The sequence below is a fragment of the Prinia subflava genome, chromosome Z (assembly GCF_021018805.1).
Source record: "Prinia subflava isolate CZ2003 ecotype Zambia chromosome Z, Cam_Psub_1.2, whole genome shotgun sequence".
Taxonomy (NCBI): Eukaryota; Metazoa; Chordata; class Aves; order Passeriformes; family Cisticolidae; genus Prinia; species Prinia subflava.
Genome location: NC_086283.1, coordinates 54,551,972 through 54,840,329, shown reverse-complemented (window position 1 = coordinate 54,840,329; position 288,358 = coordinate 54,551,972). Strand labels below are relative to the sequence as shown.

Genomic DNA, 288,358 nt, shown 5'->3' with positions numbered 1-288,358 from the left:
GTTGTCTCATTGCTGTTTCCAGTAAATTGTTCTAATCTCTTCCTATGATCTTTGCCTTCTGTGCTTCCAATTCCCTCTCCAGGGTGCTGCAGGTGAAGTGTGGGGTGCAGCGAGGGATGCATGGTTTTAGTGGGATTCAACTAAATTGAATACTATTCCTAAACTACTACAAGCTTATTTGGCACACAATGTGTGGCACAAGGGGTTGAGGTAAGGACACGTCTGGTGGCTTTGACCTAAGCATTTGTTGCATTAGATAGGGAGCTACTGGTCACAATGTTGCTTGGTCCTTCATGTGGATGTTCTACTTCACTCTGTAAATATTCCTGTTCATGCATTTTGCAGTGTTCTTCTTCAGAGCAGGGAGAGGGATCAGGATTTCTTTGTTGCTGTACTGTGTGATATCAGCTGATAACATCATCATAACAAGGGCAATGAGAATTATTTGGGATGAGTATTCAGTGTTGCTCTCCTACCTTTATCTCAAGTGTTACCTTTGTGAATCCAGACTATACTCAGTCTGTAGGGGGAACAGGGGAGGATTATTTTCCCCAGCTTTTCACCCCCTTTTTCTCCCTCAGGCCTGTTACAACACCTGTTGAGGACTTCTAGTTTCCCTTGGATGTTAAGGTAAGCATGTTCTTGTTGCTAGGTGTGCCAGGTCTCCGTAGTGCAGTCCACACCATGTTTAGAGTTATGGAAGAGATTTTAGGGAATTCTTTCAGAGATCTGCCTCAAGGGTTGGTAGTCATGAGCTGCATAGAATGTGAGAGGACGTGGATCAGTATTCGGAAGAATTCTCTCCTCCAGTGGTTTGGAATTCAGCCCTGGAAGTCTAGAGGATCCTGTGTCAGAGCTGGAGGATTGATGTCCCGATACATTTTGGGATGCCTGTGTGGGAGTGAGGGGGCCTTGCTCTGGTTGGATAGTGAACTGCCCCCCACCCCCCATCCCAGAGCCTGTATCCCAGCCCGGCAGAGCTGCCAAGCACTGGCACGCTGGATTCAGGGCTCCATTCTTCCCTAATCCAGCTCCTGACGGGCCAAACAACTGAAAGTCCCACCTGGGGAGAGGGCCCACAAAGCCCCAGGGGTATTTAAGGCCAAACACGAGGCCAGCACATCTTGAACCTACCTTCCTCTTGGAGTTTTTCTCTGAGTGCTGCTGGCACCTGAGAGTTGGTAACTATATATGTGCTTTCCTGTTTTGTTTCTGTCTTTCTCTTCTTCTAATTCCCTCTTCTTGAAATATTTTGAGTAATTTAACACTGAATAGTTTCTAAGTTTCCTAAGATGAATGGGACAAATTAATGCTGTGAGAAGTGTTTTATGTTGATTGGATGTTGTAGTAAACCTTTTGCCAAAGTTCCTTGATTTTTCTGTAGTTTGTCAGTGCACTTCTGTCTTAAGAACATCAAGTCAATATTTCTCCTGTGTGTTTAACCCAGAGTACAGGAGGCACTGTAAACAGCTTTTCTGTGAGTCATCTGGGGCCTTACATCCTGTTGGACTGATAAAAAATGGGAAAGAAAAATGCTATGATAGCTCCAGAGAGGGACAATGTTATGTAACATGCTGTGCCCTGTTATGTTGGATACTGCTGATCACTAGACAGCACCCTCATGGTGAAAAGGAAGAAAGCAGACCAACAGGTACTATGGCCACTCAAACTGCAGCTGTACCAGAGGAACAACCTGTGCTGGTAGCAGCTGCCCCTAGGCAGAAGAACAAATTCAAGAACATTTCACGTAGTGAGGGATAAAGAGGAAGCAGGGCCCTCAGAACAGGAGGAAGAGGCAGGACCAGAGTTAATCCCCCAATTTCTATCCCTGAGGGATCTCCAAGAGATACAAGTAGATTTTAGCTGTCAGTTCAGTGAACCCTGAGTGACCTGGCCACTATGATGCTGGAATATCATGGCTCATGATATGAAACCAGGTGTTAATAAAGCCAAGCAACTGAGATTCCTGTCCTGGGATGTGGACATTGAAAAGGGGATTGGGAAGAGGACAGAAACTCTCAGCCTTTGGAGTTGGTTCCTGTCAAACATAAGAGAGAGATATTCTCTCAAGGGTGATCTAATAATTCACCCAAGCCATTGGAGAACAATGGAGAAAACTAGAGAGCATTATCTGTGCAGGAGGTAATCTATAAGGATTACCAAATAATGAGCAGTCCCTTGCAGATCCAGATGAGGTCCAGTGTACAAAATCCATCTGGAGAACTTTGTAAGGAGTGCACCATTTTTGTATGCCAGCTCATTGGCATTGAAGTCAATGAAAGAAGAACCAACAGTATTTCAGATGACTACCGGACTCCAGGAATATGATGATTTTTTTCTCCTCCCTAATGATATGCTCCTTAACTGTGGAAAGACTGTCCAATGCTACAGACAGATTCAAAAGACTCAAGAAAATTAGAGAGAAAATGTCCCCTGCCCCACCAGCATGGACCAGAGTCTCTGCTATTAGGAGTAAGCACCCCATGCCAGAAGATAGTTTGTGGTTTTACCTGCATGACCCTGGAGAGGACATGAGGAAGTGGGATGGAAAATCCACCTCTGCTCTTGCATCATGGGTACATGAGTTGAAAGAAAGAAGAGGTACCACAGGAAGTTCTGGATAAATGCCACTCCACTTTCCAGTAGGTAAGTCCTCAGGCAGAATAGGAAAGCTGATGTTGCTTACAATCTCCTTGAAGGGACGTCAGTTCATATTTTCAAAAAGTGAGTATCGAGTGCCATGACCAGTACTAGAGGGGCCCTGACTCCAGCCAGATTTCAGAACAGAGGGACAATCAGATCTATTGGACAATGTGGATCCAGAGCCCTGGCACATCAGACACACAGAAGTGTAAGGCTTTAGTTCACACGGGCACTTGATGTACCCTGATGCCATCAGGACATGGGGGGACAGAATCCATCTCTTTCTGGAGTGCCAAGGGGATCCCAACAGCTGACTGCACTGGAAGGTGGAGAGAGTATGACTGGAAATGAAAAACACCCCACCGTGACTGGCCCAGAGGCCCCATGCAGCCTTAGCTTAGATTGCCTCAAAAGAGGGTATTTCAAGGACCCAAACAGGCATTGTTAGCATTTTTGGGATAACTGCTGCGGAGACAGAGGAAATGAGAGAGCTGAGGACCTTGCCTGGTCTCTCAGAGGACCCCTCTGTTTTGGGACCGCTGAGGGTCGAAGAACAACAGGTAACAGAACAATCACTACCACAGCAGTGCACCACGACCACACTGCACCACCTGGGACTCTGTGACCCCCATCCATGAGATGATCCATGAACTGGAGAGCCAGGGAGTGTCAGCAGACTCCTCCAGCCTTTAACAGTGCTGTATGGTGTGTAAGTGTGTAAGCCCAGGCCTGAATGGAGTCACACCACCACTGAGTGCCACTGTGCCCAGCATGATGGGCCTGCACTACGAGCTGGACTCCAAAGCAGCAAATTGCTATTTTTTTTTTTTTCTCTTCCTTTAGCGGGAGAGGGCAGGCCACAGTTTGCTGTCCTCTAAAGGGGTATCCAGTACCCCTGAAACTGTCTGCTCCATGTGTGGAAACACAGCCCCACCATTTGCCATGGGCTGATCCAGACAGCACTGGAAAAGAGTGAGGCTTCAGAACACTTGAAATACATTGTTGGCATCATCATGTAGGAAAACACAGAAGAGGAAATTTTTTGTGAAAGAGGAGAAGACCATTCAAATCCTCTTGGAGGTTTGTTTTGCTATAAAGCAAAGCAAAAACAAGGCATCTGGCCAGATAATTCAATTTTTTAGGAGTAGAATGGCAAGATGCACATTGTCATATTCCAATAGACATGTTTAACAAAACAGTAGCTATGTCCTCACCAACCAGCCAGAAGGAAATACAGGCTTTCCTAGAAGCTGTCATTTTTTGGAGGATGCATATTCCAGATTGTAAACTCTACCATGTGGAAGAAGGATGATTTAAGTATGTTCCTGAACAACAACAAGCTTTTGAGCAAATTTAAAAGGATGTATGCAACTGCCCTTGGGCCAGTCAGGTCAGGACAAGATATTAAAAATGAGACATACACTGCAGCCAGGAAGAATGGTCCTTCCTGGAATCTCTGGCAAAATACATCCAAGGACTGACCCAGGAAACACTCAAAGATGATCTCAGGTGTTCTGGAGTCAGGGATACAAAGGATCCAAAGCATGCTACATGCCAACTGAGAAAGAGACACTGGCAGCTTATGAAGGGATTCCAGCTGCCTCAGAAGTGATTGTAACTGAGGCACAGCTCCTCCTGGTGCCCCAGCTGCCAGCGCCAGCCTGGATGTCCAAAAGTAAAGTCCTTTCCACACATCATGCCACCAGTGCTACCTGGAGTAAGTGGGTTGTGCTGACCACACAGCAACCTTGAAGAGAAACCTCAGTTTCCCAGGGATCTTGGAATTCATCACTAATTGGCCTGAAGGTGAAAATTTTGGACTCTGATCAGAGGAGAAGGTGGAGAAGGTGACACCTGCTAAGGAGGCCCTGCCATAAAATCAATTCCCTGAAAATTAAAAGTGATACACTCTCTTAAATGGCAGTTCCTTTTGTATTACAGGGACAAATTCTGTGTGAGAAGTCACAGAAGCTATTGAAGGACAAGGTGGATCAAGTCAGGCTGCCATCTAGCTAGCTTTAGGTATCACTGAAGGAGAGAAATGGCCAGAAATCGCCCTCTACACTGACTCATGGATCGTGGCAAATATGTTGGGGTGGCTGGACTGATGGAAAAGGCCAGTTGGCAGTGCAGAGAGAAACCCAGCTGGGCTGATGAATTGTGACAAGAAATTGCTGCCCTGGTGGAGAAGTTGGCTGAAGAAGTACATCAGGAGATGTACACGTTCCTGAGGATTAGGCTACTGAAGAACATCGTGACAATGGATTGGTGGATCAGGCCACCGAGATTAAAGCGTCTTGAGTGAATCTGGACTGACGATGTAAGAGCAAATTATTTCTGGCTCACTGGGCTCAAGATGCCTCAGGTCATCAGAGAAGAGATGCGACATACTTGTGGGCTTGTGATCAAGGGGTGAACTTAACCATGGACACTGCCTGCCAGCTACCCATAACTGTGAAATGTGCCCTGCCATCAAGCAGGCCAGGTAAGGCCTCTCTGGTATGGTGGGTGATGGTTGGCCAGATACGGGGCAGCCTGGCAAATAGGTTACATCACTCCTGCAAACCCACCAAAGCAAGTACTATGTGCTTACTGCGGTAGAAACAACAACTGGATGTCTGGAGATGAACCCCGTGCCTCACACCAGGGCCCAAAACACCACCCTGGGCCTTGGGATGCAACTTCTATGGCAACAGGGCACCCCAGAAAGAACTGAGTTGGACTAATGGGACTCATTTCATAAATAGCCCTACAGACACATGGGCCAGAGGGCACAGTAGTAAATAGGCATAACATATTCCCTATTGCCCTGCTTTCAGTCAAGGACGGGGTTAATTTTTTGCGGTAGCTGGAGGGGGCATGGCCAGAACCCAGATGTTATTTAATATCACATCAGGTCATTGCTGAGGGTGGGTGGAAGGAACTCTTTGGCTGCTGAGATGGGCATGGCTTCCGGCCAGGAAAAAACATGGCAGTATTGAGGGCGTTACAGAATTCTAGATAGAAGACGTTTGTTGGCCTTTCCATGTCAACTGTTGCCATCATTCCATCATAAAAGGTCACCAGATTGGTCAGGCCCAATTTGTCCTTACTGAAGCTGTGCTGGCTGCCTCAGATAACCTCTTTGTCCTTTATGTGCCATAGTGTACCTTCTATAAGGTTCTGCTCCATGATCTTCCCAGACACCGAGGTGAGGCTCACTGGTCTGTGGTTTCACAGATCTTCCTTTCTCCACTTCTTAAAAATGGGAGTGATGTTTCCTTTTTCCCAGTCACTGGTGACTTCCCATGACTGTCTTGACTTTTCAAGTATGATAGGATTGTCTTGGCAACAACATCAGCCAGTTCCCTCAGGACTCTTGGAATGCATCTCATCAGGTGCCATAGATTTGGAGCTATTTAGCTTCAATGAGTGATCCCAAACCTGCTCTTCACTTATTGGGGGATACTTCACTCAACGCACACAAAGAATCAAGGACTTGAGACAAGTGGGAAGGGTGAAGACTGGTGAAGACTGAGGCAGGGAACTCATTGAGTACCTCTGCTTTCTCTGTCTCGACTGCCACTCATTGATCCTCCAAGATCATCAGAGGAATACATGCTCCTTGGCCTTTCTTTTGTCACCTGTGCATGCACAAAAACTATTCTTGTTACTCATCAAGTGCCTTTCAAAGTCCTATTTCCACCTTTGTCTTTCCTGACCTTATCCTTGCACATTCAAAGTGTATTCCTGTACTGTCACTAGGTCACTTTCTCTGCTTCCACTGGCTGTGCATTTCTTTCCTACTCCTCAGCGTGTGAAGCAGAAGTTCCACCATGCCAGTTTCCAGCCTGCCTTGCTCTATTTCCACACTCTGGCTTAGAGAGAGGGTTCTTGTGCTCTAACTGTCCCTAAAGAGCTGCCAGTTCTGATTAGCCTCTCTGTCTTGAGGACAATTTCCCAGGGGATGTCATTCATCAACACATTAAATAGCTGAAATTTTACTCTTCTGAGTTCAGGGTTCTGGCTTTGCTTATCCCCAGGCTCCTGCTCTTTGACATCCCAAACTCAACCAGGGCTCAGTCACTACGGCCTAGGCTGCCTTTGATCTCAACTTCTTTAATGAGCTCATCTCCTGGCAAGCACCAGGTCCAGTAGCACCTCACCTCTGGCTGGTTTCTCTGATACCTGGACCACAAAGTTGTCTTCCAAGAGTTTCCTAGATTGCTTGCAGCCAGTTGTATTGTTTTCATCTAGCAGATGGGGGATTGAAATCCCAATTGAAATTGGGATGAAATCTTAGGACTGCAATGGCTCTTGTATCCAAAGCAAAAGGTCTCTTCGGCAGATTCCCCCTCATCAGGCAGCCTGTAGTAGATGTGGATCTACCCCATCACAAAGCATCCAGTTTTGGTCTTGTCCTTGGTTTTCACCCACAGGCTCTTAATCTGTTCCTGTCTGGTTTGTAGAGGCAGCTCTTCACAATCTATCCCTTCCTAAATTTAGAGGGCAATGACCCTGCATCTCCTTCCTAGCCTACCTTTTCTGAAAATTTTGTAGCCCTCAGTTGTGGTGCTCCGGTCCTGTAACTCTTTCCACCATGTTTCTGTGACAGCAATTAGGTAATGATTTTCTAATTGTACCACAGTTTCCAATTCCTCCTGCTTCATCATGCTTGTTGGTGATTAGGCACTTCATCTGGGATGGCAACCTCTTCATCCTTTGGGAGGAGCCCTCTTTAATTCCTTTGGGTTGACCTATGAGTATTTCCCTGCTGTTCCCTAACATGCTGTTGTTTTCTGGTTCCTCACTGGCACCCAGTAGAGCACCAACTTCTCCAGCTAAATCCATTTTAAAGCCCCATTAATAAATTTTCTCCCCAGAACACTTGCTTGCTCCCCAGAACACTTGTGCCCCGCTTGGTCAGGTGTTCTCCATCTGCTGACATCCCTGGTCTCTTGATGGTGTATCCTAGATCAAAGACTCCAAAGCCTCGAAGGGGCACCGGTCTTGTCATTCACCATATCCACTTGTCTATCTGCCTGGGGCCCAGTCCCCCACCTGGGAAGATGGAAGGTAACACTATCTGTGCTCCAGATTATTTCAGCATCTTTCTAAGACACATGAAGTATCTTTTGGTATTTTGGAATCTCTTTGTCGTGGCATCATTTGATCCTACATGAAAGAGTGGGAGTGGGTGATAGTCCTCAGCTTCCAGCAGGCTTAGCAGGTATCCTCTTTATGACATCCCAAATGCCAGCTTAAACTGTGTTCTGTAGGCAGGACACTGCTGTTGAGAGGTTATCTGGATGAAAAATGGCCAGTTCCATGGCCTGTCAGTCAACAATAACTAATACCCTCCATGGTTTTTTGGTGGCATTTGTTCTAACTTTATGTGGGATGACGTTTTAGGATGGAACGAAATATTCTGGTTTACATATTTTAATCTAGACTACTTCTCAGATTAAAAAGAAGAAAAAAAGTGATAGTTTGGCTCAAAAAATTATATTTTGCCCCATTTGCCTATAAAATGGTGTCAGGAAGTCAAATTACTGGTGTAATCCTGATAGATTACATCTATCTGCTAGTAGATTGATTTCTGCAAGGCATGCCTCATTCTGTTCATATCATCATCATCATCATTCTGATAAGATCTCTTGGTACAACCCAGGGTAGCTTTACCTATGTGACATATCAGGATTAGATTCTTCTATTAACAGCATCTCCAAGCTGCCTGCCTGAATCCAGTTAATATCCCATTGTTGGCTTGATGCTGCAGCTATAGAAAACTATAAAGAATAGGATTTCATCCTTTGGTTGATTGTTTTGTGAACCTTTGTTAAAAATCAGCCATTTATGTCCTGATTTAGAGTCTAGTCCATATTCTGCATATCTTCTGCATAACTCATGCAGAGAATGTACTGTAGCATTGCAAAGAATGACTAATTCTTTCTCTATTGTGATGACTCACTATTTGTTGTTCTAAGAAACAGGCTTCTCAAATGATAACTCTCAAAGTTCTTTTTCATTCTTTTTATTTTTTTTAATCTTTTCATATTTACTATTTATCAGTCTAGGCAGATAAGCGACTGCTAAAATTGTCATATAAATTTTCCTACAGTATCTTCCTTAAAGTATTTTCTGTAGAATTTTTACCTCCTACATGAACATTTAAGAAAAGATCATTCAAGTATGTAATACGATGAATAATTTAACATTTGAAAGACATATTCTCTCAATGCTACAATTAAAGCACAGTTGCTCCTTACATTTATATGCAAAGAAATTTTCTATCTAATCCTGTTGATTAATCACGTCTTCTTTTTTTTCCACTGACTAGCTGTCTAAATTTACATACTTTTTGCAATTACCTTAAGCACAGACCTATAAACTTCTGCTCTTATAGCTGTCTATAGGTAATTAATCAGAGAAACAAACAGCTAGGTGTTGATCCTTTAGTAAAATTTGGGAAATTTATTTCTGTATTTTGTATTTTCTTTGAACTGTTTCATGGCTAAGGCCTGCAGCACAGATGTTTTAGTATGCAGATTTTTCTTCCTCTCAAAACCCTGCCGTTCTTCCTCCATTTTGTAGTACACAGAGAAGTTTACTGTTCACTAAGAAAATGTAATAAAATTATTGTATCTTTTGGCAATGTCAGCTACTTTGAACAATAGAACTCTTTTGAAAACACCAGCCAGCAGAACATTCTTGTGGCACATGCTTCAGTTTTGTGAAATGATTGGTTTTGTTTGCTTTGGTTTGGATCGGTGATTGTAAGTACATTTTTAAAATTGCCTTGCCATAACTTATTTTCTTTAAATCATTATATTTTTAATGTCTTTGTGCCTTCTGATGCTGAAATTGGCTGCATCATTAACTCCTGGTGAAAAGAACTACAGATTTAAAATGTGCTATGTCTTTCTGTTAGATGGATGTTGGCATGCACTTAACTTTGAAAATCTACCCCCTTGGTAGCTATGACAACCTGTGACAGATTCTGGGGTATTACAACCAAATAGGAAAGGTGGTGAATAGCATAGAGGCTTAGAAGATTTTCTGTTCAAGGTTAGCTACTGTCTGTTACCCCACCGAATTCCTTTACAGCCTGAATAGTGAAGGCACTTTACAGATATCTCAAGCTTGTTCACATCCCAGGCGCTATGTGTTTATGTGCAGGACACTGCAAGGAAACAAAAGAAGTTAAAGAGCATAAGCATTATGTGCAACAATATTTTTTATGTAGGGCCCTTGATTGTTTTTCTGGGTACACCTTTATCTTTTATGCGTGAGGCTCTCTTTTTGGTGAAGGACTGAAATGTGGACTGCAGGCTATGGGAACTTCATTGTTCGTATGGGCATGTATCTCCTTCCTGCTCAGCTGCTATTCAAGTTCAGGAACTGAGGATGGAAAAAGACAATCACACAGTTGTTGCAGAGTGCTAGTGTCCTTCATGTGTTGAAAAAGAGGAGGAAAGTTGTCTTGACCTCTGCATGTGACCCAAGGTCTTTTTGGCATTTATGATCATGAAAAGAACCTGCAGAACACAAATCACCTGCTAGAAAGCTTTCTCCACAATTCAGATATTTTCTTGGGATATTTCTGGCCTGGAAAAACATAGAGTCTTGCTTCTTGTGCTTGTTATCAAGACTGATTTCAGCTGCTTTGGAAGAGACAAGAACCCAAGAGGACAGATCAGCCTGGCCTTCACTTCCCTCCAGAACAAGCAGCTTTATTTTTGGTATTTAGAGAATGACTTGTCACGAAGTGCTATAAGAGAGAGGAGGAACAATTTAACCTTGAAATACATTGTTTCACATGTTTTTGCTGGACATCTTATGGAAAACCAGAGGGCAGTAGCCAGCAAAATGGAATCGACTACAGAAGGGAGAGGTAGATGACAGAAGTGGAGAAAAGAGGAAAAAAAAGGATGGACTCGCTTCTTTGAATAAATTGCTAATCTCTAAGCAGTGTTTATCAGCTGAAGAAAAATAACTTTGTGTGCTAGCCTTCTTGATAAGGCAAGACCATTATCAAGCGTGTCTTCATTAACTGGAGCTTCTTGGACACACGAGTAGCAAGGCAGACAAAATTAAATGTGTCAAGAAATCTCAGTCTGTGGAGCCAGGCACGAGCTGAAAGGAGTCACCCTAACCACTGGGAATCACCCAATGAAACTGAACCAGAAATACCAAACGCAGCCAGGGTCTGTAGATGTGTACAGTGGATCAGGGAGGTGCAAGGCAGCACTGAACAGTATGATACGGGGTACTTATTGCTACAACCTGAGTGAGCAGTGTTAGCCAAGTAAAGGGAAAGTTTAAGGAGAAGGGTTGATTAGGATAATGAGGATGCTTAATAATAAATCCAGAGCCTCCTTTTGTACTCCAAGGGCTTTGAAGCTTATTAAAAAGTTGCAAAGAGGAATTGGTACAGTCTGTGTCATGGTTTGTAAAGTTGATCACTGGTTGTACCGAAAGCATTCCTAGTGGACTGAGAGCAAACCTGCATGGCCAAAATCCTTGCTATGTGTGTGCTCCTGTGCTCACAATCCACTCTTCCTAATGGAATGTGAAAAAAAAAGCCAACCAAACCTATAAAAAGTATCTTGTATATCACTCTCAAGTGTGATCTGTACAAACGGAAGCTTGTACTTCCTGATAAGATAAGCTGGATGGATGACAGAGTGACTTTGTGAGGAAAATTCCTTCAGATCTGCTCCTGCTTTTCATGCTGTCTTCTACAACATTTCAAAATAGTTTGTGAGCTTTTGTGAGGATGAAAACATTGAATAAGGCCAAGGATATAAGCACTTCAAAATATTTCAATGGAGAAAGTACAAGCTGTAGACATACCTGGTGAATGCACTGGAGTCCTTTCAGTGCACCCCAAATTGGCTCTCAGAAGTGAAACAAACACCAATAACCTTATTTGAAAGACAAAGGTGTGAACCACAGAGGAAAAAACAGTAACTATCTTTCGAGACCAACAGATGTTTTTAAAATAGGTATCTGTTCCATAATTAACCTCTTTTATTCTTTTCCCTGCACCTTTCAACTTTTATTAATGACATCATAAGATAGAAAGATAGAAGCAAAATAATGAAATATTACTGCTTGTGACATTAATAATATTTTTTATTTGTAGCACTCACCAAATTCTAAGATTTTGCTTCTATGTTTGGTATCTTCTTGGCAGCCCATTTTCAATTGAGTTTAGGAAATTCTAACATAGCCCTGGTTTACCACCTTTGCTCCCCTCTGAGTCAGTTCAACCTGTGTCTCCATACTTGCTTAGGTTTTGGGTACTGTGGATGTCATCATGATACCCCATGTGTTTATGTGCACTGCAGGGTAAATCAATTCTCAGTGTACTGCACGTATTTCTTCTGTTAATGCAAACTAATTCCATATGCCCACAAAAAAACCCACTTGCTACCATCTCATCAAAATACTGGTGGAATTCTGCATTGCTCTAATATTTTTTCTTCTCCAGAACAGAGCTTTGAAGTTGCCATCTATGTATTCAGGTTTTCAACACGCATGCTCACTGTCCAGAATTAATAAAATTTGGCTTATTACTCACATTTTTGTTGCTAAAGGCATTTCTTTTTATGGCAAATACTCATGAGTCTTATTATAACCCTAAATGCAGGAAGTGATAATTTTACCTTTTATCCAGTATTGCATCATTTTATCATCCAATTAAAGTCCATATGGCCTGCTTGAATCTGCATAGAATTCACCTGCCTTTCAGCCCACACTTTCTCTGATAGCCAGTGATACACATCTTTGTGAATTATCTTGAAAGAATAATTTTTTTGGTGCTTCTGAATTATTAACTTTTAATTATTTTCTTTTACTGCTAGGAAAAAAATCTCATAGAGAAAGCCACCCTCCTTCACTTTAGGGGCCCAAAGCACAATGGGAATTTTCTTATCAGAAGTCTTTTCCCTACTTACTCCTATAATTAACTTTCATCTCCTGTATCAGGCTTATTAGGTTCACTGCTGTGTTTTGAAATTATGTCTGTGGTCCTTTCACAGAATTAATTATCACCTCTTTGCCTCTGCATGTGGTCTGCAAACTCTACCCTTTCTCTGAGGTTTGAAATAACAGCATTTAAAAATTAATTTTATATAAATGCTTTTGTGATATCTCAAAATCCAAACTTCCTTTAGTTGATTCTCTTGTGCTTTGGAGTCCTGTTTTTTGCATTTATGAAAAAAAGAAGGCACAATGTTGTTTGAAAACTGGGAGTGGTTGAAGAGGTTGCTGGACCCTTTGACCAAAGTAAAAAGGAAGAATTTGTATTAGAGTTCGGACTCTGTATTTGTCTCATTATTCTTGGTCCTCAAAATATTATTTGGTTGCAATTTTGTGTGTGGTTTTTTATTTGTTTGTTTGTGAGCTTTGTTTTGTTTTGTTTTGTTTTTTAATATGAAGAACAACACAAAAGCAATCCCTCCGACCATAACCTTAAAAAAAACTCAGGTAAAATATTTTACTCTAGGGTTTTTTCCTCTCGTCTTTGATAAAAATTTCTGGATATCTTCATTATATTGGTGCTAATACTTTTCATTAGGAAAGGGCTAAAGTGTAACTAATATATTTGTATTTTAATTTTAAATCTTGGTGAAAATCAAATTCTAAATGTATGACTTTCTGCAAAGTTCTTAATTTGAAGAGAATTTCAATTGAAATGCAATGTGATTTTAATGAAATTGGGAAAACAGAGTAACTTTTATCTCTCTATACAAAAGGAATTTTTAGAGCCTAATGGAGTTAGACAGAAAGCTTAATAGGATCTGGACACTTAAGTTCATTTGGTTCTTCTGAAAAGTCCAGTTAATACTGTTTGTCCTGTATGAAATATTTAAGGACTTTCTATACCAGAATAGCCAAGCTCCACTATTTGTATTTAGTCTGGTATGAGTGCAGTTGGTATCTCAGCCCACCTCTTCCCCTCTGACAGATTCTGAGGACATCTTGAAAATCCTATTGGATGAATTCTCTCATTTCTTAAAGCAAGGTAATCAAAAATTCTTTGGTATCTTATCAAGTGTTTGGCATTTTCTTTTACCAATTCTGACCTTATTTTTCCCCTCTTAAAAATACTTGGGAATATGAACAGGCAAAAGATACAATCATGTAGACAACACTGGCTGCATGCAGCCAAGATGTACTTGCCAGATAGCGGGTAAGTTAGTCACTAATGCAGTTTTGTATCTTGGATAACATCAGCCTAAAACCATTTGGAGCCGTTTAGCAATGTCAGGTGTTAGGGTTAGGGGCATATTTGTGTCCTTTGCCAGTACTCTAAAAAAGTCAGCTTGCTAATTTTTCAGTATTAAACAGCTATCAGTCAGCTATCAGTAGATATTTGTCAGTAGATTTTTCAAAACATTAATTTAACACACCTGTTACACCTGCATTGGTGCAGTTACCTATTTATCTGGCTTAGCTAATTATCGCTGTTTCCTCATTTATCGCTCTCTGGATCTGCTGCACTTGTCCTTTTCTAATAAATTGAAAATCAGAGGGGCAAGGGAGAGGTCACTGCTGCTTACATGTTCTTCCTTCCAAAGTGTACAATTCTTCCTTCATGCAAAATGGTTAGCCTCACCTTACTGCTGTCCAGCTGTTCAGATCTGCTCTTTCTCCATTATCTGTCATGCTTATAATAATTATCCCCACAGACTGTAAGAAAAACTTTTACAGTATTTAATTGTGTCACTTTCATTCCTTTAACAACTCAATCCATAAGTTGCCAGATGTTATGCACCTGCCAGAACTTAAACTAACTTGATCTCTGCCAATCAAGTGCTTCATGCAGTTTTCCAACCTGTTTGCCAAATTATTTATAGTATTTTTTATATTGAAATAACTTGACAAATGGCAACAGGCTTACTGGTTTATCTTCGTTAAAGGTGACAGTATTTCCATCAGATTCATTCAGTTTTAACTGCCCTTGACTTCAAAAACATCATTAAAGATTCTAAACAGCTTAGAAGATGGTATTACTTCCAAAAGCTTAGAAATCTCAATTGGGAATCCATCTGTGCCTGTAGCTTTTTTTCCTGTAGACAAATACTTAATTAACTGGCTTATTTCCTGATGCAGAATTTCTTTCTCCTGTTTAAGTTGCAACATCTATCTTGGAAGGGATTCTTCCATCAGGAATGATCCAGACAGGTATTTCTACTAGTGGAAAAAAGTTATCGTTGTCCTATGTGTAAGTTTAGTCTGATGGCGTCAACATTAACCAAATTTTTTCACATGCTGTACTTTTATTTAAGTTTAATTTTGAAGTTCTTAACTCCAACTGTTTATTTCTAATCTGTCAAATCTGCTTTATTATTTTTCCTAAGGTCCTAAGAAATGTCTCCTCGTGAATAGAATGAGAGGCTTGGTTTCAACAATTTTTGAAGTTGCTGATAAGTTTCACTCTCTTCTTTTTTTTTTTTTTTTTTAGATTAATTACCCACATCAAATAATGAAGAGCTATTTAAAACTATGACTGTGATGGAACACTTGAAACACATTGCTTGGTGTCTAAAAGTATCATCACAGGCCTTATTCAGAAGTAGAGAGAAATCAAGCATGGATAAACTGAGATGGAGTCATATCTAGCTTTATATGTCTAGTTTAGAAGCTGTGTGCAAGTGGCAACTATCAGGAATAAGTTAAAATTAATTCATGGACAAGTGAATGTGAGCTATGGTATCTGGAGCATAGGGCTCTATTGCCATTTTGGGTGATCTTTCTTCATAGACAACATTCCACTGTTCTGGCTGCACAAGCTGGTCAGATTCCTTATAACTACGGTGTCTTATCTGCTTCTGAGGAAAGTAAGGATCACAAAAGGTAGAGTGAATCCCAATCAGCTCCAAGGAGAATTGCGAGTCTTGACTATTTCATCAGTGCTTAGCAAAGTGGTTGGAAATCTTCCACTAGAAGGTAGCAAGCACTATAATGAAAACGATTCAGGATTAATTTTGGTTCCAGTGTGTCGTGGTTGCAAGGGAGGTGAATTTTTTTTCCAGGGGGATGTGGGCAGTCCAATCAGTAATCAGCTTTTCTGCTGGCACCTAGATTGGTCACTCGGAGGTTTGGACACGCCTCTGAGGACACAAAGAGTTAAAAGCAGGAGTCTAGGGGGTTCGGTCTCTTTTTCAGATCCCGTTTTCAGCAGAGAGACGTCTCAGGCCTCCTTCCCCCGCCTGGCCACGAGGCTGGGTGGGGGAGGGGAAACACGTGGTCGGCTCAGGTAAGCCGGAGCCCCCGGGGGGGGGAGAAGAGAGGGGACAGGACTGGAACTGAGCTGCCCCGTCCAGGATGGAGGGGTGGAAAACTGTGGAAGTGCCTTCTGTGTGTGCTCACCCCCTCTTCCCCCCAAACTCCGGGAGAAGGTGCCGAGCCACCTGGGAGTTGTGGAGCCTGAGAGTGCCTGAGCCTGCACCCTGCCGAGAAGAAACTGTTAACCCTTGCTTGGCAGAAAGAAACTTTTCTTAGACATTGATTCTCATGACTGGTGGTTTTCGGAGAGAGGGAAGCGGCCTGAGACTGAGATGATAAAGCATGATTGGAAGGAACCCGATGGAAGAATGAGAGGAGTAGCCTTGGAGCTGGACTTTTCTTGCATAATGTCAGCCATGGACTGAACTTAAGTTTCTTTTGAACATAAACTGCATTTTTGGGTGGATACAGCTGCCCTTGCTTTTGCTACAGTGACTGGCACTTGAAGAGCGGAGCGAGCAGAGAAGAGAGGGGGAGGGTGAGGTGGCACCCTCTGCCCTCAGGGCAGACCTGCTCCTGGAACCTCGGTCCCTTGGTAAAAAGGGGAGAGCTCGGCATGCAGCATCCTTAAAAAGCCCTGTATGTAGTTTTGGCCTATGAGACAGCGGTGAGAGCGCTGGACATAGGAAAAAGAGAGTGTCACCCTGGCAGAATTCTCTGGGCGGTGCCACGGGTGACATGGGAACACATAAGGAGTAGACCTGTGTGTTCTGGAGAACAGTCTGTGGTGCCAGAGAGACTTCTCTCTCCCTTGCTGAATTGAAGATTAGTTTTTTTTGAGTGGTGATTGTTTGATCTAAAACCCAAGGTTGGCCTGTGAAAAGTGATGGGTGGGGAGGTAGAAACTGGGAGAAGAAATGTTCTAAGAAGTTTTTATTTCTGTCTCTGTGTGTGTTTAAGAGTATTTCTGTCCCTGTTCTTATGTAATTAATAAAGTTTTGGTGGGTTTTTTTTTTGTTTTCAAGATTTAAGCCTGCTCTGCTCTGTTCCTGATCACATCCCACAGGAGTTGTTAGAGAAAAAACATATATTCATGGGTGCATTAACATCTGGCCAGTGCCAACCCATGACACAGTGTTTGCACATCCTATACTGAGAGAACAGCTGTATTAACTCATAGTGATCTTATTGAAAATAAACCCAGATACTCAAGTTTAAAGGCCAAAGGCAACATCAGAAATCAGTGGTTCAAATATAGTCTTCCAGGATTTTTGCAGATTGCACCAAATCTTTGAGGATTTTGATTGTGCAAAGTGTGATGTAGGAAGGTTGGCACTGATCTGATCATTGCTGCTACAGCCTCTGCCAAGAGAAAAGAAACTAGAGAACAGCTTCAAGTATTAATCACATTTTGTTCATTTCTTCCATATCTAAGAACTGATTTATACTTAGAAGCTTAGATGAAGAGATGGAAGCTGACAACAGCCTGCACACCAGGGGATATAACATTCTTGCATTAACCTTATGTGTCCAAAGAATTGTGTATGCAATTGAGGTATTAAATTGAAGGAAACAGTATACTGTAGGTGGGAGAATTCAGTAAATACTTCACAGGTCAGTTAATCTTTCTTTTATTGCTGACTTCAGTTGTCTCTTTACATACAAGTACAGTGTGCTTTTTCTTTCAAACAAACACCAGTGTTTTCTGCAGTGGGTTGAACCGGCTTTGAGCAGTAAGTGCAACAACAATTTTGCCTTTTCTAATAGTTCTGGTATTGCTTTCCAGGCTTGTGGCTGGACTATTCCTGCACAATGGCAGGAAGGCTGAAGATTCCAGCCGTGTCAGAAGGAGAATGGAGGTCACTGGGCAACCCCCACCTGCTGGGAGAGTGTGTGCTCATTGCAGCACCAAACCTTCTTCACTTCTCTTGACGTGCACAGCTCAGGGGCAGTCCTTGGGTGCTCTGCCTGAGACATTGCAGCTGGAGCCACACATCTGTAAACACAGCGTGCGTGTGCATGCATAAAGGTGCACAGAGATCATATGGAAATTGCAGTCTTTCCTTATCCTCGTTTTCTACTCAGATCCCATTTCAGGAGAGGCTGCCACTGTGTTTCAAATAATTACAAACCAAATAAAACCAAGTGAGGCATTAGACTCTTTGACCTTGTTTCAAAATGATGAACTGGAAAGCTTTTTTCCCAACATCTGTGTGAATCTGCTGGCTTTTTAAGCTGGTCTCAACACGCTGCTGTTGCCCTTGATTTCCAGAAAATGTCATAAATTGTTTAAAGAAGAAAAAGAAAGAAATTTCCCAAGAAAAGTATAAACATTCAGCAGAAATATGCTGTGGCATCTTTCCACAGTGAAGTCAGAGGAAATTGGGATTTCACCCCTCTGACCTCTTTCAAGGAAAAAATGTGCCCAACCCGTATAACTACATTTTGGTGTCAGCCTTCAAGAAAGTTCAAAACACAGAGAGAGGAAGATTCCCTTTCATTTCCTGCTGAGCATGAGTTTCAATTCAGAACAAGAGAAGAAAGCTGGTATCATTGTGTCGTCATCATGCGAGAGAAAACTATATTTAACAAGTTCCTTCTTGGAGGCATGTAAATATGACAGCCTATTTTAAAAAGCCCAGCAGGGAAATTTCTGAATCTGAACACCACAGTTAGTTCACAGGAAAACATGTATTTCTCCTAGTGCACCCAGAGCTGTATTTTAAAATCTAGATGCTAAGCAAGCATACATGTTCAAGCAGGCATCTCGTCTGTGCTGCTTGCTCTTAAGGTACAAACGGCATGAGCCACAACTCAATGAGATTCCAGTCCCACATGAACAACTGGTTTCTGCCAAAATAGAAACATGCTGTTAATTTTCCTTTGTGACAGCATTGCTATACTGTCATCTCACTTGACATCCGATACATATCCAGCCAGACTTAATACTTTAAAGTACTAGACATCAGTGAAAACAAAGACAGAGGTGGCAGTGGGGATGGGGGGGGTGGGGTTGACAGCAAGATGGCAACACTCCAAGTTCTTAAGGCCAGTGCCCTGGCAAACAGTGAGCTGTCTTGTTACAAGACCAAGCAGAACAGCCCTAAAGTCTCCGTTTGTCTCCTGGTGGTGCAATGCAGCAACTCAGGTGAGGGGCTGTTTGGGACTGGCTCTAACAAGAAGACACCAAATTTCCTGAGTTACAGAGGAGCATATGACAATGCAGAGACCAGGACTAGTGGGGCAAAGAGCAGGCTAGAGAAATGAGAAGGAGAGCAGGAATTGTTTAATGCAAAACAGTGTGCCCTTGTGGAATCCATCTGTATCCAGATACCATCTCTCTAATGTGCCACTGTGACTTGGTGTTGTCTTGAGAGTTGGCCAGGGACAAAAGATCCATGCCAGAACTAGTATGATATTGAGGCAGGGTACAAAACATTGGGACCTCCTCCGTGGCCGTGGGATGGGGTTGTACTAATGAAGTGTATCTGATGGCATACAGTAAACTCTATGACTAGCTTTTCCCTGAAGGTGTACTCCATGATTTGAGAGCAGAGCTTATTTCACGCTAGAGCTGACCCCAAGTTGTTTACTAGTGTAAATAAGGTCAAATTTTGAAGGATCAATCAGAATTCAGTGGCTCAACTGTCCCTGCTATATTTAATCCTATGCATCTATAGGTGCTTGAATAGTGCAGAGAATTACAGGCATGTGTTCTGGAGTTTGCTCTCCATTAGCAAAGATGTCATTTACTTCCTGACTTGCCTTTAAACTTCACTATCATTTATAGAGGGTGTGGAAAAGCCTCAAAATTCAGGATCTTTGCTGAAAATTGAATCCTTATGTCTTTTCCTGATAAGGATATCTTAAAAAAAAAATCCAGTGTCAAAACTTACAACAGAAAGGCTGTGTCCCAAGTGAGATCGTACCACAAACCACAAATAATAATCCTAGAGAATAAGGGAGGGTAATAATACTTTCCATGCATTTATTTCTGCTTTCTCTTTGTAGGCTGATGTCATCATTATGAATTGTCAGTTCCTGGGATTACAGTTAACGCTCTGGTGGTTTTGTTAGAAAGATAATTCATGTAGTGGCAGAAGCTAATTGTTCTTTGGATTTGTCCTTCATTGTAGAATTTTATGAATAAGTTTGTAAGTGAATTTGAACCTTATCCGAGTCACTTGGGTTTGTGCCCTGGTGCTGCTAGCTTTATTCCCAGGTTAAAACCAGCCATCTAATAAAAGCCCTTGCTTCCAAAATTAGCTAAAGGACACTAAGAAAAGCATTTGACACTGTAAAATGAAGAAGAAAAAGTACAGCAGAGGGAGGCAGCCTTAGGTTTCAGAAATGCTTTCATTGTATTATCATCAGCTTTTCCAAAAGCTGCAGTAGCCTCTGATGACCTGTCTGCAAACAGTTCCATTGCAAAGAATAATAGGTGAGGCCATCCTTTGTCTGTTCTCTTTCAACATGAGCTTGGAAAAAATAGCAGAACATCTCATCAGACAAAATAAAAGCAAGGAGAAGTATAAAGGAATGTTACCAATAGGCACTAGTGTAATTGTTGGATAGGGATGATACTGCTTATAATTCTGATTTTCCTGCAGTTGTCTTCAATCCCAGCAGCCTCATTTTCAGCAGGATCCAAACCTAGTGCTATTCAACCCTTTTCCCTTTAGAATACGAGGTAATTTACCATTTCAGTTGGCTTTGCAGTGACTGAAATATTTAGGGGATTTGTGTAGTGACAGAAATAGATAAGATGTTTGAAGCAAATGGCTTAGCTCTGTTTAGGAAAATCTCCATGGGATTTAAGAGGATGCACTGATGTAATACCATTGGTGGTTTTATTAAAATTCTTTCTGTATAACATCTAGGGTTAAAGTATAGCCTATTCCCATTGCAAAGTCCTCCCCATCTCCTAACCGTCCCCTGTCATATCCTTCCTAATTAAAAACTTGTCTAGAGAAGTAAATAATACAAGAACAATGAATAAAGCAATATTTTGAAAGTCTGTTTATTGTCTGTGTATAGTTGTTCGTAGCTGTGAAAATTGCTAACAACCTGATTCTACAGTGTAAGCTAAAGCTTGAGGCACCTGCACAGAAACATAGAATCATTTAAGTTGGGAAAGATCTTTCAGATCATTGAGTGCAGTTGTTAACCCAGCACAGCCAAGTACACCACTAAATCATATTCCTAAGTGACATGTCTGCCACTGCTTACAAAAAATGTCAGAAGTAGCAGATTATCTTCTGTTTATACACCGTTTCTATCTAGCTTAATCACAGCACACAAATGAAAGTAAGAATGCTGACAGCCAATGTAGTACCATGTCCCAGCACATCCGTGTCTATGTGCAGTTGTCAATACAAACACATCTGCATTCACTTATATGGAACCAGAGTGCCCACACACACTAGTAAATAATTTATATTATTATTATGGATGCACTCTAAAGCACTTAAGAAGCTAAGAAATTAAAAAAAAAAAAAAAAAAAAAAAAAAAAAAAAAAAAAAAAAAAAAAAAGTGAAAGCTGGAACAACCTTAATTTGGTTTCTTGGTGTGTTCTCACTGCAAAGGGAACTGTTTGGGAGTTTTTGTATACAATTTTTTTGTCATAAACCTCCAGTCTATCAAAACAAAGACACCCATGGACACATTCCAGTTTTGACATACTTTTCTAAGGTCCAGACTGGAATTTTTATGATTAGAAATTCAATTTATGACTGGTTGAGACCAGTTTTGTAAACCAGGATTGTTCCAGAAGGAAGCCCTAACTTGGCAACATCTAAGTGACTTCCCAGGTTTGGCCATTATTTTGTTTCCCCATATTTCTTGATCTTCTGACTTGAGGCTATAAGACTGTGTTGCAGAAATGCTGAATGCTCGCAGCTGTAGCTGTAGTTAGTGGAAGATGAGCTTTGAAAATACAGTGCTAAATAATCATTGGAAAGGTTGCAGACATTTGGAATTGCTTACCAGGTTTTATTGTCTCTGCCTCACTTCTTAACCTGTGAAATGATTCATTAATGTTTGTGTATCATTGCAGCCCTGTTATAGCAAGCACCACAGAAAAGCCCTTGAGGAAATTTTATGTGGTTTTTTTCAGACTAGGTTTGAATAGCATTAAATAAATAACACATTAGGCAAGAGTGTACTGCATGAGGAAAGAATTAAATATTAAAAACTACAGGGCACTGTCCTTCCTAAGTAATTGAAAGAGGCAGAGGTCTTGTAAGAAGAAACCACTATCTCACTATGTGACTATCTCACCATACATGATGACAATATATATATAATGCAGAGGTTGAATTAAGGTTGCACAAGGAGCCTTAATTGCCAGGATTTCCTAAATCCTGAATGTTTAAAATTCTTGTCTTTTAAAAGAACACTATTAAGATAGGCTTTAATATAGCAGATATATAATCTATAGAGAAAATACATAGCAAATGTTTGACAGAAAGATTTTATTGGGATGAGTTTGGTTGACCTTGTTATTTCTGAACAGTAACTGGAATTACATTTCATTAGTATGTTTATTGAAGTTAAGTACATTGATCTATACAGGAGTTGGAGAAACAATAATTTTTTAATTGATATGTTTTCCAGGTCCCCAGTCAAGTTAAGATTTTTCTTGTACACAAGCATAGTCCTTACACCTACCTTTTTTTTTTTTTCAGTGTCCAGCCACAGAGTAATTTGACACTGTAGGAATGAAGCTTCAGGACAGCCCATACAGACAGCTTTTCTCAGTATGACCAGGTCTGTTCAACCATTGGATCTAAAAAATGGATGCTGGGATTTTTCCCAAAGCATACAGCCTTATGCCAGCCAACCCCAGACTAATATCCCTTCTTCTATTTATTTAAAAGAAACACCTTCCAGAAGATGGGGAAACAATGTTTAGGCATTTAGGGTGGAGAGAGAACAGAAGAGAAAAAGAAATGATGTTACAAGCATCATTACCTCCAGTACTGCAGCAAAAGCTCTCCTGAGTAAATGGACACCTTTATGAAACTGCTATTACAGGCTACAAAATGCCCCTGTCACCTCAAAGTAAGTATGTTTAAGAATGGATTGTCTTTATTCAGTGGAGATCCATTATAGGAGATGAGTAAGGATTTCTTTGTCTTATGTGAAGTCACAGATTACACATTACCCTTTCTGGAATGTCCATGAGAAAGTTACTTAATACTCTGAGCAATACTTACAAGGGAAAAGGAAGAGAACTGTTATCACTCGGGCTGACCCCTTGGGGGATGCTGTGATGATAACTTTCCTGTTTAAATTTGGGAAATACATAGTGTACGAATGAATGAACTCCATTGTCTTTGAAGTTTCCTATGTGACTCATGGTGAAGATTTTACATAATTACATTAACATTATGGGGACAGGAATCAGCATGCAAACAGGCCACAGGCAAACATATAGTTACATGATTCTATCAGCTATACAAATGAAAATTAGCTCCCTTTCCATAATACTTCCATGCTTTCTGTAAGTGTTACATAAGTTAGTGATAATATCTAAATATGTTTTCAAAACTTAGAAAATGCTTGCCAGGAGAATAAATCAGTATAAAAGCCTTACAGAAAATTTTCTGAAAGCCAGTATTAGTAATTCATTTAACATCAAATCTGCTAAGCATGCCTATTTTGGGGAGCCAAATACAGAAACTTAAGCTGAATACCCTAACAAGAACACCTTTGTGTCACTGATCAGACAACCTATGCTGGCTCTCAGCCTTGTTTTCACATTTCCAGATTAGCATGGGGCAAAACATTAGGCAGACAGTGGTGAAAGACATTGCAGAATGACTGGGATGTCAGGAGGCATTTAGAAAGAGCTTGCTTAAGGTACAGAGGTATGAATATCTCTAACAGAGTTTGTCTCATTCACACCAGTGCCACAAGGAACCTGAGCAAACTCAGGTTGCACTGTACACTTTCTACTGCTGGCTAATCTGACTGTTAGACAACTGTTAAGTGTTATTAATGGCTAACAAGAGCTTCCATTTGATTGGATGGAGTTTGAAGGAGAGTGCAAAATTTTCATCATTATCAGAATGTTCCTGAAGCCTGTAGCCAGCTGTCAAGCATTTCTCCCTGTGGAGGGTTAGAAGGAGGGGGTAGACTGAAGGAAGTCTTGCAGAACAACCTGAGAACAAGTCTCAACACTGACCGTTGCCTCCTAGTTCTTTTATTTATTGCTGTTTTCTTTTCTTTGTTATGAAAAGAAGTCCAAGTCTTTCCCTGTGTACATTGCGTTTTGGGATGGGCAAGCAGAATGTACACTAAATTAACAATTTTTCAAAATCAGTTCCTGATGTTCTTCGACTTCTCTCAAAAGTGCAAGCAAAATGGCAAATAGTGAAGTATGAAGGACATGCGCATTCTTATTTTATCTTACAGATGATTATCAATAAATAACACAGGAATTCCAATTTCATTTCTTCATGTCGGCAGACCAGAAAGATTTTCCAAGTGCAGTCATGTTCCTTTTCTAGAATGACTTCTAACTGCTCAGTTTAATTGGGGTTGCCTCTGCTGCAGAAATAGCATGACCAGAATTTGTAAATTGGAGTGGCTAGAGCCAGCATCCCCAAGCCCATATTTAGGCATCCAAAGAAATGGTCTGACTTCCAAAACTGCTGAGCAGCCAGCAGCCCTAATTGGAGTCCATGGGAACTGTTGGATGTTCAGCACATTTGAAAAATCAGGTCACTTATGTAAGCAACTAATTGTTGTGGTAAGAGCCCAACTTCAGCACCTAGTTTTACAAAGGCTCAATGTTGCTTTGCCCAGACACCTTTCAAAACTGGGCATGTGTCTTGCACTCACTGCTGACCTGAGTGGAGCTCTGTCTGCTGTTTACTTACCAGCAACCCCCCCCCCCCAGCAGGCTGGGGTTAGCCTCTTCTACTTCTTTTATACATCTCAGGGAGGTGTGCAGTCTGGGGCTGTGGGTTTGCAGCTGTTCTCTGTGATCTGGAGGCAGTGGCTCCTCTAGCTGCAGTGAGTGCAATGAGAGCTGCTCACATGTAGGTCACCTCCCTAGACCTCACTGACTGCCTCTGAGAGACCAGGAGCCACCAGGTTCCAGTTCCAGAGCCCCCCTGAACCTTTGACATGAGAAAGGGGATGTTTTAAAGTGTTTGCCTCATTTAAAAAGTAGTCCTAGAAATTCAAAGTCTTTACTGGCTTTATTCTGTTCCCTTTGGAAAAGGGAAAGAAAACAAAGAAACAAACCACCCTGTGGAAAAATCCTGCAGAAAAAGACCTTGCTCTTGACTGAAAGACCATCCTGTATGTGTCAGCAGGGATCAGTCTCCAGGCCTGCATGACATGCTGCTTGCTGAAGGGTGTGGAGCAAGTATGGGACAAAGAGTGCCATGAACTATTTCAGCGCTAAAATGAACTTTGTGTAGCAAACATGGGGAGGCTTAAGTTCATTTGGTACCTAAGAGGGTAAGTTTGCAGAAGTTCTTGTAAATCCCTATTGCACAATAAGCTCAGCACGACTGTCATCCTGAAGTAATAGATATTCCTCAACATTGTGAAACATAAATAGGTGTCTTAGTCTGACTTTCCACATCAGCAAGGATCAGTGCAGAGTGTTTTCCTCTTTGTTCTTATGTTTAAAATAGTACACAACAAATGTAAGCAAGTTTCTTAACTCCTGGGTAGGGTCTGGTTTCCTAACTCCTGGTGCTGGGCCAAGCACTAATCTTGGGCACACAGCATACATAAACATGTATCTCAGCAGACATTTCCAGATACATGGTGCTGCTTATAATTCAGCCGAGATTACAATCTGACCTGTCAGTGGAGGATACGAGACAAACAAGTCATGCAAAGGAGCAGAGGCAGCGGTGGTGTTCCTCAGGCTGTGAGCCCCAAGTGCTGCTAGCAATAACAGGCCTCAAGTGATGAGTTGTAATTTTCAGAAATAGCGTCTTTATGAAGTTCTGCTGGTATTATGAAATATTTGCATCCCTTTCATTACAGCACCCTCACAACCTTCAGAAAGTAGGGCAGTCTGATGGGCAGCATTTAAAGAAAAGGTGCACTGTGTGTAACGTCAACACCACCACTTCAGATTACAAAATTAGCTGTCTTTGTTTAATTTCATTTAGCAGGGGCTGGGAATAGCTGATTGATTCTGAGCCCCACAGATTCAAGCCACAGAATTACAAGGTGCTTCATATGCTGGATCCAAGATACAGCCAGAGATGGCTACAGCTCTGGTGCAAACACTGGCATAAGAAGTACAGCGATCTTTCTGCCAAAGGGAGCATTGGATCAGCTCACTGAACCAGCACAGGGGCTAATCCACCATCTGTCTGAGCTGCTCATGGGCCAGCCCCGTGGCTCCTGAGAGAAAAATGGGATATAAACAGGAGCAAGTGAAAAATGCTGGAGAGAGGACAAGTAGGAGATCATTTGAAGTAATCTCCCCACTGCATTCAGCTGGCTGTGGTGTGAAACTGCACATTGAGCAAAGCATGAGGAGCCAAATATGCTCCCTGTTTCTCCTGCACAAACCCCTTCCCATTTGTGAGGCATACTCTTCTCCACAGGTAGGAGCACTGCACCTTTCTAATCCAGACGCCATGTTTTGAGTCAATTATTTCTAATTGCATGAGATTGTTATTTCTGTTATTAGATGCTCAAAAGGCAATGTATTTGCAGTGTTGTTCTGTAACTCAGTAGACTAATATTCCAGCATGGAAGAAAGGAGGCAATACATTTTGTAGGATTTGTCCAGTCAGCTCTATCGGTTGAGTCACATTCGTTGATATTTTGATGTAAAGTTCAAATATAAATTACAGTTAAAGCACAAGTTGGTTTCTGTGGTTTATGGGCAGCTGTTGGTAAGCAACTATCCTTCTTTAACATTTTAACATCTTAAGATGTAGGAGTTAAAATCTGGTATTAGTTGCTGTTCACCTTTTTTCTTTCCCATCCCAAAACCCAGCCTCAACCAGCTGGTTTTATAGACTGTTTTTATAGTGTTGCAGTCTGTTCTTTGATGGAGAGTTGTGGATGCATTTTGTTCACAGGAATGAAGACAGAAATGTGTTTTTGTGCTTTCTGATAAATGCAGACATAAGCCTACTCCCCCTTCCTTTTCTTTTTCATGGAACATACTGTCATTTTGAGATGACGCAGAAGTGCATCATCGCAGAATATCGTGACTTGTTAGGACAGGCATTGCCTCTAGCTTTGTTTTAACGTCTGAGCTACAACTGAAATGAAACTTAAAAGCTAACATACTGATGGTAGCTAGCAAATATTACTGGTAGTCAAAGTTACAGATAGAAAGCTGGCAAGGAAAATAATTTACCTACTCAATATCAAAGAGTTGTGTCTGTGCCAGCAGCAGTGAGACAGTGCCAGAGCAAATGTGTTGCAGTAACATTACACATTGCCTTTCTGTGCAAAAATACTGGACCAAATTCAGCTTTTGGTGTAAGCAAAGGCAGTTCCACAAACACTTCTGGTGCCATGCCTACCTCTTTATATTCACGTGGCCCACAATTATATGTATAAATTACATTAAGTGATTAAAAGGAATTTGCTTAAATGGCTGCAAACAAAGGAAATACAGTTCTAGGGCAAGTGGCATAACTTCAACTCCCATTGCTGGAGCTTCGGTGTTAAGGGACAAAATTTGACAGGCTGGACTCCAAATGAGAAAGAAAGGTCAGAGCAACACACACAATGTGGAATGGGGTCCTTTTCCAGGCAAAGTCTCCCCTCAAGTGCCAGGTTATGGGGGAAGTTCCCGGTTCCTTTCAGCTGGTGTTTCCTTTCCTGGTAGGACCCAGAAGGAAGATCATAAACAACTTCTCAAGACATACTGCCAAGCATGAGTGACCTCTAGCCCTCCTTCTCCCCAAATAGCTGCTCTCACCCTTTCTGCCTGAGTCTGATGGGCAATAGGCTCTTCCCTTGTAGCTGTGTGCTGCTTCATGGTGCCATTTCCTTCAGTACTGTTTACTTCCAGCCTTGTTTTGTACCACAGCTTTTTTTCCTTAAAATGTGGTTTTTGTAAACCAGATAAAACCATTATCATGGAAAATAATGTGGTAAGCCAGCAGGGCAGCAAACTGGCTAAACCTGAATGTAAACTGTTCTCTAACGAATATTGCTGGTATGTGGGCAATAACCCTGAATAATTTCATTAATTAGTTATATGCCAGTAACTGTTTTTAAAGGGCATATGATTTACACTGTAGGCAGTTGAACATGTAATTACATGCTAAGGTTGTGTGCTATTTTACTGTCATGAACTCTGTGGATGCAAGTCAAAATATACATTATAAAAGCAGGTGATTCAATTTACATCAGAGCTAAGAGTCTTTCTGGAGACACTTAGCATTAAGACACATGGGTTTTGATAAAGGCTGTTTTTATGTCCAACGTAAATACATTTTTCCTGTATTTTCCACTCTATTATAGAAGAAGGGCATTCTACATGCTAAAAAAGGCATGTATTTGCTGCCCATATATGAGTTCACTGCAAAGACAGCATATGAAAAAGAAATAATTACTTTTAAACTGTAGAAGTATTTGATGCTACTGCAGCTGTTGGTATTATAAGACTAACATGCTTGTTTATTGCAGGCTGTCACTACTTGTCACAGTTGAGGTAGTTTCGATGACCTTACTCTGAATTTCTATTAGTATAAATTGAACTTTGAATCCTAAGGGGTTTTAATATTTGTTTTGGGGATAATTGCATTATTCTTGCAATGGTTATTTTGTCCACATTTTTAATCCATGCTCTCTGTCCTAACTCTGTTGTTAATGTAGTCTTGGCCAGGGAATACTACAGAGCAGGTATAATGTAGTAAGCGGTTGACAGCTTTGCATTAAGATAATATATTGTTGTTTGATGTCTGCACTGAGAGAGCGAATGGCAGTGCTGGAGCTGGAATTGCTATTATCACACTGAGCACACCTTGGGTATGTATTTGCACAGCAAGGGCCAAAAAGTGTTGATATTGGCATTTCAAATTAATGAAAAGCCAGGAGAAGGAACACAGTGAAAATTAACACAGCAAAGGAGAAACTATTAAACAAGATGAAAAGAAAGAACATCGCCTGAGACCTAGGCATTGTGGGATGCTTCTAGAGAACACCAAGGGGAGCAAGAGAGGTAGCAGACAGTCCCTGCACTACTTGAAAATCTGTGTTGCATTCATCTTACTTTAGTTCATTATTCTAGAGAATGTGTTGTAAGACATTCTGTTCATGTTGCCTGTAATAATTTGTACTGGGGTGTTTTCATCAGTTTTTCATCCTCTCAGACAAGCTTCTCATCTAGGTCAGAGTGCCATGCCCTTGCTCAATGAGGAGTGTATCACTGCCTGGTCCCTCACCAAACCTGCCAGAAGTTGTGGGCCCTGTATGACCTTCCCATTTTACTAGTGAGTCTCAGCTCATCTGCAACAGGTGCTCAGCCACTCACTTTAGCTGATCTGTACTTTCCTGTCCTTTTTCTCACTTAAGGGAGAAAGTGTAATGAAACACAAGTGAGGAAACCACAGCTTTTTAAAGCAGTCTCTTGTGTTCCTGGGCACTTAATGATCTTGCCAATCAGTGGATCCTGCTCCAAAACAGAAAACCAACAGCTGTTCATCTATTTTACAGTTAGATTACAGAGGGGCTTAAAAAGTTATCTCTCAAGCATTCTTGGCTACATTCTCCCCTGCTTTGTCATTCTGCCTCTAAGAGTAAGGAACCAAATTTATGGTGCAGGACATGTCCTTATCATTGAACACGTTAGGTAAGGCATAGCTTTCCATAAACCTCCATTTTAATCTGCATTATCTTTTCAAGTGCTGAAATCTATGGATTGAAAAGAATTGTCCTGAACCCAGAAATCCAAGTTTTGCACTCCCAAACATTGTTGCACTCAGAAGGCCATTCTCCACCAGACAGTGGCATGACTTTCTCCACCTTTTCCTCTGCAGAAAGAACACGAGAGGACTGTGCAACACCTTGCCAGTTTGCCATTCCAAAGCCACATCAAAGAAAAAAGTGTAAATGTCAGCATCCTGACACACACTCTTAGGATGTAAATATTGCACCTGAGAAGTGAATTTGCCTGTGCAGTCTACTAACAGTGAGCTGTCTTTTTAAACAATTGGGTGGAGTAGAGCAACTGAAATAATGTTTGCCTGCCTACTGGTGGCTACCAAATCTCAGCCATCACTTTCACAGAGATAACTTCCCAAGCACCCCTACTAACTCTCTTGTAAAAGTTACTAACATTCTATTGGAAGACTAAGTACCTGCCAGCATGGTTGATTACAATATTTTAACTGAAGTTTACCAGCACAAATCTCAGCTGGCTCTGTAGAATTAAACCTGCTCACATGTAATTGATGTTTTTTGGCTGTGCCAAGGCACAGGGTTTTGGGGAAGGATTTGAGAGGCCAAGACTGTCAGTGGCAGTCGCTAGACACAAATTCCTTGCCACCATTTATAGTTACTAGAAGAAGCAGTATAAATTTTTCAGTCCTAGGTAAGGAACTACAGAACATGAGTGGCTATGAAAACTTCCACCAGTTTCTACATGCTCAGTAGTGAAGCTGAGGGTTTTGTGCAGCAAGGCTGCTTTCCACCCCCACAGTACTAGAGTGCAGGCTTTAAAAAAGGGAAGTTGGTTATATGCAAATTAGATGCAAATACCTAATAAGCTTGTTAAATAATTAGCATAGAATATCACACATGGTGCAGCATCAAACTTGGCAGCTACAATCATCCCTACTGTACTGCTAGTACTTCAGTGGTGCTAAACTGGTTTGTACCAGCTGAGGATCTGGCCCACATAGCATATGGAATTTCCTGGATAAGCTACGACTCCCTGTCATACTTAATCACTGATAAATACAGGCCAGATTTATATTGTATGTATATGTGGAATTCAAGGGATGATCTTTCTCATTTCTGCCATCAGTTCAAGCAGTCCATTAAAACACTCATTGCAAACAACTGTGTGCTGGAATCAGAGCTGATCACATGCTGGCATTTAGTTTTCTTGATAAAGAATAGAGGAAATAACATAAACAAGTATGCTTGATTACTTTCCCACCCCCGTTCATCCATTTCTGAATCATGTTGGATTAACAACACATTTGAGACAAAGATGCTGAATTTTATTAGCATTGCTTGCTCACTGATGTCATTATTAAATGCTACATTATTAGCTACTCGGGTATAGCATATATTCTTCCTGCACCATTCCTCAGAAAATAAGCAAAAGCCAAACTGTTTTGTGGCATACTGAAACCAGTGCTGACTTTATGCAGCAGATGTTCATCTAGCCACGCATGTAGATGATTTCATAGATGGGGCGAGTGTGCTCACCAATCACACACATTGCTTTTTTTCCCTCCAGCACTGAATCATCATCTCTCCTCCTTAACTGTTTTTTATTGTTGGTGGGTATTTTTTAATGGAGAAAGTAGAGCACTGTGCAAACAGTCATGACCTTTCCCGTCTTTAGCCAACATTTTTTTAATGCCCCAATTCCAGGCTGACCTCCTTTTCCAGAGCTATCTTTGGAACTCAAATAATACTATGAAAATACATTTGTCAGCTTCACGATGAGTGCTTTAATGGTGATGCTCTTTCACTGCTTATTTTCCCCCTGCTGTTCATATTATGGCAATTTTATTTTTATGAACACAGAAAATGGTAAAAGAAAATCCAATTTATTTCCTTAAATTTACCTCTATTTTGAAGTCATTTCTGAGGGCTGCACTTTGTATGTGCTTAAAACTACAGAACCTGCAAGACTACTTGAAGCTTTTGTTTGGTCTAAAGAGGAGAGTTAGAGTTACTTGCTTAGCTGTCACTATGTTAAGCAGCTTCAACAGCTCTTTGCATCTAATCTAGCTGCAGAACTAATACTAATGTCACATGGTCCACAAAAATCGCCATCAGCAATATGGCTACATTTAAGACACACAGACATCTAGAAACATTAAGCAGCTTGTGGTGTGAAGGTCAAAACTACCAACATGCCACTTGTTACGGAGGTGGGAGAGCACAATGTGTCTGGTTTGTTGTGATATTGGGCTATCACAAAATATAACTTGATACATATATTTTTCAAGTTTCAAACCTAACCTCTGTCATCTCATGGTGCTTTCCCCTGCTAGAGCTGAAAGAGCAGTGTGTAAAACCAGCATTTTGTCTTTGCAGGGGGGCTCCTGAATCATGCGCGCCCTCACATCGGTGTCCTCCCACTGAAACTGGCTCTAGGATATTGCTCACCAGCCAGGTGGTTGGGTGTGCAGAAAGCACGCTCAGCTGAAGCAGGCTGCCTATACTCGGAGCTCCTCTGTACAGACAGCAACTACTTTGCAAGTTTGCTGTAGGCCAAACAGAAGCAGTGAAGTTTGTGTATGCATGCTTGGCCTAAGCAAGCCTCGGTTTGGGCAGGGTGTGTTACCCGTGCAGCCAGACGTAGAGAATTCTTTACACCCTCACAGCTGTTTCTTTACTCCACCTTTTTTCTCATTTCTCTCTCCATCATGCTACTACTTTTTAGTTTTTTCAACAATCTAATTAAACTAATATCAAACACACAATTTTTGCAATGTAAAATAAAGTTTCTAATGTAAACCCTGTGTAATAACTTCTTCAAACACTTTGCTGAAGATCACAGAGGAAAGATAACTGGAAGAGTGAAGAAGCTGAGCAAACTGATGAAGAAACAAAGTGGAGAGAGCGGTGTAAGTGATCCTTCAGGATTCAGTAACTCCAGCTCAGTGGTGAGGACCACAGACTGGCTTTTCCTAGCTGGGCATCTCCTTGCAGTGCTTAATACTGCCTGGGATGTGCCTTATTAAAATACAAAGTCATGCTGAGGCTGCTGCTTGGCGACATCCCATCCTGCTGGGTGCCTGACGCGCCACATCCTACCCGCAGTGTGGCACTGGGCAGGAAGCCATCTGACCCCAGCCCTGCACACCACTCAGGCTCTGCATGCACCTCGGGCTTCAGGAAATAAAAGCCTTCTGACTAGCTCTCCTTGCACATGCCAGTGTGGGCATCCTCATAAAACTGAGCCTAGCACATTGTTGAGCTTTGTCAGCGCAGTAGCAACTCTGATGCTGCTCAGTAACAGGAGCAAAAAGCTTTGAAAGTGAATCCTGTATGATTTTAAGAAACATATGTCAGTCCTTGACAAAGATAAACCTTTTTCTTGGAGATTTTTTGCCAGTAATGTTCATTTGTGTTACTGCAGCTTCAGCAACAAACACAGACGGCTGGTAATGACCTGATTTGTTTAAGCATCTTGCAAAAGGAAATTGAAACTGTTGGCATCTGTGCACTGGTGATGATCAGATACTTAAACAGAGCCTGGGAACTGAAATACACACCTGATACTACTCTAGAGAGCAAATAAAATTTTTGACATGGTCTTAAACCCATGTTATTCAAAACTATGCAGGTACTGTATAAAGAGACAGGATATAGAAATTCGTCAGACAATCTGCCAGGGAGTGCATGTTGCTGGCCCTAGGTACTGTGGAGACTAAGCTGTTGTCAGAAGATAATCTACTTCATTTCTCAAGTCAAGGACATTGCCAAGTTCGATGTGAACCTGCCAGGAAGTTGGATACTAGTAGCTCTCTTCAATTTGGAGCAGCATACAGATATTTATATGATGAATGGACAAGCTTCATGTTTCTTGATGGTTCCTTTCTCTGAAAACCCTGCTGGTGAACCATGACAATAACCATAGACAGATCACCTGCAGACACATCAAAAAAGATGAGTAGACATCAAATTTGGGATAAGAGATATCAGATAGAAAAAGAAAGAAGCAAGAAAAGAAAACTTGTTTCCTAAAAAGAAAGTACTAACACCAAATTGGCTCTGTTCCAAAGTCCAGCTGCAGTAAAAACACCAACAACTTGCTAGCAGTGAGGTAACACTAATCAAGAACTATTCTATGGCTGTGCAATCCACAGAGCATCTGCTCTAGTGAGCCTGTAATGAAAGCCTTGGTTCTTCACAATGGGAAATTCGAGCTCACTCTGCTCTGCTGTGAAATACCTATCTGCTCAGCACGCAGCCAGCAGTGAACACACATCTTTTTTGGCTGGGAGAGACATGATCCTGTGTGCAGAGTGTGGCCATTCCAAGCAGTAACATGGAGCACTGCTGCTTGCTTTTAGCCAGGTTTGGAGGAGCAGAAAACACTTTGTGCTGGTGCAGTGGCCACTGCAGAAATCCCAATTAGCAGTTAAAGCATGGAAACTGGCAGCATTACACGGACATAATATAGGTATGGACACATCAAGGTAGGCATGTAGTGCAGTAAAAACCCCATCCAATTTACATAAAGTTAGCTTTCATGGGCTATATTTGACCATGATCTACAAAGAAGTGTGCAAATCTCAAAAAAACTCAGTTTTGCTCTTCAGCTGTGAGGTGTTGTTGGAGTTAAACCTTGACATATGCTATGACATAGAGGAGTCTGCCCTCATTTCTTCCACTGAGAAGGTGAGGTTGTTGCTCTGTAGAGGCCAGAAATCAAATAAAAACTGCTGACAAGCATGAGAGATGTTCTTCTGCACTCAGAAAGGGCAATAGTGACCCAAAGAGTAGCAGAGCATATTCCTGGATAACAAATGATGAATCAATCACTGGAGTACCTGGGCATACCTTTGTCTAAAAGATTTGTACCTTCTGCAAAAAAGAAGATTTCCCTAATGTGTGTTTCTGAGCCATCAGGTTCTGTGAAGAGGAACATAAGGCCCTCTTTCTCTCTTGCTGCTCCTTCCTGTGTAGAGTAAGGCTCAGAAAAAGACTCCATAGGAACAGTCAGTTAAATATTGGCTTGGTTGGTAGAGTCAGTGAGGACAGAAGTGTCAATACTGGTAATTTGTTTAGTTTGTAGCAGAAAACTGTTGTGTGAGAAACATTTGGGGCTTATTGATGAAAATAATTTATTTCTATTTTATTGGAAATAGAGAAAGAAGGAAGGAGGTTGAAAAGAATGGCAGCAAAAATGATTTTATGTCTCTGTTAATCTTCAAGTTGAAATAAAATAATAATATAACAAATAATATTTCTACATCCAGTGATATGGTTTCTTACTAAAGCATTTGGGGTTTTTAATTTTCTTTTCCTAATGACTATGGATAATTCTTTTCAAATTACAGAAGGATATTTAGGCAGAATTTATGATTGGAATAAACTGGGTCAATTTAAGTCATGAAACACATCTGTGAAGAGAGAACATGTAAAGAATATCTCAGCTCCATACTGAGAAAATTTAACTGAAAACTAGATTATTGTGTCCCATCATCTGAGGTTAGGTGTTACAATAAACACCCACAGTCCATGCTTGGCCATTGTTTGGTGGCATATTGTTTTCCTGTACCATGTCTTTGATATTTTTAAGCCAGGCTCTTCTTGTACTCTGAAGACTGGACGGGTTCTTACAGTTGAATTCTGTCTTCTGCAGCTTACCAAAGTAGTGGCGTTACTCAATGTCATTTAGTCCAACCCCAAATAATCTGTGCACCCAGTTTGCTTCTGACATCTTTACTGACCTCCCTAACCTCTGTTTACTCATCTTCCTCCTACACTCCTTCCCTGTTTTACTAGTTCACTTTATCACTTTCCCACTTCCTCTAATTTATTTATTTGTTAAGTTGGTTTTTTTTAAGATTACCTCTTGGCCGTGTCACCTATGTGCAGGGTTTCCTGCCTCCTTTTCCCGTTAGGTCCTTTATGTAGGCCATCAACCCACCAATCATATTACTCCATAGCATGATTTTTACTTCACAGTACATTTCTGTTAGAGTCACAATCTGCACATTGATACCATGCATTTAATAGAGACATCAATCTTTACACTCATAGTTCATGAATTCTCATGTATCTAGCAACCTTATGCTGCTACCATTAGCAAAAAAACCCAAAATTGGTATTTTTCTATTAATGTTAAATATCAAACATAACATGTTCTTTAGCCCTTTACTAAACAAAATTTCTTCAAGTTATCAGAGTCAACTATTCTCTTGATTTTAACATCCAAGTGTGTTTCAAAATGTTATTCCACACAGTTTCACTCATTTCCTCTTAAACTTCCATTTACCACTATTTTCCTTCTTATGTAGTAGAGGCAGGGTTTAAATTGCCTTAAAATCCATTTTCCACCAACTTGTGAAAGAACAAACAAAGAAGGTTTTGAGCCTGGAGATGTTAATTCCATAGTTCAAAAGTATGCATGCAAATGTGTGATTTTTAAGAGAAAGGACTGCAGAGAGTATTGCATAGCAACATGCAGAAAATGAAATAGAAAGGTCACATTGAACATCGTACAGTAAATTTGGATTCTGCAGCAAGAGATTAGCTAGAGCTGAAGAAAACATAAACCAGAGACAACCAGAGAAAAATTACCCCTGCATTAAAAAATTGGTCTTTAATGAATTTGAAGTACAAGATAAGCACTGATGAACCAGGGAGAAAATGTCATCTATTAATTAATAGTAGTAGAGAAGATGAGAAAGCCTTGAGACTGATGGTCTTCAGAAACAGAAGCAATTCTCTACACTAAGAAAGTCTTTATAACATAAATGTTTCCTTTCATATATATTTTTTAATTATCAAACCAATAGCTTCCTCACTCCCTCCAAAAAGGGATATTTGACCTCAAAAATAAGAGTCTGAAAAATCCCTGGTCATGCAGTCCATTAGGGAGTTTGTCACTGCCATTGATGTCACCTCTGAGTCACTCAGATATTACTGACAACTAGTTAGCCATAGATGGCTGCAAGTGTGGGAAATATTATCTTCATTCAATGGAACATTTCTGTTCCTTTTTCCTTCTATACCCAGCAGAAGGATAATGTAATAGTAATGACTTTTTTGTTAATTTTTCCAATCATGGCAAACATAATCACTGAAATAAAATCCAAAGTGGTAGGAATGGAAGGGAAAGGAAAATGTTCCACAACTAATTAAACAGGAACTGAATCCCTGTATGTTCCTGCAGTGATCCAAACCCTCAAATCTGAACTTCCTCAGATTTCAGAAAAACAATATCTGTATGTGAACTTTGTGACTTGGCCCTCTCTTAAACTCAGGCTACCTCATGACTCACAGATGCACAAAAGTGCAGTAGAATCATTACATGCTCTACAATATCTTAAAAGAAATGAATCAGTTACACCAAAACCAAAAATAAGTGTGACAGGCTTGTACTCCTCTGGGTTTCATGTGTGTCAAATCCTGCTTTGAAATGGAGGACCTGAGAATAAGTCCAGTTTGTCAGAGGAAGCAGAATCTTGTCATAATTCTCAAAAAGACATGGATCAAAGCAAATAACATTGACTTTAAAAATACGTACCAGACACACTGAGGGTGAGGGAGAGCAGGGGGTAAGTGGGAAGGCATGGTGGTAATGTGAAACGAGAACACAGAGAGAAGAGCAGAGAATGGTATGAGTTTCTTTTCTTTAACCTGTATCCTTTCTTTGTTTTTGTAATTCAGCAGTTCTAGTGCCTGTAATTCATAACACTAAATTGCAAACTGGGATGGGGTTTGTGCAAGACGAACTAACCAACTAACTAATGCAGTTCATATTTATGAATATTTGTTAGGTACTTTTGTCATGGGAAGGACATTTTCTCTCTGTTTGCCTGCAAAATATTGCTCTAATATCAGACAACCCAGGCCTGGAGTCCTTGCCTGTGTCACACCCTGCCCTTGTTCATGACAGACATGGTGGAGCTCAGCTTTCCCGTAGCGAAAATCTGAGGGAAGCGCTCAGACTATCATCAGCATGAGCATTGTGAGTGGATACTCTGAAGGATCATTGCAACTGGGAATGCTGCAAACGTGCACCTCATTGTCACAAAGATGGTCAGAAATCTTCCAGGGGAACACTTTACCCACCCTGAACTGCTGATTAATCAAAATCAGAACATTCTGTGGGAATGTGTCTGTTTTAACAAATCTTGTGACAAAACACAGGCACATTTCCAAACTCGCCTGCCAGGCAGGTTTCTGTCAAAAGCCTGCCCAGTTTAATGCCAGCTTGCCAACCCATCTCCTTAGCAGTCTGCCCAGCAGTCTGCTGGGGAGAAAAATGCCAGGACTTCAGATTTCTCAGTGTTAGGGTAGCCCATTGAATTAAGTACTTCAGTGTTGGGTGACCCTGGGCTTGCAGGCTGTTCATCACAAACGTAGAATGGTCATCAACCTTAAAGACAGGCAAGACCAGAACTGCCTGCCCCAAGAAGGCAAGAAAGATGTTTGGAGTCAGGCTGCATGAAGGACAGTGAAACATCCATTTCCTTCTACTCTAATTAGTGAGCAGACCTGCAACTGACCCTATTTTGGGAGAGTTTCTGCTCTGAATCCAATACCCTTTGGTAGTGTGAGTAAAGTGAGCACTAAATTGGCTCAATTACTAGAAGACCCCTATTGATTAAAGTGTATGTGCATGTAAAGGAGTGTTTTATCTTTTTTCTCTCTAGGTTTAGTTGAACTCCTTCCTTTACTGGGGTGGGCAGAGAGGCAGAGTCCTTTATTTGTCATATGGTGTGCTTGTACCAAGCCCAGTTTACTGATGTGTGCTGCAGAGTGACTTCGTACAGGTAGATAGTACACCAAGCTCCTTTCGGCAGCAGAGGAGTCACCGTGCTCACAGATCTGTGACTGCCCCAAGAACCATGCAGAAGGTCAGTTGAAATTCAAACAAGCTGTCCTAATTAGCTTGTTGGTTGTTTTTTTGTTTGTTTTGATTTGTTCTGTTTTGTTCAGTGAGTGGTGTAGATTTTTCTTTTTTGTTTGGTTTGGTTTGGAGTTTTTTTGCTTGTTTGGTTTTGTTGTTCTTCAGGGTTTTTTTTAAATTTTGTTTTTTGTGATTTGTTTTATTCTGTTTTTCCTCAAGAACCTCTCAGGCATGGGAAAGGGAACAGGAAATACATTTGGTAAGGCATTCTGATAGTGGAAGTCACAGTGGTAGTCTCTCTTTACTTGCGAATTTGGAGTATCTTGCTGTCCTTTAAAGGATGTGCCCTTGTCCTGTGATGGAAGAGAGCTTGAAGGACCTCTAAAAAAGGCTGGTGAGTATCAGTGTCCTTCCACCGGTTCTCAAACTACACATCTCACCATCATCTGCTGCTTGCTTGGTCTCAAGTTTTTTGCAGGAAACTAGTTCACAAAATGTGTGAGCATGTTACCTATAGCTTAGGATAGGAATGAAGGCTGAGACCCTGTGGCTGAGAAAATGGTCTTGATAAACATTTCTTTAAATGATCTTTTTAGTAGGTGTTATTGTTTTCTTTCTGTTTATGAGGCAATATATTCTAAGAATAATAGCTGAGGAACAGTAAACAAAAATGGCAAATTGGGGCTTTGGATGACAAGTGCTCTTGACCATTTTATTGCATTCCTGTTACTGGGCTTAACTAACACCAATTCATCTCCATGAGAATTGTTGACAGAAAACTAAACCAGCTTTGTTTTAGAGAATAATATGTCAGTCTGGAAGGAATTGTCCATGCTTATTCTGCTGAGACTTGACAACGTTCTTTCATGGCTAATTAGCTTAAGCAGAATTTAGCTGAGGTACATAGAGAAGAAGTACAGCTGCATCAAGTTTTGTTACAAATGTCAACTGCCATTTAGTTGACATTTGTAACAAAATAGTGTTTCTAAGCTCCCACAGCTTAAGGTGGTGTGTGTTTTGCCATCTAGAAATATACTCATTTTAAAAAGAGAAAAGGCTCATGTTTGAGAAGACTATTAGTACCAAGGAAATAATATTTTACCTCTCCAATGTGTTTGGAGCCAAACGCAAGTAGAATCATTGTCCTTAGAACTTGTAGGAATTATGGAGGCAAATTCTATGTTTATTTTCACAAATTGCATGGACAGCATTTGGGACTTGGCCTAGATAAAGGAAAATCTCTTACTCTTTCCATGTTTACTCGCTGTTAAATATTTTCAGGAAGTCTTGCTTTGCTGATCCCTCATTTTCCTCAGACTTTTCTGGGGACATTTGAGAGGATATTTAGTTTATGGATCTTTCTGTACTCATCACCACCAGCAGTGGAAGTCTGGTTCCCTTGATTTAACTCTGGACAGCTCTCCTGCTGCTCAGTAAGAAATTCACAGATAATATTTCACACCTTAACTCAAACCAATGTGGCTACAACAGCTTTTGCCCCTGGAAAAACACCAACACTTCCCAGTTCTGTCATTCTTCCTTTTTGGTATCTCCTCTGTTTGAACATGAGGAAAGGCACCTCAGAAGCTAACTTAACAAATCTCAAGAAAATTTTCCTCCGGGATGTGTCATCACTAGCAGACATAAGGAACAGATTCTGCCAAGTTCTGAGGGGAGGTTGGGTGGATTGCAAGGGTGTGTGCCATGTGCAGGCAACAATAATGGGATGGCAGGCTAAAAACCTCCATCTCTTCAGTTCATTGCCTCATAACTTCTTAGTGTGCCACAGCTCAGCTTTTAGAGCTAATTCAGAGAACTTTTCTAGTTGCTCTAGCGCAAAAGTATTTCACTAACAATACTAGGTAAGCCTAGCTTGCCACTAACACTACAGACATTTTGAACCATTACTCAACTTAGTGTACTATTTCCAACCTTTGTTTAAGACAGCTCAATGTAAAAGCAAGATTTCAGTCAAGTTTAATGTTTTGTTGTGTGTTTTCTTTTCACATATTACTTTTGTTAGCAGCAGGTCTGAAGTAATAAATGAATTAATTTTTCTGTCGAGAAGAAACTTTTAGCTTTGAAGTGTTGCAGCCACATTGGTATATGCAACACTAAATCAGGATTTCCTTTTCTCTAGTTACAGTTTAACTTCATAGTAAATTTCATCCATGTTCATCTGTTGTAACATAAGAGATTTTTACTGAATATTCTTGAGATACTGGTGTTTATGCATGAAGAACAAGAGTATGATAGTCAAAAATAGATTAACACACTATTTTTCAATTTCCTATCTAAAGGAAAGACATAGGCATTGAGACATAAGGTACCTCTGAAACAGCTTTGTTTAAAGACTGCTGAGCCTGAATGGCCTCATTGGACCACATTCTCCAACCCTGCTCTTTTACTACATTTAACTATTTTTTGCATTTGACATTTGTTTCTTGCAGGAAACACAATGAAGAAAACTATGTCTACATTATTGTGTAAACCTCTGTCATACTTATTTTTAGAGAACTATTTCTTAGCTGGCTAGTAAGTAGGTTTTTCCATAGTGCTCTATGAAGAAATAAGAGCAGTTAAGGACGTGTCTGGACAAATGTTTGAGGGTTGGACATAGATGAACCTTAAGGCCCCTTCCAAATCAAACCATTTGTGTTGGGTTTGTGTGGCCAGGTTTTGGGGCTTCAGGGGTGGTTTCTGTGAGAAGCTGCCAGAAGCTTCCCCCATGTCAGACAGAGCCAGACCCAGCCAGCTCCAGGACAGACCGACTGCTGGTCAGGGCTGAGCCAGTCAGGAATGATGGTAAGGCCTCTGTGACAACATATTTAAGACGTAAAAAAAACCCCTTAATGGACAGATGTAATTGGTGCCAAAGAATACTTGAGAGGAACAACTCCGCAAACACTGAGGTCAGTGGAAAATGAGGGGAGGAGGTGCTCCAGGCAGAGGAGCTGAGATTCCCCTGCAGCCCCTGGTGCAGCCCATGGTGAGGCAGCCGTGCCCCGGCAGCCCATGGAGGTCCATGGGGATGCAGAGATCCCAAGGAGGAGACCCACACTGGAGCAGGTGGGTGCCTGAGAGGAGGTTGTGACCTCTGGGGAGGCCTGTGCTGGACCAGGCTCCTGGCAGGGACCTGCAGACTCATGGAGAGAGCAGCCTATGCTGGAGCAGGCCTCCTGGCAGGACTTATGATCATGTGGGGGACCCACGCTGGAGCACGTTGTTCCTGAAGGAGTGCATCCCTGCGGAAGAGCGATCCCTGTTGCAGCAGTTTGTGGGGAGCTGTTGGCCATGGGATGGACTCACACTGGAGAAGCTGATGGAGGAGTATCTTCAGTAGGAGGGATCTCACACTGGAGCAGGAGAAAGACTCTTCTCCCTGAGCAGCAGTAGGCACACCATGTGATGTACTGACTGTAACTCACATTCCCCATCTCTCTGTCCCCTTTCTCACTGGGAGGGAGGAGGTAGAGCTGGTAATGAGAAGGAGTGGAGGGAAGTTGTCTTTAAGATTTATTTTACTTTTCATTATCTTCCTCTGACCTAGTTAGCAGTAAAATCAATTACTATCCTAAATCTGAGTTTTGAATTTTGCCTGTGATAGTGACTTATTTCTCCCGATCCTTACCTCAACCCATGAATCCTTTGTTATACCTTCTTTCCCAAGCCCAGTTGCAGAGGGTAGTGAGAGAGGCACAGGGGACTTCAGTGGGTGCCTGGCATTCACCCAGGGTCACCCACAACACCATTATATGAATCCATGGTTCAAGATCCATGATGATTGTTTACTGTACCATAGGTACATTTATTAACACAGCAAATTCCTCAGGGTAGGGTCCATCTAGCTCAATGCATAAACTGTCCTGTAAGTAATGAAACCTTCTTCCCATGGTGTCTTGATGGCTATGCTACAAAAAGCAAGCTCCCTTCTGCTCTTTGTGTCTTTTCCTGCATATTAGGCCACTTTCTACCCAGCCTTCTGGATGCCAGATTTACAAATCTGCAGCACAAAAGGTAGGAAGCGACCAGTGCAAAAGAGGTTTATATCAGCAGTGGTTAGCAGAGATTTCTCCAAATGTCTATCAGACAAAGCCCTGCTCTGGACTTGAGTAGTAGCAGTCCCAGTTTCCCACATCTCTAGGTCCCAGTTGGACTCATTGGCAAGAAAGACACTCCCCCTTCTGCATTCATAGAAGAAAAAAACTTTAGTCGCCTGAACATGCTGAGGATGAAAAGGAATTATGGCAATGTAATGTCTTGTCTTCCTATGTTACCAAGAGCAGAGCAGAGAATTTCAGAAGCAAAACTTTGAATTAAGCCATCTGCTGGTCTTTAAATGGTGAAGACCATGCAACAACAGCTGTTGAACAGCCAAGAACATACTTCTCAGTGATCTCTGCTAAGGGTGTTTTGAAGAGTCTTTACAGTCCTTGAGAGAAAGGGTCTAGCACTAAGAATTATACTCCATTCTCTCAATAAGGCTATAATTAACCTGTTCATTGCCTGCACAACTTTAGTGTACAACAACCATGAAACAGTAGCAGAATCATTCCCTGCACAAAGCAAAGCCTTTTTCATGCCCTTCTGATAATCATTGCTGTGTGACAAACATTTTATAGTTCTTCTTGTCTTTAGGTTTACTATTCAAATTTTTCTTCAATAGAACACATTTCCAACTATTTTGCAAAGTATAGTGGCTTCACCAAATGACTCAGTGATAATTATTGTCATAGGAAAGCCAACTGCTCAGTATGTTAATATGCATTTTACTATTCTTAGTTGTTGTGTTGGCTGTAAAAACCCATCGTGAGATGTTTGCTCTCAGTGTCCTATCTCAAAACATAACATCATAGAAAAATATCTGTCCCCAGTGTCTTTTTGCCTGCAGTGGTCAAGCACACATATTTCCAAACACCTTGGTAAATAAAGTGAGGTACATTTCTTAGAGATTGTGCTGCAGTTTAAGTCAGGATTAATCACAAATTAAATCATCAAAGTCAGTGGGATGACTAATGTGAACAAAGATTAAACGGCAAGACCAAATCTCAACTGTGTTTAAGAAATGACTGCCAAAACCCCCCATGCCACTGGTTTCCTTACACATTTCTCACCTTGGAGTATGACAAATGAAGCAGAAAAGTAGATGACTAAAAAAGTAGCAGTGAATAGTGTTAGGTCATATTGAAAAGACTCTGACTGAGAATTTTGACTTTCCCTTGTCTTGGCTCTGCTGGAGACCAGGCAGAGAATTTTGTGACTTTTATTATCATTTTTGAGTAATCTCATTTAGATGACTAACTGAATGAGGTTTGTGTTAATACTGTCATTTGGGAGACTTTTACGCAAGACACTTTTATTTTGTTTTGGAGGTAAGATTGCTCATATTCATATGGACAGGAAGCTGTTTAAAGGGAAAGCGTGGAAAGGTCTTGGGGGGAGTTATTTGTTTGCTTCTCTGTCAGAAAATTTCATCTGCTGGGGCTTTAGGCAAGATTCTGCTAGCAGTTGCTTCCGTTGTTGCGAACCAGGAGAGCCTCTGGACATGAAGGATCTTTGAGCCCCTTCTAGCAGAACTGATCCCACTTCCCAAGAAATCCCCCCTTCACAGCAAAATCCTCCAAATTATTGGCCTGTCTCATTTAATCGGAGTGATTCAAAAGCCAACAGTGAGGCAGCTCGGAGTAAGTACACATATCAAAACCCATTGGTCCTTGGCAATTTCTGAGCAAGGTGCCCCAAAGTAGAATGTAGTGTGGTGAGCTTGTTTCACCCTCCTGAAACAGTTCCCAATGGCAAGGACTTGTCACTTGTCTCCCTCCTGTGCTGTTGGCCATGAGAAATTGCTGATCTTCCCACATGTGTGTCATCTCCACCTTCCTTTCAAATTAATGTGGGTGTAAGATGTGCCTTGCCATCTCAGTCACTTAGAGTGCCAGCTGCCTTTCCTTCTCATGTTTTTATGTGGTGCCCTCCAGATCTCCTACTGATCATGTCTGCTACTCAGTCATAGTAAGAGGGAAGCTTGGACTCATATATTTTCTTTTTTAATTCTTTCTCTAGTCAATGATATTCCTAGTATTTCCCACTTTCTATATGCATACTATACACTTAATAAAATGGCACATTTTCACATTCTTGAGGGCTTTCCAGTGATTTTTTTTTTCAGCCCAATATTGAAAACAAATGGTGTTACGTTTCTACTTTCTACAACACTGGCAGCACTATCTCAAGAGTTTCAGTAAGGGCAGTGTTATACACATTAGCAGCATATGTGTTCATTAATGAAAAGAACATTTTGAAAATACTTTTTTTGTATTAAAAATAATCAGGTGAAATGAGATATTTCCATCAGTCCTGGAGATGTTGCTGTTCCCAATACTGTCTCTCAATCTAAGTGGATAACAAGCCAGTGGCTCTATGGGCAGAACTGGCATTTGTGACCTAAGAAAAAGGACATTTTTGTTTGCTTTTAGACTCGTCTAAAATACTCAAACACCATAACCTTCTTAGTTTGTCATATGAATAGACATTAAGCCTTAAGTAGGCTGTTGCAGTGCAAAACTATCATGCAAATTTTCTTTATTTAGTCCATGCACTTATTGTGAAATTTTTGGTGTTTCTTCACACTTAACAGTTCCAGTAAACATTGCCTCACTTATGTCGGCCTAAGTTACAATGTGAACATCTATTTCTCTTGGGTTTGCTTTTAGCAAGAGTACATTACAGCACAAATATTTTTCCAGAACAGTTTCCACAAATGTTCCCAGATGCATGGAAATATTTTGATTAATACTTTGAACTGTAGTCAAATGACTTGCCTTTTTCTTTAATGCATTTTATTTCTGTCTTTGATCTTTATAAAATCACAATATCATCTATTTAATGGAACTTTCACTACTGCTCCTCTTGAGCAGGAAGCCCCGGAGGAGTCAGTTAGTTTTAAACATTTTTGAGCTCTGATCACACTAAATATATAAAAAGATTGGTGAATATAGTTTTCTATAATTGCATTGCTATGTAGTGAACCTCCTACAGATATAAAGAAAGCAACACGGGAAAACCAAGGATAATAGCAGAAGTAACCATCTCTTTAGTAATTTTCAGAGTATGTATGTATGTGTACACACATATAAATAAATCATTAAACTGTGTTTAGTAGAGCATAATATTAAGAAACATTTTTTCCTTATTACGCTCCAGATTTATTTCAGTTATTACATTTTGTAATACTGTATGTGGACAGCAATAAAAGTGAAGAATGAAAGTCCTTTTTCTTTGGAGGGACTGGAACTTTTACTTCCATCTGATTCTAAATTTCAGGTTAGGTCACATTCAAAGGTGATATTATGGAAAGCCTAAGAGGCATGGACACAACTGAACGCAAAGGTGTTAATAAATGTTAGAGATGACAGGCATTACTTCTGTCATATTTTTGTTAGTTGCTTCTCAAATGCTTTTTCTAGACTTGCATGTAGTACTATGACTCAGTGTAGTCTTAGAAATTCTCATTAAGCCGAAATCAGATGTAGTGTTAAGACAGTTAAGTCATGTAGCAATAAATACCAATGAATCTAAAGGAGTTGAAGTTAACATTGTGCTGTCCAAAAGCAAGTATAAATCACACCATGCTAGAGTCAGCTGAGAATTTAGCTGAAGGTCTTCATGACCTACTTCATCTCTCCAATAGGAAAATCAGCAGAGGTGGATAATCATAGAATGATTCTCTTTTTTTTTTTTTCAGTTTTCCCAAAAGCCTTATACTCCTTTTGTGCAGAATGCATAAAGCTATGTCTTTCATCCATTTTTTTTCCTGTACCTCAGGAGAGATGGAAAAATGGTGAATATGTTCCTTCAGCCCCATCAGCATTCAGCCCTGCATCCCACCTTATCCCTGAATATCAAGTGCCCACCGTAACATTTGAACAGTAAGACCAGATTTTATTGTAAAAGGTTTTGACTTTCCTGACCTCCACTGAGTAGAAGTAACGTAATACATAGAAAACATCTTTGTTACTAATCTGGGAGAAAGATCAGGTCTGTTTTTATGGCTGATTATAATTAGTGACAAACATATAAGCAAATAGGCAACCAAACTCCATCTGGGATATTATTTCCAAGACTGTCCACCCACATAGGAAGGATATTATTTGCTTTGGAGACTTTTTTCTAGAATTCTAGAATTTCAAGAACCTGAGTCATGAAGGCAAATTTGAACTACTGCTTTTTTGTTTTTTGTTTTTTTTTTCTAGATATGAGACCTAAAGTTGTTAAGTGTATGCCCAGGATTTATCAGAAACCATTTGTCATAGTGCAAAAATACGCACCATTCAATTTTAACAACTGCCTGAAGTTTCAGGACTTACTTTGGCTCTTGACAGTTCTGAGAACGCAATATTGTACCACTGGATTGGTACAATATGTGTGGGACACAATGTCTGCTGCACAAGATTCCTCACACAGGTTCTTCAGCGTGCCTAAGACCTTAAGTAAGCCACCGATATTTGTGAGCAAGCAGGTCTTCAAGATTATTGCTGGATCTCATATCTGACATTTCCAGTAGCATGCCAATTGTCTCTGCATGTTTGTTATTCACCGGCAAGTGGAAGCATGGGAAAAAAACCCCTGACTTCCAGCATCCAGGTGGAGGCAGTGGTTGATCTCTCAGACTCAGGCTCCTTTTAAATCCCCTTTCTGTCACATTGGGCTCCATAGCCTGTTACATTTAACAAGGTTCCATATGCTAGATATTAGAAATAGGAAAGGAGGAGGGGTAAACCTATGTGAGTGAAGGTTGTTAGACTTTGGATATTAAATAATCCAGGGAGATAGATAGAAAGGAATTCAAGGCACTTAAGATTTTATTGTGGAGGGATATTATGGGTAAATGTGATAAAGATTCAGGGCTGGGATAAACAAAAAAGTACTCTGAATTTGCTTTCTGTTAGGGTTTGCTTCACTCCAGAGGGCTATCTCTGTTGACATATAAACACAGCATGAAAGAGTAATACAGCAGGATAATGTTGGTGAGGACTGACTATACTGTTTCAGTAAGTGTTTAACAGAGTGAAATCAGGAATCATTTATGTTCTGGAACTAGGATTTAATAAAGAAAATTTTCTGTTATCTCCACAGATTTTACTTCTGAAAGAAAAAAAAATGAGTCGGAGATACAAACCTTCTGTGAGGATAAAAAAGAGGAAGATACATGTCTCACACCTAATCAAATGTGTGCATTCAAACCCATTCTGGGATGACAACTGGGTTTCTTGCTGGCCGTGTGTCACTTTCCCAAACGGAGGTTAGACAAGGGGCAAACCAGCACCAGACTCTCCACGGCGTCTCCGCTCCCCGCGAGGCAAGGCCCGGGGTGAGGGCACGGGGGCTGCTGGCGCCGATCGCCCCGGCAGGGACAGCGGGACCGAGCTTCTTCACAGTGCGTCCCCGCTTCCGCGGAGCACTCCGGCGCTGCCGGCGAGGCGGAGATGAAGCAACACCACCGAAACCCTCCAGCCCTGACGGCCGCGAAGGCCGGCGGACAAACCTTGGCGCCCGCGGAGCCCAGGGCCGGGCGGCGCCCCGGCAAGGCCGACCGCGGGCTCCTTTCCCCTTGCCATTTCTCCCCTGCTTTCCGCCAGTGACAGCAGCCACAGCGCGATTCGCCGGCGGATCGCCCGTGCGCGTGGAGAGGCGGCGGGTACGCGCCTCGGGAGCGCGGCTTCGCGTCCTTGTTCGATCGCGCGGAGACGGCGGGTGCGAGGGCTCGGTTCCCGCACGCCGCGCAGACACACCCCCGTAACGCCGCGCACCCCGGCACCGCGGCGGGGGCCGAGGCGGCAGCGCGGGGCGGGGAGGCGGCGCTCGGGCCCCGCCGCGCCGGAGCGGAGGCGCCGCGCCGCGGCGGGCGGAGGCTGCGCGGGGCGAGCGCCCCCCAGCGCGCTGCCGCCGCGCCGGTTACGTAAGCGCGGGCACCCCCCGCGCCGCCCCCCCGCCCCCGCCAGCGGTTATGCAATCGCAGCACACAGACCTACTGTACCGCGCGCCGCCCCGCGCACCGCCCCGCCCCGCCCCCGAGCGCGCCCATTGGCCGGCTCCCGGCGGCGCCCGGCGCCGATTGGCCGGCTGCGGCCGCCAGTCACGGCGCGGCGCGGCCGGCATGCGGGCTATGAGCCCCGCGCCGCGCAGCCCTGACCTACTAACACACATCCCTCCGCGCCGCCGCCGCGCGCTCCCGCCCGCCGCTCCGCCGCCGCCCGCACGGCGCGGCACTGCACCGCGCCCGCTCCGCTCCGCACCGCCGCCCGCCCAGCCCGAGCACCGGCGCGGGCGGGGAATGCTCGGCGCTCCGCGGTGCGCTGCAGGTAGGAAGGAAGGCGCGCGTACAAAGTTGGGGTGCCCGCCCGTTGCTTCGCTGTAGCTGCGGTCGGGGGTCGGCCGTTGGTTAAGGGGAGCCCAGCTGGCTCCGGCCGCCGCCGCCGGGCGGGGAAGGGTCCGTCGATGGCCCCGCTCTGCGCGGCGGCGGGCGGCTCGGCGGAGGGGTGGTGGCGCGGGCGGCAGTCCGGGAGATGCCGACCGACGGCTCTCCCTGTCGGGGCGTGCTCGTTCCTGGCGTGCCGCGCTGCCCCCCTCGTGTCCCCGCAGCGAGTCCCGGGCAGCGCCGCCGGAGTGCCTCTCCCGCGTTGCATAATGTGCCGGCGAGGAGCGGAGCTGCCGCGGCAGACGCGGTCCGGGGCGGAGGGCTGGGTCCCGGGCAGCGCCAGCCGTGCCTCGGCCACAAAACAGCCGGGAGTTGCTGCCGGAGCCCGCCGGCCAGACCCAGCCCTCTCTCGGGCGGAGTAGGGGCATGGTGCCCGCGGGCAGCCGGGATCAATGGCAGCGGCCCGGGACCGGGGCTGCGCTTGTCTCGGGCAGCCCTTTCCGTCACTTTTTGTCGCTGTTTTTTAGGCGCTGCGGGACCGATCGCATAATAGTTCCTGGAAATGTTGCATTATGTAACCACAAAATTTGCTGGCAGCCGGGCTGGGAAGAGGGAGCTAATTATGCGATTTTATAATCTCTCCACAAAGAAACTAGGACAATCTCGCCCCGAAAAGAGAAAAAAAAGCCCCCCCCAAACCCGTAACTGTAACAGGTTTTGTTAAAGTGTGTTTATTAAGGGAAGTAGACAACTGGGTAAGTGGGGAGGCGAGGCGCGCTCGCCGGCTGCGTGCCGGGTGCCTTAAAACGAGATTTGTGTTGGCTCTATATTTAGCCCCTTCGCGTTTTAGCAATTGTGGCTTCATGTGCTATTTCTGGTCTTTTCTCCAGAGCCGTGCGTGTGTAAGACGTTCGAGGCATTTGCTCGGATTTTTAACTCTACGCCTTCGGAGGCGTTTTAGATTAGGCTGTATTTTTTTTTTTTTCTTAGGGAAGGCGTTTCGCCCAGACTCTGTGCCATCTCTCCGGTACGAGCTTTCGGTGGGGGGAAAAAAAAAAAAAAAAAACCAAAAAAAACCGAAGAAGAAATTTTTAAAACCCCAACAAAACAACAAAACCAAAGCAGACAGGAATGGCTTAATTTAAGGGAGAAAGGCGTTTATAGGAGATCTCAGCCGCGCTGGTGGAGAGAGAAAGCGCCGTCCCGGCCGTGCCCTGACGGCCGCGGCGGGCCGGGGTCCAGGTGCCGCCGGCCCCCATGGGGCAGCGGAGCCGAGCTCCGGGGGCGGCCGCCGCTAGTAGGTCAGTGTGACAGAGCCGGCGGGCGGCGGAGCGGAGCGGCTGCGCGGCGATTCCTCCTCGCCCACCCTCTCCTCCCCGAGGCTCGCGGGGGTTGCCGCCGCCGCCTCCCTTCCCGGGCGGCCGGCGGGGCGCGGCGGCGGCGGGCGAGCGAGGGCTGGGGGCGCTGGCGCTCCCCCTCAGCCCTTTGTTCTGGGCTGGGGCGGCGGCGGCGGCGGCGGCGGGGGGGCGGCGGGCTGATAGCGCGGGGCCGAGCGGGCCGGGGCCATGCGCCGCCGGTCACGTAGGGGGCCGCGGGGCCGAGCCGGGCGGCCTTTGTGGCGGGGCGCGGTGCGGGGCCGAGCTGTGGGGAGGCGGCGGACGCCGCCTCCCCGCAGCTCGGCCCCGCACCGCGCCCCGCGGAGCGTCCCCACCCCGCTGCCCATCACCCCCCTAGTCCCACCGTCGCCTGCAGGCAGGGATCGTCAGACAAAGGCTCTCGCAGGTAGGCACGAGATGTGCGTTTTCTTTCGTTTCTTACGTAACGATCGACAACAACATCATAAAGGGAAAAAAAAAAAAAAAATAAGCCAACATTCCCCCCCGCATCGTTGCCCAATTCCGAATTTTTTTTTTCCCCCCCAAGTCACTTCGGCGTCGCAGTGGCTGTATGTTTTGTACTCTGGGGCCAGCTTGTGTCGTCGGTGGGAGCATAGCTTGGAAGTTGCTGACGATAACTTGCCTCTCAAGATGAGGTGATATTTATTGGTTTTTCTTTTTTTAATTTTTGGTTATTAAAACCGTTCTCCAGTAGGTGAAACCAACATCACTGTGCTTCTGACCAAAAACCTCTCAACAGAGTACCCCAGCCACAGGCTTTATGTTCGTTGTACCTGCTGTAGGAAGCAGCAGCGAAGTATTTTAAAAATGTAATATTCTTGGTAACTGGATAAACTTTTCTGCTACTTGATTGTTGGGGCTAAGTACAGCCTTGACAGTGAGGCTCTTTGGGAGTTACTGTTGTGTTAAAAACAACCCTGTTTTTTTTCGTTGTTGTCCTTGTAACTTGAATGATTGCACTTAGTTTCGTTATGTTTGCTCCAGTGTGTATGTAACCTACTTTGAGTTATCTTTGCCCTCCTCGGTAATTAATTAAATCCAGAGTCTCCTTTGAAATATTGCTATGTGCATTGCTTTTATGGTCCTTATTCAATCAAAATGTTGACGTTGATGGGAAACTCGAATGAATAAGGATTTGCTGTTTTGGCCCAAAAATCTGATTTAAACCAACAAGTTCAAGGACTACTGAATAAGGATCGTTAACAACATGGGCACTAACAGTCATTGTTACAAAAGTTCTCACATTACAGATGTTTTTGACTGTTAAAATGCTAATATTCTTTAGAATATTCTGCCTCCATTTAATTTACTTTATATTTTTAACTCGTGCTCCAAAGGGCTCTTAATTAGCTTTTAAAATATCCAGCTTCCTGAATTTGCATCCAAAGCCTCAAGTTTCTGCTGTTCTGTTGGGGGTTGTTTTGCATTTTGTTTTGAGGTTTGGGGAGGGGTTTTTTGTTTGTTGGTTTGGTTTTGTTTTTAAGAAACTGATGTCGAGGTGTCAAAAAGCTAAGAGTCTTCCCATGGGCAGTATGAACTTATGTGACCTTCACACAGCTTATCTCATCTTAAGGAGCAGTATTTGCCTTGCTTTGGATGAAAATTATAGAACATACAGACATTCTTTCTATTGTAATAGAGTCTGAGAAAGATATCAGAACCATGCTGCATTTTCCCAGTCCTTTATCTTTAAAGGAAACTTTTAAATTAAATAAACCTTTAACTTGTTTTAAATTGACTTATTTTAACAAATAGTTATGCAAACTATGCTTATGCAATAGTTTTTTTCCAGACAGCAATCTTGCTGCTGTTATAACATCACTGTGATGCAATACTATGAACAATAAAATCCTCTGTTTGAGTCTTATTGCACACTGTTAAGCAATGTATCTGACTCATCAGCTTAATTGACTCTTCTAGGTGACCTTGCCATGATCATTACAGCCAGTTATGAGATATAAATGTGCTTAGGCTATGTAATAGAAAAAAATGCAAATAGATGGCCAATTCCTTCAGTCCATTCTAAAAGAAAATGACAATTGATTTCGACGTTAGTATTTTACAGTATTAAAGCATTACCTTACAGTATTTGAAAATATTTTTTTACTAGCTACAAGATAATGTAACTGTCTAATGTTGATAATAAGCTTGACTGTCAAAAACAAGATTGTGTAAACAAGGGAGTACTTGGTTTTGACTAAGAATCTGGTAGAAGCAATGTTATTTAAAAAATTTATTATAAGGTAGATCTGAAATAAATCTAAAGCCACCTTAGATACACTATGCTTTTTCCTAATTCACTTGTTGAATTGGTCCATGTCCAAAATAGCATCCTATGAGACTGAATTTTGTGACACATATTAAATAGATATTCTATCAGAAGGAATGCCTTATTTAAGACATGCGGTTTTTTCCCTTTCTTGAGTTGCTCCACCTTGGTGTAATTTTCAGTCTGTCCTGCAGCATTTGAATAATTAACCAGTTTTTGCTATAGAGGTGTCTGCACAACAGCTGACAATGTAGATGCCAGTGCTGCAAGACTTCTCTTTACAAGTGGAATGCAACCCAACAAAGAAAATAATGCTCAGCATGGGCAGTGGTCTGGACCATCTCACAAAATTGAAGCTGTAAAGATTGCTGTTTCTCTGTTCTCTCTGCTGTGAGTGTAGATAACATTTTACAGCCAGTGTTTATTTTATATGTTTACTTCAGTTGTTATATAACAAGATGCATGTTTAGAGCATCAGCTGGGATTAATTGACATAATTCTGCTGCCTTTAAATAGAGACATATAAATTTAGGTCAGCTGAAGGTCTGGGCCATGGTTGGCATTTTAAGAACACAGTTCAATAATAGAAAGCCGTTTGTTGTCAGAATAATTAATATTTGATTTTGTGGGCTTTTTTTTTTTTATGGTTTGTAACTAAGGGAAATCTGAGATTGTATTTCCAGAACATGGTTGCTATTAAGTTATAGCTTTTCACAGTCTAGTTCTTACTGCTGTCAAGTAGCTATTGAAATGAGAAACATACTGTCATAGTGCTGTAACTTCAGTAACAGTTGTTTCTATTGAGGCTTTATTAAAACGACTAGAAAGTGATATGACATTTATTAAATTGCATATTTACATGTGTATGCTCTATATATATTATGTATATGGAACTAAATATTTACCCAAGATATATTTTTTCCTTCTCAGTTTTAAATTTTTTCCTGGTGCTATCAGTAATATTCTTAGATCTTATTTTTCACCATTTGAAACAGAGCAATAAACAGCTTGTTTTGGGAAAATTAACAGATCTGGCAGAATCATACTATCTTCATAAGGAAATGAAAGAAAATGTGGGGCAAATTTGCACTTACTAAGCTTGACTGACCTTTTCTGAACAACAGCTACCCTTAAGATATTTTTTGTGCTCTCCTTATAGAAATATTATTTCTGTAATTACTATTGGTAAGCAGGCTGTACTTTAATGAGTTAATTTGTAGTTCTTAAGATAAACAGTAACTTGAGTGATTTTTCTAGCAATGAAAGCCTTTTGTAAAAATTACATATGACATCAGCTTTCTGGGTACAATGTGGAGTTGGGTAATAGGCATTTGTAATAGCATTTCAAGTTCCATGACAATCTTACTCATTTTTTTTCTTAAAATTGATTGAACAGTGTCGTAATAAATGATTTCTGATGTGCCCAATGGAGTATACTTTGTGGACATATTCCATTTTTTTTCTTTCAATAACACAATCACCATTTTAGCAAAAGTGGGTCATCTTGTACAAAGTTATCATCATCAGTGTTCCACTGACCTAATTACACATTGGTCCTGAAACAGTAAGCACTTGAGCACAACATGAAGTTGTAGGAAAAGGAAACTGTGTACAGGATCAATAGTTGTGCACTGCTTCATGCTTTTGTACCATATTCATGGTCCTTATGCACATTACTACATAACAACAGAAATTAGTTCCAATATTCATATTGTAAATGCCTTTCCCCTTTGTGACTGCGGATAGCCTATCCATCATAGCATAAAATGCAGTCACCTAGGTTTTTTCAAAAAGTTTTAACTTGATTTGTTCTATATTAACTAGACCCTCTAGCCTACAAACCTGTCCCAGGGATATGACTCTTTTCAGTGTAGCCAGCATTAAAGCTTTTTTTTCAACAGGAACATAAACTCACAAACTGTTGTAGGTAAAAGGCAAGAAGAAGTATGTTGAGGGATTTCAGTGGGATTGGAAATACTCTGTGTTGGAGAGGATTTCTGAATTATGATAGATAAGGATAGGTACAGAGCTTCACAGCATAATTTTTGTCTGTGGAAAGCAGTAGAGGTAGACTACCTCCAAAATTTTTCAGCAGTGTTTAGGGAGGCTGCGCGTGCACCATCTGAACTTAAACTCAGCTTCCTGTCCCATGTGTGCGATGAGAATATTTCTTCTGCACCTCATAAAAGTATGGAGATAGGTAGCAACCGTTTTTAGAATACTTTGAAGATAAAGTGCAAAATATATCTTTCAGTTTTCCAAAATTTGGATTGCAAACTGGTGACTTTTGAATTAATGAACAATTTCTATAGCAGCTGATCTGGTATGTAGACAGATATTCAAAACTGATATATTGGGGCAGAATGGTGTCAGTAATAAAATTAATGATACCTATGCAAAACATGGACAACAGCAAATAAAAATAAGTGGAGACATTAATATGAGCACAATTGTTTTTCTAGAGTGTGCCATATAGTGGTGGTGATGATAGAGGCATGGCTTTTTTCTAGAACAGGAAGCTATATGTAACTTATTTTCTTCCATTTTTTAAGGACTGATATATATTCTTTTTGTAGACACAATGATACAAAACTGAAGTATTTGAGCACCCAATTCTAGAAATGGGATTTCATTTAGTTTGATAGAATCACTATCAAAATGCTAGAGCTGTAGAATTAAATAGTCGTTTTATCATAGGATATGTTTGAAAAATTATGCTTGGAAATAGCATGTATTATTTTGCTAAGTATAAATGAAAAATATCCTGTTATTCTGTGGGGAAGCTTAGGTATGGGAGGAGGCCCACATACATTCTCTGAAGCAGAAATTACTTTTGTAATTAAATTACACAGAAGAGAGCAAGATTGTGGCCCTGTCCTCCAAATGTTCAGACCTTTCAATTTTTACAGTGTGAATACATAAATGCCCAGGATCAGATCTTGAATGTGCCGTGTTGTCACTTCAGTATCTTTTGAAGTCCCATGGATAAATTAATTTTTTGTTATTTCTGCATACATAATTTTTTGATTCAATAGCATGAGTCCTATACAACAGTCTCATTAATACTTGGATCTGGGATTGTATTCTGCTTCTGTTGAAGCCAATGGCAAAATTGCTGTGGGAGCAAGACTGGCTCTGTAATTAAGTTAATAGGGTCGAGTGTTATTACATTGTAGAATTGGCACTCAATGCCATTAACATCAACCAACCAAATGTTGGTTTTATAACACTTTATGAGGGAGTGATAAAGCAATTGAAAAATTAATCATAAGGGAAAATATTGGAATTTGAAATGTAGTCAGAGGAATCATTACAGTTCGTTAATTTATGTGTAAATACTCATGTTTTCCAATGGAATTATAAAATGCAAGTGAAGTGAAGTGAAATGGCTGGTTCCATTGAAGGCATGTTGCCATTATCATCAGATGGAATTTAATTTGTTTACAGATTTAGCATTGGGCTGATCCACATGGAGAAGTATTATTGAACAAGGGTTTTGACTCCTGTTTGTAAAGCCACAATTTCAGTTACCTTAATATACAAGTAGTGGCATTAGGTCTAACTGGATAAATAGCAAACCCATATGAATATGTCAGTAGGTTACATGTCTGTCTTGACTGCTTCACTGATGGACTCTGGCAGGGAGCAAAGTTGAATACTGCATGCAAAAACACAGTCATTTTGATACAAGCTTGATATTTGCTGTAGATTGCATGCTACTTACGTTCTGTCTGTTTGTGCCAGGAACAATGTGTACAGGAGGGAGACTGGCCAAAACAGGAGTTAACAGTGCTGGAGTGAGCAGATTGGGCCATTCCAGAGTACAATCTGCAGATGTCCCATGGAACGAGGGACACGAACTCTGCAGCTGGCTGGGCTAAGTGCAGCTCGGTGCCACTGTTAGGCTTGCAGGTGGATATGTGGAGTGGAGTTTCTGTCCATCAATATGGTCATATTGATGAACTGTGTCATTAGTTCACATTCAGTTAAGAAAAAAACAACCCACAATCCAAAACCTTTTTGGCTTATTTTTATTGCCATTATTAGTATTTTTCCTAGACCACAGTGTTGGACAAACACTGAAGAGGAATAGCTTTGAGTTGGAGACCATACAGATATACACAGTCTGAATTTTTATCCTGATACAATGTTTAGTCTTGTTCAAGACTAAACATTATTTTATATCACATGGAAATAAAAGATGGGAATATTATAGGGGAAAAACATATTTAATCTGTGTAGGTATTGTTTTTCTAAAATACCCAATGATTGTATAATTACTTTCTTGTTGTTGCCACCACTTCAAGTAAGTGTAGATGTTTTAGGCTACATGGTGCATATAGAGAGAGAGAATAATAATAACGATGACGTATGCATAACTAATATGTGTGTTTTCTGGGAGAACAAATATTTGGGTTTGAGTGTAGCTATCCAGTATTGTTAAATTCAGTAAGAGCTGTGAACTGGTACGGACATGAAATTTCCTGGAAGTTGTTCTGAATACTTTTTGCTGAGGTGAGAGTTGGTTGAGATACATGCTAAGAGACAAGTGATAATTTCATAGGTATTCAGTACATGATACAACTTCCTGCTGCATGCCATGGAAGATGTCTGCTACTGGTACAGGTGAATACAGTGATTGTAGTGGATCAAGAAAATTATGGATCAGTAATAGTGTACTCCCAGTTCTGCAGGATAATGAAATAAAATCCCCATATTCTATTAGTGTAAAATGATGCTACAGAGACTGAATATTCTACAAATGTGACAAAAGGTCAAGTGGCCCTGTCTTCTCTTTTTTTGTTGTTGTTTTAAAGTTTTATCAATGATTTTTTTAAAGTGTTGAGTTGCACTTATATACATATTAATTAAATCATTGATTTCCTGTATCCATGAAATGGACAAAATAACTGTATACCTACTTCAGCAAATCAAATTGTACTGAAATTTTGAGAAACAGATGTTGCTTTGCATTGCTGTTCATTTTTGGTTTTAAATCTGATCAAGCTCCTTCAATCTTGACAGAAAGCTGCCCTTTGACTCCATTTAGAATTTTGGATCAGGGTCTAACTATGTAACTATTTGTGTATTAGAGGTATGTTTCTTCTTTTCAAACATGACAATTTGTGGTGCTGCTTTTGCACTAAAATACTTGATGCTGTCTTTGGTGTGGCTGGCATCTAACTATTTTTCATTAGGGCTGTATTATCAAAGACAAATAGTTACATGTCAGTAATTAACCATGGATTTTAGGAAATTCTACTTAGTTGTTCTATTAAATGTGTTAATTTTTTCATGATAGAAGAACTGGCATGGTTTGATGGAACAGAACCCGGCTTGAAACCTTAGTCTTTATGACCCTGCTTAATTGTTACTACATCACTCATTCCACTTTGCTTTCTAAAAAAGACAAGAGAAACTGGCAGAATGCAGTTCATTAATTCTTTTATAACTTTCTTGCCTGATAATGTTAAAATTAATTTCATTAGCTGTTGTAAAAACATTCCCAGTAAATAGAGACATTAATCTGAAGTGGCAGATTTTTTGGGGGGGGTCATACAGGCAAGAATGATTGCTGACTAAATAGTCAGTTCTGTAAAAGCACTTGGCATACTACATTCTTTTTTACCAGGAACATGACTGACAATGGAAAATGATATACTGAGAAGTTGTGTCTAAGATCAAGACCAAGCGATCTTACGAGAATAAATATTTTTGCATTAAAAGGAACTAAATAAAACAAAAGCCAATTTAAACTCTTAAGTTCAAATTTAATGATTAAAATGTCTGAAGCTAAAGGTTAAGCAAGTTTTTCTCTGTTAATGGTAAGACTTCTGGGTTAAAACTTTTACTTCAATGCAAATACTGTTTCCTGGAGGTGCACATACCTCTACAGTATTAAACTTTACTCTGACATAATATGACTACTTGTTAAATGCAAATTTTTAATTAAATGTTATTTCTCTAATATATTTTTCAAAGCTGATTTTAATGTTTTCTTTGTAAGATACTAAAAAATTAGATAATTTTGTTGTCAATATTTTTTAGTCATTGGGTACTTGCCCAAGTTACATGTGTGAACTTGCTAGTTTCAATTAATATGATGGATACATATATATATGTATATATATTTTTTTACAGGATTCAAAAGCAGCAATTATATGTTTAATAGATATAGTGGATAATGGTGGTATTTTAAAACAATAGAAATCACTCCAGCTTCTCTAAATCAGCTTGTTATTTTTAATCCATGAAGGACCCAAATATATTGCGTTTCTAAGTCACACACCACAGCTGTTTTCAGAAGAGATGCTTTAATGTGGAACAGGATCCTTTGCAGTGCTGCTTGTCAACTTGCTTCTTGCCCTGCAGTTTAAAGTGTTGGAAGGTTTTAGTTTGGCCAGTGATATAATGGGAGCTTCTGTGACAGCGTTACTGTAGGGTCAAAAGTCAAATATTTTTTAATTGATTCTTCTTTGGATCATGTTATATTTCTTTTGGAAGCAAATCTGCTCCCTCTAGGTGTCATGAAATTTAGAATATCAGTAGTTTCAGTGTTGAGCTGTCTTCGTATTACAGCAGGTTTAAGGAACCAAATTCTTGTCTAAACTATTTGTCAATAGCTACTTCGTTGTGTTTTGAACCAGCAATTCCTAAATAGTAATTAAATTCTCTATTTATTTCAGGTTTTTAAGAAGATTATTGAATCTGCTAAGAAAATTTGTTCTAGACAGACACTTCTGAGATTATGAAAGAAAAGGAAGCATGTGTGTGGATTTAAAATTACTGTATTCATCAAGTTGTGGAGTGAGAAGCACTGTGGAGATAGCTTGCTCTGTTGCTTATTGTAGATCTTCTACAAATTGTTTCTGATGCAGCTGAGAAAAATGCAGACCCTTAAAAAGGAGCACGGACCTGTTGACACAAGTAGCAATGTGGACAAAATCATGGTACTTAAGTCGACCTTAGCAGAAGTATCTGAAGAATTGTCTACAAATGAAGATATTCTACTTACTGAAGCAAGCAGTGGAAAGAGCAAATCTTCAGCTTGCAGGAGAAAGCGAGAATTCATTCCAGATGAAAAGAAAGATGCTATGTATTGGGAGAAAAGGCGGAAAAATAATGAAGCTGCCAAAAGATCTCGTGAAAAGCGACGACTGAATGACCTTGTCTTAGAGAACAAACTAATTGCACTGGGAGAGGAGAATGCCACTTTGAAGGCAGAGCTGCTTTCACTGAAGTTAAAGTTTGGTTTAATTAGTTCTGCGGCCTATGCCCAAGAGATACAGAAACTCAGTAGCTCAACAACTGTGTATTTTCAAGATTATCAGAGTTCCAAATCAAATATTAACTCATTTGTAGATGAACATGAACCATCTATAGTTGGTAGCAGTTGTATTTCTGTCATTAAACATTCTCCTCAAAGCTCAATGTCCGATGTATCTGAAACATCAACTGTAGAGCATACCCAACCAAGTCGTATACAGAGCAACTGTAGAAGTCCTGAAAATAAGTTCCAGATTATAAAGCAGGAGCCCATGGAATTAGAGAGAGAGCCAAGAGATGACAGAGGTTCCTATAAAGCATCCATATATCCAAACTACATGGGAGCTACCTTTAATGTGTACTCACATTCTCCTCCTCTCTTGCAAGTTAATAGGTCCTCCAGTAATTCCCCGAGAACGTCAGAAACTGATGATGGCGTAGTTGGAAAGTCATCTGATGGAGAAGATGAACAGCAGGTTCCTAAGGGTCCAATTCATTCCCCAGTTGAACATAAAAATGTTCATGCAACAGTGAAAGTTCCAGAAGTCAATTCTTCAGCTTTGCCTCACAAGCTTCGAATCAAAGCCAAAGCCATGCAAGTTAAAGTGGAAGCAATGGATAATGACTACGATGCAACGCAGAAGTTGTCGTCACCCATTGACATGTCCTCAAAAAGACATTTTGAGCTTGAAAAACATGGTGCGCAAAACTTGGTGCATTCTTCTCACACTCCTTTCTCGGTTCAAGTGACTAATATCCAAGACTGGTCACTTAAACCAGAACTCTGGCATCAGAAGGAACTCAATGTTAAAATTCAGAGTGGTTGCAAAACTGGAGTTGTTGAAATAAAAGACAATATCTACAATGTCTCTGAGTCAGAGAACCTCTATTTGAAGCAGGGCATAGCAAACTTATCTGCAGAGGTTGCTTCGCTTAAAAGACTTATAACTACACAAATCTCTGCATCAGACTCTGGTTAATTTACTACTGAAAAAAGGCTTATTGTTTCAAAGGATGTCATTTGCAGTAGATCAATATGTTTTGTATGATGCTGAATTTTCACTGGACTTGTGATGTCATTTCACTGTAATGTTCACATAATGTCTGATTGGTGTCTTTTTGTGCACAAATTATTATGAAGACTAGGTTGTGCTATGATCACTATGCCTTGAGTATAGTTAAGTAGCCTGTACAAAGGCTGTATATAGTGGACTTTAATTTCTTTTTGTTCTACTACAAAGTGTGCAAGTTACCAGTTACAATAAAATATTGGTGACAAACATAGAACATCTACTCCAGTTCAGTTGATTTCATGAACTTGTAAATAAGTTGTTCACTAAAAACTGGGTTTTTCCTTACACTGTGCTCAACTTCACTTACCTTTTTTGGTTTTTACAGCCTAACAACCAAATTACAATTTACAACATGTGTGATCCTTCTGGCCACCTTTTTCCTTAACATGTTTTTTAGAAGAGAAGTAAAGTGAATATTTATAAATGAAACAGTACCAATTTATAGCCTTAGCCTTCTTTAACTTATTTCTTAGTAGAAATTAACCAAAACCCCTGCAAATTTTAACCCAGTAACTCATATCAACAACCTATTTTTTTTTCTCCTTCAATCTCAAACGAGACAGTAATGAATTTCCTGAATGTTTTAGTGTGACAAACAATTTTTCAATATTATAACTTGGTGTTTTAGGTGAAATTAGTTAAGTCAGATTTGTGCATCTGCAAAATTTTCAGAGCCTTGCAGTGACAGAATTGGACAGCACCATCTCTGCCAAAGGGTGGCTTGTGTCTGTGAGGGGTGCAGGCATGGAAAGTCCACCCCTCTTGCACACCAGCATTCTGTCCACGGCAGACCATGGGCCACCTGTACATGAAGTATAAGGCTACAGGATTTGTAAACTCTGAGCTCAGCTAGGTAAATACTTGCATAAAGGCTAGGCAATAGCAGTTGCAGAGTTAAAGGAGATCATCTGCTATTTTAGTTCCCAGAGTGGGACATAATGCAATTATGCATGAAGTAAGTCTTGCCAGCAATTTGTCCCTGGCTTCAATGGCTTAGTTAACTGAACTGGAATACCTTGGCTTGCTAAAGGGCATTTTGCAAGAACTTCTCAAATGTAAAATAGAGACTGTGTGAAGAACTGCACGATCTAGACACTGCCAGCCCCTTACAACTTATGCAGATGATGAGTTCTTCACTTGATGACTGGACAAGGCTGTGGTGCTCTTTATCTTTCAGAAGAGCCATTGAACCATGGAGTCTAGAATTGTATCACATATCCTTGGTTTGGCTTACCAAAATCTTTCATTTTAAAACTAAAAATAATTTATAAAAAGAGCATAAACTTGGCAGAGGTTCTTGTCATGAGACTTCCCCCTTCTTTTAATGTACAAATAAATCAGACTAACAACTAAGCTTTTTCTGAAAAGGCTTTTTATTAATTGCCATACTGTATAATGAATTGAACCCTTCCATAGGCTAAAAATACTAATTAACTAAACAACATGTAGGTATTGTTTTTTCAATTAATACTTGACTTGAGTTGAGAGGAAGTTTGTCAATTTTTTGGGGATATGAAGAGGAGTCTGAGTCACTCCTGCTAGCTCTGAAGCTTGGTCCAGCAGTCAAGGCAATGGCTGAACTCCCTGATGTCAGTGAGGACAGGATTTGATTCTGTGCCTTTTCAGGAACTGATGATTCAGTTGTGTTCTGGGAGGACCTTCGCACAGAAATCACTGGTACTTTCTGAGCTTTTTTGAGCCTTCTAACTGCTGTGCTGTATTTATGGCATTCAGAGTTGATAAACTGCTATTCTTTTTTCATGCCTTAATAATACAATAGACCCCATAGCTGGGCTCTGTATGTATTTGGTAATTAACATAGATGACATTTCAATGTTACTGAAAATAAGCTCAGGATTATTGCATGAAATGTAAAAATTTGCATTGAATGATGGGGATATGAGACATGAGGCAGTGATTGCTACTGTCTCCTTGCTTGCTAAGTATCTTCTGTAAGCAACAATAAAATTCTTTAAATATTTTGCATATTATTTATCACATGTAATGTGTTCAAGGAGAGGACTTAAAACTCTCAGTGTTGCCATCAGTGTAAGCCTAAATCTATTGGGTTTTTTTCCATTTCTTGTTAGAATTGTTTGTCATAATGGAAGAATGTTGTCCTCTTTCTAGCTCATTATATATTTTGTGTATCTGTTTTGTGCAATTAATACTTAACAGTAATGATGTAGTTAATTTGTTGAAGGATGTCATTGCAAGAAAGTTATAGCATGGAGCTTAGGAGCACAATCAGATGTTATTTATACTCCCTTTATACCTTAGTGTTATGCTTCATTTGAAGAAAGAAATAAATAATTTGTCTTTTGTTCAAAACCAGATCTAACCTACCACATGCTTTTCTGTTGTGTTCATCCTCACAGTCCAACACAGGGGCATTAACTTGGGTTGATGACAGATCTTCCCCTGCTGAAGTTGCTGTTTCCCCATCTAATACTTGGAATATCTTTCACATACCTGTTAAAGGTGCAAACTGCAAGTGTGGGTGGTACGTGCAAAGCCCCATTGTTGGCTACAGCTGCCGACTGAACCGCTCAGCTGCAGTATCTGAGGTGTAGATGGCCCAGTCATGCAGAGCCCTCTTCGCCGTGGCAATGTGAAATGGGAAAGATGGAGTGTCACCCTGTGGGGGTGGGGAGAGCGTGCAGGGAGACTGCCCTGCTCCAGCCTTCAGCTGGTACACAGTTACGTGAGACCAAACAGCTGTGCTCTTCCAACCTGCCTTCCTCGCACTGCAGGAAACAGAATCAGCCTCCATGGAAAGATTATCCCTGGCTAGTCATTTAGTCTCAATGGGATATCAGAAGGTTGGTTTTGAGCACAAAATGGGCTTTATCTAAGTGTGTAGAAACTGGCATAACACCCCCCAACCTACAAAAACTTGTAAACTCAGCAATTGACAAAACAACGTGAAACATGGTAAAAGGAGAGTCTTTGTCATTCGAGTGTGTCTTCAATTCTAAATGTTAAGGAAGGCCACACAGAAACTGGTAATTCTGAGAGTTATCAGTGTAAATTCTCCTTCATGATAATCATTAGTGTGAAGGGCTTCATGGAAAATTTTAAGAGATGTTTGAAAAATTACTTTTAATTAGCAATGTAAACTTTATCCTAGTGATATCAACTGCTGGCTGATTAAAACTGCAAAGTGAATACAGCTCTTTGTCAATTTGCCTAACTTAATTGTGTATAAAAACAGTATAGCCTCATGTCATATATCAATGCCAGAGGTGAATTGTGGATATTCCCATACATATACTGAGCCAAAACATTATGATTTTCTAAATATTCTCAACTTTCTGTCTTCAATAAATCTTATGTATTGCATGAGATACATTTAAGTTTTAGTATTATTCTGTATAGCCAAATAGGCCCTTGTTCATGAATAGGAGACAGGTAACTGACAATTCCGGATTATTTTTTTCTTGTTATTTTCTCCCTAATGTCTATTTGAGTAGTTTATGAGACCAAAACCACATCTGTGCAACTTAAATGCAAAATTGTGCAATAAACACATTCCTGAAGTTTGGTTAAAACACCAACCACTAAAAAGCTTTTCTACTTGCTAGTACATGAATATGCTGTTGAAAATTGTGTACAATGAATTTAGTAAGAAGCTCTGAGAATCCAATTAACATGGCCTTTATTATTACCATATTGTTTGAAAAGTACTTTTATAGCTTATTGCACAATACAAGATTGGTAACTACAAGAATACAACAAAAGAATTTTTGGTATTTCTTGCACAAGAATGAGTAACATATTGTTCCATTTCAATGCCAAATCAAAAGTTAAAAACACCAGGCAGAATCCTAGGACTTTTAACTCAGTATTAAGTTCTACTTTCCTTGATGAAGGAGACTTTTTCTGTGTAAAATAAGGGACTCACTCAAGAGGAGTAACATCAGCAGCGTAGACACTACATTTCCCTGCTGGCACAGACTCCTACTGATTGCTCTATCTCCAAGGCTAACCCTCGTGTCAAAACAGTGATATATAAGTAAATTTTAACGTATCACTGGAGCTGTAGAGGACTTCCTCCCTAGTAAAGAGAAGGCAGCCAGATACTCAACTATTATTTATTTGATGACTGCTCTAGAAGGACTTGGTGAATTAGTAGCAAAAGGTCAGAGTAGAGGCATAGTGTTTGTTTGCTCGGAAGAGAAAGTGTCAGAAGACATTTGGGTTCAGGACTCCAAAAAACAGTGGGAATGCTTTTTATGAGTTGACCAGCTATTAGCCATGCACTGATTACAATACTGTCACTAGAGTTATAGTAATTCCCTCTGAAACACTGTGGAGCTCCACAGAATTACAAACAGAAGTGCTTGGGAATAATAAACACAGGACATGGGACTCTGCCATGATTTGATGTGGGTTTGTCTTCTGCATGCAAGCATCCTTCCTGCTTCTAGTGCATCTGAAAGAGACCTTATCTGAAACAGCCTGCATCAGTCCAAACATTCTGAGGAAGCTAAATGGCTGTCTAATACTACCAACATTCAGATAACAAGGTCAATTTTTCTGCTACCATCCCTCACTCCTGTGACAAGTCAATGCACAACTCAAAACGTTAGCCGGTTGTTAGGCTTTCTCATGTTATCCAGATTCTTAGATATGCAAAGGGGTGTTTCCTTTAATAACTTACGCATGTAAAACAATCCAGGCTACCCCACTATCTATATGTGCCAGTGTCAGTATCCATTATGTCTACATTCTGAGGCATGATGCTAAACAAGTTTCTAAAAATTTGGACCTCAAAAAATTATGTTAGATTTGTATATAAATATACTGAGAACATAATGCATTCATTTCCATGGCAGCTCTGTTATGAAACCTTGAATGCTGAGATATTAATGCTTTGAATAAAAATCAGAAAATATGAAAGCATAATATTGTATCACACCAAAGAGCTGAAAATATGATAAAATGCAATGAGGGCCATTGTAGCAGAACATTTTTTTCCTTTCTCTGTGTTCTTGACATTATACACATAAATAGAGAATACATGTATTTAAAGTTTTCATTCTCAATAAAAGACTTGGTGGCATATATTTATAAAAGCATCATGGTTAAAAATGTGAACAAGCAAACATCAAAAATACTCATGCAAGCAAAACTAAATTGGTCAAATGACAATGACAACATATATGAACTATCAATATTGCATGGGACTAGAAGGAATTGTTCACATTTTCTCATTTTCTGTAATGTGATTCCCTAAGAAATGCAAATTTTAGCTCCTTTCATTAAATAATATTTATGTCACTGAAAATAAACAGGAGGAGGGCGAACAGCGCTTACTTGATGGTATTGACAGGTATTAGAATGGGATATTTCCAGTTGTCGGGGACCTGACAATGATCATCTAGTCCCACTGCCTCACCACTTCAGGGCTGACCAGAAGTTAAGCCCATCATATAGGGCATTGTCCAAATGCCTCCTTTAAGGCACTGACAGACAGGGAGTCTGTTTCAGTGTCTGACCACACACTCAGTAAGAAAATATTTTCTTGTGGCCAATGTGAATCTCCCCTGATGAAGCTTTGAACTATTCCCACGTCTTGTCACTGGATCCCAGGGAGATCAGCCCCTCTCCACTTTCCTTCCACAGGAAGCTGTAAAGAGCAGTGAAGTCACCCCTCAGCCTCTTTCTCTCCAAACTGGATAAACACAAAGCTTTCAGCTGCTCGGCATCCATCTGGCACAGATAGGCCCTCTCTAAGAAATACCAGCACTGAGGCTGGATCTCGACCAGCAAGAGGAAAATCTGTGCTTGAGGGCAGTATGGCTGCCTTTCCCTGGCTGCTCACCAGCTGTGCAGCCTGGCACAGGTGCCAGTCTGAGATTGTCCCTCCCCAGGGGCAGGACTTCACGTCCTCCCTGATGAACTTCCAGGGGCTCCTGCCTCGGCAGGGTTGGACGGTGACACAGGGACCAGCACCGAGTCGTGGCTCCAGGCAGGGGAGGGAGTTGGTGGCGGCCGTAGTGAGGCTGCACCGCAGCACAGGCTGGTAGAGAGCAGAGAACCAGGGCGTGGGGGCAGAGGCTGGCACTGAAGAGCTCATGAGTGGCCTGGGGTGATGAGCTGTGGGGCACAAACTGGACCTGGAAACCTGCCCTGCTGGAAATATCTGTCCTGGGCCTGGCTGCAGGAATGGGCCTGGAGCTGGCCATCATTTGTGTGATGGGAGAATAACAAGGACGGAAATGCCACCTGTCCTGTTTGTAACACTGAGACATTTTTGAGTTTCCGTGCATTCATTTTATTTGGATAGCTGGATCTGAGGGTCTGAGAGCTCTAGAGGATTGGTGCATGCCCAGCTGGTGGCACAGTCCCAGTTTGGCTAACCCCTGAGGCATCCTCCAACGTCATGGACACAAGGGTGGCTGAAGAGGCCCCAGGGCCACTTGCCTGCCTCTTCAGGGGTCACCGTGGTCCCTCAGGAGAGGGTTCACTGCCCTGTCCGGAAGTGGAGGATCCGGGAACAGGCTCTTCTGGCTCCTCCTGGGGCTCCTCTTGCTCTAACAGTGATGGTAATGAGTACAGAGGGGTAGCTTCTGGAATCCCCATCCATGGCAGTGGAGGAGGCGTTGGGCACCTCATCCATGGTGCATCTTGCAGGGCTGTCAGAAGGGCTGGGACCTGGGCACAGAGGTAGGGCTGGTGGGCCAGCAGACGACAGGCCTCCCTGCTGCACCATCGCACAGCAACACGGATAAGCTGTTGCACAAATGTCGCCGCACGGTTTTGGAGGGAGACCCCCAGCATCTGGACTAGCTGGTCTTCATCAATTCCATGGTTGGTCAGGAGGTCCATGACAGTGTCCTCCACTAGGTCTGCCTCCACCCAGTTGTTCCTGAAGATCTGCCTCAGCCTTGGTCGGACCCAGAGCACCAGGGTATCTAGGAGGCATGGGTGGTCCCGGAAAAGTATCACCCACTCCCCAGGCTGGAGGCTGCACACGGGATGCCTGGGCACTCCTTCTGCAGCCCATACTTGGGATGCACCAGAGAAATGCAGGTCAAGGTGTCTGGGGTCTCGCCTCGCCTGGTGGACAATGATGGGTGGTGTTTCAGACAGTGGAAGGACATGCTCCATGTAGTCATCTTCTGTCCCCACCGAGTGCAAGATGGATAGAATCCTCCTCTTGCAGAGGGGGCACTTGGGTGTGTTCTCTGCCCACTGCAGGATGCAGGTGTAACAGAACTGGTGCAGGCATGGCAATATGTAGCTAATCTCCTTCCAGCTGTCCAGGCAGATGGGACAGCAGCTGTCCATCTCTGTGGCCATGCTCTTCTCTGCAGTGCCCTGAGGGGAGCTGGGGTTATGAGTTGCTCCTGTTCACCAGCATTGCAGCAGCAAGTTTTACTCTAAAAGGGTAAGAAGTATAATGGCCATTTCCTGGACCCAGAAGGGGTAGCAGAAATGTCCTGGTCCCGCAGGAAGGAAATCATCTCAGTTCCACAGCGGGTTTCACCTCCCAGCTCACCTCTGCTGCTGCAAGTGCACCTCCTGGGTGTCCTGGATGCCTGAACCTGCCAGGGAGGGGGAAAATCCTTCAATAGCTCTAGAGCTGAACACAGCTGCAACAAACAACTCTCCTTGCACAATGACAACATCAAAGACCTCACTCAGCACTCCAAACCTTGCTCAGCAGGAGTCACAGATTCATAGAATGATTTGGGTTGGACAGGGACCTTCATGATCATCTGGTTCCAACCCTCCTGCCATGGTCAGGGGCACCTTCAGCTAGAACAGGTTACCCAGAGTCCCATCCAACCTGGTCTCAAACAGCTCCTGGGACAATCACAGCATTCACAACTTTCCTGGGAAGCCTGTTCCAGTGCCTCACCACTCTAACAGTAAATAATTCCTTCCTAATATCTAATCTAAACCTACTATCTTTCAGTCTGAACCCATTCCACCCTGTTCTGTCACTACATGTCCTCGTAAATAGTCTTCCCTCATCTTTCTTGTAGGTTCCCGTCAGGTACTTTAATGCTGTAATAGTCACTTCCAAGCCATCTGTTTTCCAGGCTAATCAATCCAAATTCCCTCAGCCTTTCCTCATAGGTGAAGTTCTCCATTCCTCTGATCACCCTGGTGGCCTCCTCTGGACTCACTCCAGCTGTTCCATGTCCTTCCCATGCTGTGACCCCAGGGCTGGATGCAGGGTTCCAGGTAGGGTCTCACCAGAGCAGAGCAGAGGGGCAGAATCCCCTCCCTCCCCTGCTGCCCACGCTGCTCTGGATGCAGCCCAGGACACGTTTGGCTTTCTGGGCTGGGAGTGCCCATGGCTGGGTCATGTCCAGCCTCATCCCCCATCACCCTCAAGTCCTTCTAGGAAGGCCTCCATCTGTTCATCCTCAGCTCTGCTGATACCAGGGGTTGTCCTGACCCAGATGCAGCACCTTACTCTTGGTCTTGTTAAACCTTATGAGGTTCCCATGGGCCCACTTCAGGAGCCTGTCTAGGTCCCTGTGGATGGCATCCTGTCCTTCAGATGTGTCTGAGTGTGAGTTGGCTGGGTGAAACTTGGTGCTCATCTGTAAGCAGTGAGGGATGCTGGGTCACAATCCATTCCTCAAGGGCATCACAATCCATCTCTAGGCGGTATCACAATGGGCCATCAGCACCCGTGATACACCATGTCAGTACGTGCATCTGGGCTTATCTCTACACCAATGCCAACTCCATTCCCCATCTTGTAATCTTATATTCACAGTGATGTTACAAGACAGTCACTGAGGCCTTGGCTGTGCCTCCCCACAGTCCTGCCAGTTTGCTCTGGCCATGATGGACATTTCCATGCACATGAAGCCTGAGGGATCACTCAGCAACAACTAACTTGTGCCTCCCTGGGAGGCTGCAGGACAAAGTCCCACAGACTCTCCAGACACTCCACACTGCTGGCAAGCCCTCTGGGCTCTTCTGCTTTCTCCCATGATTTGTCACAGGCAGCACTTGGCTTGCTCTGGCATGTATTCTTCTATCTTTGTTCTCTAGCCAGAAGGAACTAGGGTGATTCCCTCTGCTCAGCATGCATCAGACTTCATCCAGACTTCATCCATTGTGTCCTCTTTGGGCTCCTGGAGTCAGATTGACAAATCAGAGAGGCTCCATCCTTTAAAGCAAGAATGCTCTGTGAAGTTTGGGCCGGTTCAACATGGAGCAGATGAGATGTTGAGACACCTCACAGCACAGACCGATGTTTCTAAGGATGGGGACATCTCCCATCAAAAGGGTGGGAACAGATTCATGGGCAGGTGAGAGATGGCATCTCCTGAAACTAGAGAGTTTCAAACTGCAGATAAGGAATTAGAACAAAATTGCTCTAAGAATCATGAAGCACTGAAGTGAGTTGCCCAGGTCTTCAAATCCTGAGTGGCCATAACCCAGAGCACAGCAGTCACAATGGATGCTGGCTGAAGTCGTGGAAGAGAAAGCATTGACAGTAGGAAACAAAGGTCCCCAGAGGAGCAACAGTTTTGAGGTTGCATTTGATTTAGCAGCTTTCACAAATTTTTAATTAGGAGAGAACAGATTAGTTCCATTTGGCAGGGGCATACAACACTTATCTAGTCTCATTGCCTGGTCACAAGTGACTAACAGTTAAAGACCATTATTGAGGGCGTTGTCCAAATGCCTCTTTCAAGGGGCCACCAGGTATGGGACATCAACCATCTTTTTATGGAGTCTTTTCCAGTGTGCAACTACCCTCTAAGCAAGGAAATGCTTCTGAATGTCAACAGGCCAATTCTTCAGCCAGCACAGTGTGCACCTGCTCATCTCACAGCTGACAACTTGTCCAAAAGGATGCTCTAAGGGACAGTATCAAAAGCATTATGAAAATCCAGGAAAACCATCTCTACCTCTGTCTCTTTACCCACTAGGCAGGTGACCAAATTGTAGAAGCATCTCAGATTAGTCAGACAGGGCTTCCCTTTGTGAACCCATGCTGGGCATGATGCTTGTGTTTCCTTGAAGTGACCAGCAGTATCTTCTCCATAATTTTTCCAGGTACTGAGGTTAGACTCACAGATCTGTAGTTTCCTATGTCTTCCCTCACACCTTTCTAAATTGTAATGACTGGCCAGCTTCCAGTCAGCAAAGACCCGACACCCATGACTTCTGAGTGGGGTCCTGCTGTCACATCCAACAGCTCCTCCAGTACTCTGGGATGAATCTCACCAAGTCTCATGATCTTATGAACAGTCGGGTGATAGAGCTGGCCCCTTACAATTTCTGTGCACAAATGGAGAGTCACTGTTCCTGAAGTTATGGTCCTTCAACTCTGAGGTCTTACCACTATTATTAAGGGCTGAGGGGAGAAAAAAAACCACTGAATACCTCCAGCTTTCCTGTATTTTGATTTGTCAGGGGACCACCTACAATAAGAATTGGTCCAGTGTTTTCCTTGGGCCTACTCTTGCTATTAACATGTTTTACAAGTCTTTTCTTGTTGTTGAGCACAACACTAGCCATTTTCAACTTCAATGGAGCTTTGGCCTTGCATGCCATCTTCTCCTGTGTTTGTATACATATGTGATCTTCCTGCAAGTTCTGATCTTACTTCTAGATACCATCCAATCTTTTTTTCTTCCTGAGTTCCAAGAGGAATTCCCTGTTAAGCCAAGTTGGTCTTCTGCCCCTCTGGCTTGACTTGCGACACAACAGGATGGGTCTTTAAAACAGGGGGTCTTTAAAACTGACCAGCACTCAGGGAGGCCTCAAAAGCATATTCCTAGGGGACACTGCAAAGTAGCTACTTGAGTAGCTGAGAATTTACTCTCTTGAAATACACGGTAGAAACTCAGTTGAACTTTGTTCTCATTACATTAAGAATTTTGAACTCAACCATTTCATCATCAGTGCAGCTGAGAAAAGCACCTACCATCACATGCATGAGAACTTCTCTATAAACAAGTAACATGTATAGGAAGGCATCTTTTCTAGATGGAGGATTTCTACCAAGAAATTATCTTCAAGCAGCTCCAGGAATTGCAACAGTAATTGTAACATCAGTATGGTATTTCCAGTAAATGTCTCTGAACTTGAACTCTCCCACAAGGACAAGGAAATCCAGAGATTTTTCTTAATTGCCTATAGAATAACTCATCAGTGCTACTGTTAAAAGGATACAGAAGGGAGGTACAGTCTTTTGGTTTATATATTAATCCACATGATATTTTAAAATCAACAATAAATTTCACTGTAAATCCTAGCAACACACTAATGTATACACACACACTAATGTATAGAATTCAAAAAGAACTGCTTGTATCTGAGGGTCCACTAGGGAATTTTCTTTTTCTATACTGAGAATATGATGTGATCAATACTCATATATGATTCATGTAATAGCTCTGCAATGGTCTCTCCACATACAAAAAAGCCCCAAAAGTGTGGCCTGTAGATGACATTCAGAGGGAAAAAACCACTTCTGCAGTCTGAATTCTTTAGAAACCACTCTGTTGTTTTTCATGTCTCTCATCTTCTTAACAAGTGCAGGTTGAGAAGGAAACTGCCCTTGTTAAAAATGCTACAAACTTCTCACTTTCATGTGTTATGTTTGATGTGAATAAATATTTAAGTACCATGACGGATTGTACAAAAAGTCAGGTTGCTCTCAGAAGATTATAAGTATGATGTCATAGAATGAATCTGAGTCGTAAGAAAAGCCTGAGAGCCTCCTGGTTCCATATTATCAGAATCTATTTCAATCTGTCAATGTGACATTTGTGAATCCAATGCTTTCACTCACTAGGTTGCTTCATGCTTTTGTTAATTTTATTTTTCTTCTGATAATCCTGCTCACCTTAAATCCATGCGATAATGCTTCTTAAGGAAAATATTCTCCTTCTGTTCATGTGCAGCCTCAAGAGATTACAGAAATAACCTCAGAGACTACATGCCAGTCTACCCTCTCTTTTTCACTTGTGCATATCATGTCTTCAAAAATTGACTGGAAGTGGTCTTTTTTTCTTAAAAGAGCATTGGAGTCTACCTGGGTAACAATGGACTTAGACACACTGCTGCTTCTCCAGAGGGATTTCGACACGTCTCACAATTGCTGAGCAAGAGTTTTTATCTCCTGTCAACTCCCACGGGCAGAAAGTTCCTGTCTGTACCAGTAATGAACTACTTGAAGTTTTCCCATCCATTGTAGTTAGTTAGATGCTCAAATTTCTACAGGTTGCTGAAGCTATGTCCTGAAATAAGGAAATCACAGTCATTAATTCAGTCCCACAAGCAACTGCTGATTAAAATCGCAGTTTAGCCAATGCCTATTGTCTTGATTTCAGCATCCTTGCTCAGTTTGAAATGTTTCTTTCTTCAACTGTCTTTATGGTCCTTATCAGCTTCTCCTCAAAAAGCATTTATGGGTTCTAAGCATAAACGAATAATCCTAATTAAATTTAAAAATTAAAATACTAAGAGTTGATCCTAAAGAAAGTTAACCTCCTTGTTTTTTCCTGTTTTACAGACTGTATCTCTCAATATCAAGCTGAGTATTATGATGTATTACATGGTACGCTTTCCATCTATTTCTTCTTCTCACTCCTGTGGAATTAGAAGATCTGAATTCTACTACTTTGCTATTGCTTTGATTTGGTGTAAATTTTCTGTCTGCACTGTATTTACATGAGATTAAAAAAAAAAGAGATCCAGTCTTTAATAACAATCTCATTTTTTTATGGCAGAATCTTTCTGTGTGATGTAATAGAGGTGCTAGAAATGAGGAGAATGTTAAAAGCAAAGCAACAGCAATGTATTCATCGTGTGTGATTTGATGACACAGACCATATTTATTATTTATTATACAAGTCTTTCTTTACACAATGTGGTGTGATAATTAGATTTCAGTTTTCTGGGATTGTCTGTCTCAACTTCGATAGAATTATTTTCTGCAACACCTTTGAAAATGCCTTGCTCCAAAAATTGTTAATTATGTCATAGTTATTTCACAGGAAAAACGCCAACTGAATCCTTTAGATCATGAAGCAAAATATGCTCCTTTGAGAGGCAGGTACTCCTTAGAAAGGTACTTAAGTGTTTGGACAAAAGGCAGATTTGTTTTTAGAAGGCTGCATACACTTTTTTTTTAGTCATTCTATTTTCAAGTATCCCTGATTCAGCTGAAGCCACAGTCCTAAAATATCCATAGACCAGTTGACTACATATGGCAAATGGTGGTTTTCCTGAAGTGCAGTGGAGCATCTCATTGGCATTTCAGTCAGGACTATTCATGGTTATTAAAGTACTTAGGTAAAGGAAAAAAGACATTAAACTACAGATGCCAATAGTTTTTATTTAAATTCAAGGATGACTGAAAGTCCAAGGGCAGTCTGCAATTCAGTAAAAAGATTACTAAATCTGAGATATGAAAAGAGAGACAGATTACTGGAATAGGAGGTGTTTTTCTTGGAAATCGTACAGTGTATGTGTTTGCCTATCTGTCTATTTATAATATGAAACATGACCCAAGCACATTTTTCCTGTGCAACATTTTATTAAGTGTTGCACAGCTTTTGAATACTTAGGTAATGGTGAAATACACTCAAAAGCTGCTATTATGAACTGACCCAGTTTTCTCTCAAACTTGTCAAAACCTCTTTAGTAACAACGATAATTAATAAACCAGTTTGTTGTTCCATCAGGTTTTGAACCTGAGTTGAAAAGAGAGTGGTGGCAAGTAATATTTGTTTCACTGAAAGTGCATTTCTGTAGCTCTCCAAGCTATTTTTTCAGTTTGCTGCAGAAGCAGTGTCTGTTCAAAACTTTTGCTAAATTTATGCCTTAGTACATTTCTGAAGCATTCACTAGAGAAATGGGAGCTCTTATGTTCTTGTCTGTGACCATTTTACCACTCAAAGGTTATGGGAAAGAACATTAAAATGGGATAAAGAGCAACTGAATTTGCAATGAAATCAAAAGAATTTCCCTCAGTGTAGCTGATTAAGTACAGCATCAGGCAGAAAGTTAAGTAAACATACAGTCATAGGGAAAAAAAAAGATCCTACACTGGGCGAAAGACTCCTTTGGTTCTTCTTATAAAAAGAATTGCTAGATGGCAAGTCTAATTCTCTCAAGAACTTTGTTACAAACTTTGCTGCAATCTTTGTGCTCAACATTTAGAGCTTATCCTGTCAAGTAGAAAGTACAACTACATGCAGCATGAGAGAAACATTTCAGTGACAAACATTTCTATGACAAATGCCACTTGAAAATGGGCTTTGCTTTTAATTTAGAACATTGTAAACACACTAGGGGAAACTAGTTTTGATCATTTGCCAAATATTGCACAAGTATTTAGACTAATAAATAGCCTTCTATAACAGGAAGTGTACTGTATATTTTATGTGTTCCCACAATTTTTAAGAGAAAGTCTCATCCCTTCTGTTTCACAGATGTTTACAGAGAAAAATATCCTAAAGTAGAAAAAATAGCCTATATAATTATCCAAAAAAGCATTTCGATCATCAGCTAAAGACTTAAGGAACATTAAGAGTACTTTATAAATAAGAGTACATTTTAACTAGAGGATTTTTCCCAGTTAATAATCTTTCAGATCCCAAGTTAAAGTCTTATTTTATTGAATAAAATGAGATGTATAGTTAAGAAAATAATCATAGGGTCTGTCATCTCATTATTTTCATTATGAAAATTACAAAGTAAGGCACATTCCAGCTGTAAGGAAAACCAATTGCTCTAATTTCCAATGTCATCATTACAACATGTGGATCAGACCTTGAATGTACACTGAACACTATATTCTGTCTCATATTTCTGTTACCAAAGATATAATATGGATGTAGAGCTAAGGGTTTTGCTTTCTAAACCTTGCACTGTACTTTCCTTTTTGTATCCAAAATGTTTCAGGAAGAAAGTGTGCCCAAAATCCTCTGTGCTTTTTATGCTTGACAAAAGCTTTCTTACTTACATTCTCTTGCCTTTCATCTTGAAGGGCTGATAGTATGGAAGAAGCAAAAATAATTCCACACATGTGAAGAAAGGTTCTACTTGTAACCCTCCCAGTTGTGGGGAGGGTGGGTGGATCTGGCAATGTAGGTGTGTGTGGTACATACTTGATCAAGGAATGCATGGTTATCTTTATTTGGGTTTTCACAGGACAAAGATGTTTTGTGGTTAACAGAGGTAACTTCAACTAAATTCTGCAGAAATCTGGTGTGAGTTTGGGGAAGTTACAGAACAGTATGCAGACTGCTCAGCAAGTTCTTGGAATGCATTAGTAACAACGTTTTGGTGCAGACAGTAAAGTATGCAGTAGTGAAAAAGCTTTAAAGTTTCATTCTCACCAAGGAGTTTGAGAATGTTGAGAGTACAATGAGAATGTTGAGACTTATCAACCATGACATGAGGGCTGACTTACTTTTAAAAAAGATGCTGCAATGTAGCATGAAAATAACCAGCTGGGAGGGGAAAAAAAAAAAAAGCAGAAATGAAGACATTAAGTCAAAGAAGTAGAAGTTTTTGTAGAGCTGGTAAAGTTGTGATACTAAGGACACAAAGTAGAGAAATGTAGGAAGGGAGCAATTTGCTTAATGGTGAATTTCACTGGCATCAAACATAGGCAAACATACAGAAGATGGAAACTAGGTTCAGGTATGTAAACATATATGGAGATCTGAGGTAGAAAATTAGTGAGATACATCACCAGGAACAAGAACATCACCACTGTAAGGCTGAGAAGAGAATTGCTGCTCTGTTGCAAGCAAAAGAAGAGGAAATAATGACAGATAATGCACAAAATTCAAAGGTTTCATATTTTCTGATTAGTATTCTCTAACAACATTAAGATAAGCATGAGGTCAAGACAGTATCTGTACAGGACAGCATGAGAATAATTCAATGAACTTGATGCTTCCAAATCAGCAGCCGCCAAAGTATTTCACCTGTGGATTAATACAACTTCAAACTAATGATTGATTATATTCTTGCTCAAACAATCATCTGAAGATATTTCAGAATTTGTTATAGCTATTCTTGAGCAATGGAGTGATGATCTAGGGAAGAAAAAAGGAACTAGATTGCTTCTTTTAAAAATGGGAGGCAAACTGAAAAATTACAAATCAATCTACTTGCCAACACTACCAAGTTAGTGAGGCAATGGGTGAAAATAGACATGAGCTCATCATGAATATATTAATCTGTCTTACTCTGCCACAGCCCCTGATGGCTATGGAAAATAGAAGAATATATAGATGGTACATATCTTGAGTATTGTAAGGGTCTTTTTTCTCTGTCTGCATGACAGATGCCTACTAGGTAAGGGATGTGTGCTCAAGATGAAATTGCTAGGATGAGGATGGCAAAAGCACTTACATGAAAATGCCTCATGGTGAGTTTTCAGTTTTTTAATCTAAACAAAACCTTGAGCAGATGGTATCTTTCAGTAGCCTGCACCTAGTTTCCTATGTTAAATATTTTCAGTAAAATTACAAAACTGTAATAATGTGCTTATTAAATTTGCAGACAACCTTAAAGAGGTTTAAGACTGAAAATGGTGTTGGCAAAGCTGGAAAAAGGATAGGCAAGTGAATGGATGACACTCAACAGTAAACACAAGACACTGTTCAAACAAGAATGTTCAATTGCACCATTGTGTGATGAGCATCAACTGCCTCACAAGCCTCCATGGGTGTGACCTGTGACTTGGCTTACTAGTTGATCATGAGTTAACAAGATCATGATGTTGGAAGAAAAGCATATTGGGACATACTAACAGAGGAACAGTTTAAAAGATGTAGATTAAAATTCTGCATTATTATGGCTTTGGGTTTGTTCAGTTTTGGACAGCACTTTCAAGAAGAACATGAAGCAAAATCAAAACAATAGCAGAAAACCCAGAATAGGGCCATGAAAAGCTCACCAAATGCAGAACCTACATGAAAAGCTGAGAAAAATAAAGTTAATTAACCTGAAAAATAAAAATACTAAGGAGTAATACAGACAAGAATCTTCATGTACATAAAATGTCACTGCAAAGATTATCAGTGTCTATTCAATGACAATAGGATGGGAAGCAATAGGCTTCAATAAAGGCAAGAAAGGTTAGAGCTGCTCAATAAGAACAACTCACATTAAGAATGTGTTGAAAAATGCTGGGCCAGATAATTTGTGATGGCTATGAAATCTCCCTCGCTGGATATATTTAAAGGCACCTTAGAAAAGGATCTCTCAGGATGTCAGTTTTTTGGGAAAGTGGATAAATAGTCTGTTTCTTGAAGTTCCTTTAGACCAACCTTTGTGCAGCTGAGTAAACTGTTATCTCAACAAACCTGCTTTGCCACAGAATGAATGTATAAAAATCAGTATTTGCAATGTACTTGGGAATTGTGCTGATCAGATTGCTGTGTTATGAGTACACTAAAAGAACGAATGTTTAGATAATTTTCAAGGAACTCATGCAGTCATCTACAGCTACACAAATTATGTGTGCCCCTATGTGGGAAAACAGGCTCAGCTGTACTTGGATTTACCACTGCCAGCAATGTCACAGACTCACCGAATCACTGAACATTTCAAAGTGGAAGAGACATAAAAGAATCATGGAGTACAACTCTCTGTTCAGCATAGAATTACACAAAAATAAACATATGACCAAATTATACACAGTAGTGGAGATGCCATAGAGTCAGTGGTATGTAGAAAAAGGAATATTCCCAGTCTTTACCAAAAGGAGCAAAATGGCTGTATTGTTGACTGTCTTTCCCCAGATGTTAGTGTTTTACTTTTATCCCCACCTCCTGTCCATAAAATATTTCTTTTTTTTTGCAGCTTTACTTACTGCTACAAGTAAAAGCTTACAGAGTGACATTTAATATAATTGGATGGCATGTTATTTTTTTATAGCATGTAAAAATACATATAGAGCCATTATGATTTGCTCTGGGTCTGACTTCAGCCACTACTGAAAATTTACTGTTCCCTTATAATACAAGAAAATGGCAGACAGTAGTGCAGCTATCTCTGCTCCCTGAATGCTTTTTGATTTCTGGTTCTATTCTAGAAATACACATTTTTTATAAGTGTACTTTTTGAAGGGAACATTTGATTTATAAATTATTTTCATTATATTTTAAACTTGCTATTACACTGTACCTGACTCCTACCAAATGAAACACTTATCTCACCTCATCAATTCCTGTTTGAAATGTCAAATCATTGCTATTATTTTTTATTGCATAACAGTAAGAATTATATTGGTAAGAAAATTCAATCTCTTTAAAAAACTTTAGCTCATTGGATGAAAATTTTCCTACAAATCCAAGAAGGAACTTGATTTACTTAAAAATGCAGATAAACATAAAGCTGTGATAGCTCATATTTATAATATTAAAAATCTGTACAGTCCAACAAAGATGTTTTTGAAACATTAGTTAGGCTGTAGTACAGGAACTATGTTGGAAAATATAATTCTTAAGACAAGGCATTTATAATACCTTTGACTGAACATTAATTTTTTATTTCTGACCCTTTTCCTTACTTTGATTTCAGATAATGAATCACAGACACCAGAGTTGGAAAAATCCAGTTAAGTCACATCTACTATCAACGCGAAAGGACATATTTTCACTATTTTTCCAGGATAATCTAAAAATTGTCAAATTATTGGATTGTTCATATTGTAGAAATTCCCTTACTTGTTTTCATTGACATGAGTCTGATTTCTCCTGATACAATTTCTGACTGTACCATGTACCACTGCAAACACAGATCTGCCTAGACTCAGTGTCCTTCCTCAATTTTATGAGGCACCCCTTCCCAGTTACCTTATTTTTTAAGGAGCATGGGTTTCTCAGACTGAGGAACTGAAAAATTTCTAAAATTAAAAGTTTTTTATGTACTCAGATTAAAGCAGTTAAAATCCACAGTCACTTCCAAATGCAGGCGATTGGAATTGCATTGTCTTTTTAGCAACATGATTAATGAGAAAATACATCTAAATTAACTTAAAGGCGGGGGAGGCAGAATAAATATACATAATCCAGATCAAAATGATAAACAAAAAACTGAGAAAGCTTTTTTTCCAGGGTGAAATAAAATAAAATCCTGCCCCTAATATAGTCATAAAGGATATATCCATTCTGTTCAGTGATACCAGGATTTTTACTGTGTTAATACTTGAAACATATTCAATACTTTTAATTTCACCTGAAAACACCATCGAGGTTTTCTAGCATTATTTTTCAGAGAGCTGAATGAATTTTAAAAATATACAGTGTTTTGTAGTAAAAGTTTCCAATGTACATAAAAACTGAATATATATTATTTCTGTTTAGTCAGTTAAAAGATAGCTCTCTTTTTTTTTTCCCCCCCTTCTCTTCCAATAATGTATTGTTGTTTGTCTGCCAAGTCTTGTAAAAGGAATTACTTTCTATGGAAATCTTTGGAAACTCCTACATGTATAAAAGAAAATAATTCAGTAGCATTATAGCATAACAAAAGTTATAGCTAGCAACGTTAGGGCATAACTGGGGAATTGAATCTGAGCACACTATGAAACCATTTAGGGGAAAAAAGCATTAGCAAATGCATATAATTTTGCTTGTGTAATTTGTCATTTAGAAGAGAAAAACAAATAGGCCAGAGGTGAAAGTTCAATTTTATGAAAAGTTGTTCCCATATCTTTAGTGCTTATTAGGAGAGAAAATTGCAGGTTTTACAGTCAGGTTTTGCATTTTCCTGGGAGAGAGCGAGAAAGCTTCTCTCCATTTGTAGTAAGAGTTTTGCAGCAGTTCTGAGAGCTGTTCAGATCAAGACTCCAGTAATTTCAATTTTGCCTCACGGAAACTGTTGTTACTGTGATTCCTGCATACAAGGTATTCCTAGAGAGGCAGAATAAAGCAGAAATTCAAGGTCATCTACAAATTACCTGAGAAATTTTACAGGTCCTTTATGACTGACAAGCCCAGTGCCCCAGACAATTAATTGATCTTACACCATACTGCTTGAAAGCTTTTATGGGTGGGTTTGGACAACAGAAATTGAGAGTCTGAGTGAGTTTGCTAATTATTTTCCCTCCATCCTTGATGTCTCTTACATAGGTGGCTATGCCACCTTGAAGCAAAAGGTTTTTCCCCCTTTTATGTCTAAGCTCAGTCAACCTTTCTATGTGAGGACATGACCTGATGTTAATAGATCATATAATACTATTCATATTATTTTTGATAATTTCACATAGCTTGAATGAGTAACATCTTACTTTAGAGCAGTTCATTTTTCTACCAAGGGGGAAAAAAGGCATAGATGTGCACAGTCTGTACCTTGTTTCGGTCCTTACAGTCAATATATAGAAAATGAAGCTTTAAAAGTGGTTTCAAACATATTTAGCAGATATTTGCAGGAATTTAATTACTTCTGTGATAGTGCCTCAATATTACCATATGGCATCACTTTACTTTAAGACACACGTGTGTTTTAATATGGCTTATTTCTAAATTTTAGGTCCTTCAAGATGGAAATACTGCAACTTAGCCTGTTTGCATGACTTTTGACAGAAGGATGAAAAGTCAGCAAAAGGCACATCCTTGGCACTCCAGTGATGTCAATGATGAATAGCAGTACTCTGCAACAAAACATGGAGATGATAAAAGGGCTAGCTGGCATATCTTTCAAGACACTTCATTTCCTCAAAAAATCTTGGAAATGACTGGACCATTTGGGTTTAAACTTAGACAAAGTCTGAGACAGGTATTCACCATGCCAAATCTTAGTCTGAAAGGCTCATTTATTACAACTGTAACTGTAGGCAGCATTGGTGTATAGCATGAAATAGTCTTCTGCTTTTGCTCTTCAGATACAGAAAAGAAACAGTGTCTGGATGAATAGCTCTGTGCCAAAGTCAGCCTCGAAATAGTCAAATGTCTCTCATCTACTCCACATCCCCCACACAAGTGTGTGTGGGAATGCTTGTAAATTTAATGAACTGCCAACTGAAAGAAGTTTATACCTGGCTTCCAATTAAATACTAATAAGATAAGCTTAGGCAGCATAAACTCCTTGTTATTACGAAGATGGATTATATTAGCTATCAGCAACCTCTGACCTCCCAACTTTATAATAGTGCCAATACTTTTTTCCAGTGGAACCCTCCATTGATTCCAGTGAGGTTTGGATTGGTGTCTTGGACGTGTAGCTATTGCAAATAAAGGGTAAATATTCAAATACCACATAAAATGAGTACAAGAAGTGGTTTATAATCCATCTTGTACAAAACTCTAACCTGGAGGTAGAACAGAAGAAAAGAGGATATCTAGTCCTTTTTCTTAGATGTCCCAGGTCATATGTAGCTGGTGGTTCTCCATCTATTCAGATCAAATAGCACATCCCAACTGTCTCCTAGCTCCAAGATCTGGGCATTTGTACCTCTACCAGAAAAGGTACAGAAAAAAGGTCTACATTCCACATCTCCACCTGCACCCTTTACGAGGCCTGCCTGTATGACAATATATCTTTAAGGTAAGCACTTTGGCCTCCGTACAAATATTATGTTAATCAGTTATCTTAGATGTAAAAAGTGAACTTTACTGCTAAGTTTTTCTAACAGTGAGCCTGGTATCCTGAAAGAGAATATTTCAACACCCAATTTTTAGGACACCTAAATGCACTGCTGGGCTCTACAGGCTTTTGGAACCTCCATGAGGAAAGGTGGACATTTTAAGACTGGGATAGCCAAAAAAGTAATGTAAGCAGCAATCAATCTAAACTAGCTAGTAGTGAAATACTAAGGAAAAAATATAATTTAAATACTTTATCCTATCCACAAAACTGGTCTATCATGAAGAAACAAATTGTTTTGCCACTTATTGGGATATGAACAAATATATTCAGAAGGCTGCAGCAACTCCTTAATTTTTTTTCCCTTCAAAATTGCTGTTTCAAATTGTTGCAATTATCTGTTTCTTACCTTTGTTGTTTGTTTTCTATTAGTAAAAGTGTAACAGCCGGTTACATTCTATGGTAGGAATGGGAATGTAGCTCACTTGGTGCCACTGAGCATCTTGTAAGTGCATTTTTACTCAAAGACATACTGTATCTGACAAGTCTGACAGACCACATGAAGAGCTAGTAAGAAGTTTCAGCCAACATATGTAATTGAAGACTTGGATACAGTAAAAATGACAAAAAACATGCAAAATTCGATCTCAGAGAAATGTCATTTCATGAACATCCCAACATTAATTTGAATAATCTTTAAATGGTAGTTCAATTAACTTTCCCAGTAATGAATAAAGAGTATATGTACCAACTCTTAATTAAAATGTATTTATTTTCCAATCATTAACATTAAAAAACCCACCTATCATCTTCACTTCTTGTTCACTATTGTGTCTATTTTGTGTAGCTCTGTTCTGGTATATGTCATAGTTCAAGGTTGGTTTTATGATACACTTGTATATATATTTTACATACAACTCTAAAAACAACACTCTGTACTTGAAAGAGGAATTTCCTCCAATATACTTCAATAATAAAATACCTTACTCTTTGTATATCCTTGTGTACTTTTTCCTTTTAGCTTGTTATCTAAGCTCTGCTATTTGAACAATTATTTTCTTCTTCTCTAGTCTGATTTTTAAAAAATATTTGATCGTGTCATGAAGTTCCAACTGAATTTGTGACATCAATCACTTCCATGACAACAGACTCCCACTTTAAACACAGGATTATGATGGCTTCAATGCAGCATTGAGTAAAAGGGAAAAAAGACCGTGAGCAAGCAAGATTTCATTAGACTCAGTGGCGTTCTGTAAAAAAAGCAGAGAAAGGAATATAAATGCTGAATACACTTCCACTTTCTAACATTACAATTCTCTGTGATGGTCCATACACTGTGGTTATTTATTTCAGATGTCTACAATATTTGATGTAACCTCTGTGGAACTCAGACATTGCCAAAATTTCAGACATATTCATTAGTCTTATTCGTGTGTACTTAACTCAAAACATGGTGAGTTTTCACGACTCGTCACAGTGCTACACGGCTCAGTAGAGGTAGTAAGTTCTCATCACCTCTGAAAAATCATGCTGGGAACATTTCAGGCTTAACTTTGAAAATCTGGAACACAGACAACTGTTTGGAAGTACGGCTGTAGATTAATTTGTCTTAGTAAGTTTATGTTAAGAAATTCTACATGTTTAACATAATCAGTCAAAAAACCACTTAAAGAATCTTTTTAGTCCACCACAATCCACTTCATGTAATGAAATAAAAGAGAGGTCTAAAGGTCTGTCTTCTGTAAATGGTGTAAATTTGTAAATTCACCCTGTAGCTGAATTCTGTTATTATGAAGCACCTTGAGTATGATGCAGATATACATATGGATGTAGATTTCTCTTGGGTCAAACTCCTGCCCTTTTTTTCCAGACTAAAGAGCTACAAGTTGCATAAGAAATTTTACTAAAAATTTCATTCTAGGGTCAACACAGACTTTGGTGGTTCCATGTTGTTCCAGCCTCATCCTACAGTGAATACAATTGAAGCTATAGTGACAAGGCTCATAGTAACACTGAGGAACCAGAAGCTGTGGTGATATCAAAATCACAAAGGAAACTACAAAAGTTTTATTCTGTGGTGAAGATACGGTATTCTAAATTTCTGTGCAGTGGCAACTGGAAGGATTGTCTAATCCTGCTCTGCTCAAGATGCATGAATTCAGACAAGTATGACATACTCCTTGTGAGCTTCACTGGAAGAGGGTGCCCAGATGAGGTAGTCGAAAGATGCCAAGGGTATTCAATACCTCCACTGCAAAAATATCAATATTAAGTTGTAATTAGAGCCTGATTAATACATGGATTAAGAATAATACATAGAACTGTCCCAATATACCCTATTGTATTAAATATGTATTTCAGTTTTCATAGTTTACCAGCTTTTCTGAAAATCTTGGGAACTTTTTTCACAAAGTAGTTTTGAAATACTGTTTCAGAACATGGAATTGCTCCATTCTTGTTCATACTTTTACTTCTTTCACCTATTAGTAGACTACAACTTCCACAGAATAAGGGCATGTCTGAAAGACTTCAATGAAGAGGAAAACCATGTTCTTAACTTTTTTTTCAGGTACACTGTTGACATATACATATGCTGCAATTTCTGAATGTTAGGGGACATTTTTGAAGCAGAAGGCTATGGGCAATTTTAGTTTAACATACTGATCTAGTCTTGGAAATTTGGTTTACATTTTTTTTAAGTTTTAGGTATGGTATATTTTGTTCTGCTTAGCAGGTAAAACATACTTCACCATGAATAAGGGAACAAGATTATAATTTCACCTTCCAGACATAAAATGATTTACACAAAAAGATATACTATCTAGAAAGAAAATGTTAACTATGACTTTGCAAATAGGTGGGTTTTTTTCTTGTAGATGTTTTCTTTAATTAATGTTTAATTTTAAAGAATTACTAAAATTGATTCCTAGATGAGATCCTATGTTTTACAGATCTACAAAACCAAATTCCTTATGGAATGCTGTATGAAGCAAGGCACCCCAGGCAGGTGCAAAGGAGAGCAGCTTTACTGCAAAACCCAGGCCTTTAAAAGCAGTTAGCTGGTTATCAGTTTACATAGTTTTAAGGCACAACAAGCCCAAGTCAAGCAACTACCACACACCCCGATGTGGACATGCAGCAGTCACACAGCACGTCTCTCACGTCTCTCACATCTCTCCACCCCTATTCCAGCTGAGCCACTCTCCCATAGCTCCCTTCTACTTAGCCTAAGTAGCAGGTCTGAGCCATGGTTTTACAAGGGTAACAGGGCCCTTATTTTATAAGGCTTTGCCTATATGCAACAGAATGCTAAGATGTTAGAAGTCTGAAAAATGCTATGTTGGAAGTGGCTGTTCACTGGCATTGGTGAGTAACTCTGTATTGAGTCTGTGACCAGGCAAGCAAGTGCATGCTAGTCACTTAGTACATATTTTTCTTTGTTTTTCATATACCAATTGATAGGTTCATTGTTCTTGATCTTAAGAATCCTGCTTTCTCACATAGACAAGTGACATGCACTGGTGTGATTATATAAAAGTAAGGTTATGATGAATCCATTTTGACAAAACAGAGTCCTTAGCTTATGTAGTTTCCCAATTCATCTATTCTTGAATCCACGTGAGATGTGAAGACTGTGATTATTTAACCTTTGCTCCGTCCTGGAAATTTGACTCATAAAGTCATGCAGATTCTTTCTGACATTAGAAGAATTCTATATAGGATGGAATAGGCTTTCATTGAAAATGCTTATTCAACTTACCAGAGTATCTTAATTGCATCAGTATTAAAGAATGCAGGAAAATATAGTTAAGGCTAGAATGTAAAAGGTAATCTAGTCTAATGAAATTGAAGAGAAGACCAAAAAAGATTCCAAAATTTTCCCCATATGGTGTGAAAGTCAATGTGAGGCATTTCTTAGAAAGAATGCAATATATCCAGTAAAATTCTGCACAACATACTGTTAATCATAAAAGACTAAAAATTCATTTTATACTGTAAAATGTAAGCTTACATTTTTTAGAGTGATTTGTGCATAATGTGTATTTTTCAAGCAGTAGCTGGCAATTATCTCTTTAAAAATGCTGCAGTTTTTAGCAAAAAGATGAACAATACCTTAAACTTCACATATTATCTACAGTACATTGACTGTAAGATGAGTCTTGTTTACACAAATCCCTCCTCCCCCCCACAAAAAAAGAATTAGCTAAACAGAAAGCAAATGTAATTATGCTATTCAGAAATGTAACGTACATCTTAACTCTTGGCTTGCTCATGGAGAGTAATAAAGAATTACAGCTAACAAAAGCAGGCAATGTAGTGTTTTTCATTACTTGAGCATAAAAGATCAGCTTCTCTTAGCTCCTCATAGTGAGCTGGCTTCCAGGACAAAATCATTGCCTTCAAACAGAGCACAGGTTCTTAGTAACTTCTTTTCACTAGAAATAACCTTATATGAGGACAGAAGTATTAAAATATTTTTCATCTCCTGATTGTAATGGTGACAGAAATTTTTAATTTGCTTCATCGAGACTTCTACTGAAATGTCCTTTATTACTTTAATTAAAAAACTTTAAACAAAATGTTATTCAGATGAATTTCCTCTTTCATTTTACCAAATGCTTGCATAGTCGAAAACCCCACTCTCTGCATTTAGATACTGTTTTGATGAAGATACTATCTGTTTGTTGCAAAATGCTTCTTCTGTGGGCTAATACCTAGTTCTGTTCCATCCTTCTTGATATCACAGATTTGACAATATTGTTTTACTGCCCCCTTAGCAGCAGCCCTGATAGCCTTTCACACAGATAAGAGTACCTAGATAAAAGTAGGAAATCCATTTTCTACTAGACTTTCATGTCCAATACCTCAAATCAAATTACATTAGTCGTGCTCTCCCTGTTTCTGTGCTTCTTCTGCAGCTTTCACTGACTCATCTATACTACAGGAGAGCTTGCCCTGCCTGTTACAAAGCAAGGATTCTCTCAGGCACAGTTATCACTGTTGGCTCTGAATTCTTCAGAAGGACACAGATAAGGAAGGGGAGTATTGCTTCAGACAAAGGTTTGCCCAATCATGAAGAAAATAAGTTATTTCAACAATCTCAATAGAACGGGGTACAGTCACTGTAGAAAAGTATTCAATGATGTTAGAGTTGTTTTGCAGTCTGCCTGAATACATAATTATTTAGCTAGCTCAGTAAATGTCTGATGAGTTGAACTACTTTAAAAACATAAAAAAGCTTTTCAAAACCTTTGGTGAAAGGAGACATAGCAGCATGGGCATATTTGGGAGTTGAAACTACATACTAATATATAATTTTTTAAGAATATTCACTGTCTGTAAATTATCTGTTTTCAGTATCTGTGTTTATGTGTAACTTCATAAAAATAAATACCTTTATTTCATGTTCTTTAGGGATAAATTGTGTGCCCTGCCTCAAAATAATGCATTCTACACATTTTATTTAATAAATATCTGCTCATTTCCAGTTTTAAGTACCTAAGGGCCTCCCCAGGCTCTGATCTTCCACTATTACAGAGCTGTAGCCCTGTGGCTGCTAGAGCCAATTTACTTATGGAAGAGTCCTTGCTCAGCATGTTTGTGTTCCTGTAATTGTTTTAGCGTTATGTCTTGTTTGTGATATGAAGAGAATGGGCAGACAATTTTGGGAAGCAGGATTTTAAGAAATCCCTGTAATTGGCTCACATACCCCATGCACTTTTCCACTATATTAATCCAATGCAGTTGTCTCAATTTTCAAGATGAAGGAGTATATGCACAAATAAGTGGGGCTGACAATAATTCAAAGACAAAATCTGCTCTGTGCTCCAAGACATGAGTGACACATAGGTACAGTTCTCAATAACATGTGCTGGAGCCAAGTAACAAATGTCAAGTAAGCAAGATGTAAGCATACCTAAGCAGACTAAGTTTAGTAAGAGTAATTCCTGAAGAGAAAAAGTAAGTTGTAAAAACACCTTATATCTTGGCATTACAGTCTTAAAGCTGCACTGAGAAGAAAGAAAATAGACAATCTAAGGAAACAGCTGCCTGCAAAACATATTGAATAGGCTCAGTGCCAAAAAGGGAACGTGCTGTGTGAGCTATATGCTTACTAATAATAAATACATAACAAGTCTTTCTCACTATCAGTTTTAAAACATCAAAAAGGTTTTACAAAAAGTTAAAAATCAATATTGGAAAGGCAAGTGTACTAACTGCATAACACAATCATCAGAAAAATCCTGCTGCTGATAAAAAGCAACTATGTGAATACTGGAAGAGACAAATGCTTCTGGTGGGTGGCGTGAAATTGAAACAACCTTTGCAAACGAACTTCAGAGGATGGATAGCTGACAGATTTCACTCTCAGATATCACAGTCCCTTTACAGAGACAATTACTTTTCAATTTGCAAGACAGACAAAGGACTTAATTTGAAAAGTTAAAATTGGGGCTACATTTTTTTTCTAAAGCCTGTTCCCTTTCCACTTTACTCACTGACACTGATATGCTCATCCTGAGAAAATGAAACTATTTGTTACACTTCACCTTGCATCAACGTAAGAAAATTAAACCATCTTAGAATTAGGTGAGACTCCTTGCCCACATTCCTGCTTCATTGTACGTACTATCTGAACCCTTTCATTGTTCACTGTAAAACCACATATAATATAAATACACATGCAATTATTTTTCTGTCTCATTTCAAATGATTATTAGCATTTTTAATAGCACTAGACCCCTAACTCAACATCCATAAGTAGTTTCACACTCTTTGGTTTTAGATACTTAATTCAGATCTAAAGTTTAGAGACCACATGCTTCTGTTATACCTAATTAACAGTGAGATTGCTCCTCTAGAAAATGAACCATGGCAGGTGCCCTGCACCAACACATACAGAACAGCATTATGAAGAAACTTCTCTCCACAAACCACATAAACAGTCCCTCAATTTCTGCACCTCTACACTGTGCTGCGTGAACTGCAACAGTACTGTCCTGACCCCACGCCCTAACCGCCCCCCTTCAGATTATATTATCAAACAAAAGCCATATTCAAAGTACAAAAGGGGCTGAACATTTCACCTGTCAGTGTCAGTCCTATATCCTGCAAGAACTTGTAACCTGATGTAAACGGGCTTTCCAAGGCAACTCCAAATGTGACATTAATTAGGGTGAAGGACCATCAAGGTTTTCCCCTTGGATTAGACAATGGCTGAGGGACTGTACTAAAAGTTACAGCTGAGTATAGAGAATTTGGTAAGCTAGTCTCCATCTACACTGGTTCCATTTTCATTCATTGCTTCTGTGGACATAAGGGCGGCTGAGTCAAGATTGATTATAATCAATTTATTTTACACATCACCAAGTATCAATATTTGGATTTCTGTGCGTAGCAGCAATCAGGTTACCAAACAGTGTGGTATGTCATTTAGGCAGTTACTTACAATTGTCTTCCAGTTGCTCCTTTTCTTAAAATTAGGATATATCTTTAAATAATAATCCCCATATCAACATATTTTACCTTTCCATGTACTACTGTGACCCCAAAGCTGTGTTTTAGGAGTAAATTACAGTGAAAAAAGCAGGGAACAAGAGAAAATGGAAAACTTTGCTTTCCTCTCAGTCCTGAATTATGCTTGCATGTCAGGGAATGGAAGGAACTGAATTACACAGCCTTACAAAATGCACCACAGTATTAAATGTGTGAAATACAACACACATATATGAATATCATATCATGCAGTTTTACACATTAATAGAGAAAAAATAAATAGAAATAAATTTTTCTTTCCAATTCTTACACAAAGAAAGTAAAATCAGACAGTGGCATGTAAAAGCAAATTGCATTTCTAAAATTTTTCATTTTAAAAATGACCGGGTGTTTCTACAGTGGAGATGAATCTTTTGGCTTGACTGCCCTTACTGACCTCTGTTCACGAGTCCTTCAGTGTGGGAACCACTGCATATGACTAAACGTCTGCCTTTAGCCAACATTATGATGCAGCAGTGAATTTAGTTCTGCTTTTAATGCCTTTTTATATTCTGCATCTTTTAGAATGGTGCTCTCTGTTTCTATTGATGTAGCTTGACATAACATTTCAGAATTCCTTCTAATAAACAAAAATGTTCTTCAATTGCAAACAAAATTTCTTTATTTCTTTCTACTGGAAGTCTTTGGCATACTGCGGGCTCTACTGGAAAGGGCTGTGAATCACAGGCCATCGCCCTGTTTAAACAGTAAAACATAATAAACACAAGGCGATAGCCTGCCTATTCCTCGCCCCACACACACATTTGCCCTTCATGGTGCTCCACAAGAACAAACAGGACATTATTTTTAGACTTTCGTTTCTCCAGAAGGAAGGCATGGAGGACCTGCTGAGCAACCTCATGAAGGAATGCAGTAGCCAGTTTTCCGAAACAACAACCAAAATGGCTCTGTCTGAGCCTCTGCTCAGAAGTACAGCTTTATTCCCCTGATTAAGAAACACTGCGTTATGAAAATGGCAGGGGGTGGCTCAAAGGCATGTTTTCATCAGTTCTAAAGGCCTATTTTGAAGGAAATAAACTTCAAGAAGAAAAATTTCACAGCTCTAAAGAGCCTCATTACTGACTTGCATTCACTGCAGTTATAACAACCTTTGCCAGGTCCTGTGTAAGGAAACAAGTCAACTTTTTTTATATCTAATGCACACTCTGGCTCAACTAAATTGTTATGGTATTGACACATGGATTGTTGAAATTTCAGCAGTTTTGAAACAGGTCATAGCAGTCTTGAATCATGTGAATTTACAACAAAACATAGCAATTACCTCCTACCTCCATTGTTATTGCTTTTATTGTTTGACTCGTTTCATGCTGGTATGTCTGTTGGTGTGCATGGAGGGCAAGCAGGCACCATGGCAGTGTTGCTTAGAGACCTAAACCCAACTCTAAACACCAAGGCGTATTAATTTGATCCTTAGTTTTGCAACACAGTGGTAATTCTGAGAGACCCAAAACATGAGGATGGCCAGTCCAAGCAGTCTTTTATCACAGCATACAGAACCATGTGCAACCTGGTTTCTGTTATTGACCATAGCTCCTTTCTTTGCTGAGTGCTGATGCTACGACCAGGCCTGGCCATGGCTGATACAGGGGAAGAAGCAAGTGCTGCAGAGTTCATGAGTCTTCATTCTGGTGCCACCACACACAGCACAACAGAGCCTGAGCACATTGCCTTTAAGGTGGGATGTTCTCAATTTCACTGCAAATAAATGTGCTGCACAACTTCCAGCAGTATCACAAAGCCCTGATGAAACTAAACATCTGCATTTACTGATGAGAAATTTGTCCATGCACCTGCAGATTTCAAGCTGTGTGTGAGAACCACAGAATCACAGAATGTCAAGAGGTTGCAGTGGACTTTAAAGATCATCCCGTCTCAACCCCCATGCCATGCCATAGGCAGAGACATCTCCCACTAGACCAGGCTGGCTCAAGGCCTTATTCAACTTCAGTGCTGCAAAGGCTGGGGCACTCACAGCTTCTCTGGGCAACCCATTCCAGTGTCTCATTCACTATCACAGTGAAGGATTTCTTCCCAAAATCTCACCTAAATTTCCTCGCTTAACTGGTACCCATTACTGCTTGTCCTGTTACTACAGATCCTCCGCCCAGCACTTCCCTTCAGATACTGGGAGGTTGCTATGGAGTCTCCGCACACCCTTCGCTTCCTCTCCTCACCAGGCTCCCTCCGCCTGTCTTTGCAGGGGAGATGCTCCAGCCCCTTATCACGTTCATGGCCTCCTATGGACTTCCTTCATCAGTTTCACGTCTTTCTTCTGTTGGGGACCCCAGAGCTGGATGCGAGGTTCCAGGTGGGGTCTCACCAGAGGGAAGCAGAGCGGCAGCATTCCCACCCTGTTTTTGACGCGGCCCAGGATAGGGCTGGTGTTCTGTGAAGTCTCAGATGTCCTCCGGCCGACGAGCCTTCTCCTGTCACGCACACCAGCGGGACGGGCCCGGCGCGGGAGCCGGGCCGAGCCGCCCCCTCCCCGCGGCCCCGGCGGCGGCGGCGCGGGAGGGGAGGGGGAGCGGCGCCCCGTGCGTGCCGCAGCCGGTCACGTGGGCGGCGGGACCGGGGCCGGGGCCGCGAGAGGCTGAGGCGGCGCCGGCAGCAGCGATGGCGGCGGCGGCGCTGGGCGGGCTCGGCCTCCTGCGCGCCCGGCTCAGGCTCGCAGCCGCAGCCGCCGCGACCTCCGCCGCCCTCGGCCGAAGCGGCCACCGCGCGCCCCCGCTGCGGAGAGGCGTCGCCGCCGCCGCTTTCCCCTCGGCCGGGAGGAGCTACGGCTCCCAGGCGAAGGAAGAGGAGGAGCTGCGCGTCCGGTACCTGGATGATGAGCACAAAGGTAACGAGGGGAAGGCGGCTCTGCACCCGCTGCCCCGGCCTGGTCGGGGTGACCCCTGCGGGCAGGGAGAGGGCGGCCCTGGGGGAGCTGCCCGGCGGCGAGGGGCGGGAAGAGAGCAGTGGCTCCTCCTTCTCCTTATCACCGCGGCCGGGGTGGCGTCGCAGGGTGCTGGAGGCTGCCGGCATGGCACTGGCAGAACTGGGTCAGCTTGATCCCTGTTGGCTCTTCGCAGCATCGTAAAAGGGTTTAGGTTAGAAAGGGCCTTGAATACTGTCTGGTTCTAACTCCTCCGCCACGGGTAGGGACACCTCGTACTAGACCAGATTTGCTTACAGCCCCATCCTACCTGACCTTGAACACCTCCGGGAATCCACATCCACAGCTTCTCTAGGCAACCTATTCCAGTGCACCACAATCCTCACAGTAAAGATTCTCCTTCTATTATCTAATCTAGACCTATTTTCTTTCAATTTGAACCCATTCCATCTTGTCCTGTTGCAACAAGTCTTGCCTCATCTTTCAGGTAGGTTCTCTTCAGGTACTGGAAGGCTGCAATTAGGTCACTTCAAAGCCTTTTCATTTCTACACTGAACAGTTCCAATTCTATCAGCCTTTCTTTATAGGAGAGGTGTCCTATTCTTCTCATCATCCTGATGGTCTCCTTTGGACTCACTCCAGCAGTTCCATGTCCTTCCTGTGCTGGGAGCCCAGAGCTGGATGCAGGGTTCCAGGTGGGGTCTCACTAGAGCAGAGCAGAGGGGCAGAATCCCCTCCCTCCCCTGCTGCCCACGCTGCTCTGGATGCAGCCAGGACACGTTTGGCTTTCTGGGCTGGGAGTGCCCATGGCTGGGTCATGTCCAGCCTCTCACCCAGCAGCACCCCCAAGTCCTTCTCCCCAGGGCTGCTCTCCATCTGTTCATCCCCAGCCTCTGTCGATACTGGCAGAGTTGAACTGATCCAGTTGAAGCACCTTGCACTTGGTCTGAGAATCATGAGATTCCCATGGTCCCATTTCACGAGCTTGTCTAGGTTGCTGTGGATGGCATCCTGTCCTTGAGGTGTGTCAAAGCAACACTTTTCCAGAGTATTGCAGCATATGCACTCTTTGTGAGCTGGCATCTGTTTGCCACTCTAAATGTGAGAAAATGAAGTTTAGCAGCAAACTTCTAGAGTCATGCTGCTTCAGACATCAGTTTTGTGCTTGTGTGCAGGGGGCAGAGAAGGACATAGAACTTACATGCATGATTTCTGTGCTAGGAGATATGGCTTTAGTATTCTCTCATCTCATGCCACTTTCCTAATCATCTCATCCTCCTCCTTGCTTGTAATGTTGTCAACTAAAAACTACTCTTCTTGTTCTACTCAGCTACACCAAGAGTCTTATTTTAACTTACCTGCGTAAAAAGGGAAGAATATCTGTGCTTCTTAGTGACCTGCAGCCAGCGTATCATAGCACAGACACTTTGTACTTGCTCTTCTGATGTGGTGCTCACCGGATTTTGGAGGTGTTCCACTTCCTTTGAAGTTTGTCACTTCCTTCCCCTGTGGATGCAGCAGGGCTAGGATTGGTGGAGAAGTAAGTGCAAACTCTGTTCCTTAGGTTTCATTTTTATAGCCATGATGTTGTAGCTCTTTCTATGGAGAGGGCCATAGTATAGGGGTTTGATTATCTGCAGCACATGAATCTTTTAATATGGAGAATATATCTTGGAACCACCACGTGTTGAGATGCCCAATTTTCTTTGCATCTTTGAGCGCGTTAATCCAGCTATTTCAGATCTACTCCCAATTCAGGCAAATGCCCGCGAGTTGAGTATACCTGTATGTAGATTTGTATACATATACAGAGAGGTAACTTTAAAACTTTGAATTTTAGTATGAGGTTTAGAAGATTATTCTTTTCTTTTTCAAGGGAAAATTGTTGTTTTCATCTGAGGGCAGATTTTTTGTCATTATTTAGGATTGATAGTAGATATTATATAATCTTATCCCGAAATCATCGGACTTGTATTCTGTTCCCAACTCTTTCCACTTCCTTTAAAATGTACTACTTTAGTCCTGTTTTTCCAGCCAACCTTGGAACTTAATTAGTTTAAAACATCTATTCAGGTTTTTTTGGGGATTATTTTAAGTTAAGGAAGAGACAATTGTAAAATGTTAGAAGCATGTTTTTCCTTGTTAATTTTGTGCTTTACCAAGAAGTGGTAGAAAATATCACGATCTTACTTAGTACTCAACTTTTACTTCTATAACACAACAAACATAGAACTAGACAGTGTGTTCCAGCTGTTGAATTAGCTAGGAATCATTGTTTTTGTCATGTTATGAAGGTGTTTCATAATGAATACGTAGCCTAATGCCCCAAAATGTGGAGATAACATTTATAATGTTAAAGCAACTGTCACTATCACAAGGACTCAATCAGTATATTTTTAATTAATGAATTCTCTTAATCAGAAGGAATTTTCTTTGGTATTGACTTTCAGAAGGACATAGAAACAAACACTGTTTGTTACAAAAACATAAGAACAAGGATGTAGAAATAGGTGAGAAGGAGACATAAATTTCATAGGCTGTCTTCAGAAGCACAAAGAACAGGCAACATTTCTGCAAAAGAAAAATGGCTCTGCTTCCTCCCTGTAGCGCTACCACACACACTCCTGCTCACCTTATATGCCAAGTTCATCTATATTTGCTTACAGCATGTAATATCTCTGCTGAATGAGGACACCAGCTCTATAAACATCCCTGTGGTCTTTTACGTTCTTTTCTACCCTGCCCCAATCCTTGATCTACCATTTCATGTTCTAGACTTTCCCCTGTGGTACTCTGGTGCCTCTGTGGCCTTATCACACCATCCCATTACATACTTCTTGACTCCTGTTCTCTACCCTTTATGGTACACACACATGCTTGTTGATGCTGTGGCTGTGCTCTTGCACATGCCTAGTGTTTCCATGTTGCTCAGAGAAGGATGTGTTGTGAATATTGGGGAGGAAGAAAACTGGCTGTACCTGCCTCACGTACAGGCACATGTCTTGTAGCACTAGAGAATTTTTGCCTGTAGGCAAAGTAGCAAACTGCTCTGCTTCATATCACTTCCATGTGATTTGCATATGCCAGGTCTTGGGAAGCTGTTAAACATGAACTAAAATGAGACTATATTTGCAAAGGCTAGTTACTGAAATTTTAACTCAGGGCTTTCCAGCTGTGAAATATGACCTGAACTAGAATACAAAAGGTAGTGAGGTTTTTGAAGAGTGTGATTGAAAAATACCTGTGTATTCTGCCCATGTTGCAACTTGTGAAGCTCCTAGTGTCAGTTTTCTGTGAGTGAAGATGTCTGTCAGTGGGTTAGGGTTTTTTAATTAAGTATGTATCTTTTACTTTATTTGAGATTCTATTTGATCATCACTAGGGCTGAAATGTATTACAGCTATTGACATTTCAGAACTTAGCCAAATTGCATTAGCGATCCCTACAAATTTAAATTAACCTAGTGCTTTGAATTTTTACATTACAGGTGCAATTGGGAGAAGCATCTTTTTAGTCTTGACTCCAGTGTTGGGAGTGTCACTTGCTGGAATGGGATGTAAATATTTATATAAAATTTAGATTTCACACTAGAATGACTCCTTACAGTCAAATTTCCCAGCTGGTTTTGGTTCAGTTTAGAGTAAGACAGCTTTTGGTCTTCATCAGTTAGAATTCTAACATGGAATGAGCACAAACAAATATAATCTTGGTTGAAGTTGTTTGCTCAGAGGTTGGAAACTGATAGCTAGCTGATAAATTGGAAAAACTTCCTGTTCTTTTGTTGTGTTTAAAGCAGGGCTGAGCAGGTGAGATCTACTGATTTAAGAAGTGCGGAAAAGAGTTAAATCAGAATCTAGAGATAAAACAGGCTCAGATAGGGGATTTTGAGGAGTATGCTGGTGCTTCTAAAAAGTGCTGGTTAGTATATTCTGTGTGATTTTTCACTTAAATACTTCTTGATAAGATGATTAATGAAAGCCACCAGAATTGTGCATGATATATTCACCATATGTTCCTGTTTTGCTTAAGAAACTACTTTAGAATAATAAACATCTAAATCCACTTGTCTGCCTTGGTTTATCTGAGTAGTTAAGTGAAACAAACTTAAAAATAACTTACTTTGATCCTTTTTCAATTTTTCACGCATAACACAGACATTTTTATATAGTTTTTTAATTATGGAAAATTACATGTGTGTGTATTTAATGCAAATAAATTATAAAATAAATAAAAATTAGGAAAAGCCTGCAAGTACTTTATATGTAGATGTGGTGAATCTTTTGGACTCTGACAAAACGACTAATAATTGGTTTAATTTTTAAGTAACCATTTAAATGTGTTTCTACCAAACACTGAGGATGACTGTTTTGATCTTTAACAAGTGCAAGATAAAAGAGATAAAAACCATTATTAAAAATAAGATTTCCTGTGTGCTGATACAGACAGTCGTTAAACCAGTATTTAATCTCTTCACTTTATTCAAGTATTAAATTTAGTATATGCTATGAAATCAGGATGTTTCTGGGAATTTTCAGATATTTTGAAGCTATCTTCCAGATAGTTATGTATCCTTATTTCAGTAAAAAACATTTTTTGCTTTTACTATGCTGTCATTTTATAGTATAACTTTCATTTTTATAATATAACTTTTATAATATAACTTTCATATTTTTTCTCTTAAACACTGAGAATTATACCACAGCCAGCTTTCCCTTTTGACAGGGGCAACTTACAAGTAGAGAACATCTTGTACATTTACATTTGCTTTGGCTCTAATGATTGGCTAGGAAAGCAATATACAGGGATATTGCTGCTTATATTAGACAACATTAGATGGTAATTCCCATCTCTTGGAAAGCCTAGTTAAGTTAGTTTTCAGTATGCAGATGGATTTTTAATAGATGTACATTATGTGTTGAAGTGTGTCCCAGAAATAACGTGGGGATGACTCTCAGTAAGATCTATGACATTAATATTTGGTTTAGCATTATGTAAATGCTTATTCCTTCTTAGTAGATCTGTCATGTTTTTGATACCATACAGATACATCAACAAAGCAAATACTACTACTATTATTAATACTACTACTAATTTCTGCTTATATTTATTAATGATTACTTTTTAATATCTTTTCTTTCACAAGTAGATTTTTCAAACAGTTTATTTTAAAGGATTTTGGAAATATATACATGTGTCTTGTTTAGGAAGAATGAACCGTGTTTAAATGCTTCAGATGACAATGTAACAGATGACAATGTAATATCGCAGCAGGCAGGTCAAGTCCCCCATGATCGGAAAAGGGGAAACATTATACCCATCTTTAAAAGAGGTAGGAAGCTGGAACCTGGGAACTACTGACTCATGAGCCTCACCTCTATGCCTGGAAGAGTCATGGAACAGATCCTCTTGGAAGCTGTGCTAAGGCACATGGATGACAGGAAGGCGATTCAAGACATCCAGCACAGCTCCACCAAGGGCACGTCCTACCTGACCAAACCAGTGGCCTTGAATGATGGAGTTCACTCCATCAGTGGTTAGGGGAATGGTTACAGATGTCATTTATATGGATTTCTGGAAAGCCTTTTGAAGAGTTCCCCACAACATCCTTCTTTCTAAAGTGGAGATAGATGGATTTGATGGATGGACTGTTCAGTGGATGAGAAGTTGGTTGAATGGTAGCCTCCAGAATGTAGTGATCAATGGCTCAGGATCCTGATGGACATCAGTGACAAGTGATGTGCCTCAGGAGTCTGTACTGGGATCACTGTGATATCTTCATTGATGACACAGATGAAGGGATTGAGTTCACCTCAGCAAATTTTTAGATTTCACCAAGCTGAGTGGTGCCATTGACAGACATAAAGGTTGGGATGCTGTTGGGGAGTAGATTTGTAAGGAGTTGTAGCAGCTGGCTACACTTCTTTTGTATCTGGGGGTTTCTTTCAGAGGGAGAAGATATCTCGAGTTTTGAGGGGCAGAAAAAGGACAGGGTTGGGGGCAGCTTCTTATGCTCCTCTTGGCATTTGGAGAGAGGATGGCCAGGTTGTTGCATGCTGCGGAAAAAATTCACTATAACCACCACATCCGGTCCTGGGAAATCTACCAGCATCTGCTCGTGTGCCCAGGAATCCTGAGCTTGCCTCCTCCTGCCCTGCTGCGCCGGCCCTGCTCCACCTCTGCTGCTTCTTCAGCGCTGCCTTGAAGCTTTTCCCTACTCTGGGGCCCTGCACGGCCCTGCCCCGCCGGGATATCCCTGCTGCTCCAGCTACCAGCAGAGACCTTCTGATATATCTTATCCACCAGCCTGGGATTTTCCACCGCTCCACCTTTGGTGCTGTCAGAGTCCTGGGGGGCACCGAGATCAGACTGCCCCGGGCTTTGTGAAAAAAACCCCTCGAGGTTCCTGGTTCTGTTTTGTTGTTAATGCTGTAGTTGTTGTTCTGTTTGCCTTGTTGTACATACTACTTAAGAACTGTTATTTCTATTCCCATGTCTTGCCTTTCAAAATGATAATAATTCAAAGGGAGGGGATTTGAATTCTCCATTCCAAAGGAGACCCTGCCCTCCCCAGCAGACACCTGTCTTTTCCAAACGAAGACAGATGCATTCCAGAGGGACCTGGACAAGCTTAAGGAGTGGCCCATGGGAATGTCATGAGGTTTAACCAGACCTAGTACAAGGTGCTGCATCTGAGTCAGAGCAACCTCTGGTATCAGCACAGGCTGGTGGATGAACAGATCAAGAGCAGCCCTGTGAGAAGGGCTTGGGGGTGCTGGTGGGTGAGAGGCTGGACATGACCCAGCCTGGTGACCCGCCTGGTGGATGCAGGAAAGGCTGTGGATGTTGTCTGTTTGGACTTCAGCAAGGCCTTTGACACTGTCTCTCACAGCACACTCCTGCAAAAGCTGGCAGCCCATGGCTGGGACAGGAGCCCTCTGTGCTGGGTCAGGAACTGGCTGCAAGGCTGGGCCCAGAGAGAGGAGGTGCTCAGTGCTGCATCCAGCTGGGGCCAGGCACCAGTGGTGTCCCTCAGGGGTCTGTGCTGGGGCCAGCTCTGTTCAATATTTTTATTGATGACGTGGAGGAGGGTATTGAGTCTTCTATTAGTAATTTGAGATGACACTAAGCTGGGAGCATGTGTCCATCTGTTGGAAGGTAGGAGGGCTCTGCAGAGAGACCTGGAATGGTTGGATGGATGGGCAGAGTCCAATGGGATGAAGTTTAATAACTCCAAGTGCCCTGTCCTGCATTTTGGCTATAATAACCCCCTTCAACCTTACAGGCTGGGCATGGTGTGGTTGGACAGTGCCCAGGTGAAAGGGATCTGGGGGTCCTGGTTGATAACGAACTAAAAATGAGCCAGCAGTGTGCCCTGGTGGCCAAGAAGGCCAAGGGCATCCTGGCCTGGATCAGGAATGGTGTGTCCAGCAGGAGCAGAGAGGTCATTCCTCCCCTGTACTGGGCACTGGTGAGGCCACACCTTGAGTGCTGTGTCCAGTTCTGGCCCCTCAGTTTAGGAAGGACATGGAGATGCTTGAGAGCGTCCAGAGGAGGCAACGAGGGGAGAGAGAGAGAGGGACTTGGAGCACAGACCCTGTGAGGAATGACTGAGGGAGCTGGGGGTGTTTAGCCTGGAGAAAAGGAGACTCAGAGGTGACCTTATCACTCTCTGTAACTCCCTGAAGGGTGGCTGTAGTCGGGTGGAGTTTGGTCTCTTTCTCCAGGCAGCAACTGACAGAAGGAGAGGACACAGTCTTAAACTGCACCAAGGGAAATATGAGTTGGATGTTAGGAAAAAGTTTTTTACAGAAAGGGTAATAATGTATTGGAATGGTCTACCTGGGGAAGTAGTGGATTCACTATCTCTGGACGTGTTTAAGAAAAGACTAGATCTGGCACTTGGTGCCATGGTTTAGTTGAGGTTAGGGTTAGGATTGGACTTGATGTTCCTGGAGGTCTCTTCCAACCCAAGGATTCTGTGATTCTGTGATTCTGTGATTCTGTTATATGCACTCCCAGCCCAGAGAGGCAAACGTGTCCTGGGCTTCATCCAAAGCAGCGTGGGCAGCAGGGGAGGGAGGGGATTCTGCCCCTCTGTTGGAGTCCAGGATATCCGTCTGGCCACCCTGGAGGGTTTGGAGACAGGACGGGGGGTCTGGGATCTGTACAGGGGGGTCAGTTAGACCCACACAGATCCCAGGAGGACACTGACTCTGATTCCTGTCCATGGGAGTGAACACTCACATGCAGGAAGAATCACAAATCCTAAGAATTTAAAATAAGTAGTAGCTGGTTTATTATAGAATATAAATATAGAAATTAGGATTCTTAGCATATGGGGCTGAAGAGACAAGACGGAGGAATTGGGGAGTGGCCCCTGTCCTCCTTGTTCTTGCTCTCGTCCCCCATCTTGTGCTGAGTTGGGTTTTAGAGATTGGCTTAGAGTAGAACTGACATGTTAGCATAGATAGTAGGTATTGGTAAAATTTTATAAATAAAAAATACGTCTTGGACAGTGGTTGGGTCAAGGGTACTGTACTTAAGGTGCGGGGCTCTCTGATCTGCCCCAGTCCAGCCGCGTGTCCTGCTCTGCTGGGGACGCCTTGCAAAGCTGGACAAGAACTGATAGATAATTAAGAATAAACAGCCTTGATAGCACAAACTGCTGGACTCAGCTTGTCATCTCTGGCTCTGGTGTGAAACACCCAGGGCGAAGAGAAGACAGAAAACCTTATTACCTCGGAGAACAGCAACCCAGAGGAAACTCCTGGGGAACAGCAACCTTGGGAGAAAACCTTATTACCTTGTGGGCCAGCAACCCCAAGGAGAGTCTCAGGGAATCATAACCCTGAGATCCCTCTGCTCTGCTGTGCTGAGACCCCAGCTGGAACCCTGCATCCAGCCCTGGGGTCACAGCACGGGAAGGACGTGGAAGTGTTGGAGTGAGCCCAAATGAGCCATGAATATGGTTAGACGGATGGAGTACCTTTCCTGTGAAAAAGGTCTGAGGGAATTGGGATAGTTCATCCTGAAGGGTAGGCTTTGGGGTAGCCTATTGTGACATTCCATTTTCTGAACAGATCCTGTAAGAAACACAGATAGGGTCTTTAAACAGAAAAAGTGCAAGTTTAGTTTAGATATCAGAAAGAAATTCTTTATTCTTAGGGACTGCAACTGATTGCCCAAAGAAGCTGTGTATACCCCATCCCTGGAGATGTTCAAGGTTGGATGGGCTTCTGGACAGCTTGATCTAGTACAAGGTGTCCCTGCAGGGGTCTTGGAACTAGATGATCTTTAAGGTCCTTTCCATCCTCAGCATGCTCAGATCTTGTAGTAAGGGACAAAAATGATTCAAATGTGACCGTAAGGCATGTCTTTTGTATATCTATCACTGCAATTTGTAGGTCTCCCTTGCAAACCTTTTATACTTCTTCTCTTGCAATTCTTGCTTTGTATTATTTTTTATACTTAGATGAAAACAACTGAGTGGGTGTCATCTTTATCTTTTACTTCTGTAGAAGGAAGAAGAAGTGGTAGTTTTATGACTTGATATGATACTGCTAAGCAAAAATTGACTTATATGATTTGTCTTCAAGGATCATTCCTTTGAAGGAAAAAAATCTTCTAAGTGCTTTAATGTTAACTGAAGCTTCCTTCTCAACACACTGTCGGTGGTGGTGAAGTAGCAGTCCTTGGGCTCCAGTGGGGAGAAGAAGAATTTCAAGTGTCATTAAGTGTCATTGCCATTAAGTATAACACGCTTCTGAAAAGGACTCTATTTCCTGACTGAAGTATGGTTTGGGATAATAGCATCTCTAGTTTATTCAAGCATGGGATTTGTAGTGCCTGAAAATCACAGGGAAGTCAGGGTAAAGGGTCTTTTTTGTTGCTTTAATGTATGATGATGCTTTTGCCTAATCTACTTGTGTTGAACATATGGAGTATTTGAATTTGGAGTGATCTTCCTCCTGGAGAAGAAGTTGTAACAGCTGAAGAAAAGTGCTACAACACCACTCCTTTTTGCCTAACAGAATCTAAACAGATTCCTATGTGTGCTGAGTAATGACCTTTGCAGGCAGTCCTCCATGAAAATCTCCAGCCATAGGGATAAATGTGGGAATTCAGGCTTGTAGAACAATGCAATGAAGGTAATTTGAGTTTATCTGGCTCCATTCTTTTTTAGAAGGTATCTATACTTAGCAATTGACTGTACCTTAAGAGCAAGAAAAGCACGTGTGCTTTATTACTTGCATTTGACACTATTTTTATTTGAATCTTGAGAGTGGTAGCTGGCAAGACTTTGTCTTCAAATTGGTAACTGGAGAAGGAGCAGGAGTGCTTCTAAATCTTGTCTGTGTGTGCAACATACGTGCAGGAGGAAGGAGAGGAAGAGCGCTCAAACACTTATCGGTCAGTCCTAAGGGAGGACAGGTTTTCCAGAAATAGAAGATGCAGTATGCATTGAGATGACAAGGAAGGCTACAACAGCAAGATTACACATAGACTGTACATCCAAAGCTGAGTGGTGAAGTACTAATGTAGGTAAACACTGAGTTTCTGTAATTTTGTTTGTTCATATTGTAAGTTGATGACAGTACTGTTGGAATTTCTGTTTGAGACAGAGCTCCCTTTCTGCCTTTCATTGCTGGTCCAGCTCTGATCCTTTTTTTCCTCTTATCCTTGCATTCTTGGCATAAAAGGTCCTCCTTGATAAAATGTTACCAGAGCGGGATCAGGATTGTGTCTGGTATTTTGAACTCAGGCAGTTGTGTTGGATTTGGGCAGTAATTGTCTAAAAGATTGCTACAGTTGTGGTTAACTTAGGTGATGGGGGGCAAAATAAAGACAATTTTTGTTTCATGTGGCAACATTTAAACCAATGCACAGGTAAACAGTGAGTCAGACAATTGATCTGTGACTCGACTAAGGGAGCTGTCAACGTGTCTTTGGAGCCATGTACCCAGCACTGAGCTTGATTTTTGTGTTTCAGGGGGGAATTTTTTAAAATTTTGGGTTTTTTTAAACAAAAGTACATTTTTCATTGGTGGCATTCCTTCTGTGTTTAGGACAGCCTTTTACCTGTGTTGGAGCTGGTCTTTGCTCTATAGCACTTCATACTTTAAGAAGTCTCTGGACTCTAAGTATGGAAATATGTACTTAACGTTAAGCATCTTTCCTGATTGCGTCTCAGCACTTCATACACAAACTTTAAATTTGTGCCTACAGTTGTGTAATTCTACAGTCAATCTTTGTAAGCACTATTTCCATATGAAGATTTAGCCTCATTTTGTTCTTAAAGTAAGTGTAATTTCTGTTGAGTATTGAAAAGAATAAATCAGTTTATTTTCTTTGAGAAACTCCATAGTGATTACACTAGCATGTTTTTTCAGTCCTCATTGCCTTTTGTAGAAGTTCAAAATAATAATAATTTACATAGATGATACATATTTCACTGCATTGTAACAATGATGTGATCTTTTTTCCCCTCCAGGAATTGTGGTGCTTGGATTAAACAGATCTCATGCCAAGAATGCACTTAGCAAAAATCTTGTAAAAATGGTAAGTGAAAAGAATAATTTTTAGTATAAAGGTGAAGTATTGGAATGAAGCACTTTTAAAAGTGTTTGGTTATTCCCCTTCCTCCTTTTCTCTGTAGATATCAAAAGCTGTGGATGCTTTGAAATCTGATAAGAAAGTACGAACTGTTGTATTCCGGAGCGAAGTCCCGGGGATATTCTGTGCTGGTATGCAAACTTAATTTTCCTGAGAAGCTGGAAATCCATATTCTCTCATTGCACTTAAAAAAAAAAAAAAAGGGCCCAGATTCCAAGGAAACATGTATTTGTCATGTATTCATCTCAGTAACAAACAAAACATTTTTGAATTATTTTCCTCAATTGCTAACACAAATCAAATATTTGGTTTATTCTTTCTGTGTCATAAAGGATTTCAAAATACGTAATAGTTTAACCATGGTGGTGAAAAGTAATTTAATTGATGTAGAAACTCTTGCGAGTATGTCAGAATAAGGCGCAAATAATTTTAGAGGCCATATAAAGAAGCTTTGTAGAAAACTGTATTAAACTTGTGTTTTAAATGTATTAACTTGAACTTTTAATATAAGAAACGTATGTAAACTTAAAATTTCATGATGAATATACATATTACTGCAGACTGAATGTATTCTCAAATTAAAAACAAATCAAAACAAACCCCCAGTCCATATATCCAACAGTATATGCATCTTGCCAAAGTGCTCAGAAAAGCAAAAACTCTCAATTACCAGATGCTGAGAAACAGAATTTGCTGACATGTCAGGATCAATTCATACAGAAGTATCTCTTAAGACTATCAAGTGAATAGTTGCCTTATTTAAAAAATGTTTCAACCAGCTCTTACGTTATTCAAATTTAATTTATATCCATTTGAAATGGAAAACAGAAGTAAAGCAGTTTGTTCTTTGTAATATATTAATAGAACTGTCAAGAAAGAGATCAGTGCTGAAAATTTACTTTTCTGGGAATTTATGTAGTTGTTATTCTTGATAGCCTCAAATAACATAATTAGTTAGTTTTAAATGCAAAATAATTTTTCCAATTTTTTAAATATGTGACGTACCTAAGCACTTTTATTTGAACTTAGAATTTTTTTTGTTGCTTTTAGTAAGTCTGTTCTCTCAAACTGCAGATGCAGTTTGTCACTTACAAGACTTATGAAAATAATTGTCTTGGAAAAAAGGGAATAATCAATTCAGTACTTAGTAGTACATATAGATAGGTTAAATGTGTATGTATTAATCAGCATATTTAATTTAAAGGTTGTATCTTGTTTAAATCACTAAGTTTTTTTTAGTCATCTCAGAAAAAAACTAGTTTTTAAAGTGATGAAGAATGAAGCAGCAGAACAACACATGCAAATGGTGTTTCAAGTTAAATGTTATATACTTGACATAAAAAGATGGCTGTTGGTTTTTTTTAACAATGTTTTTTATTTGACATTCTTGAATTTTGTAGTAGTGGTATATTGGAAATAGGAGAGCAGAAATACTGATATTGAGGGAGAGTATCCCAGCTATGCTACTATTATTGTACTTAGGAGCTCCAAGTACATCTCCAATATTCTTTCCCAGCAGTCTCTTCCAAGCTGTTTTGGTATAAAGATTTAACATATTATTTGCTGCTTGTTTGTCTGGCTTAGAAAATCAAGCAACTCAAAGCATGTATTAACACATAACAATGGAGAAGATAAAAGGACATTAGGAAGGAAAATTAGCCCTGGAAAGAAGACTGAAAGACAAGGGTTGCCTAGCTATGTCTGGATCTTAACCCAGGGAGTAGAGATGGGGTGTGTGAACTAGGTGTCTGTCATTTTAAAAAAGTGATGGTTAAAACAAGTATCCTAAGAAAGGGGATTCCTATAGCTGAACAAGTGAAATAAAGGATGTTCCAACAGTGGTAACTGAAATTTAGAGTGAATACCTGATGTGTCAACCGACACGCGAAATAACAAGGCGGAGGCAAGAGGCCTGCAGTGCTAGAGCTGCTCCCAAAAAGAGGGCGAACCTGTTTATTTCTTTAGTTTTATACATTTATGGGTCTGGTTGTGGATTGGCTGCTGGGGTTACTACCCCTTCACCCCACTGGTCAGACCAACTATCAACCAACATTGTTTCAGGCTAGAAAATATGTAAACAAAAGAGAGTGAAAAGAAACAAGAAGTTTTGTTTATGTTCCAAGGTGTGAGAAACTGAACAACTGACTCCTAATATTGTACAGAAACTAAAAGACTGATTCTATCTTACGAACAAACACAAGGCTTTAGAAAAACTCAGAAAAACCAGGGTGACAACCTGAGACAGAGTTTTTAAATGAAAATAGGCAAAAATTGCATAGTGGATGGATGGATTGCTTCAGTAGGTGACTTTATTGGGTGTCTCTAAAGAGAATGATAATAGAGGAAGTATAGTGAGATCTGGAAAAAACAGGTTAGCTTAGGGAAGTAAGATGAAGAGAGGAATATACTGGATGTAAGAAGGCAGTTTCTCGAGGGGGCTCAGGAAATTCAGAAAAAAGTATTTTCAAACTTAAATGTTAAAGGATAATTGTTGCTTCAAGAACCTTTAATTTCCTTAAAAAATGCAAGGATCATCTTGTGAAATGTCACATTTTCTTACGCCTTATAGGTCTACTTAATTAGACTAAACCTGGAATGTTCTTATTTTTTTTGTATTTCCTCAATAATGCTGTCTTGCTAACATGTGTGGGAATGTATGTTTTTAAAAAGACACTTTTATGATTATTTTTTTGGACCACCATCTGATGTTTGACAGACCACATATTGGGAAACTTTGTCCTAGAATGTAGTTTCCTTTTATGAGCAGAATGAAGTCCAAGATCATTAAATCCTGCCATTCCTTAGCTATCAACAAATATCTGTGAAAGCCACGAGCCAAGTGTCTTGTTTCCTTCTAAGGCCTAGTCCACAAAACATGACATCTGGCTATTTTTCTCAAATAGCAGTGTGGATAATTAAAATAGTTAAACTCTGTTGATGACTGATGTGGGTTTGAGTATGATTTCAAAATGTGGTATTTTCACATGGTGAAATTGGAGAGAGACAAAAACGGAATTGTAGTAAAGAATGTAGAGATGTACCAGAAATCATATCCTTTCATTTCTGCATAAAAATACACTTTGAGTCTTTACCTGCTCTTTTCCTTGTGTCTCCTTTTTAATACTTCGTACATCTGTGGGTGCAGAAAGTTCCTCCTTAATGCTCTAGCACTGATCAAAAGGGACAGTCAGAAGTCAAAGCCTTGCATGTCTGGGGTTAAGGATGTCTGTGATTATGCATAAAGTATGTCTATGAGTAATTATGTCTATGAGGGCTTCTTGTGCTTCCATTAGAAATGCTCTGTCACTGAGTCACTTCTTGGCTCCTTTCGTTCTACATCTGAAACCAAATAAGTAAAATATTGGCCTTTCTGCAGTGAGCATGTATGATCAGTCCTGGCCTGTGTAAGTCAAGTCTGTGTACTTGCACCACAAAATTTCTGTGGCCAAATTAGGTGAGTCTGTACAGGAGTCTTTATTTCCTGACCATGTTCCATTCTTGAGGAAGGCATAGGCTTATGCATGGCAGGTGTCCATCCCACGGATAAAGTGTCTGTGATCAAGTAGTCATGGGCTGTGCTGTGTTCACACAAGGGGCCAAACTACATTCACATAGGCTGTTTGAATAGCTTGATTTTTCATTATTAATATAATTTTTACATATGTATATTAGAGATATTGCTGATACACAGCAATATTCTGTTTTGTGAGCAGATTTTTAGGCTTTTTCATCTTCAAGATATTTCTAGAAGTAAGTATACATAATAGTGTTGGGTGATACAGTACTGCGAGGAAGAAAGGAGGCAGTATCCACAAGTTGTTGCAAAATCTAATTTTGTGTCAGTGTGTTCACAGAATGGATAAGATTGGAAGAGACTTCAGTGAGGTCATCTGCTCAATCAGGGTCATTCTGGAGACAATCTTAGAACGTCTTCTGATTTTAACTACATGAGGTTGAAAAAATGGTACAAATAAAATACATTTTTAGGAGTACTTTTTCTGGTTTGCAGAGAGTATTTGAGAATGGCTTTGGTCTGAAGAATTAAGCTAATATTACACCCTAAAGCTTTTGTTGTTCAGTTTTTTAAGGTTTTTAATAAAAGCTAAGATAATATTTATAGAACTTCTAGTTATTATGGAATTTTACCTTTGGATATGTTTTTGCTGAAGCTGAAGACTGCTTATGGTTCTAGGTCTCCTGCTTTCTTCTATTTTTTCCCCATCTCACCCACTCTTGTCAGTGTGTTTGATGACGTGAAATAGGGATTACGGTATATTTTGCAATTGAAAACTATGGGATCAGGTAATAGTCCTTCCTTTTTAAACAGTTTTATGTGTTGATGGTTATAGTGATTATAGAAATGGATTCTGATTATATTCTTTTCCTTCTACCTTTTTGCTTGTTGTTCCTTGTATTGATGATTGTCTTGGTACTGTCATGTTCCTCCAGCCCTCTTTTCATGTCCTGTCAAGAAGGCATTAAAAACCATATTCTTCATGTACTACTCAGGTAGTAACTTACTGGTCCATAGTCCATTGGTTCAGTTTGTAGCTCATGATGGTAACTAAAACCCCTTGCTACTCTTTTACCATTCAGAGTAGTACCTCTGGTGCCTGAACAACCAGGACTGTTACTGTCCAAGTCCAGTCGGAGATCCTTTCTCTCAAAAATTCATATGTGAGTTCTTGTCAGTTTCCCTGCATCCATATCTCCTCTGTTGATACGCAGAAAAGAATCCTGCTGGCTCATAAAGGAGAAATAAACTAGAGGAACATACTGCTTCTGGATTTTGATTTGCCTGGGAGATTTAGGAGAGCTTTCTGTTGTAACTGTTAGCTTTTTCAGATTTTTGTGGTGACTGTGTTTAGAATCTAAGTGTTTAGAACAGTCTCTCTTCAGTATTGTTTTTTCAAAGCTGAGCTGGACTATATGAAATAGAGGTTCTGAGGTTGATGGGTTTGTATTGAGGTTATGAGGTTGATTTGCTTTGTATATGTGCGCATACAAAGAGAGCAAGCTTTGGAACAATTTTTGCTTGACATATCTGAAAAATATTCTTTGGAGACCTTATTTCAAAAATCTTTGAGACATATCAGAATATAGAGTGTTAACTTTTTGCTGTTGTTGTTGTAACAGGCTTTCAGGACAGTTTGAAAAATTTCATTATTTGAGCTCTTTAAACCACTTCGACCTAAAAGTCAAAAAAAAAGCTTGGCCAATAAAGTCTCTTCTTGGAAAAGCAGAAGAAACCTCTGTGCCAGAAAAAATTCATTTGAATCTGTGGTGTGAGTAAAGCCAACCCAAATGCTTCGCCTGTTGGCTCTATTTGTCTGCATCAGAATTTTGTTTCCAGCAGGGTTGAATTGGCTATTTGGAGTCTAATTCCCGGCTGCCACTTCCAGCTGGTGCAGTTTTTCTGGCAGAAGTTTATAAAGCAGACAAGCCTGGTAGGGCAGATCCTTGAAGACTTTGTTTATGAGGTTTTGATACGGAGGAGTAAAGGAGTTTCATAATAGCTCTCAAATACTTGACCTACTCTTATTTTTATAGAACTAGCAGGAGTAGTAGGGAGGTATTTCTGTGGGTGTAGTCTCCTTTTTTTCTTGCAGTCTCTGTTAAGCAAGCAAGGAGGAGTGTATACTTTCACAGACCATATTTGGTTCTCCAGATTTCAGCTCCTCCACCAGAAACCGAGAAGAGATTTTGTGTATTACCCCACTCTTCCCTCTTGAGCATTCAGATCACACATGAAAATGTTGTAGTGTCTTCTGAATATTTCTGTTGCTGCATGTACCTTTCATTCCCCCAAATAAATGCCTTACAATGTAGACTGTGGCTAAGTTCTTTCCTCTTTCTCATTCCAAGCTTTCACCGGTGTTCGGACTCCCAAGTGCTGTTAGCTGCTTGCAGACCATTAGACTCAACAACAGTTTAATTTCCCCTAGAGCAACATCGGTGACATGAAACGCGTTAGGTGGGTCAGCCACGTGGCAGCTTTGTCTTGTGATTGTGTGCACACTTACCCATTACATTTGGATTCTACAGCTTGCATTTGTCCAACACAGATGATTTTGCTTCTTAATTTTGATGTTGTCTTTCTGGAATGACTAATTCCTGTCATGATTTTTCAAGACCCACATGTTGAACAACTGAGCCAGTAAAAGAGTGCAGTTAGCATTGTTGTTTGATCCTCTAGTCTATATACAGAAAAAAATCCCAGTAAGAAAAACTGGTTTAAGTACTTTCTTTTGGAAGTACCTTAGTAATCTATCTCCAAATGCTCCTCTACCTTCTATCCTGACAACACATACTAAATATAAGAAGGAATTGGAATGACAATGGATTTTTCAGAGCTAAAAAAATGAGTTTTCCAGGAGGTTTTTCATTAAGAATATGAAAATATAACAGTGTTCATTTTTTTAATTTGCAAAAGATTGATCCATTCCTGATGAGGAAGCAGGCACAAAGAATGTGGTAGGAAATTGGGTGGGACTGTAGTCAGTGCAGTCTTAAAATCAGCATCTAATCAACTGGGAAATTTTAAGCTAAGAATCACTTGTCTGTCTTCTCATTAGTTGGTGCATTGCCTTACTTGAGAAAATGGTAAATTTTGGTTTTCATTTGTTTAGCTTTTTGAAAGTTATTTTCTAGTTGGGATTGTATGTATTTAGTTCACACGAGTCTCTCTGAGAAGAGACCAGGAGCTCTCTGGGAACTTGACAGAGTAAGCTGCACCAAGTTCTGACACAGACCCTTGACTGCCCAATGCTGAGTCTTCAGGAGATGCTGGTGGCACCTCTGTGATAACATATATATTAGAAATTTTAAAGAACCATGTGCAGCCATGTGAGAGGAGTGAGAAAAGAATGCAAGAGGAACAGCCCTGCAGACCCCCAGATCAGTAGCAGGGAAGGGGAGGAGGTGCTCCAAGTTCCAAAGGAGAGATTCCCTTGCAGCCCAATGACAATACCATGTCAAAGCATGCTGTCACTCTGGAGCTCATGGAGGACCAATCTGGAGCAGATATCCTGACTCCAGGCCATGAAGAACTCCATGCTGAAGCAGGTGGACACACCCTGATGGAAGCTGCAGCCTGTGAAGAGCCCAGTCAGGAGCAGGTTCCTGGCAGAGTTGTGACCTGTGGAGAGCAGCCTATACAGGATCAGATATTCTGGAAGTTGTGGCCCAAGGGGGACCCATGCTGGAAAAGTCTGTTTCTAAAGGACTGTGCCCTGTGGAAAGGATCATGCTGAAGCAGTTCTTAAAGAACTGTGTCTCCTGTGGGAAGTCCTGGAAAAGGACTGTGTGGGAGGGATGCTATACTGGAGCAGAGAAAAAGAGTGAGGTGGAAAGAGTGGCAGGGATGCAGTGTTATGGCTGAATTGCAGGTCCCATTCCCCCTCCTTTTTGCTCTGCACAGCAGTAGAGAGAGGTGGGGGAGTTAATAATAAAGTTAAGCCAGGAAAAATGGAAGAAGGAATGGTGAGGGGAAGATGGATTTATTTTGGTTTTTGTTTCTCACCATCTATCTTTTATTGGCAATAAGTCAAATTTATCTTTCCTAAATCCAGTCTGTTTTGCACATGATGGTGGCAAGTGAATGATCTCCCTGTCTTTATCTTGATCCATGAGCTTTTAATTGTATTTTCTTCCCTATCTTGCTGTCGAGGGGAACTGGCAGAGAGCCTAAGTTAACCTACCACATCCAGTTATTACAGATTTTTCAAAGATTGAGGCAAGACCTTTATTCTTGAAGAGCTATGAATTGAGGGTGGATTGGTTATATAAAGGCTCAGAAGAATTTGTGTAAAAAATGGTCTAAAATAAAAATAGTCACGAAGATTTCTCTCCAGTTGAGTGAGTAGTGACCAGAGCTGTGTAATAAGTATGGTACCGAAGTTTAAGTGGAATAACTTCAACAGAAAAGACTAAATCTGTAACTACTTGGTTCTTTTTTCCATCCCTTACTTGGGGTGCAGGATTTTCTTCTTAAAGCTTGTGTATGGCATCTGTTTAGATGACTCACTTTTCCAACGTTGTGTGCTCTGAAGGCTTGTGTATGAAATATTGTGTCCTTCTGTAGTTTTGAATTCTCTAATGACAAGTTCAGTTTAGCTACTCCTTTCGTATCGGGAGCAATTTATAAAAATATTTCTGTCTAAGAGAGATTCCATTATTTCACTGAATACAGACAGTTTGAAATGAAAATACTTTCAACCACCATGTACTTGTCTCCATGTCAAAGATTTCTAAGGGTCTCGTAGAAGCAGAGACAACTTAATTCATAGCTAATATGACGATAGCATTAAAAAAAAAAAAAAAAAGGTTTCTCGTAATTGGATGTATTCAGCTGTAATGCTAGCTGTGGATATTTCCATCCCATTTTTCTTCCTTTTTTGGTCTTGAATGAGCTGTAGACTATAGCTTACTGTGATTTGTGTGTGCAAAATAAGAAAACAAATTTAAGATCAGGCCATTAGTGAAAGATAAATTATCAGATCCAGCTAGAGAGTCGTCTTTTTAGCACTGTTTTTCCGTAGGTGATGCAGTTTTGAGATTTGCTTTTTCAAGCTGATGAAACAGAACATCTCACTATTCCTTCTCTTGTGTGTTTTGTGGCATCTGATAAAAAATGGAAATGTAAAGGCTTATTTATTCCAATGATGTAAGCATTCTTCTTTCTCCTTCGTCAACAGAATTGAAGCAGTCTTGAACTTGAGAACCATGCTGTTACTTAAAGTTGACTAAAAAGATCCAAATATGTCTGAGTTGGTTCTCTAATTGTGTGGTGAGCTTTGCCAAACTGAATGAACTTTTTGTAGACAGTTACCTAATTTGATTGATTGAGCTAGTGCTTTACTAGTATAATATTAACCAAAGGCTGGACTCTGTAATACAGTTATGTGGAAATTTGCTATGCACCTACTTCAGTAACTGGAAATGTGGGATTATTTTGTGTGGTGGATATCCGTCTTTACAACTCATTTTAAGCAACAGAAGGCTATACTATATTTAGTGTCACTCAGCTGGCTTATGTGTTCTGGGAAGTATACATGCAGGATTAAAGAGTATCTTTGGCTATTGTTGAACACAGTGAGGGTGTTGTTTTACCTGTTGATTAAATAAAATGTATTTTAAAATTTTTTCTGTTTTAGTAGTTTAACAAATTGTTGTAGGCTTTTAGTCTACTACAGCAAATGCACACAATTAATGTGGAATTTTCTGGAAATATTTTTCCACTGAAAGGCACCTCAAATATTAAAAACATTAAATTCTAGGTAAAAGATATGTTTCTGAGGTAGTGGTATTTGGTTAGTTCTTTATTCAGAGGAGGGTAACAAGAAAGGGAATTACTTTCCCAAAGCCATTAAAAACTATGAAAGCATGGGAAAAATTATCAAATTGAATGGCTAAAAATGTTAAATTGAAATATTAGGTACAAAGTAATTTGTTATGTCTGGAGAAGAAATTACAAATAAATATACTGGTGATAAGAGAAATTTATTTGTTTGGATTCTGTGTATGAGAGTCAGAGTCATGCTCAGGATATTCTCTGAGCAGCTGTACAGAAAACCTGGGGAGACAAATGTCTGAAGGAAACAATTGGCTGTTTTTGACTTCCCTTCCTACATCTTGTTTATATTATGTCAAGTAAAGATTTTGGAAGTGCAACTTCTTTTTAATAATGGTAAATAGAGATTTGAAGTCTTTAGAGCTAAGACTTTTATAACCAACTGACTGAAAGTTATTTAATGAATGAAAATAAGTATCACCATATAGCTTACAAATAAGTAAATCAAGTATGATCCTGAACAGCTGGAGAACTTCTAAAGTTTCTTGAGGTGCTTGAAATGGATGCAATGCTCTAGATCTTCTGGATTGTCACAGAAATGATACAGAAGTCTCCACAGTAGACATTTGTAGTGCCTTGCTGTCCAAACTTGACTCAGGCAGGAGTGGTGAATATCTGGGATATGCAACAATTTCAGCATGTCCCAGAATTTAATAAAAGTGACATCTTGATGATTATGAAGCAATGAAAGGTACCTCACTGGGCTACCTCAGCTGACTACCTAGAATAGAGAAACATACATACAGACCTTACTTATAATGTTATAATGAGTTTTCACTCAGTGCAGTCTTTTCTGGAGTGGATATACCAGAACAGACTAAATTAAAATGGAAAAGATACCAGATGATGGAGAACATTTTATACTAGGAAAACTGTGTTCTGCAGTGGATGTCTAGGTAGTTAGACAACTTGTTTTCCCATTTGCTCTTATAAAGAGGCTGTGCTTTCTGGATATAAAATATTTAAAATATTTTATATAAATATTTAGAGAATAATCAGAAATGGTTTTCCTCTGTATTTGTCTTTTTTTTAATATGCTTCTCAAAGGTTTGATCCTCAGATGTCTTTGGTGATGTCACTTTGGCTTGTTGCAGGTTTTGCTGCTTGGGAATGTATCTTTAATGGCTATGTATGTGCTGCAAGTGCAATGCCTTTAATTTTTAATTAAAAAAAGTTGTTCTATACGATTTCTATTTGGTTTATCCAAGCCCATATTATTTAGGTTGCAGGAGTAGATAAATTCCTGTATTTTACGTGCTTACTGCAGTTGATTTGACTTTTGGAATACAGTCCTTGTGGCACTGCTTAAGCCTGCTTGGGAGTTGCATGGAATTTCATATATAGGTACTTACACGCATCCCGCTTTTTCCCCCCCTCCTTTTTTTTCTTGTATCACTGAAGCGTGTAATTAGAAGGCTACTGGCATACATGACACCATGTAAGAAATTCCTGTAATTGCTTGCATGTTAGAGATGTGTAGATGAACTTGACTGTCATAAAGAAAGACTTAACTGGAAGCCTGCATAACTATCACCAGACCGCTTCTGATGTTTGTGTGAGAATAACAGTGAGAGGATGCGGAATTCAGTGCTGCCGAAATCTTTGATTTGGTAGAGTAGACCAGTGGACAGGATGCTGTATCTGAACAGTTTTGTTTCCATGGAAGTGAGTAAAGTCTTCTAGAGATTCTCCTGTTCAGAAGAATTCTTAGTATGGTATAATTTGTCATCTTTAAGCAAGCTATAGTCTGTGTTCTGCAGGTGTATTATAATAGGTAACTGTTGATTTAATATCTAAATTTACAGGAATAACTATGTAGTCATTGTGGGTATCTTTAAGCTCTTTAAAGTCACAGAGCAGTTCAGATGAGTCCTCTGATACCGTTGTATATATAAACCCATAGATTTCTGTACCTATCTGTAGCTATTTCGATGTATTTGAGTTTTTTCTGCTGTGGTTGATGTGTGTACTAACAAATGTATTAATTACTAGTGGTCTTATCTTTAAAACTTGTACTGGGCATGTCTGCTTTAGAGTTCATTTCATATGTAGCAGCCCATATGGTGCTGTGTTATAGATTGGTGATCAGAACAGTGTTGAAAAGACAGTGTTTTACAGTTGTCACTGAACAGTGCTTGCACAACATGAAGGTTCCCTATACTTCTCACTGTGCCAGTCAGTCAGCTGAGGGTAAGCAAGAGGCTGGGGCGGGGCACAGCTGGCACAGCTGATGTGAATTGAGCAGAGGAATATTCTGTAACATATGACATCATATTCAGCAGTAAAACTGGGTGATTGTTTTTCCAAAGCAGGCCTTGCCCAGACTGGAGAGTCATCTGCTGGTGGGGAATCACTGTTTTTGCATCATTTGTTTTCTTTTTTCCTCTTGTTAAACCGCCTTTATCTCAACCTGCAAGGTGGGTCCCTCTCTCCCTCCCCACTGCTTATACGGTTCTTTTCATTTCTCCATCGTGACGTGCAGTGAGAAAGCAACTGAGTGGGGGCTTACCTGCTATCTAGAGTCAAGCAGTACAAAACTATGGCTTTGTATGACATGAAAAATGAAATTTGGAGTCATTAGCTGGATTAGTTCCAAAAATGACCTGTATGGTAATGAATACCAACATTGCTGTAATGCTACTGTTCTCCTTTTTAGCTTTGCCAGAAGAGAACACTTTAAGCCTGTTCTGACAGGTGTTGCAGCCCTAGATGGTTATTCTTTCTCCCCATTCTATTTTCAGGATACAGTGGTGAATTCTTAATTAAGAACTTAGTCTTTAGAGAGGTGCTCCTTAGCTATTTTTAATCCAAAAATACCATTAGCACTCTTTTGGTAGAAACCCAAGTTTTGGAAAAAGATTCTTTCTGTACTTCTAGCCCTTCATGGTTAGCAGTTAGAGAAACTCTGAGAGATTATTTATGGGTATTGTTATTCTCACCGCTTCACATGTTGCATTTTTTTCTTGGAGTCTGAAATTGCAGCACCTTAGAATATTAGGTATTAGATTATGAATTTGAGATATATGCCTGAACTACAAAATATTGTTTGACTGTCTTTCTTTATATAAACCTTGATCAGCAATGTGGTTTTGCTTTAAGTCATTAATTTCAAATGTTGGAATGGAGAAAAAATTGTCTATATTTAAGAATGAAAACATTTAATTTTTCACTTTTTTTTTTCGTTTTTTTTCAGATCTCTTGAGAGCTGGGTTAGTGTCATAACTGACATTAAGACAATCCAGGAACTTTATCTTTTCAAATTACTTGCACTCTGTAATAAACACACTTTTAGATTTCCAAGACAGCTTTGCATATTTTGAAATAGAATTTTATATAATTGCCCAGAAAACACAGAGGATTGTATCAGATAGAATTCTGTGTTATTGTAATAGCATGTTGTTCATGGTCTGGCATTTCTAACAGGCTAGTAGAGGTGCTGAGCAAATTGATTGAGTCCAGCAAGATCCCTGGAGGTATTTAAAATGTGTAGATATGGCACTTAGGGACATAAGTGCCATATAGGCCATATAGGCATAAGGGCAAGGTAAATGATTGGAACTCGATGATCTTGAAGGTTTTTTTCAGCCTAAACAATGCTCTGATTTCATGATACAAAGAGCCATTTTGACATGATTAGGGTGGAGGCTAGCTATTTTAGTTAATGTAATTTTCACTGTTCAACTCTTAGATAAAAAGATAGCAATAGCATGATCATGGATCAATGTTTTTAAAGAACTGAAACCCACTCATCTACAAGCCACATAAAATCATTCAAAAGGGACCACTTTGTGGTTTTAAAGGGACTAAAACCATGTGAAGATCTTTTTAACAGGAAGTTACAGATTATTGATTGAGCCCTAATCATACTAAATTGATAAGATAAATTTGGCGAGGCTCTGGTAATTGCATTTGTTCTTAGATGAGGAACTTAATTCCTCTTAGTTTCTTTTATGTACCTCTGAACATTTGACTTTCCACTGCAGTGTCTATGGTCCAGATCTCTTCCATAAATATTAAATCAAATTGTGTAGTCACTTCCATTTGAAATGTTCATTTCACATTTCTGGGTATTTGACATGTTGATTTGTGAAAGAAGGATGCTAGTTTTCTTCACAGTTTTCTGAGGCAGATTGTCATAGTGCAGTGTATGAGTTAAGTAATACTGTTCTCTGGAGTACTAAGTGCCTGTGGCACCTGATTTCTTTATTGGTGAGGGAACTGAGCCTGCTCAGCCATTTATATCCTTGGCAGAGAAAACCTGCTGGCAAAAATAATCTGATCTTGTGTGCTTGGTGGTAGTGTGCTGGAAATAGAATACATTTGCGCAACAAATGGCAAAAATAGTTATTACATGGTAAAGAATTCTTTCCCATTTGCTTTTGAAAAGAGTGAATAAAAGAGGCATGTAGCAGAGGTACTTAGATATATCTGAATCTATAACATTTTCATCTTAAGATAGTTTACAGCAGTCAGTTTCACATCTGATTTATAAATGGCATAAAATTGGATATAATGCAGCTATGTATATTTTAATCGTTAACATTAATTTATATATGTGTTAATTACCACAAATATGAAGAAAAACTTCCAATAATGAAAATTTTTTATTCTCTTCTCTTGTCTTGGCCTGCAGCTGACACTGATTTACTTTAAGAATACCTTTTTTGTATGTTTACTGAGGTAAAAGATTTTTTTTGGTAGCATCTAAATTGAATGTGCAGCTCTTGAAAGCTGAAGGAGAAAAAAGTAACTGAATTTATATAAATGTAGCATGGAGTTGCTTATATATATGCATATGTAACATCACCTTTATAATATGTTTATGAAGTGATGAAGGAAAATATGGAGACTTGTCAATAGTGAAAATGGTTTTAATTTTGTTAGATTTTTTTTTAATGTACAATCTGTGGACATTTGTTTTGAAAATTTAAAAATGTATTAAAACTTTAAAAATTCTTTTGTAAAAGTAATATGGGTAGTATGAAAATGAAGAAATTCTGAAATTTCTGTTTTGATTTTCTCCTTGTAAAATTTTTACTTTTTTTCCTAGTTAGTCACTGATTCCATGTTTGTGATTTAATAAATACATGTGGGCTTCTGTTTATACAGCTCAAGAAATTCCTTTGTTGTCTTGCACAAAATTTATGAGATGAGTAGAAGAAATGCTGACTTCTAGTCAGATCCTTCCTGTTGTAATAAAATGCAGTTCCCCAAAACTTATTTAATTATAAAAAGCTGCATAAATACTGAAGTTGGCTAAGAATGAACTTCTAACACAATGTGAGGTATTAGAAAGTAGGCATTCTTTATTGCAGGTCTGGACACATTTGGAGGAGTTTTCCTCTTAATTGAATGTGTGTCATGAAGCTTTACAACAGGGTATTTATTCCGTCATGGTCATACATATTCATTACAGCGTACTTCCTAGGTAATACATAAACATCACTTTTCCTAGAACTAATTTGCATGTATCTGCCTCCTACTGGAAGTCCTATTATGATCCTAGAGTGTTGTCCATAGGAGTCTCTGGTCGTTGTGTTCACTGGGTGCTCCCAATGTTGTAATGACTTTGCCTTGAACTTATCTTAGGTCATGTGCTGTTGTTTCTTACATAACTTTGCCACAAAAACCACTTATGTTCCTCATTATCTGTTTATCCACTGGTTCCAGCTACTAGTTTAACATCCTGTATGTCTATTTTACATACTTTAATCTAATTTCTTAGTTAGAATTTGAGCTTTATTTTGCAACTTCAAGGAACTGAAAATTTCTATTCTCTGTTGTCTGTCAGCAGGTAGATAATTTGTTGTCTACAATTTCCCTCAGCATCTTCCAGTCTAATGTATGTAGTCCTATTACTAGTGAAGCATCCGGGTTTTGTAGGATATAAGAAATTTAGATCTAAAAAAATATGTTTTTGATATTTTCAGATTTCTTTGTGAGGTTCTTGTCACCAGCTGGAACTTACTGAATGCCTATGGATGGACGTGGTTTTTAAGTGAGCTCTGGGTGCAAATATCACCAATCTGTATAATTTGTTAAACCCCACCAGATGGGAGGTAATACTCCTATGCTGGATTTCCTTTTCCTTTCTTTTCTTTCTCTAAAGTAATTTGCTGACAGGTGTATTGGATAATCTTTTAAAAATAGAAAAGATCAAATATCTCTGAAATATTTTAAAATAACAAGTCCTTAGAAAATAGAATTCAGTTTGCAGTATTGGTGCTGAAAATATATTCAGTGGATGGGAAATTTTGCTGTGTGCAAGCTCTTTGATTTATTTTTCTGAGTCAGTTTGAAGCCTTTGGGGACAATGGGAGTAAGGGGAAGTACTGCTTGTGAACTGCTTAACTTGGTGTACTGACAAATAGAATTGCAGCTGCTGTTTTCATATCTGAGTTTTGTGTGAACAAAGGATAATTAAGAGATGTTCCTGTTCATGGCTCAAATACTCACTTGTCCTTAGTTGCACATAGAAGAACACGTTCTACTATGTATAATGGGAAGACTGGCCTTGAGTGCTGCCTAAGTATTAATTTGATCCAGAGATATTTGTGCAGGAATGCCAGCCATTTTAATGTTTTGGTGGGGCTTTTTTTGTGTGGTATGTGGGTGTTGTGGGTCGTGTGGGTTGTTTTGTTTTGTTTTGGTTTGGTTTGGGTTTTTTTTAAGTCCAAGATTTAAGCTTTAGTCCAGGATTAAAGTCCAAGCCTTAGAGTAGCCAAAGCTGAGCTTTATATCTTTAACCCAGAAAGTGCTTCTTCTCCCGTTTGGATTTTCCTAAAAAATCCATGTTCTTCTTGCCAAGTATAGCTTGAAAAGGTTTCTAGTCAAACTCAGTTTTCACCTCATACAGTTTTCTAAGGCCATTACTTCAAGTCTTTAATCTTTCTTCAAATTTGCTTGCAGTCTGATGTGTGCAGAAAATGGTCATTTTGTAATTTGGAGGCAACAGAATGTGCTTATTGTTACAGACATGCTTTACAAGGTGTTGGTATTTTCATATACTGTATTTATTATTTACCAGCTTCTTTAAATGTTCCACTGAAAGTATCACTTGCTGCAGCATAGCAGCACAGAATTCAGTGTCATTGAATCATGGCCTCTGGCAAGTTTATAGCTAATAGTTTATAGCTAATATATCGTCATGACTAATAGAGATCATTGGAAGAGAGGGAAAAGAGATACAGGGTGATGCATGCAAAATCAAGAGAAGGAATAAAAAGTAGTGAAAAAGAAGAAAAATAATTTAACCCATGTCTTTGTCTGCATTCAAATGATCTAGCAGTTCAAACCATGGTTTTTCTCAGGAAAAAAGCTCCTGCTTTCTTAAACAGTATTTATGCTAGAAACTGACTTCAGGATTTCTTCAGAAAAAATCTGACTTTCTCTTCTCTACCACACAGCACACTTCCTCCTTTTCTGTTTACAGCTCATAAAACTGGGTGTGCTGCTAGTAAACTATTTTTCTGCTTATTGCTAATCAAAAAAAGATTAACCCATCAGTATCAATTCCTTTTAATATTAAAACCCCATATCTGCTAAGATGTACAGTATATGCAAAATATTTGAGTCAGTCATTTGTGATAGTGCTATGAAATGTCTTTTTTTTGATTCCTGAATTTAGTGCTATGATTATTTTTTTTTTGTTTGATTACTGAATTTACTAGAAACCAAAGTGGAACAAACAGGTTCCTGAGAATTTTGGGTGTGTTCATTTTTTTTTTTTTTGAGTTGAAAGGCTTAGTAGTATTTACTAAGAATATTTGGTCTGAATATTCATTTAAGGTTTGAGAAGAAATATGAAGAGTCTCACCACTAGCAAGTTTTGGGAATGCTTTCTTGTGAATCAGAAGGTAGAAAACTGTGTGTCAGTTTTTATTATAGGGATTAGATGTTAGCAGACTTTACTGCAAAGCTGTTGCAATTGATACAAAGGAGATATGGTACTACATTAATCCTATTTTTTTCAGTGGTAGTGTTGTTAGAATAGCCATATATGATTATTCTATTAAGTAAATGAGTTTTAATTTTTTGTAAAAAAAATAACTTTTGTGCTGATCTCTTCAGAGGATTTTGTTTTGGAAGATGTAGAATTAATAGAAATCACAAATAGTAATTGCACCATTAGTTTGGAGATAAATAGTAGGGTAAAAAACCAGCTGTGTTGTTGTCTAATTTGAACTTTGCTATTCTGTATAAGAATTCAGTTATGTTTAAATAGAAGTTCTCCTAGTGAAGGTTGTATTTGAAAATGAAAAGTTGTTTCGGGAAGTAGAAGTTGAGTTTTCAGACTACCACAATGACTAAAGAAGTACTAAGTATTTCTGTAATGCTTGTTGTGGAAATAATTGTAGAAATACAAGTGTTATAGGAAAAAGCTTTACTTTTTTGTTGTTTTTTTTTTTTAAGAAAATGCTCTATGTTGAATAATGATGCAACATACATTGTTTTTTATTAAATGCTGGTATTTATCTTTACCATGATGTGAGTTGTAAACTTACAACCTTGTCCTGTAGCTGGGATATTTTATAAGATATTATTCTAAGCTTGGAGCACAGAGAATTACCATGATTTGGTTGTTTTAAAGGCCCATCGTTGTGGGTCCTAGCAACTTACCAGCTGACCTTCACTACTGCTACCACCATTTTCTCTTTCTGGATCTTCTCCATTGATTCTGTATCCATCTGAGAGTCAAAAATTATGCAGCCTTTGTCCTGATTTGTTAGCTTGACAGAAATCAGTAGAACTGAGACATAATACAGAATCAAAAGTAATGTCTTAATTTACTGTTTGGAAACATGTAACTGTCCTGTCCTCCTACTTTTCCACCAGTACTGGTGTTGTGGTTTAACCCCAGCTGGGAACTAAGCACAGACAGCTGCTTGCTCATGCCCTCACCAGTGGCATTGCAGAGTGAATTGGAAGAGTAAAAGGTATAAAACCTATAGACTGAGATAAATACAGTTTAAGTGGGAAATCAAAGGCTGCAGGCACAAGAAAAGTAAAACAAGGCATTCATTCACCACTTCCCATGGACAGGCAGCTGTTCAGCCTTTGGAGAGCAGGGCCACATCAAGTGTGACAGAAAGAAAAATGACATCACTCCAAATGTCCTTCCTTTCCTCCTACTCCCACCATACTTCCCTCCTACTCTTCCACCATCATCCTGAGCATGATGTCACGTAGTCTGGAATATCCCCTTGGTCAGTTGTAGTCACCTGTCCTGTCTGCGTCCCATCCCGACCTCTGATGCACCCCAGTCTCCTCACCATCATGAGAGTATAGAAAGTGGAAAAGTCCATGGCTCTGTGCAAGCCCTGCTCAGCAGTAACAAGAACATCTCTATATTACTGACTCTATGCTTAGCACCAATCCAAAATACAGACCCATTCCAGCCAGAAAAAAAAAAAAAGAAAAAAAAAATTAATCAGCCAAGGCCAGCATAACTGATCTATTTCATGTTTCATGGAGGACACTTCCGGAAGTCGTGTTGTTATAGGAGCTGTAAGAAAATAGGGCCTGGGGAGAGACTGAATGATGGAAATTTCACAAAGAAAGCTGGCTGGTGTTTGGCGAAAATATTGACTTCATTTTTCAGAGATGAGGTTTGTATCTTTATAATGATCCCTTTTTTCCCCGCTTCTGCAAGTGAAGATGAATTCAGGAAGCATGTGTGAGATGTAAACTGATTTTGATTTTTTTTGCAGCTGAAGAGGTTAACAGGAGGAATATTGTGTGTGTCTAAATTTAGAGCTGGATACACAGGATGGAAAAAGAGCCATCTGACTTTAATCTATACTGATCTGAATTTGCATAGGCATTGGAAGAAGATTGTAGACCCTTTAAATATGAAGTTAGATGTTTATATTCAGGATTCCTGGATTTCAGGTTGAAACCTGTGTGAAATAGCACCTAGGCCTTTCAGACAGTCTGAAAATTCAAAAGCTTAAAGGTAAAAAAAAAAAAAAAAGCAACTGCCCCCCCTCTATCCCTGAAGTTGTACCTTCTGTACCTCCTATTTAGGAGAACTGATGTAACAGATAGTGCTTTAAAATATGCTGATCTGCGTGTAAATTATTGCAAGATATGTAAGATAACTTGCAGTGGAGCTATAATGCTGCCATTTTACTACAGTAAATGTTTAGGACTGGCATCTTGCCACAGGCTTAAATATATAGGAGCTGCAGACATTTTGTTTGTTTTTCACAGTTGGATGGCTCTCAGGAATGTTTCTCTGACACAGAGGGCATATGTGCAAAAACTGCAGATATCAAGTCATGCTAATAAATTATTATAGCCAATCTTACATGGAAAAATATCAATATCCATTTTGGCTTAAAAATCATATATCCACATTTAGTTAACTTCAGGAATATACAGTATACAGGAAAAATTTTGGTTTATTAATTTAAATTACTTTCTTATGTAGGAAATATACATGGCAGCCATGACAGTCATGACAGACTGTTTTTCTGTGAACTAAAATGACTGCCGTGAGCATCTTTCTCATTTTGTTTTGAAGTTTAGAATACAGTTTGCTTTTTATTATTGTTATATGTAAATGCATGTACTTTTGTATTCAGTTCAGGTGGTGTTTGCAAAGATTTGTGTCTATACAGCAGTGCAACAGGATTGATGGTTGGTCTTTAGTAAAGCAAATGGCTACAACTTAAAGTAGGAGGTTACTCTTACTTATGAAAGGTGCTTTCTCCTAAGTAATAAAAGGTGTTTTAACTATGTATTGTGAACTAGTTTCTTAGATAAAGTGATATTTAACAGGCAATTTTGAAAAATATGTCATAATCTCATTAGTATGTTTGTGTAACAGTACCAAAGGCTGAGAGATAACCCAATTAGATAGGCAAAGGGCCAAGGTCTGTGTTTTCAGCCAGTGACTGTTTATAGCTCTTTGGCACTTCAGAGCCTGATCTTAGTATATTAATTCACTGTTAAAGCTGAATCTCATGATAGGGCTCTTGTTCTACTTTTTTGGTTCCTTACATGTTGCATACTCAAATATCTTCCTAATGCCCATGAACATATGGGCCCTTACTTATATTAGTTTAAAATAATTTTGGATCTTTGCAGTTGATGACTTTCTAAGAATTTTGTGCATCTGGAAAATTGAGTTCCAAATAATTTTATGTAACTTTTGAACTTCTCTATTCCATTTTATATGAGAAGATTTTAAGCAGTTGCTTAGTATTTTGTGGTATATTACTGATTTCTTTACCATTGTGTTTTTTGTTTTCTACCTTTGTTGAAATCATTTCATGGTTTTTGTTTTGGGTGGGACAGAGTTAATTTTCTTCCTAGCAGCTGTTACAGTGCTGTTGTTTAGATTCAGTATGAGAATAATGTTGACAACACACTGATGTTTTGGTTGTTGCTAAGTAGTGCTTGCCCTAAGCCAAAGGCTTTGCAGGTGCACAAGAAGCTGAGAGGGATCACAGCAGGGCAGCTGACCCAAACTGGCCAAAGGGATATTTCCTACCATGGAATGTCATGCCCAGTTTATAAACTGTGGGCAGTTGGCTGAGAGCTGCTGGTTGCTGTTGGGTAACGGGGGTGAGTGGTGAACCATTGTACAACATGTGGTTTTTCTCCTTGGCCTTCCTTTCTCTCTCTCTTTTTTGTTATCAGTTGCTATTGTTGTTGTCATTATGAAGATGATTATTCTTATTTTGCTCTTATTATTAAATTGTCCTTATCTCAAATCTTTTCCTGATTCTCGTTCCCATCCCACTGGCAAGGGAGGTGGAGTGAGTAAGTGGCTGTGTGGTATACTTAGGTGCCAGCTTGGGTTAAACCACAGCAGAAATGCACTGAAATGTAGAGATGCAAGTCATGTTTGCCACATAGAAGTGGTGATCATGTCTGTTTAACTTCAAGTTAAGAACTAAATATAAAGGAAAAATTAAGTATGAGAACACATGAGAATTTGAAGAAACTTAGAATAAATGTTGTGGGATTCTTTCCTCATTGAAAACTTTCAAGGTACTCTACAGCATGGGCAAAGTTAATGTGAATCTTGGTTTCTTTTTATCAATCCTTAAGGAATTTTAAAACAAAGCAAAAAACAAACAGAAAGTTATGCAAACCCATGTTTTAACAACAATACATTATTATTTTACATATTATTCTTTGAGGAAATGATCTTTTGATACAAATTTTACCTGTTACATGCACACTCAATTTCAAATCTAAATATACAATCTCAGAGCACAGAAAATGTAGAGTAAGTTGTACTGCTTTGTAAGATGTTCCTTTTCAGTAGTACTCCTAAAAGAAGATGATCCTCAGAAGCAAGTTGCTAGAAGTTCTTTGTTCAGTAGTTATTTTGGTACACTTTTTCTTTAACTTTCAGATCTCTCTCTCTCTGAAATGACATTTCATTTCCTAATGTTCTGGGTTAGTAAGTGATTTAGAAGAATTGGTAGAGTCAGTTTGAATGTAAAATCTTGAAAGTATTTAGGAATACAGTATAGCATATTCAGGACACTCTAAGTTCATTTTGTGTCTTCTTTACCTTTTAAACATTTAGATTTGAATATCCATTTTTATTGTGACAAAAAATAAATTATCCTGTCTTTTAATCTCTTGAATAGCCTTTTTATATTTTTGGAGAAGTTGTTCATTTGCCCTTGGAAAATGGTACAGACTTCCAAAGTGCTCAGTTATGCAGAAATATGTCTAGGATGGAAAAAGCTCAACTGGAGTTTGAACTGCCAGGCGTCAAGAGTAACAAGGAAAACTTCTGTAGGTATGTTAGTACCAAAGGTATGGTCAAGAAAAATGTAGGTCACCTGCTGCACAGGTCTGACAGCTTAATTATGGACAACACAGTAAAGGTAGAAGTATTCAATTTTCTCTTTGCCTGGGAAAGGTCAGCTCCCAACTCTGTATGCCAAGAAGCAACAACACAGTTAACAGCAAAACAATGGTAGAGTAGGACTGAGTTAAGATCTGGCTGTAGCAGTTGGACACATACACATGAACAGGATTTGGTGGGATACATCTGAATTGGTCCACCATCTATCTTATTTGAAAGGTCTTTGAAGGCCTGAGTGACTGGAAAAGGTCAAATGTTATACCCATCTAGAGAAATGAAAATTTGGGAAACTGCAGAGCTGTCAGTCTCACTACATTTTTGGGGGAAGTTGTGGAACAAGTGTTTGTGGAAGTTTTTTTCCAAGAATGTGAAAGACATGAAAGAAAATAGCTGGGAAAACCCAGCTCATATTTATCAAGGGTAAATTGTGCTTTACCAACATGATGTTTTCTGTGATGAAACCACTTACTCAGTGGATGATAGAAGAGTGACAGATGCTCTGTACCTTGACTTCAACAAGGCACTTGATACGTTCACGCCTAGTACTCCTGTAGACAAGTTGGTAAGATACAATTAAGAGATACTGTGTGAAGTGTCTCATCTCTAAAGATCAAAGGGCAATGTTATGTTAGTGGCTCAAAGTCTAGCTGTTAGCGGTCCTCAGAGTGTATTTCCTTGAATGTTGAAGCTGGGTCTGGTAGTGCTGTTAAATGTATTTATAAATATTCTAATGATAGGACTGAACCATACCTGAGTTTGCAGATGACTTGAAAGTGAAAGGAGGGGGATATGTCTGGGGAAGGAGGAGCCACCAATCATTCAGAGAAACCTCGAGAGGCTGAAAAATTGGATCATCAAGAATTGTGTGAGTTTTAACAAAGATAAATAGGAGCTGCATCTGAAATGGATAGTAATAAACTTAAGTGGCAGAACAGGCTGAGAACACACGGGCTGGGCTACAGCTCTGCTGCAAAGCACTTGTGGGTTCTGGGGGACAGCTAAGTTAACATGAGCTAGTATAATACAGTGTAAAAAAAGCAAACAGTGTCATGGACTGCATCAGGAAGAGAATCATCAGCGGATCAAGGCATGCGCTTATCCTGTTCAGCACTTCATAGGGCAGCATAACATGAGTAGTGGGTTGGAGGTTGCTGAGAGGGGAGAGATAACTGGTCTTCCTGTGCCAGGTAGATTCAGAGAAAAACAGTCTGTTTACAAGGGTTTGTACAGTGACAGAAAAGGCAGTGTGCACAGGTTGTTCTAGGGGAATACCATTCAAATAAAAAAAACCCCAAAAAATGAACCAAACCAAACCAAAACAAAAAAACCCCAAAAAAACCCCAAAAAACAGGATGAGAAGATTAGTTAAGAATTAATCATAGTAATAGCTTTCCCAGAGAAATGGTGGCATCTCCCTTGCCAACAGTATTAAAGATTTGGAAGGACCCTGGACAACCTAATCTAGGGCTGTGCATTTGATAGAAGTTTGGACTGGGTCATCTCTAGAGGTTTTATATGAGAAGAAAAGAATAAAATCTCCAGGCTAGACTTGTCTATTAGCCTGTCAAATAGGTGGTATTTTTTTTGTTACTTCATGGAATGTGTTCCAGAGTGTCAATAACTGTGATGCATTCTGCCTGTTCTTGATTGAGCAGCCTGAACTCATTTGTGTTCAGGATTACAGTCAAGTTTACAGATTGGTGATCTGAATATCCTGGGTCTGGCTGAGCTGGAGGTGCAATGGAATTATTACTGACATGCACACATATATTGTCTGCAAAGCATAAAATGTTTTACATGGGCAAGAGATTTCAGTAGTGACTGACACTGTTTTGTGCTGTGATCTGTCAAGTATACAGCTTTATGTGCAGAAAAATGTTAGTTGAAACCAAAATTATTCATCTACATGGCAACATTATTATGATCAAATTTAAATTATGCTTTTGTCTGTTTTTAAAAGGATTTTAAGGATATAAATTAGAAGTATACATCAATACTCATGACTACTGTGTTAACAAAAGTTCTATTTTTGTTAGACTTGACACTATCTTTAAGTAAATATATTTATTTCATAAGGTATTGTAGTTTTAAAATTGGGAGCTAAGTTGTCCCAAATAGATTTCAGGACATAAAAAGTTTATTTCTGAAGTTCTTTGAAATTTGGAGAAAAATAAATGTGGATGAATCTTTCTGGTTTTGAATGTAAGTTGACTAAAGTGTTGTCCTCACATACATATGTACTGCTTCCTCTTGGGGTATTCTTAACCTTGTAGAAGTTTACTGGTGCTAATGATTTCTTGGATTTCTTAGAATGACTTCTCTAGAAGTTGCACACATCTGCTTTTAAGTAAAGATATTTCCATGTACCTTAATGGATTTTGTTTTAATGGTTATAAGTTAATCTATAATGTATGTCAAAGTTAGCCCTTTGCCCTCAGTATTTTATTTAGTTCAGTATGTATGGAGAAGGATGAATACGAATTCATAATCTGCTTAAATGCACTGTTTGGGAATAAGGTGTGGGTTCATAGGAATTCTTAGCATTTTAATCAGTGAGGCAGTGTATGTTTTGTACTTCTAGCAGAAAGCACTGTAAGTTTCCTTCATAAATTCCTTCAGCTGTTTGAGTGGACTGGTGGTGCCTTTGTGTTTGGCTGTTTGCTGTGTTCTTAGTTCTTGCTGACAAGATACAGAAGGACTGGATATGGTATGCGAGACAGTATCTTCTGATAGTCCCCAGTGTCGCATCCTTATTGAAATTTTGGTGTGTTGAGAGAACTGGTCCATCTGTGTTTGGTAAGATCAAAGGGCAAGCTCACAATAACACTGCTGCTGCACTAAGAATTTAATACTTTATTCTACCTCAAATGCTTGTGCATGTGTCACTTCCTTTCCTCTTCTCAGACAAAAGACAATTGAAGCACTTTTAGACACTTGATAGAATAACTTCACTGTTTAATTTCAGTGTGCCAGCTTTCTAAAAGACCTACTTTTAAATACAAAGTATTTATTGAATAAAGTTAAATTTTTAAGTATCATAAAAATACTGTTACATTTAATGCCTTTAGAGATTTTGGGGTGTGTTTTGGAACTCACATAGGATAGTCTATACAAGAAGATTGCTAGGCATTTACATTATTTGGAAAGTGAGGCTTATAGTTGGAATGTATTTTACAAACACAACATACAGCTTTTCAACAGTATATAAATTCTGATTAGCAAGTTTGTAAAAATATCTAGATAAGGCAAGAGGCATGGGGTCAGAGTAATCACTGTAAAAGTTGATTTTCTTCAGTGTGTTCTCTGAGTTAAAAGCTATCCTTGTCATACATAGGTGTAGGTGGAAAACTTCTGGTGAATAAGTTTCTTATTCTTCTATCTTTCTGGGCTCCCCTTTTGCAGATAAACATTTTGCAGATAAACATTTTCTCTGCCATCTTTGTGAAGTGGAAGTCAGGCACATGCTGGAATAATTCTCTCAACTGACAGTGTATTACAGCTGACCACTGAATAGCCAAATGTTTGAAACCATGCTTAAGAGAGTTATTACAACAGGATTTTCATATTCAGAAGTAAGGTAAAAGAGGCAAACAAACTAACCTTCCTATTTTCTTCCAATATTAGAGAAGGGAAATGAGAAGGTGATGGACCAACATCAAACAGATTTTCTTTTGGATCACCCTCAATACATGTGTAGGTAGTATTTAAAACAGCATGTATCTCTCCTTACATTAGTTTCAAGAATTGATCTGGAAAGACCAGATCACAGCTGATCATTAAACGACTGCTCTTTATAGCAGTATTTTTCAAACATATCTTTTCATTGGAAGTCATCAGGAAAGTTCTCTCCTACCAGTTTACTGTGTAGATTTTGAAGTGATACTTCTGTGAATTAAGTTGGTTCAAGAAGAGTTTATTCACAAGTGGAGAGTACCTGACCGAATGCTAATACAGCTGTAGGAGGAAGCGGTTGATGGCACTGTCACTGTAGTCTTTCACTGTGGTACTTCTCTTTTGTTCTGCGGTAGCAGCTAGTAATTTGAAAATGGCATTTCACAATCTTTAAAATGTAGTTCCTAAAATGCTGGGAGCAGGGAGGTGAGAATTGGGGAGCATAAAATCACTGCTTCTGTTACTGTTCTGAGTGGATGAAAATCAATTAGTGGGACAAAGAATCAAGACTCCAGGAAGCTTAATATGGAGAAAACGATTCATGCTCCAGTACAAACCAGATGGGTGTGGGGACATAATTATAGTGTATCATCAAAACTGCAGCAGTTCATTTGCCTCTGCTCCCTGGTAGCTTGGGTTTGTGCTTTTCCTTTTCGGGTAGGTCTTAGAGAGTTCTGTGTTCAGTGTGGTGGGAAGGAATGGACCTACAGTAGAACCCCTAGAGTCTGTTGGGAGTGGATGTGGGGGAGCAGATAGGTTAAACTGTCCACAGATGTCAGCTCTGGCCCATATAAAAATCTCAGAGTTTTGTTGTGTCATACTGTGGTTTGAAAACCTTAGCTACTTTGTTGCTCTCAGCAGTTAAGCAAATATTATTTTCAGCTACTCTGAAGCAGAAAACTTGGGGTGATAGGAGGGGTCTTCAGTTTTAGTAGCTGAGAGAGCAGAACTCTCTGGTTCAGCCTGCATTCTCCTTTATGGCTGGCTTCAGAAACATAACCTTTTCTACTTCTGACTTAAGAACAGATTTTGAAGAAATATATGAACAGTTCTTTGCTATGTGGGTCAGAATGCATCAATAACTCTTTGAGCAGTGGTCAAATCTTATAACAGGAACAAAAGTGTTAAGCTGATGACAGTTCCATCTCCTGTGACCCAGAGGATGATAAGGCATATGTTCTTTTGGAGTGTCTTGAATGGCTTCTGACTGAAATTCTTCCCTCTGAGAAAGCTTCAGTTACTATTATTATTCTTTGGAGAGCTAAAATAGAAAAAGGACTACCAAAAGGGCTCTTTCCATTTCCCTGACATTTATGAGGGAGAAACACTTAAAAAAAGGAAATGTTAGTTTACAAAAGTTGGTTAAGGCACTAAGATCAGCTATGTACTTGAAATTTCTTTACAGTAGTCAATATTGTTAATTTTAAATTAGAATTAGAAGCTATATTTTAATCCATTCCTAAACAAGGTTTTTGTTAAATATTTAATCAATTTATGTAAATGTCTTCAAGGAAATGTGTATTCTAACTGAAGGAAGAAGTCTGCAGTGTATTTTTTATTTTAGAAGATTTGAGGTTTCTTTTGGTTGAGTCCATTTTTCTATGCATATATAGAATATCTGAATAAATCAAACCCTAAAAATTGCTTTAATCTTATATTGACAGAAAATTTTCTTCACAGGACTGCTAGGTGTTTTCTTTATAATGCTTTTCAAGAGGATGCCCAGTGAGCAGGATTTCAGTGTGTGTGGAAGTTTTGAGTCAGATTGCACAGCCAAAGAGGTTTTTGTTCATAAAGCATACAGTTTCTTCCACAGGGAGTGATTTGAACAGAGTTGAAGAAGCTAGATCCAGACTTTAACTGATATCAAGTAAATTATATTTTTTCATCCACATGCTTGCTGATGTGACTTCTAAAACAATTTACCATTTAGCTTTTTAAAAATGACATTTCAAAAGCTCCTTTTAGCTCCAGAACTCTATATGTAAATGGATTTGTGAAAGTTGCTTGCAGTTTTATGTGATTTGGCATTCTATCCAGATTTGTTTGCTTTTTGGGTTCCTGGCAAGATTTCTTTATGCATTGATTGTGAATTACTAAGGTAGCAGTTACAATTTTAATGCAGTGCAGGCTTGACTGTAGTAATTCCTATTTTGTACTGTTTGGTCAACTGGTCTGTCCTACTGTCTCAGTTGGGGCACATTCTAGAAGGTTGTTTGGAAATTTTTGGCAAAGTGCCTGATACTGTAAATTAGGCTTAACATTACTTAGCAGGAAATATGCAAATGCAGCCAGGACTGATGCTTCATTGTTTTCATATTGACATAGAAAGAAGGAGATCAGAAGTCACAGTTAAATGAGGAGCTTTGCTATGACAGAAGTAGAAGGAAAGATGTAGAGCTGCATTATTAGGCATGGTACTTTAAAGCAACAAGCAGATGTCCATCAGAAAACATCAGACTGAGATACTGATTTTCACAGAGCTAGCCTAGTTTAGCATTACAACTAACGCTGTCAACAAAAGTATGTCTAAAACTACGTTGGATGAAGAGGGTCAGGGTGGCCTACCATGAGTTAAGTCCAGAAAGTTAAAAGGTGAAGCGAAACCTGTGACTGCATAATTTAAAATTCTGAGTTACGGTCTTCACTTAATCAAGGTTCAGTGCATTTTCCTGAATGGATAGTGTTCTCAGGGTGGAGGAACATAAACCCTTCTTTTTTTTTTTAATTTTTCTCTTACTGTTTTGTTTAGCCTTTTCAGGCATGCAAAGAGAGTAGCTCAATAGGTTAATTTTTACCAAATTGAACAAACACACACTAAGTTGCCTTGTGACTGTTTCACTTCTTTAGGGAATAAATGTGTCTATGCAGGTTTTGCCTTTTTGATTTTTCATTTATAACAAAGATAGGCTTCTATTTTAGCTATTATTGTTACTATTTAATTTTCCTTTTTTTTACACATTGTTAGCTTCTCCCATAAAAATGGAAAATGTTAGCTTCTCCCATAAAAAGAGTTTTTAAAAACACATTTATGTCCATGTCTAGCTATAGTATGCTTATTAAACAAACTAATTTTTATATAGTCATGAAGAAATAGGTAAAATTTTTCAAGATGTAGTCCTTTTTTTGACAAACAAAAATGATGGTGTGTAACTTATTCCAAAATAAATTTAGGTAAATGAGTGGAAAATGAGTTGAAAAAATTGTCCACTGTAGGATTTGTATTTAGACATATGTAGTCTGTTAATGTAAAACCATGCAATGTATGTTCTGTATGATCTACAGTGAAAGAATAACAAGAGTACAGTATGAAAAACACATGTTTATCAGACTTTGTGACACAGTTGGGAAAATAAAATAGTATGACAGATGAACTATATGCATAAATGCTACTGTTCATAAACTATTTTAATAAGAGAAAAAGAAATGTCACTGGGAAGAATATACTTAGTGAAAATCTGGTTATGGATAATTTCTTTTTTGTTCATTTGTTTGGGGCTTTTTTGTTTTGTTTTTGTCTTTCCTTGATAAATAGTTTGTGTTTTCCTTGAAATCTGTGGAAAATTTATATAAGCAATTGAAACTCCTTGTTCAGAAGTAGGCTTAACATTTTTATAAATGAGAAAATATTTTACTTTTGAAAATGTATCTAAATTACTGTTTACATTTTGCTAACATATATATGAAACATCACTTACAGGTGCTGACCTTAAGGAAAGGGCAAAAATGCACTCAAGTGAAGTTAGTTCTTTTGTCTCCAGAGCAAGAGCAACTATTAATGAATTGGGTAAGTAACTACTCCCTTGAAAAATGTTATTGTAACTTTAACCTAAGAATGTTAGATCAGAGGAATGACATAAACATGCGTAGTTAATTCTTGACAAGTAGTAGAGTATCCCTAACTATGTAGTATTACATCACAGATCTTGAATTCTTGGAAAGAACCCACAAGGATTATTGAATATATTGATAAATATGAATCATGGTGCATTTATTCTTTTAAAATGCTCCGAGTTGGACTTTTTAAAAGAATGCTAGAACGGCTAAATCTCAACTGAAATAGAGGTGATTTGCCCTGCTGTTTTCATAAAGGATGGATTGTTCAGTGACATCAAAGTGCTTTAGAATTCAGTTTTTACTATTGCATTCTTGTGGTTTGTATAATTAGTACAGTCTAATACATTTTAAAAACATGTTAAACATCAGCTGCTTATAGAAATTTAGCTACTAAGGTCTTCTAAATTTTTGTTTAATGTATTTTAGTGTAGTAAAACCTGTTAATGGTTTTGGATTTTAATCAACTTGTACCAATTTTTAAGGATAGTAATTTCTCTGTACATTTTATTTTAAGAATTCACTATCAAGTAATTATATTTCTACATCTCTGCTGATCAGTTTAAATATAATTACTTTTCAACAGGTTATTGCCAATACGGTCTGTTGAAAAGAGAAGTGTAGTGTTCCAAGTTTTAAGGAATTAATTTTCTGCATTTAACTTCTATATAAAACATATTCTGTCACTTGAAATTTGGCACACAACTCTGAGGAATAAATAATTATTTGGAAAATTTATTTAGATGCCTTTCCTTAAGAACACTATGTCACATTTTGGTTTGGCAGAATGTTATGAATGTATAGCATTTTTTTTAGGTAAATGACAACCTGCTGAAGAATGAAACTTTGATTAGGTAATTCATGGAGATACTTATGTACTGAAATGACTGTCATGTCTTTGAAGTGAAATAGACACTCAAGGCTGTTTAAATAAATGAAATCTGTAAAATACCTAGAAGTGAATAGATCAATAATTTCCTGCAGCTGATACTGTATGTCATGCTAGTACTTGTCCTTTTATTGGAATGCCAAGCAAGTGGCAACAAGTTGTTTGATTCATTTACTTTGTAAGAATTTTGGGAGGCTTTCTTACCATTAAGTAATAATTTTTCAGCTTTCCTTAGCTTGAAGTTACTGGAAATACTAGCTGCTATTAATGTTTAAATAAGAACAGCTGCTTTCAAGATTTTACTATGATTAATAAATAGTTTTATTTAATAAATTATTTTGAAATTTTTAAGTGAGAAAATTTCTAAAGTTTGAAGAAATATTTGGATTTGGCATTCTTCACTGAATGACTGGAAAATGTTCAGTTAGTTGATACTTTGTTTTGCCTCAGGGTTGAAAAAAACTTTGAGAAAAATGTTTGATTGCTTTCATCTTCATTAAGTTTCCTGTGCATTCATTTAACTACTGAATATGTGAGCAAATTTTCAGTGTTATCTAAAAGGCTTACAGTGAATTACTTGCCTCAGTCAGTTTCACTAGACCATTCTCAGAACCCCATCCAGCCTGGCCTCGAATGCTTCCAGGAACTGGGCATCCACAGCTTCTCTGGGAAACCTGTTCCAGTGCCTCACCACTCTCACAGTGAAGAATTTCTTCCTAGAACCTACTCTCTTCCTGTTTGAATCCATTCATCTTGTCCTGTTGCTATAGACTCTTGTAAAAAGCACCTCTCCGTCTTTATTTTGGTTTCCTTCAGGTACTGGAAGGCTGCAATTATGTCACTCCAAAGCCTTTTCTTTTCCAGGCTTCACAACATCAATTCTGTCAGCCTTTCGTCATAGGAGAGGTGCTCCATCCCTCTGATCAACTTGGTGTTATAAACGACTCAAACCCTGGGAAGGAATGAGTAAATGGAATTTAATTAGAACCCATTAAAATTACAAAGCAAAAGGGGGAACAGCGCTGAGAGCACGATGAGGCTCCTGCCCGCCAGAAACTCAGGCTCACAAAATGGTGCCTCTGCCTTTTATCTCCCGAGAGTGTGCATTGGACTCATTAATATTCATGAGCAGTCGTCATATGTCCTTCCAGCACCTCCCACAGCCCGTGGGTTTGCCCATATGTGTATATGTGTCTCCTCCCAAGGCGTGTCAGTCAGTCCTTCTGTGCCTTTCATAGGGGTAGCCCTTTTCGCATCCTGAGCGGTGGTGCCGTGTTACCCTGCCAGGCCTCACAGCAGCAAGCGTCCCCCGCTCCCTGCTGCTTCTTACAAGGGTCTAATATTCACCCTCCTCAACATGTTTTTACAGCCCTGTCAGCCAGAGCTGGCAGGCAGTAACCACAAAAGGGGCGGGGAGCACTGAAGGCTGAACAGAAAAGGGTTCAACACTATGTTGTAACAACAAAAGTACACCTCAAAAGAACTGTAAACCCCAACAGAACTTCTCCCCACCATATTCAACAACTCCTCCTCATTTATGTGAGCCAGTCATCACCCCTTACTCATAACACTGGTGTCCCTCCTCTGGGGTCACTGCAGAGTACACTCACACCAGCAGATCAGTGCCCATCCTGTGATGAGGACCCCAGAGCTGAATGCATTACCCCAGGTGGGGGTCTCATTATGCCACTCTCTACATCAGGAAATGGTAGACAATATTAAATATATATATGTATAGGAGGTTAGATTAGTTGGGTGGATAAGATGTCCCATTGCTTAATGCATTGCCCTGATGAATAGAAGTATGTATTAATTTTACAGCAATTCAGAGGTTCTTAATTTTTTTTTTTTATTCTTCTGAAGAAGTGATCTGTCATTACAAAATGTAATCTATGTAGAAGTATACGGACATTGTATTTTCATTTGGTCACTGCAATTAATCTGTAAACTGAAAATAATAATGGTATTTTTCTTGCCCAGCAACAACTAGAATGCTGTGAGATAGTTAAGAGGGGAATCAACTTTCAAATTAATATTTACTACTGCAGAATGTTATGTAGCTAGGGAACAATATTTCCAATCTCCTATTTTCTTTTTTCTATCTGAGTTTAATACTATAATCTCATTTAACATGTATTCTATTTCTTGCTTTTCAGAACTAGGTCATGTTTTGATAGTTGCATTTGTATTCAGATATGTGACCTAGAAAGGAGTTAAGTCTTTTTAGCTATATTTTAAGAAACAATACCATTAAGTTACCTTTACAGATGAAATACAGTAAAGGTTAATTATGTCTTGAACAACTATATAAACTTAGCTTTTCAGTTTCTGTCAATGTCATTAAATTTAAAATCCTTACATTGGTTGTTTTGTAAAAAGCTGTAGTATCATTTTGGAATACAGCTGCAGAAGGGAATTTTCTGGAAATGAAAAGCATACTGCACTTATTTATGTGGGAATAATTTATAACTTCTTGCTAAATTTGGGTGAAGAAGTAAGACTGCAGTAAATATGACTTTGTTTATAAATAAATGCTTAAAAAAAGAGCTGCAAAAATTGAATGGAGCCATTAGTTGTGACACTTAGAGCTTTAAGCTGGGGAGGGGGAAATGGAAACAACCTCTGTTTTTAGCAGTAGTTGTTTTTGCTAAAATTATACCAGAATTGTGGAGGTTTGTTTGGGGTTTGGGTTTGTGTGTGTATGTCTGGGGTTTTTGTACATTTTTCTTTGTTTGTTTTTTTTTTCTAGTAGTAAGAATTATAAGACTGCATGTCCATTACTATATTCTGCCTTGAAGCACTTTGTTACTGATGTAAGGCTGTCTTTACCCTCAAGAAATTGGAGGAGAAAAGCTTTAATAGATCTCTTGTAACTATGCACAACAAGACAGAGCTGACTAAATTAAGTCAAATGACAATGATTTCCAGAAGCCTTGTTTTTGAGGATTTGGGGGGGAGGGAGGGAAAAATCCTATCACTGTGCACTAGATCTTCAATATATATTTTATAGTATGCCTCCTATTAAATCCATGTTGTTCTTTATACTGGCTGTGGGGTCAGGGCTGTGATAGTGTGTTTGTTACCTTTTGGGATTTCAGTTACAAAACAGACTGAGGCTATGTGTGGAGCTGAATGCAATAACCACACTCCTTAATAAAAACACCATATTTAATAAAAATAAAAACTGAAGCTGTAGAAAGAATTTCAATTCAGCAAATACATGTAATTATTCAAATTGACATTTGGCCCCAACCTCTATTAAGTGAGGAACACCATTGATTAGCAAAACTTTCCGAAGAATTTAGGCATAAGTGGCCAAATCCCGTAAACACGGAATAAAAATTGGAGACTGACTTTCTTGGTTACTTTTTAAAATTAATGTGTGGTCAGACGTGTTTTTTATTTCACATTCGGAGACAAAACACCTTGGCCTGATGGAACCTAGATCTGAACTAAGAATGAAATTTTTTAATAAAATACTAAGGGTTCTTGTTTTCTGCATTATAACAAATCTTACAGGACTTTGTTAAAACATTTGATTAGTTTTGATGCGTAAGCTGTGATACAACTTTAACAGGTGGTGATATTTAGTTTATACCTAGTTCTATGAGATATATTTTAACATGACTCCAATTTGAATGAGATCATCCAGAATGAAAGCACATTGTGGTCAGTTGCTTGCATTCATGTTTTTTTATTATGTGCTTTTTATTTTATTTGGAGCAGATACAGTTCTACATTTACAGATATTTTTTCCTTCTTTAATATTTTTTTTGTCCTTCTGGCTTTCGGTCATCACCAAATTTTAATTTACCTAAAAGAGTGCACTTGTTCATCCTTCAGACAAACATCTTTTCAAAAAAGTTCTTAGTTTGACTATTGATTGTGCATACATGCATTTTTTGGTGCCACATAATATGCTACAGTGTGATTTTGGATGCAAGGTGTCAACAAGTGGTTTCAGAGGTCCCAAGAATGATATCAAGATTATAAAAAATTTCACTGGATTGCTGGTCTGCTGACTGCTACCCCACCATCCCGTTGTGAAGACTTAAAAATAAGCAAGAATTATCATTAATGAGATTGGTGCTGTGCCTTGTTTTACTGTTGGAATCTCTGAGGCTTCTGTGGCGCTTTGGTAAGCATTTTAAACCCTGGTTTAGTAGTGAACACTCAAGATTTACCAAATTTACCAAATCCATCTGTGTTTGCAGGAAATAGATCTGGCCATCAAAGATGGACTACTCTAGTTTGGAAATTCTTTGATAAGAACTGGATTTCTCTCTTAGGTATAGAGATACAGGCTATGAATTGCATTTACTGTGAAGCTGAATGAAATTCAGGCATTGGCTTGATGACATTAATAAGCGAGCTGGTAAAACAAAAAACAACAAAAAACTTACTGTGAAATGTTAGGGAGTGTTTCTTTGTAGCATTCTGTGAATGAACTGGCTTGAAATTATTACTTGGTAAATTATGCTAATTTGGAAATAAAATATTTTAGCACTAGATGGGAGATTGTGTCAAACAATTGTGTTAATTGTTTGTGTCAATTTGTATTGTGTCAAACGAGAGTGCTAGTAATAACAGAGTATGTGTTATCTTCCTACTGTAAATCAGAGAAGTAGAAAAAAAAATTAAAACCATATCTAATTTGATTCTCTTAACAACCAGAGATTATATTAGACAATATAGTTGTTTGTATATATTATATAGAGACTATAGTTTGAGTTTTATTTTGTGTGCTCTTTAAGGAAGAAAGAAAAACTTCCAAAGAAGTAGAATATGAAAATGTAACTGAATTCATTTAACTTCTTTGTGTTTTGTAAATTCACTGCTTGATTACGTGCTATGCTGTTTTTGTGTGAGTAATCAGTTCTTAAATGTACTTAGTAAGAATAAAAAATACAAGAAATACTTTTCATTTTTCTTTTATCCAAAGCTCTATTTGTTTGCCAGAAAGTGGAATCTGTCATCTAGGTTTTACGTCATTATTGTCTTACTGAGGGCAGAATGAGACTGCAAGATGAAACATTAGTAAATGTGAAGAAACTGAAGAATCTGTTTATCAGACTGAGAGAAGATTGAAATATTGAAATGATTTTCTATAGTACAAGCAAATCATGGAAGAGTTGTATACAGAAAACAATAGGTGAAGAAAACAGTAGCTCTTTCATTCCCATTAGTTTTCCAGTTCCTGTTTTTATTATCAACAGTGTAGAACACACTGTCCCTCTTACTTGTCCATAATAAAGTACCAAATAGAAAATTTTAAAGTAAAGATTACAATATTCCTCTGTTAAAGTTGGAACTTCTTTTTCAATTCAAAAATACATTGTTTCTATGTCATATAAGAGTGAATGATTAATGGAGGGAATTGGGAAATTAATAGGATTGAGTGAAGTGCTTTAGCCTCTGCCAAAATAAATGGACAAAAAGCTATTCATACCTTTTGCTTAATAATCAGCTTTAATGTTCAGTAACCATTTTCATTAAAAAGCAAAATTTCTTTACAAATACTAAAAATATATATTTTTTAATGCAGCTCTGTACTATGATTGTCATCCTGAACTTTGAAGGTATTAAAGCAAAGACAGTAATGTTCAAGTCTATTACAGTTGTAGTCTGTTAAGCTTTTCTTATCTAAAGCACAGGAATTAGAGGGTACCTGAAAGCCTTTCATAATTGTAACTAGCAAATGTATGGCACAGAATTCCATATTTAGAATTTAAAGTGTGGTCGTTTTTGCAGATGAATGTATTTTTGAAACATATGGAGATACAAAAATTAACTGAATCTCATTATTTTTGCACTCATGAGAGGTAAGGCTTTGTAATATTTTATTACTTGCCTTGTGCAAAAATGGTTTGACCAATCTTCTTTATCCCACAGTTCATGTAGGAAGATTTGACAGTCTTTCTCAGCCACTTTCATATGTTGTTGCATACACTGGCTGGTTTTCTTAGTGTTACAAAATGGATGAAAGTACTTGTTGAAGTATTTTTTTTTCTGTTAGCTTTTTTCCCCATAGAAGGATCTTTTTTTGATGGTAGTGCTTGTAACTGAAAATGAAAGCAAACTGTTGTAGTCACTGACTTGATCACAGATTTTGCCAAGCAAGGTAACTGCCTGAAACAAAACTCACTGCCAAGGTGATATGTCATCACAATGTTGTTCTTCAAGAAAAGGTCCCCAAAAATGAAATCAAGATACAGTGCTGTGTTGTAATTATTTTTCTGATTTCCTGTGACATAAATTATTTAATGTGCTAAATGTAATTTTGTGATCATAATGCTCCAAGTGTAAAGAATATTTCAGTTATCAGAACTGCACATGGACTGCCTCTACTTGCCACTCAAGGGGCATAGCTTATGCCCTTTGTGCCCTGCTCCCTTTTTTTTTTTATGTTAAAAAGGTATTAGTTTTTATAATCAAGAGCCACATCACCAAGAGACATCAAGAATCTGAGTAGTGAAGGGGTGGAAGAAAAATTTATTCAGTTACAAAATAAGAATATTTAGGTATGAACTTAATTATTTTAAAAACAAATTAAAAATCCATTCCCAGTTTTTATGCAGACTAGGACGTAGTTTCAAATAATCATTACTACTGATTCAGAATTCCTGTTTATGTCTGTGACCTTCAGAAAATTCTTTTATAATTTGTCACCAGACAACTTGGACTTCTTGTGTTCATAAAGAAACTTCGTAAAGTAACAGATCTCAAACCTTTCAATTAGGAAAGGAATTCCTGTTACAGGAATCAGCCTACAGACTCACAGTATTATATGGGTTTAAGCTATTTTTAGTTGAGGTATACACTAAAGGTAGATGGCATGTAAATAATGGCATTGCTTTGTAATAACAAGACTAAAATTTCAAATAAATTCTTTCTCACTCCTAAGATATGACTCTTTTTTCTTCTTTCTTGCTTTCCTAATCGGTGACCTTCAGTCATGGAATCTATTTACACATATGCACTTAGTGATATTTAAACATTTGGGAGCATGTGACCATTCATTTTTATTAATTTGAAGTCTCTATTGTTGCTACATTTAAATAAATGTACTAAGAAGTGGGGAGGGAGCTTTCTTATTTGTAGATTAAAATTTGTCCTTGGAGAGGTTTTGGAACAAAAGTGAAAACTAGACTACTACTGGGCACAGGAGGGACAAGAGAGTCATAAGGTGTAGTCAGAGGAGGGAAATGTTGTTTAACCAGTCTGACAGCCTGTGATGAAATGAGTAGTTTGTTAGATGAAAAACAGGCAGTGGATATTGTCTCCCTTGACTTCAGTAAGGCTTTTGACAGTACCTGCTGTAAAATTTTTGTGGAGTAACTGCTGAGTATGTACTAGGTGAAAAGGCAGTGAAATGGATTGAAAATTGTCCACATAGATGGGTCCAGACTGTGCAACAGCAGCATGAAGTCTGCTTGGAGGCCCCTAGCCAGTGTCTGTCCTGGGGCAGCATCGGGTTCAGTCCTGTTTGACATCTTTAATGGTCTGGATGATGGGATAGAGTGTAGTCTCAGCAAGTTTGCTGATGATGTAAAATCATAAGGAATGGGTTGTGCTACCATTCAGAGGGAACTCAGCAAGCTGGAGAAATAGACTAACAGGAATCTCAATAATTTCTACAAAGAAAAATGCAAACAAGCTCATGCACCAGGTACATGGTGGGGGTATTGACAGAAAGAGCAGCAGCACAAAAAGCCCTGCAGGTCTGTGTGAGTCACCAAGTTGAATGTCAGCCAGCACTGTGTCCTCGTGGCAAGGAAGGTATCCTGGGCTGCATTAGGATGAGAGTTGCCAGGAGCTTAGGGAGGTGATCCCTTTGCTCTCATCAGCACAAGTGAGGCCACTGCTGGAGTACTATGGCCAGTTCTAGGCTCTTCAGTGAAAGACAGAGCTACAGAGAAGTCCTGAAGGTGATGAATGCTCCAGAGCATCTCTTTGGTAAGAAAAAGTTGACCGAGCTAGGAGTAGAGAAGAGGAGGCTCAGGAGGTGATCTCAGCAATATATGAGGGTGTTAGAAGACAAAGCTAGGCTGTCTCTGGTGATATTCTAGTGACAGGGCCAGCGGCAATGAGCACAAACTGGAGCAGAAGAGATTCTCCCTGAGCATCAGGAAGTCCTTATTCACTGTGAAGGGGACTGAGCATTGATACAGGTTACCCAGGAGGTTGTGGAGTCTCCCTCCTTAGAGTTCTTCAAAAGTCACCTGGACATGAGCTTGAGCAACCTGCTCAAGGTGATGCTGGTTGAGCAGACAGACTGGACAAGGTGAGCTCCTTGGTCTCTTTCAGCCTCAATCATTCTGTGATTTAAGGGTTTCCGATGTGCTGCAGACATACATAGGCAGATATTTGCCACACTTTTCTTAATTTGCTGGAGCTAAATAAAAAATTGTGGAACTGTTAATCTCTTCCTCAATTTATAGCATACTTTCCTCTAGTAATCCATGTAATACTGACAGTATGCAGGATATTTTTATACAATTCATCTTCCTGGCTTTATGTTTTATGAAATCCATTATTCAAAAGGAAAAATGACTTGCTGGAAATGTCCCCTGAAGTTGCTTGTCCTAGTAAGCTGTTCACTAATCAGCCTTATTTGTCAAATAATCAAAAGTGCACATGTGGAGTAAAGAGGTTGGGCAATCTATTTCTTTCTTCTGTGGCAATTCAGTTTTGGTGTTATTTAAAATTGAATTCTATAGCTACATCTGCCTTGGATGGGTGCTCACAGTTTTTGACGCAAGTAGGGTATGCTCACTACTTCATTTTCAGTTTCATTCTGTGAAACAAGAATTCTTCTTTTCATAATTAAAGGTAAGTCAGGGGTTTGAATCTGGTTCAGTAAGTACTAGAGGCGGTGACAAGCCTCTGGTTTATGTCTGAATAGCTGTTCTTTCTGAAGGTTGGTTGCCAGAGGTCACTGAATTAAGATGAGAAAGGAACAATAAGGACCTTTTTTCAATGTTGTCCAGGAATGGGACAACACAGGAATAGCAAGGGAAGTTAAGGTGACCATCTTTCATTTTAATGTTTTGTATCAAATGCATAAAAAAGCAGATTTTAAACTGAGGCTTCATCTGAATGTTTGTAGATACCAAATTCTGCTATAATTAGTTGAATTGAAAATATTTTCTCTAATCTGTAAAAAGTACTTCAAAAATAGAAGTTAATTGTATCTAAGGGACTATATGGGATTTTTGCATTGGTAGGGCTTGAGTAGGCTTTCATGGAATTTTTTTTCTGATTCATAGGGATCAGTGTTGCTGCAGTAACAATGCACATCTTTTAGAGAAACTGAATGCTATGTCTATTGGATTTTAGTTCTTTAATGATGACTCCAACATCTTAGCTATAGGAAGGGAGTACTGCAGGTATTCTTTAGGTTGATTGTAACAGCTGCCAAGCTGCCTATGGGTGATTCTCATACACTTAATTGGCACTTGAATAGTTTAAATCTCAAAATCTTGTGTCTAGCTCAGGAATGGGTTTTTTTTTTCCATTTATATGTCTATGTGGTACAATTGCGTACAGAAAATCTTACGTGTATAGATTTGTTTAGCAAGCAAGAACACTCCAAGGAGGTTGGTCCTTTTGAATTTGGTGTGTTCTGAATTTGTAATTCTTTTTCCTGCATGTTAAATATTTTAGGTTAATCAGTTTGGACAAGTTCATACAGGCTGACCAGGAGCACAGATCATGAAGTCTGGAATTCTGGATAACCATATTAGTCTTCCTCTGCCTATTTCAGGATTCACAGTAAGGGATCAGCATTAGTAATAGGTCTTCGTTTGAGTACACCACCTGAAGGAAGTGGTTTTTTGCCTGTTATGTGAAATCTACTGTATATAATGTTCCATAAAAACAAGGCTACTGTCATATGTTAATTGTTGCCATTTTGGCTTTACATATGTATTCATTCTTCGTATTTCCTTCTTCCTTACTAACTATGGAATGTAGGTTTTTCCTTGTTGATCAGGCCATTTATTTTTTGACAATAATGAGAAATTGAGGTTGTGCAGGAATAAAAAAGGCTGCTTGAGAGTTACTAAGAAGGTGTCACATACAATCCTCTCAACTATTATCTTACGTATCTGTACTTTTATAAAAACTTGCCTAATAAATTAGTCAGAAGGCTAAATAGTCATTTATGATTCAGGTCAGTAGAATCCAGGCAGTTTCTGCTTTCTATTTGGGGAATGTCAGTATCCACAATAGTATGAATCAGCTGTGTGGGTGTTATGGCACTCATCTGAGAAACTATTTAGTGGTCAAGTCCTCCAGACTAGGTGCCTGTATTCATATGCTGGCCTGTTGTTTGTCACATCATGGTCTCTAAGCAGAAAGGAAATCCTTTGTTAGTCACCAGTAGTAGACATCATGTGGAAAGTCAATTGAAGATGAAATAACAATTACCTGTCTCAGAACAATTGGGATTATTTGAAATTACTTCCAACACATTACATGTGTTTTTATATTCTTAATTGCAAAGTGCTCCCCCTGTGACATTCTGTACTCATGGCAAAACTGTGAGAGAATTTAATTACGCTATTCTACATCTTTTAGTAATGAAGAGTCACAGGAGAGCAGAAGGTGTCCCAAAACTACAAGTTACTGCTGGCCCACCCAATCTAAAATTACGTGTTACATGTCTGTTTGCCAAGGATGTATTCCTGAAGTTCACAGTTCCTGCAGATTAGGAAGCAGGTCCATTTCTTAGTATTGCTATATAACATATCTTCTATTTTGTTTGAGCTGTTTATGGCTTTTGTTTAGCTATCTAATGTTACTTAGTTTATTTTCCCTTACTGAAGTTATTCAGTTTACCTGTTGGTCACTCTACCTGTATCATGTCTTGAATGGCCAGTAAACATCCTTTTCTACAGGTTTTTTCAGCTGTGGTAAGAGATTATTCCTCAAACCATTTAAAACATAACATTTATTTTGATCTGCTTGTTCACATTTGTCTTCAGCTAGAAGTCACTGCTCCTGTGATCTTGAATATAGGGATGTGTTTTTGTCTTATGTCTGGCTCTGTTGGTGACATAACATAAACTGAATTGGACTCTTCTATTTCTTTACTGTACTTAGAAACTTTTCTGTAATTAAGCATTGATGTTACATTAGAATATGAGTACTGGCATTTGCTTGGGACATGTTTTATGTGCAGAATAGAACTGTATTTGTAGAATAAGCAGCATGTTTTACATTAGAATAGATGTGTGAAGTAATCCTTTATGAATTAATTGTGTGAACTAGATTATTAGTGTCCTTCATATTCCACACTTTGGTGTAGCATGGCAACTCAGTAAAATTCTCTAGCTAAAGTTTAATGCTGCTCATTACTTAGTCTTTTTAACCCTTTCTAACAACGTAATCCTTTATACATATTAATATATACATGGTCTACTCCTGTCTGTGTTGTACTCTTTCATATAGTTTAGCTAATGCATTTCTTTTCTATATATATATTAAAATCCTTTTTTATTTCACTATGCAGCTCATGATTGCACCCTGATAAACCTGTATCACATCTAGAATTTAGCACTAATGAGTAGTACTGCGACAATTGCCTGAAATTTATATCTTGTTATTTGAACTGTGACAAAAATGTGGAATGTCAATGTATAAAACCACTAGACCTCTTGGCAAAGCTTTAAATATTTTTTTATCACTCTTAGCAAGTGAGCCTTGTCAGTAGAATCATTGTGGAGATTGATCTGCCTATATGTGTAATTCATTGTTCCTAAAATTTGAGTGCATACAACTCAATTAAACCTACAGGGCATTATTTGTCAAACATCATCTGTTTTTGTTATGGGCTCAACAGTTTTGGCAGTTGTACATTAAAATCATGCCAATGAATGTGATTGAGTGTCTCTTATGATACAAAATACTAATTCTCCAAGAAGCTTTACCCTTGTTAACAAGTTCTAGTAGCCTAGAAACTCAGTTTACAATCCCGAGTAATTACTAACTTTCTTCTGTGCTAGTTTTTCTGATGCTTCACAGAAACGTGTTAAAAGGATTCATTTCTTAAATTCATTTAATAGATACACACAAGGCCATTACAGAGAATTTGTCTTTTGCCTTTCATTGATTGTCAACTCTTATGTCAGGTGATCCTTTCAAATGAATATCCTTGGGAAGTGATGATTCTAACATACATTATCCAACTGCTTTTTATCCCCTTAAATTATGATTTTTTATTATTTCATTATAGAAGTGTTGGTTCTTGAAACCAAGCTGTTGTATAATACTCATTCTGTAACTTCCATTTTCATGTGTAATAGTCTACTTGAATTGCACCATATCTAATTGTGGAAGTTGCTTATCTTAGGAAAGTATTCTGCCTTGGAGTACTAAAAAAGCCATGCAAATAGTGCTCAAGATATTGTTTGCTAGTCTCTGATAAATGGAACATTCATACAGGCAGTAACTGCTCGAAACTGCAGTTAACAATGACCCTGCCTTCATGTTCAGGCAAACTATTTTTTATTTATCCCTGGCAAAGGCATATTTCTTTAAGAGGAAGACTAGCTGTGTCAGCTAGCAAAATTGCAAGACTGTTTGGCAAATTGGTTGTGTTGACAGGGTTATAAGTTCCTGTCAGCAACCAGGCCCTGCTGGAAATGAGAGTTGCCTTTCCTTATAACTAAGGAGAAGTAAATAGAGAAAGAGCAGATTTTTCTACTGTTCCTCCGTCTCCTATGTCTTCTGTGGCAGATGGCAAGTATAATGGATACCTTGAGCTCTTCTAAGTCACTGAAAGAGCTCTTGCAAACAGTAATCAGTAGCCTCTTTTGGCACTGAAATTGATTCAGATAATCACCATTCATCACGATCTAAATCAGCAACCCAGGGCCTTTGTTTTAAAGCATCTGTTAGAATCTTGAAAAGCATTGCTAAGTTTTTGTCCTTTTTTAAAAGACAATTGGATTTTCATTAGTTGTTAATCATAAAAGCAGGTCAATTTGCAGCTAAAATAACCTTTGTTTAATTACGTATTTTGTTTACCCAATAAGAGACTATAGGCTTGTTTAATGATTGTCAAGCTGATGTATACCAATATTTAATTGATTCTTTTGTTAAATGAAGTTATCTGAGATTTGTCTGTCAGACAGGAAAAAGGTAAGCTAGGTAGCACAATTTCTAAATTTAGAACTAGCTAGTTCACTAGGAAGAGTTCTAATTAATACATTAATTGACTAATTTTTGTCATATTACCCTTCTAGATTTGAAAAGGAAATATGTCTTTTTAAGTCTTTCATACATAATTTTCATTTATATGTTAACAGAAGAGTTTTTTTCTCTTCTCTTTCTAGCTAACACTAAATGAACTGGTCATTGAATTCTATTAGCTGAAATATTAAAACAAAGAATTTTTTTTTAACATCTGCAGAAAAAGCTGTTTCTGTCAAGAGCTGGTTTAACATTTCAATAAGCTGTACACCCAAGTGTATGGCTAATGAATTACTTTTAGTTATCTTTGAAACTTTGGTAGAGACAATGTACTACTGGACTACTGTTTGAGTATATTTTAAAATGGATAGCTTATGGTAACTCTTACTCTAAATATAAGTAAAGCTGTAATATACAAGTTTATTTCTAAAATTAAAATGCGTTTTTCATCAAACTTTGAGTGGTGAAGAGGGATGAAGAGAACTTGAATTTGCAGAAGGTAAAAAGCAGTGTTTTAAGCTGATTGTTTAAATGAATTTCCTGTGTCAGAACACTGATGATAAGTTACATACAAAACATGCCATGGTCGCACACGCCTCTGGAGCCCTGCTACGTGTCATGTGTGCTGGCAATATGTGCATCTGTTTGTCACACTGAAGACTTTCCCATCTCTATTCAGCTGTTAGCTTCTGCTTTACAGGAGAAAAGGGACAATAGTGATGGCCACTATTACCAGTGGTAGTGGAGTGTCAAGACACAGAGAGCTTCTAGCTGTGAAAGCATCGCAAGCATATCATACATACATACAACTTCATTTCATCAGGGACTGTTTGTATAACTGCTTTGTCTAGCTCTGCTGTGTTCTGGAAGTTTGCTTTTCAGATTTTTGTCAAATTGAGCAGAAGCCAGAGAAAGACATGGAAACCTATTCAGCCACAGAGGGATAGGGAGAGTAACTTTTTTTTTTGCCACAGTGTCGATGATCAATTTTTGGTCACAGTGTATTTTATGAAACTTTTTTCCCATACTAGGACTGTAGAATGAGCAAAATGTAATGAAATCACATTCCAGAAGTGTTCTTTATGAGGTTGGTGTTAATTGATTTTATTTTTTTCAGCTAATCTGCCTGTACCTACTATTGCTGCAATAGATGGAACTGCCTTAGGTGGTGGCCTAGAACTTGCATTAGCCTGTGATATACGGGTGGCAGGTAGGTCTGAATACTGCTGTGAAATATAGCAGTTATTGTTGTTATAGCTGGCTTGACTAATCTGCCTGTTGGCAACAGTCTTATGAAACTTACTTTGTATTTGGCATTGTTTATAACCTGTTATTTTAAAGGACGTTAGCAGAAACCTGTCTAAGTACTTACTAAAATTTCATTTAAAACAACTTAACCCTGTTAGCTGGATTGGTTTTATTAAATGATTATTTGATTCTTCTGACCCTAATTTTTTTTAGTTTTGCCAGAAGGGTCATGCAATTCTTTTCTTCTTTTTTTTTTTTTGGTTTTTTTTTTGATTCTTGTGCATTTGAAGTGCTCTAGATGGAGGTTTGATTTTATCTGAACAGAGTGCAGGGAAAGAATAAAAGTTGCTAGTGAGTGTATTATTATATAAGAAATTAAATTATAGAAGTGACAACAACTCTTGAAAATAGGAGCCTTGAGCTAACAAGCTGTCAGAACTGTAAAACAAATTGATGAAAACGAAATGAAAACCTGGTCCTGAGCAATTGCCAGTAACTTAGGATTTATAAAGTTATTTGACCTTAGAGAATATTCTGTCACCTAAGGAATTCAAAGAATCAGATACAGAATTCTACTCCATTCTAACTTGTTAAGCAATAACAGCCGCCTTATTTAGTACTTTCCATTTCGAAGCAAGTCTCTGTTACTCACAGTAATTGCTTACTTGCTATGGGAAAATTAATAAAGTACTATATTTGCCTTGATGGAAGTAGTTAGATCTTTCACTAAAAGCCGATCAATTGAATCTATTTGAAGTTTTTTTAATAAACAAATACTTTAAAAAGTGATTTATTGTTCTTTTTGAAGAAAATCTGATATATTAGCAAATGTCCAGGTCATCATTACATATTTTCTGTAGATTTTTTTTCTCTCTGCATTATAGTAAGAACTCCTTTGCATTCTGTTTTTTAGCATCTTCTGCTAAAATGGGCCTAGTTGAAACAAAGTTGGCGATCATTCCAGGTGCAGGTATGAATGTTTTGCTTTTGCTACCACAAATAACTAAATAACATGTATACTTAGTGTTAGATTTTGAATGGTTTATTGGATTGGATATTTACTGGTTTATGGATTTCTGCTTATTTTTAGATTTCTGTTAAGTATTATAGCATGTCTTACAGCTTATTGCTTGTATTATTTACCAAAATTAATTAAAAAGTGTTTTTCCTGTTTTCAGGGACGGTCACCTGTATATTATGCTTTTAAACAAAATCTTCATTAGCTAAGTCAACATTGAATGAGTCTGTAAATGACATTTAATATTTGAACTGAAGGCTGAATAGTTTTGCTAAGGGTCAAGCGAGGAAGAACGATTAGCTGTCAGTGTACAGAGACAATTATTTGAATTAATATCCACTTCTACATAACATTTGGTACTTCAGGATTCAAAGTCTGTTTTCAAGCTGCTCATATATTGGTTGTAATGAGTTTAAGAACTGGAAGTATAGCTGTGGATAAATCAGTTACCTTGCCAAGATTTTTTGAGTCAAAAACTTCTTTTGTATTTGGAAGGCCAGTTGACCTGCTTTTTGTAGACTGAAGGTGAATGAAAGTTGCATAATAAATAATTTTCTAGGAGTTGTTACAAACCTTTTGTTTTTGTTTATGTATAAATCAGTGCTACTTGAATTAAAATATTTGCTGCTCTGGAAAAAGGGCAGTAACTGGGAAAAAAGTGCATCCCTGTGATTTTTTGCCTTAATTTCTGGGAGTTCTTGGAAACTTTATACTGTTTCTTTGTTCCTGTTTTCTTTCTAATGGGTGGAACCTTTTTTGAAAGCACTTCATCCAATTCTAATGGATACCATTGCAGGTCACATAAAAAAACCAGTAAAAACAACCATAATGGGTGTAGTGGTATGAACTTTGTGTATAGCACTGTCCCATCCTATGACTAATCTGGACAATTATCGTACAATTTCAATTGCTATATTATTTTGGTTGTTGTTGAGATGTGATTTCAATCAACACTTTCTGTGGTCAGAGATACATTTTACATACAGAAAACAGTTATGATTGATATCTAGTTTTTTTTTAGTGGTGGATGAAGATAATAATGCAGATGAATTAAAAGATGTATTTACTGGTAGTGGTGTTGTCATGAAATAATATGCCTTGGCAATAAGTTGTAGTGAAGAAAAAGACAGAAATTTATGTTGTTTATCTTTGTTGTCAGTTTTTGCTCATAGCCCTCCCACTCTCTCCTTTCCTAAGTAATTCTGTGGGACAGTACTGGAAACATAATCTCCAGTTCAAGGAATTCACTTCAAATTCTCCATATATTCTTAATATTCAAGTTTTTTAGGTTGTCTCGTTTCCTTGTCTTCAGTTAATTATAGATGTTTCAAACTTCTGTGCTCTTACCTTAAAATGCTAACTGACTCATTGCAAGTTTCATTCAGAGTATTTTACTGCTACTCAAAGACTGAGGCTTGAAAAATCTTTTTTTTTTTTTTTTTTTTCATATCCTAAAATAATGTTTCAGGTGTATGTCTTCAGCTCCTTGGAAATGTGACAGATTTAATCTTGTTACATTGACTTTTCAACTTAAAACATTTTGGGATACGTTCAGTGATGAATTCTTTTCCCTATCCTATCAGCCTTTCTGACAACTATTGTTGTTGAATATATTTGAGCTAATCACACCTTTTTCCCAATCAGCCTTTGCTTGCACCAGTCCTGTTGAGCAATGACAATGTTTTAGCCCTTTTTGCTTCTTGTCATCCAAATAGTAACTGATTGTGCCTTTTGTCATCAGCACGTGAAGAGTGAGTGAAGGAATTTAGCATATGTCATTTAGGTAGAGAAGTCAGATATACACTCTTGAACCATAGGCTCCATGGGTTAATAGAATATTTTCTGAGAGTGTTTTCAAGCGGCCCTGAGCCAAAACAGAACTGCAGAGTGGAGCTGAAAAGTGAGCTGTTGCTATTAAGAGGCCTACATCAATTTCTGCTGCCATCTAGTAGGCCTGAAATCTGCTGGCAGACTGAGTTGCTTCTTTGAACTAAATCCCTGTACCATGGCAAGCTACTGTTTTTATTTTGCTCTACTGGCTACCAGGAGTATGTGATAGACGTAAAATTTTAACTTGGATGATAATTTGGGTGTTCAAGGCTGTATGAAAAACATATTCATACTATGAGGGTTCGCTTTTTTAAAACCCCAGAAATTTATAATCAAAGTGGTGTGTTAGAAGATTGTTACTAGAATTTAATAGTATTAAAATAGAGATCTAGGGCATATCAGCTGTTACATTTTGGACCTTGTTGTATACTATGGTTTATTCCATTCTTAATGAAATGTGTTTATCAAAAGACAAAGTGAGGTGCTGTCTATTGACCAAGTAGTTTTAATACAGATTTCCCATGTGCAAGAAATTTTTCTTTTGAATATGCACAGATGTAGGGCAACTTTCTAAAGGCTTAGTTTGAGCAGCAATTAGTTGAGTTAACCAAAATAAATTGTTCCTTCTAATCTGCTGAGGGTCTTGACCAAGTAGGCATTTATAGTGTGTGCTGTATTGTAGCAGGTTGAATCTCCTCAGAAAATTCATCCATGACAGACAAAATAGCAAGACTAAATGGGATGAAACCAGTGCCTCCTTTTATACAATAGCTGTATTCACAGACCTGGTGTTTGTGTTGTGAGGGATCAGGATTGTTCTTCTGCATTTGGAAATCTAAACGCGGGTTTCTGCACTATGGAAAAAGCTTCAACTGCCAGAATGTGAACTAGGAAAAGTAGAAAAACTTTTTGTTTTTCTTCTTGAGTACATCCCACTTTCTAATAAGGAAGGCAAGATTCAAAGAACTAGTGGAAAAGTGTAGCAGAGAAAAAAGCTTGGTAACTTGGTGATGGGAAAGTTACCTGAGAATGAATATTGATGATTTTTGTTTTCTAAGGAGAGTCTACCAGTCATCATTGCACAAGTGGTCTTATGCCAGCACAAAAAAACATGTGTCGTAGAATCGTTTGGTTGGGAAGTCCAACTGTCAGATAAGCACTGCCAAGTTCACCACTAAACCATGTTTCTGAGTGCCACATCTACACCACTCAAGTGACTCAACCGCTTCCCTGGACAGCCTGTTCCAGTGCTTGACAACTCTTCAGTGAAGAAATTTTTCCTGATATCCAGTGTAAACCTCCCTTGGTGCAACTTGAAGCATTTGTTACTTGGTAGAAGAGATTGACCCCAACCTCGTTTCAGGTAGTTGTAGAGCGTGATAAGGTCTCCCTTGAGCCTCATTTTCTCCAGGCTTAATAATCCTCAGCAGTTCCTCATAAGGCTTGTGCTCCCTTCATTCGCTCTATCACCCTTCTCTTGACATACTCCAGCACCTTAATGTCTTTTTCTGTAGGGATCCAGAAGTGAGCACATGATTCAAGGTGTGGCCTCACCAGTGCCAAGTTCAGGGGGACAATCACTGTCCTGGTCCTGCTGGCCATACTGTTACTGATACAGGCCAGGATGTCACTGGCCTTCTTGGCCATCTGGGCGCAGCTGGCTCATGCTCAGGGCACTCAACCAGCAGCCCAGGTCCTTTCCTGTCAGGTACTGACTCTGCTTCAAGCCTGAAGCCTTGCAAGGAGTTGTCTCCCAAGTGTCTTTGCTTTTTTTATGGAGTTCCAGCAAAACTTTCTGTTAGTCAAGCTGGTCTTTTTCCCATTGACTCTTCTGCCACATAGAAAAAGTATGCTCCTCTGCCTTTAGGATTTTTTTCTTGAAGAATATCCAGTGTTCCTGAAAGCCTTAGCCCTTCTGGACTGCCTCTCAAGGGACTCTATCAACTAGTCTCCTAAACAAGCAAAAGTCTGTCCTCTGGAAGTCTGAGGTTCCAGTTCTGCTGACCCCCTTCCTTACTGCTCTGAGAACTGAACTATCATTTCATGCTTGCCTGTACCCTAGATGGCCTCCAAGCAGCACATCATCCTTCTCTGTTTGTAAATAGCTGTAGGGTACCTGGCTTTTTGGCTCATTCACCGATTCTGTCAGGAAATTCTACATACTCCAGCAATCTTTTAGACTGTTTCTTCTGTGCTGTATTGTATTTCAGAGTGTGTATGGGTCTGTTCATCCCCTCTCTTCCTCAGGTTTCTACACTGTGAACTCAGTGTCTGTTAGTCTGTTGTGGTATAATTTGTGGTTTGCAAGGTAGAGGTTGCAAAAACAATCCCAAGAATTTTATGAAAAGTAGATGGCCAGATGAAGGGAAAATTTTATTGGCTTCTGATGAAATGGTTTCAGGATAAAATAACCTGTTCTTCTGCTTGAAAGAAAGGGCTCAGGAGGAAGTTGTTGTGTATGTCTTAGCTGTGGATAATGTTTCAGTCAGAATACTCATCTCAGTGGACAGCAGTGAGTCTGTATGAGACAGGATTTCATGAGAAACCAGACTTCGTTAGCTTTGCAGTTTAAGGAGATGCTTGTTATCAGGTCAGAGTGACTTTTCTCAAAGCTATTCATTGCTAAAAGGAGTTACTATTTTTTGATCTCTTAGTTAAAAAGCTGTTTAAACAACTTCTTTTCTGTGTAATCCTGTGTTTGTACAGAACTTAAAATACTGTGGGCAGAGTCTTTTTACACAAGAAAATTGTGTTCATTCTCTTTGTTTTGTTTCCCAAACTGACATTAAAAAAGTGCAAATATCTGTCATTAATTGAATGTAGTTTTTGATGTCTCTCAGCTTGCAAAGGAAGTGTTTTTCAGTGACAACTTTCTCCTCAGCCAAAAATTGTCTTTGGAGCATTTTTTTGTTGAAGTCATTTGTTTTTCTGCTTTGTAACTTTTTAAAACTGTCTCAGTTCATGATATAATTTGGTTGTTTATCTCTAGATTCTTACAGTGGATGTCATACTAAACCTGCAATTGATAGATGATGCCTTTCTGGCAGATCTGCTTTTATTTATTAGTATTGTATTTATATACCACTCAGTATTAGATCTGTTATGAGAAGATAAAAGCGCTGCTAAAGAACATACATAAACTTCCTACTCTATGAATAGAATGAGATATATTAGTTTCACAATGGGAAGTGTTCTGTGATAGCAAGAAATAGAAAAGACAGGCATATATATAAAAATAATATGCATTTTCTTTATGCAGTTTATTTCCATGAAAGATATCGGTGTAAGCTAGAGGTATTGGTATGCATCAACAATTATGTTTCCACAAAAAAACGAAAAGGACCTTCACTGAAATTAATTCTCTTGTATAAGCAGGTAATTTGACCTTGCCAGATAAAAACTGGCTATTGGTGTACATACTTGTAGCTGTCACTCTTTTTTTTGTTTGTTGTGTTTATAAAGACATTTTAATTAGCGAGGCTTTGTCCATTTCATCATCATTTTGCCTTTATTCTTCCATGCTCCTCCTAGAAATCCCACTACTTCATTATCAAGCTGTCCTCCACTATTTAATATTAAAATAAAAACCAATTGCCATAGCCCTGGGATTTTGCTTTCCTTGAGAGCATTTAGTTGAAAAGCATATTTTATGAAGAAGACTTAAAAAAAAAAAAAAAAAAAGAAGTAAACAAAAAGAAGCTCTGTTAACTCTCTAAGAAATACTTTGTAAATAAGCTATATATTCTTTCTACTTCTGAAAGTTGCTTTGAATCCTGTTTTCCAAAGGTGAAACTGAAGATTCAAGCTGTACGAGACTGGACTGGTTTTGTCTTTAAAATATAGAACAAGGGAGAGATTAAATTACAGCATTTCTGTGTTCTCCCCTTATTTTAGTAACAGTATTGTTTTGACTGTTTTTCTAGACTTTAAATTGTATTTGGAGAAATTATAGTGCTTGCAGATTTCAAGACTATAAAATAAGACATAGGAACACTGAAATATTAGGGATTTTTTGCTTAGGAAGAAAACCAGTGTAAGAATGAAAACTAAATTTAGGTAATCCTAGTATATTTTCCTTATCTATGGAAGAATTAATTCTTTGTTTTTCAAATCATCTGTGTTGTCTCTGTTGCAATACTTAAAAGCTGAAAAACGTTTTCTATTTTGGATGAGAAAGATGTCAGGGGACTTTCCACATGTGAAGAACTCACACAGAATGTGGTCTTGCTAACAGCAGTAGTTGTCCAATTCAGCCAAGTGTAAAGGTTAAATTGAATGTCAGACATTTCCGGTTGAAATCCCATGCACACTACAATGGACTGCTAGGATATTGGTTAGATTTCTATATTTCAGTTTCGTCGGTGATAGGAATAGCATTTGATAAGTGCTGAGAAAGTTGAAGTGTTACTATTAGTGGTAATGTCCGAGATAGGACTCGAAAGCTTCTGCATATTTACTGTTATTTTTGTGCATATAGGTGCTTCTTGATAGTACACCATCACAGATTTTAGAATGAAAAGTCTGCCTAGTTTGTATAACTATACATCTTACCTGGGTAATACTGTACCTTTCTTGTTCATCTTTATTCCTATCCTCACTAGCCTATTCTTTTCTTCTCCTTAAATGTTTTCATATAGTGTCCCAAGATTGTGCATGCACTTTTTTTTTGTTTGTTTGTTTTTTGTTTTGTTTTGTTTTGTTATATAAGGAACCCTGTATAAAAGTCTTTTTAAATTTTTCAAGTTCAGCTCTTAGTCCCGTGTCAATTGACTGACTGATAGGGAAAAAACCCAAAGTGAGGAGTTAGCTGTGAGTCTGGGTTTTTTTTTTCAGTTGGTCTATACTGTCTTTTGTGACTTCTATTACTTCTCCTGTTTCTTTATCTCCTGTGTCAGAGTTTTAATACTGTAAAGTACACAAATTAAATACTAATAGAAGACATGCTCTTGAACCAACATGTTTAGAATTTCATCAATACCGTGCTTAAAATTTTATTTACTGTGGAACAACCAAGAAAATGCATTTTCTTCTTCTTGACTTACTGTAATTTTTTTTACAGTGGGCTAATAGTGACTGTTGAGCATTTAACAATTCTATTATGATTTGATAGAGTAAAAACCATAAATTAGTTACTCTAACAACATGTATCTATTTTTCTTCAGTCATCGGAAATCTCAATATCTCTAGTTACGTTTTAGTATTTTTAATGTTTGTTTTATGAGTTGTATTTTACAAATGGGCTGAAATAAGAAGCTGCCAATAGCATAGAAAAGAGATGTCTTAACATCTGTGTTTTCCTCAAAGTAATTAAACACAGTATATAGAATGTTTCTGGAGGGGGATGAATTTTGTTCTGCTTCTGCAAGTTAAAGAGAATTGTGGTTCTTACAGTTTCCTTTTCTTAAATAAAAGTAAGCTGATTGTCATCAAGTAACTCATTTTCTCCCTGGCTTTTTGATCGGTTGTAATGGTGATGTTGAGGCAAAACTGCAAAATGTCTTGCAATACTAACACTGCAAAAGCTCCATACATAAAACTAATGTTATAGATACAAATTTTCTTCATTTTTAAAAATAGAATACTTCTCAAGTAGTAGCAACATACAGCAAAAGAGATGATAGAACTCTGTGTCATCCAAACTGTCCCCTGTACCTTCGTGAAGCAGGTATCTCCAACTTAACTTTGCAGAGGGATCCTCAGAGCAACCTTTTCCACTTGCTTGCTAGGCATAGAACACTTTCCAAATCTGTATTCAAAACTCATCTAGTACTTCCTACAGAAAGAGAAGGTATCCAAGGCTGTCATGTGTGTCCCAGATGACTGCAACTGCATAGAGTAGTATTTGAAATGTCAAATTCAGTGTAAGAAATTGACCACTTCTGACATTCTGCTTTATTTTGCTAGCAGAGATTGCAGAATATTTCTTCCTGACCTAAATTTGGAGATGCCTTGTTTACAAAGAAGAATTAACTGTCAGGTGTTTTAGAAATTTCAGTATCTTAAGTAGCAGCACTGCATATTCAACTGTGTTTAGTTAAGGTTTTTCCTCTGATGCTGCGGAGTGAGAAGGAAGTAAAAAAAGGACAAAAGAAAGCCCCCAAAGCAAGGCTGAACATTAGAGGAAGTACCAGAGCAGAGATGGGGAGTTGTCTTGATCTTGGAAAGCAGAGCATAAAAGTTCTGAGATTGGTATGATATACCAGTGGAGAAATCAGACTTTACCAGCCAACAGTGATTTAATGTTCCTTAGATTTTTTTCATTTCTTGGAAGAATAAAACCATTGTTCTTTATATCAAGACTGAATTTTGGAATACTGTTTTTACTAAAATTTGTTGTTACAACCTGAGCAATTTTACCAATTATTTCCTAATTATCATGGGTATATAAGAAAGCTCTCACAAGTTGGAAAATTGTTTTATGAGATTCATGGATTGCTCATTTTTGAATGACAACCAGAAAAATGAAAAAAATGCAACAAGTTATTTGTTTTCTTCCATCCTCCTTAAATAATGTAGACTTAAGCCCCATTTAGGTACTCTTTCGCTGAGCGTGGGTTGTACTATCACATCTGTATCTTTTCCAGACCATCTCTGTACTGTGGGGAATTATGCAGTGAAGCTTTAAAAATAAAGCGAACACAAACTTTGCTTTTGCAGCTTGGTTTTTCTCACCACACGTTTAGAATAGTGTGACACTGAATAAAAATTATGGTCTAGACCAACTGAATTAAATTCACAGTAGGTTTCATAACATAGGTGCAAAATAGGTTGTATTCACTTGGGGTGCTCAAGTGAAGAGGATATAGAAAGAATAAAGTAAGTAGAGAAAGAATGATCTAAGATGCTGCTAGGTAAAGAACTTTATATTTTTTCAAGCCAGTTAAAATAAAAAAATTGCCTGTGTACAGACTTGCACGTAATCAGTTAAATGAGTTTTGTATTGACTCATACAGGTCTATCAGACTTCATGAATGCCTTTGATGAAATAATTTGCCTCTTGCATAAAGGTTGGACTTAATTTTAAAAGTTGTACAAAGCCTTTGTACAAAACCATCCTTTTTTACTTTGTAACAGATCACCCTTTTATTCCTCCAATATGTCCTAAGACCAGAACCTGGTGTCTATCTCAAGCTTCCTTGTCCACTGAAAATTGTAATAGAAACTTCCAACGTCACACTTCCACGTGAAGTTTTTTTTTTTTTTCTTTCAATATCTTATTTCTAAGCTTATGCAAAAACAAGAGGAAGACCAAGTAATAATAGCTGGCATTTCTGGGGAAGAATGGGGCAAGAGAAAAACAAAAATTTGCTGGATATGGAAAACAGAATTGCATTGTATTTTCTATTAAAATTTGGTTGTTTGGTTGTTTTGGTCTCTTTCTAAATTAAAAAAAAAAGCGTTTTGGAAGTAAATATTGGACAAATTAAGGACTTGACTCCTTCAGGTAGCCCAGAGCCTAAACCAAAAATCTTTAGCTTAGATTTCTAGGCTCGGCCACTTCCATAGTCAGCATTTTTGAATTTTAAGGTTCTCTGCCTTTTCTGACTACCTTTCCAAGTTCCTCTATGAAGACCCTCATTGCTACTTCAGCTCATTGTCAAGAGATTAAATATTGTCTCAATAGTGTCCTTTCTATCTGCAGCTTCACTTACTAACTAACTGACAAACCTAAGCAGCTTTTTTTCTATTCTTCCTATCTCTACAGCAGGAAAAGTGGTAAGGAGAAAGAACTCCTCAGGAGTTCTAAGAGAGGTAAAGAAAATGGGCAGGTACAGTACAGAAAATTGTTCATCTTAAAGAATCAATGAGGAATAAAGGTGAAATGCATAAGCAACTCAGTCTGGGTTGGGAATTTATTTTCTCAAACCTTGAGGTGGTGATGGAAAAGTCTAATTTTACCTTTTAGTATAGAATCAAGCAGAAATATATTATTACCAAATTGCCAGAATATATGCATGAAAAACATACCAGGGCAGTGGAATACAGCAAAATAAAAGAAGTAAAGAAGATTATTCATCTAGGTAATTTTGGAAGACTTATTGCCTATCCTGTCTCTGTATTGACAGCTCTAGAAACGTAGACTCCTTATTTTAGTTCTTGGTTTGTCACTGAATGAGATGTGTAAAAAGGGTGATGAAAATACTCCTTCTAGTGTTAAGAAGCTTGTTAATCTGCACCACGATAGACACGATTTAGTACAAGATGGTGAAGGTGGGATATTGGATGCAAACCCATGTAGCTGATCATATTACATATCACTTGGTCGTTTTCAGTAGTCCTGTAAAAGTGGTGGCCAAATGTGCATTTTAGTTGTGAGATAGAAAGTATGTGTAGAAGACTTGCATGATTTTCAAGGCTGAGGTAAGCAACCTTCATAAATTGGAATCAAACAGCTTGTAAGCCACTGTAAAGTGGTGTAAAGTGACTCAGCTTCTGTCGTGCATCCCCCTGTCCCCATGCCTGCCCTTTATTATTCTGAAGTCTAAAGTTGACAGCACCTAGTTACTATGCTGCCACAGTCTGTATGCGTAGTTGGGATGCTTGTCTGCAAAGACATTGTGCATTGACATTGTGCATAGAGACAGAAGGTGTAGGAGAGAAAAAGGAGTAAAAAATATGCACACTAATCAAGAGGTTACTGACAGATAAAATGAGTTGCAGATAAAAACATGAGGACTTAGAAAATTTTTAATAACTGAGGAGAAAGAAAGAAGATGCGAAACCTTTCGTATTGATACTCTTACATAAATGGTTTATTAAGAATAAAGTAATTGTATGGGGTTTTCATTCTGTTTATCTTTTTTCTCAGATACTCCCACAGCATTTTTGAAATTTAAGTGATGAGTATGTCTTTCCAAAACTTAGTAATCAGTATTCATTACATTATTTGCTCAAAATTTCCATTGACATGAGTGTTTGCCATGGTAAAGCTTGCAAAAGCTATGATCATCCCCTAGGATTTTTTCAGTAGCCATGAATCCAGAGGGAATCCAGAGGATAAAAGAAAACCCAACATTTTGAGGAGATTAAGTGATCAGGGATTTTTTTCAGCCTTTTTCTAGACCTCTTGTGTAAGTCATTGCGCAAGTGACCCTCTCTGCGCAGAGAACACAGAGAGCAGTTGCAGTTTTGTCATTGGCATGTGTTAGTAAGGACTTGTAAGCAAGCATTGCTGGGTGAAATTAATTGCATTGCATTACTTATGTCATGTTCAAGTGTGACTTATGAAAGACTGTTCTGGGACTTTTACCAGTGCTGTAATGGTTTTTTTACAGTATTGCAGTTTACCTTCTGCACTTTGCTGGATTAGTGAATGGAAAGCAATTTACAGAAAGCAACAGGCTTTGCAAAGATGAAAAGAAGATGAAGTATCTTTTTACTTTTTGTTGTTGTTAAGATTCCCCTCTTCAAAATGTCTTCATCTCAATATAGATGTTACTGGAGGCGAAGGATTGGGAGTGGGGCTCTGGTGGACCAGCTGGAGTGTATAAATGGGGGCTAGTATAGACGCAACAATACTTGGTAAGTTCCTAAAAATTATGTTGACAGCTGTTGAGCTCATCTATACTCAGTGTGTTTTTTGAAGAGAAGCCAAGGAATTTTTAATCAAGGAAGATTACTGAGCAGATTACTGTGTGCTTAAAAATAGACTTACTTTTATTAGTAGAACTTTTTGTTTAAGCCTGAAGTGTTACATTTTTCACTGAAAATGCAAAAGCTGTTTTGATTTAAAACAGTATTAAATTATTATGAATGAGATGGAAAGAGATAATGAGATGGAAAGAAGATAATATTTATTCTGTTAAATAGAAATGTTGTATAGGAATGTCAGTATGAGTAATACAAATGCATTTTAACTTTAGAATTTAATGGATCTCTGACATTTCAAGGGAAAGAGGATTTTCAGTGACTTGTTAGATTGGAATATGTCTGATTTAAAGAAAATTCTTCTTGAAACGTTTTTGTGTGAAGTTATTTTGGTAATCTGCTCTCTTAGGACCAATTGCGAATCTTTTCCCACACAAACTAGGTCACTAGTTTTTGGCACTCATCCAAGTTGTGAGATTTATTTGGTGTTCAAACACACTGTCTAGAAATAGTGATGCAATGTCAGCAAGGCCACTTTTCATTTCACGAACATCATTTTCAGTGCCCTGGAATTAATTTATTCACTGACCTGTTAATAACTGCAATCTGTCACTGGCTTAACAGAGGCTGAGGAAGTGTCTGGAAATAGTCATGGTCACCCTACCAGGTGATCAGTTACAGGACTGCTGCTCAATGTAACATTCTTTGGTTTTGATCATGCAGAAGAGCTTGACTGTTAATGAAAACAAACCAGCAACTTAATCAAAAGGAGAAGACATGGAATTAGTAAATACTGGAGAAAGAACTGATTGAAGTGGTGGTTTTACCCCACATTAAATGACAGTGTATCTGAGAACTGTTCTGGTGACCTTTGAAAAAATACAGAAATTCAGCATCTGTAGATGATATATAATTGTTTGGAAAAGCACATTATTATAGTGTTGTGAAATAAAAAGAAGCTTAATAATTTGAATTTGCTGGTGTTTCAGGTTTGTTCTCATCCCCAGCTCTACAGTGTTTTTGTTGAAATCCTGATTGTCTTTTGCCTCAGGCACGGCAGGCAGTTGCTTGTGGCAGTGGGTTGCTCTGCAAAGCAAAATAGCTGTTAGCCCTTCTCTACCTCACATGAGCCAGAGCCCTGAGGAGACAAGCTTGATGCTGCCATTAGGGGAGAAGGGTTCAATGGTCAGAAAACAGTTCTACTGACAGTGACACATCTGGCTAGCAATTCCTAGCAGTGCTGCTGCTATTTTAAATTTTTCTGTTTCTGCTGTAGAGAAGCATCAAACCTGGCTCTACAAGGATCCCTCCTCTCACCGTGTGCATCCTTTTACCTTACTTTAGATCTGAATATTTCTCCTGTTCCTCATTTACCATTCCCTGTAGTACAAGTGGCACAGCATCCTGGTCCTTAATCCACCATCTTGAGAAATTAAATTTTGCCTGCAGCAGTAAGATAGCTCTGATTAAAATATCAGGCATCATCACTGCAAATAGTAAATCCTACTCTTGGGTATGTATGGGGACAGGCTTTTCTAGACTTGTATAAAACTGATCTTTGGGCACAGATTAAAGCTTAATAATGAAAGTTTTAATGGGATTTTTTTTGTTTAGTTTGTTTCTTTCATTTGTTTTTGTAATGGGAGGGTTGTGGATTTTGAGGGATTTTGAGATGTTAAATTTGTGATATTCGAGATACTAAATTTCTGATGGAGCTTACAGCAGAGCATAGTGCTGATCTGCTGACTGCCATTGCAAGCATGGAAAGAGTTGCCATTTTTTTGGTCTCAGGTTTCATAATCAGTAGTGGGGTCTTTTGGAGTTTTACTTTCAGATGAAACTTGTAGCCTGAATGTCCATGGCTGAGTAATGATAGTTGAAAACATGTCTCTTCTTCACGGTACCTTGGAAAGGTGATGTAAGTGAATAGCTGTTTTTATTTCTAATCTGATTTTCTCTGAGTCTTGATTAAATGTCTTAAAGGCATTTGCGGATGGAAAACCCACTAGAGGTCTTATTTAACAGTAACTTTTGTGTTAAATGGGGTTAAAATGGAGTACCTTTCAAAATTTTAACTTTATATAGTGTACCTGGACTTCGTGGAGGAGCCAAACATCTTATTGTTATATCCATTGAAGTATTATCTTACACCTCTGTAGTGCTGGAAGGTAAATTATGAAATCCAATTTGAAGGCTAGCTGTTTTTCTGGAATTTAATAGGAAATGCATTTTTAAAATTAAAACTTGGCAAAATGGGACAAAAAATAGCAGCTTTCTCACTGACTCTTGCTAAAACCAGTATTTCAATGGAGACTTGTATAAGCTCTACCGCATACTGTTCTGTGATATTTATCTTATCAGACAGCTAGCTGTATGATTTCCTTGCATGGAACAAAGAAAGGTCTGGCTGCTTTGCATAATATCCAGTCTTTTAGTGTATGGAATGCTAGCAAATTTTGATGACTTGGTCCAATGCATCTTTTGATGTCTTCTTTGTTTTCAGATTCTTTCAAGTGACAGTAAATTAAGCTATTCTCTATTCTCTGCATCTGCTGACTGCTCCCCAAAGTCTTTGTAAAAAAAAAAGAGTAAAACCAAAGTAAATTATTACTGATTCATTTTCTAATGTGATAAAACATAAAACAAAAACTGCAGATGAACAATGTGAAAGAACATTCAGATCTAGTAAATCACATAGATGCAGGACATACTTACTTTCATGCTGAAGTATATCGAGTGACAATGGTTTGGATACATCTTCCTGTGTTTGAGACATCTGTTTTTCTTAAAAGCATACTATTGAAATATTTTTGGTTGTATTAATTTTTTGATTATTTTTAGGAAACTTGTTTTGGTAGTTTATAGTGTTCTTATACTATTACATTATTAATAAATGGTGTAGTCATGAATCACATGATTGTTTTTTGGGGGAGAGGTTGTTTCTTTTTATGTTTCAGCAAGATATAGAGAAATATAGTAATGTTTTGTGGCTTTCTAGACTTGTAGTTGTTTTGGCATGTTGGAACTGCCATGTTTGGAAAATCCCTTGGCCTGACTCACTAGTTCAGCGTATTGTAAGATACATAAGATAGAGCAGTTTAATCATCTAAACATACATATGAATGCTGTTCTTGAAAATATCAGTATGCTAAGGGTTTGCTGGTTTTTTGTCATTACTGTGACAGAATTTTTTTCGTTTTGCTGAGCTTGGCATTTCGTTTATTGACTGTTTCAAATGTGTTTCTATGACACTTTTGCCAAATATTTGCATTTACTAAGAACATAAGCTAAGTGCAGTTTTCCTCTTCTGCCATGAGGTCACTTTTTCACCTGTTTTTACTAGGAAAAGTTCTTTGGAAAATATCACTCTTAACTCTGTTTTCTTGTAAAGAGTCAGCAGGTGATACTTCTCCCAGCAGAGCTGGGGTAAAAGTTGGTCTTGCAGAAAACAGATTAATTAGAATCAATTAAAAATATTGGAAGCCTTCATAGGTTTGAACATTTTATGTGTTGAATTTTCACTGTGCAGTATAAAACTTTATTGTTTTAACTCAGCATTCAAAATCATCAAGGCACTCTCAGGTGCTTTAATCTCAATTACATCTATAATTTCAGTGAATTCACATGTCTTCTAAACATAAGGAAAAAATAAAACATCTCAAAACTAACTTCTTCTAACCTATATGAATGAGTAAGATGCTAGGTGGATATTAATGGAATTAGAAGGAAAAAAATTCTGGTAAATTCATCATGGATCACAGACTTCCCCACCATTTTTCTGTAGTGGAAGTCTGTTTCAGTGTAGCAATAGACATGGGAGAAGTTGTCCTCTTAGAAAAGATCAGAGAAGGGTAACTTTTTTGATTGGAAGGCTAATATTTTCTGTATAATTATCTCTTTCTACATTAATCTTAGAGAGCTACCACACCCGGAGTCAAACATGGGCAAGCCGAAGTTAACGTTTCTCTCCGTGTACCCTGCTACCTGGTTGGACAATTCTCAATTCACACATCCAGTAACTAGGTTAATCTGAATTGTCAGGACAAAGGCACAGTAGCAAAAGGGCCTAAGTGTTTCTGAGTTTTCATGCCTTAAAGTAGAAGACAACCTTTCCCTTCAGGGAGTTCCTAAAAGGGTGTTCTTGCCAGCAGGAGATAGCATGTGGAACTCAGTTCCCTAAGCATGATGACTTTATGCCTTGGAGTGTCTGGTTGGGACACTGATTACTTCTGTGGTCTTGCTTTCAGTGCAGAAGTTGTACAGATACTGTGACATCCAAAAGCACTTTTCAGACTTAAGTGTATTAAGTTGAATCCCATGAATAAACTCAGTGTTACAAGGCTTCAAGCTTAGAAGGCTTTAAGGAGAGTTTCTTGTAAAATATAGAATGTAAGAGCAGGTTGGTTTTATGTTCTTTCAAATGGATGTGTCTGGGTTTGGATTTTTTATTTATTTTATTTCTATTACTTAAAAGAACATGCAATATACAACTATGTGTATATGATTTGCTCTAATAACAAACTCATGTAGATACAGAGGTATACCATAGGTCTGCACATAGCTATTGTAAATATGCCAAATCCCAGAGTAAAAAGTGTAGTTCAGAATAAATATTTAGTAAGTGTATGTTGCACGGCCCTAGCCATGCAAAGTAAAAGTAATTTCTTTTGAATTTTGATATATGAAAGCTCACATAAAAGATTGTAACAACTCTTTCATAAGTAAAAAGTCAGAAAAATAGAGTAAATGTTCATATTTCTATTATTTTGTTTTCCATTTCAGTCTTCATTTTACATAAAATTTTCAAAAAGTCAGAAAAGAGTTGATACAGAATTTACTGCTTCCAGTGTGGAAGAAGAGAGATGTGAAAGAGAAATGTGATCATTTGAAGACCAGATGCTCTCTGCTATAATAATTCTGCCTGAAAATTAGCTGGTAGCTATTGATCTTTTATTGAAATTCCTAAGTTTGATGCTGGTTTGTGTGCTAATTGCCATGAGTTTGAGCAAGGCAATATACACCATGTACTTTAAAATTCTTTCACCTGAGGAAATTAATAGCCAGTTTTAACCCAGTTATATTGGGCTATCAAATCCTACAGGACTGAACCCATAGCAGTGAAAGATTTCTTGCTGCTTCTCCAAGATTAGAGGCAGAAATGAGTGTCTGAATTTTGATAGTTAAGTTACTCAAAAGGATGTTATGCCTTGCCAGCTTTATAACTACTACAGATGATCAAAAGTCTTCATGCTGAACACTTTAGAAGTGCCAGATTTCTGGCTATCCATCTCTTCAACAGAATAGGTCACCCAGAGCATAACACTATTGCCATTAAAAAGCTTTCTTTTCTTCAATCTTGAGGTGAGAAATACAGAGGAAGAAAGAAACACGGGGAGTACAAAAATAATAGTACATGCAGCATAGGAAGCAGCTATTGTTGTCCTTATTCATTGTTCGTGTAGAAAAAATAAGCTTCTGTGAATTAAGAAGGGTTTAAGGTAGTCATGGAAATGTCAAAGGTCCAAATAGAAAAAAGGCTGCTGTGTTGTCAGTTCTGATGCTTCTCCATTTTAAAATGAGTTAAACCCCAAGTAAATTGTTTCAATGTTCTGTAAAAGAAGTGTCCTAAATTAGAGTATGGAATGTAACTACAGATCATATTGTAGCTACAGATTTTCTGATACTCTGGAATTCCCTGCAATATGTATGTAATATCTCTAGACAAGACTTTTTTTCCAGGTCAGAGAAAAATTCTACTTTGGCCTTTACTAAGAGTTTGTCTTTCTTTACTATACCTTTTTTTTTTTTTAACTTTTAAAACCTATTTTAGTATAGTATGGTTGAATGTCTGCAAAGACATATGCTTTTCTATTCTGAGAGAAGAGGTGATTATACATAACGGAATCAATGATACTAACAAAATTCCTCTATTGTTTCCTGTGGTACCCACCCCAACACCTCTGAAAAAAAAGCCCCCCAAAACCCCAATGTTTATTTGTCCAGAAAAATCAGTGTTTATTTAAAAAACAAGGACAAAAAAAATCAGTGAAAGCTATGTTTTGCATTTCATGTTCTGGCGGGCCAAATAAAGTAATTATTAGACTAGTATGTCAGGCTTTTCAGGTGCCATGTATTTTAACAGATTTGTGTAGAATTGTGTTAGCTCATCCTGTCATCCAGGAACCAAATAGTGCATAAGAAAAATTAGGTCTTTAGAATTCCTTTATGTGGGCATGGTCCTGAACTTTTTCTAGGTGACTTTTCATGGATATTGGACAAGGTGATCACCAGAGGTTCCTTCCAACTTAGCTTTCAGTGATTCTGTGACTTTTGCGGTTCCATGTAGTATCAAAATACAGTGAAAAACATGTTCTTTTGGGTTTTGATTTTTTATTTCTCAGAATCAACATCTCTACTTCTCAGCACAACATAAAGAAACACGTTAAATGTGTATGTTAGTCTAAATCTGGTTGTTTTTTTTTCCTTTCCCCTGCCCCTTGCATAGAAAAGGGAAGTAGTGCTTCACAGTGGTGAAGTATGATGTGTCAATGGAAAAATCGTTGAATTTCCTGAAAACAGCATTCAAAGAACAAAATATTATTGCAGTCTCATGCTATTTTTCTAATTTCATGATTTTTCTGCTGTTTTTCTGATTTTTTTCATTCTCTTGTTTCCTGATGTAATAGAACCTCATATTATCCCTTCTGACAAAACCTGTACTCCAAACGTTTCATTACATGTGTGATTCATACTTTAGTCTTTAAAAAATGAGTTTTAGTCTTTTAAACAAGGGTATTTTGTAATTGCTACTTTCTTTCATCTTACTCTTCGTGGTGTGGACAGTAAACTTACTTTCATGTTCTTCAGTTGATTGTAAGAGTCTTGCTGCAGATCTTTAGTGTACTCCAGTGTAACCAAGGGTAAGGCATGTAAGATGTGTGCAGTTACTGAGTTGCTGCCAAAGAGAGTTTGGCTTAAGCTATCACATCAAGAAGCCAGCTTGAGTAACAGGAAGGAAAATTAAGTTATTCTTACAAATAGATGCAGAGTAGTGGAGTAATAGTAGTGCAACGGCTAAGGTGGGGATAATTCAGCTGTTTAGTTGAAGATCTTTTCCTGCTCTAAAAGTAAAATATGTTCTGAGATTATCTTAAAAGTGTACTTACTGAAAATATGATTATTGTGAACAGTCACATTTAAGGAACAAGAGATCCACAAGGTCCAGTGATTCTTGACCCAGTGGGTGGCAGGACAGAAGATATAAAAAGAAATGGACAGACACCCTAGTACAGCACCTTACCCATTTCTGATTTGAGTGTGTATGAGGATATAGATGTGAGGATCAAATTGTAGTAGTTAATTTCAAAGTGTATCATCAGACTGTTGAGAGACTACTAAGAAGAACTCTGAGATTGGTGGTGAATTTCTAGAGTCTTTTATATGGCTGAAGAAGTGTTTATCTTGAGATTAGCATTACTGTAATCTAGCATGCCTGACATTACTGACTGAGTTGTTTTGGGGTGTTTGTTTCAGGTTTTGCTGAGTCACATTGAGTTGGTTGTTCTAGGATTTGTTTCTAACTAGGACCAGACACCAAGTAGGAATCTTTCTTTTCAGTACATGTCTAGTGCCTCTGCAGATGCAAAGAATATATGGAATGATCTTAGAAAACTAAAAGGTTTTCTTTTAAAAATAATATTGAGATAATTGCTTTGTTTTGACACTCAGGAGAAAAATGGGAGGGGTTTTTTTGTTTGTTTTATTTGTTTATTCTTATCAAGGATGTAGTTTAGCTGTTGCAGTTTTCATCATTCTCTGAAGTAGCCATTGATAGAGGCATTGATTCTGTATTGCCTGAAGAACTGTGACTAAAATCCATCAAGAATGCCAAAGTAAACAGATATGAAAAAACCCACAACTAGTGCAAGTGCCAAATTCTCTTTGCTTAAAGGAATGATCTCTTATTTATATAAACATAGTCTAATTCTGTCAGGGACAATGTTATTGTTAGGCTTTTACATGAACAGATCAGTAAGCACTTAGCTTAGGGGAAGTGTGTTTTCAGAATCATAGATCCATCATTTAGTCTGTGTGATGGTGTAGATTTTTTTGTCACAGAGAGAAATTAATGCTTAATAATATAATGAACATTTCTGTAATTCCTGTAACAATATTATCAGATCACAGATTTCTGAAAGGATGACTGTATATAATATTTTACAGTAAATCTTTCATGTACAGCTGAATAAATTGTAAGGTTACACTAATGATACATTTTTAGTGGACTTGATAATAGAATCATAAGCACAGATGTAGTGTGGAGTTTGGTGGCTGACTCTGTGTGACCAAACATGACTTTTGACATTTACTGACACAGATCTGGCAGTCTCCACAGCTGTATACATGGTCTCTACTGTCCCCTTTCTCTGCAAAATAGTGAAGCCCACTAAAATGGAAGTAATTTTTGGGGAAAAGTTGAGGTGATGTTGATTTTTCTTCCTGGTCCTTCCCTTCTGTATAGAGATCTAAGCAGGTGAACATAATATCTTGAAAGAATTTAAGCCATGACAGGTCAGCTTTATTAACAAAGTATAATGACATAGTTAATTTGTTTTAAATAATCGTAGGTTATGAAAAATGTTGTTGTGAGTATTTTTAAATAACTTGGAAATTTTTTTTGCATTAAAAATGTTACTGATTCATTTTTGATCTTCAGATATATGTGAAGTAAAGTATGAGTAGGAATTTTTATGACTATTCTTGGAAATGTAAAATAACTCCAGCCTAACCTGCACTGCCGCAGAAGTGGGATATTGGAACGTGAACTATTCATAGTGTATCTTATTGATTTTTGAATGTCTGATTAAAGTAAATTACATCAATCACTGAGATGGCAATGCAGAAATATGGAAGTGGTGTAATAATGTAATCATTTCCACAATGAAAAAGTCAGCTTTAAGAATGTGTGTAGGAAGAATTTTTTTCCTAAGAATTAACTGTATTTGAATATAATTTAATCTAAATAGAACACACTACCATATGATAGATATTTTAATTTCTCTTAATCATTAACATTCTTTGTGAGAAATTGCTTTTCATTCCATCTCTTGACTATTGGCCTGCTAAGTTTTTTGTTTCTTTACACTGAAAAAAAAAAAGAAAAAAAAAGGCACCTTATTCTGATTTTCGTTGCATCATATGATTAGTCAAATATTTTCAGCACTTGTTTGTTATTTCCCATGGTCTTCTCTGTCATCTTTCACCATTATTTACTAAGTTCTTTTAATGGTTGGTGAAAAGGGCCGATTTGCACATTTCTTAGCCTCATAATCAAGTATGTATCTGATTAAGTCAAAATTTTAAAATCTACTGCTCCTTAACACAATCAGAATTACAATTAAGTACAAGGTACTTACTTCTACAAAATAATTTTCTGAAGATATTAGGAAGATTTTTTTTAAAAAAATACTTATTGGTTGTATTGTAGACTCCCAAATACTTGGAAAAGCTTAGGAAGAAATATGTTACTGAATGTAGGTAGAATCTGGCTTCATACAGTTGGTAATGTTTTGTTGTTGCTAAGACTATTTCATAATGCTTTGCCATCACACCTGTAGTTTAATAGTGCAGTAGCAGACAGTAACCAATGAAATAGTTCATCAGTTTGAAAATCCTACAGCTTGCAGAAAATGGAGAAGCTTGCTAGAAGTCATCTACTTATTTAATTATTCTAGCTCCAGTTTATGTTTACAACATTAAAAATAAATACTTTTAGTCTTCTACTTCCAATCTGCTTAGAAACCAGACACCTGAAGCTTCATTAAAATTTGTCAATAGAACTTTGCAGGTAAATAAACAAGAATATATATCTCTGCTATGAAGTATATACTGGTTTTTTGTGCTTGGCATCACTGATCTTGCCTTGTGATGCTAGGCAAATACAAATTATTCTAAATAATTAGAAAAGAATTCACACAACTAAGGACTCTATCGTTTACCTGGATCTGAGGTTCTAATGAACTATTGAACCAAGGTTAAACTTACAGAAGCTGGTACTATAGTTGTATTTTCATGAAAATAACTAAATGTAGATTTAGAAGATAACTTAGTAAAGAAGATATATACATTATGTTACACTGCACCTAAGTAATTTTAGTTGTTGCATACTTACATTTACTCTAATTTCAAGTGTTCTCTGACTTAGGGTCATGCTATAAGATGCCCAGCTCATTTTACAGACTACTGCTTATTGTACTTGCTCTTTTGAATTACTTGAAGTAGAGGTGATGAAAAGTAGTTCAGTGAATGCTAGAGTACAGAATCCTTTAGGTTGGAAAAGGTTTTTAAGATCACATCTAGTGGTTATTTACTTGACTGATTTATTATAGTAAAGACATATAAAGGTTATATATGCAGAAAGGAAAGTGTAATATATTGATTCAGTTAGAAATAGTATTCACTTTGAAGGATAGAGTGTATTAAAAAATCCTAAATATTTTTCTTCGATATATGGAAGTTTAAATTTGTAATGCCTCTGAATAAAGTTATGTCTTGGTGCTGCCTTGCACTTAGTATTCTGCAACAGCTCATGTAATACTCTAAATGTGAAAAAAGGGTGATATTGAAGGAATTGCTACTATACCCAGAACATTTAAAGTAATTGTAAATGTAAGAAATAACAGTTTAAAATAACTTCTGTTTTCACCTTGTGCAGAGTGTTGTATACCCATGCATGCATCCATACACTCTTGTTTTTAGGTGAATGTAGCTAATTAATGCATTAGCTGCAATTTTCTTTTTCTTTTTTTTTTCCTTTTATTTTTGTAGAGGAATTTAACATAATTCCGGCTTGAATTTTGTGTTTTAGAAACAGTTTGTGGAACTGTTTTGAAAAATGTAAATGACAACGACTCCACAATTCTTACTAAGTGCTTTGGAAAAGAGTAAGCTGCCAAAGTATCTGTTTGTTAAGGAAGAAAATACATCTAGGCAACAGAAGCTTGTAGTGACCGTTATCAGCTTCTATTGACATTGAAGAAGTATAAATAATGACTTTGTTCAATTCTTCACAATTAAACATTCAAAAAGATTATCAAAGTGCCTTTTTTGACTAGTGCTGTGTGATATTTGCATTTCTTTAAATGTTAACCTTTGAAAATTTCAAACCTAAAGTAGGTGCAAAAGTGATGTTTGTTAAACGTTATTCTTTTTCGTTTTTTCTACTTTTTTAGACTACTAATCATTGTGGAAGTGTTTGCTTTCATTGCATGCAGGATGTTAGTAGTGGTATTTCCATTATCACAACATGCAGATTGTTAATTTTCATTTAGGCTGTAATAAACTTTTATGCTACTGATCACTCTGAGCCCAGTGATGTTACATTTTTGCACTAGCTTTGGGATTGAGACATTTTATTCAATGTTTGGTGATATGAAGGGGAAACAATTGCCTGGTCTCAACAGACAACACCAGTTACCTTATACCAGTTATTGCACACAAAAGATAAAATATGAATTTTTGAAGACCATCAAGGAAGAAGCTCAAAGGGATTTATAATAATCTCATAAACAACAGAAAGTGTTTTCTCATATTTTAGAAGACCATATGGATGAAACCTTGTGTATTGAAATGGTGGAGCTGAAAAACTTCTGTAAAACTTGTGAGAAGTGAAACATTGTCAGCGATATGGCCATCAGTGAAACATAGGCAATGTGACTGTGTAACCCAAATAGCTCTTACTACAATTCAAATTTTTTATCTTCACAATAAAAAAAAAAAAAAAAAAAAAAAAAAAAAAAAAAAAAAAAAAAAAAAAAAACCAAAACAAACAAACAACCAAACAAACAAACAAAAAAACCAAACAAAAAAAAACCAAAACCAAACCCAAACTTTTTATGACTGGCAGAACAAGAAATGATAAAGTGTTTAGACTTTTACTAAATACCTTTTGTGTTAGAACACTTCTTTGACCCTAGCAAACGTCTGTTAAGGCTTTGTATCATACTTTAATGCTTCTTGTATGGAAGAGTTAATGTGGCATAGTTTCTCAGAAGTTTAGAAAATGTCTATTATATGAATCACTTTGTCTCAGTGGAATAAAAGCTCATTGAACTGTGAGCTACATGAGCCTCCTGTTTTATAGTCATATGAATCAGTGTTTGGATATTATATTATTCATACCACGAAGCCAGTGCAGTAGATTTAGGCTGTCGTGTTACACGTTGGAAAAATATTACGTATTTGTACCTGGACCATTGTTCTTCAATGATATAATGGCAGCAGTCTGTTAATTTGCCATTTACTTTAAAGCTCATTAAATCACTTCAATTTTGAATATGATTTTAAAAAAAAAATCAACCCTACCCAAATGCAAATAATTTGCATGTCCTACTTTATCTCTGTGTTATTTAGGTGAGTGATTTAAATGAACTTTCCAGTTGTTTTGATATTAAAAAAAGATCAGTTCTCTTCTGATAACTGTAAGTCTAACACACTAAGAATAGAACTAAGTAATTTTGAATATATTCTAAAATTTTTAATATCAAAGAATGTTTTTAGAATTACTTGATATCATTCATTTTTACTACTGTAGCACAATAATACCCTGGTTAAAGATGAGAAGCCTGTATTTTAAGGCAAGGTGCAAAGTGGAGGAAGGTGATTGCTCCTGATGGAAATTAGTTACAATATAAGTGTACGTATAAATGTAGAAAAGATGCAATATATTGTTTCAAAATATATAGAAACCATGAGACTGTAATAGGTGTGAAAGGTAATGTTTTGAGTCTCTTCAGTCTTCAGTTTTGTATAGGCATCAGAGTAAAGAAAATTTAAGGCCCGACTTGAAGAGGATGGTTACTGGGTTCACAAGACCAGTCTCCAGCATGAGGTGTGTGAAGGAAGAAGGCAAACGGTGCTTGTTTCACAACATGAGAAGTGAATAGTGGAGGCTGGAATTACTCCTATAGTTCAAAGAGCAGGTTAAATCTCACAGTACAGGATGAGAGTTCATGGATAGATAAAACAAAAACTAAAAGCATTACACTGATATTTTTATTGAATAGAAGCAGTGTAGGGTCAACAAGAAATACAAAGGGAGGAATGTCATAAACAGAACAAAGACACTGTCTTTAATATTTAGAGAATAAAGAATTTGCTGAAGTTTCATCCTTATACAATGATCAGCAGAGGTGTTAAAGATAAGTGTGATATACTGTAATCTAAACCCATTGTTTCTTTCAACAGGACTAAGAAAGAATGCCTCTGACACTCCCAAGATATTCTAGGTGGAGAAAAAAATAAACTATTTTTAATACTCTCTCAATACATTACTTATGATCTTTATGACAAACCTTTTTGACCTGAAAAACAGTTTCTTGATGGTGCAAATGCAGGTCAGTGGAAGTATGGAAAAAAGGATTTGAACTGGCAAAAGACTTGCAGGAAACTACTAAAGGAAATCAGAGTACATTTGAGTGAGTAAATACGGCTTGAACTATGAATCTCCACTGGTTGAGGTGATTGTGCAAACTGTTTAATGGCCTCCTTTTTCTGTCTTATCCCTTAAGGAATCCCCTAGGGCATAGATGAAGATGTTACTAGAACTAAGTCTGTGTTTCTGACACAGATTTACAATTTCGTACACTTGTCTTGTTTACTATATATTGAAGCAAGAATAAAATATAAAACCAAACAAAATTTAAAATGCATTGCTAATGAAACTGCAATGGACTAAATGTTTTTGAGTTCATTATTATGTCTCCTGATGTACCCATAGTCTAACATTTCTTGGTAGTTGATTGGTCCACAGAGAAGTTTAAGAGCTAGTTGAAATCTATAATCTCAGATTTAAACTTCCAAGTACAAGGATGAATAGAGGCTGTAGTTTTCCACATATGATTCTCCAGCTTATGGATGTGGTTTATTTGAGCAAGTGAGACTTTAAAACCCAAAAGCTTGTATTGCATACCCCAAAGGTCTGACCAGTCTCATGTCTTGCCTCCCACAGGGCAAATGTCTATAAATGAAACTTGACTTTATTACTTTCTCAGTCTCTGGTTTTTTGATTCAGGGTTTTCTGAGTTGGATGAGGTTTATATATTTTTAATTACTCTTGTGGGGTTTTGCTTCCATGAATTTGTCTGATCTTTCCTCCCCTTAAGCCTCTGCTTTGTAACAAGCTTTGTTCAGAACTTGTAGCACTGAGCTGATTTTGCACAGAGGGATCTGTAGGGTCTAATGTAACAGTGACCTGATAGTTAAGTGATTGAATGATCTAAGAACCACTTTTTTTTTTTAAAGACCATTACATCATTGCCAATGCCTGCAACTGTGGATTCTCTGAGCAGTAAGGGAAGTGCTGACAAAACTCATGCATATTTTGATTTTCTGCTCCCTTGGTCCTTGCTCCTTACCTCACTCACACTAGCTTGAGTCCCTGTGTTACCTGACAAAGAACAGTTGCTTTGTTGAATGCTAGCTCTGGCAACCTAGTCATGATGCACTTTTTCCGGATGTGGTTAGTTAAACAATTTAGGTAGTTACATGGAAGGGTGTCAGCATATTGCAAGCAGCTCTGTCAAGAGATTACTGCTTACTATCATACCCTCAGCTGCATGTCTTGCCCTCCTGCCAGAAGTCATCACCCATTTAGATCTATTTGCAGAACAGCTTGTTCAAATTCTTTTTTATTATAGTAAAAGAAAAAGGTCTACAAAAGAGTTTAAGATGTCCAGGCTAATTTTGACTACAGCAGACGTGGACATAGTGAATCTAGGGATCAGAAGCAACCTCATGGGTGTTTAGAGAAGCAGTAACCTCTTTTATTGGAACAGCTGGACCTGTCAGGTTGACAAAGGTTGATGCCATGTAAGATGAACTACTCTTGTGTACTCTAGAGTGACAGAGTTACTTAGCTTGGGCAGGTGCTTTGAGGATGAATACTTCAGTTTCCTGTTGAAGTTAGATCGGGTTAGTCAGGGCCTTGTGTTGCCATTTGATGTATTGTAAAGACAGGTATTTTCTCAGCCTCTGTGACCAACCAGTTCTATGGTTGAGTCCCCCTCCTTGTGAAGACCTTTTTCCTTCAATTTTATTAGAATTTAATTTGCTGCAATTTATGCTTTTTCCATCTGAGGCTTTTGTTGTGTATCTCTGAGATTAGTTGGTCTCTGTTTTTTCTGTAACTATCATTTAACTGGTTGAGGGTAAAACAAGGACATTGTGGTAGATAGCAAAAAACTCCACAAATTTATGATAAATTACACTCTTTGCTCTCCCCTCATCTTTTGAGTCAACTGTCTCACTGTCAGGTTCGTCAGGCACTTCCTCTCCTGTGCATACAAATGACTTCCAGGATGCTTTACTACTGTGACCTTTGGAAGAAGAGACTCATCACAGTGACATTAGTCAACTTCCTTAGCACCCTTGGGTGCATCCCATCTTGTCTCTGGAGACTTGGAAATGTCCAGTTCTGCTCATCTGGTCCCTGACCCAGTCAGAATAATTTGCTACTGTGTGCAGTACTTCAGTCTCACAGACACACTGGGATGCTCAGGAGAAACTGGGCCAGGGAGCAGAAAATGAAAAACAAAGCAAAGTAAGCACTGAATAATTTTGAAAACTTTCTGTGACCTTTGCCATACCTTTTCCCTGTCACTTGTTGCTTGGTCTCATGCCTTATTCACCAGAGACCTGTGCATTTACTTTGTAAATTTTTTAAGGTGGTAACATGCTTAGAGAAGGTCTTCTTGTTCCCCTCTGACTCCAGCTCTTACTTCCATTTGTGCTCATGCAGTTGGTGTTTCTGTATTGTTCTTAAGTGGACTGTTCCCACTTCCACTTTACATACACTTTCTGACATTCTGGGGTTTTTCATCATTTTCCTTTGAGATGTTGTATCTGCTGCATTTATATTTGCAGAGGGAATTTCTAATGAGGCTTTTTGTATGCCCAGTTTTTTTACTTGATACTGAAATTTCATTGTATTCAGTTGGAGAAACACTTACCTTTGAACAAATAGTTCAATAATCTGAAGTCTCTTCTCATAAGTAATTGACTGTGTTCCATAATTGAATTGCAGCTCCTGCTAACTGATGTGGGAATGTGATACTAGAATTATGTTCTGAAATATGAGAGCTAGGGTGCAGCCCAAAACCATACAATAATTATCAATTTATATAGAATAATGTATAGTGAAATCAGATTAATCTTTTTTCTGATTTTTAGAGTGGTTGTTTCTGTTTAGTCTGGTTATAAAATGGACAAGTGCGATTGTAAGTTGTCTTCTTGTTGAAATCTTAGGAAAGGCATTCAGGTGTTTCAAGCGTGTATTTAAACAGTTTTTCTTCTCTTTTCTTTTTCAGTATTTGAGACATTCCATTAAAAACCACACAGCTCTGAATACCTGTTTTGCAGCCTTTTTTTTTTTTAAGAATCAACCGATTATTCTGTGTTGAGTAAATTTGTTTTTAACAGCAATTCAGAGAATTAAAAAGATAGCTGTTAATATCCTTATTATAGTGGCTTTATTAGCAAATATATATTTAATTTTATTACACTGTAAGGAATTCATAAAATTTTCTGCTGTTTATGAAGAGTTATCTTATGGCAATAAAATACAGAAAGCTTAATTACTGCAATCTGTAGATGTAATGGATATGTGTTTAACACAATTCAGGGCTCACTAACCAGTTTAATGGCCTGATCACAATTTTCTCATAATGTTTTTGTGTTTGCAGCACTTATCATGTACAATAATTGTGTGTTTACATTTTGTATGATATATGAAGAAATACAAAGCTTTTTTTTTTGTCAATGTCTTAAAATGGGCAACTCCAGTGGTTTTTAAATTAGAAGTTTAACCACATCCAAAGCTGTTTAATCATGCTCTTCCTAAAAAGAACACTTTCCCTAATACTGTCTTATGAAATGATGACTTATCTGAAAAGGCAAATTGTTCTGTTGGTGTAAAGCAGTTAAGAAGGCACAGATCATAGTTTTCAAATGGTTTGATTTAATAGTTTACAGACATGTAGGATGTTCAGTGACAGTTTCAAGCTTTATGTGGTGAATTAAAATGTTTTAAATTCTGATGACTTCATGTTGAACAAAGTAAAATTTTAGCTTTGATCCTCAGGGATGGAATGTGTGTGATGACTCATTTGTGGTTTAAAATATGATGGTTTTAGTAAGTTGTTGAATGGTGCTACATGTTGGAAAGTCTGTAGGAATAAGTGAAACAACTTTTGTACTGTATTCGCAGTTCAAGTAATTAGTGTTTCAGTGGTTAACCTTACCCTCATAATCAGCCCAAATTGATTTTTTTTAATAAAGAAGCAGATATATTATATTTCAATGATTTTAAATTACATATTCTTTCTGTAATCTACTTAAAGCACAAGTGTGTTAGACTAATTCTTGAAATCTCTTCATGATCTTTCAGTGATAAAGGAACAAAATGTAGTCACAGTGTAACTATTGTAGAAAATTGGCTTTGACATGTAACAGGAGCAAGGAAAGAATTTCACTATGCTGTTTCATTCTTCAGCTTCTGGTTGAACCTAAGATGTAATAACTTGTGTGCAGGTCAAAAAAAAGCCTCTTCTACTAGTTTGTTTTTTTTTGTTTTTTTTTTTTTTAAGTACCACAAAAATTTCTTTTTGGATAGTTAATTTTAGACATGAAATAAGAAAGAAACTGGTGACCAGAATATTACTGTTCACTCACCTGGTCAGGAACTTCTGAATTAGGAGGTAAATGAATGACAAAATACTGACACTTGCCACTATGGAATTCCAGTTGGTGTTTGTATACTTTCAGTCCTGTCACTTTTGAAGAGCTATCCTTTTTCATTTCAGTTTCATATGTGAGTTATAGGAATAGTTTTAGAAATCGTATGCAGACACTACGGCAAGGATAGTAATGACCAGAATAAAAAGCTTGGACAGATAGAAAATGCAAATAATACACAGCTGTCTAAAATACTGTTTCAGTTATTGTTTTTCTATAGGAACTACTTTTATATATGCAGTAGATGAATATGTGCCATGTATCTGTTAAAAATCTTAAATGATTATGAGCATAGTAATGATGTCGCAGAATTAAAATTAAAATTTCAGAAATTACCTGTGGCATTTGAAAAAAACTGCAGCAAATTTATCAGAGAATTGAAAACTGTTACTGGAGCAGATGCATCAAAATTTTAGACTTCTTAACACAATTCTGAGTTCTGAATTCTCACCATTGCCAGCAGTCATGTAGCATGAGCATCCTGACCTACACCATGCTGCAAGGTGAGCACTCCTGTACATCTTCAATGAGCTCTGAGATCAGCAGTGACATGCAAGGATGATGCAAGTAAAAATAATGAAATCCTAATCAGAATTGGATTGAAATGTAGGAGACCATCAAAGATGCTGGTTCACAGTTTTTTTTAATATACTTTTTATTTATTTTTATTTTCTTTTTTTTCTGGTGACAGCTAATACCCACCATTAGATGTTTAAGTGTCCTACCTGCTTCACTAAGATATTTTCCTTCTAAAGTCTACATGCTTTTTAAATTCTTAGTTGCCTTCTGCAGCAGGGAGTTTGAATGAATTTGATGTCTCAGCCAAAAAATCATATGCCAAGGCTTTTTAGAGGAATGGATTTTGGAGGCCTTACAGTCCTTAATTCAGCCCTATCATCAATATATGAACTGCAAGGAGACTAGGAAGGCTCTAGAGTGCTCACTGAATTGCCATTTGAGGGCTTTTGTGTTATTCAAGTGTACAAAAATTGGAGTTAAAAGATTCAAGATAAACTTCATATCCAAAACCAATGGAGAATTGCTAAAAGCCTTCCCGAGACTCTGTGTTTCAAAATGCATATATTTCAAATCAAGGGGATTTTCAAAATATTCCCTAATGAAGTGTCAAACAGAAGCTAAAAGTTTGAGGAGAAGGTGTTTGACATGCAGGAGGGTATTGGAGCATTTAGAGAAGCATGCAGATGGATGACATTTTATCATCAAACTGTATTGCTGCAGACTGTACTGAATAGAAAAATGCACTTTGTAGAGCTTGTTCTGGAAGATATTTAGTATCTCCTGTTAACGTATGCATCACTGTGCCCACAGTTATGTAGAGCTTGCCCTTTTAAGTTTCCGTTTCCATTTGCTTTAATAATAAAATAACTGGAAAGCCCCCAGTGCTGACAAATTCTGTGACACATACAGAACGCAAGCATGAAAGGTTATCATACCAGTAGGTACATGAGTTTTTTACATAAATATATGTCAAGATTGTACTAGGGACATGATATATTTAAGTATGACGTTAGCATGTGTTATTTTTGTCTTGACTGAGAGAGCAAAACTTTGGAGCATATTGCTACGTCTCAGCTTCAGAAATGAAAGTGAAACACTTTGATGGACACAAATCTCAACATGGTGAAGAGTGAACCTTTCTTAGTTAAAGTTTTTGAAGAAACTTTCTGAGGGACTGCTCAGGAGAGAAAAGGAATTTCTCATTATATTCCAGATTTGTTTCTATTTTTTAGATTTACAGTTAGAATTTCCTCATTTTGCATTTGAGAACTTTTATGTTCTTTTTTGGGGTCTAACAAGTTCACGATTTGAAGCAGTTCATCAGTTTCACTGTGGGGCTGTTGAGGGTGAAAAGTTGTAAAGCTTCAATTCAACAAACTGCCAAGGCAGCTGATTGTTTTGAATATAAGGTACCAACTGATTTCCTGGAGATGTAGATCTTTGCATCTCCAGCATCTCAAGTCAAAACACTGATGTACTTTGCAAACGCAAAGGGTAATAGCTCTTAACAAGTGCAAATTTGATGTTACATTTCTCTGTGTAATGTTCACTAATTTGCTTTAAACATAAGCAATTGTTTGTTTATGAATGTCAATAAAAATTATGATTTCCTCTTGGCACAAAGGGTTTCAGAAAGCCAGAAGGAGCTCTGTACAAACCTAATCGGTAATGCTATCTCAAAGTGACTCAAATATGTATATATACATAATGTGTATATATTATTTATTTGTTGCAGCTGTGATTTTCTAAATTTGGAAAGACAGATACATGCAGTTAGAAAACAAAGTAGATTTTCTAATGTTTCAATGGCACTGGTGTTTCAAAATTGGTTTTGAAAAGTAAAAGTTGACTAATCTGTTTAAATTTAATAAATGAAATATCGTTAGTATTCACACTGTTTTAACTTCTATCTGAAAATATTAAAATGGCGTGATGAAATAAGTATATGTATGAGTTGAGTTGTTTGACATAATAATGTCTGACCCTGATTCCGGTTGCAGTGCTGTGTGTGATGAAGACAGATTGCTGTGTGGTTCAGTTTCTCCTCTGAAGAAGTCAGATTATTGCAAGAAAAAACACTGTATATGTGACAGAGAGCTACTCTAAAGGGAAGAAAAAACACAAAGAATAGTTTGCATGGATGTTAACTCTCTCTGAATGCTTTAAGATATTCAGAGAAGGCCGTGAGATTCTTTGGAAAGCTTGCAAGGGCACCTTCCACTAAAACAGGGAGCTCAAAGCTTCATCCAGCCCGGCTTTGGACACTTTCAGTGGTAAAGTATTGACACCTTCCCTGGGCAACCCGTTCCAGTACCTCACCACCCTCACTGTAAAAAAAAACACTTCTTCCTTATATCTAGTATAATCAAATCTCTTTTTGTTTAAAGCCATTAACTCCTGTTCTATTGCATCAAGCCCTACTAAATCTCTCTTTCTTACAGCCTGTCCTAAAGTATTGGAAGGCCTCAATGAAATCACCCTGGAGCCTTCCAACTCCAGCTTTCTCAGCCTTTCCTCATAAGAGGGGTACTCTAGCCCTTGGATCATTCCTGTGTCCCTCCTCTGGACTCACTCCAGCAGTTCCACGTCCTTCCTGTGCTGGGACCCCAGAGCTGGATGCAGGGTTCCAGGTGGGGTCTCAGCAGAGCAGAGCAGAGGGGCAGAATCCCCTCCCTCCCCTGCTGCCCACGCTGCTCTGGATGCAGCCAGGACATGTTTGGCTTTCTGGGCTGGGAGTGCCCATGGCTGGGCCATGTCCAGCATCATCCACCTGCACCCCCAAGCCCTTCTCCCCAGGAGAAGGGGAGAGGCTTTCCAGCTGTTCATCCTCCAGCCTGTGATACCAGAGATCTCCAGAGCCCAGTTGCAGCACCTTGTACTTAGTCTTGTAAACCACATGAAATTCCCATGAGTACAGTTCTTGAGCTTGTCCAGGTCCTTCTGGATGGCATCCCATCCTTGAGGTGTGTCAACTGCATCACTCAGCTCAGTGTCATCTACATATTTGCTGAAGGTGCACTCAGTCCTGATGTCTGTGTCATTGCTGTAGACAATAAACAGCACTGGTCTCAATACAGAACCCCTGATGGACATCACTTGTCACTGATGTCTGTCTCAACATTAAACTGTTAACCAGTGTCCTCAGGACGTGACTGTCCAACCAATTCCTCAACCACTGACCCGTACCGCAGTCCAAATCTATCTCTTCAGTTTTGAGAGAAGGATGTTAAAGGAGAATATCTCAAATTCTTTACAGAAGTCCAAATAAATTATAGCTTTCTTTTTCCACTGATGGAGTAATTCCATCATTTAAAGCCTGGATTGTTCAGGCAGGACTTGCCTTTGATGAAGCTGTACTGGCTGTTTCGAATGACTTCCCTGTCCCACATGCACTTCAGAACTTTTAGAAGGATCCATTCCATGACATTCCCAGGCATAGAAGTGAAGTTGTTGGGTCTGTAGTTCCCAGACAGATCCACCTGGGACTTCACCTGAGTGACACAGCTTTTTAAATATCATGGAAAGTAGTTTGGCAGTTACAGAATTGGAGAATTACAGAATATTCTGAGTTGAAAGGGACTCACTAAGATCATCAAGACCAACTCTTAAGTGAATGGCCCATATGAGGATTGAATCCACAATCTTGATGTTTCTAGCACCAGGCTCTGACCAACTGATCTCAGGATCTCATAAGCTAAGTGCCTCAGGACTCTGTAATGCATTTCATAAAGGTCCCACAGACATGTGTGCATGTTCAGGTTCCTCAGGTGGTCATGAACCCAATCTCTTACAGTGGAGGAACTCTGGTCCCCCAGTCCCTTTCTTACGGTCTGTCCACTTCAGAGATGTGGGTGGAGAGGCTGCCACTGAAGAGTGAAGCAAAAAAAATAGTTTCATATACTATTTATTTGTCTGCCATTTCCCGATGACATTTATTTGTTTTTGTCCAGGCCTGAGCATTATTTTCCTTGTGCTGAGAGACTGAAGTTAGGTTCCAGGGAAGAAATCTTGGGCTTTTTCCTATGCTTTTGGTTACCCTTTCTCAATGCCCACCATATTACAGTATGTGAATGGACGCAGAGCACCCCAGCAGATGTTCACAGCTCACAGGGACTGTATGGAAGGAAGATGCAGCTCAGGACTTTTTTTAGCAGGAAAGTGTACTTCAACCAGAAGCAAAATTGGAGAAGAAATGGGGTTTGGGGAGGAGTTACATTAGCTTTTTTAGGTGGAGAAAATTGATAGGTGATCCTGGAACTTAACAGACAAAGTTTTAAGGAACTAGTAGCTGAGGGAGAGAAAAGCCTGTTAAAGAGCTGTACCACTGGGGAGGGGAGTGGGACTGATAACTCAGCAAGCAAATGGGAAAAAGGGCAGGGCACAGAGTGTCCAGATGGACAGATGGTACATCAAAAACATTTGGATGGGAACATACCAGAGATGATTGTGCATGCTAAAACACAGTCCCTTACAGAGCTGGAAATGGAGCTGTGAATGGAGTTTTTTTAAGACTTATGTATGCTGGAAGAAGGGACTCACTTCAAAATTTTTTTGTTTAAAGTATTACTTAAGCGTTAAGATTTTGTGTAGAGTGGACACAAATGATTCTCAATTAGAATGGACTTAACTTGCTTTATTTAATTAATTTTGGATTTCCTTACTTCAATATAAATCAGTCTGATATTTTTGAATGCTCCCATACAGCCATCCTGCAAGTTATATTACTCTTCTGTCATCAGCAGTCCTAACTGCAGTATGTACTGTGCTCTACATGGCATTCAGCATTGCTGTAGGAAAAATTTACTGTTCTCTTTTAGCAGCAGAGAAATCCAGGACCTTGCAGCTGAAGATTATATGCCTTATGTAGTTCCTCATACATATCCTGAAAAAACAGAAACAGGGGCAATGCCTTGGAGGTTATACAGACATATAAAAAATATATTATGGCAATGACTGATTGAAAATCGAAGCCCCCAGAAATGAGCTATTTAGATGCAATTTTGCACAAAACTGTACAATATAGCTTGTAAGATTTTAAGCCAGCTCTTCATGCTTTATTCTGTATATTCTTTCATTTCATAGGCATATGTACAGGTGCAGTTCATAACGAGAAATTTTGAAGAGTGAAAGTTCCCCAGATATGTTGTGTCAATTGCAAATGACACTGCTACCAAAGTCAAGCCAATTTAATTCTGTATTCCAATGTAAAAATGTTAGAGTGACTCAAAACAAAGCTTTCTTTTTCCTCCCTTCCCTTCCATTCCCTCTCTTTTCCTTTCCTTTTCTTTACTTTCCTTTCTTTTTTGAGCAAGTCACATTTTACTATGAGTTTCATTCTTAGATACAACTGAACCTTCTTAGCTGAATTGGGAAAACAATAACCTGTGACCAGTCTAGCAATGTGAACTGAATGCTGGGCTGTTTATAATACTTAAAAAGGGAAGAGACTTTAAAAACTTGAGAGATTATGCTCAAATAAAAACAACATTTTATATAATAATATAAAAATTTTATATGATAATAATAAAGGTGATACTACCAGCACTGCCTAGTACTATGGTATTGTGCAAAAGATACTATCATTTCCTGAAATTGAAGAGATGGGTGAAATACAGTCAGTACTCCCTTTGGTATTCTCTTCACACAGAAGCCTAGAAATATTTTATTAAATATTAATAACAACATAAAAGACCTTTGGTCTTATTTTCATTTTAATTAGGCAGGATATATATGCCATTCACTTTGAAGCCAAATGCTACTCCTTTATATTAACCTGCAGGGGGTACTAGAAAATTGAACCAAGTAGCATTTAGCTATTTCTCCTCCTGCCAGAGATAATTAACATCTACTCTTTTGCAGACTCTCTTACGGTTTCCTGATCCCCATATGTAGGTTTCATATTCACTTCCAGAGTTTGAGCAGTAGGGTGTGAAATGCTGCCTCAGCCCATTTCTTACAAATCGGCAGAACTCGGGAAAGTTATTAACCTTCAACTTCAACCTGCTAAACTTACAAGGGAAACTTAATCTCATGATGAAATCAGATTGGTGGGACAAAATGGACAATAATTTCAGGGGAGAAACAAATCTGTGTATAACGCATATAATGCACTGAACCCTTTTTTTTTTTTTTTTTTTTTTTTTTTTTTTTTTTTTTTTTTTTTTTTTTTTTTGTGGTGAGTGATAAAGACAACTGAAGAGCCTAAGAATGATAACTGGTATGGCAGAAGGAAGTAGGAAATTTTTTGACACATAAAGCTAAGGCAGGAATTGGTGAGAAGCAAACAAAAGGGTAAGAAATCAATTACATGAAGTCTGGGTTTCCAGACTTTTGGCTAGTTGTTTATGCAACCATTCTGCCTCATACACAGATTTTTCATACCACATCTAAAGCCTGAGAATTATCTTAAATGGGGCTTTGGAGGTGCTAATATACCGGCCACTGATCCTGGGGCCTCAACTGGGAGAACCTTGAAGAGCTGCCAGGCTTTTTGGCCAGCTTTCTCCTTTGGCTAATGGCGTTGGGCATTCACTTTGGCCAGAGCCTGGTGTACTTTAACCAACTGTCCAGGTAGCTTAGGTACTTCTTTTTTCTTGAAACTAACACATTTACTTTGGTCAGTCCACTGCAGAGCTATAATCTTGCCAGTCCTTCGGTGTGGGACTGGACAGTCATCTCAGCTAAGCTTTCTCAGAGTGAAGAGTGGTGAACTTAAATGAGTTACACACATTAACCAATAGGAAGCAGAGCTGCTTTGAGAGGAAACCCACCTGTATTTTTCTCAAAGAAAAATATGTCTGAATACTCCACTTACTGTTGAAATCACATTTTTGATGATTGTTAGAGAAACTGTAACAAATTCAACTGTCACTATAATGACCTTTGACTGAAATTATATCCTTTGTGTGTAAGCATTATGAAACATGATATATTCTTCCCTGACCACCTCCTTCATAGAGTAGATGGTTCTCTTTGATTGTCTAATACTCAATATTTTGTGTATTTTGTTTCCCACTGATGTAAAAGTAACATCATTCCCTCTTTCCTTTACATTTTTTAGCCTAGTTCTGGGAACACAATTATTAATTTCTCCATTTAAAACTACATGAAGGTGTTAATGCTTCATCTTAATGGAATGTTAAGGAAATAGATTTCAGCAGTATCTATAAGGAAACTGTGTTGTGGTGATGATAAGAAGTTTGCTTTTTCCAAAACTCCTGTGGAGTGAAGGAGTATAAATAGCTTTGTTTTGTTAACAAGGTGAAAATCAAGTAAACAAGAGCTTCCTTCATCTCCTAATTGTCCTGACTTTTTAGATAAAATTTTAAATGGGCAACAAAAGTACTAATCTCTACTTTTTCTAAATAAACTCATATTAGTCCATTTGTGATAAACTGAGGTACTTTCCTGTGTAGTTTGTAAATTTTAACAGGTGTAATTGGATTTTTAAACTTAAAACTTCCACATCTGCTGTAACATATCATCTTAGGTTTCAACGCCCCTCTGCTTTTAAAAAAGCCAATTTAGCCTGTTCAACAGTGATTATCAGACTTGGATTAGTAATGACCACAGAGGCTGCAAAACAGATTCTGAGGTACCTCAGAACTTCCCTTTTTCACAGATAGGTATATATTGTGTTAAAGCAAACTGAAAATAATAAATCTGTTTTATACTGCTAGAGTAGTTGGTTTGAATTCAAAAATTTTAGTGTTCAGTCAAAATAAATCCATGTCTTTGCATGTGGGGAGCTGTAAGAGTATGAGGTATTACTAAGGGGGAGTGTCTTGGTTTGAAAGACAGATATCTGCTAGGAAGGGGCAGGACCTCCCTAGAGATGGAGAATTCAAATCCCCTCCCTCCAAATTATTCCAATTAAAAAAAATTAAAGGAACTTTCAGACAGAGCTATGGGGGTAGGAATAACAGTTCTTTACTAGTATATAGGACAAAACGACAAACAAACAACAACTACAGCATTAATAATAAACAGAACCAAGAACCTTGAGGGCTTTCTTTTACAAAAGCCCAGAGCAGTTTGATCTGGGTGTCCCTGCAGGACTCCGAGAGGCCGAACTGGAAGGGAGGAAAGTCCCGGGCTGGTGGATGAGATGAGGAGCTCTGCGCTGGCAGCTGGAGCAGCAGGGGTGTCCCAGCAGGGCTGGGCAGTGCAGGGCTACAGAGTAGCAGGAGAGCCTCAAAGCTCCGAAGAAGCAGTGGCGGTGGGGAGAGGCTGGAGAAAGCGAGTTCAGGATTCCCGGGTACACAGCAGATGACTGTAGATTTCCCAGGATGAGGCAGAGGCAGAGAGCAGCCTGACCGTCCTCCTCGGCGCTGAGAGCAAGAGTGTCCTCCCCTCCCCCAGCTCTGTCTTTTTTGCCTTTCCCAAAGCTCATCCTCTCTCCCCTCTGAGGGACACTCCCAGGGACTCAGAAACAATAGGTGTAGCCTCGTGCTGCCATATCCCTCAAGTACTCCTTTTTGTTCTGACTAAGTAGTCATCAAGGCCTCTTGGAAACTTATGGGAAAAAATTCTGTGAGAAGAAAAAAAAACCAAATCTAACCCCCAACAGGGAGGAAACAGGGAGGAAAAAAGCTTTGGTTTGTGCATAAAAGTTTTAGCACTTTTTTTGTGTAAATAAATACATTAAAATAGCAATTGTCCTAACTACTCATTTATTAATATAACAAGTAGGTATTTTCTGTGTTTAAGAAGCATTACTACTAGAGAGTTTTCAGGCATAGAAGATAGAAAATATTAGGCTAAACTTTTTTTTTACTGCATTATAAAGTACTTAAGAGTTTTGAGGAACAGAAGATCAAAGTGATAATCTTTTGTTTCTACTAAAAAACATAAACAAACCCACCTGATTAAGCTTAAAAGATAATCAAACTTATTTCTTTCAGATATACAGTAACTGAATTTAGGATACCCATACAAAATACAGTTATGCATCGTTTATCCAGATAAAATGCAATTGTTCAAAAATATCTGAGTAGTATTGTGTGGTTGCCATCATGGTTGAGAACACTCAAGGGTACTTGGAAAACACAGCTAAGCCATCTATTGATCTCTCAGCTTGGATAATGTAAAGATACAATGAAACGTCTGACATCTCTGATACTGATGCATAGCTTTCTAGTTTGTTTTGGCCCTAATTTTAGCTGCCATGGGCTTGACAACTGTGAAGTAAGTTGCATCAATGTAAGGCCAATGTAAGACAGAACACTAAATTTTTTCTACTTATGGTCGATGTTAAATTTGAAGAAAATTAAAAATTATCTTTTCTATCAGTATGAATGATGTAGCTGAGTTTTAGTCGAGTAGTTTGCTTATTTGAGATCTGTCATTAGTGAGTAAAAGTACAGAATCTAATTATTTCCATTTCATATTCATTTATGACTGTATTATATGAGAAAGAAAAATAGTTTCCAAACTCCTAATGAATTCAATGTCTGGCATTTTTCTTCAGCATCCAGAAAATTCAACAAATGAAACGGCAATTGTGTAGTCTGCATCAGAAGAACAGCTGCACAAGTTAGTTCACCACAAAACAAGCTGAACAAAATGATTTATGGAGTACTGTTTCCTTAATTATTTCACAGAACCTTTCTGGCTCTGGAGATTTGTTTGAGCCAACTATTGCAAATCTCTGAATTCCAGAAATAGTAGATTCCTGTCCTTCCTTCTTTACCTCCATTTTTCATCATAGAAACAAAAGCTGTTAATACTTTGTAACTTTTTGCTAACGACTCTGTATTAATGTTCTCTATATTTTAATAAGAAATTGATATCTGGGAAGACAGTGTTAATCAGATGACTGAGTTAATCTAAGTTTTCTCTTGAGTAATTCTAATTCTTGCTCTGGCAGTTTTGTGAAACTGTAAAGACAACTGGAACAGAGTGCAATGTAATTGACACAGACATGAGTGTTTCAAGAATTCAGTCTCTCAGAAGCCTACCCTGATGCATATTTTGACATTATTTTGCATCTGAGCATCAAGAAATATGAATAACTGTGTTGAAACTTGATTTATCCAAATTAAAAGGATGAAGAAAGTTCGTTTTATTTTGACCTTTTCGTTCCATAAGCTATCATGAAGAATACCTGACAGAAGGAGTTTCTTGGTTCATTATGAATAGAGTGAAATTCTCCTGTTATCTTGGGCCCTATGTAGTCCTCATAGCTTCTTGGCTGCCTTGATTATGCAGAATGATGAGACATATTTATTGGCCAAACAGAATTTGGATGGTCCTAAGGATTTTTTTTCTAGACATTTCTAGAAAACAACCAAGCTAAAGGAAGCCCTTATTTGCTCAGTTTCTAGGAAATAGAGTGATGGTCTTGCACAAAAAGGAGACATTTAAAAGCTTTGCACAGGGTCACTGGAAACTTTGCTTCCAATTAAAGTCATCTGTCTAACTCACTGCAATTTCAGGCTTACTCCCTGCCCTCAATTTCCCAGGTTTGTTTTTTTTTTAATGTCTTTCTCCCCATACCCTGCCTTTCTGTGTGCCTTGAGCATCAGCTGTATGTAGTTTACATTAGCAGAAAACATTTCTTAATTTTTGAGGGGGAAGTAGTTGTTTCTTTCCCTTTCAGCATGTTTGCAATTGCTCTCATATTTAGGAATCTAAGCCAGAGTATTGTGGGGGATCATGACTGTGTTTAGTCAGATAAGGAGGGTGAGATTTTCTCTGGGATTCAATCCTAGCAGCCTGAGCTCACAGCTGTACCTAGCCCTCTGTTCTGTTATGAACCAATAAGAGGAGAGGATGTATTTATTACCAGGGCTGGGGAATTATTCATGCAAAACAATTACAATTCCTTCTGTTCATTCAGTGTGACTACCGTGTAAGATCACTGTCACATTAATGATCTCATTTTTATTGATTGTATTTTATTTTTGCATGTTCAAACAACCAGGGTTTTCTTTCACACACATTCTGATTGGTATAAATTAGTACGTGGCTTGAGTAAGGGCAACAGGCTAAAAGGGAGGGATAAATTTGCTTAATAAATCTTCTTAAGGTATAGGTAGGACTTTTAAAATTTCGAGGGCTCAGTTCAATGGCTGCACTTAATTATCAGCCAAAACCAAGTTGTAAAACTAATGTTTTGTTTCAGAGTTGTTTTTTTTTTTGCTTCACCCGAAACTTTGTTTTAGAATCTTAAAAACACCTAAAGAAATAGAGATGTATGACAAGGAAATAAATGAGAGAGAGAGTGAAGTAGACTGTCTCAAATTATATTTTTATTTTGTAACATAAAAAGGTATAATGGCTGTACAAACACATTGAAAGCTTATCTTGCTTTTGGTGTTCCACCAGATAGCTCCATAGAATATCTGTGTGACCTTCAGTTACATGTGCATGGTAAGATACAACCCTGTTTGACTAGGATTAAAACTGGAGGTGTGATAAATGCTTTCAAATTCTGAACTGTTTCAGTGGTCTACTTCCAAGAAGAATAAATGTTATAACTGAGTCTGGATAAGGAAGAAGGCTGGCAGTAACTAGAGTGAAACACATCCCAGGCTTAAAATGAAACAGAAGTAGTAAGCCTGTTAAAAAATGCCATTTTATCTGAGAAAGAAAGAGAAAAGAGACTAAGGCCAAGGAGGTGATGTAGGTTCATGCTTGCTCATCAAATTTCTGGCCTTGCAGGCTAATGGACTCCTACAAAGCTTGTCATTTAACCTTTTTTCCTTAAAGATTTCATGATTTTCTTCAAGTTTCAAGAGAAAAGTGTCCTTTATTTAAAGATTTTTCTTTTTTTTTTTCGTTTCTTTCTCAAATGCCATGCGTTCTCTGAAGGACTTGAGCAGTAATAGAGCTTTTGATGTCTCTAGGCTCCAGTAAAATCTTCCTAACCTGCTGAGGATTTGGGAGAGCTCTAGCACTGAATTTTTAGTCAAGCAGATGGATTGCTGCCAGAGAAGGGTCAAAGAATCTGCATATAGGAGTGCCCTAAGAGATCCAGAAACTAGGAGCAGCAGCCAGGCTATAGCTACAAGTAGAAGCACAAAGTGTTCAGTGGTGAGCTCTGCTCACTTCCTGCCTTATGAGCAGGATGAAATCAGTTGGTCAGAAGTGAGTGGTGTTCCCTATCTTGTTGAACCTTTGTGTTTGTTAAACAAACTATTCTTAATGACTTATGTTAATTATAATAGATTTTAAAGTTTTTTGATGAGTAAAGTGCAGAGGTCCACAGATGCAGGGCAGCTATTCTAGTTCTTACTGTTGATAGGAGTTAATTTCTTTGTTATCGCATGCCTATATAGCCTTTAATGTCTTTCTTACTGGGATTTGGATATAGGATGTAAGGAAAACAAGATTAGTGTCTAATTTCTTTGATCCTTAAAATTGTAAAGGTTCATGAAATCCAACTCGTGTGTGCTTGATTAGGTAACAGAAGAATATAATTAGCACTAGTTTCTTCATCTACGAGGAAAGACTTGCCATTGGATACAGCCATGTTGCATTGCATGCTAAAACCAGTGACTTCTGTCCTGTGTTTTGTCACACCAGCAGGCAAGAGAAACATAAAAGGTGTTTTCTTAATGTACTTCATTTCCTTAGTGTTGTAACCATCTGACAGCTGAAGACTGGGAATAATCACTTATGTAGTTTCTTTCTTTGTTGATATCCTCTCACATATTGATTTCTGAGTTGTTTTTGGTTTTTTTTGCCAAGAATTTAAAGGGGCAAGAAGGTGATGGAAGAGCTATAGTTAAGGAAAAATGTTTGAGTAATCGCAGAAAATAAAGTGTTAAAATACAAGTTTCTGCTTATTGTGGTAGGTCCACTGTTGCTCAGGAGCTGGCTTTAAACTGAAATGTTGATAATAATGTCTCTCAAGTTCCAATTTATGTAAGAGTTTTGTTTTTGCATTACATGTTGCTATATTAATGCACGCCAGTATTGAAGGATTTGGCCAGTTTTGTAGAATCTCTCTTTCAAAGCCATCCCCAAATTGTTGTAGACATTGTGTTATAGCTTAAGTCTTAGGTTAGCTGCAGTGTAGCTGTAGCGTATGCTTTGTCTGCTGGAAGGACATTTTACTTATGATGAAAAATGTGCTTCATATGTATAAGTTCATTTAGCATATATTTATCAGTAGAGAGGGTGCACTGCCTTCTTGGGATTTGGTAGCTGAACCAGGTAAAATTGTGTCCTCCTGCTGTCTCATTGACTTTGCTGTTTTCCCTGACCTTCCATCGTATTAGCCGCCAATTCTCCTTTCCTTAGGGCTGCTCAAGTCACAGAATTTCAGGGATGAATAATTTCAGGCATAAATTCTTAAAAACCCATTACTATGGAAGAGTTGAAAGCAGATTAATTTGATAGTAGTCAGAACAGGAGAAAGAATAGGGTTAAGGAATAGGAATTGGTTTGGGGGTTTAGCAGATTTCTTTGCTGTGTGGAAGAATAAAATGGTAGGTTTCTATAAGAGCACTGAAGAGAGGAAAATATTCAAGTCACTTGCTTTTAAGCAATGAAGACTTCAGATTTATTAGTCTGTTTTTTGTTTTGCTTGTTTATTTCAATTCTGTCCACTGAAAACTATAGCAATTGATCCAATTTCAACTGTGATCTTATTAAAAATATAAGTAAAAATAGGATACTATCATGGTAATTACTTTTTCTTTTTCATTTGCCCTAGGTAGTAACAAAAGTTTTCCTCATGCTTGCTTTTTTCTTGTCTTGATTTTCACATTAAATGAAGTTTAGCTGTCATAGTCATTTGAAAAGTGTAAGAATATGGACTAGTAAAATTATGTGTTTAAAATACAAGTTAAATAAAAGTTCTTACTTAATACTGCACATAAATCCCACATGATATATGAAGTATGATCATACAGTGCAGCACTGGTGTAAACCTCCTACCTGTTACAGCTGAGTAGTGACTTCATGAATGTGTGGGTGTAATTTTGAAACTGGAAAATGCCTTTTTGTGAGCGATTAATATCTATCTGCAGCAAGAAGACTTATGTTTTAGTGTGTATCTACTTCTGAATTTCGTTTAAGGTGACTTAACTGCATTGTCAAAATACCAAGCTCCTATTTGGAGTAACAGGAAGGCAGGTGGTCTTACTGAGTATCTCTGTGTGCTCATGCTTGTTGCACTTGTGTACACTTAGGTAGAAGTTAATAAGTAGATGAACAGTCTTTGGCATCTCTGGGGTTTTTTTCTCAAGTGATTTTTAAAACTAAATAAGACAGATTGTCAGTATGTGCATTAGCAGTACTGGGAGTCGCAAGTCCTGGGAGTCCATGCGGAGTAACACAGATCTGTGCTGGTCAAACAGTGTATTGTCTGACACCGGAGTTTGTACCCTGTTTGTGAGTGAAATAGGGAGTGAGCTCCTTATGCCAGGTGCAGAATCCCTTTTGAAGTGGAGTCCATTCTATAAACTTTGGGTTCCAGATGCATGTTGTTGGTTCCATCCATTTCACGTATGCAGCCATCTGCTAGGAAACCATCTTCTATTTTCTCAATCTACAAGACAATTACTTATTTTGAAAATAAATTAGTTTTTCTAAATTACATGACCATTTCATCTTTCAGTACAAAAGCTGTAATTATTTAACTGCTAGTGAATTCTTAAAGTGTATTTACACTTCCTCTCATGCATCTTAAGCATTCGTACATCTTCAAGCCAAGTACTGCATTCTTCTGATTCAGGCTGTCATCTTCAACCCACCCACGCAGGGCGGTTTGGTGTAGGCATTTTTCAGATAGGGTTTTAAATAAACCAATCCACAGATGCAGATGAATAGAACGGATTGTGAAAGTTAAGAACGGATTTGCAAATTAGGTGGGCTGTTTTGGAGATGGGGTTTGCCACAGCCAGGCTGGCATAGATAGCAATTTGTCCTGCCTCTTGGACCTCAGCTAGGGAGATTGTGTCTGGTGTTTCTTTGGTTTGACTGACAAACCAGACTTCTGTGAGCCCTTTGGGCAACCTACTATGAAATTTTGTTAAAAAAAATTCTTTTCTCAGTCGTTACAGACCCTGGACCAACCTCTCAGCGAGCCTCAGGCCACTGTCTCAGTCTTTTCTCAGATTTCCAGTCTTTTTCGAAACAATGACTTACGTGGCCGTATATAAGAGTGGTCTTACCTACTGACTGCTCAGTGCTTTTTTTCCCTCTTACAGAAATAGTGTTTTTTCTTCTCCATCATGTTTCCATTCTGTGATTTTTTTGCATCTTTATGGGTGTTTTTCCCAGTCTAAGCTGGTTTTGGTTGTTAGTTGGTTCTCTGGTTTGTCCTGGGGAAGGGCTCTTCATGTTTTCTTCTGAGACAAAATTGGGAATGCCTGAGCCCATAAAGATTTGCACCTGTATTTAAGTTAACTAAAGCATATACAACTTCTTAGGAACAAGACCTAATCTTGGAAATAATCTGATGGAAAATTGATGTTAAATTTTACCTAGGTAAAGGAGTTTAGACCTTTAGCATGTTTTGTATTTTGAATATTGCTTAACTTAGCAAAAAATGGCAGGTACTTTAAAAGCGGAAGCTATGTTTGTTACAGAGAGTTTTAAAATAGGGCATAATATGACTGAAAATTGTTATACTAAAATAATAATTTTATTCATATTAGGTTTTTTATGGACTTATATTGTTGAGGATTCATTCTTATAAACAGTAGCTTTCTGCATTTTATATTTTTATGAGTTGCAATGGAAGAGTGAAAAATCTACTTAGAGTTTTCTGAAAAAAAATAACAAGGATACTTTTTGCTTCTGATTAGAAGGTTTGTGGATGACTGGCTTTGGTTTCACCACTGATTATTAATAAAATTTAAGATGTGCACAGTACTCTTTAAAAGAAGAAAGATAGAAATCTGTTAGTTAAATTAATCCACTGTGAATCAAACAAAGGATAGGATAGGATAGGATAGGATAGGATAGGATAGGATAGGATAGGATAGGATAGGATAGGATAGGATAGGATAGGATAGGATAGGATAGGATAGGATAGGATAGGATAGGATAGGATAGGATAGGATAGGATAGGATAGGATAGGATAGGATAGGATAGGATAGGATAGGATAGGATAGGATAGGATATAGGAAGAGTTTTTTACTTGATTTAATAAACAGGATTATTACTGAATTAAATTTTGGATTTTTTTGTGTCAGAACATGATTTTTTCCAGTATGTTTTGACAGTGCCGTCAGCTATGAGAAACTACTGACTGTAGATATTCTTTGCCAGAGTGCTGAATCTATTTCCAGTAAGCTAGTTGCTTCATCTTGTTGGATATACTCTTGGGCATTTATCACGTAATTCCCTTAATTCAAACCAGTTGTGTAGATATTCTGTAATTGATGAATTACTCACAGTAAATAAATATTCAGACAAAATCAACTATTTGTTAAGTTTTAAAAAATATTGTATAACAGTTTTTGTAACAGAAATTAGCAGTCTTTTGTTTACTGTGTCTTTTCACAGTAAACAAACTTTAAATATGAATTAGTGTATCTAAAAATGCTATTTACAATTATTGCAACATTGACTCTACCATTTCAGGTAAAAACACATTTACATTGCAACTGTATGTTAAATACTTTTATCAGCACAGTGAGTAATACCAGATCACTAGTCCTTGAAATAACATGTCATTACATTTGTGAAGATGAAACAACTATTCTCCCATCAAATTCTGCACTACATTTAGATGAAATGTCTTGGTTAAGTAATGTCTTTGAAGACTGGGTGTTACTTCCTTTAGCTGTGATTATAGTTGGCAGGCATTATGTGTTCTTCGTGTATTACCAAAACAGAACATCTATCTATGGCATACTCCGTCTTTGCTTCATAAATGGATGCAACTTCAGTGTGTTAGATGTATTTTAGTGTGTTGTTTGCATTTGATTCATTTGGTCTTACAGCTTTTGTGTGTGCAAGTTTCTTACCCCTACTACTGAATATATATGATTGATGCAGTGAACTGCTGGCTTCTGTTCTGTAAATATTAATCAAAGAGTATGCTCCTCTGCTTAATGGCTTTTCATGTAGGAGGCAGCCAAACAACTATAGTCTGCTTTTTTTTTTTTTTTTTTGCTCTTTAATCATTATTGTGTAAGACACTGGCAAGAACAGTTTTTTTTAATCTATAAACACTATTTCATGCTTCAACATATCCATTGTTTGGTCAAAGTTATGAAATATTGTTGCTCAATGAAAATTTGTTTTCAGCATTTCCTGGTAAAGCAGTAATAGAAGAGATAAAACAGTAAAGGAAGGGGCAGATAATTAAGTAAAGAAAAATACTAGGAATACGTGCAAGAAAGAAGCAGGAGATGCAGAGTCATTAAATTCAGCCTCATATGGTTTCAGATCTTATGATTTGGACAAACAGTCTTCCTTAATCAAAAGCCAAACTGGATTCTTCTCTAGATTCCATGGCTGCAGTAAAAGGAATAATTTGTCACTAAAATATTCTTAAGGAGAATAGGTAGATATTTGCTATGTTCCAATGTGTGCTTAAAATGTGCATAAGAATACTTGTTGATAAGTGTGCCAGCTTATTTGGGTGAAAAATTAAAAGATGTTCAATATTTAACTAAAAAACCCAATAAATGTTTGGTGGGGGTGGTGGTACAGCTCAGTATCAGAAGCAGTGAGATTCTTGAAAACACAGCACACATTTTTCTGGCATTTAGGTCTGGTATAAGTTTGATAGATACAGCTTTAGTCATTCTCCATGAATGTCACCAGTGAGGCAAGCCAAGGCTGAAGGGGAGGCTTATGCTTCAGGGTTTGTAGTGTTTGTTGGGATCCAGTGTGGGGTTTAGTGCACAGGCATCCCCTGCCCCATTCTTAAAGATGTCTCTAAATTGTGCTGGTTGCAAAATTTTGCACCTAGCACTATCACTGGCTTAGCTTTAGAAATTAGCAGAATTAGCAGAATTTATTGACTTGCTGTTGCCTTTGGCCATTAGGACAGATTTGTTAAAATAATCTCAAGCAGTGCAGCATCATAGAGACTATCACAGTCTTTGTATTTATTAATGCTTTTATTCTACACATTTTATTTTAACATTATAATAATTTTTTTTCATTCCTCTGGTTTTTGCCTGGGAAATGTATGTCAGTTTTTGTTATAGGCCATCATGTTCTAATGTTCTAGAAAGGCATAAGGCAGAAATCCTCCAAACCGTCTACAAGTTTGTATTATATATGGTGTTCAAAGGCCTGTTTTTACAGAAAGAAATACAGTAGTACTGAGGCTTGTGGTTCAGAAAAAATAGTAGTTAAAAGCTGAATCATTAATTCACAAAAACTTTTAGTTTGTTTCCAGTCAGTTTATTTATCTCGTAATGTATTGAAAGTATTTCCAGGAAACATCAGTAAGAGAACTCAATGGCTTGAATAAACTACTGGTGGCTTAGTCCACATTAAGTAGTAGAAACTAATATATTTTGTTAGTTGAACACATATTTGCACAGTGTTTGTAAAATGAGCACAGTGTTATACCACATCACTTTGAACAACTCCTATAAATATTCCTCTTGCATATATACATATATTTACATTTGAATACATTAGCATGCTCTTGCAGAAATAACTATTTGGAAAGAAATTTTCAGTTACAGATGGTTTCTATAAATTGAGTCTTTGTTTCAGATCCATGTCAAAATGTTAGACCTTGTGATTTTCAAAATCCTTTCTCCCGGATAAAAGGCCATTTCCACTGTTTTAATTAATAAACATGTGCTTCAGTGATTTGAATCTACATCTGCCATTTTGATAATGATTATTCCCTCATTCTCATTGTTTGTTAGCTCTCAAAAGTTAATTTTTAGTCCAGCTAAGTAATCTTCATGTATGGTTAATGTAGTTACCGCTTACTGACCTTCTGAAAATGCTGATAAGTCAAAGAAATTTTTGATGTCCGAAAACCAGCTAACTGTTGTAAAGTTAGATGCCTTTCTCCACTGATCTGCCCCTGTAATTGTTCTTCCCTAGTTTTTGTAATCATACTTTAAGGTTGCAATAATAATACAGGAGTAAGTTGAGGCAAAACCATGGCTTCTTAGAGACCTCATCTAGTAGGGTTTTAGTTTAGTTTGCATGTAATTAGTGTTCATAAGGTGCAAATTTTAGAACAGACTTATTAAGGTATATTTTATTTTTAAGTATAGTTCTTTGGAAGTGGTGATCTATATCATAAAAAATATATAGTGTTAAAAAGAAACAGAGGGTTTAAATATGTTAATTACTGTCAAGTAGTTTTTGTTCGACTTTTGGCTGAGATAACTTGTCTGTAATAGAGCAGAATCTCTATGTCTTTTCTGTTATTTACATATCTTTCTAAGAAACAGGGTAATTGATTTAAATTTAGATGTACTCTGAAAAACTGAAGACAGTACTTAATAATGCCTTTGTACTAATTGAATTTCTGTATGTTTATGTAATTGTTTATGGAATTTAAACTAAAAATACTTAAAATGAACAAGGCATCTACATTTGTGATATAGGTACATGGGAAACTAATAGTTGCATTTTCTCTTTTTACAAACTCTAGGGGGGACACAAAGATTACCTCGCACAATTGGAGTGTCATTGGCAAAAGAACTAATCTTCTCTGCACGCATTGTAGATGGTGAGGAAGCAAAATCAATAGGACTGATTAGCCATGTGGTAGAACAGAATGAAGCAGGGGATGCTGCATACAGAAGAGCATTAGCTCTGGCGAGAGAGTTCTTGCCTCAGGTATAACAAATTATTTTGATTTTAGTTTTTAGTTTTACCAATGAGACACACCTGAGACACACCTGACACACCTGAGACACACCTGAGACACACCTGAGACACCTGAGACACACCTGAGACACACCTGACACACCTGAGACAAACCTGAGACACACCTGGGACACACCTGAGACACACCTGAGATACACCTAGGAGGGCCAGGAGCCGCAGATGCCTGCGGCGCCATCACCACGGCGGATGGGAGGGCTGGCGATCCCATAGCCACAGGAGAGGCGTGCAAGGGTCGAGCCGCCGCTGCCGCCGTTTCTGGCAATACTATTCCCGCGGCTGGCGGAAAAGCTTGGGGACCTGGGGTTGCGGGGGAAAGGGGCAAGAAACGGGCGGCCACCGCGAGCGGGAGAGCTTCCGTAACTCCAGCAGCACCACTCTAAACTCTGGCAGACCATTTATTCTCCATATCCTCCTTTAGGAAAAGCTCCAAGGACTCCCAAGCAGATACATATCCACAAAAACACCTCTCTGCTAGCCACACATGTAGTGTTACCAAATAATAAGACTGGAAAAGAAACAGCTATATTAAAGAAAACTGTCACAAAATTATGTATCAGGAAGCTGTGCTAGTTATGGCAAGTAATCAGAAGTTTGCTCTCTTGTATTAAATAGTCTTGTTTGGTAATTATTTCATAGTGAAGAGCAAATCTCCATCAATCCTCATCTTGCCATGATCTGGTCTATGTTTTCATTATGTGTTCTGTCTTTCAACTTTTAAACAAGAAAAAGAAATTATATAGATTTTATATTTAGTGTAGCAATTATTTTAATAGATTACCTTGTTGGTGTTGAACTTCTAAGAAGAGAGGTAAAAGGTCCTAGGTAAAAAATTTATAATGATGCTTTAAATTTTAGCTTTCATGTTTTTCAGATTCTGTGCTGCCTAGGGGTGTAGTTCTGGGCTTCATATTAAGTCTTAATAAGCTCTCTTTACAGAGTAGGTAGACAAAACAAATCCTTTCCCAGATAGAGACCAAGGACAAGTGTTACAAGTTTTCAGGACCAAAAGCATAAACAATCGTGGACTGAAGAGAGAAAACAAGGATAGGACTTCATAATCTAAATCATAATTGGACAATTAAACCCAATATGCACATGGACCAAAACTTACAAAAGTGTGAGACCTCGTGATTGGTTATCCATTTTGTCACTATTTTAAGCTCACTTTGGGTGTAGCCCTGGTCAGGGTCTTGTAAGTCTATCCTTCAAGGCCTTTTAATAAATACCTACTTTAATCTCTTAGGTCTGTCTAGTCTCTGTTCCAGATCTGCCTTCCCAAGGCATCAGTAGGAGGCAGAAAAAGAAAATAATTAGTGAATCACTTTATTGGATCACAAGTGTAACAGCTAAAATGTTTCACTGGAAATGTAAAATGTTATGGCTTAGGTATGGCATTTAATAGTGGTTATTTGTGTCTTGAACACCTTGCCAGAAAGACAAAAATTAAAAGTACAGTAAAAATTCTAACATACAGTGGTTCTGGAAAGTTGATTGATAGTTTCATCTTCTTATTAGAACTGCCTCATTTGGCTTTTCCTAAGTCAGCAGGCCTGAACATCCAGAAGGTGATGCTGATGGATAGGCACAGGACTGAGATGATTCCCAAAGACGTCTTGCAGTTCTGCAGCACACTGGAGATGAGTGTGGGAATCCCTCTGCTCAGTGGGGTTCTCAGTCACTCATGGGAGGGTGTCTTCACTTGACCAGAGCAGGCTTTGCTATAGCATACTGTAGGTTTGAAGTTTGCATCAATTAATTTTATTTCATGATTACATATTTTCATGTGTCTCCATTGTGCGATAGTAGGGCCATAAGACTGACCTTGAAAAGACCTATATTATATATCTTAAAGTGGCTGTTCTGAGCCTTGTTTTGAAGGAAACTGATGAAGCTTGACAAATGTGGACACAGCACCTTGGAAACATAAACCAAACACAACCATTAAGTTCTTTTGAAAATAGTATACTTCTACTTTTTTTCAAAATTCAAACTATCAGTTTAGAAGCAAATGTCTACTATAATGATAAAATCTAGGATATATGACTTATATACTGTAAGTTTAACAAAAGTCCAAAGTCTGAATGGTCCTAATATAAGAATATTGATGTTCAGACTATTTAGTTACAAATATTGCAGCTTTTGATGACATATAAATAAACTTCTTCTCTCATTTTAGGGACCAGTAGCAATGAGAGTTGCAAAACTGGCTATCAATCAGGGAATGGAGGTAAGGATCTGTACTTTGGATGAGAGCAGGCCAGAAGTCAGGTTGGCAACAGTTGTACTGTAATGAAATTCTTTTTCTAGAACTGTTTTTATTTTCTCATTTTGTAGTCTTTTGAGGTGTATTTGATCAAAACTTTCTAAAGAGTGAAATGTATTTTTTTATATCTCAGACTCCTGAGATGCTGTGACAAGGCTTAGTAACCTCAAGAGTAGTGTACTCTGCTAATTATTAATAGTAGAAAGTAAACATAAACTACTATGAACAAACCGTGTTTCAATTCTCAGGTGGGAAAAATAATCAAAGTCGTACTCTGTCAAGTCTCTCAAGCTTTCAGTGTTTAGTAACTAAAAAAGTTAAAGGCTGAAGGGCATATTATTTATTTTTAATAGGTTCATAGCAGTTAGTGTTAAAATTGTACCTGGAGCCTGATTTCATCTTTGATGCTGATTGCCACTCCATTGCCACACTACTGATCCCTAAAGCTCATTTAAAATCCCATCTGGACATGTGTTTTATTTTAGGTGTACATGTCCTGATGGAGAGTTCAGCAGGTCTGTTCATATTTAAAGTTAGGCTATGCACCAGACACTTTGTAGCTCAATCTGGTACAAGGGAAAAGGAATCATACCACATGCAGCACATGAACCCAAGAAGATGGATTTGTCCTTTTGTCTTAAAAGTCACAAAAGCAACCACTGAGTTCAACAAAGTGTAAAATGTGTAAGTGGTGTCCTGAGAATCAAACTCAGATGCCATTGCACAAAGAGTATGTTAGGTTTCCTCAGCAAGTAATGGTGGGATTTGAGATTTATTTCAATACCCAAGGATCAAAAATGCTACAAGCTAAGGTTATGTGGCTACTAGATATAGTGGATAGAAAGGTCAAAATAATAATGTTTATAGAATTAGGGATTATAGGGTTAGATGGACTCTGAATGATTGTCTCTAGTTCAGCTTGAAGCCAAAGACAAGATCTACTGTATCAAAACCAGTCAAGCCAAATGGTTGATCTAAGCTGTTGTTACAAAACTGCCATGGCACAGATTTCATGGCTTCCTTTGGTAATTTATCCTATAACTTATCCCCCTTGAAAACTGTTTGTGGTGCCTAGCCATAGTCCTTCCAGTGGTCAAGTGGAGAGCTAGTGAATTCTGCAGCATCTGGTGCTTAAGACAGAGGGAGAAATAGTGAGGCCAAAATTTAGGCTTTTCAACTGTTCTGAACAGCTCGCAAAGAAACTAAATGTATTAAAAATAGATGGTGATGAGGCAGGACAGACATGAGTCTCTTTATTTATTTATTTTGAACTTGAGTCTGTTTATTTTGTGGCATGCTAGCCTGTTCTTATATAACATTTTGAAGATACATTGTTTCAGAAAAAAAATAATCATGCAGTACATCTTTTCCCCTATAGTAAATTAAATTATTATAAATGTGCAGGTAGCTAATGGTTTTTACCTAACCAGATGACTTGTAGTAAAGAGCAGACATTTTTTGAGTGTATTGCATGCTAGTTGTATTGCCAAATCAGGAGTCTGTTACAGAAATACTAACCACTCTTACCACGTGTCAGTGCAACATTTCTGTGTTAAAATAGTGTAGAAAAACTTTGTAGAAGTATTTCAGTAGGTGGCATATAGAAACATAATATTTATTTTAGCTGTGAGAAAATAATATGTAATAAATAAAAAAAATTAAAAACCACTGTATTCTTTTCCTCAGGTCGACTTAGTAACAGGTTTAGCAATTGAAGAAGCTTGTTATGCTCAGGTATGTAAATATGATTACATGAAAAAAATACAGAAAACCGGCTTTGTTGATGTCTGTTACGAAACATGCAGAAAATCAACTAGAATTTGCTCTGTGACTTTTTTCTGCAAATTTTTTGGCATTTTATTTAAACTTCCATCTACTTGATCTGATTTTGTAAAGAGTTTAAGAGAGGAGGTGTAGTATAGACAATAATACATCTGTAACAGTACTGTTAGTGTGAAGGTAGTGAAGCAGTACCAGTCATACACTACCATGCCAGTCCAAGGACTGCTTGCTTTTGCTTTGTTTTGGTTTAACATGAAATAATACTAAGGACTTCACTCACATGTGCCACTAATGGCATATGTGCTAGCCAATAAAAATTTGACACAAACCTCTTTGCCAGTGAAACATGGGAATGATGTCTTTGTGATTATATGTTCTTGGACTTTGAGACAAGTTTTTATGATAGAAATAGAAGAATGGGCATTATATGCTTGTTTAAGATGTGGTAATCAGATTAATAAGCTTCTTTTCCCTCCCAAAAACTCAAGATGAACCCAACCAAAAACCCAAACCCTGTTTTCCCCTCCCCTTGCAAATAAACAGAACAAACAAACAAATCGCAAACCTTTGAGAATTTTTTAAACTCATCTGTTTGGAGAAAAGGTACTCCTTCCCTATCCAAATTATCAACCTTTTGTCATGCCCTTGAAGTGCCTGATACATCCCTATATCTGACTAGATAGTTTTAATCTTTCTGCTGCATTAAAATTTTTCTAATGGATCTGAGATGCATTGAAGACCTAGGATTTGTATGAAAATATCTTTCTTGGTATTGTTTTTGGTGTCCATAATGAATTGTTATTCTGCTCATTGCAGACTATCCCAACAAAAGATAGAATTGAAGGCCTTCTTGCATTTAAGGAGAAGAGACCTCCTCGCTACAAGGGAGAATAAAAGAATCTGATGCCTTTAAAATACAGGGGGATAAATGTACTTCTATGAGGACCATTAAGGTGCACTTTGCATCTGCACCTGGAATATCACAGTCACCAAAGTAACAGCAAATCATACAGATGTTTCAACATTTTGAATGTGTCCATACTTGTACGAAGCTGAGGTAGAAATGTGTGTCAGCTCATGCTCATTACAGTTTCTGATGGTTGATCTGTGTGTTGGCAAAGTCACTGGTTCATGCAGCATTTTTAAGATTTCACATGTATTAAACATACCATTCCACAATTGAAAAAGCTCTGTAATTCTTTACATAGACAAAATGTATCTGTGATGTTAAGCATAAAGCTGCAATATCATTTTATCAGAACAAGAGCAACTACTGAACACCAAAAATAAGAAATTGTACCAAATATGCATTTAAATGATTCTGTATATCAGTAAAAATTATATTTGAGTATTCTATCGGAATATCTATATTATTAATAAAGCTAGGGGAAATTAAAAAGGTTATAATTTAGAAAATGTTAAGCTTTGTTTATCTTACTCTATCCCAAGCAAAATTAAATTCACTTTGGCACTTAATGGTGTCCTTTTGATAAAGTTGTTGCCATTATGTTAATTTCATTGTGTTAAATGAAGACATTTTCAAGGCCAACCTTTAATTATACATTCTTGTATGTTAAACCTGGTTTTGTCCTGCGTTTTTCCAACATCTCATCTGATCAGCACTGTAATGATACTTTATATTCACTAAATAACCCAGTTATTTTAATTTTTTTGATGATTGTATTAAAGATGGTTGTACGGGGATATGACCAATGTGCTGTAATAGAGCCTAGAATTATCTTATCCTCCGTAATATTACTTTTGCAAGTTTTATGAATGTATATTTATATACAACAGGGATGATGTTGAAAGGTTCTTTATTTTGTGGTGGCCTCAGTGTTCTGTTTTGTAGCACAGAAATTCAGTTTTCTTTTCATACATTTTCAAGGTAAGAAAACTTGTGATTCATACTGTGTATTTGCAGTGGATGCAGCATATACAGCAAATATCTGGAAATAACCTCTTAGAAAGTATTTTTTGTTAATTTGACTGGAAAATAAACATGGCTTAGCAGTTTGAGGCTGTCTTTTTATATGAGAACAAATTTATTCTTGCTGGGTTACCGCTGGCTCATGAAACATGCACATGCTTTGCTGTTTCTGCAACATTAGCTATGGTCACTGTCCATATCTATGATGATAAAGCAGCTCATCACCATGAAATGACAAGAACTCATTTAAATTCATATTTAGACATATCATTACATGTAAATTGATTATAACTGGTAGAGCTCACACTTTGTTGACTGGTAAACTTGCTGAGTTGATCATTTCTTGCACAATAATTTGCAAATAAAGTACTGGTACTTGTTTTGATAGTTAAATAAAGCCCAGAGGGTCATTTTCTCATGTTTTTGAAATGCTAACATGTCATTTTCCTTTTTACTGACTACAAAATAATTATGTTAATAGGAAAAAATATTAAGTGTATGCTGATGGGTTTCTGTTGCATAACTTTGATATACAGTCTGGTTATTGAGCTGCCTCTGTTTCTACCAAGCACTGATTAACTAGCTTCTGTTTAAAAACATCTATTTAAAAACATCTAATAACTCTAAATACTCTGGCATATGGCTGTGTAGATTCATGCCTTCAACTAGTAGTTTTGATCTTAGAAAATAATTTTTCTGTCACAATGGTCTCTGCATTCCTTTTCTCAGGAGAAGATAGTATAATATAGCAAATTGAGTTTCTTCTTTCAAGTCAACAGTTTGACTATTACTACAAAGTAAGTATCAGTAGAAGAATTTTTAAAGGTACTTTGGAGTGATGTTGAAGTCGTTCTGGAGGAACAATATTTTAGCAAAAGATGTGTTAATCACTTACTGTCCTATTTATTAAGTGACATGTTTTGATGGCTGTGGTGCTCATAATTAATAGTAGTATTAGAACTCTGTTTCCATGAGAGGGTTTTTTGTAACAAAAATGCTCATATAAAGGCTGACTTTTCCTTATGAAAGGTAAGATCTGGCAAATCCTTGTTCAAGCACTTGGGCTTTACTCTTTCAGTTCCTGGTAAAACCATGCTTTTCTTCACAATAGCTCATGGATGAGTGAACCCCTGGTCTCTGCTGGTTTTCTGAAAGGTTATCTCATGAGCCCTAGACATAAGCAGCTTTTTCTCTTGCTCCTGCTGAGCTCAAGGGGATAGTGAGTTCTTCTGCACTTCACTGAGTTGGATATTGAAAAGTTATAAACACAAGTAGATCCATTATCCATTATCAGTTATCAGCTGATAACTGCTCAACATTTCTAAGTTCAACTTACTGAATTGCCTAGGGATTCTCAGTTTCATGCAGAAATTAGGCTGTGACTTTATACAGTACATATAATTTTAGCTTTTAATGTACCAAACTGTTTATATTTTCAACATTACTGAAGTAACTCACATTCTTAGTAGTTTTACTAAATTTCTGGATAAAGTTTTCATGATTGTCTGCATGGCTTGAGTCAGTTCAGTGCTTTTGAGTAGACCATCTGTAATGAAAAATATGTGTTTTATTTATTCTAAGATTATGTAATGATACCATTAAGAGCTTTTGAAGATGTTTTCTATGGAATCCTTTTATGACATTTGCAGTCATTGGTGCTCAGGTTTTTTTGAAATTCTGTCAGTCTCTGTGAAACTAGTCATAGTCCTACATCAAGGTTCATGTCACTGCTTTTCTAGAACTTTTAACCAGCTGCATTTAGAATAGTAAATATCAGGATCATCCTCAACTGCTTCATATTTTATTCAGTCATTGCTCTTTGATGCTTTTAATCATAGTCACATTTGTTGAAGAGATCGCCACAGGAGAGAGTAGAATATCATGCTACTTGGAGTCTCATGTTGGAAGACTTAGGGAATAAAGTAAGGGGGTTTGGCACTAGTGTCACATCACATACCAAACCCAACTCATAGATGCAAAGTGAAAAGACTAGCTGAAATCTTAATTTATCACTGCATAGTCTTTACTTACACCTTTTTCATGCAAGAAAATCTCTGAAAATATGTCTGCTGAGATTAGAGAGGGGATTTATTTACAATTTTAAAGAATATACTTAAAAAAAAATCATTGCTCATTTGAGATGTGTGCATTGAACAGGATGTGCTTTCATGTCTCATTTGTGGAATTTTAGCCTTGTTCTTGAACCTAATGACACTGCTGAAAAAGCTGTAGGGCTTCATTGTCTACTGAGGCTGGTAGAGTCTGTGTACTTAGGGTGTGATAAAGTTCATTTTGATGTGGTTAAGATGTTCTGTTTCTGCACAATTTTAGAAAGAGAACTATCTCCAAAAAAGAAAAAGAAAAATGGCAAGCGGATAAAGCAAAAGAAGAATTGTTTTGAGCTAAAGGTAATACAATTTCTCTTCTCTACTTTGTGGGATTACAGTATTTTTTTTTTCTATTTGTGCCTTTTTTTTCCTGTTGTCTTTTCTTTCCTTTAAGTCTCAGACATGAAAATGTGCAGGAAACACTTCTAAAAATTTGTATGGTTTGTTTTCATTTTAAGAACACTAGTATTTCATAAGCAAAGTCAGTAGAGTTAAAAAAAAAATCCTTAAAGATTTTTTGAAAGATGTAATCCGAAATGTCTTATCACTAAAGGTTAGGTAGTATGCCTTTTTTATTATAGATTTAAATCATACTCTTTTTCATCCTTGAAACAGGGTTGGATAGGAGTTTCTGTAGTCACGCAGGATGTGCTTTGTTTACACAAGGTGTTCATTATGCTTTAAAATATATGTTTGTGTTTACTAGCATGTCATATGCATGCATGGGTATGTGTACACGTACGTGTACGTGTACGTGTACGTGTACGTGTACGTGTATGTGTGCAAATAAAATTATCCAGAATTTGAAGCAAGACAAAATCAGCCCCTCAGGATGTGATACAGCTATTCTGCTTCAGGAAGTTTTGAATTTGTTTGTGCAAGAGCACAATCAGCAAAACAGTGTACCCTACACGGCACGCATCATAACTGCTACAAGTGGGCATACTTACCATGTGTTCTGTAGTGCTGAAATTCTGCTGCAGAAGCAGCAGGCAAGTAGTCAAGGGTGTGCATGTGTGTTACTGTATATCTGGTCGTGTATATATGGTAGTTCAAGGCTAGAATAAATGCAGTAGGAGTCAAAGTGAGTTCTTAAGTTTCAACAAAGGTGTGGCATCCAGATAGCACATTCCTCCCAGTCCCATAATATCATTTGCTCCTGCAGTTTGGAGAGGCCTGCAGCAATCATGAGCAGCTCATTAATCAGCCACTGTCACAGATTATAAGATCAGTGTCTATCCGCTTTAAATAAGTCCAGACTTAGATTTCATCTTCAGCTTTTATCTAGTAGATAATTCTTCCAAGGACAGTCATTCACATGGGAAGAAATACGAAGTATGTTAAAAGAATTTATTACAGAGGGTGTGAACATTCTGTGTCAAAGCTAACTCCTATTTGCAGTCCTTGACTTCAAAATAGTACATTAACCCTCTAAGGCATAGTCTGTACCTTTATGTTTATAAACTCTTCCAAGTTCTGGCTAGTGAGTACTATCCTTTGATTATAATTTTGAAGCGTATGCTAATAAAGCTTTTGTAACATTAAAGAACTGAGAATATGGTGAAGTTTTCTTGTTGCATAATATAACCACTTTCAGAAGAACATGGAAAGTTTGTTATTTTTGTAAGGAACTTATACATCAAATTGTTCCTTCTTTATTCTGGCAACTGCTAATTGATTTAACATTTTCCCTTAAGCATAAGGGACTCTGTGATATCATCTTTGGCTCAATTCTTTTTAGTATGTTAAAAATTCTGATGCCAGTTGTACAATTTTTTTTAAAATGTGTCTCTTCCATGCAGCTTAGAAGGACAAAGTTAAAAAATATAATTGTGAGGACAGAGTTGTGAAGGTTGTATTTTCATGATGTATAAACGTTAATACATCTGTAGGCTTGTGTGAAAAGAGTCTGACTCTCCATCTTTTGTGCAATAAGTCTTTACTGCTGGGACTGTTGTCTCCAAAGCTGCAGTATTTTTGTAAATGCATGTGATTATCCCCAGCTAGTGACCCCTCAGGGTGAATGGTTCTTGCTGTCCTGCAGTTACCATCTTTTGACCACTCCATCCAAGTAGAGGTGAAAGGAGAAGAGAGCCAGAGAGCATGGTTCTAAGAAGCAGTGGTTCTTGGAAGAGTGTATATGAAAGAGGTTTTGTAGGGTGGGTTCAGACTACATTCTTAGGTCACAGTTAATTTCAACACAGTCATTTCTAGTATCTTCATGAGCAGTGCCAAAAGGTAGATCTTTCTATATTGACTGGTTACAACATCTGAGTTCTGTACCCAAAAATCTGGTAGAGATTGTAACCTCCAAACATGATTCCTAGAGTGTCTGTGTAGCAGGTGAAAAGGAGGCGGGAGCCACAAAAACAGCCTAACAAGAAGGATTCTGTCTAAGTTACTAGTTCATAAATGAATGCATAGACATGAGGGTTTTTCCCGCTTTGGGTGGAATGAAATTCCTGTCTCCATTTTGGATTTTACAAATCTTACCTGACATCAGTCCCTTTTTGAAGAAGTGGATGGGATATGCTGTGGCCCTTCCACCTGTATAACTGCTCAGTAGTTGAAGGACTCATGGAATACCAATGCAACTCAGTTTCTGCTCTCTCCTTTCACTTAATTGACCTGAGCCAAACTTTCCTACAGTAGTGACCTGTTCCCTGGATTCTTTGTAGTTATGCATGATGAAATTTCTCTACTTTAATTAGTTATTCTACAAGTTAATTTATTGAGATATGGAGATAATGACATCCACCTAATAGTTTATAGAGGTAAGGCCTGTCTTGCAATTCCCTCATGCAACAAGTATCACACAGGTTTTATAATAGATGCTGTAACAAGGGTGGGATACCTGCTCTCTTTCCTCTTGTCCCCAGCATCTTCTTTGTACAGACTCCTGTCTGCTAAACATGAAGATCCTTAATGAGTCAGACTCCTTAGATGTGTAAGGTTTAATTCACTAATCCCAAAAGGCCTTGGATACAGTCCTTTCTAAGTGCAGTTGCCAAATATCATCACTGCCTGATGCAAAATTGCAGCAGGAGTTTTGAGACTCCAAATTTTGGACTAGGACACCTATGTCTCTGTATAGAGATGTCTCAGTTTTGTGATTGTGCTTCTTCTGCTTTACTCTTCAGGATTCTTAGTTAAGCTTAAGGGATATCAGACATTGGTATCATATCATAGATTACATGATGGAACTGAGTTACTGATAACAGGTGATAATAGTCACAGATACTGGCTAACCCTGTCTGTACCAACTCTCCAAAGTAGAAAAGGCAGTCATCAGTGAGAGAGAAGGAAACACTGGCAAGTTCTAGGAGAAGTGATGTTGGAGCAACAGTGGTGCAGCTACAGTTGGCTGTGCTGAAAAAGTTTTATGAAGCTGGTTATTACAGCTCAGTAGCCTGATTCTGCCAAAAGACACAAAGTAGCTGTGTACAGGACAGAGCTTTTGATCATACTCTGTGTGTGTGTGTGTTTGTGTGTGTGTGTTTGTGTGTGTGTGTATGCATAGTATATAAAATATGTCCATGTGTCCACTCTTCTTCCAGCACATAGTTTTAAGGTTATTCATAGAAGCTTTTAAAGCATTGATTCAATATTTTAAATAGTTCACTCAAACCACATCCCCACAGGTATGTGTGTTTAGAGTTACAAAAACATTTTGCCCTATACATGTTTTTATATTTCGTATAATTACAGCATATTTATCTGAAGTATTTCGCAAGTATAGTTTTGTGTAATACTGGTAGGAGATTAAGTAATAGCTGCTTACTAGCACTATTGCACAAGAACTTCAAATGTAATAATGATGTTCTGAGATCTGAGGTACGAAGCATGCTTTTAGCTGCTTTGCTCCTGTGACCTTTATGCTCTTCTGGTTAATACAGCAGTCCTGTAACGTTGCACATGTTTTCCTTTACACAAATGCCAGTAACCACTTGAGCAGGGCACTTGATTCCAGTTTTGATGGGCGGTGCCTATAATGGACAACGGTAGTGTATCCAAGCCAAGTTGGCTATCTTTGTGCTTTACAGTGCCAAAAACTTCAAAGCTTCTTCCTTTTAGAACTCTAAAGCAATACAAGTTTGTGTTTCTTCATATCATCAAACTTAATTATTGGCAATAAGCAAAAGCTGGCAGGAGCGGCACATCACATGGCTCCGTTTCTGCTTTAGAAAAGGTCAGCATATGGCATAAACACTTTGCTGTATTATGCAGCCTTGTACTCTGATCACATAACACATGCTTCAGAAAGCATTATGCAATGTTAGACTCACTGATTAATGACTGCTTGCACAAGAAGTTTTTCATTACCCCGAATGCTAGCATCCTGGGAATGATTAACTTTGTGACATAACTCTCATCACATAAATATGGAAGATTCAAACATAGCCTCAAAATAACGTGTTTCAGAAATAACTGAACACTTTCCTGCTTAGTACTGTGTACAGTATTTGATTAACAACTGCTTTAAACCTTCAGAATTGAATAGAAAAGCCTGTTTGTGAGAACTGAGAACAAGATTTATTTCTAGGGTTTAAAGTTTTACCCAAGATGAATTTTTGCACACAGCAGCATCTCATTTGCAATGTTTTTCCTTTGCTTGTGTAAGTTTGAATTTCCTGAGAAAAATCTGTGCCAACTATTTTCAGTTAAGCCAGTGAGTTAAACAGAACAAGTCAAATCTAGCCCTTATTTAGACCAGCAACTGCATGTATATAAAATGACTCAGTCCAGTGTGTTCAGTAGTACAGTACATACAGTTGTATCCTTAAATCAGCATAGTGATAGCTCATTAAATTCACAATAATTGCTGATGTTTCTGCAGGCAGAGTAAGAAAGCAAAATACGGTCCCAAATGAAGTGTCTTGCAGACTTACAGCCTGAACATTGCTACACATATTAATGTGTATTCACATTCATATTCACATATTCATATTTAAAATTTTCATATTCTATTGATTAATCATTCCATTTTCAAATTATGCAGATTCCTATGTTAAAAATCATAATGACAGTACATCACTCATATTATCATATTCAGGATGTACAGAAGAGGAAAAGCCTATAAAAAGAAATGTTCCTTACCATATTCCTGCACATATGAAGATTCATCCCTGGTTTTGAAGTAATTACTACAAGTTATGTGTGTTTCAACAGCTTTATTAAGGAGAAAGTTAGTTTGCCTGCTTGGAAATTCAAGATCAGTGTTCACAAGGAAATATCTATATTAAACTCCTACTTAGTAATTTGCCTTTAAATGTCAGACCAAAAAAAAAGAGACATCTGCTTTTTAATGATTCTCTCTCCTTTAAGAAATTCTGCTCATGAACTGCCACATTAAATAAAGCTACATAAAGTCCTTGTAATAGGGGGGATGGTTTAGGATGTCATCACATTAATGCATGTGTGCCATGTCTTCACAATTAATCTACACTGAGAAAAGGTACAGAAGGTAAACATTGACCTTCAATATGTTCACTTTAGTTTTTGCCTTTTCCTGCATTCCAGCTCCTGCAAGCAGTAGCAAAGGCTAAAGGAAATGGCCTCTGACTAAGCATTAGCTACCAGCATGCCCTCATTATAGCTGAGGGCTCTTGTTCTCGCCTAGCCTACGTGCAGAGCCAGCTACTCTTTCAGCTGTGATGACGAAATGCCATGCATTTCTTCCTGGAATAGTACGCAGATAAGAGGCCACTTGTTATGCTGAGGTTTCAGATGAACTCCACTAAGGGTTTCAAAACACTCTGTCACAATTATATCAGGTTTCTTTAGCAACCAATTCATTTCAGACACTTTTAAGATAAAAAGGGAAGAGATGTTAGTTTATTTTCCCTTGTGGTTTCACTGTTTAAACTTTTTCAGGATATGACTGGATGGTTTATACATGGCCTGAATTTATTAATTTTAAAGAAAAATAGATCAAAATGGATCTGTTTCTCTCTTGAAATTCACATTATTTGTAGTCCTCTATGTGTACCTATAACTTCAGAGAAGAAACAAAAAGTCTCATGCCTGTGATATGCTGCCAGAACAGTCCTGCTGTGCAGACTCAGTTGCTGAGAGCCTTGAACTTATTGTGGGTCCAGCAAAAGCTGAGAGTTTTGAGAACTTTGCAGCATAAAAGGTTAATCCTTTATCCTGGAATTGGGTTCAGATTCTAGGATGTGTGTGCAGAGTACAAGCCCAGTTGGGCTAAGTGTTACTTAGCACTAGTGGGAGAACCTGTTTGTGAGATCATCTTGCAGCCTTGGCATGCATTTAGGTGATTCTGTGCACTAACAAAAGGAACTTTAGTGGAATCAAACAAATCACAAAAGTGTCCCAACTGTAAAAGAAAAAGGGAATTTGTGAAGTGTTTGTTTCAAACCAGGTAATACCATTAGAACCAGCAATAACTGTATGCTGTTGAGGAAAGGAATAAATTGTCTGGAATAAGCAATGGATCCTATGCAGGCTAAATAGCTTTCTTTGCTCACCCATAGATTCTAATGAAACATTTAGAATCTGTGATATGCCCCATTTGCATTGTATGAATGGCACTTTAGATAGATGTAGTCAGTACGAGGAAGAGTCTTAGTATGATAAATCCTGAGTAAATTGCAACCTAAATAAGTATTTAATATGAAAATAACTAACCCAACCCAAAATGGCATCTCTTCTTTATCACTTCCCCTGCAATTCTCAACATTTACTTGTATCTCATTAACTGGGAACTACAGGCTAAATTCAATTTCCTTTTAAGACAACAAAGTTTTCTTTTTCCATTTACATAATGGAATTTGGATCAGGTCTTGCTTCTGTAATCTTACTCCTTTAGTGCTTTCCAAATAAATGTGTAATTCCCAGTGAGATCACTAGGAATCTTGGCTATTCATAATCTGTTCCTTCTTTTTTTTCTGCAACTGTTCTTTGGTAAAGAGAGTCCCCTTTGAAAATGTCCAAGGTACACTAAAGTTTTCAACCTGCATGCCTTAATTATTTTTTTCTTCCCTCTCTTGGAAAAGTTCCTTTCTTTAGTTACTGACTACTGACTCAGAAAAAAATAAGAACCAATTTCCCTCACAAATAAAATGTTTCTTAATTGTTTACTAGAAATAGATGATTCTTGCACATTACTTTGAAGAATTCCTGTTCCTGCCAAAGCAGGATATACCAACAAAGCATATGTTTCTCCATGATTTTTCTGCTCCCTTTTTGTCAAAATGTTAGCCTAAATACTGTTGCTACAGTGGTCACTAGCAGACCTTTTAAATGTTAGACGACTCATTTCACAAAAATTCTAACCCAAAAAGTATAATATGAATAATAGACATCATCTTTTTTAACTGTTGCTGTTGTGAACTTTAATTTTAAATAACTAGAATGAGACAAACCTGTTAAAAATGGTACTTGTTAAATACTACTACTTCCAAAATGTCTTCATTTTGTAAACTTGTTTGACACTCATCGTATGTGTCATTTAAAGCATCTTGCAATGTCTTATTTTCTATTTTAGAAAATTTAGTCTTATTCTCTGAAAAAGACATTGTTTTATTAACAGAATATCATAGGGAAAAAAACCAAACCAAACTACCTTTCTTGAAAATGATACTAAAAAGATAAATGGTCTTCTGTGGTTCAAACATGGAAATGTTTTAAACTGAAATTACTGCAGTTGAAAATTTATCATCTTTACTGATATCACAGAACTAGGGAACACTGTCTCACCAGCACACATACTAGTGAAAGTAGTTTTCTCCTGCTCTTTGGCCTTTGCCACCTTCTGACCCTTCTGTCATACAATCCCTACTCCCACTTCCCCAATATTCCCTGCTGAGGAGAGGGGATATGTGCCATCTAATTTTGGATATGTGATGTTTGTGTCTGGAGCCCTCACAGAAAGTGTGATGACCAAGTTGTGGGAGTTTTAATTCAGAAAGTAAGTGGAACAGGGACTTTAGTGTGAGCCTTTTTTCTTTCATCAAACCACTTTTCATAGAAAACTTATAGATCCTCCTTTTCCACATTTTTCAAGCACAGTTAACATTGTCTAAGGTTCAGAAGATACAAGGGTGAGGACTGACTAATAGCAATGTTACCACGTTATTTTCTAAGGCTACTGACGATAGATTGATGATGATGATGATGATGGTAGAGTATAGGAGACAGAGACCAGGTTTTGTCTTGTTGAGCAGTCATCTGAGCTGTCGGAGGCCCAAATGCTGACAGGCCTCAGCCAGCAAGCAAGTGTCCAGGTTCTGGGCCATCTTGAATTGACATAACAATTCATTGTTAGCAGGATCCAAACTAGCTGGATGCAAACAAGCTCAGATTTCCTTACATGCATTTGCAAAGGATGCTAACATGCTAATTGCAGAATAGCTCTAATGAGCATTAAAAAAAAAAAAAAAAAGAGTCCGTGTAAATTAGAATCTTCCCATCTTAACTAAATCAAAGTTAAAAAAAGAAATGGAGGGAGTCTTTATTGTGCTGTAAATATCAGCAGTTTTATTTTAACTCATAAAAGCAGTAGCAATAGCACTTGCTAGTCAGTCATTCGTGACTAGAATGTAAACAGTTTATGCTGGGGATAACTGCTAAATAGGTATATTGAACACCTACAGGGGTGTTGTGACCCTGCAGTATTTTTTCATGAAATAAAAAATGTTTACAAGTCAATGTGACTTTCAGTCTTGTTGTGAAAGATCTGAGAGTTGGGAGTAGGCTTTTTATGCCTATTATCTATTCTTCAGAGAATTATTTCATTTCTAGAAGCAGATGGTGATTTTTAAGCCCATTGCTATTTTTGTGCACTTTAAAAAAAGGAAAGAAGACCTAAAAATAGACCTAAGTTACCATTTCCAGAAAAAAAAATACGCTGTCAGCTCTTTACTCTGCTGTGCTGAAAACAAATCTGTCAGCAATTTCTTTGGGTTAAAGTATCTGAACACTGTGGGGGGAGCAATTTTCGTAGTTTTCTGGTGGATTTGTTTTTGGTTGGTTGGTGAGGTTTTTTTAAAGGAGGCATTTAAAGTGGTTTTATGACAGAGTCCATTTAATGCTCTACATATCAAAAAATTACCATCTCTTGTTATAAAAGACACTCTACCAAATTGATGAAACCTACACTCCAGTTAATGTTGTGGATCAACTGCATGCATTAGACTTTAAAGTCTGAATCAGTCTGAAATCAACATCTTCGGGTCTGCTGGAACAGACATTTAAAATCAGCCCATTTTCTGTAATTACCAAAATGAAAATGAGAGCGACAGTTATTCATGCAGAAGAAAAAAGCATTGGTAATGCCTCTGAGTCAAATACATCTCTTATGTTTGCCTTGTAATTTAATACATTTCTTGTATTAAAAATGTGGTTTGACAAACTTACTGAATGGGAAAGGAGTAAGACTTTTGGATTCCCTGTGCACCTACAGGTGATTGACATTACAAGAGACTGACAATACAGTGTTTTCAGAAGTATTTTCAGTATTAGATGATTTTGGCATAACTCTAAGCATAAGGATGAAATATAAGGGTTCAGGTAAAAGAATGTGGTATCTGTTATCTCTATATCACATGAATGTATTCTAAAAGGATGGATGCAGAAAACTAAAACCAGCTCTCTAAGGAAGGTATTTCATTTTAGTGATCTCAGTGTAAAATATTTTGGCTGGCAGTATTTGTATCTGAGGTACAGCTCCTTGGAATTAAATCCTGTGAAGTATTAATCTCTTTTGGAGATTGGCAATATCAGTAATTCTCCAGATCAATACTTTATCTTACTGATTAAGTGCTGTGTGTGCTCACTTCCTATCTGAGGTGCTCAGATAGATGGAATTGTGCATCATCACTGCTGAAGGCATCAACTCCCTTTCCTGAGGAGGCACCATAGTTTGGTTCTCATTTACAAATAAGTTACATGCTTACGGTATGGTTACCATGCTGTGTGGTATATTTTGTGAGAGTTCAGCATATGCTCCATAGCAGACCTTTCTTCAAGGCCCCTGAACTTCACTTGCAATGTTCAGTTGGAAAAGCTCTCTCTGTAGATACATCATCAGAAATTTTGGCAGTACTCCTGTTGGAATTACTCCTGGAGAAAATCTCTAGAGCGTGCAGGCTGTCTTGTAAAGGAAAGGTGGGAGAAAAGCCTCTGATACATGTTCTGTTGTAGTGCACTCAAGAATACACCTACTTCCTGTGTAGGGGCTGTACTGAAGACCTTGAACTCTGCCCTGACCTATGGCTTCAGCTTTCAGATACATCTCATGAGTGAGCCAAGCACGGAGTGCACAGTGCAGTATGAGATCCTACCCACAGGAGCCTGATGCTGCTTGCTACAAGGGCAGGTAGATTGTACATGCATGACATCAGCAAAGTGTGCTAGGGTCATGGAAGTGCTGTAGATTACAGACCGTTCCAAGGAATGGTCATATCTGGTAAGGTATATATATAGAAACTCTGGTATCATTTTGTTGCTCTGTGTTTCAGATTTATAACTGTGCAGTAATTGGTGCCACACACACCTGTGTTTGCTTATATTGTGGAACCACACTGTGGCCTGACCTGGGTCTGGCCCTGCACAGAACCCTACAACTGGGTGGGACAGACTGTAAGTTAGGGTGGGAATGGAAACTACATGGAAACAGGCTAATTTCTTTTTAGAGTGGTGAACTAGTAAAATTTTGTTCTAAGAAAACCTTTCTCTACCTTTTAATCTTGCACATGCTTGACATTTTTTGACCACAGTTATCATTGTCTCAGTATTATTCTAAGACTGATCCTGAACCTTCTTATCATCTTGCTTGTCCTCCAAACACGAATATTTCCGTTGTCTTTCCCTGCAGTAACAAATTAATTCCTTTTTCACACCAACTCTTTGATGAGTATTAAAAGCTTACCTTTCCTACACAGATTTGCTATCCCACAATCCTGAGATGAGAGAATCCGTGGGATGATGGAAAGTGTGAAAAAATGCCTGATGCTGCCAACAGGCATGTGATTAACTGTGATGCTTGTGCTAAGGCAACAAGCAGACTGATGCTTAATTCCACTGAGGGTTAACTTCCCTAGGCACAACCACATGGCCTGTGATGATTTTGAGATAAACTTTTGGTTATGCAGTCAGCCACTGTCTTTGCTGGAATTAAAGAAAAGGGGAAGATGAAGTATGAAACTGCTTTTGCATGGGAATATTGTCATTCAGATCATCTTAACCCGATGATGATCTTAGCAGAAAGAAGTCAGTAAACAAACAAACAAACAATTATGTTCTTGACGGCACCATTTGCTTTGCGAACATGAATATTTGGAAAGTTTCTACATTTTTCTCTTCAAGCTGATATGAAAGCTGAGGAAAATAATCAAAATCGAAGTTGAGGCTATTGAATTGCCCTAGCCTAGCTGAAGTCAACAAGATTTATATGTCTTAGCAGAATAGAAGGCAGGAGATTTACCTCCCTAAAAAAGAGGTACAAATATTGTGTTTTAAGGTTTAAAAAGGGGTCATCATTTGAAGAGAACAGGAAATAAGCAAAAATTAAACTACACAGACTTTATTGTATCTAGTGTTTTTTGTAAAAGGATGTAGACTGATGATGGGTATGTTGTTTTGTGTGTTTATCTGTGTGTATCTGTAAAAGCACAAGGATAAGTGCCTTTCAACAGCTCCAAGTCTCCATTATCTGTCAGTATCTCCAGGTGCATGTAAGTCATCTGAATCCTACAGCCTTAATTGCATAACACAGACATATTACAAAATATTACCACACCAAGATAATTTACATTATTTCATAACAAAAAGAAATACTATTACAGAACATTTTTACCCTTAAGGGAAAACTACTAATTATTTAAAACAATGTCTGTATGTGTGCTTGTGTTTGTTGTGTGGGGGTATATGAACCTTATTATGGAAAAACATAGGGGTGGATTAAAGCAGGATCCATGGGATACACCCCCAAGGTCAGAGGAGTTTCAACAGACAAAAACATCAGAAGCTATCCAGGAAGTACCAGCGTGGTTGATTATAGTGAGTTTATTTGGCTTATGTTGACCAGTTAAATCGAGGGGAAGGAAGCTCTTTTGGAGGGAAAGCAGTTGTATGAAAGATTGTCACAGTTGTGGTCAGGGGACTTTGGTGAAGAGCAGATATTTGGGCCTCCAAGTGGAATCCAGACACTGGTGTTAAACCTGCTTTCTCTAGACTGCAAGTGGATTGCTGGCTTCTGATACAAATTAATTCAGTTACCTGTCTCCTCTGTTCAGATCCATATTTGTTTCTTGCTGTAAGGCAATAGTACAATTACTTGGCTACTGCCTATGCTTTTCCTTGTTGGTGATTTTTTCAATGTATAAAATTTTGGTGGGGTTTTTTTCATGACAGGTGAGAAGACCTGTGTTCTTGTTCCTGCTTGTGTGATTGCTTCTATACTTCATTTAGTGACCAAAATGGACAACTCACCACCCTTCAGGTGGGTGTCCCAGTTTCCTATCCATGTAGGCTCATTTTTTCTTGCATGTGTTCATGCATGCCCCCCACCCACATCAGTGATTTGCTGGTCACTTATGCAATTTCAGTGGTTTTGAAAATTCAACCCTCTAGGCTGAAGTACCACTCAGGATGCTTTCCTGTAAAATAAAGACCTGTAGTACTTCAAGAAAAGAGATGAAGACTTAATGAAGATTATCCCATATCCAGTGTAAAACTCATATCACTTGCAGCTGTGCTGAAAAAGAAAGTGAAGAAAGTGGTGGCTATTATTTTTTTACATCAGCCTGACCCATGAGTGGAGTAGATGTGCACTGACATGTGTCAGACTCAGCCTCTTCTGGGGTTGATAGGAAGAACACCTGGCTCCTGTGTTTTAAGATAAGGGTTTGGACATGAATGAGGTCTCTTAATCAGCTTGATCAAGACAGTTTTAAGTCATTCTGGAGTGCAGAATCCAGCAAAGGTTCAAGTGTTTTCATGGACAGACCAAAGCTGAGCATTTTGGATTTTTTAGTTCTGAGGATTGTAACATGGATACAATTCTCTTGTTGTCTCTGAGAGTCAGAATTTGCATGAACAAACAGGATTTGCAAAATAGTGAGGTTTATACATACTTAGGCCCAATTCTTTTATAGAATAGGGCTTATTTCTCAATATCCTGGCTCCCCAGAGAAGTGGTCACAGCATCAAGCCTATCTGAGTTCAAAAGGTTTTAGGACAACGCTTTCAGGCACATGGTGTGATTTATTCTTGTGGTGTCCTACACAGGGCCAGGAATTGGACTTGATTGTACTGATGGGTCCCTTCCACCTCAGCACATTTTGTGATTCTATGATCCTAGTGGGATGAAATATGAACTTCAAAAGACTATCTTTAAAATGCAATGAACTCTGCTAGAAGATGACAGTGATGGCTGGTGTACTGATGGGAGATGTAGCACATTGTGGCAATGGACCCTCAAGATTTTTAAGTCAAAACATACATCTGGTCTAAAAAATAATTTCTCAAGGTGCCTTTTATTCTTCTCTCAGAATTCTACATTAATACAGTGAAACTAAAAAATAAACCCCAAAAAACCAAGCTGACAAAGAAACCCCTACAAACGATACTTGGGATCTTCTGTCCCTTTTGGGATCTTCTGTCCCTCTTGGGACCTTTTATCTTCTGCCATTCTTGGGACCTTTTATCTCCTTCTTGGAACACCAGCATGAGGGAGTGTTCTCAGAGGGCAAACCAGGGTCCGGAGGACAGGCAAGAGGACACTGTCCGCAATCTCCTTTTCATGGTTCCACTGCCTTAAATTCTCACCTGCTGAGCTGGAACGAGGGAGTTAGCTTGATGGAATGGAAACTTCACGGTTAGTCAGAGGAATTCCCCTCACAGGTCAGGAAGTCCCTTCTTGGTCTGGTGTCATAAGGCAACTTGGGAGCAAATATGTGCTCTGCTGCCATCTTTCTCCTCCAGCTGAATTGTCTGTTGAGAAAGGGGCCTTTATGGTATGTAGATTTGGCCTAGAGCTTAGCAAGGGACACTAGCAATCAGGCTACACAAGATGTTTCTGAGCTTGCTGTTGCATTGCATATGCAAAAAAGGTTAATACTTCACCCCAGGATGACAAGACTTAATTACTGTATGCCATTTGAGGCTTTCTAATTCAAAGAAAACTGGTAAGTACTGCTTTAGCAAGGCTGTCCTGGGAAATAGTCTGTGCTTGTGCTCATTTACCTGTTTCTGCATAACACGGGTTTCTTGTGAAACACTTCAGAAGATGTTATTATAGAAGTGCATGACTGAAAGTTCTGCATAATTTTGTGACAGCTAGCACCATCCAACTATTTTCTCCATCTCTGATATATATCCTACAGCCATTGCTACCTTGTGGGTCCCCATATATCCTCCCTCCCAAATCTCCTTGCAGGTGACCCCATGTCTCAGCTACCTGCAAGACAATATTTGACTGTTTGTCCACTCAGAAGACAGGGAGCTTCCATCTGTCTGACTGTACAGGACATTTTCACTTGATAGAGGTGGATCCGAGTTGTAACTTGGTCTGACCTGTTTGTCTTTCAAGCCTGGTGTATCACATCTGTCTTTCTTAGCTTACCGTAAACACAAGCATACCTCTGCTTGTGGAGATAGGAGGGAAGACAAAACTCCAGGACTGATTAAGTTACCCAGAGCTAATAACAGAGAAGTCTTTATAAAGAACTTGCAGTTGTAACTGCAGCTGGTAGTCAGCTGGACCTTATTTGTGAGTGATTGAAGGGAGCTAGAGATGCAGCAGCTGAGAAGGGTCTTGCTTATATGGCACATATGATGTGCCAGCATGTACCCACTTCCTCTGAGTAGGCTTCCCTTACAGTAGTCTTTGAACTGACTTGTAGGGCTGCACTTGTCAACTGTTTCAATAATCAAATAGATTATACCTTTTCATACAATTGTTTATATTATCAGTTTTCATCCTTGAAAATGAGACTATAATAGGTATGTATATTAAAAAATGTCCTGTAATATACTGGCTGTCTGGGGCAATGCCTATGTCTATTTAATAGCTCTTAAGTCAGAATTTGCACGAACTATGCTGTTCTTTTGTTATCCAGCCCTTTTATATTGGAATTATGATGAACTCACAGCTAAAGTTTACTCCCCAGATTATAAAAAGGGTGAAAATAGTTCTTGTGCCAGTTTGCAGCTGTATGTTACTAGGCTTCTATTACTGGTATAGGGTAGCATAGCTACTTTAGATAGACCCATTTGTGCTTATATGCTAAGCAAACACTGTTTCACAGAACATTTTTATTAAACTTTAAAAGGGTTCTCTGTTGTCATTGTTCCTCAGTTGCAGCCTCTCTGCACAACTCACCAATGCCACAAGCAGCTCTAGACTGTGTGGCATTGCTTAAGCTGCTAGCAGTACCCTGAAGAGTATCCTGTGCAGTACACTTAGTGGTTGGGTGTCTCTTTTTATATATATTATACCTCTTCAACTTAGGTATATATATTTATACCTCTTCTTCTTAGATAAAGGGTCTGTTTAAACAGTATAAAGGCTCTGTGGGACGTAGTATTTTATAGTTTTAGCAGATATCAGTGGCTTTAATATCTGGAATAGCTTAATTACCATTGAAAATGTCGTACCTTAAACACCTTAAATTTAGCACTGAAATTTTCAAAAGAATGGGCACAAGCGTTCTTTGGGTGAGCACTAAGTGAGTATGTACTGAGGTGATGATTACAGAAAGGAATGATGTGTAGTTCTATGAAATACATGTGCAAAAACATTTATGTATGTGTAGAATATCTCTATTACATATAGGCATTAATATGTAATTAATGTAGTCACATAGATACCTGTGTGCTTATCATACCCTCATGTATGGAGCATACTTTAAATGTTTTTTATGAAAAGAAGACAGCCTCTGTGTCAGACTTTTCAAGTATCTCATTAGGACCAGGAAGTGAATTTGGTCATAATGTGTGACCTGTCTAGTGGAATTGCTGAGCCCAACATCTTCCATCAACACCAAGGCTGGCAATACCAGAGTCATTCTAGCCTTGGAGAGCAGCTCTGCCAGTGTGGCACAGCCCTGCCTCTGGGGCTGGAAGAACAATGTAATTCCCATCATTATCCTTTTGGGCTTGTCTGCTTGAGAAGGATGCCCAGCAGTGATGCATTTCAGTCAGGAACTGATTTACCTAATGTGGCTGGATTGGAACAGCAGAGACGTTGTGTGTTTGAGTTACTAAGTTCCAGCTACTGGGCTTCACCTTGACATTTCTCTGACTTGGGCAAATCACTTAACATTTAGCATTTGTAATCATGATGTCAGTTTATTTTTACTGAAATTATAGCCTCAGCAAAACCCCAGTGCATAATCTGAAAGTTGGACTGTCATTTTCAGAGAAAGCATCCTTTTGTCCATGGTAAATATGGAATACAGAATTTCTGAGTTGTCAGTTTGCTTTTTCAGTCATCATTGCTTCTTTGTACTCATGTAGTCTCACAATTAATAAAATTATACTCCTGTTCTTTATCCTCCTTCTCAGAAAGAAGGATGATCAGGAAATTGGGGAAGAATTGGTGAAGAACACAGGGAAAAATCCCTACCTTTGACTTGAATCAGTGGCATAACTATCTAGTTTGAATTTGTAGATTCTTGCTTAAAAATAGAGCCTGGGTGTAGTGGTGGTGGTACTTTCTGAAAGTAGAGTCTGTACTTCCTAAAAATAAAGTTAATTTATCAGTGTAAGCATGATGGAGTACCAGCATGTAATCTCCTTCAGTGGAATTCAGAACTCCTTGTCATCGGTCAGGATGAAGTTGTGAAACCCTGACAAGTGGATATTTTTAGCAGATTTCAGTAAAACAGATTCTTGTAAAACTGAATTTTGCCCTGTCTGACAGGGCATTTTGTCTTTGTCCTCTATCATGTTGTTTGAAAGACAGAATGCAGAAAATAAACTGGTTTGGTTTTTTGTGACACTATTGAATGACAAAAGTCGAATGGAATTCCAAATGCACTGAGATAGTATTAATTGTACATGCACAATATTCTGGCTTGTGTTAGTTATTCAAAATGTTTCCTTCTCTGAAAAGGCTAACACTGAAAAATTTGTATTATGCAAAAACTTATGCATGATTTGACTTCATGTGACTTGACAAACTGTGGAAATAGTTAACCACCCACTTGATAGGATGGGAACTTTCTTCTGCTTTGTTTTATTCCCCAGAATTCAAAAGCACCTTAAGATCTGAAAGTTAATTTATATGACTTCTGACAGGACAAAATGAGTAGAGGCACAGGATAGATCTTAGATTTGTCACCTCATTTCTTTCAGCTCCTCCTCGTGTCTTTCTCAACAATAGTGTTGTTCATATCAGTCAAGCTGGATTTATCTGTGATTATGCACTTAAGTTCTCTTAATAGAAAGATTTTGTTGTTGTTGTTGTACTTGACAAGATCATATAATTTCTGGACTTGGTCTGTGTGGCACAGTGTATCATAAATGACCCATGCAAAACCTGTGTTGCAGTGCTAAAAGCTTCCCATACCTGTAACAACTTGCTTCAAGCATGTTAAAGCAGTCAGCAGTACAAACTGGCCTTCAGCTGGTTCCCCAGAATGGAATATTTTGCAGTGGTTTTGTTATTGAAATGTGATTCATCAGGGTTTTACTGATAAATCTTTAGCAAGACGCTGTCCCGGTGTTGCTGCTGACTAGCATGGTGTACTGCCCTTGGCTCGACCTGACCCTGCAGTGACCCAGTGTGTCTTAAAGAGGAAGACAGAGTCATGCAGCAGCTGATGCTGTGTGATACCTGGGAGTCTTTTCTGAAACCAAACCTAGGCTAGTTTTCAGTTTTGAAGGAGATTTTGCTCTAGCAGCAGAAGCATTTTGGAAACAGGGGAGTCCATGAATGTAGTTGTTCTTTGCCTTCCTACTGTTAAGTGAGATTAACTTGAAGGCAGGGGAACTGCTGATTCTGCCTTAGCCTGTGTTCCAGAGCAGACAGTACTGGTTCCTGAATGTTCTCTGTCTCTGAGGCAGTAGTGCAGGCAGACTTTTGGGTTACCAGTGTGCTGGAAAACTGTACGTCAAAGCTGATGTACTGGCAATGGTTTAAAACTGAAGCCTGGTCATCCATGAGTTCTCTGAAAATCAGGGTTGCTTTGATTGCTCTTGTGACAGAGAGCAAGATTTTTCTTTTTATTGCCGACTCTGTAGTTCAAAAAAATCAATATTTTCTTCAAATAGAAACTCTTAATTTACCACAACACAGAAAATGGTATTTTTCTAAAGATGTCTTACAAAACCATTGAGCTGTGGCTTGTGGCCTTAAAGTCTAGGCTTTTATTTCCTCTAAATATACTCTGTTCTGTTTTCTATGTGTCTGTCATGTTGAATAAGTAACAGGCAGTGGGCACAGAACCAGGACTTGTGTCCCATGTATCATGTAAAACAAAACAGGCAGCTCTTTCTATGGTGAGGCTAGGATGCCATCAGTCGCTTTTTCTGCAGTCACAGAGCTGGAATGGAGGTGACAGAACCTGAGATAGAGCTGCAGCTTCTAACACAAGATGTGCTAATTGTTTCTTCCTACATATAATGTTGTAGTTTAAATTTTGGGGGGGATCTCGGGGAGGGTTCCCCGGGAGCCCCCCGGGTCCTAGGGTCGTGGGTGTTCCCGTGCTGGCAGGCAAAGAGACTCCAGACGGCTGCTGAGGTGCTGATGGGATGAGGGTTTATTCAGTGAGGGAGAGAGGAAGGGAAGGGGGGAGAGGGAGAAGGGGAGAGGGATGGGGAGAGAGCAGTCTCTAGAGACCACCAGGGCAAAAGAGGAGGAGACCTCCCCGTTTGCACCCTTAACACCGAGGTTCAAAGGGGCGCGGTAACATTCCCCAGCCAATGAGGTTACAGATACACGATACTGCAGGGAGGGTACAGACTTGGGATAAACCATACATTTTCCAGGGGTGAACTAGAGTATACCGTTTCCATAAAATGCAATTTCACAATATGATATATACTATTCTGGTGCCTGCTCTGTAAAGCAGCCTCACCTTTAAAATTCCTTGTTGCCCTGCCTCAGGTTCCTCCTGAGTCATCCTGTAGTCTCCCTTCTCTGTTCCCTTCTTTGCTGTTCTTTACCAGTGCAGCATTCTCTCCCATCATGTCCAGGGTCCTCCTGGTCTGCCTGACCAGGCACTACAGCTCTGCTCAGCATTGGCACGGACACTGGTACGCTCAGGTCTGCCACCTTCCCTTTTTCTGAGCAGTGCTTCGGCCTCTGAGCAGTCACACAGACTTGGCACTGAGTGCTCCCTCAGCAAGTTTGCTTGTTGGACACCAAGCTGTGTGATGCAGTCACATGGGAGGGAAGGGATGTCATCCACAGGGACCTGGACATGTTTCAGAGCTGGGCCTGTGTGAATCTCATGAAATTTAACAAAGCAAAGTGCAAGGTCCTAAGCCTGGGTAATGGCAGTCCCAGACACAGGTACAAGTTGAGTGAAGTGAATGAGAGCAGCCTGGAGAGAAGGACTTGTGGTGTTGATTGGTGAATCCAGCTACATCCTGGGCTGTATCAAAAGAGGTATGACCAGCAGGTCAAGCGAGGTGAGTCTTCCCCCCTGCTTGTCTCCAGTGGCACCCCACTTGGAACACTGTGTGCAGTTCTGGTGCCACCAAGATAAGAAGGACACAGAACTGCTGGAGGAAGTCTAGGGGAGGCCATGAAGTTGCTAATGGCACCTTCCCTATGAAGACAGGCAGAGGAAGTTGGAGAAGAATGTTCACTATGGAGAAGAGAAAGTTGCATGGAGACCTCATGGCAACATTCCAGTACCTGAAGGGAGCCTACAGGGAAGCCAGAGAGGGACTCTTCTTCAGGATCTGTAGTAACAGGACAAGGGGGAGTGGCTTCTAGCTGAAAGAGAGTAGGTTTAGATTAGATATTAGGAAGAAATTCTTAACTGTGAGCATGGTGAGACTCTATTACAGGCTGTCTAGAGAAGCTGTGGATCCCATCCCTGGAAGTGTTCACAGCCAGACTGGACAAGACTCTGAAGAACCTGGTCTAATAAGAGGCATCCCTGCTCCTGTCAGAGAGGTTGGAACTAGATGTTCTTTAAGGTCCCTTCCAACCCAAGCCATTCTGTGATTCTATGACATTCAAGTGCTCATAGGGGCCAGTGGCTAATCACTGGCTTGCTCCACCTGTGTGCTTTGTATCTGTGTACTGTGTATGGGAGACAGAGAGAGAACAGAATCCTGTGAGTCAGTTAGCTGAGTCGTACAGTTTTCTAGCCTGACATCTCAGCAGCAGTAGATTTGAATAATTCACCAAAGTAATGGTACTACTGCAATTAAAAGGATTATTTGCAAAAGCTCTCTTAGATTGTTTTGGATCACACTTCTGAGAATACATTAGAAGGTTTATTTCATGCTACACCTTCAGTAATTCAGGGCTTATTTTATCTAAATGTTGTGGCCTATCTGTTCAAAAGCATGATTTGGCAGCTCTCAAAGTTGGTGTGCCAAACTTTTCCAAATTTGGAATTGAACAGCTATTGCTTTATGGCGGATCAGGGAATACCTTGCAGACGGGACTGGTAGTGGTTAGTGAACCCCTGAACAGTGACCCATGTGCTCCTTTCCACCTCTGCTGTTCATGCTGTCATCTGCTGGTTCTGGCAGATAAGAAAATAACTGGCTCTTTTGCAAGAAAAATGCATTTTGTACATGTCTAAAGAAATCAAGTCTTGTGATCTCATCTGCCAACAACAGGTTGAATGTAATGGTTTAGAGGAAATTCTGCAAGATTTTTTAAAAAGATTAAATTCTTTTCAGATTACATTAAAATTAGGTACCTCTTGAAATGAAGAAGTACAGTTGATTATTTTCTTTCTAGTTTGTCCTTGCTAAATACCTAGAGGGTAGTATTTCAGTGAGACTTAACTAGATCTCTTTCAAAATGCAGCTGTTGATCTTTCCCTCTTTAGGTTTCTTTCGCCTAAGAAGTGAGTGCCACTTCTCAGATGTTTTCTGTTTTGATTCTTAAACACTGTGATAAATGTTAGGGTCTGTTAAGTTTCAACTTTCTATTTTTATCCATTAGTAAACACTACACCAGATGTGGGTGTGAAGGACCCTGAGAAGCTGAGGGAGTTCTGCTTTTATTCAACAATTTTAGCTTTCATAACTGAGCATTTCAGCTCATTTTGTAGGGTTGTGTATGTGCTGTTTTGGGGTTTTTTAAGAGTTGAGAAAAACAGGCTTACGCAACTTAGTTTGCATAAGTGCAGTGAGTCATTCATATTTTATTTTTGCATGCTTTTCTGTGTGTGTGTGTTGTATTGCTTTATATAACCTGTCTTTGAGAAAGTACTACTGTGAATGCTAAGAATATATTTCTCCTATAAAATAAAAAAAGAAATATGCCTGTTAGGAAGGTTGCTGCTTCTTGGTGGTGTCTCCTCATGGATACTTTTAGCCAGGAGGGCATTTTGGTGATTCTTCCTAAGGCTGTGGTTCTCCAGTGGCAAAGTTTATGATGTGTAAAGAGAGGGCCAGGTAGCTCTATGCTTCCCATTTTGTGAGCAGAGGTGAGAGTAACTCCATATGTTAATGGTGATTTTACATATATGTATGTATATGTATGGAGAGAGAGAGAAAGAGAGAGATACATGTGAGTTTCAAATGTGTGTAGTCCTTTCAGCAACTGCAGCTTCTGCTTCCTACCACCTAGGGAAGAGTGGAGCTTCCCAAGCAGTGTACCTCTGTGTATTGCTGAAATAAATTTGAGGCTTAAATCCTTCACATAGCTATCAAACAGGCATCCTTCAACAGGCTTGCTTACAAAGAAGCTGGAAGGCTTCATCTTTTTTGACACAGCTTCTCTGCTCTTTATGATCATGTTATGTGCCATGAACATCTGGCTGCAGAGAGTCTATTGTTTGGAATGCTGTTACAAGTATTAAGTATCAGTACTCTTTAAGTGCTAGAATTGTTATTTTATCTTGTGATTATATGTTTCAGTTGTGTTTTTCTTTGATGTCTGATGGATGATGGTGTGACTGTGGCATGGAACTCACTGTTAGTTTTCCCAGAAAGAGGAATTTCGCTCATGGTGCAGAGGTGGGTGCACAGGTCTTTCTGCCCCATGGCTCCTCTGAGCGTTGCCACATTTCTCCCCATCTCTCTGCTGTACCACCATGTTTCCTGATAAGATGTGTATTCTCTCTGTGCATGCCAGAAATCCCCGCTGGCATCGGAAGTTCTCTGCAACAGCTTCATGCTGATTACCTCCATGCACACTCAGAAATCCCTCCACTCTGCTCTACTGCCCTGTGTTTTACCAAATCAGATTGAGGACTTCTTTCTTCCTATGACCCAATTTTTACTTCCATTGACACACATCACAGTTTTTATTTGATTTCAGTGCTGTCCTACATTTGATGCAAGCAGCACTGTTCTTTCTTATGGTAACATTTTAATGGCTCCAGTAATCACTAAAACAGAAAAACTGTGTTTGCTGTCCAATACAGAAATGTTTGCAGCTGCAAAATAAGGAAGTTGCAAAATAAGTATCCTTCTACTATCTAGCTAGCAGATAAGAAGTATCTGGGGTCCACAGAAGTGCCGTGAAACATGAGGGTACTGATCTGAATTGTCTATGGTAGTGTAAAATGAACATTATACATGAGAATAAAAATTTAATTGGAATCGTAGAGTGGTTAGAGTTGGAAGGGATGATAAGATCATCTGGTTCCAATTCCCCCTTCCATGGGCAGGGACCCCCTCCACTAGACTAGGTTGCTCAGAGCCCAATTCAGCCAGATCTTGACTATTTCTAGGGATGAATAACCCAGAACTTCTCTGGGCAACCTGTTCCAGTGCCTCATCACTTTCACAGTAAAGAATTTCTTCATAATATCTAATCTCAGTCTACCCTCCTTCATCCTTAGGCCATCATTTCCCTTTGTCCTTTTACTAAATGCCTTTGTGGAAAGACCCTCTCCAGCCTTCCTGTAGGCCCCCTTTAGGTACTTGAAGTCTGCTGTAAGGTCTCCCCTCCCCTCCCCTCCTCTCCCCTCCCCTCCTCTCCCCTCCCCTCCCCTCCCCTCTCCTCCCCTCCCCTTGTCTTGCCAGAAGGTGAATGTCTACTTGCATTAAAGGGTGGTCCTCTAAGACTGAGTAGAGTGCACTTGTGTGCACTCTAGACACAAAGATAAAAGACTAGAGAATTGGGGTGGGCTGAGCACACAAGAGATCATATGCTCTATTCAGAGAAATATATCCTCTTTCTTAAAAGTCATTGAAGCTTGAGTTGAAATTAAACATTTGCTTCCTGCTAATGCCATTTTGCAGATTTTTTTCACATACTTTAGTGAAGAATCAAAGATTTTACTACTTACAGAAAGAAATAATTAACAGGCAGAGCATTAAAGGAAAGAATTAAAGCTTTACAAGGCTCAGATTAAAACCAGTCTCTAGAACTAAATTTTTAGCAACTGGGTTTTAGAAATTTCACAGAAATTCATCCAAAACAAGTTAGCTTTCAATAACCATGATAGGAGGAATAATTGCAGTGTAAGTAACTCGTATGATGCCTGGAATAGAAGTATGGGTTACAGCTTCACTGAGCTGTACTGATGTAAGACATCACTACTCTGCCTTATTGCAGATAAAGTAAATTGCCCCTCATCCTGCCGAAGTCAAAGGAGTCATCCTGCTCATGGCCACAAGTTTGTTCTGAGCTTGTCTGAACTTTGTCAGTGATATGTTATCTCTGCATAAACTAGAAGGTTGGTTAAGCTTTTTAATACATTCTGTACTTACTGACTTGCCTTTGCCTTCTCCTCATTTGAATGGATTTTTTTTAAGATTGCCTTTTAAATGGCTGGAAAACTAACTCAACCTATTTTGGATATCAGTGAATTGAAATTTATATGAAACAGTATGTCCTTCATCTTAACTAACTACCTTGAGCAAGTCATTGCTACTGTTTTTAAAAGTATGGCCAACAAGCCGTAGCAGAACAGCATGGGGATTGGTTCATTGCTAAAGTTTATTTATAAAGCTTATTTGGAAAACTTCCAGAGAATCATGGACAATATCCTATCAGAATTTAGGAGAAGAACATTGTTTTCCGTATTCTTTGGGTGGATTTTTGGCACTAATGTAGCCTGGGATGCAGAAGCCACCCCATGCCAAGCTCCTGCGAGGTTATCAGATTACAGCAACAACATATTGGGAAGCAGGTATTCAATCTTACCAGCCTTGCTGTGGGTCACAGGAACAGGCCTGAAATATGGCATATGAAAAATCCTTTTTAGAGGTATGTGTGAGGGCAAAAATAAACTTCAGAGACCTATTATTGGAGACTTCTTGAACCATTTATTTTTATTTGTGGGCCAAATACTGTAGTAATTAAGTGGGGAAATGAAGGGAATGTGCTTTGCTTTTAGTGGAAATTAACATTGGTTTTCTCCAGGCATTCAATCACTTAACTCAGTTGTCTTTTTATATTATTCAAATGTGATACACATTAGTTAAACATAAGTGGTTGAAGAATCTTGTTGCAGAATGCCTCTTGAGAGAGAAGTATGTTATAAACATTTCTACTAATGGAATATTTATGTTAATGTAAATTAACTCCATAGGGGTGGCAAACCCTTTGAAAGGTGAATGTGATGTTCCTGTTGCACGGTGATGCTTTTATTATTTTGTTACTTGTACAGCACAAGGAATGGTGTACCAGCTTCTGCTCTAGCCATCAAGGAATTTTCAAATGCAGATTTGGTGACCCTCAAGAATGAAGGCCTGTCACACAAGGGAAATATTATGCAGAATTTGTATGATGCTGAAGACAGGAAGGATGTTTTGAAGAAATAATTGAAAGAACCATGATCTCAGAAAAAAATGCAAAATTAACTGAATCTATGGGAGAGTAGAGCAAAACAAAGAGCTACAGCTAGCAGGTAACAGATTTACTGAGACTGATAGAGATAGTGATCATTTTGAAGTGATCAGTTGCCAAGAATATTAGGGATAAGGACCTAAGAATGACAAGAAAGACTACTGTGATTGTCATCTCTATTTTCTGTAATTCAAGGTGTTAACATTTCCTTAGAGGTATGAGGTCTGACAAAAGCTGAAGGGATGCAGGAGACTGGTAGCAGACCTCACCTGGAAAAGCATTTCTATTTTTATAGGTGGATTCAAGACGCAAACAACTTTCCAGGGAGTGGAAGCAATGGCTTTGTGATCCCCTCTGGATAACCTGTCTGCAATGTCTCAGTTTTTGTATTTTCATATGTATATATAAATAAAAATATATGCATGTGGACGTACTGCACACCTGAATCCTGCTGGGAGGGAAGGGTTGGGCAGAACAGCTTTAGGGATGGTGGAATGGAAGATGGTTACACCATCCTTTGGAAGATATTGCAGCAGGTAAGAGAGCCATGGTGGTTTTAATAGTCTCCAACACTGTTCCTCTGCTCTTGTGCATAAGAAGAAACAGAAGCTTTGGAGTTAGGGAAAGGCAAAGTCCAGTGAAGTTGTGCCCATGGTCTCTGAGCACATGGATTTATCTAGCTGCCTGTTTTGAAGTTAACTTGCAAATGTAAGAACAACCTGCTAAAACCCCTTACATTCTTCAGATATTTTATTTGCTTGTTTGTTTTTGCTGTATGCAAATTTTTTATTAAAATTTTTTATATTGCACAAAGTGCTCTATCAGCTGTGCTCTATTAATTCAGGAATGGCTGTGATAAGATCTAGTTCTTTGCAAAGAATTTGCTATGCCACATCTCCCAAATGGGATCAGATTACAAAGACAGTTCAGCTCCCAGTTAGGCTCTTCAGTGAAGTGGTTAGATTTTTGACAGCACTCAGCATCCAGTGAGTCTGGTGTTCATTTTCAGGAATGGGAGCTGGTGAGCTCTTCTGAAAATGTAACCTTTTGTACTTAAATATTTGTGTGTTTTCTCCCAATCCCATTTTCCATGAAGTTATGTGATGTTTTTGCATTGCTATTTTCGGAGTTTGTTTCCTTTTAAATAGTTCTGCGAGAGTCCCACTGCATTTCTGTGCAATGGGATTTTCATATTTTTGCGGTTATTTGTTCATATTTTTGTGATTTTCATTATATTTAAACCCCAAGTGTTCACAAATAAGTACACAAAAGAAACCACAAATACGATGATGAGTTATACAGTAGTGATAACTCCAAGTACAAATACTAAATTTAAAATGTAAGTTGTTATTTGTATAGCCAATTAACATGAATGAGTGATGAATCACAGTAAATCCACAAACACATGCTGAACTGGGATTTTTGCACATGTAAATCCATTTGCCTTAACGCCTTGTTCCTTGGATAAATATGGCAGTTTTATGTGACTTACATCTTTCCAAGAACTACAGATGACTTTCTTGCAATGGAAATCAGTGTAGTGGCCCAACCCACATTCAAGAACAATCTGGAAGAGAGGATTATTTAAAGATCCTCTTGGTTTCAGGTATTATGGAAGTTGTTAGCTTCCAATTTTTGATGAATACCTGTGAATACTTTAAAAAATGTACATCGTATGGCCAGATTGGTATGCTAATGATGCCAGACAAGTCCAAGATACCTCTAATTCATTGTCACCAGTGTCATCTTACTTATCGAATGGTCTCTGTTGTTGTCTTTCCACACAATCTTCACCCTGACAGCTCTGCTTCCAGTTTTTGTGGTCCACTCCATGTCTCTGGCATTGATGCTGCACATCTCTCCGGTTCTCCCTACACAGTGATGCCATTTGTGAGATTCTCATTCCTGCACTTCCCAAAGACCTGCTTTCTATACTGTGCCAAAAAGGCACTCATTGCTGCATTAAGTGTTCTCAGCAAGAAAAACCAGTCATGCTTTCTTTTGTTCCATTCTCCTTCATCATGTCAGCTCTCTGACTTTCATCACATTATCTTTGTTCTCCCTCTGTATGTCAAGTTGACTTCTGCAGTTTGGATGTGTTCCTGGATAAGTAGCAACTCTTCCTTGCCACTGTAGCATGTCCGGTGTGTTCTGGAGCCTTAGTTTTGATATAGGTAGTGATTAATAGTTGCAACAATTCATAAACTGCTACTGGTCTGTGTCGGGTGTCTTAGTGCTCTCTGTCTAAGTCTTAAAAATCACTACCCAGGCAGTAAGCATGGTCATCCTGCAAACAAAGTGAAGGTGAGCAATGAGCTGTGACCTCTTTTCTCTAAACTATTTTTTAAGTGTTACCTCATCTTCCCATGCCACCCCCTTCATGTTACTCACATACTCATTGCCTTCTTGGGCTGACTCTGAGCTCAGTGTGCCAGGGACTCTTTTATGCTGGTATTTACTGCTATACACTATTAGAACAGTGTTCTGTAGTTCGTGTCCTTGCAGCATTCCTGCTTGTGATGTTAATGGATTGCTATTCAGGATAAAATAATGGCAAAGGTGGCATAAGATGGAGAGGCGTGGAAGCATTATGCTGATCTTTGTTCCCTGGGACTGGTCCCTGGTGTAATCAACATAAAGGGGTGGGTGGGATACAGGTGGGACAAGGGTCTTCAGTTGTCCTGTCCACAGATGAGCTCTCTCTGTTTCATGTCTGTTGGAAGGATTTCCTTCCTCAGAACAGGCTGTCTGTCTGGCCCCTTTTACAGACACTTAGATCAGTTTCAGCACATGAACAAAGCAAAGGTCTGGTTGCATGGATCTGAGGCAGAGGCAGCAGTGCATAACTCCAGCAGAAAGTTAACCTTTTCTTCCACTCTTCTTCTCCCTTTCCCCCTCCTCCTCCTGAACCCTGCAGAGAGATTAGCAACTGTAAGACTGTAAATTCTCCAAGTACAGATAGTAAACCTCCCATTCCCTCCCCAAGAGGACTTATATGCTGACAACAGCCTCATTCAATCTGACACCTGCTTCACTTTTAAACAGGCCCCTATAAATAGAGTAAATAGAGTAACCCTAGGTGGCATTGCAAAATATTATGGAAAACATGGCTTACAACCCTGAGAAAAGGGAGGAGTAGAGAGAGTGGGGGTGGGCAAAAAGACACTATCTACCATAAAAACCTGGCAGCTTCATGCAAGTGCTGTTGCTTTTAATTTAAATGCTCATTTCTTATTCTATTTTCAGATCCTCTCTGGGATTTTAGGAATGTTGAGACGTGCTGGTTATAAAGCCCTAAGTACAAAATGGTCACGGATGGCTGGAATGAGGCATGTTCTAATGGAAACAAATCACTTGTCAGTAAGCAGCCTTCAAACTTTTGAACAAAAGCTCAAAAGGGTCAGGGAAAAGACATGTTTGTTGATTTAAAATGGCTGGATGCAGGTCATCAGGAAGGCATAGGCTTCAATATTCTTGAGGTAACTCTTCAGTTCTGTGAGCTTTAAACAAGGTTAAATACTTTGATGGCAACCACAAATGGAATGAGGAACCTAAATTAAACAGAAAGCTCACACATTATAAAGTGAAGTGTGCATAATTCCGAAATGTAAAGCATGTACACCACTGCAAAACAGCCATAGAATGGAGCTCAGCTGTGGGAACTACATTTAGGTATACAGACATGGCTGTTTGTGATGAAGACTATGCTGTATCTACTGAGATTTAGAAGGGTAACCAGTGTTCCTGTGGATGTCTGCGATTCATTGATATTTTAGTTAAAATAGCGTAAATTAACTTTATAGTGATTTGATGATAAATCCGAATGCCAACTCTGTTTATTCACATTTCTGTAGGTATTAACTCTAAGTACAATTCTTCATAGCAGTAGTTAATTTCTTATATTTGCTTGCAAAACCCATAATGAGGTTCATGACCCCTAGAACAACTATAATGAGGGATCATCTCTTCTTTTTCCTGTGTAATATTTTGTGTTGCTCTGTGAAACGAAAAATGTTGCTGTATAATAAATTGTATAAGGTGGATGAATTAGAGTCCTTGTGGAACATCATCTTGAATCTCCTAATTCTTCTGTAGCTTGGTTTCATAAGAAACTGATGCTTATGCAATCTTTCTTTATGATAAGTCTGTCTGTCTGCTATTTGGCCTCACAAGCAGTTTCTGAACTTCTTCAGTCTTCAGCTGGATTTGAAGAGTGTTTGCAATGATTATGTTTTAACTAGATTTGTGGAAACTGCTCTCTGTCTCGAAGAAGAGAGACAGACACAGTACCTCTGCAAAGAGGAGGGCAGGTAAAGAAATTGTTAGCAGTCAACATGGGGCTCCTTGGAACTGTACACACAGTTTTGTGTGTAAAGGAGCGCAGTGGGGGCTGATGAGGCAGGCTTGGGCACAGCTGACTGGGGAAAGAAATCTGAAGGGACAAAGGTTTGACTTCCATTAGTAACCAGGTTTCATTTTAGTGTTCATGGAATGATTTCATTTTCATATGGAAAACAGCAGCAGGAGAAAAAGGAATGACTCTGTGTTGTAAAATGGTATCTTTAAGCTTCGAAGTGCAGGGCAGTCTTTTGGTGTTTCTGAGGTTTACTCTGCTAAGTAAACATTATTCTGCTTTCAAAGGGAAGAAACTGAGACACTTTCTTCACAGAGTTTTGAGTTGCACAAAGGCACCAAATGAATCAGCAGCAACCAAGTATAGCATACATTTAGATGGCTTAGAATTGTTTAACCATTTAGGTTGGAAAAGACCCTTAAGATCATCAAGCCCAAACATAGTCCTTACACTGCTAAGCCCACCTGTAGATCATGCCCCTAAGCACCATATCTACACATCTTTTAAACACCTCCAGCAATGGTGGTGATTTAACCACTTCCTGGACAACCAGTTCCGACTTTGATAGCCCTTCTGCTAGAGACATTTTTTCCCATATCCAATCTCTCCCCAAAATGAGGTGCAGCTTGAAGCTATTTCTCATCCTGCCACTTACAATCTGTGAAAGAGGCAGATGTAGACAGCATAAAGTCTTCCCTGAGCCTCCTTTTCTCAAGGCTAAACAATCAAGCTCTCTCAGCCACTCCTCACAGGACTTGTGCTCCAGTCCCTTCACCAGCTCCATTGCCCTTCTGAATAATCTTCAGCATCTCAATGTCCTTCTTGTAGTGAGTGGTCCAAAACTGAACACAGGATTCAAGGTGTGGCTTCATCAGTGCTGAGTACAAGAGAACAATTACTGCCCTGTACCTGGCCAATGTGACCAGCAGCTTACACAGATCTTCACCCATCATATGTTCTAGCCATGTCAAATATTGTCCTTCTTCAAGGCCCTGGAGCTCATTACTGCTCCCCATTCCTCTTTTTATGTTGCTCTTTGGATCCTTTAAATCTTCATCTGTTAGTATCGCAAGAAGAGAGCCTTTGCTGTTCAAGCCCAGCAATCTCTTGCCATCCACAAAGGCTGTTGTCTATGTTGCCTTGGAAAATATTTTCCAAATGCCACTGGTTGTTTTCTTTTTGCCAGATATGAGGCCATGCTGCTGAAGAAGGATTACAAAACAGCAGAGAGCTCCATGTGGTATGGACCAAAGCAACCTGATACCTGAGCTGGCTTTATTTGAAGTCAACTTGGGGTTGTCCATGGTATCCTGCTCTGCTCACTTGCCTTAGATATGGCAGCTGATAGTTAATGCTTTTTCATACTGCCCTCCTTTCATGACCTATCCAGCATGTGAAGGACACTCCTAGACCATGGGGAGGAGTAACTGTGGGAGATCTTTTCTCTTCAGGTGCTACCCTGCCTGGATGAAAGCTCATCAGCAGCTTGGGTTTCTCAACATTGGTGTAACTGGGTTTGCAAATGCCTTATACTTGCATGAGAAATGGCATTGCCCTTCTGTACAGACTGCTTCAATCCTGCTGCACCACCGAAGCTCTGTGTTGAAGCCCAGTGATCCATCGTAGACTATTCTGAGTCCTGGGGTAGGGGAGGCATGAGGCAAGGACTCATGAGATGTGCTTCCAGTACTGTGGTTAGTTTGTATATAGGAGTGCAGCAGCACTGGGAAAATGCTGAAGGCTGGGGTGGGAGGGAAGGCAGATGTATTACTGCGAATTGCTGCTCAGTCTCCCAGTAAGAAAAGCGAATTTCTCTTCGCCCAAATAAGCATTGGATAGGAAAAAACACTTTTAGAAAACTTACGCCTTGATACTACACTCATTTCTGGGAAAGAACTATGCCTGCTGCTCACGTGAATTGAATTTAATGTACTTGTGCATGCACACACGAAGAGTTTTTGGGTTTTATCACATGGATATCAAAAATAACACTGAAACATGTAAGTTAAGCATACTGTTTTAACACAATGGCATTTCATTACTGTAGAGAGCAGCTCAGGTTTCCTTCTGAGCATATCACCAGCAGGCAGTAATGGAGGAGTACAGAGGGCAAATGAAAAGAATAGTGCAACCTCATAGCATTTTATCCTAAATGTCAGGCGTGGTCAGTCTTCCCTGGTGAGTTCTCCAGTGTATGGATTTAGTGTCTTCAGGAATTATTTCTCATGGTGTTTAATTCAACATAAATAAGGGAATATCAAATTGTCTGCTCCTGGGGGGATTTTATCCAAATTACAACAGTTTACTTTATAAATAATTTCTCTTCAATCAGCAGAGCCTCTCTTTCCTCTGTAACTCTTACTATCTTATTTTCATAACTTCTTTCCTCTGTAACTCTTACTATCTTATTTTCATAACTTGCTGCTTCTCTGACTTTCAATTAACACTTCATTTATGTTCTTTACTTAGACACTGTAGGTGTAGCCTTTTGAAATTCTTCCCTAATGTGGTTTTAGTGCTGTCACTTAAATTAGGGGCATGGTAATGACTAACCTCTGCTCCTGTACCTCTGTTGCTATGTTGCATAATGACTTTTCAGAAGTTCTGAATTAATGCAGGTCAGATGATAATTTCAGACTACATGGCAATATGAGGCCTAGAAAAAAATCCATTTGTAATCTGAAAAATCTTATGGGAGTGTTGCATAACTTGAGGAATATATTAGCTCACTACCTAGAAGTCTGTAGTGTGAGAATGTATAAACATGATTATGATCACTAATAAAAATAAAAAAGCTGTGTTTCTTTAAGTGGTGTTCTCACAATACAACATCATAATACCTCCAGGTAATGGTAGATGTTGCAAGGAAACACTTGTGCTCTGTAGTCCTGTCATCTACTAATGCTCATCCTACATGCTGGCACAGCACAACCTCTGCTCTGGGTTTCCTAGCTAAATGTGCCATATGTGGTGCTGCTGTAGAAAATCTTTCTGTGCCATTTGCTCCATTCTGGCCCATTCTAGCCTGTGTGCCATCCAGCAGCTGTCAACAGGCAAAGAAGAAAATTTAAATCACATGAGGTCACTAGCAAGTAGGTTTTTTTAGGAAGTTGATGGAAGAAAAGACAGCAACTAATATCTATAAATTGTGAGTGCATTTTTTGCTTAGAATTTAAGGGGGTTTTCTGCACTGATAACAAGATACTATTTCTTTTAGCTCATTATGTAATGACAATTCAAGATGAGATCATGATAGCAAGACCACCAGCAGTTACCAGGGACTGTTCTAAAGCACTGAGTTGCTGGCATGGTGGACAGGTTTGTTATGAAGTTGTTTTTAAAAATAATTCTGGAATTCTACCCCACTTTTTGCTTATTTTAAGATTCGTGTGCAATGTCTTGAATGTTGACATACTGAATAATGCTGCTACTAGATCCTCCCAGCTGGTCTGTCCAGTAACTGTTGGATAGTAGTATCATGTTTCCGTGTTAAAACTTTAAAAATAATTTAATGATAGCTATGTTTAGTGACATCATTTTAGCACCCATATGACTTGACTCTCCCTTGCACTCTGCCATACAACAGCTGCATTGTACCCATATATGTCACACCAATTCAGGCACAGTCAGATTTTTAGACAGAGGGAATTATACTGTCACTGATTACTGCATCTCCCTCAGCTGCATAGGCTATAGATTCACTACACAGATTCTTAAGCCTTCTTTAGTCTTTATAAACCTTTGAAGAAAAAGCATTAAAAGGTAGTCTGTACAGATTATTTTTACTAATGTTATTCCTTTTAGGGTGGAAAACAGCGATTTGGAGACAGAGGGCTTCTTAAAATATTGTTATGCCTTTATTGTCACTTAAGTGCTCCAGGGCAATATTAATACGTTTATTTTATTAAGGAAGAGTAGTGTTTTCAAAATAATAGTTGAAAGATACTGATCTTCCCACTAGAAAGCTTTTGCACAGAGAACCTCTATTGTTCAGGGACAATTATTTCTGGAAAACCTTGTATCACCTGTCTTTACCTACCTGCCTTGCTATTTTCATGTTGCTGTGATTTGGTATCACTTTGCATGCTATTAATTCTTTTTATAGTAAGATAAAATGCAGAATTTGCTCTTAGCTACATTGCTGACAATTCAGGGCAAGTTGGCCAATATCACTGACAGATGCAGGGCTGTGAACAGCTTTGTTTGACTTTTTCTATCAGTCAGAGATTTCTTTTTTGTCCATTTAAGAATGTATTCTTTTAATTTTCCTATGTAGAGAAATAGTGTTTCTCTTGGCCAACATCAGATTATTTTCCCATCAGTTAAGAAAAGCTCTTACTGCAGATAACAGTGTGATCTCCTGATGTGGGTAGAAGCGTACTCTGTAAAAAATTAATATTGAGTGTGATACCTCATGTGTCTCTAACTGGCATGTAATACATTATGTTTGTATTTCACAGGACAACTAGTTCAAAGAGTGTTGATGAAAGTTTTATGCTATCTTTACTGTGGAAGAGATGGGAGAACTACTGTGCCCACTCTGGTTCCAGTCCAGGTGTCATATTGTAGCCTTGAGGTCTGTGTAGCAAAGATGCCTGAGCAATGTCCACTCATGGCCATCCATGGATTTAACTGTCCCTGCTACCTCTCCTTTTAAAGTCCAGATGCAGAGGGATTTGGTAGGTAAAACTGGCTGTGCTGTCAGTTTCACCCTGGAGAGGGTGATTTTTTTTTAATCTGATTTACATGACAGGTGTACTTAAAAAACCTGTCCTGAGGTCTCTGGTGGCAGGTGACAGAACAGGTATTAATAAAGACAGGAGCTGATAATGCAACCTGTGTGATCAATCCTGTGTCCTCAGAGGGATGAGCAGCAGCCAGTTTTCTAGGAAAGCTGTGTGGTCTCCCACAGCTGGCTGCTGGCTACTATTCCCGTCTTGTTATAGAATTCATTCTGGTTAATAATAAATTCCATTTAAAAGTATTTAAGTAAAATAGCCTAACATGGCTTGTCAGATACAGTATTGTGTCAGGAACCCAAAAGATGCATTTGCTCCCATTTTTCTGTCATGTTTTGTAACAGTAGGCATATAGCCCATGCCTTCACTCAAAGAAATCCATTGTCTGTCCTACTTGCTAGGCAGAAAAATTACATTGGGAAGAGTCTGTATTTCAGGGTGTACTTCTACAATGTCCAGATAGGCCATAGCCAAGACAGGAACCCCTACAGCATACCTGTACCACGTGTCACTATTACAGTGCAAAATGGACCAATGTGCCCTTGGATGATGACTCCCCTGCTCCCTGTAACCTGCAGTGGGTTTGGGAGCTGGCTCAGTAAAACCAGTTTTCATAGAAGAAATTAGGTCTTCAGGGAAGAGAGAGTGAAATTAGATGGATTTCACTCAAGAAGATTGATGCTGTTGCCCAAGAGGATGAAATATGATGAGATGTGGGATGTGGGGCAGAGCCTGGTTTGAGAGCAAAGGCACAATGTTTGCAACTGACTAAGACATGTCAGCAAATCTGTGAAGGGCCTCAGATAAAGGTCCCAAATATTTTGTCTGTCCTACATACTCATGCAAAGTTCAAGCACAGTTATCTGGGCTGAGCTTCCAGGGCTTAGGAATCATCATGCGTGGGGGCTTTTCACTCTCCCTAGTTTGTGACTGACCATGAACACAGAAGTGATTTCCTCTCTTGCTGGAATTGAACACTCCATGCCCTGATCCCAAGACTCTTGGGAGAAAACTTGAAAGCAGATAATGAATCTATTTGTCCTCTTGTTTACTGAGTTGTAAATGTAAAGAAATTCAGCTGCAACTGGAGATGGAATATTGCAAAAATTGTGTTAGTGAGATGAAAATAAAGCCAGTATGTTTTTCAGTTTAAGCAGTAAGAAAATCTGGGCATGGGGGGCTTTTGCTCAGTTGCTTTTAAAAATGTAAAGAAGATTCAAGAGAAAAGTAAAGAAAACATTTGAATAACATTAGCACTTTATTTCATAGCTGCCTTGTTTTCTTGTTGATCCTTCACTAAAAGTAAAACTTTGGGAACCGATGGAGTTCAGAAAGTAGTAATGAAAATCATTAATGGGATGCTGTCATTTGCTTTACTGGGAAAGTGGTTGTAGCTGACATATACAAAAGCGCTCTGAAAGGACCCGTTATCAATACAGATGGAAGTTAAATACCGATTAACATGATTAAGGTTATTAAATTGCCAGATGAAACAAAAAATTAAGATATGTCATATATTAGAATGTAAAGTAGAGATGTGAGGGTTTAGTCACATTTATTAACTTTTCTCTAACAGAATCATTTCATTACATACCTTGATTTTTAAAGGCAATGTTTCCAAAATGATAGGTAAGAAAAGAAGATAATTTCAATGCACTGAATAATGCTGATATAGATCTTAAAAGTTAGCATGGGGCACTTGGGAAAAAAGATTAGATGTGTCCAAAAAAACCAAAGCCTGCATTTGAGTTCCATAAAGCAAATGGACACTGCCGGCATTCACCTGCCTTTGTCAGTTCTGGCCCTCTGACTGATGCTGGATGAGTAATTTCACACAATAAAGAAAAATCAGATACTTTAGTTACTTCACTCATTCACCTGATTTGCCTGTGCAGCTGTAGCTACCTTGCCAGTTGGCTGAGCAGCAATTCTAAGTAATACTCAGAGCAGAAATTCCTAAAATGTGGCAGCATGTGTGAAAAAGAGCAAAGGAGCGACTTTCTGTAGCTGCACTATCCAAGCAGGATTGTTTCATGGCTTTGGTGGATCACCTACAGACTTCCTCATATTTGAAGACATGTTACTTCATGAAATAGGATACTAGGGATTGTGCATGTATCCAAAAGCAACATAAATGCATTGCAGATTGGTTTTGCTGTTTCAGAAAGCATGTTCACATACACAGTCTTGAAAGAAGGTGGGAGCAAAGCCAATGTAGAATTAACCACACTAAATAACTTGCACATTTTCAATGAAGTCTTTCATGTATTCTCTGCTTTTCAAAAGTGAACAAGGGCCAAAATCAGCCACATCACTTGGATTTGCTATAATGAACTCTTGCTTCTCTGTAGTCTGAATCTAAGCCACTCTCCTACACTTACCACATCATAAGAAACCTCTAGCCCTAACCATGAGACCAGTACATTCATGTGTCTACAATATATTCGTTACACTCACATTAATAAATGAATATAATGTTACAATGCGTGTGCCATTAAACAACACCTGTTCTATACAATGGAAACAAGGCACTCCATCATTAAATATATTATCTTCTTAACAAAGAACTGCACAACTGTTTGGCTAGAGCTGTGAAGCAAATGGTCTATTTACATATGAAAAGAAATTTGTGTACATTTGATGAATGACAGAATAATTGCTATATATGGCAAGGAAAATGGAAGGAAACTATTTTGTATATTCATTACTGCTATTGCAAGTAAGTTGCAAAGGCCTTGATGTAGCTGTGAATGTACCTTTCTTGACCACTTGAGCTAGGAAAGCTTACATGGGCTTCTGGCATCATCACGAGAGTAAGCTTTAATCCTAGGAATCTTAGCTGGTGAAGGTCTTGTTCAATGTGTTCTAATTATCCCCTACAAACACACACAAAATGGGTTTTGTCCACTTGATTTCACAGCTCTGAGATGTTGGTCTTCCACCATTGCACTTTTAAACCACTCACAATTAAGGATCTTAGCCCTAGATAAGTAACCCCAGCTCAAACCTCTGTGGAAGCAGTGGGGGAAAGGTTAAAGGGATAGAGCACCCCGAACTGCATTCTGTATCTTCAGCAACAAGATGCAGGATAGAAAAAACTATATGATCAAAGGCTTTTAAACAAGATACTAGATAAAGACAAGGGAAAATGATAATTTTCTACTTCAGTCACCCCTGCTACACACATGTGCATGCACATACACAAATGGGAGGAGACTTTTCATTGCAAATTTCCCTTGAAACTGCTGCTGCCAGCAGTTATCTGGAGCTAAATACTAGACACAGGAGTGAAGATGCTACTCTTGCTGCAATCCAGATCTTACTGACTTGATAGGAGGGGAGGATGGCAGCTTTGGTGCGATGCAGTCAGTGAAAAGGTGAGAAATAGCAGGTGAAGAGAAGGGCCTAGATGGCTGGGGAAGAACAGTAGGTTCTCAATTTAGGAATATCCATGTTTAGAAGTGTTGATCTGATATGCAGAAATACTAAACCCTCACAGCAGAAACTGATGGCAGTGAGAATCATATTCGGCAAATATAGAGTGCTCTTGAGTACTGAGAATTGGAGCTGGCAACACAAACTGGGCACACAAATTAGCTTACAGTATAGACAAATTTAACTTTTTTCTCAGTGGAACTCATCTTTTTGTGCATCTAAAAATGCTAGTAATGACATCACACTTTTAGTAAATGTATACAAGTTTATTTAAAGGAAAAACAAAACCCAGTACAGGAAACCATGTGAACATATTATGATATAGAAGCCAGACAAAAGCCTGAGAAAAAGAAAATTTCTCTTTTGCTTGTAGGGTTTGAAAAGCATGCAGCAAATGACACCTGAGATGTCATGCTGAATGAGTAGGATAAAAGTAAGTAAGTATTGAGTAACTGACCATTCACTGAAAGAAGGAAAGGTCCCAGCAGAATATCTGTCTGTGTTTTATATTATTTACTTGTCTATAGGTATGAGGTGTGTAACTGAACTGGGAACTGAGCTTGGGGAGCATGGTGGGGGGGCTCAATTAAGAGGCAGAGAAAAACCTTAATCCCATTGCTTCATTTACCCGTGTTCAAGGGCTTGATTTTGTGAGTCTAATTATTCTTTTCACAGTTTTCTTCTCCAGTGCCGTTCATGGGTATGGAAAACAACGTGAACGCTTTCTGAAAGACAGCTGGCACAGCTGGTTGCTCAGCACACATGACTACAAACCAAACCTCACACTGTCAGTTTAATCTTTTCTTTGGCTTGTTTAGATTAGTGACCCATCAAAATGTGTCAGTGTATACCAACCTTTTCTTCCATAAACACTTCTTCCCTCTTGCAGCTGATTTTTATATGTGCAGCATACTGCAAGCTGCATAAATATCAAGCTCCTTGTGGTTCATAAGCATACCCAGGAAATAGTGATTGCCTGGTAAAGCATTTTGGGCTGGCAACTTGGGATCTCTGTAATGAGATCTTGCACAATGTTTGTTCACTCTTAGAAGATCAGAACGTTCCTTGCCAAACCCTCAACCTTTAAGTGGAAATAGGACATATTGCCCTTCCAAGAAGACACAGATAGGATGGTACAACTCTTCTTGACATAAACAGAGGCAAAGAGACCTAAAAGAAGCAGGTAGTCTGATCTAAAGAGATGTGTAACCACAATTTTCCTCTTCTTACTGACTCTTGCCAGCAGCTTTGTGCATTTGTGTTTTGGAACACAATGCATAGCAACCATGTGTGGGCAAGCAAGAAGAGCTACAACTATTAAAGCTTTCATACCTGGTGAATAGAACTACAGCTCATAATAATGTGATTTGATCTGTTTTCAATTCTTCACATTATTTTTAACAAGGTACAATTTCTCACAATCACAATGACAAATCTGATATTTAAAAACACGGTATATTATGAGAACTAGTAACTGTAGTATACCAAACAAATGCCCTAAATATGAGAAGCTACTGCACTGACTTCTTTTTTTAATATTTTTTCTGGTGTTTTATTTCTATCTCCATTTATCTTTTCAAGGATATTGACAGTTGATAAAGCTGGTAATGGCACAAAAGAGAAGGGTAGCTATTCTTCTCTCTTAGATTATCCCCAAATTCTGATCATTACATGATTTGTTGAAGCAAGAGACCCTAGAAAAAGGTAAAAGAAAGATTTTTTTTTTTAAGCAATAATAAAATCACTAAGTTTTCAAACTGTCAAATTATAAATTGGCAGATTGGATTTTTCAAAAGTGCCTCAGGTCCATTTTGGAACAATCAAGTTTTAGTATATGGTCATGGGTTAAGTAATGTTACATTGCATTGGGATTAGTATCAGACTCAGTGTACTGTGTAAACTCCCACTGTCATTTATGCGTGTTTTTCACTGTCAAGAATAAGAATAATTTGAAAGAAGGAAATATTCAGTAATTGGTTTAACTTTAAATGAGATCCTCTGCCAGAAAAAGTTACCAGAATAATAAAGTTTCTCCTGAAAATGACGTTACTCTTCTTTTCTGTCCTCAATTAAACAAACTCTTTGGACCTAGTGAAAATACATGGTTTTATTCAGTGGAAAAAGTGTTGGGTATTTTCTTTAACAATAGAGGACCTTGTGTTTATTTCCTTAGATCGATGCAGAGATGCAACATCACAAAGCAAGCAAGCTCTTGTTGTATTCTGGCATCTTTGGTCAGTTTTGCCTTAAGCACACAGTTATTGGGAGGTGATGAGGTGCCTGTTAGTAACAAATGAACAGAAAGGATGTTAATGCTAAGATATGTCAAGGAGACCAGCCTAGAGCACAGGAGAGGCATTTTTGTCCTACCTCTACCTGGGCCAGTCAAAACTGAAATCCCAAGAATTACATAGTGTAATATCAGATATGCTCAATGCATAGCATGGTCATAGCACAGTAAGACAGCAGATGTTATGACAGACAGCCTTCAGCTGAGGTTGTCAGAAATTTATGTGGCATCAAAGCATTCCCATCTCACCAGATGTCCTACTCCATGAGCCAGATAGGCACCTACAAGCTGGCTCCCTGGCTGGCTTTTCCTCTGAGGCCCCAAGCAAAAGACAAAGCTGATTAGCTTGAGATCCAAACAGAATACAGTACTAAGTAGAACTGATAAATTAAACTCATTTACATTCTTCCTGTAAAGATTCTTCCTTGAAAAGAAAAAGTTTCAGATGTGTTGTCTACTCCAGACATATTATTACACATTCTCCCCCCTCCCTCCCCCCTGCCCCAGTTTAGGCTTTCTGTTGAAGAAGAGGTATGTAGCTGAAAAAAAGCTAGATTTAGACTTTGAATTACAGTGCATAATGTTGCTTTCGCAAGCAATAAAGACTGGGCACACCAAATTTGGAATGGAAACGACAGCGAGTTTCAACCTCTTACAACTCTCACCCAGCAACAACCCACTGACAAGGCTGGCAGAAGGGAGCACAGAGGATGACTGCTATAGAGCAGCATGCATGTGCCTGTCATTTGTAGAAAGTTATGTGTCTTATGTGGCAATGTCATGTGCTATATTTTTCAGTCTTTTTCCCCCGTCATTTTTTTTACTTGAAAAGGCGGACGACTATTTACTTCATTTTTTCCATTGGATAGATGTATTTCTTTTCCCTTCTTGTTTCTCAAGGTTATTTAAATAAGATTCTAGTGATTTTAACAGACATGAGAGATGTCATATTGAAAACCCTGACAAAGAAGTCCTGCATTAGCTTCATTTATGAAATGATGACACAAGAGTGTTTTACATAGGCTGCAGCCAGCCAACTTTCTGAACAGGTCAAGGTCAGGTTCTATGCATTTGAAAGTAATTTGTTGGTTTTGTTTTGTTTTTTTCCTTTTGAACTCTCTTCTAAAGTTGTGTCATGGTTTTGGTGCTGATGATGGTGATGATGGCACTATTGGTATTAATTACCCTGATACCACAAGCATGTCTTGGTAGGACATATGTTGTACTCTAGCAATTTAAATGCCGGTTGCTAATGACCAAAGATAGCTTAGTGCACGAGCTAGTACTTTTAAAAGTATGTGTTAATTAGATTAATGAGATCATTTCCCAAAAAGTAGCTGCAAATAAAATCATAAAAGCGTAAGAATTTCCTTAGCCCCCCCTCCATGTGCTTACACACAGATATGTACTTTTATATTCATAGAGTTCCTATGTGATTCTTCTAGAGGGCACAGTGGTGGGATAATTGCTTAGATACTCATTTTCAGTTCCAGTAAGTGACAGTCTGTCTCTTTAAGTGTGGCCAAGTAAAAAGCTTTGAAAGATTTTTATCCACATTTTTAAAAAATAATTTATTAGGTTTTTCAAGTAAGGAATTAAAAATCCTGACTGTTTTAATATCATTTTAAAAAGGGCCAGGAAAGCTGCGAATAGTATGTGCTGTAAATCTGTGCCACGGCAGAAACAATCATAAGAGTAAAGAGTAATGATTAAACATTTAATCAGAAGCATTATACTTTGTTGTGTTCTCATTGTAGCTGCAGGAAAAGATGCTGTAACAGATCTTTAAATAGAAAACCTGAGGCTAAATTCTACTTCATCCATCAAAAGCAGCTGCTAGGAGATGACCTAATTTTAGTGGCTTATCAATTCCTTAGTGCTTGTTGGTTGATGTAACTTTGATTCTCTGATGCTAGATGACTTTTGTGCTGAATATAGCTAGAATTTAATGTGAATCTTTTGGATGGCTGCCCAGCCAAGCTGCATAATCCAAACAAAGAGAGCGAGCAGTACATGTTTCAAGCTACTCACGTGTACAATAATACAAATATCTGTATCCTGATTCCTTTGGGCAATCAGCTCCATGTCACCAAGCACATATTTCAAACACAATGTCCTTGTGGGGTTTTTTTTGGTCTGATTTTTTTTTTTTGTTTCTGTTTCTGTAGGTTTTTTTTCCCAAACAATGCTCTGCTTTTCATCGGAAAAACAACACAAGATGTAGTGAGACTCAGCTGCTGCCAAGAAATAATGATAGAGTCAATAATTGCAGGACGTTTTTAATGAATGTTTTCCAAGCAAATCATTGCCATTTCAAAGGGCTGTTATTTCTATTTATGTAGAGATTAGCCTACACGTTATCAAGGAAAGGGAATGGTATGCTTTTTTTTATCATTAGTTTTTGTAGCATTTTTAAGGGGTTTTTGTTTTGTTGTTTTGGGTTTTTTTTATAGCAGAGAATGTCTTTGTCTCTCTTTCTAGCTTACTGTTTATCTGGACTTGTTTTCCTTTTCCTTTCTCTCCTTCTCTTTTTGGCTCTTCACTAAAACCATCTGTGACACACATGCAAGTTGATGGGTGTGTGAGCAATGCTTCACACATATTTACTTGCCCTACTTGGCATTATTTGCTAGTCATTAAAGATTATGCAGGAGTTTTTTATGTCCCTTTTTTTTTTTATTCTCTTAGCAAATTAAGATAGGAATAATAATGTGGTCAGGGTATTGGACAGGTTTTTAAATTATTATTATTATTATTATTATTATTATTATTATTATTATTATTATTTATTTCTTGGAGAGACTGTATCTAGAGTTTAGACTGGGGAGGATTTAGACTGGGAGGATTAGACTGGAAGGATTTCTGTGTTTTCTTCCTGGTACTGACAATCATGCATTGTGTGAGCTTGAGCCAGTCACTTAGGCCCTGTTTTTCACACTCCAGTTGAAATAAATGGAAACTGCATGTGCTCAGCACCTCTGCAAACCAGGTCATTTATCTCTTCTCCTTTCATTTATGCACTGATAAATATAACAATCTTTGCCTTTGCATATGCAAACTGGATAGAAGGATACAAATATGGGCAGTTAAACATGCAAATCCCTCATTTTGATGCACAACCATCCATTTCATACAACCAGGGATTTCTACATTTGCCTTGGGTCCTTTTTGAAAAAATGGACCATAAATAACAAAACCTATACAGACTTGTCAGGAAAGCACAGCTGAAATCAATATGTTTCTGGAGCTTCTTTTCTGTAGTTTCACTTCTGTTAAAAATACTATTAGCTATAATAATCATTTTAGCCTACTTTATTACCAGATTAAACCATGTTGTCAATGTGCAAATGCCTTGGGCATTACATGCTAATTGTAGGTTATTACACAAGACTCAGTGTTAGCTGTTTGACACAGTTTGGGACTCTTAGGTGGGCTTAATTATCCTTTCATGGCACCTACATTTCTTCACTGACAGTAAGGATGTCCAAAGTGCTATGCAGCAACTCAGGATTGCCCCAGTGAAATGCCTACAGTGTCTCAGGATGTCCTCTGGATATACAGTAGGGGCCAAATCTGGTACAAAAAGCAGGAGAAAGTTTGTAATAAGCAGTCATATTGATGTCCATTTTCACTCTGCCTACCACTGCTCAAAAAAAAAAAAAAAAAAGGTAATAGGACAAATTTCTTCAATGGAAATGAGCATGTTCATTTCAATGCTACTGTTGCTGACATACAAATGTCAGTGGCTCATGGCTTCTGGCTTCTGTGTCCTGCTTTGCAGGAACTCGATGGAAGTCAGAAGCACTGAGGTCTTTCTTGCAGTCACAAGGTATTGTCCGCCAGCTTCAGTGCAATTCTGCTTCTTTAAAATTATCAAATTTTGGTGAACATAAACAAAACAATAATATCCTCAGCTTTGTTGTGGAAAAAAGTTTAAATGCCTATGTTTTGCTTGAGGTCTCACAAAGAGATTAGAGCATGACTAGGACACCCTAGAGCATGATTGGGACATCCTACCTGGGGCTTCAAATCTGGATCCTCTTTGCCAGGACAGTTCTCCTGTCTATACTCCCTTGCTGGCCACTTTCCCTGGAACCCCACCATGCCCCCTTTGTCATGGGATGGACAAACCCATCACACAACTGAAATGCAGACGAATGCTCATATATCCTAGAGGAAGCCTTTTTGCCCAAGGTGTTGTATCTGCATCAGTCATGGGCTGAGGGAATGCCTGGATTTTCCTTGCAGAAGGTACACACCTCTAGCGATGGCACAGAAGGATACACAGAGTGCATGCAACCCCCAGCTTCATTTCAGGCTACAGGAATTGCCCTGGACAAAAGACTGGCCATGCATGCTTGTGGCAGAACAAAGCTGAGTGCACAGCTTTTGTGTTATTGCCCCAGTCTTCCGCATGTGCCACTCAGCTTCCCTAAATGAACCTGATAATTACAGAGTTGTGTGTAACCATGAGCTTACCAGGAGTCTTCAGTGAAATTGGGCCAGTTTAAATATCTATGACCCAATTTTGTTCTCACTGGACTGCACAGATTATTAACTTCAATGGAAATAATCTTAGATGCTTTGTAAGTGTCAGAGAACAAACAGCTGCTGTCTCTAGAAAGGAACGATGTATTTTGAGAATGGGGCTGGCAGCCAGACATTCCAGTCTCTTCATGCTGGTCTTGGGCAGAGTCTGTATCCTTGCTGCCTTTTCATCCCCACGTAGCACAGACAGAATTGTTTTGCTGTCCTTCATTGTGAATACGTGTGAAGATTAAAGAAATCACCTGAAAATTATAAACATTAGAGTTACTTTACACAAAAAAGAGTATTCTCTTGCTTTTAACCAGTTCCCTGGCTTCTGATGTTTCAGTTAAAAATTCATACTGGTAGGCCATTTTTTTGCTGCATTTACAGCTCTATACTTCGATGAGGAGTTAGCGATCCTTGTTAGTAATTAGGAAAGCTCCTGCCTTATGTGATGTTCTAAAGATTATCTTCGTACTTCATGGCAGTGAGTCGATATTGCAAAATGCTGGGCTTTACAACTGTCAGGGCTGTGTGAGCAGCTGGGGCTAACAGTGAAAGTGCCCTCCTTGCAGGGTGAGCTGCTAAGCAGCATCACCAACTGGCCCAGTTGCCTGGTTTACGGAGGAAGCCGGCTGAGGCAAGGATGGGCTGAGAACCCAGATGCATCTCATTGACCTGGATGTGGCAGCTGTACTCTTCTGCCTCTTCTACCTGTACGTAACCCACATTCTGGATATCTCTGGATGTGGGTTAGCCTGCTTAACCCGCAGTCATCTGCTGAATATCCCTGTGCATTTTTCAGCCCACTTGCTAAGTTTGTGAATACAGTGCAAATGAGGCTGCAGCACTGTACATTACCTGGATGAAAACAGGCTTTTAGGTCTAGGAGTGTCATAACATAGTTAAAAGACCAGATGCAATCAAACATGTGAAATGACCCTGAAATGTTCTTAGGAGGCCAACTTGTTCTACCAGCATGCTTGAACTTTTACATTTCAGCAGTGTGAAAGCCAGTTTAGACATGAATTACTTGTTATAGAGACATCATCACCGAGTGTTACTAAATGATCACAAATGAGCAGTTAGCAATTTGAAAGCACTCAAATTCTGAAATGTTTATTTAATGGAACTGATATCCTAACTAATGCTCGCTACAGGTCAAGTGAAAAATGCAGATACAAAATCAGATAGTAAATATAAATTAAAAATTCTACCCTGCTTTTAGATTTTTATGCTTTCACTTTACCCATGAAGTGCCATTTACAAAAGCTCATCTTTATAAATGCTTATGCTTTGCACCACTGTAGTTGTTGTGGCATGCTAAAACTGAAAACTGAGTTTCCCTGTCCAAAATACTGTTTATTACTGCAATCAGACACTTGTGCATGGAACAGCAGCAAAAAATACCAGTCTGCCTTTCAATAAGTGAACAGAGACTTTGAGCACCTTCTAAATATCTCATGTATTCAAGAACCTTCTGGACACAATCCTGTGCCAGAATCCACAATCCACAGGATTGTGTCACAAGCTTTAGGACAGCCCTTCTTGAACTGCGGTCCCTTCCAACCTGACTCCAGTGTGTGAATAAACTACCAAACACTGATCACAAGAGTGCAATCCCCGTGCTAGTAGTCCATAAAGTTCCACCTGTCCAACTAAACTTTTGGGAAATACTTGGAGTAAAAAAATTTTGTTTGGTAATCAAAAAGGGGACTCCAGAAACACCTGATCTGCAACACATGAAACCCATGGCACTGGAAATACAGTGTCGATGATGATCTTGACTTACTTGGAACTTTAGAAGGAAATCAATTAATGGCTTTTGCTGTAAATGGTGTAACAAACATCATCGGCACTGGCTTGGGCCAAAAACCTAGAAGCCCGTGGTCTTTCCTGCTGCAATAGGGTGAAATCAAGGAGGCCCTGCAAGAGCCAAGAGAGCTCTGGAGGCACCTGACTGAGGCTGTGAGACCTCTGGACAGGCACATCAAAGTTCTGCCTCTGTTACTGGAAATAGTTTGGTATGGCTTGTACGGGTTCACACGTGATAACCACGAGTAGCAGGGAGTGAGCCCAGGTCTTCCACATCCTTGGCAAGGACCTTAGGTAATGCACCAGTTTCCTTACCTTTCTCTGATGTTTCAAGGCACAGAAGAAGCTGGGACTAAAGAAATCTGTGAATCTGCTACAGCCAGTGTGACTCAGACAACTGTGAATTTTTCTGCTGTGCTGGTGAACTGCTGTGTAAAAAAAAAACTATATAAAAATTAACAGTGCTGCAATTACAAGGGTTGTAACAGAGTTATTTGTCAGATATAGGTTTTCAAAAGGAATTTCTTTAATTTAGGTTTTTATTTTCTTGCCACTTGAGAAAATTCAGGACAGAAGACCTGTGCTATTTAAGAATGCTCACTGTCTTTGTTGCAAGGCAGACCCAGACCGTGCTACATTACCAGCAATGGAAATGTGAGTTGGGAGCCTAATTCTTTTGCAGCAGGGAAGATTAGAGGATATTGTGAATGTAATTTTAGTATATATACTGAGTTTCCCAAGGGTATCTCATCAACAACAACTTCAAAAGTTACTTTTATGCCACTTAAACTCAGCTCACAAGAACACTTGACATTTTGAGAAGGTTTAGAATAGAAAACATTAGCAGTTCGTGTTGATCATGCAACTCATTGGCAAAAACACTACTGTTTAAATATCATGTTCAGTCATCTCTGGATGGCAATCTAATGAGCGTAAAAGATGAGTACTTTTCAAAAGTGACTTGTTTTGTAACTTTTACGGTTATGAACTTGCAAAACGAAAACCATGGACATTTACTTCCACCCAAATACTATTTTCAAGGTCAGTGTCCTTTTGTGCCTTGGAAACACATTCCAAAGAGCTGTTAATAAATAGTCAGGGTACTGTACTTTCTGCTCAGTGAAGTCTCAATAGGAGTTTTCCTTATTATGAACAGGATGAGTAGTCTTGCTAATGGTATAGCAACCACGTGTGTTCTAGCTTGTCTTTGAACACCTCTAGCTTTACGCATATATTTAGCCATTTTCATTTTATTTAGCATTCCAGGTAAGTTCTCAAATAAAAGGGAATGTAATGTGCTCTCTCTTCCAACTGACATAATCACTGCTTGACTTTTCCTCCAACTGAACCAACAAGTGTTTAAAATTCACTTTGGCATGGATCAAGGAGTGGGATTGTTGATATCTTTAACTTGGTTGTTTATTTAACTTCCCAGTACATAATAATTTGTATAAAAATGACCTTCCCCTAAATATATCTGAGTGGCTATGTTATATTATACTAATGAGTGCAACATGTAGAAAGCCAAAACAAGCACTTTGCCAGTATCAACAGAAGTTATGAAAATACAGTTTGCAGCAATGTATGAATTATTGCTGCTAGCTTGCAGCTCCCAAGTTAACTCCTGATGAAGTTATAAATTGTGACAATGAGTGCTGTTTCTATCTTGAGTAATAGTGTGGCCCAATTTCTGCTCTCATAGATGGAGACTAAAACCATCACAGCTGGGTGGCTCTATTTCTGTCCAACTAAACTCAGAGTTATCCTTCCAACAATCAAATAATGTTGGTGTGAGATGGACACAGGACTACATAGTAATTTCTTTTGTGTGGTTTCAGCCAGTTCAGGTACAGAGGTGGAAGATAAGTCAGTGACTCAGTCTAGGAGTTAACTTTCACCAGGATGTGTGGTTCAGAGCTTGTTGACTAGCAAGGAGGTAAAGAAAATCTAATTTCAAGCTTCATTGGAAATTGAGGGAAAGCAAACAATATCTGAGAGACAGAAAGCATGGAAAGGATAGGATAAAATTAATGAGAGATATAAGGGGCGGGGAGAGGAATGGAATTATTTATCTGAATCCTCCCTACATGTCTTCAGATACTTCATTCCAGGCCATACTAGTTTTAGCTTTTTAAAAACATATCCTCCTTCTTGTTTTAAATAGGGGTAGGCTAGAATTAGAAGCATTTATCCAAGCCATGCTGGTTTTAACTTTCAGGGTTCAGAAAAAATGGGACCTGGAACTGAAACAGCTTTGGTTTGGCTTTTGCAAAGACCAAACCACCCCTTCCCCTTCCCCACTGTATTTAGGCCAAAGCCTCAATCAGAGAACTAGCAGTTACAAAAACAACACACACCAGGAAAAACAAACACTAAACACAAAAAGAACAACAGCAATTCAGCTGCCTCAGTCTATGCAATGCTGACTTGTGGGCTACTGAAAAGATAGTAGAACTGCTTCTACCCAGAAGTAGTTATGACAGGAAGCAGGATCATTTGGAGCTGTATTGATGTACCAGCAAAGCTGTCTCCATAGGCTTCCACTGATGTTACATCCCAAATCTATCTGTGATAGATAGCTTGCATCATGGTTGAGGATATCTGAAAGTCTGAAACATTCTCAAGTATTGTATCTGTATCCTGTTTTACTTCATCACTCTGCTTCTTTACTGGAATCTTCACTATATGTGTTTATAGAAAGCTTTTTTCCAGGTTAGAAAACAAGAATTGCTTTGATTGTTGGATCTCTTCCAAGCTCCATCATTAATTATAAATATATCTTCTTCAAATCTTTTTTACACAATTTTTTGTTTGGAAACTTCACTATTTAAAGACCTGGATAACATCACAGTTTTGCCAAAGGCCGTATTGTCTGAGGGGAAAGACTATACAGGATGAAATGCTTTTCTTCTTTTTCCCCTTGTGCAATAATGCCTCATTACTGTTATTATTTGCAAAAGGGATGATTTTTCTATTATCAGCATATCTCTTTACTGCACTGTCAACATTTAATAGCTATTAAAAGAAATAAATTTTAAACACGTTTTGCTACAGATAAGTTGAATTAACTCCCTGCCAAGCTCTAGAATCTTTGGGACTTTTTTAACAGCTATTTCCCAAGACTTTTTAAAAAGTTTATGGAGCACAGAAAGCTTGAAATCCAATCATAATGGAAGCATTCTCATCATAATGGAATATTTTCAAATCAGTGTATTCCTTCTGAAGATATGTCCAAATAAATTATATGGAAAAATGTAAAAATATCTCAGAAAAATCCCAAATTAAAAATATCTCAGAAAAATGCAATCTAGTGCATTTGTCATGAGATAAATCTCCATTTTATGAGAATTCCACTGTTGCTTTTCAGTTCTTTCATCTTGTCTTCTGTGTGTTTTGCTAGAGAACAGTTGCAAGCTATTTGTCTTTTCCAGGTGGAATATGGAAGGGCTGTTGAATCTATCTTTGGAGTGTCTTGGTCAGAGTTGTTACTGGAGAGAACAGAAATCATAAATACTGCAGGTACTTTCACGCAGAAGGAAAACTGGATGCTCTAGGACACATTTTGAAATGAAATTATTGCATAAAATTGTAAAACCAAGCTAACAACAACTTCCTCACCATGGAAAACATCTGTACAGGATGATGATGCGTACAGAACTGTGATTCAGTATTAGTGTAATTTCCTGTAATAGACAGCCAAATTTTAGGACTTCACATAGAAGACAAACATCTTCTGCTGACTCACCCTCATCTTGCTCCATATTCATGTATCACAGTATCTCTGGTCACTATCACCCTTGCGCTGATGCTGGTGCTGATACATCTGTCCTGCTTTTATTCCCTTCTGTGGAAGGAGTTTAGACCTAACTTAAGCAAGATGTTAAAACAGGTGAAATTTCCACCTGCTCTTTTACATCTTTTTTCCTGCGCAGGAAAGTCTGGGGTCTGGGTTGGGTTTGGTTTGGGGTTTTTTTTAATAGTTTGAGTTAACATCAGAGATAGACTCATGGGTGGGTATATATCCAATATATATATTGCTCTAAGAACAGGTGGGAATAGCTGTAGGGACTCATTAGTTTTACTGTTCCAGTGTTGCTGCCAGAAAATTACATGCTGCTTTTCCCCAGCCCATTTTAAACGGGAAGAGCTGCCAGAAGCTTACCCACTGTTTTCACATAAGTAGTATATGATCTGAGAGGTGGGAGTTGTGGGGCGGCACATCCATTCACTCACATCTCTGAGAGACAACCAAAGCCATTTGGTTTAACCTGGAGACAGAGGCTGTTCAGACTCACTGGGGAAGGAGTTACTGCTACCAGTAATAGACAGGGTTTCCTTTGTCTGCAGATACACGTGCTGGAGCCTGATGGATGGATCTGTTTGTGCTGGTGAAGGCAGGGGCAATGCACAAATGCTGTGTGAGACTACACAGTAGCAGTGGTGGTAGGCAGACAGTAAAGTATAGGATTACCTGATGGCTTACCTTCTTGAGAAACTAGGATCACTAAAACAGGAAAACAGTTACTTCAGCCTACAAGAGAATTGGCATAGAGAAGAATTGGGAGATTTTTTAATATTCCAAACAGAGGCAAATGAAGGGACATCAGACATCTCTGCTATTTCTGCTTATCCTCTTTTTCTGCAATATCCTCAGTTTCTGCTGGCAGGGAGGTTCAAAGTACTGCCTTAGAGCAACACTCCATGGCCAGGTTTGTTCCTAGAAAGAACACCTCACCAAGGAAGGATACAAGAGTTTTTTGAAGGACCCTATAGTAATTTGTGGACTGAGATTATGCACACCAGAGCATGGGGTGAGAAGAGAGGAAATGCACAATGCTGTTGTGTCTTGGCCTAAGAGAGGAAGAGTATATAGCAATGTTAAATTTAGTTTGTCTCTGCGTAATGATCTTTGTTGTACTAGCTAACTTAAAGAAGTACAAACTGCCCTTATGAGTAAACAAATCAGAGGATTGCTGGAGGCACACTGAGAGCACAATATATGCATGAGATATTGCGTAGCAAATAAAGGGATGTTGTCTTCATGATATTGCGGCCACATGCTTTGCATGGAAGACTATTTACTAGAATTTTTTAATTTACTAGATTTAGATTAATTTACTAGATTTTTAAATTTACTAAATTTACATTTACTAGAAGTAAATCCATTAGGAAAGACTACTGTTCCCTCATACTGACCTTCTCCAAGCGAGCACATTGAAAATAGGCTGTTTCCTTCTCCAGACATTCCTTTAGAGACAACAGGAACTCTCCCACCACAGCCTTAGCGCAGGAACAAGTTGTGTTAGTGCTTTCTTTTTACTACGAATTTTGTACTTTGGACTCTGTTGATGTACTTCTGCTGCCATCTTAACACAGATCCCAGTGTGATCTTGAATTTAGGGAATGGAAAATCCTGATAAACATCCGGGCTGCTGTGAATGCAAAGGACAAAGCCTTTGTAGTAAAATGTCTCTGACACACGCCCATGAGAAGTGTTTGATGTGCTGTAAAAGACATCTGTGTGAAAAAAAAAAAAAATTGTTTTTCCTCTTTGGCTTTGTTGAGCAGACAGTAGAAGTAAGTGACACAAAGTAACCCTTCTTTTCCTTTCCTACTGCCCCTCTCTTTGTTTGATCTTGCAGTGATGTGATAATGGTGAGTCTGTAACTTGAAAGTAATTTCTGCAAAGACTTATACCATGAACAGAGAGGTTTTATTTTCTGCTGCTAAAGGGAGATCAAAGTATGATCTAGAGATTAGACCTGTTTTGAGAGAGAAAACTGAGTGGCCTATTTCTACCTCTGTTGCTGAATTGCTGCATCAAACTGAGCAAGTCACTTAACTTCTCTGTGCCCTGGACCTTTGCTGTGTACTGTAGCATTCAGCTCTTGTGCTAATAACAAACATTTTATATGGTTTAATCATAAATGATTGCCTGTATGCTAATTAGCCACAGTCAGTGCAAAGTTTATTATACTTGTTTTCAACCTTTATACCAATTCAGGGAATGTGATGGCTGCTTTTGATTTAATTTTGGTCAGAGCTTGCAGGAAGGAAAGGAAGAAAGCGCTGAGATACACAGAGGAGCTGGAGGCAATGACACAGACTGCAGGCTGATGGGAATTTCTGGGCTCAGGGCTGTACTTTACAAAGGATGCTGGCATCAGAGAAGCATTATTACAGTGTTTTATATTGGTCTGGATGAGTTTAAACAACCAGCTGAGCTACTAGCAGCAATGTACACAGTGCAGGCCAACCTTCCAAATAAGTCCTCCGTCTCACACTGACTGCACTTGACTTTTGGTCACCAGGTTTTTTCTCTTGCTCAAACCAGTTCAAGTAACACTAGCTGAGGCATGCTGGCCTCCTCTTACAGCTGTAGTTTGTAGGTAGTGCTTGCTCGTGAGCTCAGACTGGCAAATGAAAAAGTCAGGTCTGTAGTCTGCCACTGTGCTTGCGTCTGCACGAGTGCACAATCTGCTGAAAAGCACTCAACTGCCCAAGTCCTTCAAATATCAGGGTAAAGCTGTGTCAACAGTTATCTCCCTGACAACCTTCTGAGCTCTCACACGTGGAAGAAATCAGTCAAATTAGTCTAAAACGAAGAAACTTGTGGAAATCCCTCTGCTATAGGCAAGGCTGCAGTTTTACCATTTGTAAAGACAGAAAGATGTTAAGAGTGTCCCATTCTGTGGCAATTCCGGAAATTTAATCTGTAAGTACGTGCAAAGGCAGTGTGATTAAATCAGAGGTACAAGAGCAATACAATATTATTCTGTGCACAAAAGCAGGCTCACATCAGTTCTGCATTTTGTGCACGGGCAGCCTAGGACAAGAGATTCCATGATTCAAAATGTCTGCAGCCTGTGTCCCTGGAGAGCCAGTAGGAGTTGAAGAAAACTTCCAAATGTTTTATGCATGTGAGGGAAATAAGAAAGCTGCCTTCTCCCAAGGTATTGACAGGGAAACTGAGGAACAAAGGGATTAACAAGTTCTGTGCATGGCGCAACGTGTTTGGGTTTGTTTGTTTTTAAATTTTTTTTTAATGCATCCGAGAAAGAAGCCAATTCCCTGAATTTCCCAGTATGACATGGCAAAGGAAACCCCATGGATCCCTGCAGCAGTTGCAACAGAATCTTCATGCCCTCTGTCCTTTGTCCTTCTAAGGGGAAATGTTGGGTGGCATAAACATTTAAAAGTTAATGATAGGCTAGCCAATAAAAGCGAAGACTTGCAGCCTTGGGTAGCAGCACAGAAACAGGAGGGCAGCCTGTTCATACCAAATGTCTGAGAGTACCTTATTCACGGGAAGCACTGGCAGACTATAAAGTACTCTGTTAATTATTGTTGACATTGCATAGAGAGCTTCATGCTGTTCTTTCTCTGCCTGCTTTGACTTAATTTGTTTGAGAAAGTACTTTTTCTGTGCTGCAGATTATGTAAATTCATATACTCTACTGCACTGACAGATGTGTCTTTGTTTTAGAAGAAGCCATTATTTTTTTCAGTGCTGAATGTGAATGGAGCATTTCACACTGGTGGCTTCCAAAAATATTTATAAAGAGAAGCTGAGCAGCTCAAAATATTTTGCCCTCCTACACTGACATTCACAAGCCTTTATAGCAGCATTATCAAAAGCATTTGCAGTGGAACGTGCATGAGTTGGCCACAAAGACTGGGTTAGTCAACGAATGACTGAAGGCACACATTTTAGTCAGCCCTACCCCACACAGTGCACAGCAGAACCCAGTGGCCACTGTAACTAACAGGGCAATTATTCTATACTGTGGGTCAAAGACTATTTTAAAATGATCCCTTTCTCTTGTAACTCCTGCATATCTGAGGAAGCAGGATGAAGAAGTAGAAAGCGAGCAAAATTCTCCTTTTTTCCTCTTTCAGCTGGTAAAATGTGCACTGACTACCACGGGCAGTGCTTATTCTGAGGGCTGGTGGCTGCCCATGGGTCTGATACCTGGCTGTGAGTGGTGGCATTGTTTGCCTTCCATATTTACCTTCCACTGACCATTGCCTAGCTGTCCTTCAGCTCACTCTCCCACCTTTTGATTCTTCCTGAACATGCTGCTAAGAAACAAAGCATGCTGCAGCCAATTGGGCAGAGAAGAAGGCTCCCTGTGAGCACATAAATGCATCAGACTTCCTCTTAGATTTCGCTATAAATTAAAATGACCTCTCTGCCAGCTGGTTGTAATGACTTCCATAGTCTTCACCACTGTATTGAAACCAGGGCTTCCCACACATTTCTTCCCACAAAGAGTTATCCAAGAGAGCCACACCTGCAATCAGTGCCCTCCAGCAGCAGGCTGAAGAGCATGTCTGACTAACTTCCTTAGTATGGACACAATAATTGACACATAATGATTTCAATGATAAGACCGGGTGTACTCCGTGTCCAGCCTCAGCTTTGTGCATTTCCATCTTTGAAGTTTAAAAATATATAATGAATAGCACTGAGTCCAGGGAATTCAACTTATAAATCCATTAAATAATGTTAGCTGCATTGGCTTTGGTCAGCCCCTCCCTGCTCCCAGAAGTGGGGGCTATGTACCACACTTAAACACTCTGATTATCTTCAGTAGGCAAATGGGTATAAAAGACATTTTAAACAGGGGAGGTCTCCCCACCTGAATTGATATAGTAAGGAGCTCAACAGCAAGGAGAGGGAATGTTTGTCGTACACTATCCTGTCTTCTTAAACACAAGTTTGTATTGATGAAAAAATAGTGAAAAGTTTTACTCAGGGACTCCAGCTAATCTCCCTTCTTCATTGTTTAGGAGACAAAATATCTCTCTAGTATACTCAATGATTGCACACTGCATAGGATGCCATTTCCCCTCAATGGGCATAGAAGTTTCTTTCCTCATGATCCTTGCAGTGTTTGAACACAATCCCTTTTCGTACATTTGCATTTTTGCATTGCTAGATGATTATTTTTTTAACTGCTGATGAGTGTGTGACACTTTTGTTGTCTATATGCAGTGTTACTTCTGTGATATTTCAGTATGGCTAAATGAAAAGTGTCTCAGCTGAAGATCATTTTCAGTGGTTTTTTTTTCTGATAAGAAGACAGTTATTTTGGGTTTCTTGGAGCACTTTGGAGGCATGTGCATTAAAGTTACTTCTAAAACCTTGAAACAGAAAAGAATAGCACACTTAAAAGCATGTGTTGCCATGTATTTGTTAGCCTCTTGCTTATAGTTTGCAGCAGGTGAAAAAGCAGTAAGTTATGACTAAGAATGCAATAAAGGAAAGAAGTCTGGGGAACAGTAAAAGCAAACACATGTGGTCTTTTGTATTCCTTTGTATCCTGAGAAGTATTAATTTCCTTTAGTGAATGTATAGCTTAATTAAAAAAGAACCAAACAAAACCAAAAAACAACCAAGCTTACCTTTGCTCAGCAAAAAGTAAGAGAATACCAATAATTTTGATTAAAATATTACTGAAGAAGCTATGACTCTAGTACTTGTGGACTTGCTTTGAACTGAGATAGAGTTTGCCTCTAATGCTACTATGCCAAGGAAGGCAAGAATTGATATGACAGATCGTTTCAGACTGTATGAAGAACTGGGTTATGGCATGAGGGTTGACAGGGATGTTCTTCTGGCATGAGGCAGCCCTCCAGATAGAGGGTGATGTGTGCCTGTGCAGAATGCATTTGTTTTCGGTGGCCAAGCTGTGACTGCGAAGTAGGCTTCTTTTCCTCTGGGACCTTATCTCAGATTACACCAGCTCCTACTGCAAGTGAAGAACACCTTTCTTTGACCTTGACATTACTGGAATAAATGTTTAGAGGCATGTAAAATCTCAAAACAAACACTCCTCTCCTTGGGGAACAGATAAGTGAACAAACACGTGACAGATGATAGTGATGTTACTTAATGCGTGACCGATTTGCACGTATATTCTACTCTCACTGGGGTTGTAAGTGGCCACAAAAGAAAAATAGGTCATGTTACGGGTGCAACACTCTGTGCCTGGTGTATTACCCTGTAGGCATATGCCTTGACATGGATGGAATGTTTGAAGTTACTGGATTTCCCAAGGAAGCCCTGAACTTGATGCAGAAGTCTTGCTGCTAGAGCTTTTGAGCTTTGTAATAATTCAGTTTCAAAATTTACCTCCCACCCAAAAAGTACAAATGAATTTTTGTAACCAGCTCACATAATCTTCCCATTGCAGCACAGTGACTCTGTCTCGAGAAAGACCTTTTTTGGAAGACTATATTTGGGATTGCATGCTTATGATTGGTAGGTGTACAGACCTTATGCGAACCACCTTTTATCAAGAACAGCCTTGTTGCTTCCCCTCATCAGGTGGAGACAACAGAGGCCTAGCAGCAGCTACAAGTGTGTAATGCTCGCTGAGATGTCCAACTGCATGGAGAGATAGGAGTAACAGGAACTGGTCAGACTGGTTCTGGAGGCCCCGTTAGGGGCTCCCTGATGTTGGGTCTTGTTCAGGCAGGCTATGAAGCCCTGCGTGACAGGGTGGCTTCCACTGGAAAGAGCCTTGCACTCCCGTTTTTTTATTCCTCTCTCACTCCCGTTTTTGTCCTAATTCCTTCTCCCCCTTTTTATAGCGTTTTGTGTGAAAGAACACACTGTCAGTGCTGAGTACTGCACTGGAGGGAGGCCCCAGTTAAACTGGCTCCAGATGTGCTTGAACTGGCCTGGCTGTGTGCGCTGGAGAGCAGAGCCTGCCTCTCCGGCTGGGAGCAGGCACCCATGTGCCAGGCGATGCACGTGGCTGGCTGCCGCAGTTACTAACCTAGTATTAACTGCATTAATTGTGGACATAAACAATGTTCAGTGCCAAGCATGTCACAAGCTGATTATAAAAGTTGTGGTGTAGGCAGAGTTTCAAATTGTGCTTCACTTTTAATTTCCAGCGCCCTTCCCTCCCCTCCTCCCCCCCCTCCCCCTCTTCTTCCCCTCCCCCTCCGAAATTCCTTGAATGTGTCTGTGTATTTACCAAAATACAAATGTGTACCGAGTGGTAGAGCTATCGGGTTGTAAATATTGTGAGTACCTGCTAAGGGCAGGGAGCAAATCGTCTGCAGGCGCCTGGAGTCAGGGCAGGAGCGCCTGCAGCCCCCGGCAAGGTGCAGCCCCCGCCGCCCCTGCCGCCCCTGCCGCCCCTGCCGTGCTCCCGTCCCGTTCCATCCCAGCCCGCTCCGCCGCTGGGTGCAGCTGACCTACTTTTCCCTGCATTTCTCCCCACCCTGCCCCGACCCCTCCCTCGCTCGCACGGGGCTCGGAGGCTTTAACCCTTGGGCGCGCAGCAGGCGCGGCTCCCGCTGCCGGCCAGCCCCGGGGCCCGCCGGGCCGGGCCGGGCTCCGAGCGGCGTGTGCCCGCAGCACCACCCGCTGGGCAGCGTGCGGCACGGGCCGGCCTGCAGCACCGCCCCTGTCTGCGCCCCTGTCGGCTCGGCGGCCCGCCATTCCCCTCTTTCTCTCCCGTTAACCAACCTTTAACAAAACAAAATAATAACCGTAATGAAATACGAAGCGCCTAGAATGCACAGAAATGGCGCTGTTTGCATTTCCGTACAATGCAGCCCCACCTTCCTGCAAGGGACAGGTCATCAAAGCGTTTTTGAGAGGCTCTGCCCTTTGTGGCTGATGCTCTGGCACCTGGTGTGGGAAAGGCTGTATGATTATGGTGACAAAACACATCTGACACAGCATACGCTGAATACTGGCTTGGTGTGAAGAGCACATGTAAGTGCTTTGTATTTGATGTGCTTAATGTGGTCAAATAGCGCTCAGTATGATATTCAGCTGATTAATTGTAACTCACTTTTGGATTGTGCTTTGCCTCCCTGTGTTTTTGCTAAAACAGTGGGTTGTCTTTGCTCTTGTTAGAAGAATATTAGAGGAAAAGCCCTTTAGCTGCACATAAGTCTGGAAAGGGGGACGATAATAGTCTCACATTTTAAAATATAGTACTCTTTCTAGAAAGGCCAGAAGTAAAATGTTCTGAAATAAAAAATTTGCATTGGGTGCGCATCTTCGCTAGCATTGAAAAGTGCCTCCTGGGTTTTTAAAGATTATTAGACAACTATGGAACTTGTCAGCAAAGCATTTCCTCGAGTATGTAAACACTGCTGAGTATACAAACAAATTGCACTCAAGTACATGAAGATAATGGCATGGTCACTTTGTCCGAAAATGTTAAAGTTTCTCTGGTGCAGCTGGTGAAACTTGGAACAAAAGTAAAACTGCTGGGAAAGGAGTTTCCCAGCAGCATGGATTTCATAGGTTCAGGACCAATGGGCGTCCATGGAGCAATCAGGCTCTGTGGTCACTGTGACCGTGGAGTAACAGCTGTGGGTCACTCGTTTGGCTGTTGTTGAAGGATGGTGGGGATGGGCAATGAACCTTGTTTCTGCTCTAGAGGAAGGCCACTTACACTGTTGGTGAGAGCATTATCTGTGTTTTGAGAATGTGCTTAGCTGTGCTTCATTGCTTTAACGCATTTCCACTGAGTGGCCACTGACCTATTTGTAATCTGTTTCGCAGAAGTTTTATTTTGAGTGTGGTAAGTGGAGAGTCGCAGGGACATCTGGGCATGATCTTCCCCCTCCCACAAAGGAGGCACCTTCAGCCAAGCTTTGGGCTATCTAACGGTGTTAGATTATACTTAGCTAATGTCATGCTGTCCTGCTGTTAAGGGTAATAAATAAATAAATCCTCTTCTGACTGTCAGATCTTTCAGCGGCCTTGATAAGAATAACTGCCAGGTGTCTGTGATAAGGCTGTGGTCCTTGGCACCACTTTAGGGTACTGTCCATGAGGAGCTACTGGATAGTTCCTGGAAAAGCTGAATTTTATAGAGGGATTATAGGTTTTTGTTCATCTGAATGGGTGAGGGTGCTGCTGGTTCCCCTGTGTCTGTCTCAAAACACAGTATGAATACTGGATTGCAAATGGCTGTACCTCAGAAGTGTAAATTAGAAGGACTACAGGGTACTGCCAGTGAAACTCTCTACTGCCTTTGCAGTTGTCTTTGAGTAACTATCCTAGCTACCAGATGCTTCCAGTCAGGGTTTGTTTGTCTTGTTTGTTTTCAAAGAGCTGTATTCAATTTGCAGTGAACAGTGATGTTAAGGGACAAAGAATTTGCACTTTACACTGGGAGTAAATTTTAAGTACCCATCAAAGCAGAAATGTAAAGATTCTGCAAAGTAATTGATAGGCAAAAAAATTCTCAGCTCAAATTTAGTGATCAGTTTACTATCACAAAGTGATCTTTAGGGTTTTTTTAACAAAAAATGAAGTATTTCTTTACATCATCAATGATTAAATCAAAAACTGAGTAATGACTGCAGAAGTTGGTCTTAGAGAGTTCATAGGATACACTTACTAAGAGGAATTTTTTTCCATATTTTTAGGTTAACCCAGAGAATCTGTGGTATGGGAAGTAAAAATGATGTTGAATTAGTGCCACCAAGTGTCTTCCTGCAGAATATGAAAGCCCGGGTCTTAAATGGGAGCAAAAACAAAACTACACCATTAAGTTCTGTGATTTTAAGTAAGACATCTCAGAGGCATTCTGTTAGAGTAAGAGGAAGTATAATTATTATTCCACTGAAGTGAAAGATCAGACTCTAGAAAGCTGATAAAGGTGACTATCTGTGGTAGGGGCAGATAAAAAGACATAATACTGGGTATCCATCCAGTTCGTCTCTCTGTTCCATTGTGCTTATCTTCTGAGTGCTCAGCTTTGACACTAGGCTATCTCTGTGCTGTGCTGTGTCAGATTATTGTACGATACACCTTATCTCTCTTTAGCGGGGCTGGTACATGTCACAGAACCTCCTAAAAAGTAACATTTTTTTACAGATCTGACTGTTAACTCCATTTTGGCCCTTCTTCTGCTACTATTGAACCCAATGCTGACCATATTAATAGCTGCACTGGGGGCAAGGCTGTGTGCATGAACTTCAGAGATTCAACAGAAAAAACAAGCTAGGTGTTGTCAAATGTCCTCCATGAGGGTTTTGTCCTGGCTTCCCTGTAGATTAAAAGTTCCTGATGGATTTTTAGATTCTCTTTTCATACACAAGAGTATGTCTAAAGCAGGAAGATTTATATCAGTCTTACATCTTTCTGCATTTCAGTTTGATTCAATAAATAAGTACCCAAGTTTGTTGAAACTCCAGTTGCATTTTTCTATGCTGTATGTTGGAGGAAAAGAGTGGTGCCATAAAGCCATTTTACATTGCACACAATTATAGCTGCTACTTGTCATGCTAATTTCCATACTACTCCCAGAAACCACTTCCAAAGCAGCTACACAAAGAGTTGTGATGGGTAGCAAACTTATTATCTCTCCTCAGAAATGTGAAGTGTCTTTTGTTCTGGTCAAACAGCAGAAGGGGAGTAGACTAGGGCAAGGGTCTAGCCAAAGAGACTTTTTATTGCAGGGTTTTGGTAATGTACTTATTTGGAAAGAAAAAGTTTAAGTCACAAACTGTGCTGAAGCCTGCATACAGAAATTGAACATTTTCTTTCTGGTATATATTTATTGATGGATAAACTGATCAGTCAGTAGTACTGATTAAACTTGGTGGAGCACCAGGGAGCAAAGAGAGCACCATACCTTTTGGGGACTCTGGGCAGTGAGGGAGCAGGCACAGAGTCTCTGTTTAATCAGCAGCCCACTGTATGTCTCATGGCCTTTCCACAGAAGTTAATGGGTGAACAGACTTCTGCTGGCACAATTTTTCCATCGTAGCACTCTTTGTTCTGCTCTGTTTTACTATTTCACTATAAATTAACTTAAAAGAGTCAGGTTTGCCATGCTGCGAAAAAACTCACCTTTGAAACAGTACATAACTCTTCTTTGTGTGATGAAGGGTGGAACTGCAAAGCACAGAGACAGGCATCAACATATTGACCTTGAATTATTTGGAAGGACTTTCACTGTTTGTATGTGTGATGTATATTTTGTGGTACTTATTGTGTCCAAGTGGGGCAATTCTCAAGTGATTTTCTCTCACCTCATGTAAAATTTGTGGTGTTTATTTGGTATTTACTGGTATGCAGGGGTATCTAAGCACCTCTGCGTGGTATGCTGCATAGCTAGACTGCCCTCTGTGTGTGAGCAGGCAAAGCTCGGTGCTAGATGTATATGAACAAGGTGAGAAGTACCTTTCGAGGCTCATAAATGTCAAAGCTTTCATTTAGTCAAAATTAACTTTCTATACAGAACATTAAGTAATTAGCTGTCCTTTTTCTCTTGTGCCCTTCCCAAGAACAATAGACAAAGTTATCAGTATTCTTGCCAGTAATTCACCTATTATCTCAGTTTAAAAGTATTTCATTGTTTCAAGGATGGGTTTTAATATACTGGAGAATGTTCCTGTCAGGCTGTGATATCTGGGCGTATTCTCACCATTCATTCAAGAGGAAAAATAAAAGCTTCTTCTCTGAAATGGCCAACCTTACTACAGCTTTAAAAGCACTCTTTGGGGAGCTGAATAAAAGCAAATGGCAAACTAAAAAGTGTTGCTAAGGAACAAATCCAGATGCTTCCAGAATTTATGAAAAAAAAAAATAAAAAAGGAAACAAGGACATACCCACTAAATTGGACTAATTATTTCCAAAAGGAAACTATCATATAGATACTCTTCTATTATTCAACAATGCTAGTTTGCTAAATAAGGAAACAGTAAGAAAATAAGAACTTTGAGAGCCAGTATAATTAATAAACATGAATGAGGATGCTCTCCAGAGGAAAAGATTTGCATAGGACCTGAATTTATAGTAAACATTCCACTTTAATAGTGTCTGTGGAAAGTCACTTAAACAAGTGGCACAGTTGATTGGACGTGTTGTGTTGGCGAGAATCAGGTGGAAAACCCAGAGTAATGGTGTACTTTGACGCAAGGAAAGTTCATGTTGTCATGACAACTAATGTGTGATATGTGCAGACATGCCCTGCAAGATGGTCTCACACTCCCAGCCACTTACCAGTAGCAAAAGATGTTCTCAGCTTCCACTTTTCACCTATCCAGTAGCTGTAGAATGGCCTCACAGCTGTAGCTGTTCCCAGATAAGTTCCTCCTTAATGCACACAGCTTCAGGTGTTTGGTTTTCTGTGTTACTTACCAGTATCAGCACTTTGTGTTTCTACTGACCTTAGCTGGCTGACAAGGCTTGTTTTTCCTTTGTTTCTTAGTCTTCTAACAGTGTGGGGTTTCTCATTGCATGTATGAAGGACTATGTTAATGTATCTAAATATCTGGCTACAAAAGGTCAGAAAATATACAGAATGGTTCGTGAATAGCTGATGCCCAAATAAGTCCTATTTTTTTTTTTTGGGCAATGTGAAATCTTGTGCTCATCAAAACTTGCTAGAAGAAAGATTACCTGTGAACAAGTAAATGGCCAAAGTATAGATCACTGGGCACAATTTACCAGAGTAGAAAGCTATGGAATACCTCTCAAAATGAAATGGCCAGTATGTTTTTGGTCTTGGAAAAAACTATGGTTACCTTAGGTTTTATTTGATTAAATATCATAGGAATATATTGATTTTGTGACCCTATTCTCCCAAGTTTCTCTTAATGCAATTATACCTTTATATGTCTTTGTAAAATCTTTTTTTCCCCCAAGACAATAGTGTATGTATTTTATTACATAGAATTATGTTGAAATGTAAAAATTATTTTAAATAATTACATTACACAGAATTTCTCCCCTTTAACAATGACAATACTTCCATTTCTAGCTAATAGCAACAATAAAAACCTGTTTATTTTGTTGAGGACAGCTTTACTAACACCATGCTAATTGATACTTAATCCAACTTCATTTGAGCTATTTCTGCTAAAGGCGTTTGGAATGGACTTGGAAATACTGATTCATATGGAGGAAGATAGTTATTTTGGCTTTTATTCCCAAGGTTTATTGGATGTCCCTTTGGCTGTAGGGTGAAAAAAGTTGGCATTCTTCAAAGAGCAATTTCCTTTTATTAGAATCTGCAGTCAGAGAAACACAGCTTTCATTGTGCTTTCTCCTATCTGACTCATGTTCTCAATGGGTGATTGATCAACACTTTGTCAAGCCTGGACACGGTAAACTACAAAAGCAATATGATGAATGGAATTTAAAATGTGGTTCAAAATAGAGTGCCTTCTTTATGATCAAAATGAAAAAAAATATTCCTCCAGCACCTCCAAATCCAAAATAAAACTGCCAAGTTAAACACGACAAAGTTAGTTTAAGATTGTGTTCTGCCATGTAGGCATTAAAGAGAAAAATCAAACAGAACGAGACAGATCAACAAGAGGACTAAGCAATGTTACCTTTGGATCTCATCATTGCTCAAGCATCTTGAAAAATCAAAAGAAATGTGACAGTATTTGACCCCATTCCTAGACTGAAGTGTCTTTCCTGTCTCTCCTTATACCTCTAGTCCAGATCTCTGGACAGTGTCCAGAAGGAAGATGGGAGTTCTCCCTCCTTGAATGTGAGGGGTTTGATTACTTTGATTTCCTTGTATATTCAGTCTTCTGGTTTAATTACATTTTTCTTAATTTTTTAAAGAAATGGCATCTGGATATATCACGATATCTTTCTTCCTTTAGATGTCTTTCTTTTTTTCATGCCTACTAGCCTCATATATCATACTGCTTCACAAGCTGACACCTGCACTTACCTTCAGTCCTATGTGTGTTCTTGCAGTTTTAGACTACAGGCTTCTGGGATAATTCCTTTCCCATAAAGCTGGGCAGTATGATCTTGACTAAGTGCATAACCATAACAGCACAGTGAATAATGAATAATGAACAGCTTTTTAAAATCCGTAATAGAAAAGTTGGATTTTAATGTGACTGTTACTTGAAATAAGGACGACAGCATTTTACAAAGTTACTGGCTGGAAGCTGCCAGTAAGTAGTGGCCTGATAGCAGCACCTTGTGATCAATTCCCCAGGAGTGGCAGTTTCAAAGGTATCCCTGCCAGAATCTCAATGCCATTTTTTAGAATCTTTCTTCTGGTTGATGAAAGATTGTGGCCTACCACTGAGACACATGCTTCTTGTCATCCAACACGTACAACTTGGATGTACTCATTGTTAGATTATGAGATTAATTATGTGACCATGCGTGACTCCCCAGCCTGACTGGCAGTGTCAGTCCAGTGTGCTGCTGGAGTGAGGAAACTCTGTGAGGGGCCTTGCTCCATCTCCCCATGGCTGCTCCAGGAGCCGCCTGCTGGAGCAGCCCATACCGAGTGTGTGTACGGGTGTATTTCTCACCAAGGGATACTCATCCCGACTAGCCAGCCAGGGAGCACGACAGGGTTACCTACAGCACTCATGTTTGTGTGAGGGCTGAGCATGCCTGCATGTGTGGTTGGCCCTGCCCTCACACTGGCTGTGCTGGGGCATACGGGGTGGTGTCACCCTGACCTCTATCAGGCCATCTGCTCTGTCAGCCCCAAAGTTTCGTAAGCCCTTTGCACATCAATAGTTGTTGCTGTCAACAGGGAAAGTGACATAATACAGCAATTCCCAGGTATTTCAGATAAATTCAAAATAGCATGTCTAAAAGCTAAAAAAACCAAATAATGCCAGTTTATACATTTTATTTGGAATTTTAGATTGTATGCATAAAGTTACTGGAAGTATGCTCTTGTAGTTTGATTAAGAAAATATATTTTTAATAAGTCGAGTTTTGAATGACTGGTGATTGTTCTCTTCAGTGTCTTCTCACAGGAGGCTAGTCAGAGTTTGCACAGGCTAACTTAGCTTTGCTGTATCCCAAGAAGATACATGCAAGGAAATCCTTTGATAAAGTTGGAATGCACATTATTTTGTTTGGTGGATGCTGTTGCCCCCTGGAGGCCATTTCTCAGTTATCAAAATATTAGATTGAAACCTAAATTAAAACTTAGAAATGTTTGCTATTATAAACAAAATATTCCCTTTAGCAATTAAAAATATTGCGACTTTAATTAAAAGGGTTTATGAGCTTATCAGAGAAGTAACTTATTTCTTACTACGCTAATTATTTTTCTACATTTGCTGTTTAGATTTGCAAATTGCTAGAGACTAAAATTTAATTGGTTTTTAAGGGAGATGAATATTTAATTTGAATACCATACTTAGGAAAAATAAGGATTTTGTGAATATGTGTGTGTGTTTTTTAAACAGTGTAGATAATCAGCCTGGGGAGTGTGAATGTCTCTACATTCACTGTGGACAGGTTTGTATGCAATGCTCATAGAGGTTGCTCATTTTGCTCATGGAAGATGCTGGCATTGCTTATATTGCTCATGGAAGCACAAGGAAAAGGGCAATGCAAGGTTGTGAGTAAAGGCAGGGCCTCACTCAGGCTTTGTAGGTGCTGCACTGCACCTGGTTGGAAACAGCGCTGAAATCAAAGGAACTCCGTGTGGCCAGTGACAGCAAGAGTTCAGCTAATGGTCAGGTAACTCAAACCTCACATCCATCTCCATCTCCACTGCATGGCCTCCCGGGAAGGGAGCCCTGCTGGGCTTCATTCCGGAGGCACACAGGGTGACCTTCTGAAGTGGAAACGAGATCCCTGCATCTGTGTGAAAAGCACATCCTCTTTTCCCTTTATTTCTGGGTCTGCTAGAGTCTTTGGTCTTTTTACAGCAGTTTGGTGCATGGCTATCTGCAACTGACATTCAGCCTAGACAGCAATGAAAGTCAGTCAATGGCCATTGGAATAAAATCACTACTACTGACCCAATTGCACTGTTAATAATTTATTGGGATGCTCACACAGAAAGATTTTTTTTATGTGAATAAAAGTCTATTTCTAAATATTCAGTTCTTACTCGATTTCTAAACATTGTCACTAATGTTATGAATTAAGCATTAAGTTATACATGTTAAATGGTTCTGCTTTTATAATTATTCCCTTGCCTAAAGCTTGTAATAGACCTTTTGCTTCATAGGTGCTGTACCACTGATTTCTGCTGCCTTCCCTGCCTCCCAGAATAGTTTTGTTGTTCTGCACCAGGCTTCCTACCCCGGTGAGCACCAGCATTTCGGGACATAGCCATGCTGGCAAAGCAATAACCCCATGCTAGTGCAAAGAGTATCAGGTGTGTGGAGGGAACAAAATAAGGGAAGTGCTGGGTGCTGCTGCTGCTACATATTGTCTAACCCCAGTAAGGCTGATGTATCTGGTGGTTAAGGAGCCACACACCAGGACAGGACTCCCCATTCTAGACCCTTTCTTGGTATTTGGCTGTTGCTTACCATCCTCACATCAATCCCATGCTGCAGGAAGTCTGGCAGCTTTCTGAACAGGCATATGGAGAGCATTTGTTTCACCTTGCAAATTCGTTGTCTGAAGGCTGTAAGTGTCCCTCCTTCTCTTGCTCTCTCTTTTCTTCCTCTCCTGACAATTGGGTTCAGTACTTCAGTATTTTATGCAAAATGTAATCTGGTCTGTTGCACTGAGCTTCTTTAGCACTTCATGTAAGCTGAGTTACGGCCTTTAAAACTGCTGAAAATCAAAGAAAGGGTGCCTGGTGAGCAGTGCAACATCTGGGCTTGAACTGGATATTTTCTGCCCATAATGTCAGTACCACATGCAGTAGGTTCAAGAGTTATAACAGGATAATATCAGTTCAAAGTATTACTATCTTTTTCTGGGCACACTTGGGAATAAAGGTTTCACATAATATGAGATGCCAGGAATTTGTAGTTGAAGCTCCCTTGATATGCTTTCTAACTAATTAAAAGAATTAAATTTTTTGCTGGTGTAAATGTTCTGTCTGTGACATACCTCAGCAGTGTTGATAAAATGAAAAATTTTTAAATTTTGAGGATGATCTGATGATTTGAGTGTTACCAAATGAGATTACATTTATATGCTTCCACATTGTTTTCACATATCTCTTGCATACATTAAGCTTAAACACTTATATGTAAACCAACATTAACAGTTTATTACTGTTCCTTCCAAAATTCTAGCTTTAGAAGTTAAGATGTACACAAATAGAAAAGCATTGAGGATGCTCATTAGAGAGAATGGAAAAGTCTTTACTCTCCTGCCTCTCTGTAGGTTTCCTCTATTTCTTCCCGCCAGCTTTCGTCCTGCTTCTACATACATAATCCTCCAGCCAGAATCCTTCTTATGTTGCTTTCAGTAGATATAAATATACACAAACATAAATTAAAAATTCTCCCCAGTTTGTGAATGACCCTATATGTCAAGTAAATGAGGTTACCCCACAGTTGCCTCCTGCACTTTTACTACAGAGATGTGGGCACAGCCTGGGCAGATGGACTGAGGCCACAGCCCAAGGGATCTGAGTAGCCACTGAGACTGAGGCAGAGGAGAACATCAGAGGAGGAGGAGGATGTAACATGGAAGGAAGGGGAAGACTGCAGGGAGAGACTTTCACCCTATGAACAAGCCATTTCAGAGGCAGGTGGGATGTGCAGTTCATCCTTTTGAGAATATCTGGGACAGACCTGCCAAAATTGTCAGAATAGGTCTAATTGAAGAACCTTAGTTTGGGGTGTAAAGGGCCTTTTAAGGTATGTGTGATTAAGCTTCACCAGGTTGAAAATGGATGAAATATCCATTTGCTATCCTTTTGAAAGGGAAAAATATAAATCAATGCATTATTCACAGGCAGGAGGCTTAAAATGATGAGCGAATGTTTTGGTTTCATTGGGATACAGTTAATTTTCTTCTTAGTAGCGGTGGTTTGAATTAATTATGATAATAATGTTGATAACACACATATGTTTTGGTTGTTGCTAAGTAGTGGTAACCCTAAGTCGAGGACAGCTGGCCTGATCTGGTAGAATGTCATGCCCAGTGTAGACTGGGGGAGTTGGCAGGGAGCTGCTGATGTCTGCTGGGAGATGGGCGGGACATTGGTCAGCAGGTGGTGAGCAGCAGAGTTATACATCGTCTTCCTTGGGGTTTGTTTCTCTTTCTGTTTCTGTTGACTCCCTTTCAAATACAGTTAGTGATATGTTTATGTTATTATTTTATTTTATTTCAATTATTAAACTCTTCATATGTAAACCCACTTCCACTCCCCCACTGGTGTTTAGGGTGCAATAACTGAGTGGCAGTGTGGTACTTAGTTGCCTACTGGGGCTAAACCATGGCAGGGAAAAATCGCTATTTTTGCTTTCAAAATGTGATTTTTAACCTTGGTACACTTGAGTCTTTAGTCGTGACACCTCTTAAGAAGTAGAGACTGCATATGAAATGAGGCCTCTTGGAAAAACAAAAGGACTCAGGCCTACGACTGAAGCTGAAGGAGGGTGACCAAGGTCAAGGCAGATCAACAGCACCATCTGCAAGATGAGCCTGCTCAGCTTTCTCTCCACTGAATGTGAACAGAGAGCCTTTACCATAATATTTAACACACAGAGAGTGCTTCCCGGGAAATCTTTGAGAAACCTGAACAGCCATTATGGGGAAGCTGAGGCAGAGAGGAAAAAAAGAGGTGTCTCCCCACCAGGCAAACATGGTCTCAGAGATAAATAATACTGGTGTGCCAACTTCTGCTCTGTACTTGTTCTGTTGGTTAAAAAGCTGGGGAGGGGGGAAGGTAGATCTTGAGGCCATATTGCTCTGGAGAAGAGAGGAAGTTAAAATATCCACCTCTGTTTGAAATATACCTCTTTTTCCTGTTAAAACATTCAGTTTTAGGAACAGGGCTTTAATAGTCACCACAAGGAAGGTTTAGGCTAACCATGGTAGCACAAACAGCTAATCTCACCTTCTATTTCTCCTCTGACCACAAAATGCAAACCCTAAGAGGTGTGTAGGCAACAATGAGGTGAGAGCTGCCCTGCCTGCATGCTGGGTGATATTTACAGCTACAGAAATATGAACAAAGTGTGCTCCAGAGGAGCGTTTATTGCCATCAGTTATGAATACCACAGCAGGAAGGAGAACTAAAACCAGCATGCACCTTCTCTTGTCGGCTATGGAGGGCAAGCGTAGCCACAAGCTGAAGATTTGTGAGAGAAAGAGTTATTTGTAATTAACAGCAAGGAGGGATTCTAAATTGAGGCAGCTTTCTGGTGACCACAGTGCAGGCATGGGGTTATCAGTGCTGCCAGCATGGCCAGGGCCTGGCTTTGTCTGCCATGGCAAATGGGTGGATAAATAGGAGGTGACACTGCTGCATGTGTGTGTGTGAAGCAGCTGGCCAACTGGCAGGACTTCCAGCACTTTTTTTTCCCCTCTAGAAGAGAAGTGGAAAAAAACCCCAAATCAAATAGACTTACTGATGCAAAGAGGTAATGCAGCAATAGCCCCATCCTTAAAACCCCTGCAAATCAGTAGCTCAGTGTTCCTTCTAGGCCTAACTTCCTCAACCCACTGAACCCCAAGCCTGTGCACAGCTGGTCTGGTCTAAGTCAGTGTCACTGACTAGAGGGGGAAAAACCCCAGAAGATCTTCAGAAGGTCCTTTCACATAAATTGCTTCAAATGAATTATTCACTGTTTATATTAGCAGCCACACTCTACATGATATTGTTAAAATTTACAGGGCTGTGAATGAACAGCGGGCTGCATCTTACACAATATTTTTTGATCTTTGCATGTAAGACACTGGTTCTTTCAAGGTTGCTCCCTAGGCAAGCAACATTATTTTTTCATTCAGCCACAGGGAAAGCTGCCATTACTTCCTCGAAAAATGGTACCTCCCCTTACTGTGAAATATTAACAGTATTTCTTAAAGGCTGGTTTACTTTGGCCTTACAGGTAAGGTGTGTGTAGGGAAAGCATGCTCTCAAAATAATTCAGCAGATGAATTTATTTCATAGTTATGGTTACAGCTTATAGTGCTAATGACTCATGGCATAGAAATCTTCTGTAGAATACCTGTGTTGGAGAAAACTCTCCTGCCTTCATTGTTAACGTGGGAACTTACTCAGCTTTTTGATCAAAGGCTCCAGGTGTTGCCCCTGCTTAGAGACTGGAGATGTTTTAAACTTGGGCAAACTTAGCCTAGTGGGGTTATGGTGTTGAAGTCAGTTTCACTTATGTGCAAGCTGACACAGCACAAGGAGAGGTAGTAACTGGGATCTGACTGGACTTACTGCTCTTCCTACGTACAGGGGCTAAGGTAGACAGTCTTCTACAATGAACTAGAAACGATACATCTGTGTGCCAATGACTGGATAAAGCTGGCATAGCAGATGTGCCTGGAGCAACTGTATAGCAGCCACACTTGGGCATTTGCCAGACTGTTAACCTCTCCCAGATTTAAAACTAACAGACAGGGCCTGGCAGCTCCTTCATGTCTTGAAACACCTTCAGAGCAGAAGTGATATGCCTGTACTTCCCCTTCCAGGCTCTCCTTCTAGAAGAGAACCGATGCAAGGATTCCCAAACCAGAGGAAAGATCAAAAAAGAGCAATGTGTCACTTGGAAGAAAAGATGATGGACAGGGAGTGATGGGCAGGTGCCCTAGGGCACTGCCAGCTGCCTTTTTGCAAACTCTCTTGCACATTTGTAATTTGCTTCTGACTTAAGGGAAAACATCCAAGTGTGATTTGTTAATTGTCAAATGACGAGATTATGTGGATGCTCTTCTGATTTCTCTTCCTTATAAGTAAGGATTTCCCATAGAATACTCCCTGCTACTCAGCAGAAGTAAACAATATTCCCTGGGACAAAATGTGGCTTTTCTCTAGCTCTACATAACACTTAGCTCATGGCAGTTGGAGCCATTAGTCAGAGACCTCCAGTTACAGTGTTGTAAAATATTAATTAATATTAATAAATAAAAATATTAAAGCGCTCAATGTCTCTCCCCAGGTGTATCTGCTCAAGATGCTGCTGAGGTGCTCTTGGGCAGGGATTGTGGGGACAGAACAAGAAAGATGTTTTGTTTGTGCTGTGGAGAAGGGTAATTAGAAAATTTCTCACATTATTGGAGAACCTAATTAATTTGATTACTTTAAAAGACAGTCCTGATTACACCTGGAAAAGAAAAGCCCAATAGCAAATTATGGGTAATTTGATACAAGACCGTTCAAGTTTATCGTTACATGGCAACTGCATGTTTTGCTGCTTTTTGAGTAAGAGTAATGACTAAGACCTGGGCAGAGGGAGCAGCACAGAATATCCATGGGTCAGAAATTGCCTTTTTCTGCTTCGCTGGGAGGAAGTCCTGATGATTTCAGGGAGTAAAAGAGAAGGTTGCTATGGAAGGAGGCTCACTGGTTGTTCCATATTACTAAGCAAATTATGTCTGGAAATCACATTTCCAATGATACTATTAATCAAACCTTAGTACTTGCCCTATGTTTAACTCTATTACACAGTATCGATAAGCTTCTCTCTTAATTCTGTCTATGTGTTTATAAATAACTAGATTTTATCAGAGATGTTATGCACATAAACTTACATGAGCTGTAAGTTTCTCTGATTTTCTACACCTGCCACCCTTCTACACCTGTCCTTTGTGAAGATGTATTTTAAAAAAGGCATTTTCCTGCCAGTGGCTGAGCTGGTGATATATGGGATGTCATTAGTAAGGCAGATAGATACAAACTGATGCCTTGGTTGAATCAGCTATTGGAGCTGAGAGTTACAGAAAGTCCTTAGGGATATGTGAACAGGCACATTGGTGAAACTACCAAAGAAAACAGTAATATAAAGAAAGTCTGTATCTTTAATATTGCTCAGAGCTGTGGTAGTTGTCCCAAAGATTAGTCTGGCTTTGGAAATACTGTCTGAATTTAGAAGCCCTGTCAAGCTAAACTGAGCTAAACACATGCCTTTTATTTTGCAGCATCTCTTTTATTATAACCCATTTACTAAACCTTGCACTTTATTGTAATAAATATGCTCTTAGATCTGGCTTTCTATTGCCTGTTGCTATGAATACCTGAGAGACTGGCAGAGCTTCCCATGGGTTCATCAGTGCTGGGAAGTTTCCCTGAGGTTTTTGAGGCATTTTTTCCCTTATTTGACAAGCCCACTCTGGGTTCTGGCAGCACAGGTTAGGGGAGCAGGGCCTCCTGGGCATGTGCTGTCCCATGCCACTGCAACATGGGCAGGGCATGGGCACAAGGCCTGGGATTCTCCATGGAGCTGGGAGGTTGTATGTGAGCATCTGGCTGCTTTGAGTAGTCATACAGGGGTTCTGTAGTGAAATGAACTGAAAATGAAACCTCCTCTAGGACCTCTGTTAATACAATAGGGAAGAGATTTTTTTTTGCATAAAGTATTTTCTTTTGGCTGTGTTGGCAATTATTGGCTTTTTGCCAAATTGATCTTGCACCTAGAGGCTTTGCCATTGTAAATGTGTTGGGCAGGGAATGAAAAAGAGATCAAAGCTGCGTTGACTGTACCTTTCAGTGCTTTCTCTGTGTGTGATGAGGAATCACACACAGAGATGGGAGGTAAGAGACACAAGGCCACATTCTGCTCCAGCTGTGCAGAGACAATATGCTGAAGAACAATAAAGTGGAGCAGTTTGCTTAGAAAAGTTTCTCAGGGCTGTGGGATTTTGGGTATGTGCCCTAGACTTTCAGAAAGTAATAGCATTAAGTCATGGGGAGGTGAAAGGAAGACACATATGCTTCTGAAAAATGGCCTATTTAGTATCTGGTATTCTTTATCTCAATCCAGGGAAAATATTGTGCAATACAGGTGATGGATATGTTGCATTTACAGTATCAAATGATGAAAAGTCAGCTCTTACAAAACTCACACTCAGATTGCGTTGTGTAAGAGAACAGATTTGACATTGCTCATGATCTGATCATGAGTGGGAAGTTGGACATGTACTTCCATGTTTCTATAGATCAGGGATTGGCAGCAGATTGTATGCTGCCCCACCAAACTTTCATGCAGTTAGTAGAGTTAGGTGGTGTGAGGCAATTTCTGTCAGGAAGCTTTGGTAAGGAGAGTCTCCAACTGCTCTGAGCCTCGCAGCATCAACCTGAGTGTCTGACATGCAGAATTATGATCTACAAAATTGGAAGTGTTCAGGTTTGCACACAGACTGGAAGCCTTATCTTGCAGCCTTACCTTTATGCCATAGTTTAAATCTTTGAGTAGGATGGCAATGAAAGACAAATGTCAAGTCTTTGTATAAGCATTATTAGTTTTCATTGGGTATGTAAAGTATAAAGTCTGAAGATATTCTACCGACTTCAAAGTATCAAACCTATGTCAAAACTTACATCACACTATGTACTTGCTATAACGATTCCATGCAAACTGTAGTAATTCCACTTTAAATATATTGTTATGCAGAATGAACATGACTGTAAGACATGTTTTTTGGTTATTTTTTTCTAATTCAGTTGCTAAAGATGTGGCTGTTCTGTACCTACTAGCAGTACTGAAATGTTTATAATCATGCCAATCAGAACAGCCATAAGATGCTCAGGAACACATCCAAAAAGAGCTGACACCAGTCTACGTATTTAGTGGGGAGTAAACAGAGAAGGAAATCAAGCATACAGATGTTTGGGAACAAGTTTCTTAATTTATGGAACTCACTGCTGCCCAGTGGAAGCTGGTGAAGCTATGACAGCTCATTCCCTGCAGCAGATCTGCCTTTTGGCTTCTGCAAATGTGTCTTTGTATGGATAATGTGGCACAAGCTGAATGTGGCCATTCATAGTGACTAATGTCCTCCCATGGGAACAGAACACCACTGTCAAAACCATAACTTTTGCAAAGTTACTGTGTGCTGCATAGGAACTGGTTTCTTTCTGGCAATGCAATACAGTGATGCCACCGCCTGCATTTAGACTGTTTCTTACCAGTCTGTTCTTAAAAGCTCTCAAGTTACATCAGTGGTAAAACTCCTATTGCCTGAGAGGAACTATCTGGCAGGACCAGAATACATCTAAAAACTTCAGCATATATCCTTACAGATAGGAATATGAAATCACCTTTCCAGGTGCTGGCATTGAAGACCCCAGCATGCCTCTAGATCTTACTGATTCAGACCTCTAATAACACTATTAAATAGGTTCAGGAAAGATTTCTGTACTCATCTTCACATTCTTATATGGATTTACTATTACTAATGGGTTTTCTGAAGCAGATACTATTGCTAACATATGGAAATGAATTTGGTCCTAAAAGAAAAAGAAAAACCCATAGCTGTAAACCAGAACTACTTACAATCGACTTGTAAAGGAAAACCGTTTGCTGTCCCTTGTTCAAAACACAGTGTAATTTCTCTAAATTGATTTCTACTCATTTTCTTGTCCCTGTTGGTTATGACATGAAGGAACAGAATCAAAGTAAGGATTGAAAGACTTAGTCAAGGCATTAAAGCAGGGATAGTGAAGTGCTGGGACAGATTGCCTGGAGAGGCTGTGGAATCTGTACTACTGGTGTTTGATGTTTGTCTTATCTTGTCTAAAATTTAAAAAAAAAAAAAAAAAAAAAAAAAAAAAAAAAAAAAAAAAAAAAAAAAAAAAGCAGCATTTGTAGAGGATGAAAGAGACAGTGATTTTGTCCTAAGGAAAAAACTGGATGGCTTCCTGAAATCTCTTCCAGAGTCTTGCCGTCCTCCTCTGTATTTTCCTTGTGATTTACATTTCCTTGGGGTTTCTGCCTGCCCTGTCCTATTTTATTAACTGTGTATTATGGAGGACTCACATGTATTTGTTGAATATTTTGAGTGTAACAAGCTTTGATTTTCCAACTGCATTTTTGTTGTTACATATCCAAAATAGCATATGACCTTATTAGACTGCACTTCACTAAACCGTAGTTTGGAATGAAGGCTGCAGATTTGGATTTGGAGTTCAACAAAGAACAAACCCATTTCATGCCACTGTCCTGCCAAGGAAAGATGTGGCGTATTTGAGCTGAGGGCCCTTAGAAGCTGCTCAGAGACCAGTGAGCCATCTCCTCAGCCACTAAGTATATGGGTTGGATGACAGAGAGGTTATTAACCATGGGGTGATCCGGGTGGTCTTCATACCTCAGCCTGCTGATTTGCAGACTGTGCAAATCCTCACTCAGCAAATGAGCAAATGAAAAAATTGAAGACTACTTCTTTCCATGTTAGATAAACAACATATTTCACTCTGCCCTTCAACCATGTTGCTTGAAACCAAGTGACTGAATCCTGAAACCAAAGGACTCTGTTTCCCTGTGATGTTGAATAGCTAAATCACATTTTCCAAAAATACAATCTTGCGGAGACATTGCGATGCCCTTTCTTGAGGAATTTTACAAAATGTCTGAATAGAATTTGAATGTTATTCTCTCTTTAATGTACATATACATTAAATATACATACGCATATATAGGAATATAGGTCTGAAGTGCTGCAGCTCTTACAGAGATAACCCCCTGACTTCCTTTAGAATATGTGCTATAGATAAAGCAGAACACCTCAGGAGCACTGGCAGATCTTGACTGTACACTATCTTCTCAAAGCCTCAAACAGCATCACGTCTGAATACAAAACGTGTGTGTTTTATCTCACTGCAAGCACAAGTGGAAAGTGCCACTTCTACAAGAAGCGGAGCAATTAGATTGTGACAAGGTTTTCCTTCTCAGGTCAAAAGTGTAGTGGGTCAATCTGAAAAACCATCTAGTGCCTCCTTGCCCACCCTTTGTTCTTGGAGCACCCACTGATGCTGACAGATACTGGTTTAAGAGTATGGATATCTTGGTTTAGGACAGGGGACCTAAGTATTGGATTTCACTTCACAGAACTGACCTTAAGAATCTGCTATGAAAATAATGCAATGGATAAAGTGAAGAAAAATAAAAAAGAATCCGTTGAGGCTATTACTTTATATTTGTATTGTGTTCCCATGAAGGAACCAGCACCTGAAATTGGCTCTTGAATGACAGCATTTGAGAAAGTGAGTGTGAATGTGGGGCGGGGGGGAAGAGGGGATGGGGCGGGGTGTTCATACAAATCAGGACTCCCCTGTAATTAGAGGCTGCAAGTCATGAGGTCCTGCCATAACCATGCTCCTACTTTGTCTCCTCTCTCAAAAGTAGGATTTGGGGAAGCAGAGAGACATGTGGGGTATGTTGCAGGTTTTTGGTGTTTGCACAAGGTGTGCCTGACATAGTAACACGAAGCATGATTAACAGCAGTTTAAAGCAAGCTGGTTTGTTGTTTTTTTCTGCCATTAACAAAACCTAAGAAGCAGTTCAGAGCTGTGGCTTCAGCAACCAGCAGTGTGAGGCTGGCTGAGCTGTGTACAAAGGGTTTCAGCGGATTTTCAGCGGATGTCTCAGATGCCAAGCCATTAGATCCCACCACAAAAATAATTGTGTAAAATGTTTGTGCATTGGCTCTGGCCTGCAGTGGGACTGTTCCCTTTCACTGAGTGGGTTGAAATATTTCACTTGGGCTGGGGCTCCTGTCCAGCAAGCCTTCTTTCTCCATGGGATGGCAAGGTTCCTCTGTGTGGGAATGAGAAAGGGAAGAGATATGTGGGAATTTTCCCTTCGTTTTTGCAGTTGTGCTTTTAGAAACTGACATGCATTTTCCTAGCAGGCTGCTGGCACATAGGTTTGCCACCAGGAGGGATGGGAGAAGGAAAACAGCAAGGCCTAAGGCTTCTGACTACTTTTAGGGGTGTTGTTTGGCTTCAGGAAAAGAAGGACCTACAGTCAAACCCACAGCTGATGCCACCTGGCAGACATCAATGATGGCAGTACTGGGAAGATGATTTACACTGTCTGGGCATCTGGCCCTGCAGAAGAGGAGTTTTGCACTTCAGAATATGAGATAATTTGGAGCCTGCACACGCAAGAGTATTTTTAGTATCAAGTTTGCTGTTGATCGTTCTCTTTTCAGTGTCATGTGCTTCCAACCTGGGACCTTTCCTAGCTTTGCCAGGGGCAGAGATGTGCTTTGCAGAATTTGAAGATGGTGACCACTACTGACCACCACATACATATATTTTTCAGCTAATCTCACTATAAAATTGTGCCACAAATTCTATCAATTTCTTTCAAATCAGTGAGATCATGCAAAAGTGCTGCTTTTAAAAAAAAATGTTCTCATGCAGAAGAAGCCGTATGTGTTGTTCCAGGGGTTTCAGACCTGGCTGAAATCTGACTCTGCTGTTTTTATTGTTCTTGGCTTTATGGGATGTGTATTGTCAAACTGAGCTGTGAAAATGGGCCAAGCACCACACCCAGAAAACCTGGCAGCCTCATCAGCAAAGTGATGGCATGACAGCCCCCTTGTACCTCTGTGTGTGACAAAACCTATGATGCCTGATTTGCAGGCATACTGAACTTCCCCTTGGGAACTTCAAATGTGTTGCAGTCACATGTGCACAAGGCTTTTACAGCTTTCACAGCCTACAAGAAGCAGTATTTTATGGTGTGCTAGGACCATTGTTTATTTCTTTCAGAAGGATCTTTAACCACAGCAGATTTTTCCATTTTGCATAGAACCACTGCAGGACAAGAGTGAGAGTATGAGCAATGTAAAAAAAAAAAAAAAAAAAGGCAGCAATAGTTTGAGTAGTAGAATCCTGTAGGTCAGAAAAGACCTTAAGATTATTGAGTAAAACTGTTAACCTAACATTGCCAAGTCCACTATTAGACTATGTTCCTAAGCACTATGCATTCTAAATATCTCCAGGAAGGGTTACTCGACCACTTCCCTGGGCAGCATGTCCATTGACAACCTGTCTGCTGAAGACATTTTTACTAATATACAATCTACACTTCCTGTGGTGGAAATAGGGGCCATTTCCTCTTGCCCTATTTCATTACCTGGGAGAAGAGACTGACACCCACCTTCGTACACCCTTTCAGGCAGTTGTAGAAAGCTTTATAGCCACCCCTGAGCCTCCTTTTCTCCAGGCTAAACACCCCCAGCTCACTCAGATGCTCCTCACAGGACTTGTATTCCAGACCCTTCACTGGCTCTGTTGCCTTTCTCTGCTCAACCAACTCAATGTCTTTCTTGCAGTGAGGGGCCCAGAACTGGACACAGGATTTGAGGTGTGGCCTCACCAGTGCTGAGGTCAGGGGAAAAATCCCTGCCCTGCTCCTGCTGGCCACACCACTGTTTATCCAGGCTGGGATGCTATTTGCCTTCATGGCCACCCGGGCACAGCTGGCTCATATTCAGTCACTGTTGACCAAGACCCCAGGTCCTTTTCCACTGATCAGCTTTCCAGACACTGCCTGAAGTCTGTGGCACTGGGGTTGTTGTGACTCAAATGTGGGACCTGGCGCTTGGCCTTGTTGAACCTCACGCCTCTGGCCTTGGCCCTTTGACCTGGCCTGTCCTCATGCTTTTGCAGATGCTTTCTACCCTCCAAAAGACCAACACTCCCATCCAGCTTGGTGTCATCTGAGAACTTACTGACCTCACCCAGGTCACGACTGGCCCTGATACTGAGCCCTGGAGAACAGTACTAATGACCATCCATCAGGTGGATGTAACTCCACTCACCAGTCTCTGGGTCTGGCCATCCAGACAGTTCTTAACTCACCAAAGACAGCACCTGCCCAGATGCAGGAGAAGCCAGTTCCTCCAGGATAATATCTGGGACATGGTATAAATGCTTAGTGAGTGTCCCTGTGGACAACACTCACAGCCTTTCCATCATCCGCTAGGTAGGTCACCCTGTCACAGAAAGAGATCATGTTGGCCAATGAGGATCTGTTTCCTAAGTCCATCCTGGCTGTGTCTCATCACCTAGTAGTTCTGTACTTACTGCCTGATGGCACACAAAATTATGTTTCATGACCTTCCCTGGCACTGAGATCAGGCTGACAATCCTATGGTTCCCTGGGTGCCCCTTCCCACATTTCATATAGATGGACATCACAGTTTCTAATCTCCACTAACCTGGGACTTCCTTGGCTGACCAGGACTGATTGACAGTAACTCAATGAAATCTTCACCAGCTCCTTCACTATTCTTTGGTGGATTCCATCTGGTCCCACAGGCTTGTGTATGAAAATCATTTAGCAGGTTGCTGAGCACAGCTCTTGGTATTATGGAACTTCATTCTGCTCCCCATCCCTTTCTTCCAACTCAGAGGGCTGGGTACTTGGAGCACAACTGATCTTTCTATTCAAGACTGAGGCAAAGAAGGCATTAAGCATCTCAGTCTTTTCTACATCCTCAGTCCCTATGTTTTTGCCCTGCATCCATTACAGGATGGAGATTCTCCTTAGCCCTCCTTGTGTTGCTAATGGGTTTATAGAAAAAAATTTCATTCTCTTTTACCTTTGCAGCCAGATAAAATTCTAGCTGGCCTTTGGCCCTTCTAATTTTCTTCCTGCAATATCTCATTAGGTCTGGAAAGCAGGAAAATAAAACCGACAGTATAGAACCAACCACATGATATCAGAAGAAAAATTCATCCACTCACATGTCCTGTCTCTGAAACCTGCTTAGACCAGAAAAAACACATGCTCCTAGAGCATTCTCCAGTATCAGACCTCCTAACTACCAGCCAGGCTCAGAGACTTGCCATGCTGGAGGTTGTTGCCTCTCTCTCTCTCCTCAGTAGACCTTTAAGGACCTTCCATCCCTGGCTTTCCCTAATGGCTTTCTGCAACTATTTATGATTCTGTTACACAAATGGACTAGTTTGAAAGCAAAACCTGTGAGACTTCAAGTCAGAAATACAATTTAATAGAGAGAGAAGAAACAAACAACAAAAAAGGTAAAAATAAAATAAAAATAAATGTAATAGTACAAAGGACCACTGACAGAGTCAGAATGCAAACCTGACACCCTGTTGGTCAGGGTGTTGGCAGCAGCCCAAAGTGAGTCCTCACAGAGTGACAGTTGTGGCTCCATTGAAGTAGAGATGATCCTCAAGAAAAGGGTCCAGTCATCCTCTGGGAATCCAGTGGAAACAGGCTCCCTTGGTGTTTGGGATTGCTGGTTTTATGCTGGTGGAAAGGCTTTGGCTCCTCCCACTGTGTGGAGCATCTCACAATGGAATGAGGTGATGTTATCTGTCATGTGAGAGGCCTTAAATGGCCCATTCACTGGTGATGTCCCTCAGAGGAGGATGGGTGGAGGAAGAGATAAGGAGGCACTGCCTTATCTGGTGTTATCAGG

At 38.9% G+C, this 288,358-nt stretch overlaps 2 protein-coding genes and 1 long non-coding RNA gene across 7 annotated transcripts; all 3 read left to right on the top strand.

Annotated features, from left to right (window-relative positions):
- Positions 1-48,723: 48,723 nt before the first annotated feature.
- Positions 48,724-63,346, top strand: NFIL3 (nuclear factor, interleukin 3 regulated). 3 transcript variants are annotated; one of them, XM_063421711.1, is made up of 2 exons: positions 48,724-48,949; positions 59,358-63,346. In XM_063421711.1, exon 2 carries the CDS (start codon positions 59,544-59,546, stop codon positions 60,915-60,917), a length of 1,374 nt encoding a protein of 457 aa, XP_063277781.1. In that variant the 5' UTR covers positions 48,724-48,949; positions 59,358-59,543; the 3' UTR covers positions 60,918-63,346. The 3 variants fall into 3 exon arrangements, with proteins under 3 accessions (XP_063277781.1, XP_063277782.1, XP_063277783.1); XM_063421712.1 differs by lacking the exon at positions 48,724-48,949 and adding an exon at positions 50,669-50,787; XM_063421713.1 differs by lacking the exon at positions 48,724-48,949 and adding an exon at positions 51,014-51,037.
- Positions 63,347-91,587: 28,241 nt separating this feature from the next.
- On the top strand, positions 91,588-206,217 carry AUH (AU RNA binding methylglutaconyl-CoA hydratase). 3 transcript variants are annotated; one of them, XM_063421728.1, is made up of 10 exons: positions 92,027-92,949; positions 104,477-104,544; positions 104,642-104,729; positions 134,158-134,244; positions 149,495-149,587; positions 150,539-150,595; positions 199,915-199,992; positions 202,330-202,380; positions 204,103-204,150; positions 205,015-206,217. In XM_063421728.1, the coding sequence occupies exons 1-9, from the start codon at positions 92,511-92,513 to the stop codon at positions 204,129-204,131; spliced, it is 990 nt and encodes a 329-aa protein (XP_063277798.1). In that variant the 5' UTR covers positions 92,027-92,510; the 3' UTR covers positions 204,132-204,150; positions 205,015-206,217. The 3 variants fall into 3 exon arrangements, with proteins under 3 accessions (XP_063277799.1, XP_063277798.1, XP_063277797.1); XM_063421727.1 differs by having other exon boundaries at positions 92,056-92,949; positions 199,915-200,102; XM_063421729.1 differs by lacking the exon at positions 199,915-199,992 and having other exon boundaries at positions 91,588-92,949.
- A 730-nt stretch (positions 206,218-206,947) lies between these two features.
- Positions 206,948-237,184, top strand: LOC134563627 (uncharacterized). The gene is made up of 2 exons (XR_010083401.1): positions 206,948-208,536; positions 236,390-237,184. It is a non-coding gene; the product is annotated as an uncharacterized LOC134563627 (long non-coding RNA).
- The last annotated feature ends 51,174 nt before the right edge of the window (positions 237,185-288,358 follow it).

Excerpts from the sequence above, each read along its gene's own strand:
- AUH (XM_063421727.1), top strand. The coding sequence starts at position 92,511 with ATGTCCTCCGGCCGACGAGCCTTCTCCTGTCACGCACACCAGCGGGAC. Across the intron at positions 134,245-149,494 it reads AGCAACTATTAATGAATTGG|CTAATCTGCCTGTACCTACT; the intron begins GTAAGTAACTAC and ends TATTTTTTTCAG. Across the intron at positions 204,151-205,014 it reads AAGAAGCTTGTTATGCTCAG|ACTATCCCAACAAAAGATAG; the intron begins GTATGTAAATAT and ends TGCTCATTGCAG.
- NFIL3 (XM_063421711.1), top strand. The coding sequence starts at position 59,544 with ATGCAGCTGAGAAAAATGCAGACCCTTAAAAAGGAGCACGGACCTGTT.